The 288,358-nt window shown below is 42.9% G+C and overlaps 2 protein-coding genes, 2 long non-coding RNA genes and 1 pseudogene across 10 annotated transcripts in view; 2 read left to right on the top strand and 3 right to left on the bottom strand.

Annotated features, from left to right (window-relative positions):
• LOC123385521 overlaps positions 1-5,287 on the bottom strand; it is a 5,356-nt gene extending 69 nt beyond the window's left edge. Inside the window, exons 1-3 of the long non-coding RNA XR_006598202.1 lie at positions 1,674-5,287; positions 1,176-1,411; positions 1-454 (exon numbers count right to left, since the gene is read on the bottom strand). The exon at positions 1-454 is cut by the window's left edge and continues 69 nt beyond it. This is a non-coding gene — a long non-coding RNA (uncharacterized LOC123385521). The remainder of the gene's footprint in view (positions 455-1,175; positions 1,412-1,673) is intronic.
• Positions 5,288-25,257: 19,970 nt separating this feature from the next.
• HSD17B4 (hydroxysteroid 17-beta dehydrogenase 4) lies at positions 25,258-112,603 on the bottom strand. Of its 2 annotated transcripts, none has more exons than XM_019831288.3 (24): positions 112,481-112,603; positions 104,873-104,926; positions 96,433-96,540; positions 94,253-94,312; positions 92,461-92,482; positions 92,308-92,354; positions 89,138-89,222; positions 87,641-87,828; positions 80,807-80,898; positions 77,530-77,554; positions 75,531-75,659; positions 72,946-73,049; positions 71,223-71,459; positions 68,135-68,186; positions 65,880-65,951; positions 62,461-62,564; positions 59,510-59,575; positions 49,833-49,902; positions 48,321-48,427; positions 47,159-47,245; positions 42,420-42,506; positions 41,064-41,202; positions 31,682-31,809; positions 25,258-25,653 (listed from the first exon to the last, which is right to left on the bottom strand). In XM_019831288.3, exons 1-24 carry the CDS (start codon positions 112,539-112,541, stop codon positions 25,564-25,566), a joined length of 2,214 nt encoding a protein of 737 aa, XP_019686847.1. In that variant the 5' UTR covers positions 112,542-112,603; the 3' UTR covers positions 25,258-25,563. The 2 variants fall into 2 exon arrangements, with proteins under 2 accessions (XP_019686847.1, XP_006927609.1); XM_006927547.5 differs by lacking the exon at positions 112,481-112,603 and adding an exon at positions 109,747-109,926.
• Positions 112,604-134,198: 21,595 nt separating this feature from the next.
• Positions 134,199-135,119, top strand: LOC101081019 (annotated as a pseudogene).
• A 10,730-nt stretch (positions 135,120-145,849) lies between these two features.
• On the top strand, positions 145,850-162,148 carry LOC109499912. Its single transcript, XR_002157493.3, has 3 exons — positions 145,850-146,109; positions 149,801-149,806; positions 162,137-162,148. It is a non-coding gene; the product is annotated as an uncharacterized LOC109499912 (long non-coding RNA).
• TNFAIP8 (TNF alpha induced protein 8) lies at positions 147,596-280,181 on the bottom strand. Of its 6 annotated transcripts, none has more exons than XM_006927543.5 (2): positions 280,039-280,181; positions 147,596-149,222 (listed from the first exon to the last, which is right to left on the bottom strand). In XM_006927543.5, coding segments are annotated over exons 1-2 (567 nt in total). In that variant the 5' UTR covers positions 280,040-280,181; the 3' UTR covers positions 147,596-148,656. The 6 variants fall into 6 exon arrangements, with proteins under 6 accessions (XP_006927605.1, XP_019686834.1, XP_006927604.1 ...); XM_019831275.3 differs by lacking the exon at positions 280,039-280,181 and adding an exon at positions 210,409-210,842; XM_006927542.4 differs by lacking the exon at positions 280,039-280,181 and adding an exon at positions 185,758-185,923.
• Between the last annotated feature and the right edge of the window lie 8,177 nt (positions 280,182-288,358).

The raw sequence follows: 288,358 nt of genomic DNA, 5'->3' as shown, positions 1-288,358 counted from the left end.
TTTTAAAGAGACTGGCTCAGTATTTGTGGACTTTAATTATTCTGTATAAATTTCAGAGTAAACCCTATCAAGTTTATCGAAAAAAATCCAAATGAAATTTTTTTATTGGGATTGAATTGAAATCACAGATAATATATGAAGAATCACCATGTTCATGTTTAAGTCATCTCATGAAATGTCTCTCCATTTACTCAGATCATCCTCTATGTCCTTTACTTACATTTTAAACTTGTCTCCATAGAGCATGTGCATAATCTTGAATAAGTTAATTCCTAGATACAGTCTTTCTGGCGGGAATCCCTCATCCCTCTCCATGGACTGATAGAGAAACGATATCTGGACAGCAGTTCACTCTTATCGGTGGAGAGTATGTTCCAAGACTCCCAGTAGATGCCAGCAACCACAGACAGTACTGAATCCTATATGGGCTACGTTTTTTCCTCTACATACACACCTATGATAAAGTTTAATTTATAGATTAGGCACAGTCAGAGATTAACAACATCTAATAAAATAGAACAATTATAACAACATACTGCAATAAAATTTATGTGGATGTGGTCTCTCCCTCTCAAAATATTTTATTATACTATACTCAGCCTTCTTCTCGGGACCACGTGAGATGATACCATGCGTGTGCAGTAAAATGAATCGAGGTGAATGACACAGGCTTTGTGATGTAGCATTCGGCTACGTATACTGCTGTCAGAAGAAGGACCATCTTCTTCTGGACTTTGTTAACCGAGAGTAACTGAAACCGCAGAAAGTAAAACCGCGGATAAGGGGAGACAGCTATGTAATAGAGAAGCCTCTCACATTCATACCCTGTGCTATCCAGCAACAGCAGGTGTATGCAAAGCAGCAAACCCAGCTGCCATTGGCTCCTGTGGTCAGGACCCTACACGTCCTTGATCTGTTTCCATCTGCTTCAAGCCCCAGGTGTGTGAAAGCCAGCACAGATTTAGCGCTGGTTGTATAACCTCTGCACCACAGACCCGAAGTCTCTGTTTTTTTCCCAGCTGGTTGCTGTTCACTTCCCGGGGTTAGCGCCTCAACTAGACAGATCATGTTCTCTGGTTAGTCCCCAGAGAAGTAGATTTCAGCTCAGTCCCAGGAAGGACTTTCTGTCCCAGCTGTCCTAGGAGAGAGTGGCTAACAGGTAGTTACAACCTCACCTAGTGAAGAGGGCATTCACTCAGCCTGGTCAGAGAGGTGATGGTGCAATAATCTGGAAACTGTGGTCTCTGTGGTCCCTCCCAGTTCTGATATTTTGTGGTTCCCAGGCTTCAGGTACCTCTTTTCATGGCCCAGCTTCACCTTCAGAGGACCACTCCCCTTGTTCATCAGTGGTCCCCGCTTACCCCTCTAGGTCTCCAATCCAGAGCATACAGAGCTCTAGTCTTCTGGAGAGCTAGAGGGAGAGAAGGGACAATGGAAGGATCTGGCAGCCTTGTGGCACATCTTTGGGCACAGTGGGCATCACCCATGCTCCAAGAGTTCAGCTGGTACTAAGGAAACCCCACCTCCCTGCAGAGGGGTGCACTACCCCCACACACAGTGTGAATCTTGTTCATTTCTCTAGATCCATAAAATAAGCTGGGCAGTTTTTACTCTCTGGAACATCTAGGAGGAGTTAGAAATGAACTGTTTCTTGGAAGTTTGGTAGAACTTACCTGTAAAACAACTTGAGCCTGGGGTCCCAGGGAGGGGAAGCCTCCTGAAATATTTGTTTAATATTGATGGTTCTATTCAAGTGTTCTATATTTGCACTAGTTCCGCCATTTTATGTTTTTCAAGGAACATATCCATTTCATCTGTTTTAAGTTCCCTTGCCTATAGGAGAGAAAATCCCATAATTGGATAAGTAGAGTGCAAACAAACAAAAGAAATCCATTGTGTAAGCGCAGAGCTGTTGAATTGCAAGGTGAACCAGATGTTGGGGGCAAGCCTGCACAACCAGGGGCTAAGAGGGGCAACGTCACAAAGTTCACACTTACCCGGCTCGCTGCAATGTGATGCCATCTAGTGGTAATTGTCTGCTCTGGCTTAAATACACAGCAGAATACTGGGACCCAAGGCTGGCCAAAACTTTCAGGTCACTGCCAGCAATTCCAGAAATGTCTCCGGTTGCCCAATGCTGCAGATTTGGGCTAAAGAGATCCCTGCTCCCTTTCAGGCCTCTTCAGTAGTTGCCTGCATCTGCCCTACCTCAGTCTCACTCCCACACAATGGCCCCAGAAAAGATCAAACTTGAGCCCACAGCCATTTGAGAACAAGGGTAGGATACATCACCAAGCTCAGTGTATCAAGTTCATGTTATTGGGAGATATTAAGGTAATCTTTTATATGTGTGTGTGTGTGTGTGTGTGTGTGTGTGTGTGTGTGTGTGTTTCTCCCTCTCTGTCTGCCCCTCCCCTCGCTTGCACTCTGTGTCTCTCAAAAATAAATAAAACATTAAAAAAACTTTTTTAAACATAATGAAGGTGTTCTTACCTTACTGTAAATTATAAAGACTTAGGCCTGCTATAGGAAGAGGTGCTCTTGCCTAATTTAATAACTACATATAGACGTATATCTCCAGCTTTCCTGGATCAGCTTATGTCCTATGAGGTAAAAAAAACCAGCTTTAAGTTAAAAGCTAGCCTGTTTCCCTGTTTTCTGATTGCATTTCTGATTACGGTTTATTGCTTATCATTTATTTCCCATAGGTGTTACTGAATGGAGTTTTACCCTGAAGCTTCATTTGTTAAAAAGAACACTATTAACATAAAAGAACTCTCACTAGAACTCCAAGGAAGATGTATTACTCCAGTTTTTTTTCTAGTAACAGCTAGCACATATTTTATTAAAAGATTTAATAGACTATTGTTTACAAAAATGACGCATGGAAATCTAAGTCACAATTTATTTCTGAAAGATATAATGGGAAGGATCAGTCATAGAGGAGACACACAAGGAGTTGAGAAACTCTTTTGTTAGTCGGTGTCTGATATTATATCCAGCCTTCTAAAAAATAATTTCACCTTTCGGGATAGCCTGAGAGGGAAGCCAATCAGCCAGAAAGAGTTCTCTAATTTTCTTCAGCATATAATATCCATGCAAGGGAAGGGGTAATTTTAAAAGATTGAGAGCCTCATATCCCAAAGGTAAGGCATCCCCAAGGTGATATTTTTAGTTTTATAGATGGTTTCTCCATTATGCATATAAGGGTTCTCATCTTTCAGAAAGCCTTGAGTTTGGCTTGAGGTATAGTTTGTTTTTAATTTTGGATCATTTCATGTTCGTGTAAGTCTGTGGTCCAAAAGCTTCCTCGCCCTTCATACTAAAGCGACTGATTCTTCCGCAAGCTATTTCACTAAAGAGAACATTATTACACTTACGTCTACCCAGTGGCCACCTAATCCATTCTGGTTACATTTATAAAGGAGAATAGTCATAAAATTCCATATCCCAACTAGAATTCCTTGCATTACCTAATGAATTCATTTTAATCTGAAGGACTACACAAATATAATGATTTGCAAGACAGGTTTCACATTCCATTTTCATACAATTTGCTTCTCACCTCGGACCCGTTACAACCGATCCCAGGCTACATGGGCAAAACTCCCATGATGCTTATAGTCTCCTGATGTTGCCTCTGAGCCGCCATAGAGTTAAAAATGTAATTTCTGCAAACGAAAATTGCCTTTCCTGAAATTCAACAGTTTCATGGTAACTATCCATCCATATTTAATTTTTATGCACAATCATTTGGATACATTTCCATTTAATATCATCACATAAGTTCCCCCTGGGGCCCAGTGATGTTCATGTTGTCAACTTAATCACCATGAGTCAGGTATGTATCTTGGTGTTTCCCAGAATTGCCCTTTTTCCTTTGCCTTATGAAGTCAGTACTGCCCTTCTTAGGCTCAGGAGTATTTTATACTAAAACAGGCGAGATACCTTCCAGAGCTTTAGAAAAAAAAACAAAAAATTGTGGTTGGCTTTGTGGCCGAATTGCACCACCCCAGCTCAACGGGCCACATAAGCATTTGCTACTAAAAGAGCTTGAAGACCAGGCTCTGATCTCCACCGCCTCTCACCAAAGAGTTCTGGAAATCCCACCTTCCTGGGGCTGGAATCCACTGAAGGCATGGAGACGGGGTGGTGCTGTGACCTGACCATGCCTCAGAATCACCTGGAAACTTGTTAACACAGACTGCTGAGTCAGTAGGTCTGACCAGGCCCAAGAACTTGCATTTCCAACAATGAACCGTATGGTAAAGACACTGCTTGTGCAATGACCATAATTTGGAAACCACTACATAAATCCCATGGCATTAACCTCTTATCTGGAAAGATACTAACTTTTCTCAACGCATACCAATTGCAAAGACTGAAAAGATTGGAAAAACAGGTAGCACCGTCAAAAACTCGTTGGCGGCCTACTTCGAGATATGGTGGATTTTGCAAACCACTTGCCAAATCTGGCAGATTTCCTGGCCTTCTAGATTCTGGACCTTCCTCCCTTACCTAGATTTCCAGAATTTTCCAGACTCCCTCTGCTTCATTATTGGACTGTTGTTACCCTTGTCTCAGTATCACGGCTTTATCACCACATATCTTCTGACACTGATAAAGCCTGCTGAAGAAAAACTTTAGTCATATTCTGAAAGCAGATGAAAACTGCTCACCAGGTCAGGATTCCTGACTAATAGTCTCCTGACTATTTAGATTCCTCTAAAAGCACAAGCCCTTTTAAGGGTTCGACATAAACTAGCAATTCCGGAAGTCCCTGCACATTTTCAAGTGACTCCAAACTCATAGGATGGAGAAGTATCTGATATTGGCTTCCACTATTACAAACACTTTAATAGCTTGTGAACAATTCAGAAAGGCAAAACCATGCCCTCAATGAGCTCATGGCTGCAATAAAGGCTGGATGAGGCTAGAAGAGGGGGTAATGTGACTGGGATTCACATCCCCCTGACAGTCCCCTTAATTCATTCCTGTTCAGGCCCAGCCATTTACAGATGCACTCACAATATAGCTTCGGCTCAGAGTCCCTGGCACAAAAGAGGTTTCACAGGGCACTGCTATTTTCATCATCGAGCAAAATTATGTGCTGATTACCTTGGGATAGTTTGGGGAGAAGTCATGGATAATCTTTACTAAAGACAAACACCTGGTGGGGTGCCTGCATGGCTCAGTAGTTAAGGGTCTGACTTAGGCTCAGGTCATTATCTCCTGGTTCCTGGGTTCAAACCCCACGTCAGGCTCTGTGCAGACAGCTCAGAGCCTGGAGCCTGCTTCAGATTCTGTGTCTCCCTCTCTCTCTGTCCCTCCCCCAGTCACACTCTGTGTGTGTCTCTCTCTCAAAAAAATAAAATAAATAAATAAATGAAAAAGACAAACACCAGTTGGCTCAGTCATTTAAGCAACTGACTCTTGATTTTGGCTCAGGTCATGATCTTACCATTTGTGAGTTTGAACCCTGCATCAGGCTCTGCGCTGACAGTGTGGAGCCTGCTTGGGATTCTTTCTCTCCCTCTCTCTGCCCCTTCCCTGAATGCTCACTCTCTCTCCCTCTCTATCAAAAATAATAATAATAATAATAATAATAATAATAATAAAATAAACTGTGAACTCCCTAAGGGCAGGAGAAAAAAATAAAAAACACGAGGGGCACGGGGTGGCTCATTTGGTTAAGGGTTAAAGGTCTGACTTTGGCTCAGGTCATGATCTCAAATTTCGTGAGTTCGAGCCCTGTATCAGGCTCTGTACTGACAGCTCGAAGCCTGGAGTCTGCTTCGGATTCTGTGTCTCATTCCCTCTCTGCCCCTCCCCCATTGCACTCTGTCTCTTTCTCAAAAGTAAACATTAAACAAGCAAACAAACAAACACCATCACCACCCCCCCCACAACAAACCCTCTGAATTATCTTCTCACAACCAACATAATGATTGAAAACAATGCCAGAACATATTAATGACTACAATTGATTTATGGCACGGAGCAAGAATTTCAAACCATAAATAAGAAGACCTTGTGTGGCCCAGTTCAGTTGTGCAGCCCCCCGACTTGACATCACAGAGTCAGAGAGGAGAACCCAACTGTTCTACTATCCAAAATGAGGTGGTCACCCTGGTTCCTAAGTCCATGGAAAACACGTCAGCCATGTTGGCTGCTCTCTGGTTATGGCTGCCTGTCTTCTCTGAAGCTAAGAGGCTTCTTCCCCCTTCACATTTGGAGAAAGAAAACCTAACACTGCAGAGCAATGAAATTCATCTCCTTCAGGCAAATGTAGCAGGGAGCCTCCTGGCTTCAAAAGCAAGGGTCACCGTTCCCCTTGGGGTCTTCCTTGCCTTAGGCAGTCAAGGCCACAGAAGGAAGGAAGGAAGGCCCTTTGTTAGTCCAGGCACAGACCGGAGTGAGTCCTGAGTGGCCTCTTCGGCTTGCCAGGCACCCTCCCCACCACCTTCTTCCCTCTCATTAGAAAACCTCTCATATCACCACTTAATTTTTTTGACTGATTATACTTCAAGGTAAATGAATTCCAATGCTTCATCCCAGCCAGGTGTTCGCTTTTATGCACTTAATCACTGAGGACAGATTGTGGTACCCTCTCCCAATAGTGCTGTTTTGGCCAGCAGCAAGTAGTTGGAGGGCAAATTTTCAGGGAATGGTTGAGAATTGTTTCCCGGAAATAGAAGGGATATGGTAGGTGGGAGCAAAGCCAGAGGAAAGTGGCACCTGAGGGACTGGAGCCCTTGTTCTCCAGCACAAATATCCCAACTGCCATACAGGGTCAGCCTGAATGTCAAGAGCATGCCTTGGGGCGCCTGGGTGGTTCAGTTGGTTGAGCGTCCCACTTCGGCTCAGGTCATGATCTTGCGGGTTCATGAGTTCAAGCCCCGCCTCAGCCTCGCTACTGTCAGCGCGGAGCCCCCTTTCACATCCTCTGTCGCCCTCTCTTTCTGTCCCTCCCCTACATGTGCTCTCTCTCTCTCTCTCTCAAAGTAAATAAACATGGGGGCAACTATGTGGCTTAGTCGGTTAAGCGTCCGACTTCAGCTCAAATCATCTCATGGCTCGTGAGTTCAAGCCCACTTCAGGCTCTGTGCTGACAGCTCAGAGCCTAGAGCCCGCTTTGGATTCTGTGTCTCCCTCTCTTTCTGCCCCACCCCTGCTTGCACTGTGTCTCAAAAGGAAATAAACATTCAAAAAAATTTTTTAATAAAAAAATAAACATAAACATAAAAAAAAAAAACACAACTTGTCCTTTCCTACACACACCAGTGCCACACCAGATGCCAGGATCCTGGGCCCATTAGGACACACAGGGGTGTCTCTTGTTATCACAAAAACTCAGGAGGACCCCCAGCATTTCCCAGGACTCTTTACTCATCTTTTCAAACTGGACAGAGGGTGGTAGGTCACTGGATCAATGTCTTTCGTTGGATTACACAAATATCCAGTGATTCCCCTAAATGAGCAGCTTCTTATAAACAGAGTTGGAAAACACAGCTTAGACCTAAGGCCACAATATAGCCTTTTACCTCAACTTACTGTGTCCAAGAAGTCAGGGTAATGAGGGGCGCCTGGGTGGCTCATTTGGTTAAGCATCCAACTTTGGCTCAGGTCATGATCTCACCATTCATGAATTCGAGCCCTGAGTCAGCCTCTGTGGACAGCACAGATCCTCTGTCCCCCTCTCTGTCTGCCTCACCCCCATTCTCTCTCTCTACCCCCCTCAAAAATAAACATTAAAATTTTTTTTTAAAAAAGAGGCATAATGAAAAAGGCTATAGCCTATAATTAAGGATATCAAGAACTGTGAACAGGGCAGTTTCCTAAAAAGGGGGTGTGACTGAGCCAGCATTACTGGCCACCTTTGGAAGGAGGGCTGTGACTGGAACCTGATATCTGGGAGGATGAGATGCATTGGCTTTGCACTACACTTACATATATGAGGGGACTACCTTTTTTTATGAAAATGTTCAAATGTGCACAAAAAACAGAACAGTATCATCAACTCTTATCTCTTTGACCCTACATAATTCAGTGTGTCATTTCTCTAACAGAAGGACACTTTCTTTTAAATGTTTATTTATTTTTGAGAGAGAGTGAGCAAGTGTGAGCAGGGGACCGCGCTGTCAGCACAGAGGCCGACAAGGGGCTCGAACTGACGAACCGTGAGATCATGACCTGAGCTAAAATGGAGAGCCGATCACTTAACCAACTGAGCCACCCAGACATCCCAGCACATTTTCTTACATAAGAGAACACCACAGCTGCCCTTAAAAAAATTCCTAGATATCATCTGGCATCCAGTTTCATATTCAATCCTGAAAGAAGAGACATGTTTTTATTGTGCGTGGATAACAGGCAAACTGGTAGTATTGAAAAATCGGTTATAGCATCGCTGACTGTAGATACCAAACAACTGTAAAAGAGAAACAAAACTTAGGAACATTTGGTAATTAGCACTAATCACAATGATTTATTCAACTGCCTGACACTTATCCCCAGTAACCACAGACCATAATAACAATTATGCATGTCATTAAATGTTCACGGGAGTACAGCTGGAATCAAATAAAATGGACATGAATAGGGACAGCATCTGCTTGCAAATTTACAAGAAAATTGTTTCCTTCCGACAAAATCGAATCGACCTAGATCGTCCGAGTTCAGACCCAAGGAAGGGTAGTTTCTATCAAGAGAACCAAAACACTTTGGACTTCATCAGACTCCTACCTTTTCTCATTATCTTTGCAATGATACATTATGCTCTCGGCTAGGCGGAGAAAACGCTGATCCCAAATCAGCTGAATTGCAGACCCAGCGCACCTGTTCTGGCATCTCTGAGAAGGAGCTCATCTCCCATGAACGTGACAGAGTGGGAAGGGCAGGTTTTGCGTACTGTTTAAGAACACTTCGTCCTCCCTACCCCTCCCTAAATGCACTTCAGTTTGCAGGACTGCACATAGGTGAGGGCGCAGAAAACTGACCTGGAGCAAATTCCTTCTGTGACTCGGTTTGTCATTTGGGGGACACTGATGGTTACATCAGAAGGCTTTCTGTCATGCTAGTGCACTACCTGTGTGACAAATTTGCGTGGTCCTTTCTAAATCCAGGCATAGGGGCACCTGGGTGGCTCAGTCGGTTAAGTGTTCAACTCTTGATTTCAGCTCAGGTCCTGATCTCAGGGTTCGTGAGTGTGAGCCCTGTGTCGGGCTCTGCGTTGACATCACAGAGCCTGCTTGGGATTCTCTCTCTCTCTCTCTCCCTCTCTCTCTCTCTCTCTCTCTCTCTCTCTCTCTCTCTCTCTCTCTCTCTCTCTCTCTCTCTGTCCCTCCCTTGCTCTCGCTGTCTATCAAAAGTAAATTTAAAAAACATGATAAATGAATCAATCCAGATATAAAAGGATACATTTAGTTCAAAGGCAAAGGGTCCAACAGAAGGTGAGGGCACTCTGTGCACCTAAGTCTCCATTCCCTAGCAGTTGGTGTTTGCCATGAAGGCAGCCCAGATCTCTGTCTCATCCTCTCCAGTGCTGGTGGCCACTTGGTTTTTTGGACACAGAATCTGGTGAACTCAAGGACCCCAACCTGCCCCAGGGATCAACAGCTGGGCTTAGAGCCCTTCTGACAAAACCATCCCTGTAATGTTGACCTTGACTTTTTAGTAAGGTTGTAAGTATAACTGGGTGGGTTTTGTTAAGTTTACATTAGCCTAAGCCTTCTGCAAAAGGGGAGGGAGGAAGAGAGGAAGGTGAGAAGACAGGCAGGCAGGCTGGGCTTGGAAATGGGACTCTCTGAACCTGAAACACTAGAGAGCCTGTTAAAGGCTTTGGATCTGACAGCCCAGCTTCCCCATTCCACAGCAGCTATAAACAGAATATAATTATACTTAACAGAAGCCACCTGCGTTTTGAAGTTGCCCTAAATTTAAAGCTTCTGGGAGAGTTAATTAAATTTAATGAAAACCAAAGCCGCTAAACAAAGATGTATTGTAGCTCCCACTTAGGTATTCCTGAAGAAATTAAGTAGCAGTCATGAAGACCTACCTCACCTTTCCCATTTAAACCTCTGGATATTAACGCCCTAAGTCCATAAATAAGGTAATACGGTCTTCTTTTCGTTAGCTAATAACACTGTCAAACTGCTCATCCGTTCCTGTAGAAAGCAAGTAAAACAAAATTAGAAGGGAAAAGAGGAGGAGAAAAGAAGGAAAGCTATCCTGAGCATGACACGGGGTAATATCCTAACTGACTTCCCATCCCTAAAGCCCCTCCACCCTCTCCACCCCACACCCAAGTGGCATCTCTTTAGTTTGTGAGAAAACTGTATGTTATTTGCCATCGCAGAGCAATGCAGATCAGAATGGATACCTGTAAATCACAGCACCGGAACATGTGGCTTGCTATGCTCTTGTGGTCATCTTATTTAACCCAGACTATTTCTATGTAGACGCCATGGTGATCCTTTGGGTGGAGTTTAGCAGTAGGCTGGTAGACGGTAAAAGGTGACACCAGGCAGAAACTTTTTTTTAAGTTAATTTGCTTACTTTTGAGAGAGGCAGAGATGGCATGAGTTGGGGAGGGGCAGAGAGTGAGGGAGAGAGAGAATCCCAAGCAGGCTCCACGCTGCCAGTGCAGATCCCCACAAAACCACAAGATCACGACCTGAGCTGAAACCAAGAGAAGGACGCTTAGCCAACGGAGCCACCAGGTGTCCCAGCAGAAAACTTTTGTCTAGAAGAAGGACAGGAAGAGGAGGAGGTAAAGTGACCTTATCTGCCTGCACAGAGGGTAACCAGACAGTCCGGGACAGGGTGCTCATCATAATCCCCTGGGGAGCTTGTTAAAACATAGATTGCTGGACCTTACTCCCAGAGTTTCTGACTCAGGGGGTTTGAAGTGGGGCTCCAGAACTTGCCTCTGGAACACATACGCAGATGCTGACTGATACTGTGGTCCGCCAGACCATATTTTGAGACCCACTGATCTAACATGTAGTGTCTCCAAAGTCTAGAAAACAGGGGCATTTTTTAGGAAGTGTTTTGGTATTGGGTCAATCCAATCCAAAAGCACAACACAGTGTTGAGAAAACTAAGCTGCCAATGACAGGAAGTAGGCAGGTAATGGCGGAATCCCAGACATCTGCCCCATCTGGCAGACCCATCAGTATCAGGTGAGCAACAAAGCCTCCCCCTTGAAAGGTGAAAAGAGATGCATGGGGTCCTACAGCCACTATCTAGCTGCTGGAATCAGATTACGACCTCCGCCCTTAGGGGAACCAAGAATAAGCTGTGGAGGGTCCCCATGGGCTGAGGAATGAATTTGGGACAGACTGCTTCAGGCCAAGGAAGCTGGGAGCATCTCCTACCTATGAAAAAACCTGACCCTCCAGGAATATGCATTCCCCTCCTGGCATCAGAACCTACCCTCTCCCCACCCATGTCCACAAATGCTCCAGCTCTTTACAATTCCTGTATAATTAAGCAAAATACCCGAATCACTAAAGTCCACACTCATCTGCCTACAATTAGAGCCCTGTACACCAGTTTAATGAATGATAAGGCAGAGAACCATAATGCAAAGTTACTAAAACACTTTCATGTTCACTGTCATGTGACTCTTCAAACCACCCCATGAGATGTACGAAGAGAACAGGCAAGATAAAGTAAAGGATTCTCAGGCATCACAGGACTGGCCCTCAGACCCACAACTGTGTGAAGTCGAGGCCAGCCTCCTGATTCCAAGCCTGGCCTTTTGACTGCAAGTCTAGTATTTTCCCCCCCATTAGACCACACTCCCTCCCATTTAAAAAGGATTTGAGGGGCACCTGGATGGCTCAGTCAGTAAAGCGTCCGACTTCGGCTCAGCTCATGATCTCGCAGTTCATGAGTTCAAGTCCCGCATCAGGCTCTCTGCTGTCAGGACAGAACCTGCTTCAGCTCATGATCTCGCAGTTCATGAGTTCAAGTCCCGCATCAGGCTCTCTGCTGTCAGCAAAGAACCTGCTTCAGATCATCTGTCCCCCTCTCTCTTTGCCCCTCCCCTGTTTGCTTTCTCTCTCTCTCTCCCTCAAAAATAAATAAACATTAGGGGGGAAAAACACTTATGTAAAAATAAATAAATAAATAAATAAATAAATAAATAAATAAATAAATAAATAACATTAAAAGGATCTGAACTAACTCTACAGAACAGAAGAAACTTCATCTCTCCTGTTTCATTAAGCAAACACCCAAATCAACAGATTATCCAACAAGCATGTTTCATCACTGCACTGAACTTTATAACACTTAGCTTAGTCCATTTCCCCACGGAAAGGGAAGTCCCTCCCCTGCCTTAGGAAAAACAGAATTCTCCATCCCTAGAGGTAACCAAGCAAAGGAACATTGCAGAATTACTCACCAGGTACATTAAAAAGGGGATTCAAGTATTCAGTGGGATGGATATTGACAGATATGGCTATTGATTCTATTGATTATAAATTCTCTTAATTTCTTCATTAGGCTATTCATTACAAAACACTCAAGGGGCACCTGGGTGGCTCAGTCTGACTTTGGCTCAGGTCATGGTCTCACAGTTCATGAGTTTGAGCCCCACATTGGGCTCTCTGCTGTCAGCACAGAGCCTGCTTCAGATCCTCTTGTCCCCCTCTCTCTCTGTGCCTTGCCTGCTCACATTCTCGATCTCTCTCTCTCTCTCTCTCTCTCTCTCTCAAAAATGAATAAACATTTTTTAAAAATTAAAAAAAAGTATTTAAAAAAACACAATATCCCTATCACCCTCTCTATCACTTTTTTTTTTAATTTTATTTATTTATTTTGAGAGAGAAAGAGAGACAGAGACAGAGAGACAGAGAGAGAGACAGAGAAAGAGAGAGAATCCCAAGCAGGCTCTGTCCTGTCAGAGCAAAGCCCAATGCAGGGCTCGACCTCAGGAACCATGAGATCATGACCTAGACGAAAGAAACAGAGTCAGATATTTAACCGATTGAGCCACCCAGGTGCCCCACTCTCTCTGTAACTTTTAGGTGCAAAATGTTTCTGTGGGCACACTAATTTCAAAGGACCATGAAAGCCTGGTATTTTTGTCACAACAATGAACATAAATGACAACGTATTGTTTCATACTTGCCAGCTAGTTCATTTTTGTCAAGTGGAAGAACACAGTAAGATATTTCTTACTGGAATCCATGGGTTTGGAATTCCAAAATTAGAACAATCCTACTACCTCACAACCCCAAGTGTGTGTATTTCTTTTCCAATGGTATCTTTGCTATTTGAAAGTGTTATCTTTAATCTTCTTTAATGTATTCTTCCTCCTTTTCTATTGTTCTCACTGTCAAGTTTTCATATAAATGTCCATATGCATCAACTCTGTGATGTTCATTATAAAGTCTGCAAATTTTTAGTACAATCATTATAAAAAATTCTACCTGTTAAACCCGAGTACGAGTATGGATACATGAATATTTTTTAATATGAAATTTATTGTCAAATTGGTTTCCATACAAAACCCAGTGCTCATCCCAACAGGTGCCCTCCTCAATATCCATCACCCACCCTCCCCTCCCAACCCCCATCTACCCTCAGTTTTTTCTCAGTTTTTAAGAGTCTCTTATGTTTTGACTCCCTCCCTCTCTAACCTTTTTTTTTCCTTCCCCTCACCCATGGTCTTCTGCTAAGTTTCTCAGGATCCACATAAGAGTGAAAACATATGGTATCTGTCTTTCTCTGTATAACTTATTTCACTTACCATAACACTCTCCAGTTCCATCCACGTTGCTACGAAAGGCCGTATGTCATTCTTTCTCTTTGCCAAGTAGTATTCCATTGTATATATAAACCACACCTTCTTTATCCATTCATCAGTTGATGGACATTTAGGCTCTTTCCATAATTTGGCTGTTGTTGAAAGTGCTGCTATAAACATTGGGGCACAAGGGCCCCTATGCATCGACACTCCTGTATCCCTTGGGTAAATACCTAGCAGTGCTATTGCGATACATGAATATTTCAAATGGAAAGCCCATCAAGGCAGCGTGCCACGTGGAATTAGGAGACGAGTGATCTAAGTTTGACTCCCGGCACCACTACATCCTAAGTCTGTGACTTTGGCAAAGTTTCCTCTCTGGGAAAAAAAAAAAATGAAGAAAACTGCACATAAATCACAGGAATAAAATGCAATAATGTCGGGGGTGGGGGGCGCCAGCATAATGGATAAGGCAGCATTTTACCATGATGAAAAATGAAAACTATGTGTCTCCAAATCCCAGATCTGCCACTTGACAGTGATATGATGGTGAGCGAGTGATTTAACCTCCCCAAACCTATTTCCTCATCTTTGTAATGGGGGTCATCAAATCATCTACCTCACAGGTTTGTTGTGAAGACTGGCTGGGATGGTGCTTGTAAAACTCTTGGCACAGACTACTCCCTTTCCCAGCATCCTTTTCCCCAGGGTCCTCAGGTCTTCCTATGCACCTCTCTCCCTATCTTGCCATCTTATGTGGCCCAGAAGGAGATAATACATGTAAGCTAGATGCTGAAGCCTCTCAGGGAAAGAAATGTATCTGTTGAGGTATGTACAATGGAATCCTTGTTATCTGTGAAGAGAAACTCCCAAATGGCCTGGTTGAGAAATGAGCCAAACCACTGGATATGATAAAGGGGGAGAGCATGGAGCTTCCAGGGGCATGAGAGGTGAGCAGAGATGTGAGAGGAGTCATCCCATTGGGGAATGGCCAAAGCACTTGGACAGTGGGAATGGCCAAGGCACTTTTAAGAGCCAGAGGGTCTAGTATATGCCATGAGTAGCCAGTTGGGCTAAGCTGTAAGGTAAGCCCTCTGTATTCATCCAAGTGTTTTGGTATCTGCCCAGTACACATAATTACCTTGAGTGTGTGTGGAGAAAATGTCAACAAAAGTGAATGCTGCTCCAAATTTAGTTTCAGGGCAGAAAGGAATGGCTGAGCCGGGTGAAATGAGAGATTATGATCCAATGGAATCAGAAAATCATATCAAAAGGTGACTGGAAAAGCCATTAAAACTCCCCAAGAATACTTGGGCGCATTGGTGGGGACACTGGATTTCTCACTGTAAGCAGGATGGAAACTCTGGATTCAATTATTAATGAGGGGTGATGGAGTGCTGGAAAACTTGGGCCTGACCCACTTCACCTATCAAGACTGCTAACAGCTTAATTGTGCCATTTTCCCCTTTTCATCACCGGCGTTTAACTGGACATATGTATGATTCTTACTCAATGAAGTGAAATATTTGATTTCAAAGCAACGTTGGAAAGTGCATGCTCATAGGGTTCTGGAAATCTTGAAGCAAGACAACCTTCTGGCAGTGACCTAGTCCATGCTCGTAACAGCTAGGGAACCAGCCTGGGGAGTGGCATGCCCAGATCTCACAGCTCATTCCAGCAGTAAATGGACTGGAGCTCACAGCCACGGGCAGCCATTCCCCTCCTTATCTCTGGGCTGGTTTGTTTCAGGTCAGAAAGGGAATAAAAATGAGCCCGAGTGTGTAAGGTGGCTCACAAAACCAGGCAGCTCTTCGTAGTTCCCTGCAGACGTTCCAGAGTAGAGACACTAGTGAATCCATTTCAGCAACAATCTGTTTCAACTACACCAATCAACTATGTCAATATGTTATTAGATCCAGTAACTCTGACGACAAATGAATGTTCTTTTGAGGATAAAATATCATGATAAGGCTCATTCTTTGACATAGAAAAGTGAGATGAAGTATGAAAACAGGCCCATTGGACTATCAGAGCTTGTAAAGTTTTAGGGCACCTGAGCGGCTCAGTCGGTTAAGCAGCGGATTCTTGATTTCAGCTCAGGTCACGATCTTACGGTTTGTGAGATCAAGCCCTGCATTGGGCTCCATCCTGACAGGGCGCTGAGACTGCTTCTGATTCTCTCTCTTCCCTCTTTCTGCCTCTCCCCTGCTTGTAGTGGCTCTCTCTCAAAATAAATAAATACACTTTTAAAAATATTAAAAAAAAAAAAAAAAGAACTTCTCAAGTTTTCATTTGCTTCTCTGTGTCGTGAACTGATTTTCTGGTGAGTTGAAACAAAACAAACACAAGTTTAGAAAATTGAATGCCTTTACAAAGAATACAAGACTGAGCAATTTTTGTGGTTGTAGTCTAATTATCGAATATGTGCTTAAATTAAATATCACTGAATGTATGAAATAAAAATGAACTAACCGTTTTAATTAACTTCATTTGGAGATTTTAAACCTGTGATTTTTACAGAATGGCTGAATGATAAAGGCATAACTCCCACAGTTATGATATAGGCATAACTCCCTATTACATTTATAATAGTAATAACTGCACTTTCAAGGTATACAAAGAAGTCAACGATGAGCTACTCTATAGAACTTGAAATTTGGGGCAACTGGGTGGCTCAGTCGGTTGAGCATCTGACTTCGGCTGAGATCATGATCTCACAGTCCGTGAGTTCCAGCCCAGCATCGGGCTCTGTGCTGACAGTTCAGGGCCTGGAGCCTGCTTCAGATTCTGTGTCTCCCTCTCTCTGCCCCTCCCCTGCTCATGCTCGGTCTCTCTCTCTCTGTGTCAAAAATAAATAAACATTTAAAAAATATAAAAATAAAAAAGAACTTGAAATTAACAGACCATGTCTCACGCCTCTAAGTATTTGCCTGGATAATAGAGTTATAAACCTAATTAAATTCAAGAGAAAACTTGACTGTCAACTATAAGATTTTGTCAGAAAAAGACAAAAGATATTTGCTTGGGTATTAGAGGAGGTGTGATGGTCCAGGAGAGAGGACTCCCCAAGGTATTGTAAAAAGGAAGTTAGGGGAAAGAACTTTAAAACATTGAGGAGCTAGAGGGGAATAAGCCAGGAGCATGTTTTCAACCCTGCAAGGAAAATCAGAAATAAAACATGTCCAACATAAAGGGGCTTCTCTGGTCCAAGTAATTCTACAATACCCAGCGTTCTCCTATTTCATCTTTAGAGAATTTTCTATAATTCCAAAGTTAAAGAGTAAAACTCCTGCTGGCATTATAGATCAGCACTCCTCTGAGCTACATTTAGTTTAATTTTTTAAAAATTATTTTTAATATTTATTTTTATTTTTGAGAGAGACAGAGTGTGAGTGGGGGGAGGGGCAGAGAGACAGGGAGACACAGAATCCGAAACAGGCTCCAGGCTCTGAGCTGTCAGCACAGAGCCCGACGTGGGGCTCGAACCCACAAACCGCGAGATCAGGACCTGAGCCGGAGTCAGACACTTAACTGAGCCGTCCAGGTGCCCCACATTCAGCTTAATTAAGGGGTCTAAGTCAAATCAGATGATGTACCAAAGATAGGGATGGAGGTTTAGAGATATCGCTTTGAATGCATAGTAGAATAAACACGAAGTAGGAGTGGGCGACCTTGTTTCTTGGTGTGACATTCCTGAGTCTCCCAGGGTGATATGGCGCAATTCATTATCTTCTGAGTTACATGGCCGTCTGCCAAATCAGGTTTTTTTAATTGTCAACTCTAAGGAGTTAGAAGCTAACAATTCACAGGTAGGAAAAATACACATTTCTCCTTTTTTAAGTTTATTTATTTATTTTTGAGAGAAAAAGAAAGGGGCAGAGAAAATCCCAAGCAGGTTCTACGCTGTAAGCTTGAACTCGCAAACAGTGAGTTAGTGACCTGAGCCGAAATCAAGAGTCAGACACTTGACCGACTGAGGCACCCAGGTGCCCTCATATTTCTTTTTTTAAGATTATATTATTTTTTTTTAATTTTATTATTTTTTATTTTTTTTTTAATAATCTTGGGGCGCCTGGGTGGCGCAGTCGGTTAAGCGTCCGACTTCAGCCAGGTCACGATCTCGCGGTCCGTGAGTTCGAGCCCCGCGTCGGGCTCTGGGCTGATGGCTCAGAGCCTGGAGCCTGTTTCCGATTCTGTGTTTCCCTCTCTCTCTGCCCCTCCCCCGTTCATGCTCTGTCTCTCTCTGTCCCAAAAATAAATAAACGTTGAAAAAAAAAATTTAAAAAAAAAAATAAATAAATAAATAATGCAACTGGGGGGCACCTGGGTGGCTCAGTCGGTTAAGCGACCGACTTCGGCTCGGGTCATGATCTCATGGTCTGTGAGTTCAAGCGCCGCGTCAGGCTCTGTGCTGACAGCTCAGAGCCTGGAGCCTGCTTCGGATTCTGTGTCTCCCTCTCTCTCTGACCCTCCCCTGTTCATTCTCTGTCTCTCTCTGTCTCAAAAATAAACATTAAAAAAAAAAATTAAAAAAAAAATGCAACTGGGGGCACCTGGGTGGCTCAGTCAGTTAAGCATCTGATTTCAGCTCAGGTCATGATCTCACAGTTTGTAGGTTCAAGTCCCACGTCAGGCTCTGTGCTGACAGCTCAGAGCCTGGAGCCTGCTTTAGATTCTGTGTCTCCCTCTCTGCCTCTCCCCCGCTTGTGCTCTCTCTCTCTGTCTCTCTCAAAAATAAATAAACATTAAAAAAAATTTTAATGCAATTGAATTCAAACCTGAGACATCATGGAACATGTGCTAAAGAATAGTAATTTCTTTAAATGATAATATCTTAAGACATAACAATAAAATTGCATTCACTCTTCAATGGAACTAGCTCCATAATGTCAGATATTCTGTCTTCCTTGTTCACATCTGGATCTCCAACGCCCAGTACACATTAGGAGTCCAATGAATACTCCTTGACTGAGGATCCATTAATGGTCTTGAAAATTGTTCTCTGGGAAACAATTTCTGCTACTGCTTCCATATTAAGCTGAAGGGTGAAGAGTGAGGGGAAATAATTTGTTCCATCCAGTGTGTCCTTACCTCCACAGGCCAATAAAACTGAGTACTCTGAATTAGGCAGAAGAAAAAGAAGGGAGGTCTATTTTCATTGGGGACAATGGGCAAGAAAGTCGTGGTACCAACACCCCAATCTCTAATCTCCCAATCAGAATCAAGGGTAAAACACACTTTCACTGTCCATGTGTCCTCCGTTGGGGCACGGGCAAACGTGAAGGCTCACTTTGGGTTGAGGCTTGGCTGTCATTGGACTCAGCTTCAGGTGATTATTCACAAAGGTCCGGACAACTGGGTGACTCAGTAGGTTAAGCGTCCAACTTTTGATTTTGGCTCAGGTCATGATCACACGATTCATGAGATTGAGCCCCACATCGGACTCTGCACTGACAGAGTAGAGCCTGCGTGGGATTCTGACTCTCTCTGCCCCTCCCCTGCTCATCCCTGCTCACTCTCTCTTAAAATAAATAAACTTAAAAATATTTTAAGTCAAAGATTCAACTCACTTAAACACACAACACTACGGATTTTCTTACAATACACTGGGTGAACAGGACTGTTATGCTCTGATCACGAACCCACTTCCAATCAAAAACAGGGGCCAGCCCCCAGACACAGGGCACATACCTCTTGTCCAATTTACTGCCACAGCCACCTCATTTGAATCAGACATCTGAGTCTTAATTGCTTCAATTGCTTTTCCTTGTTCGGTGATACAAAACGTAGTAACGCTAAGCAATGAAAGCCTTGCTGCTGTCAGCAGGGAATGACTTTGCTTAAGGCCATCACTTTTGTTTTTTTTTATGACAAAACTCACCGTTATGGACACGCTGACACCTGCCTTCCTCGCCTCACCTCCCCAAGTGAGACAAGCCTACAGGGAACCTGCCAGCTGTAAAGCCGCTCTTACCATCTGACCCAGTAAGTAATTCCACTCCTGAAAGTTTTAGTCTAAGAAAACAACTCCGAGGAAGGGCAATGTTTACAACAGCACTGTGTAAACAGGGCGGAGGCTCATGAATGTTGACGGGGATGAAAAGCGAAGATCGAGGTGATACCTGAGTTGCTGTTTGGAAAACTTGAGTAGGTGCCGGTGCCTCTCAGTGATACAGGGAATGCACAGCTCAGGCTGGTACGAGCTGGTAACTGTGTGTGCCCGGCAGTTTTATTTATTTTCTTTTTATTTATTTATTTATTTATTTTAACATTTATTTATTTTTGAGACAGAGAGAGACAGAGCATGAACGGGGGAGAGGCAGAGAGAGAGGGGGGGACACAGAATCGGAAACAGACTCCAGGCTCCGAGCCATCAGCCCAGAGCCTGACGCGGGGCTCGAACTCACAGACCGCAAGATCGTGACCTGAGCTGAAGTCGGACACTCAACCGACTGAGCCACCCAGGCGCCCCCTGCCCGGCAGTTTTAACTGCCCGGGTGTGTGAGTGGGAGAGGGTCTTGCGTACTTCCATCATTGTTTACAGCAAGAAAGAATGACAGTCTTAAATACTGTTTTCTTTTTTGTTATTATTCATTTATTTTGAGAGAGAGGAGAGGGAGAATCCCAGCGAGGAGCCCCATGCAGGGCTCAAACCCACAAACCACGAGATCGTGACCTGAGCGGAAACCAAGAGTCGGAGGCTTAACCGACTGAGCCACCCAGGCGCCCCTTAAGTACTGTTTTCTTAACTGGCACTCAATATCTACCCCAGGCCCCATCCTATAGGCCAAATCCAACCCCCGACCTGTTTTTGTACAAGTTTGTACCTTTTTTAACAAAGGTGTTTAAAAAAAAAAAAAAGTTGTAACATCAAAAGACATTATGGAATACAAAGCTGAGCTGTTCAATATCCCTTCAAAGGACTCTTCCTCGATGTGATACTTTTTAATCTGTTTTTCTGGTTCAATTTTACATCTTCTTCCATTATACCTCCAGAAACTTCCCCCAGTCAATGCTGCCCCAAGCAACACACAGCTCTTTCTGCTTGTGTATTTTGTTATTCTCGTCAGCTGTGGACAATTTATGTAGCCAAGCTTCTTAAAACAGAGGTTCAGGGGGTGCTTCGGTAGCTCATTTGGTTGAGTGTCTGACTTCGGCTCAGGGCATGATCTCTTTGGTTGGTGGGTTTGAGCCCCGTGTCACGCTCTGTGCTGACAGCTCAGAGCCTGGAGCCTGATTCGGATTCTGTGTCTCTCTCCCTCTCTGCCCCTCCCCCACTTTGCTCTCTCTCAAAGCTAAACATTTAAAAAATTTTAAAAAGTTGGGTTCAGGACAAGACTATAAATAACTCACACTTACATGGGTACATTTGGAACTTTAGTGCTTCAGCCTTTTATCCCTTCAGGTATCTTTTTCCATTTTTCGAGCAACGCTAACCCTGATGTCTAGAGGTCACTTTGAGCCAATATACTGCATATTCATGTAAAATATATCTACATTCATTTTTACCAAGGCTTGCAGGGTTTTTTTTTTTTTTTTGCCTATTTATGGGTTTTTAAACAGTTGTGTTTTTTTTTCTTTCCTCTCCTCTCTTAAATACCTTAGTCCACACTGACTTAAAATGCTCTGCTCTTCAGAAAATCACTCTCTGTAACTTTCAAGTTTTAAGGTTTCTCACTTTCAGGATTTCTCAGTGGAATTAGGTTATCATTTAATTTGGCTGCTCTATTTGCTGACTTAATAAAGGGTAAAGTTTGTGTTAGAGTACTATCATTAAATAGATTATTATTCAAATCTATTTCCCTTCACTATAAAAATCCACTTGCTTAGATTGTGTCCTTTAAAACAGATATATCCGTGGCACCTGGGTGGCTCAGTTGGTTGAGGGTCCGACTTCAGCTTCATGATCTCATGGTTTGTGGGTTTGAACCCCGCATCAGGCTCTGTGCTGACAGCTCAGAGCCTGGAGCCTGCTTCAGATTCTGTGTCTCCCTCTCTCTCTGCTCCTCCCCTGCTTGTGCTCTCTCTCTCTCACAAAAATAAACATTTTAAAAAATTAAAAAATAAAATAGATACACCGACTTCTGTGAGAAGTCAACAGTATTCCTAAGAACAGTTTCACACAGGTGCACACTTGAAAAGTTTAAGGAGATAGAGGAGTTTACCAGGTGATGAAGTTAAAAAAAAAAAAAAAAAGAGCTAAGGAGTCTTTGCAGAGGGACCATTGTGATTTGGTTTCCCAGTATTCTTGATTTCCTCAGACATCACACCTGATGAGCTCTTGGGCCATGAGGTTCGGGGGAATGATCCCATGGATGCAGAAGAGTTAACAGGGCAGCTCTGAGACAGCTATCCTTAGAAAGGTTTGCCTGCAAGGTTGGCCCTCGGCTGGCATGTGGGAACTTAGCTTTCAGGAGGGCTCCCCCATTCCCTGAGAAAGCAGCTCCCTGTTCCCAAACTGTACCAGGGGGTTTATGCTAAATATACCTGCTTTCCTTCTATGAATCTGGAATTCTGCTACGGGGTCTGGCAAGACGAGCCTGTGTGACAAGCCTCCCAGTGAAAACCCTGGACACTGAGTCTTAGACATTTTACACGTGTTGTCACGATTTGATGCTGGGGGGATTAAGCGTGTCTTGGGTGGCTCCATGGGAAAAAAAAAGTCTTGAAAGCTTGTACCTGATTTCCTCTGGACTTCACTCGATGCAGCCTCTTCCTTTTTCTGCTTTTGTTTTGCATCTTTTTGATATAATAAATTGTAGTCTTGAGTGTGGCTGTTTGCTGAGTCCCACGAGTCCTCCCAGCAAATCATCAAAACCAGGGGAGTCTTGGGGACCTGCCAACACACTACCCTCAGCCATAAGTTTGGGTCCTGATAGTTGCATGCATAGCCAACATCTCTATAGAGGTGATCCGAGGATTGGCTTCTGACTCCAGCATGGCTAGTGAGACCAGATGAGGCCTTCCCTGGGCTTCTGAGAGAACCCAGCGTTCTTTATTCTGCTGGTTGATGTGGGATGGGACTGTGAGGCTGCACCTGGTGGTTGCCTTCTTATGACCAAACAAGAACAACCTGGAGTTACCAGGGAGGGTACCACATGGAGCCTGCGGATAAGGCAGGCACAGAAGGCAAGGAATTGGGCCAGGATCACAGTCAATTGCTTGATCAAGCCCCTTCAAAGACGGTCCTACCCTTCTAGATGTTTCCTCTGTTACGCAGGCAAGTTGTGTTACCAGTGTGAACTAGTTTTATTCTTGGCCACCGCAAGGATCCCAACTGATGCGACACTGAACCATGCCAGAGTCTGATGGAGAGAAGACTAAGTGAGAACCCTGTCAGGTTTCTGAGTTGGGAAGTCACATATTTATTCAGGTATGTGTCCTAGTAAGGCCCCTCTGGTGGGCAGGAGGTGCGTGGTGAAAAACTGGAGACCAGTGGGAACACCACTAAATGAGCTATCCACTAAGAGGGTATACATGGTAGCAGCAACTGGAAAACCCTGGAAGATTCAGTAAATGGAACTGAAGGACTGGATGTGGGGGGTGAGCACTAGAAAAGTCGAAGGTGACTGGTTTCTTAGTTTGCCTCAGCAAAAGGTGGTGTTCTTTTGTTTTATTTGAGAGAGAGAGAGAGAGAGAGAGAGAGAGGGAGAGAGAGAGAATCCCAAGCAGGATCCCCACTCAGTGCAGAGCCCCATGCGGGGCTCAAGCTCACGAACCACAAAATCCCGACCTGAGCCGAGATCAAGAGTCTGACACTTACCCGACTGGGCCACCTAGGTGTCCCTAAGAGGTGATGTTCTTAACTAAGGCAACAAGAATACATGCGCATTTAGGGGTGGAGGGGAAGACGATGTGTTGACCTGCACAGTAACCAGAGGACAACAGCCTCGTAATAACTTGTAACTGTGGGTGGGACTGTGGAATTATGGAAGGAGCATAACTAAAATACAGGTTCAGGGGCACCAGCACTCAGGCGATGGGTGAAGATATGAGAGGAGATGAAACCATCCAGGAAGAAAATGTCTTCCAAAGGGTGGTCAGGCCTGAAACCTCAATCCTGATCCTACAGAGATGGGTAGATAGGAGAAATTATAGAAGAGACAAAGAGAAAACAGGGAGACTAACCCATGGGTTGATTAATAAGTTAATATATTTCTTAATGAAGGATAAAAGGGAAATGATGAAATAAGGAGGACAGTGTATTCAACAGTATGAAGATTACAGAAAAAGTTAAGGAGCACAAAGACGAAGAAGAAGCCGCTCAATCTGGATAACAGCCTCTCTCTGACCTTTGAGACTGACAGACAAAGGTTAGGAAGATAATTAAAACATCTCTTAACATGCTTTAAAGATGTAGGGTCTACATTCAACACTCTCATCAGTGTGTGGCATTTGATTCATTTTAACATACTGTTTCTATTTGGAAGGACACTAAGCTCTTCCAAGCTCAAGAGCAACAACGGCTATGACAAAAGACCAACGTTAAAAGGCTGCCCTTTTAAAAAACAAATTCTACTGGTGTAACAAAAAATCACTCTGAATTATAGTTTTAGGATACCATACAGAGATCGTGAGGCTGAGGCATAACTTCTAGGTCTTCTCCGCATCCTGCTCACTCATTAAGCCAACCATCCTGAGGCGTGCCTTCGTGTTCCCCCACTGTGCTAAATGTTACAATTCCATGTTTCTGAGACCGTTTCCCTTGATCCCTGAGCCTCCTGAAGCGAAGTGCCAGGCCACACTCCCCGAAGCCCTATTTGGGACTGAAGATGGTCCCCCAGCTCCTGAGCAAGTCAACAGCGGTCTCTGAGCACACTCGTCGGCCCCGGGTCACAGTCCGTCTGTAGGGCAGGCCGTAATCGGTGACTGGTTAGCGCAGGGCAATGCTGACGGGCACCAGAGCCTCCTCTGTTCTCTCTCTGCCTCCTCTGCTTACCACTCTCCACCCAGGCGTTGATCCCCACATCTCCAAATACATTCCTGCCCGGAGATCTCCACGTCAAAGCCTGGTGGCCAGGGAACGCAGCCCATAACAGCCCTCTCCGCACACATGTTCTCGGCTGCACTCCACAACTGGAATTCACTCCATCTCCGACCTTGGCATCCCACTTGCTGGTCGCCTCTGCGGCCGACCCATCAAAAGGGCATCTCCTCAGCACACATCATCCGAGCTAAAATGGTGCGGAAAACACCAGTGTTGACAGCACTTGCCTGTGACCTATTTCTGATTTGAGAGTACTGATTAAAGAAGAAAATTCTTATGTTTGGTAGATTTACAGGCATTCTATGAAAATAAAAAAATTTCAACAAAACCGAGGCGAGAAGAAGGAAAACTATTTGGGAACATAAAGACGTTTTTCCTGCTTTAAAGCAGAACACTGTCATAGCAAAGTATGGAAAAATAAGTGAATACATGTGACAATTCATGTTAAAACTGGGGTATCAATACATTAGAGAACAGAAATTAGCAAAACAAAGGGCAAAAGACATCAAAGTGGCTTTCCTCATTTAATGTTCCTTTCCACTTATAAATGCTATCACAGTTCTAAAGAATTGGGAGAAAATTTTTTATTATGAAGATATAGCTCTAAGAACAGAAAGATAATTACATGCTAGCTTATAGTTCATTGTAAAAAATAATTATAACATGAAAAGTTAGTAAAAAATTAAAATCTGAAAAGTTATCTAAAGTCTGAAAATGTTAAGCAGAGTCCTCTGTATCTTGGCTGTGATCACTTTTGCATATCTGGGAGAGGAGAGTATTTAATTTCTCTATTCTTATTAATAAGGTGGTGTGTCCTTCACAGCTTGGCATAGTCTTTAAGAATCATCTGAAGCTTCTGGCTCAGCAAGATGTTCCCTCTGGCCTTCAGTCTGCCACTAAAGAATGCCTGGAAAGGAAAGCGGGACAAAAGAGCGCCAGACTTTATCATGTTGCATTTCATTTCTTTTTCGAAAAGATCACTGTTCAGACTGAATACAATTGAGATAATACCTCTGGACGACAAAGGCAACTTTTTTTTTTTTTTAATTTTTTTTAATTTTTTTTTTCAACGTTTTTTATTTATTTTTGGGACAGAGAGAGACAGAGCATGAACAGGGGAGGGGCAGAGAGAGAGGGAGACACAGAATCGGAAACAGGCTCCAGGCTCCGAGCCATCAGCCCAGAGCCCGACGCGGGGCTCGAACTCACGGACCGCGAGATCGTGACCTGGCTGAAGTCGGACGCTTAACCGACTGCGCCACCCAGGCGCCCCTAAAGGCAACTTTTATCTAGCAATAATACTTTAATGATTATAGATAGTACCCAAATTCCTAGATACCTAAGGAAACAAACAAAAAGACTCCTTGTGTATTTTGGAAAACCACAGAATAATTTATCTGAACTGACAGATCTGGGAGTTCTGTGTCTCAACCCACACTTGGATGTCGGTCTATGTTCTTAAATGTGAATTTAAGACCCTATGAATATAGGGCTTTGCTGTAGTCCTGACAATAAAAGTATTTCTTACTCCTTGAAAGAGAAAGCCATGTAATGACAAAACAACACCGTGTAACTAAGTAGCAAATCAGCCCTGTGCTGTAGCATCAGAAGGGCTGGGTTAAAATCGAGGCTCTGCCACTTCCAAGCAAGGTGAGCCTGGGCAAATTACTTAACCTCTCTGAGCTCCAGCCTCCTCATCTACAGGGGCATGACAACAGTACCTAAATAACGCAGCTGTGTCACTGAGCTGAACGAAATAGTGTGTCAAGCGCTTAGCTTAGCGTGTGATGTGCGGTAAGGGCCTATCAAACGTGTCATTATTACCAAGTGAAGGCTGGAGAGTTCGAACACTACAGAATCGCCTGTGGACCTGGCCTGACACAGAGACTTGTCCACGTTTCTTAAGTTCACCCTCGCTGTCAACTTCCCTCGCAGTAAGAAAACACATACGTCAAAGTTCATACAGCTAATGGGGAAATAGTATATAGACTAATGAAGTGAAAAAGAAATCCCTAGGTTTTTAGATAGATGGGAAAAAATGTAATATCCATGTATTCTTACCATTACAAAGCAGCCCTAGGAATACAGTCTCACCTGAGAAGCCAAGCCATCAGCTTGCAGTGAGCCTGTTTCCTGCCAGTCGACAGCTGAGAAAACTTGAGAGCTGTAATAACCGGCTCAAGGCCACAGCACCAGCGCACCAGCGAGAAGCGGGGCTAGGCCTTGAACTCACACGTGTTCTTCCTCAACACAGCCTCCGGCTTATCAACATACAGCAACTTGATCTTAGAAGCAAACCCTCATCAACTGGAGGGAAAGCCAAAACTACGCCAACTTCTTATCCCAGAAAAAAATAACGGGGAACTCATTCACAATCAGGATCAACTGCGAGGGGTCCAAACAGGAGCCTGGGATTTCAAAGCTAAGACTGCTTTCGCGGGGCAGTGACAGGCGCTACGCTCCACAAGCCTGGCAGAGGTGTCAGTACCGAGACCTGCCTGCTGGGGTCCAGCTCTGAGACGGACCTGCCACCGAGGATCAGAGCACCTATTTCCTTGAAGTAGATACACCAAACCCAACGAGGATGGGTGTCGTAGAATAGAATTCTGTACAGAGATCTCTGTCCCTATCTATTTCCTTAGGATAGATTCCTAGAAGAAGAAATACTGAATCATGACACAACCATGCTTGCCCATCACCAGCGTGCAAACTGTGAGGCACAGTATGGAACAATATGGAACATTTAACATTTTCGAGGGAAATACAGGGACATCAGTGAAACACAACTCTTGCTTGGACCTAATCACTTAATAAAGGGCTGTTAGGTATTTCTCTGAGCCTAGGGGTGCGAGGCAAAAAGTACTGAGACCGCAGGTTGCCACGAAGGAACAAAGTCTGAAGCCCTCCCACAGTGCTTTCCAGAAAGACTGTACCTAGTTTATACTCGCTCCAGCTACCTGTGAGTTCTCTTATCCCAACTGTAACAATACTGTTCATTTTAACCTTTGAAAATTTGAGGCAAAATGACATCCGCTAATTTGCATTTTGTGGCTACTGGGAAAAATTAATAGTTCTTATGTATCTAAGTCATTTCTATTTATTGATTACTGGATAACTTCTGCTAACTTTTTTCTATGTGGTGTTTTCCAGAGCGTTGCAGAGGTTACGGACACCACTCTACCGTGTATCATCGTTGTCTGTGTTATTTCCCCCAGGTTTATGGGACCACCTCGAGGAGTCCGACAAGCTGGCGTTTTCAGTTTCCCCATGGCCTCAACTGCTATTGGTGAGCTCCTGTTCCTGATTTTTATCCTTGCTTTCATCTGCTCAAGTATCAGTGAGGGCCCACAGTATGCTAGGCGATAATCTAGGCAGGAAATAGGTATCTTCCTCTGTTCCCATGGTGGTAACATTATGGTAGGAGAGTCAAAAAATAAAATGTAAGCAAGTAATTAAAACCTGTTATAAACACTAGGAAGGAGAGAGCAGGATGCTATCTCACATCCTTCCTAACAGAAAGGAACTACTCTGGATGAACTGAAGCCAGCTCTGCCAAAAGCTCAGGGGACAAGATCCAGAAAAGGCAACAGCACAGACACCAAAGCAGTAAAAGGTGATGGGAAGAAATGGAGAGAATGAACAATGTGAATGAGTCTGAATTCTAAGTGGGGAGACAAACGGTGTGGGCTGAAGCGAGAAAAGACGAGCAAGAAAATCGCCACGCAGGACATGGGAGATTGGTAGTCTGGATGTCATCCAAGTGCAAACGGAAATCTTAGGGAGGTTTTCAGGTAGGGCGACCAATAATCTAATTTACATTTTTAAACGGTTCCCCTGGACCCTGTGTGGAGAACAGACTGGTGGAGAGGCAAGTTTGGAAGTAGTAAGACCAGCCAAGAAGCCATAGGAGTAAGCCAGCGGAGATGCTGGAGGCTTGGATCGTGGTGGTATCTCTAGCGGGGAAGGTGGAGGATGAATGTTAAGATATATTATGGAGAAAGATCAGGCAGAATTAAGGACAAACAGAATATAGAGGTATAGAAGGAAGCCAAGACAATCCTTACATTACCAAGCATATTAATTTGTATAGATAGATGGTAGTGCCATTTACGGAGACAGAAAAGACTGGGGGAGAAAATGAACTCATGAGTTCTATCTTAGACGACGTCAGTGAGAGATGCCAGTAAGACCCCCCATCAGAGGGTCAGGTGGAGAGATGCCGACAACACTGTGGAACTCAGAGAAGACAAGTCGGACATTTAGATATGTGAGTTGTCAGCACATCCAAGGCTTTAAATACCATAGGATGGAGGAACGCATTTGGGGAAAGACGTTACTTAGAGAAGAGCCCTGAAATGAGCCCTGAGAAGCACCAAATTTAATGGGTGGGGTGGAAGAAAAAGACAGTAGAGGAGATTAGGAAAAGCCAAAGGTACAGAAAGCAAAACAGGAGAATATGGTGTCAAAAAGCCAAGGGATGACATCATTTCAAGAAGTTGGTGGTTAACTCAGTTGAATGCTAAGAAGGGCTAAAGCAGACTTGGAATGCAGTAAAAGATAATCAGAAGAGAGATGAATGAACAAAGGGTCACTTGTTGGAGAAGCCATTTTTATGAATCATGAGGGAAGCTACCAAGGTCAACAAGAGTCGGTGGCAGAGAGAGAAAAGACTGTATATACGAGGAGATGCGGTCTCTGATGACTGAAGACTAATGACCTTAGCACTGAGGTTGGGGAGAAGGTAACAAAGCCAAATGGCTTCAGAAAAACTCCGATATTAATTAGAATTTCTCAAAGGATTATCATTAAGAATAATAAGTAGCTAGGTTTCTGTTAAGTTTTTGCTTCTGCTTTTATTTTTTACATTTAATCCCATTCCGTCTGGTGGTGACTTAGGTACATGGAGTGATGAAAGCACTACCATTTCCTATGCCACTGCCCAGTGCCATCCACTAAATGATCCATTCACCCCCAAGGGTCTCGTATTCCTGGCAATTACAAAAATGTTTCCCTGATCCTACATTAAATCTTTATATAAGGGCACCTCAAATGTAACACGTCTAAAAAAGAACTCCTAACGACCCACTCTCTGCCCTGGAGTCAATTTTCCACTCAGTGGCCAGAATGACCTTTCAAACTCATGCCACAATGGCTTCCTATCACACACGAGACCTAGACTCCTTGCCAAGACTGCGAAGGTCCTGTGCAAACCAGCCCTTCCCCACTCTCCCACTCCCCCCCTCCCCCCCTCCCAGTGCTCTTCACCTGTCTCCTCACAGTTAAAGTGCTTCAGTAAAGTCCGGCTACTCCTGCATCAACACTTCGTGTCCTTGGCCTCATGGTTCATCCATGAGCACTCACTTTGGCCAGTGCTCTGTCAGGCCTTTTTGGACAACCCCATCTCAAACAGTTCCCCTAGCCTATCACCATCTAATCCAGGGGCCAGCAAACTACAGCCTGCAGGCCAAACTCTGAGGCCAGTTTCTGGAAATACAGTTTTACAGTTGGAACACAGCCCCATTCATTTATTTCCATATTTTCTGTGGCTACTCTGACTCTACAGGGGCAGAAGTGAGGGGATGCAGCAGAAACCATCGGGCCCACAAAGCCTAGAATGTTCACTAGGTGACCCTTTACCAACAAAGTTTGCCAACCAGTGCTCTAACCCATTACTGTGCCTTATTTTTCTCAATACCTGAAATTAGATTTTTTTTTTCCCTTCCACTCCAGAACTAAGCTCAAACGGTAGGGGGCACTGTCATGTTGAGCCACACCTAACGCCCAAATCAGAGTTAAGTGCTAAGTAAATTTCTGGGAAGGAATCAACTGAGGTCAGCTGGTGTGAAGCACCAGACTGAGCTCTTCGTATACGTTATCAGGTTTAGTTATGACTATTGTTTGGGATTATCACAATTATTGTATTAACTTTATTGTTAAGAACACTAGAATTTAGAGAGTAAGTGACAGCGTGGATTCAAACTCAGACCTATCTCATGTCAAAGATCATATTTTTAACACTACACTAATTACTGTACAGTTCTTTTTAAATTAGTCTTTCTACCCAGGAAAAGTGCACTTTCTCAGGTATCCAAATTGTTCTGCTCCTTGTAAACTTGCACAACTGTTCTCACATAGGCTTTCCTTGTTCGGCAAGTCACTGGCATTTTACAGTTTGCGTTGTGATTATAAACAACTTTTATTTTCAGTGACATCTTCTACTTGGGTTCACTGCTGTGTGAAAGCTATTTTTTAATAATAATTGAATATCCAACTGCTTGCTTGAAGCCCTTCATTCTAATAAATAGTAGTTGATTCTCTTGGGATTTCTAGCTACATGATCATGGTTTGAAAGTAACAAGTTTTTCTCCTCCATTCTAATTGTTATGTCAGTTTCTTTATTTTGCGACTGTGGTTTGGCCAAAAGTCTCAGAACAACATTAACTAATAGTGATCTGAGAGGGCAGCCTTGTCATAAGCATTATTTTCCAGGGAAAGGCCTCTAAATGTTTCATCTTATTAAGTAAGACACCAGCTGTTACATTCTATCCTTCTATTTCCAGTTTTCAATGATGATTAAGACAACTTATTAATCTTCTATATCAGGAATGAATTTCTAATTTCATAAAGTATCTAGTAATGCATGGTTTTTCACCTCTGAATTAATGACAGAATATATTTAAAGGTCTAGATGTGGGTTTTATATTGTTCTAGTCTATGCTGAAGAAGAACGTCACCCCCAAATTCAGTTTTAAAAGGTGTTATTTGGAACTCCTTTAAAAATATATATGATCTGTCAACCCAGATATTGATATCAACTGTGTCTTCTTCAAAGTTGTAAGGAACCTGTCTTATCAATCAGCATTTGGGAGTCAGCTGAAAACTGCAATTGTCAAATAGGAAGCAATGATGATGAATGGACTTGTTAGGAACATTACCTTCTGAGGGTCAAGCTTGCCCAGGACTACCTCCATGAAATCTTCGTCTGAAAGTGTGAAGGTCGTATCCGCAGAGCCTACTGCAGGGCCTTGATAGACTTTTCCAGAACCATTTTTTAGGTCAATAGCTGTCAAAGATAGGAAGAGAGCAACGTGTGTTATTTTTTTTTTCTTCACAACAGGAGAGTAAAATAAAGCAAACAAAATGCAAACATATTTATAGTTTCCAAGATAGTGTGGCGCTTTCTATATTACACGTTCTCTGTCATTTAGAAAAATTAGAAAATCCTTTATTTTTCAAGATATCTTTTTTATAAAGAAGTTCTTCACAAGAGTAAAAATCAATAATAGTTTCACTTCACTAAAGAAGTATATACAACAGAGACATTTTAAATGTGAATTAATGTAGAGTAAGATATAAGGAAGCTAAATTGTTGGTGGTTATATGGTTAAGGCCTTTAGGTTCAAATACAAACTCTATAGTTAACAAAGGAAGAAAGACGAATTTTAAAACAGGTGCATGCTGGACACACCTGGGTGTCTCAGTTGGTTAAGCGTCTGACTTTGCCTCAGGTCATAATCTTGCGGTTTGTGGGTTCAAGCCCCGCATCGGCTGTGCTGACAGCTCAGAGCCTGGAGCCTGCTTTGGATTCTGTGGCTCCTGTTGTCTCTGCCCCTCCCCTGCTCATTCTCTCTCTCTCTTTCTCAAAAATAAATAAACATTAAAAAAAATTTTAAACAGGTGAATGTTAGTTGGGTTGGAGAAAGGAAATACACAATCTAGTCACCTTTTAAATACCTATATTCATCAAAGGTTCTGTCATAGCAAGATAGTCAAAACAGATGCGTAAAAATGTTCTAATTTGTTGCGTGTACTTAGTATTTATTTACAAAATATTTCTTGCCCTAATTGTTGCAAATAAACATTAAAATTAACTTCTTTTCCAGGGCACCTGGCTGGCTCAGTCGGTTAAGCGGTCGACTTCAGCTCAGGTCATGATCTCACAGTTCACGGGTTCAAGCCCTGCATTGGACTCTGTGCTGACAGCTCAGAGACGAGCCTGCTCCGGATTCTGTGTCTCCCTCTCTCTCTGCCCCTCCCCTGCTCTCTCTCTTTCTCAAAAATAAACATTAAAAAAATTTTTTTTTCAATTTAACTTCTTTTCCCTTAACTGTTTTTGACAGAAGTATTTAAGTATCCCAGAAAAAGGCTGGGTAACTGGGAAAACTATGAAAAATTACCGTCATTGCTCTCTATAACATGTATAGAGTTGAATACCAAAGCCACAATTTACGAAGTTTTAAGTGCCTCCCATGTGACTGAGACCACCATCCCCTCCTCCAGTGCCAGCCTCCGGAAGGCGCTTTCTCTTGCTACAGCAAAGGAGCTACAATCACATCACCGTCCCTAAGAGTGTGCAGAGAGCTCCCAGCTTAGAGCCAAGCTACATGTGCATGAGGAAAACCCAGAGTGCTTAACTACCTCCTGCTTAGCCCAAGACCTGCTCCAGAGGCAAAATGATATCACTCCAACTCTTCAGAGTACAGAAGTTGGCCAACTAAGGTAAAACAAGAACTCAACGGAAAGTCACCTTGGGGAAGAAGAAGGGCAAGGAGAAGGGGAAGTTTTTGCTTTGTACACTTCGTTCACTCACTCCACTGCTGAGTTTCTACTACGGGTGTCAGACAAATGCAAGGTACTAGAAGTCATGCGTGAAGAGCAAAGGCTCTGTTCTTACTGGCACTTACCTATGACATGTGTGTTCTCATGTATTGCTTGTAGAATTAAACAGAAAGAGAGAAAAAGGGAGGGAGTCAGGAAGGGTGGGGAAGGAAAGGGCGGGAGAAAGACTCTAAACTCTAAAAGGCAAACCTCTGGCGTTCAACAACCTTCATGATGTTAATTCGTCACAAGTGAGTCTAAAAGCCCACACCAGTCCTGCTCAGGAACGTTAGTGGGCTGCACACATCTTAATGATCAGGTGAGGGAGGAAGGCTCTGAGCTAACGAAGGTTCTTATCTGTCCACCTGCCCTCTCACTCCCCCTGGTTCTACGTGAGGCTTCACAGCCATGACTCTTGGAAAGCAATACGACTCTCTTCTGTGGAAAGCTAGAAACTAGGACTGATGAAAGAGAAGAGGGCTCAGAAAGGGAAGGTTCTTAGCAAGAACACAGGGAGTGAGGGGAAAGGATTGGCATGTCCAATTCCAAGGTGGCTCAGGTCATGGTCTACAATATGGCTCATTCAGGAGACTCATCATCCACCACCATTACCTTGAGTTTACATTCACCCACCGGTAAGGTCATGGTTATTCTTACTGAAATGAAGAAACATACTATACGTATTTTCTTTTACTGGTAGCAACTATTTTAAAAGCTTTGTGCATGACTTCAGCTCTGTATTTATATGATCATTAAGGCTCCGAAAGAGTCTATGAAAATTTCAGTTGTACTTTACAACATTTAATGGGGGTGAGAGACCATGCCATTTGGAAAACTGGGGATCTCTAAAGGTCTTGGGATATATGTACCTTACAAATCACAAAGGAGAAGGCGGCTGTTTATATTGATGCCTCCTTCCCTGAAGATTATAAATGCTCTGCTGGAACAAGAATGTCTTGTCTGTATCCCCTACACTTCCTCGAATAGAAAGTACTTAGAAACTATTTATTAACGGATGATTAAAAAAGCACATCGATGAAGCATCTCTATTAAAAAAAAATAGTAACAACAACAAAATGAAAACTTAAGTTAAAAATAAAGACTTTTGGGGGGCGCCTGGGTGGCTCAGTCGGTTAAGCATCCGACTGAGGCTCAGGTCATGATCTCACAGTCCATGAGTTGGAGCCCCACATTGTGCTCTGTGTTGACAGCTCAGAGCCTGGAGCCTGCTTCAGATTCTGTGTCTCCTTTTCTCTGTGCCCCTCCCCCACTTGTGCTCTCTGTCTCTCAAAAATAAATAAATGTAAAAAAAAAGAAATTTTTAATAAAGATTTGTTTTAAATCACACCATGAAGGACACAATACTTTTGTGCTGTTCCTGCCAAAAACTCAAACTAATAATCATGGGAAACATCAAATAAACAAAAGCTGAGGAACATTCTACAGAATATCTGGGCTCTATTCTTCAAATATGTCAAGGTCACAAAAAACAAGAACAGACTGAGGAACTCATCCAGATTAACAGACTCAAGAGACCTAATAATGAAATGTAGTATCTGATCCCAATTGGACCCTGGACAGCTCTTTCTTTTTCTTTCTTCATTTCTATTATTGTTGTTATTATTCTTTCTATTGTTACTCTTTTGCTATAGAAAACATTAGTGGGACGACTGGTGAAATAATAAAGTCTGTAGATTAATTAATACTGTATCAATGTTAACTTCTTGATATTGAGAGTGGTTCTATGAATAGGTAAGAGACAGTCTTTGTTTTTAGGAGACGCTACTGGACTATCCAGGGAATAAAGGACACTGTATCTGTAAGTTTCAAATGCTCTCAAATGCTTTAGAAAAATGACCATAATATGTACGATGAAAAAAAATAGTAAAGTATATGGAATAAAATCATAATTTGGAGAAACTGAGTGAAAGACACAGACAAGTTCTCTGTACTATTCCTGCAACTTTTCTGTAAGTCTGAAATCATTTCAAAAGAAAAAAGTACAAAAAGATGTTATTAAGATGAATAGCACCCACAGCAAGATGGAAAGCCATCAACGATTTAAGTGATTTTGTGAGTGAGTGAGTGAGTGAGTGAGTGAGTGCGGGCAAGCAGTCAGGGGCTGTGCTGTAGGAGGGGATGTGGTCACGGGTGCTAAGGGAATCGAGAGTAACCTGAGGTAGACGCCCCTCCGACACACAGGTCCCCACCCCTGACCGGATGCCATGGTGCTTTCCAAAGGTCATCTCTTCAAGTCCTTCCTGTAAACCCATGAGACGCTTTCGGATCCCAGTCCAAAATGTGGAACAAGCATCCTCAAGACTGAGTTTATAGCCCAGCTGAGAAACCCTCAAAGGTGAACTGGTTGGTCTGCTAGAAGATGAACACCGACTGTGAAGCTAATAGGTCCTAATGATCAAACGGTGCCACTGAGGATGAGTGTATTCTGATCTTAACAGAACGCCAGTTGCCAAATCCGTATATATCCTTCCACATTCTGGCAAATTTCTAAGGTCCAAAACAAATGACCTCTAATATTTAAAGAACATCTTTGTCCAGACATTGTTACATAGTGCATAATGGATGCCTGGATCTAGTCCAATTACGTAGACTTAGCTCTATACAATTAATTTCAGTATATATATTTTTTAAACCCAAATAATTTCATTACATAACCAGCAGTATGCAAGCAATAATGCATAGTATTTCTACAATCTTGCTATATCAATGCCAATTCCAATCATGTTCCTATAATGGCAAAGAATACAAATATGTGAAAAGAAACTAAATTTCCTTTAGGGGAAAAACAACCAAATCGTTCAACACCAACCAGCTTAAACCTGTCATGAGAACATATTTGTTACTCAGCAACACTGTATCATCACTACACAGAAAGAAATGGGTCTTTATCAAAAGTTTCGGTAGCGTGGCTATTCTACATCTACTAGATACAATCAAACAACAGATAGATTCTTATTTGGAAACAGAGGGTAATATTCATGTCTAGACTTACAACAAATTGCATCTTTAAGATTCCCAGGCCACAGAGTAAGATGCTCACTTTATTTAGACACAAATGGAGACGCTGGGGCCATTAGCTACGCAGCAGACAGTCTTGTCGGAACAAGGATCTCCCTCCATTTTCTTCCTGCGTGCCATGAAGCACAGCAGCAAAGCTACTGCCCGGAGTCCCACCCACCATTTCCCTGAGCGTGGTTTCCAAGGCCCTGTCTCAGCTGTGACTTTATTTATCCCATGTTCCTGGCCCACGGTTCCTACCTACCAGCCCAGATCTCAGTCTGCTACAGGTAAGCACCATGGCTTATCCTCTTCTCCAAAACCCCTCCCCTGGCTCACGTTTCACACATCTGGCAACACAGTCAACAACCCCAGCCACACAGGCTCCAAACTCTGGCATCCGTTTGGACTCCTTCTCTTTCCTCTTGTTTTTCAGACATTATCAGTAGCCAAGCCAGTCAATTCTTCTTAGCAATAATCTACATATGCTCTCCTCCCTCCATTCCTTCCATGACCTTCAATTAGGTCTTCCTTCCCTTTCATCTGCAATGCAACAATCCTTGTCTCTCCAATCTCTGTATTCAAATTTTCCTGTGTCCCGCCTCTAAGAGTGAACAGCCAGTCTTCTCAAATTTGTGATCTGCAACCTAGCAGGGCACCTGGCACATTGTAAACACTCAATTATTACTTGAACAAGCCAATCCCCCTGTTCTGTGAGAGATGATGACACCTTCTCCATGTCTCTTATCAATTCTGTTCAGAATTATTGATGGATATGAATAGGCCCCGATTCCTTATTTGTACTCCTCCAAGCAAAACATGTTTTAGAATTCAGAATCTTCCAGATTTCAGGAAGGAAATACAGTGCATAAAACATGTATCATCTATTATGGAAGAGCTGCAACAATGTAACACTCTATACACAGATACACAATTTCTGTACTCAACTCATTCACACCGGGTGAGATGCGGACAATTATTTGCATCATATGAGTTCCAGTCAGGTTCTGACATCAATGAGTTGGAAGGAAAAAGACCTTTCCAGTTTTAGACTTTGTGGTCTCTGGAATGACGGACAGAAGAAGCTGTGTTTTCATTTTCAGGTAAAGCCTCTGATTCTTTATCATCCTCTATGCCTTCCTGTCATCTTTCGTTTCCTCTGAATTTTTCCTGTTGCTTAGAACAACAGAATGGGATCCAAAGGGTTTAGCAGAACAACTTTTGGCTGGCTTTAGAAATTAACAGCCACGGGGGTGCCTGGGTGGCTCAGTCGGTTGAGCTTCCAACTACAGCTCAGGTCATGATCTCACATAGTCCATGAGTTCGAGCCCCGCATGGGGCTCTGTGCTGACAGCTCAGAGCCTGGAGCCTGCTTCAGATTCTATGTCTGTCTGTCTGTCTGTCTGTCTGTCTCTCTCTCCTCTCTCTCTCTCTCTCTCTCTCTCTCTCTCTCTGCCCCTCCCCCCCACTCACACTCTCTCTCTCAAAATAAAGATATAAAAAAAAAGATTTTTTTAAAAAGAAATTAACAGTCATAGATGTTATAAGCTATATTGCTTACTTATAAAAGGTTTCAGTGGGATCACCCTGTTCCTGATTATTTCACTCATACTAACTAGAAAATATCCATACAACACGTTATCATTTTAAAAGACAGAAGGTACCAATTTCAGAACTTTAAAAAAAAAAAAAGCAGGTGTGTGATTCATCTAAGACTATATACTCTACATGGCTTTTAGCACTTAGTCAACATACATGGAAAGAGGCTACTGTGTTACAGGTTGTACTAGAAGCAAGAAATCAAAAATTAATCTGTAGCCCTTTCTCAGGCTTACCCCCAAGGTCAGATGGGAGGAGACACCTAATTATGAACGATCATAACCCAGTAAGATAACTGTGACAAATAAAAGACTGTTCAAAGGAAATTTAGAGATTTCTTTCTCCCGCTAATGTCCATCTACACCCCTGCAACAGAATCCAAGAATCCCTATGAAAGTAAAAAGCCAAAGGAGAACCTTTATTCAAAAGGGTAAAATACCTGAAGGAACAGAACATGGGAACATGGCAAGACTTTCAACTACATTTTAGAGTCACAAAAAGACACAAATAACAAGATCATTATGTCCTTGATATCATTATATGGTTACATGTTATAAATACTATTTTATACACTATTATATGGTAATGATATGATATATAACATTGTTCATTATTAACAGTGAAATAAGAAAAACAGGCTTCTCAATTTCTATCTACATAAAGCACTATGTATGGATTGTAACATTTTTAGTAATATAAAACAATGCTCTGTAATCAAACCATTGTCTCCAGAAGCAGAAATAAGAAGGTCCTAGTGAGCCTCCTCCCCAAAGTTCCTCATCAAGGCCCTGCTTCCGGCTCTTTATGCAGATCCGGCGCCCTCATCCCACATCTCTCTGTTCCGGGCTCTCGGCCCACAAGAAAGGAATGGACGGGCTCTCCAGCCTCTCTGAGGCCATCTCTGCCCAGCGAGGCAGAGGCCACACCGGCCCTCCTGCTCCTGGGTGACGACGCACAACAGGCTTCACGGGGCCTCACCTCAAAGACGCAGATACGGTTCCTCTGCAGCCTAAACCAACTCTGACCCAAGGGCCAACACGAGACGCAGCTAATTCTCCCGAGATTCAGACAAATTTGGTTTTAAAAGACTCTTACTCTCCCCACCTCCAACCACACATGATTGGGTGATGTCGGGAGTGGCACCGGGATGGCAGGAATGGGGGGGGGGGGGGGGGAGGGCGGGGAGAAGACGGGCACAGTCCAAGATCTGCAGTTGGAATGTACCTTCCGGGCCAATAAGCCCAAACCCCCGGGTTCTGAGACTCGCACGAGGTCAGTCACTTGTGACGGTCACTCCGGTGACACCCGTGCTCAGCCAAGGCGCAGTGAGGAGCTGTGGTCTTCTCTCCTGTCCACCAAGACGCGAACGAGGCTGGGACAGCTAAGAGCAGTTTAAAACACTAAGCTGTTTAAGAAAAAATCTTTAAAACCGCTTGTGCAAAAAAAAAAAAAAATAAGGACTCCCTAAATCAAGGCATTCAACCATCCATTTCGTGGCGTTAAGCGCCAAGATGAAGACGACAGAGGCCAACACGGAATCATTTTCTAAGACACCGTAAGCGCAGAGGCCTAGACAGCTTCTACTGCCGCCAGCCGCGGTGACACGGTCAGTGACACAGAGACTGGGAAAGCAGCAACCAGAAGCGGAAACAGTTACAACACAGCTGAGAATCAGGTCCAGTAACAGGTGGCCGACCAAAGGGAACAGTGAACGCTTTCAGGGAAAGCTTTACTAAGGACTGCTCAAGATGAGAAAGCAAGCAAAACGCCACCGGGCATCGACAGTAAGCAGTTATTAACAGGATTCCAATATTCCCATTTTCCCAGTGGAACTGTCAGGAAAAACCCTTCTCCTGAGTTAATCAAAGGTCATTTGTAAAGGGAAGCACATTTGCTAACACTGTCTACGAGGAAAGTACCAACAAGACAAGGGGCAAATCTGAGTTACTAACACTAGTTTGCCAAGAGTGAAGCTCTTGTCTACGCTACACATCCCTGCAGGGTTCGAGGGTGCCAACTCTGGGACCCATGGTTCCAGCACCTTCTCTCACTATTTACAGATCTCATTCCTCTCCTCTACCAGTATCTTCAAAGACCTGTGCTGTAATTCAACTTCTAACAGACGTTCCTCCCTAGGGAAAAAGCTGAATTCCATCATGGAAAGATAGACAACGGGAAGGGTGTGATAACACCTGCACACACAGTGTTGATCTACAAAGTTATTTAGACAAAAATTAGACACTTTGAAATTTGGGGGGCTAAATACCTATCACATGTTTGCCTTCCTTTATCCCCCCAGCGCCCTTCTGAATTAACTTCCTAGAAGCCCAGTGAGTCCCAGAAGAACAAACATCAAAATGTTAACTGAGGGTGGTGGCACTATATACATCCTTATATTCTTCTTTATGCCTTTACAGATCAAACTATATGTCAGAAGCGTACACTGCTTAAAAGGAACAACAGTTGCTACATTACAAAGAAGGTTGTTAATATTGATCCAAAATCAGTTTAACAAAACTTCTAAATGTTCTTCTAGGAAGACATAACAGGAGACTATTTCAAAAAGTTTCAGTTGCTTTAGAGATATATTTTGATTTCCTGCTCTAAGTGAGCATTTATAGCGATGTTTAGTTGTAGGAAAGAATAAAACAAACTGATTTTCAAGGCACTCACAAAGTCAGTCTTAAACAGCAATCTGAGAATCAAGGTGAAACCCAAACTAGTAACGTTTTGGGATGAGGAAAACAGTTTTAAACGTGTCAAAATATCAAGACTTAAAAATATTTCATTTGACCTATAAATTTGCTTTCTGTTGAAGGGGAATTTAAAGACAAAAGAAGCACATAGCTAACAAGACTGTTTAAAAGTACTAATTTCAGTTATATACAGTGAAATCTTTAAAAACAGGTATTTTCATTTTCACGGATTCTTTACACCTCTGAAAAACACACATGGGTTCAGTGCCCTAAAACGTGTTATGTCCCATGAAAAGGTAGGGTTCACCCACCTTCAAAGACACAGGCTCTAATTATAACAAGGACACTTTTCCTCTACGTACTAAGAGTTACCTTAGAACAGGATAAGGTCAGGGATAGGACTTACTCCACTTGGCTGCAGTGTTTCCATCTTTAGTGATGTGCCACTCAAACACAGCATCCACTTTCTTCACCACCTCATGCCCGATATCCCTAAGGCGGCGACCTATTTCCTCAAACACCAGGGTACTCTGAAGCTCCTCACGCTGGCAAAAGGAGAAAATTTAATTTTAAAAGTTTGTAAAACGACACAAGGGGAGAAATGATTACAAAACGTATGTGCAATAAAGTGATTTTTTTTAACCTGCATAAAAATAAGGCAAATTAGTTTTTTGCACACCAGCCTTCTTTTACTCTTTCCTTACATTCATTCATGTCACCCAGGACCTCAGTCCTCTTAATGAGGATTTTACTTTTATCAGAATCCAGAAGTAATATTTGAAAAGCACACTCGACAACCTACGTCCTAACTAACTTCAGTAGGAAGACACTGGACAAATCAGTCTAACCTCTACAGTCTCATCCCTTGCTTTGTAAAATGGGATTAAGTTATATGAAGCCTGATTTTCCTTGGAGCTTTAACACTTCCAAAGTTTTTGATCTTACATTCTTCTTAAGGGATTTTAATCTTCAGTCATTTATGGGATGACACAGCTCATAAGAGACAATTAAAGATTCTGTGTCTGAGAACCTCAGATTACAAAGTTAATACTTTGAAGACCGAGAATAGAAACATTTGCATTAAAAGCCTCAGCACGTTAATCGAGTAACACAAATATTTTAATAAATAATACATGCTATTGTTTCCATACTTGCATACAAAGCTTTACACAGACCTTTAAATCAAGAAAAGGTACAGGATATTTAACTTTTTCACGTGCTTTTCCCCAAAATATTGTTAGCTTAAAATTTCCAACGAAAAAAGTGATTCAGGGGCGCCTGGGTGGCTCAGTCGGTTAAGCGTCCGACTTCAGCCAGGTCACGATCTCGCGGTCCGGGAGTTCGAGCCCCGCGTCGGGCTCTGGGCTGATGGCTCGGAGCCTGGAGCCTGTTTCCGATTCTGTGTCTCCCTCTCTCTCTGACCCTCCCTTGTTCATGCTCTGTCTCTCTGTCTCAAAAATAAATAAACATTTAAAAAAAAAAAGTTTTTTTAAAAAAGAAACAACTGATTAAGTTACTCTAAAACTAAAATATTAAGTATTTTCTCTTGAAAGCCACCCCAGCGTCTCCCTTTAAAAAGTTTTAAAAATTTCTAAGTTGTCAAAGTATTCCTTTTACTTTCACAGTTTTGAATTATTATCATTCAAGAATAAGAATCTTTCAGAGCTCTTAATTTTCTAAAGCAGCCTGAACACTCTAGAAGTAATGTTAACTGAAATGCATAACTCAGGATATGACTGGGATACCAGTTTCTACGACCTACCGCAGAGGATGTCTTAGCTGAAATACCAGATGCTGGCACAAGATCCACATACGCATTTGAAATGATGATGTCTCCGGTTTCATGAATCTTAACAAAGAGAAGAGGGAAAAACACCAGTTCACTCTGATGATTCCAATGAAAACACAGTATTGCCATAAAACAGTATAAAGTCATTCAAAATTACAGTTTTTCCTCATAAGAAGAAGAAAATAATAATCCAAATTAAATAAAGTTTATAAATTAAATATCAAGATGAATAAACATGAAGTCTTACTGTTTTACTACAACTGTTATCAACCCTAACTGGAGTCAACGGATGCCCTTTTAAAAAATACCTATGACCAAGGTCCCATCTCCAGACTTCTGATTTAAATAGTCTGGGGTGCGTCAGGCTCTGGGCTGGTGGCTCGGAGCCTGGAGCCTGCTTCCGATTCTGTGTCTCCTTCTCTCTCTGCCCCTCCCCCATTCATGCTCTGTCTCTCTCTGTCTCAAAAATGGATAAATGTTAAAAAAAAAAATTTTTTTTTAAAAAAAGGGGCGCCTGGGTGGCGCAGTTGGTTGGGCGTCCGGCTTCAGCCAGGTCACGATCTCGCGGTCTGTGAGTTCGAGCCCCGCGTCAGGCTCTGGGCTGGTGGCTCGGAGCCTGGAGCCTGCTTCCGATTCTGTGTCTCCTTCTCTCTCTGCCCCTCCCCCATTCATGCTCTGTCTCTCTCTGTCTCAAAAATGGATAAATGTTAAAAAAAAATTTTTTAAATAGTCTGGGGTGGACCCCTGGCATTTGTATTTGGAGATTTAAAAAAAAAAAAATTTTATGTTTATTTATTTTTGAGAGAGAGACAGAGCACGAGCGGGGGAGGGGCAGAGAGTGAGGGAGACACAGAATCTGAAGCAGGCTCCAGGCTCTGAGCTGCGAGCATAGAAACCGAGGCGGGGAGGAGGGCCTCAAACTCACAAACCATGAGATTGTGACCTGAGCCTAAGTCAGACACTCAGCCTACTGAACCAACCAGGCGCCCCGACTGCATTGGTCTTTTTAAAGTAATAATCCAAATTCTTTCAAATAGGAAGTACCATAGCATAAACAAAATGCTTAAATATACTTTCATCAAAATATTCATTTGAGAATTTCAAATTCTAATTCCTAATACTTCATCTAAAATTATTCCAATAGCTACTCTTTCATAAAATTGTGATATTGCTACAAATATACAGGATAATGTCTAAAAATTAAGGTGGCATTAATGTTGACTTTTAACACTTTAAGAAGATCATTGTTGGGGCACCTGGGTGGCTTAGTCGACTCAGGTCATGATCTCACGGTTTGTGAGTTTGAGCCCCCTGCTTGTGCACTGTCTCTCTCCCAAAATAACTAATAAATAAATAAATAAATAAATAAATAAATAAATAAATAAAACATTAAAAAAAGAAAAGAGCACACTCCTTTGACTACTTGCCATCGTACTTGAGAAAAAAGATTTTCAAACAATTTGTTCATTTTGTTCTAATTACATACAGTGCAAAACATGGAAAGAGACAATTTATGAACAAAATATACTTTAGTAAATTACTTTCTTGTGACCAAGCCAAGCATGTCATTTTGGAATATTAGTTTAAAATGTTTCTTAAAATACAACATGAAGGAAGGAAGGAAGGAAGGAAGGAAGGAAGGAAGGAAGGAAGGAAGGAAAGAAGGAAGGGAGGGGAGGAGGGGAGGTGGGAGGGAAGTAGGAAGGAAGGGGGGAGGGAGAGGACAGAAGGGAAGGAAGGAAGGAAGGAAGGGAGGGAGGGATGGAGGGAGGGGAGGAGGGAGGAAGGAAGGAAGGGAGGGAGAAAGGATCCTATATATAACTAATAGGAAAGTGTATCTCTAATCACTGGGGGGAAAGAGCAAATATAGTGAAAAGATAAGAAGATATGCTTAGGTTTTATCAAAATGGCAAGAAGGTATTATATTCAGACATTAAATTATTTCTCAGCCCTTTCAGTTGTATCCATGGAAATTATTTCTGTGCTGTTCATTACTAGAACTGGAGAAAACAGAAACCTGTAATATAGTCACGGACCTTAACACTTTCAGATTTCAACATCTTACTCAAAAAATAAAACTTAATCAAAATAATGAGAAAACAGGAAGGCTCCAGAATATGTGGCACAAACATTAACCATAGGAGGACTTGAGAGAAAGGCAATATGTGAGTTTGTGTGGGCAGAAAAAGAGGAGTGAGCAGTAAGGAGCTGCTGCCTCCAAGGGCAAGGTAAGAGCTTGAAAGGAAACTGAAAAGACAAAAGGCCACAGGAAATGAAGCGTGTACACAAATAAAGTAGGCAAGTGATAGTGCAAGCTACAGGAATTAATGAGGAGTAGGGCAACCACGTAAAGAAGAGTTCCACAAAGTTATTCATTTATGAAAGAAATTGTGATATAGTAAGAAGAGCGAGGGCCCTGGGATGTAGGCTTTGAGCCAGAAGACCTGGGTTTGTGCCCCGGCTCCACCACCTTCCGTGGGACCAGGAGCTGGTATTTAAGAGACCCAAACCCAGGGCGCCTGGGTGGCTCAGTCAGGTGAGTGTCCAACTTCAGCTCAGGTCATGATCTCATGGTTCATCGGTTCGAGCCCCACGTCACGCTCTGTGCTAACAGCATGGAGCCTGCTTCGGATCCTCTGTCTCCCTCTCTCTTTGCCCCTCTCCTGCTCGTGCTCTCTGTCTCTCAAAAATGAATAAATGTTAAAAAAATAATAATAAAAAAAAAAAAGAGAGACCTGAACCCAGATTTTCTTTCATCAAATACAGAGTTCTTAGGTATATTAGAGATAATGGTATAGCCTGCTCAGAGATGTTTAATAGCTACTATTATTATTCATGATGGTGCCTACACTGCCCAACACAAACCATCTGTGTGGTACAAAATGATCAGGCCAAAAAGTACCAGCTTGGTCAACCATATTAACAAAAATTAGCTTTAAAAATCTCACATATAAAGGAATGATCGCATGTCCTTTTAGTATTTTACCGGAACACTGCTAACAGCCTCACCCAAACATTACTTAACCCTTTAGGAATACATACTTATTTTGTGGCTTGTTTACTATTCATTAGGCTCAAATTCTGTGACATAAGGTGTTAATTTGTGGATTTTTAAAATTTAAATCCAAGTTAGTTAACATATAGTGTAATAATGCTTTCAGGAGTAGAACTTAGTGATTCCTTTCTTACACAGAACACCCAGTGCTCATCACAAGTGTCTGCCTTAATGCCCAGCACTCATTTGGCCCATCCCCCACCCCTCCCCACCTCAGTTTGTTCTCTGTATTTAAGAGTCTCTTATGGTTTGTCTCCCTCTCTGTTTTTATCTTATTTTTCCTTCCCTTCCCCTTTGTTCATCTGTTGTGTTTTTTAAATTTTACATATGAGTGAAATCATATGGTATTTGTCTTTCTCTGACTGGCTTATTTCGCTTAGCATAATACCCTCTAGTTCCATCCACAATTTGTGGATTTCTGTATGATTGAGATATCCAGTAGAAAACATACCCATAAGGGTACGGTTTTACTGTCCTGTACAACATTAACTAGTTTTGTCTCTAATTCAGCAAAATTATTTAGAGTGGGTCCTATTGGGCCATATATTGTTACTCCAATTCTCTTTTGGACCACTTTTATCATCTTGCCGGCTCCCTCATTAAGCAATTAGATTTGTCATATTTTCATTTAAAAAAAGAATCTTTTTTAATGTTTATTTCTGCAAGAGAAACAGAACATGAGTGGAAGAGGGGCAGAGAGAGAGGGAGACACAGAATCCACAATAGGCTCCAAGCTCCAAGCTATCAGCACAGAACTTGACACAGGGCTTAAACTCATAAAGCGTGAAATCATGACCTGAGCCAAAATTGGATGCTTAACCAACTGAGCCACCCAGGTGCCCCTCATTGATGCAATTTAAAAAAAAAAAAACTTTTTTATTATGTTTATTTATTTTGAGAGAGAGAGAGAGACAGAGTGCGAGCAGGGAAGGGGCAGAGAGAGAGAGGGAGACACAGAATCCAAAGCAGGCTCCAGGCTTCAAGCTGTCAGCACAGAGTCCAATGCGGGGCTCAAACCCACAAACCGTGAGATCATGACCTGAGCTGAAGTCGGACACTTAACAGACTGAGCCACCCAGGCACCCATCATATTTTCATTTTACATCTGCGGAAGAGTGATGCCTTTAATATTCTGAAGATTACATTTTGACAAGTTGATTGGCTGAGTCAAAAAGGCTGGGTTTTCAGAACAGCTGTGCCTCTTGTACAAAGGCAGGCACCAATTCAGTAAAAAATAAAAAAAAACAAGGGACACAGACACCTTTTCAATTAAAAGTTACCACTGATTAGGGACACCTGGGTGACTCAGTTGGTTAAGCATCCGACTCTTGATTTCAGCTCGGGTCATGATCTCACAGTCACCACATCAAGCCCTGTGTCAGGCTCCATACTGAGCGTGGAACCTGCTTGGGATTCTCTCTCTCCACCCCCTTCCCCCCCTTTCTGCCCCTCTCCTGCTAACGTGCACGCACAGGGGACCATTCTCTCTCTCTCTCTCAAAATAAATTTTTTTTTGAAGTTACCATTAATTAAAAAGAAACTCTCTAGATTTTCTATCATACCCATAGCACTAACCAAAATAACACTGTAAGACAGAATACAATTACAGGGTGTGGTGAACCAGATAACAAAGCCCCTCTGACTACATTACTCATACCTTGGTTTGGAAATGAATTCTATTTCCTTCTTTCCACATCTCAGTTTTTATAGTCTGTCCTGGATATACTGGTTTTGAAAAACGAACCTTTAAAAGAAAGGAGTTTGGGGGTTAACAATGTTTTAAAATGAAACCTTTCTACTCGTGGGGAAAGAAATTCCAAGGAAGGTTGGAGAACAAAAAAGGAAGAAAACAGGTTTAAATATATTTAAATTCTTAAAAGGACAAAAACAGTAGTAAGAAAAAATTACAGCAACGATATAGTTCTTATAAGCTCATTCTTTATCTTTCAAAGCACAGAATCCATGAATAGTGTTTAATCTTGAAAAACAGAAACATCATTGTATTAAGGACAGTTATACAGGTAGTCCCAGAACAACTTCATCAGTGCAGATGAAAGTACTACTAAGTATATCCAGGGACTAAGATTTGGGGTGGCATCTAGAACAAAATAATCCCACTTCTGATTTCATAATTTTCTATGCCATGTTATTTGCTCTGTGTATGTTTAGCTAATAAGAGTAGCTACAGTAAAATGAAAAGCATGAAAATAATCTGTGTTATTAAAGGCAACACATCAGAAAATGCAATTTCACTGCTGAAGCTTTTGGAGCCATTTGACACTGTCTTAAACCATTTGTTAGTGTCTGTCTTTAGACTTAACTTCTGCAAAGATGCTGTGTAGAGACAGGGTTTTTTGTAATTTATAATAGATGAAAACGTGAAACCAACTTAAAAGTACAAAAACTAAAATCAATATGCAGTCGTCATGTTGACATAGGTATACGTTAATGAGTTCAAATGCAGCCACTTAACATTTTTTAATTAAGACAAATTACAAAATAGTCAAGAAAAAAATGTTTAAGGTAAACCTCAAGTTTTTATTAATGCGTATATACTGACATATGCATGTATGCTCCTAATTAATGAAACAATCAAATTAATCTGTGGAAATTATAATTGTATATGATATCTTTCATGGTTCATGCATAAGAGGTATTTATAGCTACAATAAGAACACGGGCTGATTGCCAAGTCAATGAAATAATAAAAATGTGTATTGCTTCAGTACAGTACCTATTTCAAATGAAGTCACTAAAACTCCTTTTCTAAAAATAAAAAAGGGAACTAATGTTCAAATTATGCAATAATACACGTATACCTTAATTGCCTTGAATCTTGATGCATCATTATCTGCAAACTTCTGTAATACATGCCTGGCAGAAAATCCAAATGTACATAATCCATGTAATATGGGCTTGTCAAAACCTAAAAAAAAAAAAAAAGAGAGAGAGAAGAGAGAGAGACTTTAGTTAGTTAGATATAGGTATATTTCCTACTTAAAAGCCAAGGGCCCCTGAGTGGTTCAGTGAGTTAAGCAACCGACTCTTTGTTTTAGCTCACATGATGATCTCACAATTTCGTGGGTTCAAGCCCCACATCAGACACTGCACTAGCAGCTGGCTTGGGATTCTCTCTCTCCCTCTCTCTCTGCTCCTTCCCCACTCACACTGTCTCTCTCTCTCAAAATAATAAAAACTTTAAAAAAAATTTATTTATAAATATATATATATATATATATATATATGTATATGTATATATGTATATATATGCGCACCAAGGATAATTAATTCAGGATTTCAAAAACATATCTTCAAATGGCACTACAATGGGGCATCTGTGTGGCTCAGTCGGTTAAGCCTCCAACTTGAGCTCAGGTCATGATCTGATGGTTCCTGAGTTTCAGCCCTGCAGCAGGCTCTGTGTTGACAGATTGGAGCCTGGAGCCTGCTTCAGGTTCTGTGTGTCCCTCTCTCTCTGTCCCTCCCCTGCTTGTGCTCTGTCTCTTTCTCTCTCAAAAATAAATAAATATTAAAACTTCAAAAAACAAAAAACAAAAAAAAACAGCACTAAGATGAATTAATACCATCTATTTTAAGAAACATGGAAAATATTTTATAAATAATACTTCCAGGGAGAAAACTATGAAACAAACAGAGAAGAATCAAGAAAGGAATGTGAGAGATGTGGGAACACAAAGAATTGTTTTGTTTGGCTGTGGTCCTGAGGATGAAATCACCCCTGCTGATTTCAATATCCAGGTGCAGATGATCTTTTGCAGATCATGCAGATCATGCAGATGATCCTTTCCTAGCCTTTCAGTTCCTTCCTCTCTCCTCCAATGTCCTTGCCCAGCAGGATAACTCCGACACCCACCTACTACATGATAAAGTCCTAACCCTGCACTTGGAGCTGCCTTCCTCCACAATCTGAATTATGAATTCCAAGCACAACACCTCCTGAACACTACTTCCTACCTTCTCTACCCTTAGCATAAATGTATCAGGAGAAGGCTATTTTTTAAATACAACTGGGATGCCTGGGTGGCTCAGTTGGTTAAGGGTCCAACTTCAGCTCAGGTCACGATGGCGTGGTTCGTGAGTTCGAGCTCTGCGTCAGGCTCTGTGCTAACAGATTGATCGGAGTCTTGAGCCTGCTTCAGATTCTGTGTCTCCCTCTCTCTTTGCCCCACCCCCACCTCCCTAAAAAATAAACATTAAAAAAATTTTTTTAAATACTACTCAAACTACCTGTCTTAAGTAGCAATGTCCCTAAGTGTTATTTAGATAACGGAACTACTAGTTTTCATTGGTACACATTATGAGCAACTCACCAGCGAAACTAGAGAAGTTAGGATCAATGTGTAAGGGATTCCAGTCGCCACTGAGGCGGTACAAAGCAGCCTGCAGAGAAAGAATTATAAAAATAACTAGCACTCAGTGCTTTCTGAAAATACATTAAAAGAAAAACAGGAAATATGTTCAATTTTTATATAAGAAATATATAATACACCAAATTGAAGCTCTACTTAGAAAATAACCATCTCTAACACAGATGAACTGTAAATCAAGTGCTTTTTATAACACCTGCCACTGGAATCAGCTGGGGAGGAGGGGACCTGTTGGGTAATGGGAAGGGGCCAAGAACTACACCTGGGTAAAACCATGGTTAACTCTGCCTGAGGAGCAAGTCACAGAAAGGAATCCATCAATCTACTCTCATTACAACACAATGAAAGGGTGGGCGCCTGGGTGGCTCAGTCAGTTAAGTGTCTGACTTTGGCTCAGGTCATGATCTGATGGTTCACAAGTTCACACCCCGCATCAGGCTCTGTGCTGACAGCTTGGAGCCTGGAGCCCATTTCAGATTGTGTCTCCCTCTCTCTGCCTCTCCCCTGCTCGCACTGTCTCAAATATAAATAAACATTAAAAAAACCACACACACACATACACACAGTGAAGATAAGGTAGATGTTTACAGCCTCTGCTAACCAAGCATAATTTAGGCCAGTTAATGGGGTGCTTTCAGTTGAAGATGTAGACTACCACAAACTTCCATCCTCCTGGTACCCTAAGTCCTGAGCACTAGCTCTCCTGCAACAAAATAGACTGACAGGTTGCCATGAAGATTAAATTTCTGCTTGGCCCAGACCTTCATATCACTTCTTCACTTAGACGAGGCAGGATGAGCAGAAAGATACAGGTAACAATAGAAAAAAAGTTACCAGAGCTCCCAGCATTTAACTTGTTTACTGTTCAAACTAGAAAGTACTTTTCAGAAGGGGAGAGATTCACAAAATAGCAGACAGTAGGCATTTAATATATCTGTATTTAATTTTGATCCTCTTGTGCTGCCTCAATACTTCTCCCTGTTCTCATAGATTGCAATGTTAGACTTTCCAAGACTACCTAAATGTTGCATAAAGACTAATCATGTCAGGGGCACCTGGGTGGCTCAGTGGGTTGGGTGGCTGACTTCAGCTCAGGTCATGATCTCACGGCTTGGGAGTTTGAGCCCCAAGTCAGGCTCTGTGCTGACAGCTCGGAGCCTGGAGCCTGCTTCAGATTCTGTGTCTCCCTCTCTCTCTGCCCCTCCCCTGCTCACACTCTGTGTCCTTTTCTCTCAAAAATAAATAAAATTTTTTTAAAAATTAAAAAAAAAAAGACTAATCATTTCAGCATATCTGACTTTCTTAATTACTGGTTTTTTTAATTATTATTCTTTTTAAATAGATTTTATTAATAGAAAACAACATTTTCTATAATGCATAGGAAAATGTCATTTCTTTTTTAATATGCTTTGTACAATTTTAATAAGCTCTTTCTCTTCTCCATCACCCCATATAATAGTTGTATCAATTATTCATTTTCTCAATTGCTGAATATTATTCCCTTTCTACTACCTTCTAAGAATAACTAAATCAGATCAACAATTATCTTACAGCGGTGACTTACAAGATTCCACATAATACGTTGAAGGATTAAATGACAATATTTGAAAAGCTCTTTACAAACGATGAAAATACTAGGCAAATATACATCACTGTGTTGCATACAAATGAAAACAAAGATACATTTCAGAGTCTGAAAGGCAAACTGTCCAACACATGATAGACCATGGGCTTTGATACCAGCTCTGCCTTTAATGGCCAAGTTTCCTTACCACCCGGAGCTTCAATTTGCTCACCTGATAAACCTTTCAGAAAGCATAACCCATGATAAATATTAATACCTCAATAAATGTGAGCTATTGTTATTATTTTAAAAGGTATTAGCAACAGTATGTCAACGGAAAGAAAGCCGACCTCAAAGTAGGTAGGTAAATAAACGCTTTATTCGTTGCCTTAACTGAGGATGCCAGCCTGGGAAAGTCTTTCCATCTGCCCAGAAGAACTGCTCTGCTCTGCAGCACGTCAGCCACAGGGGAAGGGGGAAGGTGTGCTTGCAAGCAGTTCTCCAAATGCTTGCGCATCACAAGGTATATGTGTTATGAATGTCAAAACTAAGGTTTTCTGATTTCCACAGAGACACAAGAAAGACCCTTAGGTCATCTTAATACATTAGGTTTCGGGGCGCCTGGGTGGCTCAATCAATTAAGTGACCGACTCCTGATTTCGGCTCAGGTCATGATCTTGCAGTTTTTGAGTTCGAGCCCTGCTGGGTGTGGAGCCCGCTTTGTCTCCCTCTCTCTCTGGCCCTCCCCTGCTCGCTCTGTCCCTCTCTCAAAATAAGTAAATAAACATAAAAAAATATATATTAGGTTTCTATATATCTGATTGTTTAAAAATATTGCTTCCATGTCTCTGTTTAACCGGTTCTCCAGTTCTTGCTGGTTTTGATTTCTCCTTGAGGTCACTTGAGACAGTTCCAGGAGGCTAATGTCAGTCACCTACTGCAGTTGTAGTGCACAAAAGTAGAACAGCCAAGTTTTAAGATTAGTAACAGTATTCTTATCCCACAGAGATCATTCCTATAAATGGAAAAAAAAAACAAAAACAAAAACAAAAAACCCCAAAAACCAATTCTCCTAAAGAAATCTTCTTAAAGGAATATGAGAATTTTCATATTCTTTTTTTTTTTCTTTAATGTTTATTTATTTTTGAGAAAGAGAGAGAGAGAGCGTGAGTGGGGTAGGGGCAGAGAGAGGGGAAGACACAGAATTTGAAGCAGGCTCCAGGCTCCAAGCTGTCAGCACAGAGCCTGATGCGGGGCTTGAACTCATGAACCACGAGATCATGGCCTGAGTTGAAGTGAGACACTTAACCGACTGAGCCATCCAGGCGCCCTGAGAATTTTCATATTCTTTCCATGATAGCATTGCTTCCTACAGATGGCAGAGAAAGCAAAGACAAAAAAAAAGCCATCATGAGACATGACTAAAGTCAAGTAATTGGAGGTTCGACGAAATTCAATCATAAAGCAAAATAACCATTCTCCAAATAATAAGGAACACTGTGTTCAAGGCTTACTTTCTGAATATCTTGAGGGACATTCCTATTTTAAGTTTCAGAAGGAGAGTTAAAAGCTTCTTTTGTTACATCTCTGCCTCGATAGAAAAGTCATTAAAGCTTGCAAACACGTATACACAGAACTTAGAAAATCAGCTATAAATTGCCTTGCCCGTGTATTACATGTCAGTGGGAGTATCTTCTACATATGAGTAAATTAGTCCTTAATTTTATTTTTAAAAGTTGTATCTTCAAGTTAAACTAAATGCTAAATAAAAGAAATCAGGAACTTGTGCTTCCCAAATCCTCACATGCTCCAAAAAAAAGTTACAATCAACAAAAGGAATAAAATGACACAGATCCCAAGCCTACAGTGTAACCAAAAGACAGAGAATACTGCCCACTTCAAACTGCTATAAACACAAAAATGAACACCGATCTCCCGCACCCTCTCCAAGCTACTGTAGAGTGGTGGGAGTAGAGAGGGGAGCGCGGAAACAGTGCATGGAAGAGAGAGGAAGAAAAGAAAAGTCACTTCTAGAAAGACCACCTTAAGAGAAAAAAGTACTGAGAAGAATCCTCGAAGATAAGAGCACTGACTACAAAGAGAAGAATTAAGAATGTATCAGCCTCCAAGTCGCAGTCCAGACTGGCCACATTTCTAAGGGAGAAGAGGGTTAAAAAAAAACAATGTCCCTTTTGAAGACTGGATAATGTAGGAAAAAAGAAGAGAGGAAATTTAAGATAAAGAGAACTAAAAAAATGTTTTGAATAAAACAGCTCCCGACAACGTCCCACTCCAAAAAAGACATCTCTAAAAAAAAATGCACTTTGCCACACTGACAGAAGAGGGCAATCTTGAATTTCATAATGAGAGAATTGTGTAAACCATCACAAACTACCAATCTTCCTCTCAAACTGCATACATTTAAGTAATCTCCATCTATATGAAGCTACTCTAAGACTAAAAGAGGAAACAAGAACCAAAATATTACCATAAATGAAATCTCCCCAAACAACCAACTACCAAACAGAACAAAACTGTAACACAACATTCAAGCATTTGGGGATACGAAAGAAACACCATGAATTTAAAATTCAAAAACTAAGAACAACATCAACAGACAACAAACATGAAGGAATGAAATAAGATATAATTAAACTCTAGAAAGAAAAGGAAGGGGGGGAAATCCTATCAGAAATGAAGACTAAATTATAAGATGCCTAAAGGAAAACATATTCAAATAAAAATTTAATAAGGGGCATAGAAGAAAGGGAGGGAAAAAAAACCAAGAGAACAGAAATGAGACCAAGAGGGGCACCTGAGGGGCTCAGCTGGTTAAGTGTCCAACTCTTTATCTCAGCTCAGATCATGATCTCACGGTTCACGAGATTGAGCCCCACATCAGGTTCTGCACTGACAACATGAAGCCTGCCTGGGATTTTCTCTCTTCCTCTCTCTCTGCCTCTCCCCTGCTCCTTGTGCTCTCTCTCTCTCAAAACAAATAAACTTAAAAAAAAAAAGAAAAGAAAGAGAGAAAAAAAAAAAGGAAACAAAACCAAGAAAGAAGTAAAAAAAAAAAAAAGAAAAAAAGCTACAAAGTGGCTAAAATAAGACAGAAAAAAGATCCAATGCATATATAACTTAAGTATTTGAAGAAGAAAAACAGAAAAATGAATGAGAACTACTATTTAAAATTATAATCCTAGGGGCACCTGGGTGGCTCAGTCTGTTAAGCATCTGACTTCAGCTCAGGTTGTGATCTCGTGATTCACGAGATTGTCAGCTATGCTGACAACTCAGAGCCTGGAGCCTGCTTCAGATTCTGTGTCTCCCTCTTTCTCTGCCATTCCCCTGCTTGAACTCTGTCTCTGTCTCTCTCTCTCTCAAAAATAAAAAAATAAAATAAAATAAAATAAACATTTTTAAAATTTTTTTTTTTTAATTTTAAAAAAATTTTACTATCTAAATATACCTATTAAAAAGGCCCACTAGTGACATAGGGTCAATGGCCAGGAATGGGCAACACTGAGACCCAGCCTAGTAAAACTACTTGACTTTAAAGGTAAAGAAAAAAGATAAAGAACAACTCTAAGGGCCTAAAGAATAAAGACCAAGAAACCTGGAGAAAGATAAAAAGACTGTCATCAGAGTGTTCAAAAGCCACATTCAAAGCAAGGTCCATGGAGCACCATTTTTAAGAAACTCAAGATTTCATATCCAGCCAAGTTGTTCTTCAAGTATGCAGGGTATAGAAAAATAGTTTTAAATACACAGGAACCAAAGAAACACTATATACATGAGCGCTTCTTGGGGCACCTACCACAGGAGGGGATTTATCCAACCAGGAGGTGTTGGGGGAAGGTTTGGCAAAAGGACTGATACAATCAGTCGCAAATCTAACACTAAAATGAAGATGGGGAAGAGAATACACAAAGAATATACAAATGTTAAATGCTCCGAAAAAGTAAAATTAATGCATATCAAAAGATGAGAATAAAGGAGAGAGAAACAAGAAAATAAAATAGGCTCTTTAACTGTAATACAGGAAACAAATAAAAAACAGAGACAACGATAAATACTGAAAAACCGTATGGTAACAAGTGAGAAAATGAGAAACTACTATTTTATGGTAAAAACCATAAAAGGTTTGTACCAAGGGCATAGGAAAAGGTTTATGATTTCTTCTTCTGGCCATGAGAGAGTACTCTTCTGCCAACAACTAGCAAAAAAATTTTAAGGCAGAGAGGGAGGCACTGCTCTTAGATGTTACACAGTAAGCAGTATGGGATTAAGACTTGATAGAAGAGACACAAACAAGAGCCACAGCTCTCTGACATCACTTTTCAGACTGTGGGACAAGAAAGGAAATCCAAACACAGCAAAACAGTCGCAGTGAGTTAAAGAGATAGAGATCAGAGTTCCAGGAGTCTATGCAGCTAGAATCTGTACGTACTGAAGAAGAAGAAGCTACACAGAAAAGAGCTCCAGAAATCTAAACACAGGTCAGTCCCCTGGAGGACCATACAGAAAGGCCCTGGAAGAGGAGACATCACATGAAGAAAGAGGCCTTGTGGAGAAGTTTAGAGGCACTCCAGCCAAAAGTCAGCAAGAAGCCCTAAACTTAGCAAAGATGGTATCTTTGGCCTCCCAGCCCTACTCAGCCACCATCTGAGAATAGCTACACAAGCTAAGGCAGAAGGAACACCCAGTAATCCACAGTCATTAAAAAAAAAAAAAAAAAGTAGTACTTATAATATACCTCGTAATGTAATAAAAAATATTTTAATGGATGATATAACTAATATGCCAAAGACTAACTTTATTTAATAATGACAGTAGTGGGGCATCTGAGTGGCTCAACTGGTTGAGCACCCAACTATCGATCTTGGCTCAGTGAATGATCTCACTGTTTGTGAGTTCGAGCCCCACTCCAGGATTCTGTCTCTCCCTCTCGCTGCCTCTTCCCCGCTTGCTCTCTCTCTCTCTCAAAATAAATTAATTAATTAAAAAAAATGAGAGTAGCTAAAATCCTGTTGGAATAAGTGGTATAAAATAACTATCTGGGAAACTAGAGATACTTTTTTCATTCTTCCCCCAACTGTAAAGCCTGACATCTAATATCTATTCATTCTTTGGCCCTTCTAGATTACTAAGGATGAATTTTTTATTTATTAATTGTAAAACACTCAAAGGACACTTACAACTTCATAAGTTTGAAGATGAAGAAATTCCCCTAAGGACATGATAAACAGACCACCCCAGATGTGATCTCAGTACAACTAAAACTACGGTTGCCCGCTTCCTCAGTGATTGAAAAGTTACTGACTTAATTTAAAACCTATCGTACAGTTGACACTATAACAGCGTAATTTTTTCCTTATTTCCACTCCTTCAAGATCTGCCCATCCATGACCATCTCCCACCTCTCTGTCATGTGGCTGCTCCAGTTTTTACTCTTTCTATGCCATCATGCTCTTCTCTTCTCTTACAGTCAGCTATCATGACGTCTTACCCTCTTTCCGGCCAAACTGCAAGCCCTACGTCTCTGGTAAACAGAGAGTATCTACACGCCATTTTGGTTCAGCTAAGTTCCATCTTTCCTACCAAAGCCTGCTGAACATCATTCCCTGTGAGTATCCCCACTGTGAATGTCCATAGCACTTGCTCAGCAATTCAAAGCCCGTGTTTAATCATTCACAGTTTGGAAGAGGTGCCCTAGTTATTTTGACATTTACATCTTGAGTATTTGAGTGTCTTTCAGCTCCTTGATGACACATCAGTTTTTCCACTTGATCTATATGTCTCCTATATAGCTCAGATTCAGTTTAAAACAGCCCATAAAGCCCCTGAAATTTATGCAAAGTTTAATGAAAAATGGTTTTTGAACAAACGGTGGCTTTTGTGAGATTTTCTTTTTGTTTGTTTTTTTTTTAATTTTTCTTAATGTTTTATTTATTTTTGAGACAGAGAGAGACAGAGCATGAGCAGGGGAGGGGCAGAGAGAGAGCGAGACAGAGAATCCGAAGCAGGCTCCAGGCTCCAAGCTGTCAACACAGAGCCTGATGTGGGGCTCGAACTCATGAACCATGAGATCACGACCTGAGCCAAAGTCAGACACTCAACTGACTGAGCCACCCAGGCACCCCTCGTGAGATTTTCAAATGACCACATGAGACTAAAATGCTCTGTCTAAAGCTCTGTCTAAAGCTAAATGCTCTGTCTAAATGCTCTAAAATGCTTTGTATTTATACAAAAAATATTTGTTAACTAGGATCGCCCGGGTGGCTCAGTCGCCAACTTTGCCAACCTCGCCAACTTTGGCTCAGGTCATGATCTTGTAGTTCATGAGTTCTAGCCCTGCGTCGGGCTCTGCGCTAACAGCTCAGAGCCTGGAGCCTCCTTCAGATTCTGTGTCTCCTCCTCTCTCTGCTCCTCCCATGTTCGTGCTCTCTCTCTGTCTCTCTATAATAAATAAATGTTAAAAAAAATTTTTTTTAATAAAAAAAAATTTGCTAACTTAAAAACTGCCCTTTGTCACACAGCAAAAGAGAACTCTGCTGAAAATAAACGAAAAGTTCTACTCTGAAAAAGAGGAAAAGAAAAAAAAGTCTCTCTACTTACTGTGTGTAGAAATTCAAGCCTTGCAAACTATTCAGCTTTTCTTATCTACAGCAGATACCTTTCATCATTTCAGTAACTCCAGAATAATAAGGGAGCACTGTGGGGTTTTGTGAACCATGAAACCACGAAGTCCTTTTCTGTTCTTTCTACTATCTTAATAAAATTAATTTCACTATGAAACTTTAATTAAACACAAATATGAGTGCACACATAAGAAACTGATAAGAAACAGGGATGGGAAAAACATTTAGAGGCAAAAACTAATCTCTGGAAAAAAGTGTTCTTCTTTCCATCACCTGGTTATACAAGCACAGGAGAAAAATATAATTAAATATGTACCAATCTTAATTCTTTCTGGCTCGTGAAATTATATTTCTATTTGCCAGCAAACAGAAATCCTGCATAAGTTCTCATATCAAGCATATCAAAGTTAGTATCAAAAACCACATACACTTTATAAATAATTTGCTGTCATTACAGTAGCTCCCTCACAGTGTATCTTCAGAGCTTTATGTTTTCGTTCTGTATCTGCATGGTTACTCCTCTGGCCACTGTGGGGAAGAATCTTTGGGGACTCTCAAACACAAAGTGGCTTTTCTCATCTTCATGGTTACCTTCTGTTTCTTAAATAAATGTCCGCATGCTCAAAAAATTTGTCAACTGGTAGGGCATTTTATCTCCTCCATCAGAAAACAAATTATTTATGCCCAAAAAAAGACATTAAATCACCTACCCCTCCTAAGATGCTTTATTTTGCCTATCTACTAAAGCTGGCATAAAATAATCTGTTTCCGGGGTGCCTGGGTGGCTCAGTCGGTTAAGCGTCTGACTTTGACTCAGGTCACAATCCCACAGTCTGTGAGTTTGAGCCCCACATGAGGCTCTGTGCTCACAGCTCAGAACCTGGAGCGTGCTTCAGATTCTCGGTCTCCCTTTCTCTGTGCCCCTCCCCTACTCATGCTTTCTCTTTCTCTCTCTCTCTCTCTCTCTCAAAAATAAACATTAAAAAAGAATTTAAAAAATAATAATAATAATCTGTTTCCAAGCAATGTAGCTCAACTTTCTTTCCTGAAAGAGGAAAGGGTGACCAAAATTTGCCTTTTAATTCTTCTCCTCCTGCTCACTAGGGGTTGAATGAAATTCTTCACTACTAAGTTAGGCAGTGTCTTTAAGCACTGCCCAGCAAAGCAGGATGCTTCCTGAGGTGACATGTGAAAAGTCTTTCTATATTTTCTTTTGATTTATGGTTGAGAAAAAAATCTGATGAGCAAAAGTGTAGAAAGACCAGATTACAACTATGGAAATATACCCTTAATCTTTATCATGTACAAGGACAAAGCCCTACATTTGGACTCACACAACTATAGGATATCAGAGTTATATATTCAAGAGCCAGCAGTCAGGTGGCTTTATCGCTTTTCAAAAAACACAATCTCACCTGATTAAGTGAGGTGACATCTGTAAGTACAGCATCAGGAGGTCTATTAGGCACAGCTACAGCTTCCTGAAACCAAAAAATATCACAGGTTAAATACTAACAAAGTAATTGGTACTCTCTTTACTCAGATTAGTATTTGATGAACAACCATGCTTCAGTATAACAAAATCTGCAAGTTAGATAAAATGTTTTTAAAAATAATTTCTGTTCAGGAGGTAACATTTAAAATCTCATAACTGCTAGCCTCATCTATGCTGTGATTTCCCTGAAATGACCCTGTTTAACGAAAGGAGTTATACAACCAGATCCATTCCCTGGGCCACCAAGGAGAAAGAGGTAAAGACCCTTTTCCCAGTGCAAAAGGTGATAATAACTATAAGAACTAGACAAACAATTCACACCTACATTGATTTAATCTTTAAATGTACTTTTTACTAACAGTGCGGGTCTCTTTGCATCTCTATCCTATTTGGAGTTGGTTCAGATTCTTGCATGTGTAGATTAATGTTCTTCATCAAAACCATCATTCCTTCAATTATTTTTTCTATTTCTCTCTCTCTCTCCTCTCCTTCTGGTCTTTCCATTACATGCATCTCGCTATACTTAAGGTACCCCACATTTCACTAAGACTTCTTTTTCTTTTCATCTTTTTTTGTCTCTGGAGATAGATAGATAGACAGAGAGAAAGACAGAGAGAAAGATCTTCAGGCTTTTTGATTCTTTCCTCTGCCAGTTAAAATCTACTATTGAGTGCTCTAGAAAATTCTTCATTTCCCTTATTGTAATCTCAGCTCCAAAACTTCTATTTGGTTCTTCAACATAATTTCTATTTGTTGATTTTCTCTACTTGATGAGTCACTGTCATCGTACTTTACTTCTTTAAGCGTGCTTTCCTTTGGTTCTGTGAACACATTTAGAAGAGCTGCTTTGAAGTCTTTGTCTACAAAGTCCTCTCAAAGGCAGTTTCTATTGCCTGTTTTGTTCTGGTTTTATTTTCCTGTCTATGGGTCATGTGCTCCTGTTTCTTGCATGTCTTGTAATTTTTTGTTGAGGACTAGACATTTTAGATAACCTATTACACAACTCAGGATATTGACCTCCTTTCCCTGTGACAGGCTTGTGGTTATTGTTAATTTGTTTATTTGTGTGGTGCCTTGGCTAGATTATTTCAGCTAAGTCTATTTCCCCAATAGTGAGCAACTTCTGGTGTGGCTCCTCAGAGGTATAGCCTTGGGCAAGAACACAGTCAGTTACCCAAGGATAACAGTGGGTTTACCAGGGTTCTCTGTGACTCTCTCTCCCTGACCTCTCTGCTCAAGTGTCTGCCTCATTTGGTATCATACCCAACCGTTAGGCTCCACTAATCACCAAATGATTGCTCTATTACTTTCAATAATGCCCTGGGGCATAAATCACTCTACAGTCTGATCCAATTAAAGTCAGGCCAGTTTTTGTCATGATCCCATGAGGGCTCTTCTTAGCTCTCTCTTTCCATGGTTCTCTCTAGAAAACTTCTAGCTGGGCTGGTTGTTAGCTTATTGTTCTCATGGAGCTACAAGGTTCCTCTTGGTTGTTAATCTAAAGTAACTTAATATCTGTGGGCACCCTTACCTTTGAACTTTCAACTACTCTATTCCTTGGGATGAGCTTCAGAGATCTCTATTATTACAGGCTGCCTCAGTGCCTGGGTGAAACCTCTCCTCCACTGCAGAAGTAGGGGCAAGGATAGTGGCCCACTCATCTCCAAGTGACATCCTCACTCTACAAGAAGTTGTGCTGGGCAGGGGTAATAGCTTCTGGCCTCCTCAGCTTTCCTCACCCTGTGGGCAAGTGGGGGCAAGAGGGATTGGGTCCTTCAGTCTTCTCAGCCTACCATGTGTGGAGCAGAGTTTCCACTCTACATGTGGAGGCCGGGTAGAGAACGAGAATGCTATAACTCTTAGCCACTTCTACCTGGAACAGAGCTTCAACAACACAAGCTGGGGGCTGTGGGAAGCATAAGAAAATCTGGTGACCTGCTCTTGCTGGGAGGACAGCCTGCTCTGGGAGCAGGGACAAGGGATCCTGTGCTTGGGCTACACATGCCTAGAGTGGAACTGCCATTATGCTGAGCCCAGCGATGAGGGGAAAAAGGAGAAAGCCGTGGCTCAAATGCCACAGATTCTCAATGGTCTTACCAAGATAAAGACTTCCTTGAATAAATATTTCCTAATTTGCTATATGCCCTGAGGACAATCTCCAGACACTTTAAATGGTTTTCTTTTTGTTTTAACTTTCAACCATTATGATGTTATGGCTGACTCAATGGGGAGAGGGTCCAGGGGACTCCTCACACCATCATTCCAGAAGCAGTTTCTCAATACTGCTTTAAGCGTACTTCATTTATCCAGAATGTTTACGACATTATAATCTCATTACCTCAAACAAATCGGAAGTAAAGGCCAGGTTAAATGAAAAGTAATGTCCAAGTTATAAAATATTTTTAGAAAAAAAAATGTTTTTAGGTAGAATTTGAGAACTAAAGAGTAACTAGAATCGTCTTACACAAGACAAGTGCTTAAGTCATTTAATGAATAAAGATTTTATTTTATACAAGGATGACTTGCATGTGTTAGGTTTTCCTAAAGACTTCTGGGTGATGCAAAGTCTGTAGAAGAAAGTAAAAACATTCCCATAATTATCTCAGGTACATTACACTTATGTCAGCCAGACTCCTCTACAAATACGTGTTATATATTAAAATATGGAAACATATGTAGCTCTTTCAATTAATTCAAAGATACTCTGATTCAAAGAAGTGTGAATTACTGAGGATCTACTCTGTTAAATCACACCTATGGTAATATGATAAGTTCAAAATATACATACAGATACTTACATACCCATATATTTTGCTTATATGGATACTTACATACCCATATATTTTGCTTATAAAGCTTATAATAGCCTACCTTGACTTTGTCTGACGTCCGTTTTCCACCAATGCCTCCAGAGCCAACGAGGAAGAGAGAGAACTGATTGTAACATATAAGTTCCTTCTCAAAATAAGAATAGACTGAAAAGCAAATGAAAGAAAAAATAAAGGAAGTTATTATCGAAAGACATAACCAGTTAACCAAGACATGATCAGCAATTCCTTTAAAAGTTTCAAAAAAAAAAAGTAGTCACTAGAAGGTCTGATAACTTAAAGATGCCCAGGTTTGGTTTATAAAGCATCTTTCAATTTCTTCACTACCGGTCTCTAGAAGGCAGAGTGAAGAGGACCTTCACATACCCTCTCTTGACTGTGAAACAGCAGTTTCTCTCTCCTCTTCTTCAATCTCCCCAACTGCTTATCCTATCTTAACTCTCTCCATCTCAAACATTTCACAAAATCCCACTATACGGTGCAGGTATCCAACACTCTCAAACATTCCAACATTCTGCCAAAGGACTCAAAAAGAGCCTGGAGGGGTTCCTGGGTGGCTCAGACGCCCCTCCCCTGCTCGAACTCTCTGTCTCAAAATAAACAAACAAACACACACAAACAAACAAAAAAAAAAAAAAAAAAAGAGGGGCGCCTGGGTGGCTCAGCTGGTTAAGCATCCGACTCTTGATTTCCACTAAGGTCACGATCTCACAGTTCCTGAGTTCAAGCCCCACAATCAGGCTCTGTGCTGACAGTGCGGAACCTGCTTGTAATTCGCCCTCTCCCTCTCTCTCTGCCCCTCCCCTGCTCTCACTTTCTTTCTCTTTCTCTATCTCTCTTTCTCTCAAAATAAATAAATAAATCTAAAATTAAAAAAAAAATACTTGAAAAAAAAAGAACCTGAAATACAAAAGAAGTGAAGATCAAGGTATAAGCTTCAGGAGGACAGAATCATGGGTCTTGCTCACCATTATATTTCTAGCAATCAGAATGGTACCTGGGACAGAAAAAGCACCTAACCAATATTTATTAAATTAATGAGTAATGAGGGGCGCCTGGGTGGCTCAGTCGGTTGAGCAATTGACTTCGGCTCAGGTCTTGATCTCACAGTTCGTGAGTTTGGGTCCGGCGTCGGGCTCTGTGCTGACAGCTCAGAGCCTGGAGCCTGCTTCGGATTCTGTTGTCTCCCTCTCTCTCTGCCCCTCCCTCACACACACTCTGTCTCTCTCTGCCTCTCAAAAATAAAGAACACTAATAAAAAAAAATTTTTTTAATTAATGAGTAATGAATAAATGATACGAGTTAGTGAATGAGTAAGCAAATAATGAATGAATGTAGGACAGCTGTCCCTCTTTCTACTAACTTCCTAGTGAGGGTGTGAGAACTCTATCTCCAGCTCTAGAAAATTAGAAATATGACTTTGAACTGCACACAAAAGAAAAAAATCTAATTATAACAAAAAATAAGGAAGGTCATGGCAATTTGTATTAAAATAAGATTTTTAACTGTATTACGCAGGAAATTGGATATCTGATTTCATTTGCACTTTGCGTACAAATTCTAATACATTATTACCCAATATCAAGCTGTAGTTAACTAAATGGAGTGGGTCAAGAGAAAATAGTAAAAATGAAAGTTAAGGTTACTGCAGAAACTTTGTTCTGAGGTATGTCACATGTCTGGTAGCTCAGGGAGAAGAGTAAAAGAAAACTGGGAGAGGGGTGCCTGGGTAGCTAAGTTGGTTAAGCGCCTGACTCTAAATTTTGGCTTGGGTCATGATCTCGCAGTTTGTGGGATTGAGCCCCATGTCAGGCTCTGCACTGACAACGTGGATCCTGCTTGGGATTCATTCTCTCTCTCTCTCTCTCTCTCTCTCTCTCTCTCTCTCTCTCTCTCTTGATCTCTCTGTGCCCTTCCCCCAACTCTGATACTCTCTCTCTCTCTCTCAAAATAAACTTTAAAAATAATAATAAAAAAAAAAAAAAAGAAAACTAGGATAGTTGCAGCCAAATGTTGGCCAACTTCTGGAATGACAAACAAACACAAAAATCTAAAACATGGGGCATCTGGGTGGCTCAATCAGTTGAGTGTCCAATTTCAGCTTAGGTCATGAGATCATGACCCCATGGTTCATGGGTTTGAATCCTTTGTTGAGCTCTGTGCTGACAACTCAGAGCCTGGAGCCTGTTTCAGATTCTGTCTCCCTCTCTCTCTGCCCTGACCCCACTTGTGCTCTCTCTGTCTCTAAAATAAATAAACATTAAAAAAAATTTTTTTAAATAAAAAAATAAAAATCTAAAACAGAAGGGGGAGAAGGAAGAAGAGGAAGACAAGAAAGACAGAAAGAGGAAAAAAACAGACATACTATGAAATACTATGAGCTGACAGAAATAATGTAGTAGGAGAATATTTAAGAGCATCAAAAATGTTCTCAACATATTATGTGGTAAAAACAAGGCAAGTTCCTACACAGCATATACAGTATGACCTTCCGTGTATTTAGAACAAAGATGATGAAGCCTATATTCCAACTATCAGACAATATCATATTTCCCACTCTAATTTATTTCCAAAATTTTTGACAATAAAGATCTATTTCTTCTTTTTTTTTTAATTTTTTAAGTTTATTTATTTATTTTGAGAGAGAGAGAGAGAGAGAGAGAGTGAGTATGAGCAGAGGAGGGGCAGAGGGAGAGGCAAAGAGAGAACCAAGCAAACTCTGTTGTCAGCACAGAGCCTAATGTGGTGCTCGATCTCACAAACCATGAGATCATGACCTGAGCTGAAATCAAGAGTCAAACAGACGCTTAACCAACTGAGCACCCAGGTGCCTCAATATCTATTTCTTCTTAAAGTTCAGAATGAATAAATTTTAAGCAATGTATCTTGAGCTGATGTTTAATTACTAGTATGTCAACCTTTACTAAACTACTATAACCTTTTTTTTCCCACTGCAAATAAAATATGGCTGTGGTGTTTAAACCACATTTGAGTTCAAGAGGCTTGAATGCACAACATTAGGAACTTAACCACCATTCATGAAAATGACTGAGAGCCAAATACGTTCCAAGTTCCAAAGAGCGAACAAAGACAAGAGTATCTATAATACTAATTATCCAGTGATGGTCTTCGATGTGTTCCTTCCTGCAAGTCCAAACTCCAGTCCGCCACTACGTTCTCTGTACCAGCCACAGTTTGTACCTCTGTGCTCTGGTCATGTGGTCTCAAATCCCCTGAAATGCCCCACTCTTCCCACCGCTACCCTAACCTGCTCCTTTGCCTCATCCTCACTTATTTCCTGAGAGCTTATAAAATTTTTAGAACGCTGATCGTTATCTTGGTTTCTTGAAAACTGGAAGATGAATGTGAACGTACCGATCAGTTTCTATGGTGAAGCACCACATGACACACACGAGGCCTGTCAATCTAACAATATTATTGTAAGAATTAAAAGTGACTTACCATCCATAAGAATTACTAAACCAGATCCTTTATCTAGGACGTCGGCAATAACAGCTTCACATTTTAAGTTTCCTGAAATGAATGGCGAAATCAATCAATCATCTGTTTTTAAAAAGACCGTAAGATCATTATATTAAGATATGAGAGAATTTAACAAAATCTCCACTGTAAGTTCAGCAAAACTAAAAGCTATGCTTTGATATAGTTTTCAAGGTACTGTTAAATCATTCAACATTAAAAGGAAAGAGAATACCTTAGTCACTACATTTGAAACATCAAGTAGAAACACAATAAAGATCAAACTTCTAATACCCAGAAAATCTGGAGACCAGCACAGCCTGAACTAGACCATGGTCTAGTTCACAATGGACACAAAGGGCTGCTGATAGGTTTCTTGTCCTCCATCTAATGCTTCTTTTTTTTATCCCCAGGAGGAGTCACATGGCCTCTGACAGTACCAATGAAGCTGACAAATCCAGTGAGAGACAGAGATGCTGACATCAGTCTCCTGATGCTTGTGGTCCTGAGTCTCATCACCTGCTGGGTTTCACAGGAAGATTATAAATAGTAGCCGTACCTTAGCTTTCTGTAGTTTAAAGAGGTTCCAAACCACAAGTATCTCGAATTTTGAATATTCATATTAGAGAGGCATTAGAGAGGTAGCTTTAAAAGTACTTAAAGAAAATGCACAGAAGCTACTGAAGAAAAATAATTCATGAGAAACGTAACTTGACGCTAAGGAGGTACACGAAATTAAGAAAAATATTTGCCACACCTTCCTATTCATATTACTTTCCAGGTGTAATCATTTTGGAGTATATGCCTGTGCCTCTCTCTTGATATTTAAAATCCCTAAAGGCAAAAATCTACCTTACACATTCGTACTTTCCTTACAACAATGGTTCCCAAGGGAGCCCACGGTCGAGTGACTGGCACATGCCAGACAGAGGGAGCCTCCTGGCCTCTGCCCTGGCCACCAGTGCCACCGCCACATGCCCGCACACGATGCACGCGTGCACACAAAACCTCCATGGTGGGGATCCAGACACCGTATTTCATTTAAAATAACAGGTAACTTAACGTAGTAACAGGCTGTTTCAGTAGGTAGCCAGGTTAGAAAATGTATCTAAAACTGAAAACTCTTCCTTGTCCATGGCAGGTAAGCAGCGGATGTCTGATGAAGGCAGTCACCACACATCAGCTCAGATAAAAACGGTTGTGTGAAAACTTCTGCTTTAACACTGAAATAAGGCTATTCAAATTGAAACAGTGAGAATCTCATACATTTTTTTGGTAAAATAAAAAGCTTTGGAAAAACATGAAAGGAGGATTCTAGCTTCTTGCTGACCTGCATGTTACATAAGGCGAAATGATAAATAAGCCCTTTGTTTGGTATTTTACCACCTTATGTGGTCAGTATTTAATTAGACCATATGCTGACATTAGAGCACCGAAACAAATCTATCAAACTATAGTCGAAGAATAAGAAAAGCAGCTTTACTGAACAAGTAGGATACTCCTGAGAAGAAGAAAATTCATTATTAAGGCAGACCTGATTTTACTTACTCTAAAAGAAAACAGGAATAGTTAATTACAACAAATCCTCTATCTTTTAATGCGCTTGCCTTTATGAAAATTGCTACCAACATAAATACCTGAGAAAAGAATCAAAAACCATTATTCATAGGAATCATAGCTGCCTATATACAATTACTAAGTTTAGAACACATGTATACAACAGAGATGCTTTTTCAGTTGCTAATGACACCTGTATCATTAGAAACACACTGTTAGTATTTTGAGATAATTTAATAAACAAGACTATTCAAGGACAAAGCTTAAGGTCACCAAAATAGGTCCTGCTTCACATCAATCTATTCTAATGCATATCCACGCCTTGCGATATGACTTATTTAAAGTCACTCTAGGGGCGCCTGGGTGGCTCAGTCGGTTAAGCGTCCGACTTCAGCTCAGGTCACGATCTCGCAGTCCTTGAGTTCGAGCCCCGCATCGGGCTCTGTGCTGACTGCTCACAGCCTGGAGCCTGTTTCAGATTCAGTATCTCCCTCTCTCTCTGCCCCTTCCCTGTTCATGCTCTGTCTCTCTCTGTCTCAAAAATAAATAAACATTAAAAAAAAATAATAAAAAAAAAATAAAGTCACTCTGTGCCAGTTTAACACAATGACACAGTTTGGAAGGTTAGTCAGGAAATAAAATCAGGGTACAATTAAGGAATCCACGTATCAGGAACTCACCTGATCTGGGAAGTGGTTTATACAACTCCAAGTACTGCTCCCCATGGAGAACCTATGTTAGGGTAAACAAAATTTTATTGGCCGACTTTCCCGTTCCACAAGCTCTGCTATGAATATGGCTAATCACAAGTGATATTTCACTGGCCGCTTGCTCACATCAGTACTCCCCCCAAATTATCTGTCTCAGTTTGGCTTCTATTTCTTAATCATAATCATAATCAATCATATTCAGAAATAATCAGCCTCCCAATCTAAAGACTGTTAGATCTTTTGGAGCAGAAAAGGTATCTGTGTGTTCTTTCTTGACATTCATAAAGCCTTACTGACTGGTAATTATGGATTACTTACTGATGCAAACACTAAACCAGGCTATATTTCCAGGGCTTCTCACTGTGCCTGGAACATAAAGGGTAATTAATATATATCTGTTGAATAAAAATGGATAAATTGGAGGTGCCTAGGTGGCTCAGTCAGTTGAGCATCCCAACTCTTGATTTTGGCTCAGATCATGATCCCAGGGTCATAGGATGGAGCCCTGTATTGGGCTCTGTGCTGAGCATGGAACCTTCTTAAGATTTAAGATTCTCTCTCTCTCTCTCTCTCTCCACCCCTCTCCCTCACTCACACACTTTCTCTCTCTAAAATTAAAAAAAAAAGTTGGGGTTCCTGGGTGACTCAGTTGGTTAAGCCTCCGACTTCAGCTCAGGTCATGATCTCACGATTTGTGGGTTCAGGCCCCGTGTCGGGCTCTGTGCTGACAGCTCGGAGCCTGGAGTCTGGTTCGGATTCTGTGTCTTCCTCTCTCTCTGCCCCTCCTCCCCTGCTCTTGCTATGTCTCTCTCTCTCTCAAAAATAAATAAAATATTTAAAAATAAAATAAAATAATAAAATAAAATAAAATAAAATAAAATAAAATGTTTTAAATGAATTTCAAATCACATGTACCAAATGCAAACAACTCAGCTAAAACACAGGAGAGTATTACAACCATGTTCAAAGTAATTACAACCATGTTCAAAGCACTATCATTGTCCGTATTTCCTTAGGGTGATATTTTACAAATTATCTATAGATACAAAAACAGACATAGATGCATCTTATAAATTAACTATCAGTAGATACTAAGGACACTGTGTAACTCGAGAGACACTTAACCTCAATGTATGGAAGCAAGAATACACCAATATATGTAGGAAAATAATAGGACAGAAAAAACAAAATCTGGCCCATATACTCAAATGACCACACCCCACTGCCATGGGACACCTTTAATTCTGTCTTCCTCCGAACCCAGAAGGAGAACAAATGAGACAAATGGAGGATGGCCCACCGTATCAAATGGCCTGGACACTCAAGGTGGGAAGACAGGGATTTCAATTCAAGAGGGATATTATTTCTGGCCACAGATTCTGAACACCATTCATGATTTTTCCAACTCCTCCTGACTCTGAAGGAGTACAGTGCAGAATTCTGAAACATTTGCTTTAACTGTTTGCATTTCAATTATTCAAACAGAACTGTATGCAGCAAATACCATGGGGCAGTGACTAAAACAACAAACTGCCTGGTCCATATCTCTTGCCTCCCTCCCAACTCATCAGATACTCAAAATAAGTTCTCACAGATTCAGAGCAGCAATGGGCGAATCGCTCCTCCAGTAAATGGGTCCTCCAATCACCAAAGCCAGAGAAACTGGCTCACAGCTCTAGGATTCAACAGCTATCCCTGGACTCATGACCTGAACCTTGACTCCAAGAAATGAAACATGCCCCACCTCAAAAGCTTTCTCACAGTTGTTCACACCTTCCTTCTTGAAACGACTTGTCCATTTTGCTTCTCAGATACCACATTCTCCCGCTATTCCTCAGAGCTCATACCTTGCCAGCCATTCCTTCTCGGTCTCCCTTGCTGATTCTTCCTCATGTCTTCAACCTTTCAACACTTGTAGGGTCCGGTCCCTGAGCTCAGGCTCTTCTCTACCTACGCTCACACGTTACACTATGTGATTTCATCTAGTCTTGGGTCTTCAAATATCACTTCAAGTCTAAGAACCCCAGCGAGACCGCTACCCCCCAAACTCACGACTCACATATTCAACTGCCCGTTTTACATCTCTACTGGATTATATAAGAGAATCTCAGGTTTGTCCAAAACCAACTTCTGATCATCCCCACCTTAAGGTAACTGTATACATCTATCTTGTTATATATATGTTCTATATAACTACTATACATACTAAATATATTGTATATAGTTAATTATAAATCATGGATAGAGACATATATGCATATATTTCATCCCAGTTACGAAAAACTTCATCTTTGACTCCTCTTTCCTTCGACTCACATCCAGCCTTTTGTTTAAATTACTATAAGAGACTCTTAACTGGTTTGCCTGCTTCGGCTTGGCCCCCATATAATCTATTCTCCACACAGTAGTAAAAATGAGCCTGTGAGTGAACATAGCTAGATCATATCACTCCTCAGTTCAAAGCACTACAGACTATGTCCCATGTTAGTTAATCAGAGCATAAGCTAAAATCTTTATAATGACTACAAGGCCCTCTTCTCCTACCACCGCCCCCCCCCCCCCACCCTGTTCATCCTGTAACAGACTGGCCCCCTTGCTGCTCCAAAAACAAGCCAATTATGCATCTGCCTCAGGGCCTTTTACACTTGTTCTCTCTGGCTCAAATACTCTTCCCAGATCATTACCTGGCTTGCTCCCTCACCGCTATCATCAAGCAAGAGTTATCACATCCATTTTATAGATAAGGAAACCAAAGCTTCAGAAAGTTCTGTACCCTTGGTCAAACAGCAAGCAAATGGCAGAGAGAGGATTGAGAACATTATGTCAGGGTCGTAGGACTGGACCTAATTGCTGTTTTCTTCTTTCTGCTTGTCCTTTCAACTAAGTCTCTTCTCTTATATGCTCAGAAAGGAAAATCAAAGATATGCTAAATCTTTATTCCTGAACCAACCATGACAAACTATTTTATTAATACATGTGCCCGCAAACAACGTGACATTTATCAATCATATTTGAAGAAACCAAAGAAAAGCAAAGTAAAGGTTTCTATTACTCTTACCTTTTCCAAGCTGACCGGAAGCTCAGGAACCTCTCCCAACCCTCCATCTACTAAAGGTTTCTGAGCTACGATAACTCCAAATGTAGGCAAACAGGAGAAGTCAGAGCTTCCTTCGTATATAAATTTCATATCTTTTGGCTCCTTCACCGATGCTCCCACGCCAAGGGCATACATAATAGTTTCCAGCTCCGTGTAAGCAGAAGAAAATGGAGGGAATTTATAGCCAATGGCTCCAGCCTATGAGAAAGGTATACGAAAGTGTTTTTTCAATGATATTTTTGTCAAATCCTTAACATTTTAACTTTTTCAAAACTATTAACTGCTTACGTACCTGGTTTTTGCTTTTGAAGACAGGTGAATAGAATGTCATGTTGGTGAATTTCATGGAGTGTCATAATTGTTTCATTAGATTTTATTTTAATAGAAACCAATTAGAAAGTGTGTGGGAAAGGACTTCATTTACAGATAAGAACTTTTTTTATAATTTGCTTCTTACTAACAGTATGTCTCATTTTCAAATTTCCTATCTCTGATGGTGAGAAGCCCTATTAATTCAGCAACTATTACAAACTCAAACATACAAAAAAATAATAATAATAATGAATAGGTCATAAATAGCGATAGTGAATCGCCCTACAGGAGCTACTGTATAAAATTAAATGTAAAAAGAGCAAAACGCTGCTTAATGCTTGTAAATTAGATGGCCTCAGAATGGTTTTAGTTAAAATGAGATTTTACCTTACGTTCCTGGCTGGGAATGTCCCTCATCAAACTGGATACTGTATTTTTCTACTTAGTGATAATATGTCTTGCTAATGTGTGAAGTTGATACTGGGCTAAAAAGCAATGATGTCCGATTGTCAATCACTTTTATTCCAAAACAGGAGTCCATAAACAAGGGCTGATAGCTAAGAATGGTTTTTACATTCTTAAAGAGTGGTTTAAAAAAAAGAAAAACAGGAAGAATATGTGACCAGGAAGGGTAAGTGATCCACAAAGCCTAAAACATCTACTATCTGGCCCTTTCCCGGAAAAGTTTGCCAACCTCTATTCTAGGATAAAGTCATATTTATAACCCAATCATATTCTCAGGGTTAAAATTAGATTGTTAACATTATCACTCTATCTGCCCTGAGTCACAAAACACCAAAACCGAATGCATCAAATGATTTATTTCTCACTATTTATGCACTACATTTTTTTGTTTAAAGGCGACAGTAAATCAGCAAACTTCACATGAGCTATAACCACTATTCCATCAGAATTTCTATACAGTCGGAGGTCCTTTATTTGCAGCGATGTTGAAATAGTTCCAAAATACAATCTATCAATGCTTTCCCTAAAAAAAAAAAATGACTCAAAAGAGGCACTTAAATAGATATCGTTTCCTAAAAAGTTAGAAAAAACAGTAACTACAGTAGAATTATCAACAATACTACCAACAACAACAAAAAAAAAGACACTTGTGTAATTATACTGAAGAAAAGAAAGTAAAAGTTACATAAGGCTACATCTTAGCCTCATGTTCATTCAAATTCTATAAATATTTAGTACATATTTTAAGAAAAGTCTTGTCACTTATCTTTCCTATTTAACAATGGACTAATAGCTTGGAAAATAACATTTTTGTATGAGAGAAAAGAGAAAAAGGAAACAAAAAAAAGAAAGAAAAGAGAGGATCTCAAGGAAAGGCACAGCTTTTAGGCTTTTCTCCCCAACTTACAAATCCTGATGGTGCTGTCGATGCTGCGTGACTCGTATGATTTGTCGAAACTCCTCCATCTGAATCGATTTTACTTACAACTCCAATTATACTGCCAACTGATTCTAAACAGTAATAACAACAAGGATGCTTCTGTTACAAGACATGACTAAGAAAAGTGACAACGTGCTCAATTATCATTCCTCTAACAGTGAGTAAGCCTGCCACAGGACCTTCACAGGCACTCATGAACTGAATATATGAGGTAGGACTATTAAAGGAAGAAGCTGTGAAAGACTCCAAAATAGACCAAAGATCACTGGGTGTTGTCAATGGAAAACAAGCCATTGTCCAACATACTCTTCCTGGGTTTTGATTCCAAAGAGGCACTGAGCTTTGCAATGTCTTTGATCAATTTTACAACTCTGTAAAGTGGGACCCTTGTCCAGAGACATGCAATTTTTGGTGAAGGAAAAACAAATTTCCCTTTCTCGCCATCATCACCCCTCCTCCAGGATGGAACAATGCCAAGATTATCCTCCGAACCCCCCACCCACGTCTCAAGTGATAGCTCTGAAGTCGGTACTAAAAATTCGTCCAGAGAAAACCATCATTACGAACAGAGACTTCAGACAAGGTTCAGAAGCTACTGTTCTGGGGTCTAAAAGGTTAATAAAGGAGACTCATGGGGCTGCCACATATGCCAGAAGATTCCAAGGACTCTGAGACCTAACAAACCTGACAGGTACAGGCCTCTTTCTAACCTTGGACACAATCTATAAGCAAACCACAAACTGTGGTGTGACCAGGGATATCAGCCAGCTTCTTGTCTCCGAATCCTCCCCTCACCGCCCCATAAGAATGCTTCCAGAAGGAGGCTTTTAACTGAAAGTTACCTTGCTACGGGCTGAAAGGACACACAGAGACACAGGCAACCTGAGTTAATGTGGCTCAAACACTGAGAAAGCTTGGGCCAGTTACAGCACTTTTCTGGGATTTAGTTCCATTATCTGTAACCCATGATCAGTTCTACAGAAAAATGTGACATGTTTCTTCTAACTCTACTTCTAACACTCAGAGGTATATTTTCATTTAGAATTACGTAATTCATTTAGCTTTTTCTTTAGAATACTTTTAAGGCAATACAGTGGAACTTGGACATCAGAGGAAAGTTTTTAATGTACTTCCTTCTTTTTCCTTTCATTCATTTTCAATGATGGGTGACTCATTCACAGGCTAAATTCATCACAAACAGAAAAATATGGAATACAGGAAATGCTACCATTAATGACATTACAATCGTGCTATCATCTGGTTGAGAAAGAGCATAATGAAAATTTCAATGAGGGTACCAGCAGGCAGGAAAGTGTCATTAAGGAGGAAAAAAAAACAAGAATAGTCATTTTTTGAGATATATTCCCCTACCAAACACTGAATATAAAATTACTAAGAGGAAAAAAAAAAAAAAAAAAAGATCTGTCTACAAAATAACCCTGAATCATTATCTTTCCCAGAAGAGTCGTTTAAACTCCATATACTAAAAAAATAAGTAAATAAGTAAAAATAAACTTCATATACTACATGCATATGTGAGATACACTAGAAAAAAAACAACGTGCCTTTTGCTGGTTGTCTATTCCTATGGCAAATCATAGACAGCTCGATAATTCCAGGGAGTAAGCATTTGCTGAATCCTTTCTGAGTTTGGCTCCAAGCGAGCACCAAACACAAAAGAAGTACCTCCAAGACACAGTCTCCGCCTCCAAAGGACCTTACTGTGCAGTTAAGAAACCACGTATTTACGAAACAAAAGCAGCTCTGAGCAGATGCTAAGCGGTCAGAGTCCAGCTAAGAGAGAAATCAATGTAGCCTGAAATATCTGGGGAGGTTTGGTTGAACATCCAGGGCTTGAGTTTTGATTTTACGAGAAGTACTCAGGTCAGCACAGGTGATAAAGGCAGGAAGGGGCATTTTGAAGTTTCTTCTCATTTATTTTTGAGAAAGATAGAGACAGTGAGAGCAGGGGAGGGGCAGAGAGAGGGGAAGAATCTCAAGCTCTACGCTGACGTGGGGCTCGAACTCACAAAACTGTGAGATCATGACCTGAGCTGAAATCAAGAAGCAGATGCTTAACTGACTAAACCACCCAGGCACCCCAGGAAAGGGCATTTTAGAAGGGTGAGACACAGCAGCAAAGACGAAGGGATAAAACAACACAAAATCTACTCATTAGACAGAAAAGAGCTAAGCCTAAATAAAACTGGCCTATGTGAACTTTTTGGGAAACAGAGAAAAACCAGGTGAGGTAAGCAGTGACTGGTTAGGTAAGAGAAGACTCTGAAACGAATCATCAGGGAGGAAGCACAGAAGGGTGAACAGCTTGTACTATCCCCCACCCGGACATACACCCAAAACACAGGATTACAAAACAAAACAGAAAAAGTGACAGTGGGGGTTGACATACATATCTTAAATCTGAAGAGTTCTAATAGCTCCTGGTGCAAAAAACACGCACTAGTTAAAAACAGAAGACAGGTCCCTAAGAGAAGAGAATGCTTTGTTGCCTCTGGCTCCCCAGCCAGGAGCGAAGGGATCTGGGCCTCTACCTTGAATTCTCTGGGGCTTGGTGGCGTTCTCAAAGTCACAGATCTTCTTCCAATTAGCCTTCACCCCCTCAGGGGTCATGGGTTGATTCTTCTGTCTTACGATGGCTCCAAGGGACCGCTCCCAGCGTACTGAAACAAACGTAGAGAAACGTACAGAAACAAAACGAAGAAGCTAAGCACAGAGTTTAAAAGGGACACAGGAAGTAAAACTCATCTGAGACCCTTGAATTTTTTTTAACCGCGAGAAAGGAATTCAGGGGGGACAAAATGAGTCTAATATCTGAAGAGTTATACTACATGACTTTAAAGAAGTTGTTCTTGAGATGACAATCCCATGAGGAAAATGTGAATTTAAAAAAAAATATATATATATATATATATATAAAGCTGAAAGGAAACAGCTCTCCTCTGACCATGCCAGATACTACTAAAGGAAGACTGTAATGCTGCTCAATCATAAAAATTTTAATTATAGACAATCACACCAAAAGATTGACTTCATGACCAAAGATCACTCAGGTAATATACTTCAAGATCTTTGCTAAACAGCAAAGTGAGGGATAACCAAATTAATATGTCACATAGCCCCAGATAATTCCCTCATGCCTCCCTTTGCTCTTTGCTCCTTTTTCACAGGAAGTCAACTAGAATAGGGCAGATTCACAAAAATCATATTGCTGTAGAAATTCTGTGAGGAGAATTTTTAAGACTGTTTGTTGCCTTTCAAAAAAGCCCAAGGAATAAAATAACCACTAGTAACCTTATTTAAACATATTGGTCAGATTTTGATGATTATTTAATTGAAGCTTTGTCTCAGGCAATGACAGAAATACATGCTTCTAGAGTTTTCTTATTGACAAAGTCTCAGAAAAAACTTTTATTGCAACATTTCCTTTCTTAAATGGATATCCTGAGACACTTATGTTGAACAATGCTTGAGTAATATACGTTACTTTGATAACCAAAGAGAATAGTCATTAATGATGAAAATACTGATACTCTATGCTATATCAATGCCCTCCAGTAATGACAACCTTTTAAATAATTTCATTAATTCTGATACCAGCAGCCAACTGAAAACTTGATTTGGGATACTGGAATTTTTCACAATTTTTTTAAATGCCATGAAGCAATTGTCCAATGTGGAACTCACAAGATTGGGGAGCTGGGGAAAGAGATGGTTGAAGCCAAATGAGTTCACTATTGGACCAGAGGGCAACAATTTCCAGACATCAGTTGCAATTTCTGTCTCAGCAAGTTGTCCTCTGTGATTCCTGACCATTACCTCCTGATGTCTCATAGCCCCAAGGAAGAAAAGAATCAAACAAGAGAATTGGAAAATTTTCCTGCTGTGCTCTCTAGGACAAGACTCTTCCCATCTTTACAAAACAGCCCCCTCTCTCACTCATTACTCTGCAGAAACAGCAAGAACAATCATGTGGGGGCACCTGAGTGTCTCAGTCAATTAAGCATCCTGATTTCGGCTCAGGACATGATCCCATGGTTCCTGAGTTCAAGCCCCAGCATCAGGCTCCATGCTGACCGTGTGGAGCCTGCCTGGGGGATTCTCTCTTTCCTTCTCTATCTGCCCCTCCCCACTCATGCATGTGCACATGCTCTATATCTCTATCAAAAATAAATAAACTTTATTAAAAAAAAATAAATAATGTGGGATGCTGGAGACATAGGAGGACACAGGAAAACAAACAGACTGTGCTGTCTGAAGGAACAGCCAGTTACGCATAGGCCAGACAACTCCTGAATAAGGACTGCCAACAGGGAAAAAATCCTCAACAGTTTCTTGAAAATACCAAAGGCCTTCAGGACAGCTTCCACATTTTAGAATGCCTATTGATATACCCATGTTTGAGGTAGAATATGCATGCACGAGCTCCAATAGTTAGCCATTTGGCAAGACCTTTACCCAGCTCCAACTGGATGTGCAAGGTTAAAAATACAGAAACAATATACGGCAAATGAAAAACTAGAAGAGACTTACATTTTCCAATCCATCCTCCTCCAACCTACCAAAAAGAGGGGAAGACAGTTATACCATCTAAAACGGATCACAAAGAGGATTTTTTAATAGAAAAACAGGCAGGTGTCATACTAAGAGTATTAGAAGGCTAGATGACAATGGATGAAAATAACACAGTTCTACAAAAGTCCATGGGCCTCCATGATTTTGCTTTGTTCATGTTACCACAGTAGAAATACAAAGCAGCATTAGGTGGTAGACAATGCATGTGGTAGAAAAGCATGACTGATGTCAGAAACTAAGGCTTTAGGGCCGCCTGGGTGACTCAGATGGTTAAGCGTCCAACTCCGACTCAGGTCATGATCTCGCTGTTTGTGAGTTCGAGCCCTGCATTGGGCTCCATGCTGACAGCTTGGAGCCTAAAGTCTGCCTGGGATTCTATGTCTCCCTCTCTCTGCCCCTCCCCTGCTCATGCTCCGTCTCTCTCAAATATAAATAAACATTAAAAAAAAAAAACTTAAGAAAAAAAAAACTAAGGATAGATGCTTCTACTGACTAGTTGTGTGAGTCCCATCAAATCATTTGAACCCTGAATCCAAGTTTTCCCCTATGTAAAATAAGGATAATAATATTCTTCATGAGCTAACCATAAAGGTTAAATAATATAAAATAGTAAGATTGTCCCAACAACACAGGCATGAAATAACAGCTCCCTCTAGAAAGATCTAGTGAAGAAAAACATAAAAAGGAAAGAAAATAAAATTAGGATTTGACTTAAACAACTACATATAGTCGTTTCAATAAGATATCTTTATAGAGAGAAGGCAAACGACCAAATATATTAGTTGCCACACAGAAAGATCACATTTTTTCTAGAGGTCATGCAGGGGAATCCCCAGAAGAGAATGTCTGATGTTAAAAAAAAAAAAAAAAAAAAATCTTCAAGCACCACAACTACAATGTGTCAGAATTGATCATGAGAATTCCACAGGCAGAGGACAACAGAATGTTATCAGTAGAGAGCACACAGGTTAGTGGCTCCAGTCAAGGGCATGGCTTTTTATCACCCTTTGCCTCTATATGAATATGCCCACAACTTTTACAATAGACCAGTCAGCCCTGATGCTGTCAGGGTAGATAAGTCAGCAGTGGTTTCGGTAACAGACAAGACAGATGTCATATTGTACCGTATTTGGGAGAGGCTCAAGAAGCTGGAAACTGCTCCAGGTGCTAGAAACAGGAGGTCCAACTGAGCCAAAGAATCTCTATCTCTCCCTCTAGGTACCTCTCAGAATTTGGCAAACAGTGGCAAAACTTACTTTCAAGGTTTAAGGTGGGATATTACAGATGTTTCTTACTGTATTTTACCAATCATGCATACCAAATGTTCCTCACTAAAAATGTTCACAACATACAAAACACATAAAACTGTACCTATAACATGACCTTGTTGTCTCTATAGGTTTTGCTGTATGTATAAAATGTGTATCTAAGAAAAGAGACTATTCGTGTAAGATAAACATCTAGGGGCGCCTGGGTGGCTCAGTCACTTAAGTGTCCAACTTCGGCTCAGGTCATGATCCCATGGTTTGTGGGTTCAAGCCCCTCATTGGGCTCATTGCTGACAGCACAGTGCCTGGAACCTGCTTCAGATTCTGTGTCTCCCTCTCACCCTGCCCCTCCACTGCTTGTGTTCTATGTCTCTGTCTCCCCCTCAAAAATAAATAAACATTAAAAAAAAATTTTTTAAAAGATGCAAATCTAATTAAAGACTGGAAGAATACATAAAAATATTAATAGTAGTTATCTCCAGATAAGGGTAATATGGATGGTTTTTATTTTCTTCTCTAAACTTTCCTGTATATTTAAATTTTTCTATAAAAGCATATACGATTTTTATCTACAAAATAATAAAAATTCCTTAATGACATAAAAGGCAGGCCAACTTCTGAGCTCCAGATGGCTTGATATTATTAAATCTGTAAAGTTCTTAGAAAGTTCTTTTCACCTCTAATTTTCCACAATTCACAATGTCTGTAATTAAGAAAGTGGAAGCACACATCTCTGCTTAGATATGTGTACATTACTTTTTATTTTATCAAGTTTTTATTCAAATGCATCAGGTTAATATAGCATTCACTTCCAACTAAGCCAGGTAATTTTGCTACCAAGAAATATTTTTGGATGTCATAGTATTCTTCATATAACAGGCTCCTTATTACCACAGAGAATCAAATAAAGGTGGGGCAGAGAATCTAAAATGTAACAGTACTAGGGGGAAAAAAGAGATCACATTTAAATGAGGAATCAAAAATGTATAAATTGGCATAAAGAGATCTAAAAGGACTTTGATTACAAAGTGAAAACTGGATCTCACTGGATGTTTGGATTATGTGTGCTTATTTTTACAATAAACACTTAAAGCTCTACGATGAGGAAAAATACGAATGTTTATTCTTAAAGTTAAAATACATAATAGGTTACGTTTACTGACCTATCATGCCCAGACTAAATTTCTGGTATGCTGACATAACAGTTACAATTGAAAACTAACTGTTATGTACTAGGATCCAGTGCTAAGAGTTTAAAAATAGGATTTCTCGTTGTCACAAAAGCCCAAGAAAACTGATGCTCAGGGACATTAATTTGTACAATATTCCAGCGAGCCAGCAACTGTCAAAACAGAGAATTCAAAACTCAGGCTGGCTGACTCTGAACCATAAGCTCTATCCTACTTTAACAATCAGGTTCCCAAACCAAATAAAACCTTCTTCATTTGACTAAACACCTCTAACCAGCCACATTTTCATTTGGTAAGCATATTAGAAATGAAGAAAGAAAGAAAAACAGAATTTATCAAGTTGCTATTTCTTTCTCAAAAAAGGACATTTGTCAACACTTGTTCCTTAGTTAACTATAATATTTAAAAAATACACAAGTGAGGGGCACCTGGGTGGCTCAGTTGGTTAAACACCCGACTCCTGATTTTATCTCAGGTCATGATCTCACGGTTCCTGAGATCGAGCCCCTCATTGGACTCTGCGATGGCAACATGGAGTCTGCTTGGGATTCTCTCTCCCTCTTTCTCTGCCCCTCCCCTATTCACATTTTGTCTCTCTGTCTCTCTCTCTCTCTCTCAAAATAAGTAAATAAACATTAAAGAAAAATATACAAGTGATATCAAATGATGCAGATCTTTCCAAATGTGAGCAAGTGGAAAATATTAATGCTTAAATCATTTTTTTATGTTTAATTACACAAATATTACTTTGAGAGAAAGCAAGAAGGTGCAAAATACCTCAAACAAGCCACCGTTTTCCTCACAGCTCTCATGGCAAAGCCAAAGGACCAAGGGCGCCACGTAATCAGGCTTCAAAGTTTCCAGGAGATCTAAAACACATCCCAAAAATGTTTATGAACAAGAATATACACATATTCAATCCACCATTTTGCTTTCTGAAAACTTCTTACTTACAAATTTTGGTAATTCAGAGGCTTTTTTAATAAGAACAAAATGAGATCTACAAAATTAATCAGTCTAACATTCAAAGCTTTTGAAAGAACTGTTTCATCCCTTCTAACTTTGAAGGCAACAGATACACCTTTCCAAGAGGGGTAACATACTATACAGACGACAAGTTAAGTTAAAGCTACCTAGGCAGTAAGTGGTGAGTAGAATTCTACTTAACATGAGGAACTGAAGTCACCATTCATTCCCAAAACTATTTGGCTCTCCCAGCAATTTAACCAGAAGCTAGAAAACTACAAAACAGCCTTGACCATTGTAATGGCAGTAAGATAATGATGTGAAATGAAGCTTGCAACCATCACTGATGAGTAACAAAGTGTAAGAAATATTTTCCCACTTGATGCTTTCCATGAGCAACTTAATAGAGTAGAAAGGAACAGGCATACCTTGGAGATATTGTGTGTTTGGTTCCAGACCACGACAATAAAGCAAATATACCAATAAAGCTAGTCAAATGAATTTTTTGGTTCCCCAGAGCATATAAAAGCCATGTTCATGCTACCCTATAGTCAGTTAAACTGTACATTAACATTATGCCTAAAAAAACAATGTACATATTTTAATTTTAAAATACTTTAGCCACACCTGGGTGGTTTAGTTGGTTAAGCCTCCAACACTTGATTTCAGCTCAGATCATGATCTCGCGGTTTGTGAGACTGAGCTTTGCATCAGGGTCCACGCTGAGCATGGAGCCTACTTGGGATTCTGTTTCCCTCTCTCTACCCCTCCCCTGCTCATACTCTCTCTCTCTCAAAATAAATATTTAAAAACTGATAATAAAATAAAATACCTTATTGCTAAAAAACGATAATCATCATCTGGGTTTTCAGTGAGTTATAATATTTTAGCTAGATGAGAGTCTTGCCTCAATGTAAATGGCTGCTGATTAATCAGGGGGGTGGCTGCTGAAGGCTGGGGTGGCTGTGACACTTTCTTAAAATACAATAATGAAGTATGTCCCATCACTCGACTCTCCCTGTCAACTGATTTCTCTGTAGCATCTGATGTTGTCTGACAGCATTTTACCCACACTAGAACTTTCAAAACGAGTCAATCTCTCAAACCCTGCTGCTGCTTTAACAACTCAATTTATATAATATTCTAAATCCTGTGTTATTATTTCAACAATCTTCATGACCTCTTCACCAGGAGTAGATTCCATCTCAAGCACCACTTTCTTTGCTCATCCCTAAGAGCTCCTCATCCATTCAAGTTTTATCATGTGATTGCAAGAATTCAGTCACACCATCAGGCTCTACTTCTAATGCTAGTTCTCTTGCTATTTCCACTGAATCTGCAGTGACTTCTTTCACTGAAGTCTAGAACCCCTCAAAGTCATCCATGAGAGTGGAAATCAACATCTTCCAAATTCCTGTGAATGTTGATAGTTTAATCTCTTCCCACAAATCACAAATGTTCTTAATGGCATCTAGAATGGTGAATCCTTTCCAGAAGGTTTTCAATTTATTTTTCCCAGATCCATCACGGGAATCACTGTCTAGGTCAGCTATAACATTATAAAATGTATATCTTAAATAATAAGACTTGAAAGTTGAAATGACTCCTTGTAGCAGGCCTGAAAACAACATTAATCTACATCTCCATCAGAACTCTTGGGTGAGCTGGTGTACTGTTAATGAACAGTAATATTTTGAAAGAGATCTTTTCGTCTGAGCACTAGGTCTCAACAGTAGACCCAAAATATTCAGTCAACCCTGCTGTAAACACATGTGTTGTCATCAAGGCTTTGTTGTTCCATTTATAGAACACAGGCAGAGTAGATTTTGCATAATTCTTAAGGGTCCTAGGATTTTCAGAATGGTAAATGAGCACTGGCATCAATTTAAAGTCATCAGCTGCATGGGACGCCTGGGTAGCTCAGTTGGTTAAGCGTCCGACTTCAGCTTGGGTCATGATCTTGCAGTCCATAAGTTCGAGCCCCACGTCAGACTCTGTGGTGACATTTTAGAACCTGGAGCCTGCTTCGGATTCTGTGTCTCCCTCTCTGTCTGCCCCTCCCCAACTCATGTTCTGTCTCTCTCTCTCTCTCAAAAGTAATATTTTAAAAAAAATTTTAATAAAATATTATAAAGATTTCCTTTTAGAAATATGTTAAAAACCAGAAGTATTAAAAACCACAAGGTTGTCCACTAGTCAAGTAGTCTATTATATAATCAAGTATAAGAACAGGCTCTCAATCATACACTTAAATTTTACATTTTCAAAGAACAAAGTTGGAAGACTCATATTACCTGAGTTCAAGACTTACTATAAAACTACAGTAATCAAGGGACACCTTGGTGGCTCAGTCGGTTAAGCATCCGACTCTTATTTTGGGCTCAGGTCATGATCTCACAATAGTGAGATCAAGCCCCATGTCAGACTGAGCCTGCTTAAGAGACTTTCTCTCCTTCTCCCTTTGCTCCTCCCCTACTTGCACTCTCTCTGTCGAAAGAAAGAAAGAGAAAAACTATAGTAACCAAAACTTCATGGCATTGGTAAAAAGACAGGCACACATCAGTGGAACAGAACACCGGATTCAGAAACAGACCCGCACCTACGTGGTCAATTGATTTTCCACAAAAGGACAAGGACAACCCAAACCAAGAATGAGTACTAATTTCTAGGACAAATTAACTAGTTTCTTCAACAAATAAATGACTTTTTTTTTTTAAAGAATACTTTTATTAAATAAAACAAGAGCTATGGTAACAAAATGCCTGTGGACTTTATCTGGATCCCTGTGGAATAAGCCAACTCAAAAAGGGTACCTTTTAGACAGCCAGTAAATCTTAATATTAACTTGTTATTAGGTGATGTGAAAGAATTATTTTGTTTGATGTGATGATGACACTGTGGTTATAATGTCCCTATCGGTTAGAGATCTATTTCCAAGAATTTATTAGGTGAAAGATAAAGTCTAAGACTTATTTTGAAATATTACAGAAAAAAAAAAAAAAAAAAGAAGGTGACAAAAAAAAATCATTTTGAAATATGCCCAGAGCATGGTGCTTTCCTTAACAAAGGGCTATCTTCACGGAGACTACCAGAGCCTCATCTGACCTAGGGAAAAGGCAATTAGCAAACTGGAGCCTCTCTAGCATTCCTGTCTCAATTAAGGAAAGACAGTGAAAATGGCTAAGAAACTCTTCTGAAAGTCACAACCCAAGACTTTGACTCCCTAAAGAAAAATGGAGATTCAATCATAAGATTATAGAACATCTTCCCTCCCCATGACTTACAGCCACAGCAACAGGACTCCAGTATAACAACAGTGGGTTCTACCTGACAGAGCTCAAAGACGTATTCTATTTAACAAAGAGTTTTTGGGGAAACCCAAAGACAACAGGGAACACAAAAACAAGGACAGAGAGGAAAAAAGCCTCTGACACAGATAGTCCCAGCAAACAAAAAACATGGCCTATGGCCTAAGCACATATACTTAAAATCTCACACTAAAGGCCTATTTACCTCACTTTCTACTATACCCCAGTGCACCATGTTCAGCTTTCAACAAACATTTCAAGGCATGCTAAAAGGCAAGAAAAGCACAGGCTGAAGAGACAAAGTATCAGAACCAGGTTCAAATAAAATAGACATTCTGGAATTATCAGACGAAGAATTTAAAATAGCTACAATTAGGGGTGCCTAGGTGGCTCAGTCAGTTACACGTCTGACTCTTGGTTTCGGCTCAGGTCATGACCTTGCAGTTCGTGAGTTCAAGCCCCACCTGGGGCTGTGCACTGACAGTGCAAAGCCTGCCTGTGATTCTCTCTATTCCCCATTCTCTCTGCTCCTACCCCAATCGTACACATGTGTGCGCGCTCTCTCAAGACAAATAAACTTTAAAAAAAGTCTTTAAAATAAATAAATGAATACATACAATAACTATAATTAATATGCTATGGGCTGTAATGGAAAAAGCAGACAGCATGCAACAATAGATATGGCTACAATAAGCAGGGAGATGGAAACTCTAAGAACAAATCAAAAGGAAATGTTAGAAAACAAAAGCAATATAACAGAAACGAAAAGGGTCAGTGAACTTAAATATATGTGGATAGAAACTTCCCAAACTAAAATGCAAAAAGAAAAAAGAATTTTAAAAAAGGAAAAGAATATCCAAGAACTGTGAGATAACTGCAAAAGAGAGAACGTGTACATAAGGGTAACACCAGAAGGAGAAGAAAGAAATAGAAAAAAATATTTAAAGCAGTAAAGGCTGAATGTTTTCCAAAATTAATGACAGACACCAAACCACAGATCCATAAGTTCAGAGACTATCAAGTATCAGTATATTGCCAAAAATCTCCACCTAAGTACATTATATTCCAACTGCAGAAAAAAATATCTGGGAAGAAGACAGAGGGGAAAAAAACACCTTGCCTACAGATGTATAAGGAAAGGATTACAGCAGACTTCTCTTCTGAATCAGAAACCATGTAAGAAGCAAGAAGAAGGTGGAGTGAAATAGTTAAGTGTTGAAAGAAAAACAACTACCAATCCAGGATCCCATTATCAGTGAAATCATCCTTCAAAATTGAAAAACATTAAAGGGAAAAAAAAGACAAGCTATAGAGTGGGGAAAAAAATTTGCAAAACACGAATCTGATCAAGAACTTGTTTCCAAAATATGCAAAGAACGCTAAAAACTCAACAGTAGGAAAATAAACCACCCAATTTAAAAATGAGCAAAAGATAGGGGGCCTGGGTGGCTCTATCGGTTAAGCGTCTGACTTTGGCTCAGGTCATGATCTCACAGTTCGTGGGTTCGAGCCCTGCATTGGGCTCTGTGCTGACAGCTTGGAGCCTGGAGCCTGCTTTGGATTCTGTGTCTCCCTCTCCCTCTGCCCCTCCCCTGCAGGTGCTCCATCTATCTCTCTCTCGCAAAAATAAGTAAACATTAAAAAATGAATAAATAAGGGGCGCCTGGGTGGCTGAGTCGGTTCGGCATCCGACTTCAGCTCAGGTCATGATCTTACAGCTCGTGGGTTCAAGCCCCATGTCAGGCTCTGTGCTGACAGCTCAGGGCCTGGAGCCTGCTTTGGATTCTGTGTCTCCCTCTCTCTCTGCCCCTCCCTGCTCACGCTCTGTCTCTCTCTCAAAAATAAACAAACATTTAAAAAATTTTTTTAAAAAATGAGCAAAAGACGTGTGCAGACACATCACAGGAGTGAATAGATAAATGGCAAACAAGCATAGGAAAAAATGCACAAGATCACATATCATTAGGGAGCTGCAAATTAAAACATGAGACACTACTACAGACCTATAAGAAGGACTAAAATGCGGAAGACAGACAACAGTAAATGCTGGCAAAGATGTGGAGCAGTGAGAACTCTCCTTCATTGCTAGTGGTACTACAGCACGACACACCCCTTTTGAAAGGAAGTCTGGAAATTTCTTAACAAAGCTAAACAGTCTTAACATACAATCCAGCAACCACGCCCCTTGGTATTTACCCAAACAAGTTGAAAACTTACGTTCATACAAAAACCTGCGCATGGGGGCACCTGGATGGCTCAGTCAGTTAAGAGTCCGACTCTTGATTCGGCTTAGGGCATAATCTCCTGGTTCATGGGATCAAGCCCTGCAGTGGGGTCTGTGCTCACAGCACAAAGCCTGCTTGGGATTCTCTCTCCCTCTCTCTCTCTCCCCCTCCCCAACACATGCATACAAACACACAAACACACACACACACACACACACTCTCTCTCTCTCTCTCTCTCTCTCTCTCTCTCTCTAAGTGAAGACACTTGAAAAAAAATTTTCTCAAACTGCACATGAATGTTTACAACAGCTTTTATCCATAATTGCCAAAAGCTGAAAGCAACTAAGATGTTCCTCAACAGGAGAATGAATAAATTACGGACCCTCCACACCAGGGTATGTTATTCACTGACAAAAAGAAATGAACTTCAGTCCTCCCAGACATTCAAGGAGAGGGAGGATGAAGAGGTGAAGGCACGGGGGTACTTTCAGGGCAATGAAACTATTCTATAGAAGAGAATTCTGTATATAACAGTGGATACAGAACATTACGCGTTTGTGAAATCCCATATAACTATACAACACAAAGAGTAAGCCCAAGTAGAAATGATGAACTTGAGTTAACCATAGTGGATCAATACTTGTTCATCAGTCATAACAGAGGTAGCGCACTAGCACGAAGTGTTAATACATAGTAGGAAAAACCGTATGGGAACTATCTTCACTATCTGCCCAATTTTTCTATAAACCTCAAACTACTCTAAAAAATACAGCCTATTAGTATTAAAAAATAATCATTGCTGTAAACCAGAATGCTATTGCCACCTTCAGTAAAAAGCAAAAACAACAAAGCAAAGATATTTAGGTATTCATGTGTACCTATGCAGAGAAAAAGAATGAAAGTTCATCTCTGAAAGGTAAAATTATGGATCATTTTACATTTTTTTCCTTTGGGTTTTCCTAAATTTTCTGTAACGAATACAAATTATGCATAATGCTTTTGGAAACTGTAAGATAAATAACATTTTAAGTATTCAGAAAATTAAGTACTTCTGCAAAACTCACTCCACACAGATTTGTAGCTAAGAGCACTGAAAAATCTAAGCTACTTACCTTCAGGCATAACTGTCTGGGTCATCCGGGATCCAGCTGTAGGGGCAATAGTGTTACAGTGAATGTTGCTTTTCTTGCCTTCAAGTGCAATAGTGTTTGAAAGGCCCAGAAGACCCAGCTTCGCAGCACTATAATTGGCCTGGCCAAAGTTGCCGTATATTCCTGAAGCTGATGAAGTCATAATAATCCTGAAAGGAAAAATCCATCTCTCAAAATCTCTTTCCCATGTTTTGACAACAATGCAAACTCCAAACTTAATTTTTTCTTTTTCCGTACTATTACACCTGTCAAAAGCAGCTCTGTATACTGTCATTAGGTTCCTACAGTCATGATTCATACATGTAAAATAATATTAGTAATAAAAGTAATCTCTCAAAATTTAACTACAAGATTTAACTTTTAAAAAGAATCCCCAATCAGGACCAAATAAATTCAAGTGTAAGAACATATATTCATTATCTACTGAGAACAACAATAAATATTTATAAACAAAATAAAGTGGCAATATATGAGTTAATGCTACAATAAGAAGTATAAGAAAAACCAGTTCCAATTCTTTACTTCTCATTACACTGCCCCTTTTTGTGGATAACGTTAAATGCCTCACACTAAAACTATGCCATCTCCAAAACTGGACCCAATCTCACTCACTCTATTTAGTCGACCAAAGAAAACAATTCACATCATTCATTTTCAGAAACTGAGGGTCAGGAGAAATGCTCCAACAACAGGTATCACAATTTACTGCTACAAAATGCGTGTGAACCATAAGTTAACAGGACAGGCTGTGTCAGAGGGCACCAAGCCACCTCCTAGCTCTGCTTTGTTCCAAGGCACTCGCACAAACACTGCCACAGATGGGACCTACAGGTCCCAAACCATTCATAAAGAGCAGCTCCTGTCTGACCAGTACCAGCCAGCTGGACACACAGCTCATCTCCCCTCATGTGATCAGTAGACACAAAATAATACTTTGGTTAAAAAATAACGTACGGCTGAATCCTCCATGTTTGTACTGCTAGAATACCAGAGAGCAGCAGGAAATTCATTAATAATGAAAAGCAGGAGGTGAAAAGAAATACAAAGTTGGCCAGCTCAGCTAATAGGTGGCTAAATGACCCCCAATTTAATGAGAGGGTATATGGCAACACTGCATTAAAAAGCCTGTGAGGGGCACCTGAGCAGTTCAGTCGTTTAAACGTCCAACTCTTGGTTTCAGCTCAGGTCATGATTTCACAGTTCGTGAGTTTGAGCCCTGCATCGGGCTCTGCGCTTAGAGTGCGGAGTCTGCTTGAGATTCTCTCTCTCTCCCTCTCTCTCTGTCTCTACCCCCCTTGTGCTATCTCTGTGTCAAAATAAATAAATTAAAAAAAAAAAAAAAAAAGCCTGTGCAGATCTGAATATATCTTCATCAATGTCAAAGCACTTAATCTTTCCCTGGACACGAGGACCCACACACAGCGTCTCCAGTCCCCCAACAGCCACATGCAACTCTACCTCCCAAACTTCTGTTTCTTCATATGATCCCAAGCCGCCCGGGTCACTCGGAATGAGCCTCGTAAATGGACTCTATGGATTATATCTAAAACAACAAATTATTTTTATTACATATTTTGTTAAAAATTAGATAGGCATGTCTCATAATCAACATAAGCAATGATTTATTTATACATAGACATCCATTTTATACCAAACATTCATTTAACTTTTTTAGTTAATTTACTTATTTTGAGAGAGAGAGAGTGAGCGAGCATGAGCGGGGGGAAGGCCAGAAGAGAGAGAGAGAATTTTAAGCAGGCTCCACGCTCAGTACAGAGCCCAATGCAGGGCTCGATCCCACAACCCTGGGATCATGACCTGAGCTGAAATCAAGAGTCAGATGCTCAACCAATAGAATCACCTAGATACCCCTATACCAAGCATTCAAAATCAACTACTGTCACACTACTCCCTGAGTAACTATTTTTTGCTTTTATCCCAATTATGTAAGCAATCAATAGTTAATACTTATTTTCCCTATAATTCATGATGAAATTATTATAATCCCTGAGCACATCTAAATACAATGCCATCTTTAATTTTAAAATAATTTAATTTAAAAATCCACTACTACAGGGGTGCCTGGGTGGCTCGGTCAGTTAAGTGTCAGACTTCGGTTCAGGTCATGATCTTGCAGCTCACGGCTTCAATCCCTTTGTCAGGCTCCAAGCTGCTGGTATAGAGCCTGCTTGGAATTCTCACTCTCTTCTCTCTCTCTCTGCCCCTCCCCCATTTGCGCTTTCTCTCTCTCTCAAAATAAATAAATAAACTTAAAAAAATAAAATCCACTGGAGCACCTGGGTGGCTCAATTAAGTGTCTGACTTCAGCTCAGGTCATGATCTCACAGTCCGTGGGTTCGAGCCCCACGTCGGGCCCTGGGGTGACAGCTCCGAGCCGGGAGCCTGCTTCAGATTCTGTCTCCCTCTCTTTCTCTGCCCCTCCCCTGCTCACACTCTCTCTCTCTCTCTCTCTCAAAAATAAATAAAGATTAAAAAAAATTTTTTTTAATCCACTACTATAAATATCCAAGAATTTTACACATACATTGGGAATCAACACAAACATTAAAGTGTAATGTATATAATTGTTGAATCACTATGCTGAGCATTTGAAAATAATATAATATTGTATGTCAACTATACTTCAATAATGAACATTTTTTTTTTTAATTTTTTTTTTCAACGTTTATTTATTTTTGGGACAGAGAGACACAGAGCATGAACGGGGGAGGGGCAGAGAGAGAGGGAGACACAAATCAGAAACAGGCTCCAGGCTCTGAGCCATCAGCCCAGAGCCTGATGCGGGGCTCGAACTCACGGACCGCGAGATCGTGACCTGGCTCAAGTCGGACGCTTAACCGACTGCGCCACCCAGGCGCCCCAATAATGAACATTTTTAATGAAATAAATAAAATTTTGAAAAAGCGTGATTATAAACTACACAGTTCACTGTCAAGAAAACGTTGCTCACTATTTCCCTATTTTTACCAGGGTAAACTATAAATGAGTTGGGGCAGAGGAGGTAAGAAAATGGAGGAAGAGAGGGAGGAGACAGGGTTAAGACAGACCCATCTGCTTTTAGAGATGTCAACCTCATGAACACACAAGTTGGGGAATGACTCAGATAGACAAACAGCTGCAGATTTCATTTGTCCTCTTAATTATCAAGGTTTTACCGTTACTTATTTTTGTTCTGATCTGGAACATCGACAAATGTTTTCACGTGTATATTAGAAGAATAAGGTAAAAATGAAAAGAGAGAAACTTAAGAAAGAAAAAGAAGAAAGGGAAGGTGACTAGGGGGTTCAGAATAGTGAGCCTGGGATAAAAGCAGAGGAGGAAACGGCCTGGCCCCACCAGAGTGGAAAGGAAATCGAAAAGGTAAGCCCCTTTTGCTAACTTTCTCAGCTTCTTTTTTTGCCCCGGTTGTTAAAACAGAAAGAGGAAATTAAAAGCCCTTCTTTGCTTAATTCTCAATCATAAAAATATTTTTCTTCTGAAAGAACTCCTGGCCATTGTCCCCAGAAGCACATTCTATAGACGGTGATATGATTTACCTCAGTTGCCATGCCTCCCAAGGTCTCAGCCACCTTTGTTTACTTTCGTTCTGACAGCCAATGAAAGTAAAGGCATGAAGACCAAACGGCGGGGGACATGGGACAACTGTGACTTGTTTGTTATCTAAACTCAATCTTTCTGGGGCTCCTGGGTGGCTCAGTCAGTTACGTGTCCGACTTCAGCTCAGGTCATGATCTCACAAGTTCCACATCGGCTCTGCACACATCGGATTCTCGGTCTCCCTCTCTCTCTGCCCTTCCTTGGCTCACCAACCCCACCCCCAATCAAAAAGAAATAAATAAACATTTAAAAATAAATAAACTCAATCTTTCTGTGGCATTCCTAATGGGATTTTCCCCTACTCGTTAGAAACTTTGAAATTACATCGATGGTTTTCCCTCCCCAGTTCTCAGAACTCCAACATCTTCAGTGCCTCACACCCCTTCTATATCCTGCTCTGGCTCTTGAAATAGTAATCACACAAGCAGCTAAGCATGTTGAAGACCGTTACAAAGAGGTAATACAGCTGAGGGGCACCTGGATGGCTCAGTCAGGTAAGTGTCCGACTCTTAATTTCAGCTCAGGTCATGATCTCACAGTTTGGAGATTCGAGCTCCATGTCAGGCTGTGTGCTAACAGCGAGAAGTTTGCCTGCCATTCTCTCTCCCTCTCTCTCTGCCCCTCCCCTGCTCTCTCTCTCTCTCTCTCTCTCTCTCAAAAATAACTAAAAAAAAAAAAAAAAAAAAAAAAGAGTTAGTACAGCTGGGAAATGCTAACATCTTCTCAAGATAAAGGGGAAAATGACTTGAAAGGCACAAAATCCATTCAGGTAACTTCTGTCAACTGATTTAAAGTTTTCTGGTTTATCAAATGTTAAAAGAAAATAAGCTACTTCCAAATGTTGTTGTCATTTTCAGTTGTAAAGTTTATTCATCATATTCATCATCTACATTTGGAGGAGCAAAAGTAGGCAGAAGTAGGTTTTTCCTTAAATATACAAATGTCTCAAATATTATAAGGTTAAATGGGTAGGTTATGTCCCACAGAGATATATGTTACAAACAACTTACCCCAGTCTTCATCACTTATTCTAGCAAAAGAACCATCCCTCAGAATTCTAAAAACAATGATATTATATAGGTTAGAGGGGAGGAGTATCTACTTGGAAAAAAAAAATTTCACAGACACATTATTTTACTTAAAATGAAAAAAGAAATACTCACCCAGCATTGTTGACCACAACATCTACAACATAAAAAAAGAAAAAAAAAAAATATCTAAGTCACAAATATAAAAGCATGTTAATTTGCATTGGCTTACAATTCATATTTTTTTCAAAATTGGGGTCCCCCCCATGGAAAAGTAAATAATAATAGGAAAAGAGTGATATCAGAAAAAAATTTTATACCTAAAGTAAAATAACAAAAAAACAAAAACAAAAACAAAAAACAATTCACAAGTATCACATCCTTATCAGTGCTTTCCTCTCAAACTTACATACATACGTTTTTCCACCTCCACCTTCTGCCAAAATTCTATCAGCTTATTTGTAGGATTAGCTGTTGTCCAACCTGTAAGGTTCTTAGCATTCAGTGGTAACCACAAGCCATCCCTCAATTAATCTCAGAATTCACTCAGAAAATCAAGTTTAAAAGATTTGTTTTTGCCACTCAAAAGTCAAAATCCCAGAAAGGAACCCATCAGAGTGAGAAACTAATGGCCTATCATAACACACACTTGTATTCCCACTATTTAAAAAAAAAAAAAAAAAAAAGGAACCATTTTTTTAAGGTTCTTGTGGCTGTTTTCACCCTGTGACTTCTCACCTCTGTGGCCTCTATCCCTCTGTCAAACTATATGTAAACAAGTCCCTCATAAGATTAACCAAACATAACTAGAAAAACAAACATCCTAGCCAAAAATAAAAGCAGGGGGAGCACATTCAAATTATAAAAGTTAATGTCTTCCAGACTATAAACATGTTGGGCTTACCAGAGGTAATGTTTCCCTGAAGTAACTAATAACCTTTACTAAGAATGTGTGGAACTAAACGAAGAACATTATCTAAAGAGGGATAAACTAAACAACACATCTGAAATGCTTCTTAAAAATAAATATTTTAGGGGCGCCTGGGTGGCGCAGTCGGTTAAGCGTCCGACTTCAGCCAGGTCACGATCTCGCGGTCCGTGAGTTCGAGCCCCGCGTCGGGCTCTGGGCTGATGGCTCAGAGCCTGGAGCCTGTTTCTGATTCTGAGTCTCCCTCTCTCTCTGCCCCTCCCCCGTTCATGCTCTCTCTCTGTCCCAAAAATTATAAATAAACGTTGAAAAAAAAAATTTTTAAATAAAAAAAATAAATAAATATTTTAATTATATATAATTCATCTTAACTAATTTGCAAAACATTGAATCATTTTAATCTAAATCATAATTATCCCAAAATTCTACTGGGTCCTCTATTGCCAAAATATTTATTTTATAAACATATTTGAGGTATAATTAAATTATGATAAATAAGGAACTTAGAAAATGCTTCTAATTTTTTAAACATTCTTAAAATCTGAAAAAATATAAAACAAACTCGACACATTCTTGCATTAAAAAAAAATGCCACCTCTTAGCCCTTTGTGTGAATGAGGTAGAGTATATAAAATAATTTGTAAAACAAATCTAAAAATTTAGTTATAAAGAAAGAAGGAGTTTTGGGGTGCCTGGGTGGCTCAGTTGGTTAAGCATCCAACTTCAGCTCAGGTCGTCATCTCATGATTCACGAGTTCGAGCCCCGCATCAGGCTCTGTGCTGGCAGCTCAAAGCCTGGAGTCTGCTTCATATTCTGTGTCTCCCTCTCTTTGCGCTCCCCCTGCTCATGCTCTGTGTCTCTCTTTCAAAAATGAATAAACTTAAAAAAAAAAAAGTTTGAAAAAAGGAGTTTTTTATAAACCAAAATTACATCAAGAACATTTTATTAGGAAAGGTAGAAAGTGCTCTGTCAGGACCATAAACACAAAGAAACATCACCTATTCTTCCAAAAGCGTCCAGTGCTGTCTTCACAACCTTCTCTCCTGCTTCTACTGAATCTGGGGGAAGGGAAAATTAGTGTAAAACATCAGTAATATCCCTCACGAATGACTCCTAAATTCTGTGGATCAGAGCACAGGACAGATACTCTTCTCAACAGAATTCATTTCCACAAAAATAAACGTGTATTACAGGCACATAACAAATCAAAATATAGATGACCTAATGTTACAAAAGAAATGTAGCCTCTAAAACAATTATTTAACCTACTAAAAAAAGAGAGAGAGAAAGAGAAGGGGAATAAGGAATATTTGGCAAACGCTACCTGAAACAGCACTGTCTAGTACAACTTTCTGTCCTATTTCTGTACTAAGACAGTAGCCACTAACTACTGACCTTGAAGTGTGGCTAGTATGACAGACAAACTGAGTATTTCATTTTGTTTAATTTGAAAAAGTCACACGGACACTTCCCCTTAAAGATGCAAATTAGAAACGAGGAGGGAGGAAAGGGGGTACACGTTTAATTTGAAAAAGCATGTCCAATGCTATATAACTACACATGGAGACACTGCATTATTAAATACAAAAAGTAAAGCTCAACAAAATAGCATAGCTTTCTTATTTTCTGTTCATCAGCCCAAGGGAAGAGCTCACAGGCCCGCAGTTGTGTGTCAAATGGTCAGGTGTCAACTCAACATCACCCCTGCCTTTCTCTATGCTCTCTGCCATCACTTGGAAGGAGCCGGGAAATACATTCCCCTCCCTGAGATCCATACAGTGGAGTTAGACCTGCCAAAAAGAGATACCCACTAAAGGACAGAAAAGGAGGAAAAGCCTGCGGGTGCGGGCAAATCTTATGAGCAGAGTGCAGATGAAAGCTCACAGGCACATCTAGGTGAGCCGTAAGAACCACAGGCTGCAGGCTGACAAGGTTACCCGGTTTCCCAGACATGCCCTTCCAATGGTCATGCAAGCTTCTAACTCTTTGCATTAAAACGCTTCACACTTGGAAACCTAGAGGGGCCTCTGTTTTCCTCACTGAATCTTGGGTGATACGGGTTGCGTGTCAAAAGTCGGGGGGAGGGGAAAAGGGGGGGTCTGGAATTATTATCTTTATAAAAGTGATTCTTTAAACTCCAGAACTTAAAAAAAAAAAAGTTGAAAACATTTTTCTAGATCCTCAGTGTGAAGAAGATGCTAAGATGTCTGTCTCATTATTCCCTGGAACAATCAAAACAAATCATTTCCTATTTCCCTTCCCTTAAAATTTCAAAATGAGGGGCGCCTGGGTGGCGCAGTCGGTTAAGCGTCCGACTTCAGCCAGGTCACGATCTCGCGGTCCGTGAGTTCAAGCCCCGCGTCAGGCTCTGGGCTGATGTCTCAGAGCCTGGAGCCTGCTTCCCATTCTGTGTCCCCCTCTCTCTCTGCCCCTCCCCCGCTCATGCTCTGTCTCTCTCTGTCCCAAAAATAAATAAACGTTGAAAAAAAAAAAATTTCAAATGAAGTCACTGGCAATCTAATTTTATCTCTGGCCGATAAAAACAATCTGATTTGCAGAGAAGTCAGTGAGTACTCATTTCTGTTGAGAAGGTTCCTTACAGATACTATTATAATCAACGTACCAAATGCTGTTTTCCTCCTGTCTTCATTTTAATGCCTAACTTTGAGTCTTAAGTTTTTCTACAGGTAAGAAAGTTACATAAGCAATGATTACTTATGCAAAATGGAACGCAGTGGTTGAGTAGAGAAAGGGGGCATTCCACTTCCCACGCTGTATTACTTCAAGAGCTGTTCTAAAACAATTTTTAAAAGAAGAATCTCATGTTACTCTGTAGAAATACATAAAATGTTTTAGCTAAAATAGGTCTTCCAAGAACAAGAGCATATTCATATCCACATTATTAATAATTTACTGATTTTATCATGTGCTTATTAATAAAAATATTACATAAACAATATGCTAAAAGCTAGACTCATGAAGTAATCTACATCAAAAGTTTATGAAAACCTCATATGTTATATAAGATAGATAGCCAAACAGATTTGGCTGACTCAGAAAAAAAACCTAATCTCCTAATCACAATGGAATGCTGAGGTATTTGTTCAATGATCATTAATGGGAGCAAAAGCGTTAATTGAAGGAGAACAAAAGAGTATAGTTCTTTCGAATATCCTACCATAGTTGGCCACGGCTTTTCCACCTTTACTTCTTATTTCTTCAACAACCTTATCAGCAGCAGAGGAGCCTTTACCAACTCCCCTGAAGTCCCCACCTAGGTCATTCACTGCAATGCAAAAACATACACAAGTCATTTCTAGACAGTCCAAATACGAATTGGAAACAAAATCCTACAGTGAATATATGTCTTCAGTCACCTCTTCAATTCCCTCCTTCGGTAACCCCATCTCATTAAACACGCCATGACAGACGCCTGGGTGGCTAAGTCAGTTAAGCATCCGACTCCTGATTTCAGCTCAGGTTGTGATCTCACGGTTCACGAGTTTGAGCCCCAAGTAGGGCTCTGTGTTGACAGAGTGGAGCCTGCATGGGATTTTCTCTCACTCTCTCTCTGCCCCTTCCCGGCTCGCAAGCATAACGCTCTCTCAAGATAAATAAATAAACCTTAATAAATAAACACACACATCATGAGATACACACTTTCAAACATGCCTCTTTGTTTTTAGATACAGATATGAAGCAGGTATTAAACATAAGCTCATGTCATGAAATGTTCAACTTTGCAATGGTTTTCCTTTTTTGGAAAGAAAAAGAACGTGATTCAACCCAATTTCAGCAAAAAGAAGAAAAGTATTCATAAAACATATTGTATCAGGGTCTACAATAAAAGAGAGAAAGATTATTTATTAAAAGAGATCAGAAACTACATATAAAACTCACGCATTCAGTCCCTGATTGATACCATGACTCCATTATTATATGTTAAACAAGTGACCACGCTCACTACATAGCATCTCCCTATATCCAGCCATAAAGGTATAAACATTAATTGAGCATTTACTATTAGCAAGGAAATCTACAGAGAGGCACAAAGATGTGTAAAAGTGGTGTCTGTCCTCAAAGACTTTCTCATCTACTGAAAATTAAGTATGGGATGACTACAATAATGCACACATTTTCTTTTTTTTTTAATGATGACTAACCAATCTTTTTTGTTTCTTTAATGTTTATGTATTTTTGAGAGAAACAGAGACAGAACAGGGTTGGGGCAGAGAGAGAGGAAGACACAGAATCCAAAGCAGGTTCCAGGCTCTGAGCTGTCAGCACAAGAGACCGATACGGGGCTTGAACTCACAAACCATGAGATGGTGACCTGAGCTGAAGTCAGACATTTAACCAACTGAGCCACCCAGGCGCCCCTGCACAGATTTTAGCAACAAGTGTATGAAGGTAACAAAACTAAAGAATGGGGACAAATAACAAAGTTAGTTTTATGTGATAATTTAAGGTAAAATTTATATAATAGTATGCAAAACCTAATGAAACGATATATAGAGCAAGACCAAAGAACTTGAAAAACACAATTTAATAAAAACACCTGGGACAAAGAAATAATTTACTTCGCAAGATGAACATTTGGGGAGTAAAAAATTTACCAGTTAATAAATGGCATGGTAGCATATACTAAAATTTAAAGTTTTTTTTTAACATTACCAAATTGACGGTTGCCACATACGGAAAAAAATTTTTTTTCTTTTGAATAGTTTTTCTTTCCCCCCCCCCCCTTTGGATGGGAGTCAAGGCTGGTGGGACTGGGTGATTAAAGAGACGAAAGAATGATGCAGAGAAAAAGCCAATACCAAGGCACCTGGTGGCTCAGTCAGTTGAGTGCCTGACTTTGGCTCAAGTCATGATGTCACAGTTCATGAGTTCAAGCCCCACATCAGGCTCACTGCTGTTAGTGCAGAGCCTGCTTTGGATCCTCTGTCCCCCTCCCCTGCTTGGGCTCTTTCAAAAGTAAATAAATATTAAAATAAAAAAGAGAGACATTAGAAAAAGCCAAGGCCTAGCCATACTGAAAATCCACTAAGTCAGGTGTATTTTCACATAACGTTTTTAAGGAAATGCGCTTCTCAAGATGTGGCCTGGGATACATTTTTCTAACGATACAGTCTTATTGTCTTACCACAAATACAAACCGGTATGGAGGCACAAAGTAATGAAAAGAGGTTTACATTATCCCTCAAGAGATGAAGAAAAGATTCTCAAGACTCAATTCCTATGAAATGTCCATTTCCGTGCAATTATTCCAATGACAGGAAACAACCAGTAAAAAAAAATCAAGATTTTAAGACATGCAGCTAACAGTCTTTTAAGAGCCTTTTTAACCAAGTAAGGAAAAGTTCAAAAGCGAATTGGCAAACGGGATATTTAAGTAAAGAAACAAATGCTCTGTTGTGCAATAGAACACTACCCTCAAGTGGAAACTGTTCAAAGTACAACCAAACACGTAAGCACTGAAGCCTGGGTAAATAATTCTCTGAGGTCAATGATATGCAATGAAACAATGTGAGACAGACTTATTTAAGAGAAGTCTTAAAGAGTGCACTAAGTTAACTGTGACCCCCATCGGTCATGCCATCATCACCGGACCTAACTCACAGGGTTACAACCTGAACTACAAAAGCACTCTGCTTTTGTGAAAACCTTTTTTAGCCACTGTATTATGCAAAGAGACATGTATCCATACTGTGTGACACTGTTACCATTCAAACGTGTGGTGAAGGAACAATAGTAAGTATATTTTTAAAATACCAATGCTACCTTACACTGGGAACGTAAACTGTGCATTTGTAGACAGCCATGAGGTACACTGCTGCCTCTGATCTCCATAGACCTTCTTAGGAAGCTGGTGGGAACAGCTGTTCCAACTTTCACTGATAAGGAAAGTTTGGACAAGTTAGGAAACCTGCCCCAAGCCCCAAGGCAGTATGAAATGGCAAACCCAGACTAGAGCGCAGACGAACTAACAGTGCCTCTAATGCTGTAAACAAGTCTCTTTGATCCTAAAAAGGGTGTAATTTTTTCCACTAAATGAAAAGAGAACAACACGGAGTCGCCATACTATTTTCACTGTTCATCAGCCTAGTTCATCAGGAATCTTCTCCAGAGAGCCATAAATGTATCTAAATATTTGAAGGACCACAAAATGTGGACGCAGTGCAGATGTAGGGGTAGAGGTAGTGTCGAGGTAGGGGCGTCTTAAATTAGGTTCCAGTAACCAATTCTCCTGTCTCAACAACAAGATGGCATCAAAGGTATCTTTACTGGGAGAAAAAACAGAAAGTGGGAAACTGATCATCCAGAGTTCCGTCCTCGGACCTCTTCTCTTTCTCATTCATACTTACTACCTGGGTAACCTGATCCAGTCCCCTGGCTTCAAATACCACCTATAAACTGAGAATCTCCAGATTTATATAGTTCGCCTGTGTCCCCCACTAGTCGCGTATCCCACTGCCTACTTAATAACTGTCTGAAAGTCTACCAGGAGCGCCTCCTCTCTGCCCATCTGGCCCTCCTTCAGGGCTTCTTGTCTCAGTAAATGGCCATTCTATCCTCTGCCTTCCCTTGCAACCCACATTAGCAAATCAGCAAATCCAGCCATATCTACCTTCACGATATACCCAGAATTTAACCCCTTTGTACCACCTACACTCCTGTGACCTGTTTAAATCACCACCGTCTCTTACATGCATTACTGCAGTATCTTGACAGGACTCTGTTTCCACTTCTTACCCACCCCCTCTCTTTTTTCGTGGAAAATCACAAGAGTGACAAGAGGAGTTAATAGCATAAAAGCCCCAACGAGCCCATCATCCTCCTCCACTTCTAAGATCCTTGCTCCTCTGCAATCATTCTCCACATGGCAAGCAGAGTGATCCATTTAAAACTTCAGGGCGCCTGGGTGGCTCAGTCGGTTAAGCGTCCAACTTCAGCTCAGGTCATGATCTCGCAGTTTATGAGTTCAAGCCCCAAGTCAGGCTCCGTGCTGACAGTGCAAAGCCGGCTTGGATTCTCCCTCTCCTTCTCTCTCTGCTCCTCCCTGACTCGTGCTTTTCTCTCTCTCTCTCTCTCTCTCTCTCTCTCTCTCTCACATAAACTTAAAAAAATTAAAATAAATAAAATTTAAATTAGGGCATGCTGCTCTGCCATTCACACTCACCAAAGGCTTCCCATCTCCATCAGGGTAAAAGCCGGTCCTGACTCAGAACTAAATGGTCTTATGCACCCTGGCCTCCTGTGAACTCTCTGCCCTCATCTCTTGGTTTTGTTCCCTGTGATGATTTTGCTGCAGCTGCACCGGCCCTCTCATTGACCCTAAACATGCTGAGCCTGCCCCTGCCTCAACACAGAGGCACTGGGTGTGCCCCTGCCATAGGCTCCTGGGCCCCCCATCTTGTCCCCTGCCTGTAGGTCTCTCCTAAGAGCTCTCTGGTTTTCTCTCCATATCGTTATCTGATATATATACACAGGTATTCACTGTCTGTCTCCCCACCACCCACCCCTAGAACGTCAGCTCTGTGAAAGCAGGGCCCCTGTCAGTTTTATTCCCCACTCCACCTCCTCGACTCCTAGAGCAATACTTGCTACCTAACAAGCACCCAGTAAATTAAGTGCTGGATGAATAAATGAGCCCAGATGATGCTACAAACTGTATGGATTACTTTTAGTTTCTCAAAACCAGGGTTTTTAAGCGATAAATGGCTAAGAGCTATTCTAAAGCTATCTTTACAGGCTGTCACCCATAACGTGGGTTAGTGACAGTCATAGGAAGCATCTGGGGAAGATGTGAGCATTGCATGTATAGGTCATTTATTATAAGCCGGAATCCACATGTGCTTTCTCGTGATCTCCGTGTGTCATGTAACCCATTCCCTTCATCAGCACGTAGGTCTTGACTGATTACTAAGCGAAGCACTATGCTCACACGTGAAGAGAATACCTCAGTACATAAGGCAGGCCCTTTTCTCTAAGAATCTAGAAAAGGAACACGTGTTAGATAAGGAGGCCGGGATGCCCGTGAGTTGTGACATATATCCAAGTCCTGAGCACAGTGCCCAGCACGTGGCAGGCAGTCCTGACTACTGGCTCCTTGCTTTCCCCTTAGAAAGACATCAAATTGTTGATGCCACTGAACCCCTACCATAATCCTGAAAGTCAGACAAGGTGGTTACCAACAGTGTGTGAGAGGTCACACGATTAGGCAGTATGGCCAGGACTGGAAACGTGACCTAACTTCAAAGGCAGCTCACTTTCCCCACCACGGTTCAGCTTTTGGCCATGAGGATCACACAGGGGTAGAAACATGGGCTCTGGCATCAGCCCCCAAGAATCTGAAAGGCATCTTTACCAGTCACTGTGTAACTGTAGCCCAGGAAAGAAATGGTGCCCACCTCACACAAGAGGATTAGGATTTCGGTTACCCAAAGGTGCTACTTCTCCAGCTCAAGAACAGAAAACGTTCCTCCTTGCTTACTGTCAAAGAAGAGGTTCTTCTTGCTGCATAACTTCAGTTTTTTTCATGTTTGTGCCCTCAAGAGAAAACTTAATAATTAGAGTAGTGGACACGGCTCACCTACTGAGCAAAATTCAAAACTATTCCATTCCCAGCATTCCCTTCAAATATGGGCAAACATTTCCTGTAAGCTATAGTTTCTAGAAAACCAAACATCCTTTGTTGTAACTATTAGCCAAAGGCTGAGCAGTCCTTATGCCCAGACTGAAACCTCCCCTAAGGTTTTCTATTATGCAACATAAAACACAGCAATCAGGGGCACCCTGGTGGCTCAGGTGGTTAAGCGTCCGACTCTTGATTTCAGCTCAGGTCATGATCTCACGGTTCATGAGATCAAGCCCCATGTCCAGCTCCACAGAGACAGTGTAGAGCCTGCTTGGGATTCTCTCTCTCCCCCTCTCTCTCTGCCTCTCCCCTGTTTTTGCACGCTCTCTCTCTCGAAAAAAAAATAATAAACTTAAAAAAAAAAACCTCTATTTAAAAAAAAAATAGCAATCATATTAATACAGAGTTAGAGAATATCTTAAGTGATGCTTGCCCAAGTGATTTCCTTTGGTCACTGAAACGTGAGTGGAAGTGGATTTCAGAGCCACCAAGCAGACCCACTGGTATTTCTCATCCATCCACCACCAGCAATGTCCCAGACAGAGCTGCTCCTTTAACTGGAATCCTGAAATTAGGAAGACACTTAGAGCAGAGACACAGCTGACCAGAAGCTGAAAGCTCACAAAAAACATGAAATAATCCTTTATTATTCTACATCACTGAGATACATTTGTTTATCCGGCATAACCTGACATAAGTTGACTTATATGGGAAACAAGTTCTTCTATCCCTCTGTTCTTACTTCTTACTGGACTCTGAGCTAGTCAATAAAATTATCGGAGGAATCACCCTCCCACAAACGAGACGTTCTGATGTCACGCCATTCCAGGTTTACTTATTCCTCTACTTTTTCTTACTCATGTAAAACATACACGAGCAGAACTAACATTAACAAAGGAGAAACATTAGTGTGCGTGAGGCACCCCGGAAGCAGGGCATCTAGGTTTTCAAAAGCTGAAAGAGAGGGCAGCAGTGGTCGGGGAAGAACACGACTCACGGCTGGCCTAGGAAGCTCATGGGTAAGTCACAGAATAAAAAGCTGTAGAAAATATCAGCCAAAAGCTAAGCAGTATGACACAGTCTGACTTCTCCCCTCTGGCTCTTCAATCAAGTTTGACAAATATTTTTCCAAGGGGCAAAACTGCCTGCCTCGCCAGAGTTCTACCAGCACTTGTGGCAACACTCCTCTAAGGGACATGCCATGCCTATTTATCTGCTTGCTGGAACTCAAAAACTCCTCTCCCCAATTTAGTAAGTTCAGCGGTAACACAAAAATATAGGGAACCTGATCCACACAAACACACATTGCTGTAAATTTCTCTCCAAAACAAGTTTATAAACTAAGATTATACCTAATCACGACAAGTAGGACTTTATCCAACCAGTCTCAAACACACACCAGGCCCTCCCCCATTCCCTCCAGAACAAGTCTGCTTCAAACAACAACAAGGGCCCCAAGGAATAAAGTACCTTCTTTTCACAAGGATATATTCCAGGTCCTATAGGAGATAGAGAAGATAAAACAAGGACCTTATACTTACAGAAGTGAGTAGAAAAAAAAATGTAAATGCATAAAAGTTAAAAGTTAATAATATTAAGAAATGGATAGCAAAAGAAAAAAAAAAGACAAAACAGTAAAAACATGAAATATCTTGGGAAAATGTGGCAAAGAAGGCCGGAACTATATACCCTCTAGCTAAATTCCACAGTGTCAAAATGTGTCCTTGTCACAAGAAGATGGGATTAATGGACAGTGGACATGACCTTAAGCAAGGAACATCCAAAGACTCTGTGTCCCTTCCATAAAGGTAAGCTACATAGGGGCACCTGGGTGGCTCAGTCGGTTAAGTGTCCGACTTCGGTTCAGGCCATGATCTCACAGTTCATGGGTTTGGGCTCACATCAGGCTCTGTGCTAACAGCTCAGAGCCTGGAGCCTACTTGGGTTTCTGTGCCTCCCTTTCTCTCTGCCTCTCCCCAACTTGCACTCTGTCTGTCTCTCTCTCTCTCTCTCTCAAAAATGAATAAACATTTTAAAAAATTAAAAAAAAAAAAAAAAAAGATAAGCAACGGATCCACACTGAGGGAGAAGAGTATATTCAAATGTCCTGCTTGGGTGTTCTTTAGAAAACCAGGCTATGCACTTACCCTTTTGTTATGCATGGCTCCATAAACAAATTGGAGGAAATTTGTTTCTCTGTATTCCTTAGTAAGAGGTAGAAAAAAGGGCTATAGAAAGTCATCATGGGCGAACAATTTTATCCCAGCAAAGATACTAATAAATATTGGGCCATATCATCTGCCTTACCCACCTACCCTGCACTGAACACTCATTCATTTATTCCCCAGAAAGGAATGGCTGAAGACGAATCCACTCCCGTGTGCACACCACATCATGTCAGTCCAAAACATTTAGATTCCTACAACCTCCCACCTTTGGGATTCTTCAGTACAGCATCTTCTAACTGATGAGCCATAATCAAATTCATGCAACTGCCTCTCCAATTAAAACTTTAAAAATGTGTTGCAAAAAGCTTCCATGTGAAAAATTTTAATGAAAGAGGTTTAAAAAAAAACAGCAACAACATACTTTGGATTCTCTGATTCCAAACTTCTAGTCCTCAAAATACTTCTTATTCTTATCAATATACTTACTTACACAGATTCATCTCGAACAAGCCTTCTATCTCAAAAACTTAAAGCTGGCAATTTACCAAATTCAAGAACTTCCTTTTATACAATAAATGCCTGACCATCTTTATCAATTCTGTTCATGTGCAAAGTCTGTGAAACTAGTCTACTTTAAAAAGTAATTTATAAAGTCATTCTCAAGGAGGACAGTTGTGCTGGCAGAAGAAATTAACCAGTGATGAAATCTGACTTGGGCAAATTATTTGCTATAAAGGCAAAGCTGGCTGACTTGTGAAGACTCTACTTTAAATACCAGCTACTCATTAAAAAGAAAAATATCAACTTACCAACAACTGATGCACCTCTTTCTGCAAACGCCAGGGCATAGGCTCGGCCCAGTCCTAATGAAAAATAAAATAATCAGAAAGTCGACCAAATGTTGGCATCATTTTTTTGGTCCGCTCAAATCAACCCCTATTTCAAAGTAACTGGTGAGGAATTAATTATATTACAGTGGTAGTGTCTTCATTGGTACTCTCAACATCTACTTTACCTTCTTCAACCTATAGAGGTCTGAAAGCTTAAAACTATATTTTCTATCTATTTTGCCTACCATTTCCTACCCCTCTACCTAGCTGCTAGGCTGGCTCGATGTGGGCACCACCATTACATGTATTTGCCTACCTGGAAGGTGGAAAGGAGGCAAAAGTTACCTTACTGTGACTTCTGGCTGTTGCTGTTGCTTAAGAGGCTGATTTCTTGAAGTTTCCTAGATATTAAGAAACAGTGAGTGGGGAACCTGGGTGGCTCAATCAGTTGAGCGTCTGACTCTTGATTTCAGCTCAGGTCATAATCTCATGGTTTATAAGACCGAGCCCTGTGTTAGGCTGTGTGCTGACAGCACAGAGGCTGCTTGGAATTCTCTCTCCCCCTCTCTCTCTGCCCCTCCTCTGCTCACTCTCTCGCTTTCAAAATAAATAAATAAACAAAAGAAAAAGGAAGGAAGGAAGGAAGGAAGGAAGGAAGGAAGGAAGGAAGGAAGGAAGGAAGGAAAGAAAGAGAAAGAAAGAAAGAAAAGAAAAGAAAAGAAAAGAAAAGAAAAGAAAAGAAAAGAAAAGAAAAGAAAAGAAAAAGAAAAGAAAGAGAAGAGAAAACAAGGAAACAGTGGTTATAGGGGCAACTTCTTGATCTAGCTCCCTAATCTCTGGACAGCACCTTCCATTCTCTAGATCCTTGATATCCAGGGCTGTTTGGGCTGCAGCAGTTCCAGAAGCAGCCCAGGGGTAGTAGCTCCCCTAATGAACCACTTCCATATCGTTCCACAAGTCAATGCAAAAGGAAGTGCCTAAGACCCAGTGCCTGTGTTAAATCCTTTCCTGCTCCAAATATCTAGAGATTTCTATATCCTGCACTGAACCCTGACTACATAATCACCAAACACAAAAAATATTTAATTCTGACTCAAAGGTATGAGGTGTAAATTTGTTATCTGAAAATATATATACACTTAGGAGTTTTCTGGGAAACAGAAGTGTGTGACTAGCAACCAAGAGAGGAAATCTTGCAGGGCGCCTGGGTGGCTCAGTCGGTTGAGTGTCCAGCTTCAGCTCAGGTTGTGATCTCGTGGTCCATGGGTTTAAGCCCCACAGCTTGGAGCCTGGAGCCTGCTTCAGATTCTGTGTCTCCTTCTCTCTCTGCCTCTCAAAAGTAAGTAAACTCATGCTGTCTCTCTCACTCTCTCAGAAATTAGTAGACATTTAAAGAGAGGAATGTTTGCTTTTGTATTGTTTAAATTGTTTTAGCATGTATACATTTTTTATTTAAATTGATTGGCAAATGTGATTAGTAGCTTAAATTTAATTTAAATGGATAAAGAAGTATACAAAGAAGAAAGAACCCAAAAGATAGTTTTCCAAAACTGAAAGATATCACCAAATAATTTATTTTACAAGTTAATTCACCTTTTTTTTTTTTTTTTTTTTTTTTTAGAGAGAGAGAGAGCAGGAAGAGGGGCAGAGGGAGAGAGAGAAAAAAAATGAACTCCAAGCAGGCTCCATGCTCAGTGCGGAGCCTGACTCAGGGCTTGATCCCACAACTCTGGGATCATGACATGAGCCAAAATCAAGAGTGGGACGCTCAACCAACTGATCCGCCCAGGCGCCTCTTTTTCAGAAATTTTTTTAGAAGTTAATCCACTTTGAATGGATAAGAGAGACCTCAGCCAATACAAGAATTCAAGTCTTCTCATATTTTATACAAGCAAGGCTGAAGCACTTGTTCTAAACATGGTGTTTAAAGAAATCACATGCTCATGACCAGAATGCAAAATTAATGGTAACACAGTAGAAAATCATCAGATGAAAGGAACAGGGTAGGTCTCTCGGAGAGAGAGTGACCTAATCAGAAAATTACCTCAACTTAAAATCAAGATACACAGTTCTCTCAAAAGATTTTAAGTGATGTACTTTTATCACAAAGGCCCATACAAACTGTACACAAATCTGCACACAAAGTAAAAAATGACAGCCTCCTTTTTCCTCCAATACCACTAGCCCACAGCAGACTGGTAAGGGTCCTTCCAGATTCTAACATGTGTGCTTAGGTAAACATTATTTAACTACTTCATGTCCATTAGTCTGCCTCCCCACTTAAACTAGAAGGCTCTTGATGGCTGAGATTGAATATGTCACTCTTTTGCATTTCCCACAACTTGGCTTTAAGGGCCAAGGGCACAAAAAGTTAAATCCAAGAGCCTCCATTTTGTCTCAATCTCTTAAATCCTGTCTTAAATCTCCCCCACACCTAAATACACTGCCAATCACCCCCTCCCCTCCATTTCTTTCCTTCTCTTTTTTTTTTTTTTTTTTGACCTTAATTTCTTTAGCATTGTTAAATCTCAGTTGATTCTTAACTCAAACTGCTGGTTCAGTTTCTCTTCGATGGCTTACACTTCTCTCTACTCTAACAATGGAGCCCCTGAGAATAGCTTCCTAGACTCTTTCACTCTGTAGCTTTATCAGTCTAAGGAATTCAGATGACTTCCAAATCTCTCCCCTGACTTCAGGATCTCCACCTACTCACACCCTTCTCACTATCTCCAGATCCAACATTTGCTAATCTCATAACCATCTCCAATTCAAAATGGCCTGACTCCCTTCTTTCCCGGCCCAAATCCTCCACTCTCAACAGTTACATCCCCAATAACCATTTCAGTCAGCTAATAAACAGCTGTTATACCCTGTTATTCCTCTGTTGTACTACCAATCATGGCAAAAGTGTTTACATAAAGCCTAGACAATTCTAAACCTCTCCTATCAGGTTATTTCACGTAATAAATCTCCCATTTTGTTGCTCCTGAAATACATTAAACTAATCTATATTTCAAGCTACACAGCAACACTTTAATAATGCAGATATATTTCTCTTTAGCTGCAGAATATGAGTGGATTGAAGTCAGACTAATTCCCACACAGGCCCAGTAGGCATTCATGGACACCCTCTCCAGAGATGTTCAGCACTACCTCAGTTCAATGGGTTTGGATCTCTAAATAAGAACCCCAAGACTCAAGGACAATGGCCTCTGTGGCAGGACTGGAATTTGATCCCTAGCTCCCTTCCCCAATGATGATCTGGAACAGTCTCTACTTCACCACAAAACTCCCTCATATTGGCAACAGCTAATGATTGCATCATAATCCAGGCAATGGAAAGTCTGCACAGCTCTTTAAGACACAAACCAGTTTGTAAACAGGAGGTACTAAGTCCTTAATTGTCGAGTCACAACTCTAATGATTCACAAAATCAATTTCGTAGGCTTTGCAATCTGCATGTACTTAGTGAAAGAGAATAGAAAATTTTAGAGTGCACTTCATTTACTATGTACCATGTCAGGAACTTGCTTCAAATATAAATGATGTACCTGTGTACTGAATCTTGGTGCAAAATGCATTTCATACTGTGAATCACTATCAAAAGAGGCTTAAAACACTGAGGGCATCACTTAATTATTTCCATCAAAAGCAAAGTGTAAACCAAATGTTTTCCTAAGGACATACGATCATTTTAGAATGAATATAGCGAGGAATACAAACTTGGCCACCAATTAATACTAAAGCACTTTCCAAAAGGCAGCATTAGAATCCATTCTATCAATGGAGATACAAAGATACAAATGGACCAACTGGAATAATTCCACTGATGTGACTGTTAATACACAATTTAAATTAATTACACATTAGGTCTATTTTAGATATAAGGTACCACCAAAGGGGATTCAAAGGCACTGAAGGTCAAGATCCCTACATGTGGTGGTTACAGAGGGGAAACACTGTAAAATCACACTGCCAAACACCGGTATGGGTATGGTATGGGTATGAGTGGTTTTAGTTTTTTCTCCTTCAAGAATGGGGTTATTTCACATAACAAATCTCCATTTTGTTTCTCCCGAAATACAGGAAGATCTGGTCTACTTCAGAAATGTCTCTGCCCATCAGTTTGTCCCCACTCCACTCCCACACTAACGCCTGCCTGACTACTGTAGGCATTTGAGGCTTGATAAGCATACCAACTTAAACTTCAACAAGAAGACTCTTATCAGATAACTTCTTTAAAGAGGAACTTCTCAAGATGCCCAAATCAACCAACAGATGAAAAGAAACACTGCATGGTTGACTTTTCAAAGGCAAGGGGCTGACATCTCTACTCTTCTGCTGGGGGTGGGTGCGGCGGGAGGTTCCTGCCTCGAACGACTTTCCTGCAACCTTTAAAAGACTTGACGACAGGCCTAAGAGTCGCAAGAAGGGTCGCGATCGAGCGTCATTAGCAACTTTTACCCAGTCCTGCAAGCCGTAGTCCAGCCCGGCCTCCGTCTTGCAAGACCCAAGGCCTTGGGAAGCAGCCACAAGGAAGGTGAGGCAGGAAGCGAGCTGCATGGGACTGTGTGACGAGGTGTTGATGGCTCCCCACTCAGTGCTGGCCAGGCCCACCTCTCCCTGCTCGGCAGAGTCGACGACCCAAGAACAGCTGTTACCCGTCCTCCCTCCCGGCCCACCGGGTCCAGTGGGTCTCCACAAATCGCCTACTCCCGCCGCCCCACCGCTGCCCGCAGCCCCGACGCCAGGAATGCAGCTCTGGCTGCGCGGGTATCCTGCCTGAGACGAAAAGGGGGTCTCAGGGTGCAACAGCTAGACCGGCGTCCGCCCTCCGGCTTTCGCATGCTCACCTCCCCCCGCGCCGGTGACCAGTACCACCCGCCCGTCGAATCGCAGCGGCGAGGCCATGAGTCCTGCCTGCGACACACGCACAAGCCGAAATGCCGCAGCTCAGACTGAGAGACCGAAAGGAGAGAGGGAGACGCGGAGGCAGGATGGGAGTGACCTGCGGGTTTTAGGGAAGGACGCCGAAGTTTTCCAAGTGCGCGCGCGCGAGAATCCCTTGGAACTCTGGGAAATGTAGTCCGGCGTGCTTCACGTGGCTGCAAGAGCCAGCTCAGGCGGTTTGGCTTGAAAGGGCCACTTCTGCTGCTGGAAGTAGTGGGACCTCCTAGGACCTGTGCAGTAAAATGGCTCACACGTCACCAGGCTTACCTCCATGCTCTTGTCGTTTTGTCATTCACTCAAAACTGTTTTCTGGACTTTGGCCCTAGCCTTAAATAGCTTTAAGACATAGCCTCTAAGAAAGGCACCTTTACCAATGGGTAAAGATTTCTTACAATATAATCCTTGAACCTCATGCATGAAAATCATCCAAGAACTGTCAAAAACGGACAGTCCTAGACCCTGACAGTGAACTCCCAAAGAAGAAACTCGGGGGACAAAAACAAAAACAAACTTTTAACAAGTGCTCCTAAATGACCTTCGCTTTTGTATATTAAGAAAGGTCATATGGGGCGTCTGGTTTGCTCAGTTGGTTAAGTGTCGGACTTCAGCTCAAGTCAAGATCTGGACGTTTGTGAGTTCCAGCCCCGCATCAGACTCACTGCTCACTGCAGAGCCTGCTTCAGACCCTGTCTCCCACTCTCTCTGCTCCTCCCCCACTTCCACTGTCACAAAAATAAAACATGAAAGAAGAAAAGAAAAGAAAAGAAAAGAAAAGAAAAGAAAAGAAAAGAAAAGAAAAGAAAAAAAAGAGGGCACAGTGGATTGAGTGGTGACTTCACCCCAGGTCATGATTCCTGGTTCGTGGGTTCCAGTCCCGCTGTCGGGCTTTGTGCTGACAGCTCAGAGCCTGGAGCCTGCTTGGGATTCTGTTTCTCCCTCTCTCTCTGCCCCTCCCCCACTCACACTGTGTGTGTGTGTGTGTGTGTGTGTGTGTGTGTGTGTGGCTCAAAAATAAATAAACGTTAAAAAATTTTTAAAGAGAAAGGTCATATGGTGTGATTCATTTATCACTGATTCAATACTTACAGGCGGTAGACACAAGTTTACAGATGAACAATCAGGTCCTCCAGAGGTGTTTAAAGTTACTAAAGGTAAGCCTCTCATGACCTTACAGCATGATAAAACACATGACAAATCTGTACAGGTCTGCAACTAGTGCCAAAATAAACGGCCCCTATCCTTAGGGTGAAAGGGGGAATTTCCAAAGGAGATGATGCACAAAGACCCTTAAAAAGTGAGCTCTGCAAACAACGAATATTACAGGCAATGGAAACACTAGCTAGATGCGGGGGAGGGAGGATGTAAAGCCGCAGAAATAGCCAGTCGGTCAGATCATGTTTAGCTGTTTTAACTTATTGCAAATGGTTTTAAGCAGGATTCCTCCAGACTACACATTAACATCGTGGAAAGCTCACTCTGCCTCATTATTGACGATTGGTTGGAAGTGAACAAGGTGAGCAGAAACCTACTGGGAAAAATCTTGGAGATTCAAAGTAAGACAGAGGAAATGTTGGAGAGGGAAAATCTGGAGATATTTCTGGAAATGGGGTCAGCTCTTTGTGATTAGTTGACTGTGAATGTGAGGAACGATTGAACCCCGGTATTTCTGGCTTGAGAATCTAGGTTATGGTGGGCCATTCTTCAAAATAAGGAATAGTGAGAGAAGAGCAGCTTTTGAAGGGAACACGGCTTCGATTTAGGGCAAACTGCATTTGGAAAGGGAAGCGAAGCTACAGCTGGAGTTGTCTACAGACAGCTGTGATTCTAGAGCACTGAGAGTTTTTGGTATCCTTGAACTCAAGCCTAAAGCTCCAGAGAGCAGTCCTTTCTTTCACAGAAAACTAAACCAGCACCCTGCTGTCTTAGTCATTTGTCCACATCTGCCTTATGACGTTTGAACCCTGAATTCTGCTGCTCACTGAAACCCAGGAAGGACAGCCCAGAGCGCGCTGGACCCAAAGACAAGAGGATAAGGGTGTTAAGAATTCCTTCCCCGCACTTCTGGCGGAACCTTGCCCCGCCCAGGCATCGCCTCCAACCAATGGGAACGCGCCGCCTAAAAGGCGGAGCTCACCTCTCAGTTCCGGGCCTGCGCAGCTGCCACCCTCTGCTCCGCCCAAAGGCTCCTCGGTTCAGGCCAATGGCGAACTTCTTTGCTTATTGGTCATGAAGAACGCCTGGAGGCCTCAACCGCAGGCATTTCGAAGGCAAGCTCTGCTCACCCTGTAAGTGAGCCAGGGGCAAGGCCAAATGGGAATCCCAGGTTCAAGAGTAACCCTGTGTGACAACTCAGGAAATATTGGCCTCCAGGTCCCTACTTCCTACCCACGAAGGATGGAATTTCAGCGACTGAGTAAAGCCTCAAGCTAGAACCCACAGGGAAGCACTGGCCCATTCGCCAAACTCCCCTGATTTAAGATGTTGCAATAGTTGGACGTCTGTTTTTATATAGTGTTGTAATCTCTGTTGCTTAATCCAGTAACCCAGTTCTTCTGTTGGAAGGGGGAAAAAAAAAAGACTGCGTTCATTATTCCTACTTACAGAAATGTAAGCACAAAATGAACCCAGGTGACTTACTCTGAAGTGCTTTCAGCCAAAGTCCTACAACAGGAGCCAGAAGTAAGGATTTCTCAGCCATTGCTGGGGAGCCAGTCCTCCATGTCCCAGACTCACAACTGGGCACTGGCTTGTCCCAGACCAGGGCCAACAGGCATGACCAAGCACCAACTAGTCTTTAATGATTACCCAATAAATATGCTTTGAATGTGAATGAGAGGCAGCACAGATTTAAGACCTAGAGTCTTGGAAGTTAATACACTACCAGAGCACTGCTATCTATGTGTAAGTTATTTTCTAGTGTTCTTAGGTTACCCTCACATCCTCATTCTTGTGGGAGGGGAGGCGAAAAAGGACACTTGAACTTGCCAGTTAAAGGCAACTCCATCTGTTTGAGGGAGTGAATGCTATCTTTCAGGATTTCACCCTCCTCCTTCTGGCCCAAATGTCACCTTAACAGAGAGGAAAGGTTTGGCAGAAGCAGAGCCATGCTGGCCTCGTTTTTCCCTTCTAGCTACTGATAAAGTGCATGGGCTTAGATAGTCCTAGAATCTGCTCTGCATTCTTTGTCACTCTCTGAACTGTTTTAGCAACTTCTGTGTAAGTCTAGACCCATAAACATATGTAGGCAAAAAAATTACTCAAATACAATTTTAAAATAAATCAGAAATATGTATGTATGTATCTATCTCTTCCATACCAGCCAGGAGCCAAAAGAGACAGGAGTAGGACCTAAAGCTTGCTCATCCCATACACTAACAAGACCATTGCCATGCTGCTGCAGTTACCCTCTGATAATTCAAGGTCACTTGCATGGCAGTGACTTCTCAGAGTCAAAATTATCCTTTTCATTGTCTCATTTCTTCAAACTCAGGTCCCAGGGAGGGAACAAGGAGTGCTGCATCCCTGAAGAACCCAAGCCAGCCACACCCCCTATCAGCTACCTTCCTAATCTTTCTCCATCCTCTCCCCAATGAGAATTCTATTTAATCTTTCCTGCTGGTCAGAACTCCTCCTAAGTTTGTCCTCTTTGCTCCCATTTTATGGATGTCTCTTTTCTAAGGGGTTACTCTTCTAAGAGAGATGCTAATAAGCTTTATGGCTTAGTCCCAACAGTATATGGTGAACTGGGAGAGCATAAAAGGATATGATAGTGCAGTGAAAGATATTCTTTTTACTGCCAGACTGAACCCACTTCCTATTGTTGGAGAATACCTTCAACAGCAATGAACAAGAGGATATATCTAGCCCCTCTTTCCTATGGCCCCACTTAATATGGATCTCCCAAAGAAGGAGGGATGGCTAATCCTACTGCATAGCCAAGGACACATGTTTTGAACCACATTTACCACGGTGAGGATATCATGCTCTAAAGGCAGTAATCAAGCCCCATTTCCCTTTCACTTCCTCTACCTACACAGTGGACTTTCTTCTGCTTCCTCTCATCTTCTGTGCAGATCAGCAAGCCAGGCAAGACTGCTTCTCAGCTGGTATGAGGCTCAGCCATCTCCCTCCTGCCCTTTCTTTCCCAATATGACAGCTTGATCTAGATGATCACTTGAGTCATAGAGTGGCCAGCCTAGGCCTGCTTGGCATTGGGCATTAGGACAAACATACACTTTTTTGTAATGTTTCTTTTCGTTTCTCCTGTGGGCTTCCTTTTTCTAACCCTGCACTTGCAGAGCTTGGAATGTGAAATAGGGAGAAGTCCACATTGCACAGATAAGAACTTCCATCTGGAGCTAAAATAAAACAAGGAGAGATGAAAACATCTGTATTCACCATGGCTGGTTTAAGGTGTCCCCGAGCTGCAGCTGGTTGGAGATTGTCACTGTGCAGGCTGATTGAGCACTTGGAGACCACAGTAGCTGAGTTTTATAAGAAAATAGATTCATTTGAGAATCAGCACAGACTTTCCAGGAACTCAGACTGCATAAGCCAGAATTGAATCTTGGAAAGAGATAGAAATTTCTGAGTCACAACAAGCACTCAAAGGGACCCTAGAGTAGCTGTACTTTGGATGAACTTCAGACCCAGGGCTATTAGCAAGCATGGAGCACTTCAGACCTGGCTTTTTCTCAAGCTCAGGTTAATAAGTAGGAATCTAACGGATTTTTTGTGATTTTTCCCCCTCCTTTTTCTTGTTTCTCAACCTGGGGTAGATGACCCAGGTTGGATTTGCTGCAGTAAGAAGATATTTGCAGGCAAGAAATGGTTGTGCATCTTTCAGAGCACATGCCTTCACTGGGCTCGGAAGCACCATCCTGATGTTGACGGTGGTGACCATACAGCCGGAGAAAGCCTTGGGTTCTGCAAGGTATCTGCAAGAGGAGTATATGGAAACATAACTCACCTCCTTACAGAAGATTTTCCCGATTGAGTTTAGCTTCACAGACCCGGGCTAACTTACACAGTATGACCAGTAAGCTGACAAGCTCAAGCAAGAGGCTCTTCTCTTTTTCTTCATTCCCCAGATAATCCTAACACAGTTGGCTGGCGACTGTAGTATAGGTCGGGATCGTGCTGGGATCTGGGAATGTTATTTTTGCCTCTGGTAACTGCTGCTGGTGTTTTTATAAATATCACGGGAGTGTGGCTGCTACTATGCTGACTTTATGTAGCCTGTGCTCCTTGGAATAGTAAGACACGTGAAAGACTTACGGTTGGCTCAGTCTTGCTCTCCAGGGCTTGGAGGAGTCACATCCATTCTAGTATAAGATGCACAAGATATGGTGAAAGCATCTAGTGGGGGCCAGTGTATAAAAGTTAAAGGCATTCGGGGCACCTGGGTGGCTCCATTGGTCAAGTCCCTGACTTGGGCTCAGGTCATGATCTCACAGTCCATGAATTTGAGCCTCGCGTGGGGCTCTGTGCTGAAAGCTCAGAGCCTGGAGCCTGCTTCAGATTCTGTGTCTTCCTCTCTCTCTGCCCCTCTTCTGCTGGCATGCTGTCTCTCTCTCTCTCTCAAAAATAAACTTAAAAAAAAGTTAAAAGCATTTAAATAAAAGTAGGACCATGTTTTCCATTTTAAATGTGTCTCTTGTACACACAGCACCTTATGCACAAGTTAAGATTTGAATATTGATAGGTTCCACCTTTATTTATTAAGACTCTTGCACTATGAGTCAGGCAATGTTCTTGATGCCAAGAATAAAACAGACAAGGTCCTTGCACTCACACAGCTTCCATTCGAGAGAAGAGAGATGATTAACATACGGATAAATAAATGATTCCATCTAATTGCAGGCACTAAGGAAAAAAATTATCGATTCATCAGAGTTCATTATGGGCACTTTCTTAGTGCTTTATAAATATTTCCTTATTTGATTTCCTTATAACAATCTGTAAAGTACATACTACAATTATCCTTTTTGAGAGATGAGGATACTAAAAGCACAAACAAGGGTAAATAACTTAGCCAGCATGCGGTGAAGTGAGGAGTCAAACCCCCCCACAGTGTAGCTCTGTTGCTGAAACAAAGTAATAGCATTCAAAAGACATTGGAAGTGGAGACAGGAGGGAGGTACTAATTTAGAGAATATAACTAGGAAAGGCTTGTGAAGAGGTGAATTTGAAGCTGAGTCTGGAACCTGTGAAGAACCTGTCAGACAAGGATTGTGAAGGAGTTTCTGGAACAGAACAAATAGCACGTACCAACCTCTGTGGGGAGAAAACCTTCACACTTCCTGGCACATGAGGAGGTCAAAGAAGTGGGCAAGGACCAGCCTGTGTCTAGTCTTGTAAACCACGGTTGGGAGTGTGGATTTTATTCTAACTATAAAGGGAATCCCTTGAAAACCAGGGAAGCAAAATGATCTGATATGCAAACTACATTAGAAGAATGTAAGTGCCCTGGGAGGAACACATCACCCAATAACTGGTTGGTTCTGAACCTGGGTTGGGGACCATGGCAATGATCAAGGAGACTGCTTTATCTGTTCGTTGCATGAAAATTTACTTATCAGGGACCTGGGTGGCTCAGTTGGTTAAGTTTCTGACTCTTGATTTTGGTTCAGGTCATGATCTTATGGTTCGTCGGTTGGAGCCCCAGATCTGTCTCTGTGCTGCCAGTGCAGAGCCTGCTTGGGATTCTCTCTCTCCCTCTGTCCTTCCTTGCTTGTGTGCTCTCTCTCTCTCTCTCTCTCAAAATAAATAAATGCACTTAAAAAAATTACTGTGTAATTGTACAAATGAAGAACTTTTGATTTTATTTTTTTTAATGTTTATTTATTTTTGAGAGAGAGAGAAAGACAGAGCATGAGCCAGGGAGGGGCAGAGAGAGAGGGAGACACAGGACCTGAAGCAGTCCCCAGGCCTCTGAACTGTTAGCACAGAGCCCCAAGCAGGGCTCAAATTCACAGACTGCGAGATCATGACCTGAGCCAAAGTCAGATGCTCAACTGACAGAGCCACCCAGGCGCTCCTACAAATGAAAAACTTTTAGAAACAATTTAAGCTCCATAAGATCCCATGAATTGTCGCTTAAAACCCACTCAGTTCCAAGCAGATGCATGATGTTAAAGAGATCACAGTATTTGTGCTGCTTGTGAAGTCTGCTTTAGACACAAACCTGAGTTCCGGAATGTGTAGCTCCCTTAGAGAAACCACAAGCAGTCACGTGTATTGCCCAGTGAACACATCATTGTAGGGAGAAGTTGGGAACACCAAGAAGAGGCATACTAAGTGAAGCTGCATTGTGAGGCTTGGCAAACCCAAATAAGGAATAAGACCTTGGCTGGTTCGTCCCCGTGGGAAGCAGCCTCTACTCCTGTGCGTTGTATGAAACACTGAAAACCCTTTTCAGTATCTGGTGAGCTACTGCCATTTCCCTATTTCTTTATAAAATGAACCTGATGAAATGTGCTCTGAGAGTAAGCCTGGCTTATCTCGTATACCTGCTCTATGGACGCTTAAGCCACGTGGGATTTACCGCCTACTTGCGTAGCTCACGGCTTTCAGTCATCCAACTTCCTGTTCACAACCCCTCATTCATCACACAGTTTACTTCCTGCTGCCTTGCTGTTCACCTCACCTCCTTCCATTCCACTTGGAGTCTTCAGAAACATGTGCACAATCTGTCTAGCGCCTCCTAGTTAGTTATTAATGGTCTCACTTCCAGTGACTTTTTCTATCCAACCAACTGCTGGCATTTTCTCCCATGGTTAAATCCTGCACGTGTTCATTACCTCTCACCACTTCTGAAAAACATGTCCAAACATTCTACCTTTCCAGCTCAGGTGTTCCCATTGTGGAATTCTTCCCTATCATTCTGACCTCCAGTGCTTGACTCCTGTGACTCTCTCAAAGCTGACAGCCTCTTCTGGTCTCCCTTTCTGTCTTGCTTAGACTCCATGGTTCATCATTACAATTCACCATCTTGTTTCTTTTCCTCCTACTGCACAATCCTCGAAAACTTTTCTAATTTTATTATTATTTCTTTCTTGACACAAGAGTTATTTATAAGTACGATTCTTTTTTTTTTAATTTTTGTAATTCAATGTTTATTTATATTTTGAAAGAGAGACAGAGAGAGAGAGCACACACAAGTAGAGGAGGGAAAGAGAGAGAGGAAGACCCAGAATCCGAAGCAGGCTCCGGACTCTGAGCTGTCAACACAGAGCCCGATGCAGGGCTCGAACTCATGAGCCATGAGGTCATGACCTGAGCCAAAGTCAGATGCTTAACTGACTAAGCCACCCAGGTGCCCCATTTACAAGTATGTTTTTTAATATCAAACATAAAGGGATTTTCTAGTAATCTTTTTGTTGTTGATTTTGAGCTTAATGCATTATTATCAGAGAACATATTCTGATTTCAATCTGTTTTGATATACTGGGGTTGGCTTTAGGACCCAACGTATGTTCTTAAGAATGTGTATTTTGCAGGGGCGCCTGGGTGGCTCAGTTAAGTGGCCAACTCTTGGTTTTGGTTCAGGTCATGATCTCATGGTTTTGTGGGTTTGGGCCCTGTGTCGGGCTCTGCGCTAACAACACAGGACCTGCTTGGGATTCTCTGTCTCCCTCTCTCTCTGCCCCTCCTGCACTCTCTCCCTCTCAAAAACAAATGAATAAACTTTAAAATAAATACATAAATAAAAACATTTTTTTAAAAAAGAATGTGTATTTTGCAATTTGGGGCTCTGGGTTCTATATATGGGCATAAGGTCAAGTTTGCACATCACATTATTCAAATCTTGTATATCCTTAACTGACATTTTTCCTGCTTCTTCTGTTCATTACTGAGAAAAACATGCATAAAATATCCCACTATGATTGTGGGCTATGGGCAAGTCCAAACTATTTTGTCAGGGATTTGAATAAAAAAATTCAAAGGAAGGTTGTAGAAAGACTGATATATGTTACTTTTATGTGAAAGTGACACCTCACTTCTCATCCTATCCGCTCTCGCTTCTATCTATGTAGCCTTAGATAAATTATTTAACTACCCTCATCTCCTCCTAAAAGAGATCATTTAAGTGTCTAGTAAATCATATGTGCCAGTAAAAATTAATTTCCTTTATGTTATGTGGAGGGATTGATATTTTATTCTAGAACAACGCAGTAATTTTAACTTTATACTCCTAAGCAGTTCGATATATTTATGCTTAACTGTGCATGGCATTCCTGGTATGAACTATAAGTCCTTCTCATCTACTATTAAAGTATTAAAGAATTTCTTCAACATTTGCCTATATTAGTTACCTACTGCTACATAACAAATTCCTGTAAAACCTAGACACTTTAAAATCACAAACATTTATTATCTCAATTATTATTATTATTATTATTATTAATGTGGTTTCAAATTCTGGGCATGCTGTAGCTGGGCACCTTAAACTCAGAGTCTCTCAAAATGTCTCTCATCAAAGTTACACTGTAGCTGTAATCATCTCAAGGCTCATGTGAGGGAGGATCCACTGTGAGCTCACCCTTATGGCCATTGGCAGACCTCGGGTCTTTGCTGGCTATTGGCTGGAGACATCAGTTCTCTGCAACATGGGCCTCTCCATAAAGGCATTCCCAACATGGCAGCTGGCTTCCCCCAGAGCAGGCAAATGAGTGAGCAAGAGAAGGCACCCAAGACAGACACCCTTTTTTAAATAGACTTTTAGAGCAGTTTTAGGTTTATAGCAACAGTGAGTAGAAAGTACAGAATTCATATACCCTCTACCTACATACACACACACACACACACACACACACACACACATACCCTCCCATACTACCGACATCCCTCATCAGAGTGGTACATATGTTACACTTGATGAGACGACATTATCACCCAAAGTCCATAGTTTGGTTCATTCTTGGTTTTGTACATTTTATTGTTTTTGACAAATGTATGATGGCATGTATTCACCATTGTAGTATCACATAAAAATAGTTGCACTGCCTTAACTATCTTCTGTGCTCTGCCTATTCATCCCTCCCTTTCCTTAACCCCTGGCAACCACCAATCATTTTACTGACTCTGTTGTCTTATCTTTTCCAGAATGGCAGATAGTAGAAATCATATAGTACATAGACTTTTCAGATTGGCTTCTTTCACTTAGTATTATGCATTGAAGTTTCCTCCGTGTCTTTTCATAACTTGATAGGTCACCTCCTAGTGTTGCACAATATTCCATTACTTGGATTTGCTGCAGACTCTACCCATTCACCTACTGAAGGATATCTTGGTTCCTTCCACGTTTGGCAAACCATTGTCTTTTTGTAACCTAATCTTGGAAGTAACATCCCGTTACTTCCGTGGCATGCAATGCATTGGAAGCAGGTCAGTAAGTCCAGACCACCCTCACAGGGGAGAGATTACACAAAGGTGTGAACACCTCAGAGGGGAGGATCCTAGAAACCAGAGAGGTTGTTTACCAAACCAGCGGGGAGGCAAATGTTTACAGCTACCTTGACAATGCCTGAACAGCCAAGCCACTTAAAGAAAGCCTTTTATAGGATCTGTGCTTGGAAAGATTCTATTCTTATTTTGAACACAATTTACCAAAGTACTAAAGACTAATGAGCAACATAACGAATGCACCTGGCCCAATTGAGAATGATCTTAAAGCAATGCACAGTACTTTAAAATTTGCTGCCAGCTCATTTTCCTAGAAAAACAGAATCTACTTCTGGCACGTTTTTTGGACAGCTGCCAGTCCTATTCAGGTTTTCAAAACAGTGACCTTCCAACTAACATGTGCCATTGTTCCACCCTTGTCTATGATACAGACCAGAGTATACTATAAAGGATAGAAAATCCAATAAATAAAATAATTCCAGTATCACTGCATATATTATATCACTCATATCACATATGTAAAATATCATTGGAATATTTATATAATTTCAAATCCTACAATGTTACTTTTTTTTTTAATGCTTATTTATTTTTGAGAGAGACAGAGAGCAGATGGCAAGCGAGGAGTGGGGAGAGAGAGAGAGAGGGAGACACAGAATCTGAAGCAGGCTCCAGGCTCTGAGCTGTCAGCATAGAGCCCAACGTAGGGCTCAAACTCACAGATCGTGACCTGAGCCTCAATACGACACCTAACCTGCTTAGCCACACAAGCACCCCTTACTTCTTATTGTGAAAATTTCCGTTCTTTACCTTCAGCTGAAACACAAGGGTGAAAATCTGGTGCTTTCTTTCCTACTCAGATCCTAAACTTCCCATAGTAGCCCAACATTTGGTGGAAAAAGTGTGAAACCAGCTCTTAGTGGAAAAAGTGGATTGACATACTTATTTACAAGTTTTTTTTTAAGTTGTATTTATTTATTTCGAGAGAAAAAGAAAGAGCATGAGCATGGAAGGGGCAGAAGAAGGAGAGAGAGAGAATTCCCAAGCAGGCTCCTCACTGACAGTGCAGAGCCCAATGCAGGCTCGAACCCACAAAACCGTGAGATTATGACCTGAACCGAAATCAGGAGTCAGATGCTTAACCAACTGAGCCACCCAAGCGCCCCTAATTTTTTTTTAAGTTTTATTTATTTGTTTTGAGAGAGAGAGTGAGAGAGAGAGAGAGAACACTTATTTACAACTTTTAACAGTGGAATTCCTTAACTCTCTGAGAAATGTTTCCAAACGCAGCATAGACCCTCTGCTTTTTGCCCTAAAGGATTGTTACCTCCGACCTAAATATGTCCTCATGTTAAAACAACTTGGTGATTTCTCCCTCAGACAGAAACATGAGCTTCTACTTGGGTTATAAAGCAGTGGAGCGACATTACCACCAGAGGGAGCACAGAGCCACAGAAGCATCTCATTCATTGTTTTTAAGGCTAGGCTCTGCCTTTCTTTCCCCTTCTAATAACCCAGACACCTTCTGGGCCAAGGCAGGGCCGATATCTGCAGATCTCTGTAAAGATGAGGAAAACATCGCTGGGAGCAGCTGATTTCTCTTGCTAACGACTTTCCTGAGGGAATGGCGGCCAGTGCTGATTCACACTGAGGTGGGTTGCTGTGTCAATGCTGAAGGCACCCTCCAGTGCCTGTCTCTGCTCCCTGATTTGCTACCAGAGCTCAAATGCCGGGTTTATGAGAATGCTTGCTATGGTCAGTAATTTAAATAGTCCTTGAATTAATTTCTCACGGCACTAACACAACCAGGTAGTACAGAGGCCAATGAGTAACTTTGAAAGTCCTTCAGTAAGCACTCCATACATAAGCAGAGAAAGGTCAGATTTAGAGCCTGGGAAACACACCTCTCTCAGAATAACATAAATAGAAATCCCCAATTATGATCCACAATCATTCTCGAGTCCTTTGTGCCTGGGGAAATTCTAAAGCTCTGTGCGCCATAAATGGTGGTGGTTTATTGCACCTCACCAGACAGGGTGTTTTGGGATTTTTCCCCCCATTATTTGCGAAGCCTGGAAAAAGAATAATGAGTAGAGCTGAGTAAGACAGTTTTCCCTCAAATGAGTTAGTCAGATGCTGCAGGCAGAATGTCAGGCAAAAATCCAGGGAGGAGTAAATACTGTGGTAGATAATTAATGGCTGTGACAATAGAAATATGATTCCTTGAGTCCTGGCTGATGCTAACTAACGCACATGGAGTCAACAGAAAAGGTTTCCAAGCTACGATAAAAAAACAAAAACAAAAACAAAAAATTGAAAATAAGTTACCAAAAGTCTGCGGCAAGAGTTCATTCTTTCACTAAATATTTCTTTTTTTTTTTAAGTTTATTTATTTTGAGAGAGTGAGCAAAAGTAGGGGAGGGGCAGAGAAAGAGGGGGAGAGAGAGCGAGAATCCCAAGCAGGCTCAGTGCTCTCAGCACAGAGCCTGATGTGGGGCTCAAACACACAAAACCATGAGATCATGACCTGAGCCAAAACCAGGAGTCAGACACTTAACTGACTGGACCACCCAGCCACGCCCTTTTACTAGGTATTTCTATGATAACTCTTCTCCAAAGAGTTCAAAGTGTTGTATTAAATAAGAATGTAAGTTTAGACACTGTCAGAGGGAAATCCTCTGGTAGTCGTGGGAGAAAAGATGAGAGATGGAAAAAACCAATAACCAAGATGGAGGTGATTCCAGATGCCCGGAGACAGAGGAATGGCTAGATCTTTTGGTGTGAAACATTTAACTAAAGGATTCAGAATACAGCCAAGGCCCTGTACTATAACGCTCTCGAAAGCGGGGGGAGTTTATCCCAACTTGGGGGGCACATGGCATCTTGAGTCTTGGAATCCTCCAGAAGATTTCAGATCCAGAACATAACATGATGCAATTCCCCAAAGGCTTCTCCTAACACCCTTCTGCCCTTAATATGGTTCCCTCGAATACCACGTTTACTTATGGAGACATAAATGCCTCCAACTCACCACAAACTTGTATTCCTGCCATTGTGTCAGGGTTCCTGTTCAGCTTTGGATCTGCTCAAACCAGTATGATTTCAGAATCAAGCCCCACCAGCTCAGGAACTTCTGAGAAGTAGACCTGTATTATACTCAGGCTGAGAAGTCACCAGTCAAGGTCCATCTCAGAAGTCTCAGCAAAGAAACGTGAAACCCCGGCGGCTCTGTTATCCCTGGCTTGTCGTTATCCATCTATGCAACTCAGGGAATGTGAAACTGGTTGGTCAGAAGTGGGTCACATGCCACTTTTAGGGTTGGGGGTGAAATGAGGGCCACCTGCATTGATAATAGGAGAACAGTAGATTCCTAGTTACAGTTGGAAACTACTAGAAAGAGAATAAATGAATTCTGAGCAGCCAAGAAACAACACATGTCCATCTCAACCACTTTTCACCCTTTCCTCTCCACAGTCTCCAGTATGGGCCCATTCGCCTTCCAAGGAACATTTGAAGTCTGAAGAAAGGGCAAATGGAACTGTTGGCGTTGTGCAATATGGTGGCCCTGACTATTAGCACACTGGTCACTGCTATGTGATGAGCATCCTTAAATATCTGTTTCAGTATCTGCTCATATCGTTTGTTAATTTCTATTGTCATCAAGTTACACTCACACATGCACGCTCACACACACACACACCTCAGGGAAACAAGCTAAGCTAATGACAACACCTGACAGCAACAACAAAGACCTCAGATAGTAACCATCATGGTCAGGGTTGTAGAAAGCATTTATTACCAGTATTTTCAAATCATCTTAGAACAAGGCATGTTATCTATGCAAAATGCACATTAAATAACTCACCTGTTTCAGGTAAACACCTTTATTTCCCCTTTTTAGAACTAAAGTTAAAAAAATTTCTTAGGGGCACCTGGGTGGCTCAGACAGTTAAGCTCCCGACTTAAGCTCAGGTCATGAGATCACAGTTCGTAAGTTCAGGGCCCTGCATCAGGCTCTGTGCTAACAGCTCAGAGCTTGGAGCCTGCTTCAGACTCTGTGTCTCCCTCTCACTCTGCCCCACCCCGGCTCACGCTGTGTCTCTCTCTGTCTCTCTCTCTCTCTCTCTCTCAAAAAAAAAAAAAAAAACCTAAACTAAACTAAATGTTAAAAAAAAAAGTTTTTTTTAAAGAGCAGATAATTTTACCCACATCTGGTTCCCATATTAACCACATAGTATCAAATCAATTATTGAGTGGTTATTAGGAAGGAGCAATTGTCCTTCCATAATGAGACATCTTTTCCAAATTATCAGAGCAACAAGGAGATATAACAGTTTTTCCCAGGAAAAGACATCCTGTTTCCTCAGGGTGATTCAATTCTACCCCCACCATCTGTAGCTTGCCACTGGAAAATCTCACTATCAGCCTTTGGGGTAATCCTGAGGAGAATGACTCCTGAGAACTAGGTCTCCTGATGTTCTCCGACCTGCGGTGAACCAACATAGGCTCAGGAGCTGGAAGGTCAGGACACCATTCTGCTGGTCTCAATAGTGCATGAGCTGCAGAAGAATGAACCTGGACCACTTTCTGACACCAAACACAAAAATAAACTCAAAATGGACGAAAGACCTCAATGTAAGACAGGAAGCCATCAAAATCCTCAAGGAGAAAGCAGGCAAAAACCTCTTTGATCTTGGCCACAGCAACTTCTTACTCAACACATCTCCAAAGGCAAGGGAAACAAAAGCAAAAATGTACTATTGGGACCTCATCAAAATAAAAAGTTTCTGCACAGCAAAGGAAACAATCAGCAAAACTAAAAGGCAATGGACAGAATGGGAGAAGGTATCTGCAAACGACATATCAGATAAAGGGTTAGTGTCCAAAATCTATAAAGAACTTATCAAACTCAACACTCAAAAAACAATCCAGTGAAGAAATGGGCAGAAGACATGAATAGACACTTCTCCAAAGAAGACATCCGGATGGCTGACACATGAAAAAATGCTCAACATCACTCATCATTCAGGAAATACAAATCAAAACCAAAATGGGATACCACCTCACACCTGTCAGAATGGCTCACATTAACAACTCGGGCAACAACAGATGTTGGCCACGATGCGGAGAAAGAGGAGCCCTTTTGCGCTGCTGGTAGGAATGCAAACTGGCACAGCCACTCTGGAAAACAGTATGGAGGTTCCTCAAAAAATTAAGAATAGAACTATCCTACGACCCAGCAATTGCACCACTGGTATTTATCCAAAGGATACAAAAATGCTGATTTGAAGGGGCACATGCACCCCAATGTTTATAGCGGCACTATTCACAGTAGCCAAAGTATGGAAAGAACCCAAATGTCCATTGACAGGTGAATGGATAAAGAAGATGTGGTATACACATACAATGGAATATCACTCAGAGATCAAGAAGAATGAAATCTTACCTTTGCAACACCGTGGATGGAACTAGAGTGTCCTATGGTAAGCAAAATAAGTCAGTCAGAGAAAGGCAATTATCATATGATTTCATTCATATGTGGAATATAAGAAACAAACAGATGAACATAGGGGGAGGGAAGCAAAAATAAGATAAACACACAGAGGGAGACAAACCATAAGAGACTCTTAAATATGGAGAACAAGCTGAGGGTTGCTGGCAGGGTATTGGGTGCAGGGATGGGCTAAAATGGGTGATGGGCAGTAAGAACGGCACTTTGCTCGATGAGCACTGGGTGTTATATGTAAGTGATGAATCACTAAATTCTATTCCTGAAATCATTATTACACTGTATGTTAACTTGGATTTAAACTTAAAAATAATAAAAAACACATAAGTAGATCATTGAACTCTTATTTAAAAAACAAAAACAGTGCAGGGGCAAAGGCACCGTGTGTACAATGGCTAAAACACAGGCAGCCTGGGCTATCTTCCCAGCTCTTAATTTACCAACTAGGTGTCCCTTCAACCATCCTTTCTTTCTGAGCCTGACTTTTCTCCCCTGTAAAAGTATGATAAGAATTTATACCTTCTCTCCGACTTCGGCTCAGTTAGTTAAGTGGCTAACTCTTGCTATCAGCTCTGGTCATGAACTCATGGTTCGTGAGTCTGAGTCCCAAATCAGGCTCTCTACTGTCAGTGCTTGGGATTCTCTGTCTCTCTGCCCTTCCCCTGCCCTCTTTCTCTCTCTCAAAAATAAATAAAAACATTTAATGACAAAAAAGGAATTCATACTTTCTCAAGTTGTAATGGAAAACAAGATGGCCCACTGAGTTTAGCCAGGCCCTCAATACTAAGTTAGTTTGGATTGAGCTTTTTATTTGTGTTGTGTTGTGGGGTTTTTGTTGTTGTTGTTGTTTGTTGTTGTTGTTGTTGTTTTAAGCACCAGGAGACAAAGCTTGGGGTGAGCTCTCGCTGCCATCAAGAGGACTATCATTGACAACTTGTAGCAGCCTTAAACTGAGCAGGGGAACACAATTGGGTAACCTGGTCCTTCACTGAAAATAAGAAAATAACCCTTTGCCTACCAACCTGAAAGAGCTAGCAAGCAAATCTTAGGCAGCCTAAAGAATGTTTTATGTACCTAATAACCCCTTTCTACACAGTGTATACTTCTAGCTTACATTATTTTTTTAATAATTTTTTTTATTAGTATTATTCTTAAAGTTTAACATTTTGGTCTTTGTGACTCATTTATGTAAACTTTTTTTTTGGTTAAAAGTTTTCATTTTTTGTTTCTTTTAACAGTTTTATTGATGCATAATTTACAGAACCCCAAAATTCACCTGTTTTAAGTGTGTGATGCAATGACTTCTAGTAAATTTACAGTTATGCAATCAAGGTATGTTTTCTGCATGTGTGTTTCATGTGTGCATTAATACTTTCTGTGTACATACCCATGTTGACACTGATGTATCAGTTACAAATTATTACTTTTGCTTTTTGTTTAATATTCAAAGTTCATCTCTGATTGACCCAATTCTCTTCAATTACGTTTAGAGTTGCATAAAAAAGTAGCAACTGAGGAGCATATTAGATGATTTAACAAATTAGACTATATGTGTGTTTACAACTACTAATCTATTTTTTAAATATTTCATATTATTGCCTATTGCTCGTTATAAAATTCTGCCTTTAACATCTCAGATTAGAGCAGAATCCTATATTATTGTTTTCAATTTTTATGACCTGACTGGCCAAATGGCAAAATTCTGAATTTTTTTATTAGTTTTATTTTTTATGCTGTAAAAAAAAGTTTTTAGGGGCGCCTGGGTGGCGCAGTCGGTTAAGCGTCCGACTTCAGCCAGGTCACGATCTCGCGGTCCGGGAGTTCGAGCCCCGCGTCGGGCTCTGGGCTGATGGCTCAGAGCCTGGAGCCTGTTTCCGATTCTGTGTTTCCCTCTCTCTCTGCCCCTCCCCCGTACATGCTCTGTCTCTCTCTGTCCCCAAAATAAATAAACGTTGAAAAAAAAATTAAAAAAAAAAGTTTTTATTTTAATTCCAGTTAATTAACATACAGTGTTATATGAGGTTCAAGTGTACAATATAGTAATCCAACATTTCCATACATCACCTGGCACTCATCACGAGTGCCCTGGTCAATCCCTACCGCCTACTTCCGCCATCCCTCGGCCCACCTCCCCTCTGGTAACCGTCAGTTTGTTCTCTAGAGTTAAGAGTCTGTTTCTTGATTTGTCTTTCTCTCTCTCTTTTTTTTTCCTTTGCTTGTTTGTTTCGTAAATTCCATACATGAGCGAAATCATATGGTAATTGTCTTTCTCTGACGGACTTATTTCCCTGGCATTGTACTCTCTAGCTCCATCTGTCATTGGAAATGGCAAGGTTTCATTCTTTTTCATTATTTTGACTCTTAATTTCGGCTCAAGGATATAATGCAATCCATCACAGAGTCCAAAAAGGAAAAGTTCAGAGCATTTTTAATAGTGATAGCTTCTATTTATTGAGGATGTACCAGACATTCTGTTCTGAGTGTTTTATGTGCCTTAAATGATTATTTGAGGTAGGATATACCCACTTTACAGATGAGGAAACATTGGCTCAAAGAAACGAAACCACTTTCCCAAGCTTCAACTACAAAGCTGATTTCCTTCACCTGAGGACACTTTACAGCCTTCCAAAATAATTTAAATGTTTGTTTGCTTCTTTATTTCTTTTTAGAGAGGGGTGAGGGGCAGAGAGAGAATAATCACAAATGCTTAAAAATTATAAACCTGAATTTGAAGGTTTCCTCATAATACTTAAGGACAAACTTTAGTTTTATTTATTTTATTTTATTTATTTATTTACATTTATTTATTTATGAGAGACAGAGTGAGACAGTGTGGGAGCGGGGGAGGAGCAGAGAGAGAAGGAGACATAATCCGAAGTAGGCTCCAGGCTCTGAGTTGTCAGGGCCCGAACCCACCAACCATAAGATCATGACCTGAGCCGAAGTAGGAGGCTCAACTGACTGGGCCACCCAGGCGCCCCTAATTTTTTATACAGTGAGAGAGAAAGAGTTGGGGGTGCAGAGAAAGGTGGGGACAAAGGATCCAAAGCAGGCTCTGTACTGACAGCAGAGAGCCTGGAGAGGGGCATGAACCGAGAGATCATGACCTGAGGTGAGTTCAGAAGCTCAACCAATTGAGCCAGCCAGGTGCCCCAAGGACAGACTTTAATTCTGCATTCTAGCTAGTGTGTGTCCACTAACCATGGTAGGTGCCCACTAGTCTGTTTCTTGGCAAGGTTTCCTGGGATTAGAGGTTTCTTAGGTTCCCTCTCCCTTCTCTATTCCACAGGGGATGCAAAACCAACCTGACAATCACCCTGTATCAATCAGAACCCTTTCAGTTATGAGGAAAGAAACTTGACTCAAACTGGCTTAAGCAAAAGGATCAAATGTGTTATTGGCTCTTGAAACTAAGAAGTCTAGGGACACTTGGGTGACTCAGTTGGTTAAGCCACCGGACTCTTTTTTTTTTAATGTTTTATTTATTCTTGAGAGAAAGGGAGACAGAGCATGAGTGAGGGAGGGGCACAGCAAGAGAGGGACACAGAATCCAAAGCAGACCTCAGGCTCTGAGCTGTCAGCGCAGAGCCCAACATGGGGCTCGAACTCACGAGCCATGAGATCACTACCCAAGTTGAAATCGGATCCTCAGCCTACTGAGTCATCCAGGTGCCCCAAGCCACTGGACTCTTGACTTTGGCTCCGGTCATTATCTCCAGTTAGTGAGTTTGAGCCCCGCCCCTGGCTCCACATTGACAGTGCAGAGCCTGCTTGGGATCCTCTCTCTCTCTCTCTCTCTCTCTGCCCTTTCCCTGCTCATTATCTCTCTCTCTCTCTCTCTCTCTCTCAAAAATAAAAATTTTTAAAAAATCTAAAGAATTAAAAAAATAAAGAAGCAAACTAAGAAGTCCAAGAGAAGACTTACTGCAGACATGGCTCAAACCATCACCTTCTTCTCCTCCTGGAAACACACTGGCTGTCAGAAGTTCCAGACTCAAAAGCTCATGATTTCAAGTCCAGTGGGATGAAAGAATGGTTCTTTGCCTGTTTCTCAAACAAAAGTCCTTGGATGATCTATAGCTGAGCTGATCGTGTGACTCTATTACATATTCATCCCGGAATCAACGCCTGACTCAACGAGGATGAAATAGTCTGATTGGTCAGACCCAGGTTCTGTGCCCAACTGTCATTAGAGTTGATATCAGTACCTGGATAGAGAGTGTGGGACAGGTGGTAGTCCTAAAGAAAAACCAAGGTATTGTTAACAATAGAATGAAAATGGATGCCCAGCAGCAAATGTAAATGACCACAATGTAATGGGTCCTAATGCCCTATGAGCCTAGGGATTCTCAATTACATACATTCTAAAGTCCCTGCACATGGAATGACAAAAAGACCTAACATTAGGGGCACCTGGGTGGCTCAGTCGGTTGAGTATTCAACTTTGGCTCAGGTCATGGTCTCATGATTCATGAGTTTCAGCCCCATATTGGGCTCTGTGAGGACAGCTCAGAGCCCGGAGCCTGCGTGGAATTCTGTGTCTCTCCCTCTCTGCCTCCTCTGCTCGCACCCTGTCTCTCTCTCTCTCTCTCTCTCTCTCAAAAAAGTAAATAAACACTAAAAAAATTTTTTTTAAAGAAGACATAACATTAGAAATCAGGATAATTCCTAAAACACAGATAAAAACTGCCAACAAATGGACGGAGGTCCTATGTTCTAAGTATGGATTCAGTTAATATAAAGCACTTTTCACGCAAAAATTAAGTTATGCCAGAGTCAATATCTGTGTTTCCATAGCAGTAAAACAAGTGTCAATCATCCCTCTTCTCCCACACTGACATTGTCATGACCTTGGAAATTCCACAGTTTAAAACAAAGAAGCCATAACAGGGACTAAAGGAGCCACAGGCAAGCAGGTGCCAAAATTTTCAGCTTATCCTGAAGAGCTAGCAGAGGAGAAAGTCTCTACTCAGATGGTGTCCATCTGGTTTACGTATTGTATACATAGAGTTTATGTGAAACCTACAGCCAGAGACAAGGGTGATGCAGAAGGAACAGACCGCTCACCTTTCAGAGAGCTGGAATCCACCAAGAACAGAAGCTCAGCTAAGGCACGGGGGAATGAAATGGGTTATTGTTGGAGGAGTCTGCAGACTGGTAAGACGGAATTGGGTTTTGCTTGAATGAAACTGTTAGCACAACCCCGGAACCCTTGATGGAATATGTTAGTGTATTCCGAAAATAAAGAGAAAGTGCAACATAATAGTGAATATTTTCAAAATGAAGATTAATATTTAACTCTGAATTTGAATCTTTCTCAAATATAAACTAATTTACAATGCCCCAAAGACTTGGGGCGCCTGGGTGGCTCAGTCGCTTAGGCAACTGACCGACTCTTGATTTCAGCTCAGGTCATGGTCTCAGTTTTGTGAGTTTGAGCCCCAGGTCGGGCTCTGCACTGAGAGTGCAGAGCCTGCTTGGGATTCTGTCTCCCTCCGGCTCTGCCCCTCGCACTCTTACTCTGTGTCTCTAGGAATAAATAAATAAACTTAAATACAATAAAATACCCCGAGGATTAAGCTGGTCTCCTAAAGAAACTCTCTGTTTATTAGATTCCTTCCTCACAAAATAGCATGGACAATACCTATGTATATTTCAAATGTAAACTTCAACAGAAAGCATTTTCTTAGAAAAGGCAGCTGTCAACCACACCAGGATCTCAGCCCAGAGACCTGAGTTCAGCTCCCACTCGACACCACCCCATCACCTCCACATCCTCCTCCACATCTCCAGGTGGTGGTGGTGATGATGATGATGATAATGATAATGATGATGGTGGTGGTGGTACCTCCCAGGAATTAATCACTTACTATATGCGAGGCGCTCTTCTGTGCCTGAGCATTTGCCATGGATGATATAGAAGTACCACAGTTATCTCCACTTAACAAGTAAAAATAGCAAGAGACAGAGAAAACAAGTAACCTGTGCAAAGTGACAGCCATTCAGCAGCTCCCTCACCCACCTGTTTAACCCAACCATTCAATTTGTGGACGGGCTAGTAAAAATCTCCATTTTCTCACTTTCGGTAACATGCCAGTTGTTACGTCTAAAAATTGTAATCAGCCTTCTGATTTGGATATGCCTGAACAAGCCTCACATGAGTAAGGGCAGGACTACGGTGAACTGGGTCACTTTGTGACGGCCACTTTCTTAGGCCCACCGCAGAACATTCTGTCATTGAACATCTGGAACCAGAGAAGACGAATACTAAGAATTCACTTCAGCCACCTCCCCGTGCTGGGAGCTGTAGGATGTCGTGCAGAGAGTAGGGCTCTCAGTATCAGTCCTGGGTTCAAGCCCGGCTCCCCCGCTTGGCAGCTGAGTCATGAGGAAAATTTCTTATCTTCTCAGTGTCAGTTTCTCCTCTGCGGAGAGTGACACCACATACCTCACAGTACAGACTACCCTACAAAACAGCTAACAGCTTCATCCTGGCCCCCAGTACACACTTCACTATAATAGCATCATACTCAGGGTGGGAAGGTTTGAATCCCCAGATGATCACTATAAGATATCTGCAGAAGGGAAAGAAAACTCAGAAGACAGGAAAGGACCAAATTTAGAGATAGCCATTCTATCTCTGCTAGAACTAATCTTGACTAAAATAACCCCAAATGTGCTACTTCCTCTTTCCTGGAACAAAGAACGAATGTATCATCTGTGAGAGCTTCCATCAAAGTTTCCCCTGATCTGCTCTCACTTCTACACAAACGTTTTCGGATTACGACCAGCAGCGGCATACCAGTGGTGAGGAAAGGAACTGGCGAGGGGATTGGGGGGCACCGATCAGGCCATCAGCCTCTACTTTACCCAAATGACCTCAGGAACGTCACTTGTTGAGAGGTACTAGGAAGCTGATGGTTCATCACACCTCAGGGAAGTATGATCCTTGTTCCGACTCATTTGTCCTCTTTCTTGGTAATCTGCTTCCCCATTACCAAAGCTATTTTTTTAATTAAGAACAAATTTTTAACGTTCATTCATTTTTGAGAGACAGAGCATGAGTAGGGGAGGTGCAGAGAGAGAGAGAGAGAGAGAGAGAGAGAGAGAGAAAGACACAGAATCCAAAGCAGGCTTTAGGTTCTGAGCTGTCAGCACAGAGCCCAACTCGGGGCTCAAGCTCACAGACCACTGTGAGGTCATGACCTAAGCTGAAGTCGAATGCCACTGAACCACCCAGGCGCCCCTATGAAAGCTATCCTTAAAACATCTCTTACTCCCCTGACAAGATAGATCAAGAAGAAGGTTGAGAGGGTAAGAGGTTGGCTCAGTGGCTTATACCTCAGAAGTTGCTTTGGCCCAACCACTATCCTCATCATCCCCAAACAAGATTTGACCGTTCGTGTCTGTCAGACATCACAACTACTTGCTGGGTGGCTGCTGACATTAAGCCTAAGTGACCAGTGAGCCAAGTGGTTTGGAACCCTAACATTTAACTCCAAAACATCTTCATGGTATTTGCTATCTCAAGTTGACAGTCAGTCACTCTTAGAGATGTTTTACAAGAACACTTGATGAATCTTATGAGTAAAAGCAGATACAAAAGAAGATATATTGACCGATTCCATTTATATGAAGTTTAAAAACAGAGATTAGCAAAACTAATCTCTAGTGCTAGAAGTCAGAACAGTGGACACCTCGGGTGGGGGATTTCTGGGTGAGAGAAAGAAGAAATGTTTTCTTTTTTTTTTTTTTTTTAATTTTTTTTTTCCCAACGTTTTTATTTATTTTTGGGACAGAGAGAGACAGAGCATGAATGGAGGAGGGGCAGAGAGAGAGGGAGACACAGAATCGGAAACAGCCTCCAGGCTCTGAGCCATCAGCCCAGAGCCTGACGCGGGGCTCGAACTCCCAGACCGCGAGATCGTGACCTGGCTGAAGTCGGACGCTTAACCAACTGTGCCACCCAGGCGCCCCAGAAATGTTCTTTTCTTAATTGAAGTCCCGGTTAACCGGTGTATTCACTTTGTGAGAAACGTCTACAACTGTACCCTTATGATTTTCTATATGTATATTATACTTTAGAGAGTTTATTGAAAGAAAGAGGAGTAGCAGGAGGGAACAAAAGAAAGAATGAAAGAAAATAGGGGCACCTGGGTGGCTCAGTGGGTTGAGCATCCAACTCTTGATTTCAGCTTAGGTCAAAATCCCAGGGTTGTGGGATCAAGGCCCACACTGGGCTCCATGCTGAGCATGGAGCCTGCTTGGGATTCTCTATCCCTCTCCCTCTGCCCCTCCCCAGCACATGCACATGCTCGCTCTCTCTCTCTCTCAAAAAAAAAAAAAAAAAAACAGTCTGAAAAGATGTGACATTAATTAAAATCACAATGAGCCATCACTACACATGTATTAGAACAGCTAAAGTAAGAAACATTGACCATGCCCAATGCTGACAAGGATTTGGAGAAACTGGATCTCATACATTGCTGCTGTGAAAGTAAAATGGTATAGATACTCTGAAAAAAAAATTTTTTTTGCAGTGTTTACCATACGATTCAGCACTCATGCTCTTGGACATTTATCTCAGAGAAATAAAAATTTATTTCCCCCTAAAACATGTATACAAATGTTCATAGCACAGATGTTTATGTATGGTAGAAAAATATTAGAAACAATTCCAATGTCCTTCAATGGATAAATGGTTGGACAAACTCTAGAATGTCCACATAATGGAATACTACTCAGAAATAAAAAGGGATGAATTGCTGATACAAGCAGCAACCAGAATGGACCCCCAAAAGAATTCTGCTTTGGTGGAAAAAGGCAATCTCAAAAGATTACATACTCTTTCTGTCCCTTTCCAACGTTTAAGGTGTCGAAATGAGGATGTGGTGGGTCCTCTGGCGTGAAATTCTGGATTTCCCTGGGTCTTCTGGTAGGAGTCGTGATCTACTAGCCTGACAACACAGGAGCCAAAAATCTGTATATCATCTCTCTGAAAGGGATCAAGGGTCAACTGAACAGATTTCCTGCTGCTGTGGATGTCATGGTGATGGCCATAGTAAAGAAAGGCACAGCAGAGCTCAGAAAGAAGGTACATACAGCAGTGGCAATTTGACCACAAAAGTCATATTGGAGGACAGACGGTGTGTTTCTCTATTTTGAAGATAAGGTGGAGGTCATAGCAAAATACAAGGCAAAATGAACAACTGTGCCGTCACTGGACCAGTTGCAAAAGAGTGTATAGACTTGTGGCCAAGGATTGCATCCAACGCTGGCACCATTGCACAATTCTTTGGTGTCTTTGTTAAAAATACTAATAAAAATTATTTGTTCCCCCCAAAATTACATACTTTATGAGTCCATTTATACAACACTCCCAAAACGATAAAACCACAGAGCTGGAGAACAGATGACTGGTTTCTAGGGATGGGAGGGGGATGAAGTAGGCGGGGTGTGAGTACAAAGAGGTGGGTGGCCTGAGAGAATTCCTTTGTGGTAATGAAACTGTTCTGTGTCTTTTCATAATTTTTTAAAATTATTTTTAAGTTTATTTATTTTGAGAGAGGAAGTGCACAAGAGGGGTAGGGGCAGAGAGAGGGAAAAGTGAATCCCAAGCAGGCCCTGCACCATCAGCACAGAGCCTGATGCAGGGCTTGAACCCACAAACCGTGGGACCATGACCTGAGCCAAAACCAAGAGTCAGATGCTTAACGACTGAGCCACCCAGGCGCCCCCGAAACAGTTCTGTATCTTGATTTTGGTGGTAGTTACACAAATCTATATATGGGATAAAATTACATAGGACTCTACACACACAAATGCAGTAAAAAAATAATGAACCAGGGGCACCTGAGTGGCTCAATCGGTTAAGCATCTGCCTCCTGATCTCAGCTCTGATCTTCAACTCAGGGTCATGAGTGCAAGCCCCGCATTGGGCTCCAATGCTGCATGGAGCCTACTTAAAAAAAAAAAAAAAGTAACGAATGTTATTTAGTGAAAATTAAATAAGGTCTGTAGTCTGGTACCAACCTACTGATGTCAGTCCCTGGTTTTGATATTGTACTGCACCTCCACAACAGGTCACAGCTGGAGAAAGCTGGGTGAAGGATACATAGGACTCTTCATACTATTTTTACAACTTCTTAGGAGTCTTTAATTATTTTAAAAAGAAAAGTGTACAAAACAAAGAGAGAGAGAGAGAAGACTCTTCAACCCTGGCCATTTTCGATTAGCCCCATGTGTGTTTGCAAAGCCCGTGCCCTTCGGGCAGGGTTGTTACCACATAACTCCTGTGTCCTACCGTCAGTCACTGTCAGATGAAAACACACAGTATTACGTGGAAGCTCATCTACAGAAAACACTCACGAATGGTGAGGGAGAGGAGCAACCAAATTATGCTTCTTAGGTTCACTAGTTCACGTCTCTTGATTCTGGGGCTTGTATGCTATGTATAATGGGTTCCATATCAACTCTGAATTTAAGACCCTTTAACTGAAAGTGGAACCTTCATATATGTGTAGAAAGATTTTCTTAAGTGTCATGAACACTACACAGAAGAGAGGCAGGAGGGAAGGGAGATTCAGGAGACAGGTTGACCAAAGCAAAGCCATTTTGGTTTTAGGCTGACCCTTAGCCTATAAGTCAGCAGTTCATAAAAAGAGTCACAAGAACCAAAGATTCCAAGACCCCACTCCCTCTGGCAGGTAAAAGCTACATAGGCTGAACATTCTTTTTTTTTTTAATTTTATTTTAATGTTTATTTATTTTTGAGAGAGGGGGAAGGGGCACAGAGAGAGGGGGACAGAAGATCTAAAGTAGGGTCCGTGCTGGCAGCAGAGTGTCTGACATAGGGTTCGAACCCACATACCGTGAGATCATGACCTGAGCAGAGGTCGGATGCTTAACTGACTGAGCCACCCAGGTGCCCCTAGGCTGAACATTCTTAAAATTTATCCCTGTAGGTAATCCACAACCCTAAGACAATCAAAAAACTACTCACCCAATATAAGTGATACACCCAAAATTTAAAGAGTAAGCCCTTCCCTATAAAGTTAGTTAATTTTTGCAAACTTATAAAAGCTTTTGTTAGAGGCAAAGGGAAGTCATTTTCCCTATCTGGGAGGAGAGACCACCACTTTGTCTATGAAGTAGCTCCTTTCTTCTCTACTTAGTAAACCTTTGTCCCTTTCTCTTAAAGTCTTGCTCTTAAATTCTTCCTTGTGCAAAGCCAAGAACCCTCTAGGCCACTGGCTTGAGGCCCTCTCACTCAGAGCCTTAGTCCATTTGGCATCATAAAGGTAAGCTACTTAGGAAAAACATCCGTATTAAAATTAGCGCTAGAAAAAGACTGAAAAGCTTAGGTTGTCTTACATTTCAAACTTTGTTCTTGCTGATAGCAACCAGGAAGTTAGAGCCTCTTACTAAGATGGCAGCTTTCTCTTTCCTTAAGTTAAAGAGAGTGAGGAGTCAGAGTGCTTTCGGTGGGATTGCTTCTTTTAAAGTCTGGGAGAAAGAAATGTAGCAAATGCTAGCTTCATACAGACTAGAGGGGACATCTTTCTTGGGCTGCTAGTGAAAACCAAACTGGCTCAGCAGGTAGGGTAGGTTTTTGAGTAATCAGCCATGTTTATATTATTTTTTTGGTTGAAATTATGCGGTTAGTCAAGAGATAGGTAGAACAAACTAAAACTGAAACTTCAAAAGCCCATCTTTTTGTCATCAGGAGATATAAAAAAAAATCCTGCCGTGAGTCACCGAGGATCGGGAAGTGTTGTCATTTGTCCAAAAAGGACTTTGGACACCAATTCTCTGAACATAGCCCAATGAAAGGGAAAAGCTCCTCGTCTTGTATAGAGCCACAAGGAAAGCCACTGGAGGTGAAACACAGCCAGGGCCTAAACTACACACTGGCTCCTTCGTCAGGCTGTGTGCCTAGTCCTTGGCTAGCAAGAGGACATTGCTGCTTGTTAATGTTTTCCTCCTGAAGACTCAGGGAGCTGGGCAGTGATCAGTGACAAGCAAGCAGACAGAACCAAATAGTGGGCAGGACCCACTGAGATCTGGCTCACTGGCTAGGCTGGCAAGAAACATGGAAGGGCCATGCTCACTGGATCGGTTCAATCATGTGCTTCCGTGTTTTGGTCTTAGCCATCCGGGGACACAGATATACCCCACTGAACACAAGGATGTGAAGCCAGAGTTTATCTAGCTTTACAAGTTTGGCTGCAATCTACTTCCGGAAAAATGATGTTTTTAAAATGTGTTCCCCGGGTGCCTGGGTGGCCCAGTCGGTTAAGCATCCAACCTTGGCTCAGGTCATGATCTCATGGTTCGTGAGTTCCAGCCCTGTGTCGGGCTCTGTACTGACAGGTCAGAGCCTGGAGCCTGCTTCAGATTCTGTGTCTCCCTCTCTCTCTGCCCCTCCCCTACTCACACTGTGTCTCTCTCTCTCTCTCTCAAAAATAAATAAACATTAAAAATCAAAAATAGTTTGGCGCTTGACCCCTCCCAGGACCCGTGATGCCAAGACCCTAGCAGGAGACAAGGAAGAGTCGGGTTGAACCCCAGCTGAGTTGAGGCTTGTGGTCTAGTCTCCTCAGCCTGCCCCACCTCAATAAATGAGTGGTGGATTGGCCCCAAATAAAAGCACAGTATATGTATCCAACTTGCCCCTTTCCCTGACCAAGAATGACTTACACTGGATATTTTCCCAGTACGGCAAAGTTGTAAAGGTTACTATGATGAAAGACAAAGATACCAGGAAGAGCAAAGGAGTTGCATTTACTTTATTTTTGGATAAAGACTCTGCACAAAACTGTACCAGGGCAATAAACAACCAACAGTTATTTGGAAGAGTGATAAAAGCAAGCATTGCTGTCGACCAGGGAAGAGCACTGTAGTTCATCCAAAAAAGAAACTACTTTGATAAGTCTAAGTGCTATGAATAGTATTGGTATTGTCATCTCAAGAAAAAATATAGGGGGGTGCCTGGGTGGTGCAGTCGGTTAAGCGTCCGACTTCAGCCAGGTCACGATCTCGTGGTCCGTGAGTTCGAGCCCCGTGTCAGGCTCTGGGCTGATGGCTCAGAGCCTGGAGCCTGTTTCCGATTCTGTGTCTCCCTCTCTCTCTGCCCCTCCCCCGTTCATGCTCTGTCTCTCTCTGTCCCAAAAATAAATAAAAACGTTGAAAAAAAATTAAAAAAAAAAAGAAAAAATATAGGTATTAAAAAGATGTGTTTGACAAAAATGAACTCAAAATGGATGAAAGACCTCAATGTAAGACAGGAATCCATAAAAATCATGGAGGAGAGGGGCGCCTGGGTGGCGCAGTCGGTTAAGCGTCCGACTTCAGCCAGGTCACGATCTCGCGGTCCCCGAGTTCGAGTCCTGCGTCGGGCTCTGGGCTGATGGCTCAGAGCCTGGAGCCTGTTTCTGATTCTGTGTCTCCCTCTCTCTCTGCCCCTCCCCCATTCATGCTCTGTCTCTCTCTGTCCCGAAAATAAATAAACGTTGAAAATATATATATATATATATATATATATATATATATATATATATATAAATCATCGAGGAGAAAGCAGGCAAAAACCTCTTCAACCTCAGTTGCAGCAACTTCTTACCCAACATGTCTCCAGAGGCAAGGGAAACAAAAGCAAAAATCAACTACTGGGACCTCATCAAAATAAAAAGCATCTGCACAGTGAAACTAAAAGGCAACCGATGGAATAGGAGAAGATATTTGCAAACGACATATCAGATAAAGGGTTAGTATCCAAAATCTATACAGAACTTATCAAACTCAACACCCAAAAAACAAATAATCCACTGAAGAAATGGGCAAAAGACATGAATAGATACTTCTCTAAAGAAGACATCCAGATGGCCAACCGACATGAAAAAATGCTCAACATCACTCATCATCCGGGAAATACAAATCAAAACCATAATGAAATACCACCTCAACGCCTGTCAGAATGGCTAACATTAACAACTCAGGCAACAACAGATGTTGTCCAGGATGCGGAGAAAGAGGATCTCTTTTGCACTGCTGGTGGGAATGCAAACTGGTGCAGCCACTCTGGAAAACAGTATGGAGTTTCCTTAAAAAATTAAAAATAGAACTATCCTACGACCCAGCAATTGCACTACTAGGTATTTACCCAAGGGATACAGGTGTGCTGTTTCGAAGGGCACATGCACCCCAATGTTTATAGCAGCACTATCCACAATAGCCAAAGTATGGAAAGAGCCCAAATGTCCATCGATGGATGAATGGATAAAGAAGATGTAGTATAGATATACAATGGAGTATTACTCCAAGAAGAATAAAAAAATCTTTTTGCAATCAAAAAGAAGGAAACCGGGAAGCCTGGGTGGCGCAGTCGGTTAAGTATCCGACTTCAGCCAGGTCACGATCTCGCGGTCCGTGAGTTTGAGCCCCGTGTCAGGCTCTGGGCTGATGGCTCTGAGCCTGGAGCCTGTTTCCGATTCTGTGTCTTCCTCTCTCTCTGCCCCTCCCCCGTTCATGCTCTGTCTCTCTCTGTCCCAAAAATAAATTAACGTTGAAAAAAAAAAAAATTCAAAAAGAGGGAAACCTTGCCATTTGCAACTATGTGGATGGAACTGGAGGGTATTATGCTAAGCAAAATTAGTCAGAGAAAGACAAAAACCATATGACTTCACTCATATGAGGACTTGAAGATACAAAACACATGAACATAGGGAAGGGAAGCAAAAATAATATAAAAACAGGGAGAGGGACAAAACAGAAGAGACTCATAAATATGGAGAACAAACTGAGGTTTACTGGAGGGGTTGTGGGAGGGGGGATGGGCTAAATGGGTAAGGGGCACTAAAGAATCTACCCCTGAAATCATTGTTGCACTATATGTTAATTTGGATGTAAATTTTAAAAAATTAAATTAAAAAAAATAAAGACACTATTAATGGTAAAACAAAACAAAACAAAACAAAAACCAGACTATCCCATGAAGAACACAAGACACCCTAAGTATTCTGTTACCTCTATTGGAGCCAAGGCAGGGGGGAATAGTCATATGGTACCTAGTTTTCAAAGATGGCCCCAGAAAACCATGCATGACAGATTTAATGCCCTTGTGGAGACCTTCCTATACTAAATCATAGTTGGACTTAAGTGCAGTAAAGGGGTGACTCAGCAGGCTTGGGATGATCAAAACTTGTGCAATCCAGAGGTGCCTGGGTGGCTCGGTCAATTAAGTGTCCCACTTTGGCTCAGGTCATGATCTCATGGTTTGTAAGTTCAAGCCTCGAATTGGGCTCTATGCTGGCAATGTGGAGCCTGCTTGGGATTCTCTCTCTCTGCCACTCCCCAACTCATGCTCTCTGTCTTGAAATAAATAAATAAACTTAAAAAAAAATTCATGCAATTCAAAGAAAGAACCAACCTGTGACTAGCTAGAAACAATCTCTAAATCCTTGACAGGTCCTCTTTAATTAGAGTGTCTTCGTGTATCAAGGGCCTTGGTCCATGCCAGATAGTTTGTGCTAACAATGTGATTTCTGATTAACTTATGTTTTATTTGCCTGGGACTTGGGACCATCCTGTAACAGTTTGACTTCTGGGGGTTCTGGAGACTGAGTAACTAAGGTCGGTCATGTGGGTATTCCAGGCCTATCTGAGCGACTCCTAATAAAAAGCCAGACATCATGGCTCCTGTTGGTCACACTGTACGTGGTGTCATCCATCATTACCAGGACAATTAAATGTTATCTGTAAAACTCGACTAGAAGAAGACATCTGGAAGCTTGCACCTGATTTCTCTTGGATTCTGTCCTATGTGCCTTTTTCCTTTGCTAATTTTAATCCATATCCTTTCACTGTAATAAACCTTAATCGTGAGTAACAGCTTTTCTGAGTTCTGCAAGTCCTTCTAGCAAATCATCAAACCTGAAGGTGGTCTTGAGGACCCTACGCCTAGCCTGTAGTTTGCTTTAACCAGTAGAATGGGGCAGAAGGAATAGCGTGCCTGTGCTGGACATTTGTCTTAAGAAGGTCTGGAAACTTCTGTTCCTGCACTTTTGGATGCCCTGACTAATAAGTAGAGACTAGGGGAAGAGGTGAGGCTGGCACAGTGGCACAGTCAAATCTCCAGAGGACTCCAGTCTGAGCCACTATCTGACCACAACCACGGAAAACCCTGATAAAGACAACTGACCAGTTATGCCCAGTCAACCCACAGAATCATGGGAGAAAAAAATGGTTGTGGTCTTTTTTTTTTTTTTAATGTTTACTTATTTTTGAGAGAGAGAGAGTGAGCTGGGGAGGGGCAGAGAGAAGGGGACAGAGGATCCTAAGCAGGCTCCATGCTGACAGCACAGAGTCTGATGAGGGGCTCAAGGCTCGAATCATGAACCATGAGATCATGACCTGAGCCGAAGTCAGATGCTTAACCCACTGAGCCACTCAGGTGCCCCCAAAATGGTTGTTGTTACTTAAACCAGTAAAGTTTGGGGTGGCTTATTATGTAGCAATAGAAAACTAACACCAACCAGAATGATAAAATAATTGAAGAGATTCCGAATGTAACTGGCTAAGAGATCATGTGTAAGTAATGGCCGGAAACCATTCCTTTCAACAACTCGACTCGAGAGAATTTTCCTAAATTGAAAGCAAAAGACAATTTTTTTTTTAAGGAAACCAGAAATGAATGAAATGCTCTCAGGCTTTGGAAATCTGTTGTTTAATTTATTTAAGATTCCAGGCTTATTTTCATCGCTTGTTTGCAAACAGCAAGAGGCCATCGATAAAGAACACCTCACAAAGGGACGGCCTTCAGGTTTCAATGCCCACCGTGTTTTAGTTTTATCCTTAAAATGAGAATGTGAGGTAGTTGATCTTATTTGAAGTTCAGATAAGGCAAGAGAGGGGCTGGCAGACAGGAGCTAGACCCACTGGTTTCACCTGCACATACCCTCTGTACCCACAGGGTTCTACCTGACCACCCACCAGTGAGTTCCCGGGAGGGAGAGATGCCAAATTCCCCACACGTGGCGTTCGACAATACTGTGCAATATTTCCACTTGTGGACCTCACCGCAAGCTCAGTGAATATTTACAGCAAGCTAAAACCATGACTCCTTGGTCATGAGAACACAAAGTCCGTGTGATTAGGGAAAAGCAATAATACCAGCAACTTAATTATCAGCAAGCCCTCTTGCAGGACATTAAATGTCTTATAAAAATGTATACTTTACTTTGCAAGTATTTATCCTTTCGGGATAATAAGCGGTCTTAGAAAAAAGCAGTAAGAGCTGCTGAACAGTCACTTGGGCTGGTTGAGGGGCGGCTCGTTTGCGGGAAAATGGAATCTGGATTTCTCTCTCATAAAACATCGATCATCCCAGATAATGGCGACAGTCCAGGTATGTGTACTCAGAGTTTTCACTTGCGTGTCTTGAATTTATACCTCACATCAGTCAGGTTACAGTGACTTCATTAATCCATCGGCTTTTCTTTATTTTCTAATTTTGTAAAGTTTATTTATTTTAAGAGAGAGAGAAAGCACAAGTGGGAAGGGGGAGAGAGAGAGAGAGAAAAAGAGAGAGAGAGAAAGAGAGAGATCCCAAGGAGGATCCACACTGTCAGCAGAGCCCGATCTGGGGCTCGAACCTAAGAATGGTGAGATCATGACCTGAGCCAAACAAAGGCAGATGCTTAACCCACTGAGCCACCCAGGGGCCCCAATCCATCAGCTTTAAAAAAAATCTTTTTTTACATTTATTTATTTTTGAGAGACAGAGAGACAGAGCACAAATGGGGAGGGGCAGAGAGAGAAGGAGACAGAATCTGAAGCAGGCTCCAGGCTCTGAGCTGTCAGCACAGAGCCCGACGTGGGGCTTGAACTCACAAACTGTGAGATCATTACCTGGGCCGAAGTTGGACGCTCAACCAACTGAGCTACCCAGGCGCGCCCCCCGCAACCCATCAGCTTTTAAATGAAAAAACTGAAGTACAGAGAAGCACATTGTCTTAGGTTGTTCTGTGAATCAAAACATATTCTTTCCTTGTGTTAAGAACAAAAGTACCAAAAACCTCCTAACTGCAGAGAACAAACTGGTGGTTACCTGAGGGGAGGTGAGTGGGGGGATGGGTGAGATAGGTGATGGGGATTAAGGAGGGCACTTGTGATGAGCACCGGGCATTGTATGTGAGAGTGTGGAATCACTAAATTGTACACCTGAAACTAATATAACACTGTATGTTAACTATACTGGCATGAAAAACAAACAAACCCCAAGCACCAGATCAGCACCTTATCTCCATGAGGCAGAAACAGTTACATATCTATTAGCGAGGCAGGCAAAGAATTTCCTCAGCCACCCATGAAGTTAGATGAGGGGGCCTTATCCATTCGCTGGCTCATCTTGCAAAGATCTCATGGAAATTTGGTGGACACAGAGCACAGTTCTGTGTACTGAAGAACATTTTCCAAAGCACAGATGTTTTTCTCTTAACCGTGAACGCTGGCTGACTTGTCTGTATCCTTTTTCAGTGCTCAGCAGACGGGACGTTTTTGGAGTGTCTTGTCCCCTAGAACTTGGGGCTGATGTTCGCTGCTGGACAGAAAACACGTCTTTGGCTAGACAGGCATAAAAACACATCTTTGGCTGGTGACACAAAAATGTTTCCATTTTGGGAAATTCCCTGAGATAAAAGTGTTTTTATGGCTCTGGGCATATGTAAGTAACCATGAGGACACTTCAGTAAAAGCAATAATGGATTTTCAATAGCTTGCCACGATAGTACTATGTGATTATGAGCTCCTGTAGGTTTTCCTGTTGTTTCATTTTGGAAACAAAAAGTTGACTCATTTCTGGTTAGTGTGACAGGGGTTTCTATAAAGACTTTATCTGAACATCCTAAGGACAATCATTTCAGAGCTTGGATAAAAGTTTCTCTTTCATTAATACCACTGACTGCTAAAACCTGCTTTGTGTTTGACAAATTTCATAGAAGCTTTATACCCAGGAGGAATGCAATATATCAAATAAAACAGTGATTTTTCAAATACTGTAAAGTTCAACTACTTTAGATAATGCAAGTTTGGAAATGCAAGCTTCACTAAAAATGTAAAAATATTATAAATCTTATTAACATACTAATTAAATTTGTTTTATTACAATACTTTAATTTCCTAGCAATTACATAGCACTTAGCTATTTACTACAAATATTTCATCAAATGGGTAGAGATGCTCATCTTTGACTTAGTATCTGTCAAGAATGGTATGCTAATTTACAATTAGGGGGGTCTCATCAGGGATTTCAACGATAAATCACAATTCTCTTGGCGCCTGGCTGGCTCAGTTGGTTGAGCAACCAACTTCAGCTCAGGTCATGATCTTGTGGCTCGTGAGTTTGAGCCCCCCATTGGGCTCTGTGCTGACAGTGTGGAGCCTGGAGCTTCTCTGTCCCTCCCCCGTTCACGTTCTGTCTCTGTTTCTCAAAAATAATAGATCAACATTAAAAAAATTTTTAAATTAACTTGCTCAGATATTTTTAGCATCTAAACCTGACAAATAACAGTTATATTTCCAAGTGAAGCCATACCTTTGCTGGGGAACACAATGGTGAAGGTTGCTTCTGTCTTGGTTGTGGGCACATAAAGTGCCCTTCTCAACCATGGAAAGACTGCCTCAGGGGAGGTGCACACTGTACCCCACGGATCATCGTTGGTTGTGAGGACCTTGAATTGAAGTTCTGGAGGGGACTGAAATTTGAGCTATGAGAAGTCTCCAAATTGGAAGCTGTATTGAAAAGTTCACAAAATGTCTCTGATCATACCCAGATCTTAATAGATCAGACCTGCATGATTTAAGTACAGTCTCATATGTCACTCTGTGAAAAACCATTTCAGAAGCACACTGCCCATTGTTGTCTGAAGCAATGATGTTTCTAGAAATGTCTTTACCCATACCATATTTAAAGAAAAATAGGGTTTTATAGATATCCTGGTTTTGACACTTAATAGTCTAAGTGAACTTGGGCAATTCCTTAATTTCTCTTGTAGTTTCCTCATTTGTGTGCTGGAACCTAATAATCACTCTGTTAACACCTAATATTATCACTCACTTATATTATATTAACTCATAATATTTGCAGAAAAGCCATCAGCATGAAATTTTGAAAAATCAATTTCTAACACAATTCATGATTTTTTTCTAAAATGTAAAAAGACTCAATTTTTAAAAATGTTCTTAAGGCCCTCAAATGACTATTAACTTGGCTCAGAATTATCCATCTTGAGCATATTTGGATTCTTTCCAGCCTTTCCAACCCTTCCCCAAAACTAAATTCATGCATAGGGGAGTCTGGTTGCATCAGAAATGAACTTACAGATCAAGACTTTGTAGCTGGGGCACCTGGGTGGCTCAGTCAGTTAAGGGCCTGACTCTTGGTTTTGGCTCAGGCCATGATCTCATGGTTCATGAGTTCGAGCCCTGCATTGGACTCCGTGCTGATGGTGCGGAGCCTGCTTGGGATTCTCTCTCCGTCTCTCCCTGTCTCTTTGCCCTTCCCCTGCTCATCTCTCACTCTCTCTCAAAATAAATAAACTTCAAAAAAATTTTTTTTAATCTAAAACAAAAAAAGACTTTGTAGCTCATCCCTAAGGCATCCTTCCAGGCAGGCACAAGATTGGTAAGGAGATGAGCTCCCTCCAGAACATGATACTGAAATGGCAGCTAACAGGACTCCCTCCTTCTGGAGAGTCCTCGCTGCCTTCTGTGTGAGATGAAGGGTTGCTCGCTCCCTCCCTCAAGCACATTTGATGACTGGCCTGCAGGCACAATTTTATGATCCAAAATGTGCCCAGACGGATCTAAACGTATCCTTATCCTCTCTCTGGTGGGTCCTGTCCACAGCTAGAGATGAGCAAGAAATAGCCTACAACGGCCAAGCCATTCCATTTTGCATGCCTCTGCTGAGGATGAACTGGTAGAGAACAGAGAAGCACTAAATCAGGAGCTCTTGAAGACCACACTCCCTTCCCGTGTAAGGAAAGCAGAGGCCAGAAGTAAGATCGCATGAGGAAGGCCATGGAAGGCTGCTGAACGAAGCTTACATGCAACTTAGCAGGTTATGAAGCGGAAGGGGTCATTTCTGCAGTCGCTATGCTATTGCTATAACATCTCAAAATCACCTACCCGCTTGGCGATGTGAGAACGGTCATTTCAGTTCTAATCTTGGTGTCAAGGATTTAATATCAAATAAGGAGACACATTGCCTCTGCTGCCGGTCTTGGACAAGCACACGAGGGACTCAGGGAAATGGCCCTCCTCCTTCAGGCTGGAGTGGGTTCAAGCAGATCTCAACCTCTGAAATTTTTAAGTTGTGGGACCTTTCCCGGTGAACTACTATTTTAATGTCACTGTTCTGGGAGGCAGGCAAATTCAAGGCAAAAGAGTACACTCAATCACAGACACAGTGACGATGCAAATATTTAGGACTGGTACTTAAGTCTGTTATTTCCTGATAGTTGGCCAGTAGGTTTCCATTTCTTTTTTATAAAATAAGAAGATGCTGGGGTGCCTGGGTGGCTCAGTCGGTTAAGTCCCTGCCTTTGCCTCAGATCATGATCTCACAGTTCATAGGTTCAAGCCCTATCTCAGGCTCTGTGCTGACAGCTCAGAGCCTGGAGCTGGCTTCAGATTCTGTGTCTTCCTCTCTCTCTGCCCCTCCTCTGCTTTGCTCTCTCTCTCCCAAAAATAAATAAACTTAAAAAAAATTTTTTAAATAAGATGCTTACTTTATCATTTACACACACAAAATTATATACAAACAACACACAAACTGCTTAGAATGCACATATTCTTTGGTTTACTCATCAAAATAGCAAATAACAAAATAGCAAAAACCTTATAGTTAAATAAAAAAGTGACATTCTTTATTTACCTATCAAACCTTATTAAACATTGAAATGCCTTTTATTTCCATTCTCACATGCTACAGCAATATGCTTTCCTCCTTTTTGGCCCTTATCCCCCTACATTATTTTGACGGGCTCCTCTCTAAAATAAAGATTGTAGTAACTGTCTTCATACCACTTAACTTTTACAAGAACCACCTAGATTTTCCTCTGTGACTCTCACATCGAAAATGGGTAGAGATGCCACCAGCACATTTTCAAGAATTACCACGTTTCGGATGTAGCACTGTTGGTACTAAAAAACAGGACTCAACTCCAGAAGCGTTTCAACTCCAGAAACATTATTCGTGATGTCACATACAGTTGGTTCCTACAATACTGACTTCAGAGAAGCCGTTTTTCAATTTTTCTGAGGGTTCCGTTTGACCACCTTAATTCTTGAGTGTCTTAATTCTCCATGAAGACTTAATTCTTGAATGTCAGTGACACAATCTTTAATGCAAGAATGTTCAACCAAAGGTAAACTCGCCAATGAAATTGTTTCAAAAGGAACAATGAGAGCGAGAGAAAGACCTCGGCTTCTTAACAGAGGTACATACACATAGTAAGGAATAATAGTGAATCAAAATACATAACTCTGTACACGTTAGAAATATCCAATGTGCTATTAACTGCTCTAAAATAGATGTCTTGAGGTTCAGAGCCATACATATTCATCTTTGTATGACTCCATATTTGCATCATACACTTTTCCCACGTATCTGTCAACCATTAGGGAGCCTTTCACCAGAATTTTTGGCACTATGCTTTTCTTCCAATAAAACAAGCCACATAAGACATTACCACTAATGTCTACCAACCGAATTGGCCAATGTCTTTCTGAACCATGTGTAATCTTAAAAAAAAAAAAAAAAATTCTTTTTTCCTTCATACATCAGCAGTGCTCCATTTTCAAATAAATCGCGAGCAGTCAGTCTTCGCTCATACGCTCAAATGTTCTCCTCATCCAGCATTTTGTTCACACCGTCACAGAGTTTTTGTAGGTGGGGCTTGAAATTTCCAAAGGGGTTATATAAGGCAGCTAAAAAATCGCAATCTGAGAAATGGTCGAAGACATTATTAACCCGTCCGTGTGACTTGGCAGTGAGGTGACGCTGGATGATCTGGTGCAGCAGCTCTCTGCATTCATTCAGCAGCCGGGATAACACGTTGCGGTCAAAGGTGTACTCCACCTGATGGAAGCTGACCACGGTCATGGCGAGCTGGTGAACCTTCTTCTTAAATTTCTCCATCAGCGCCAGCTCATCTTGATTAAACTGGTTGTTCCTGTAGAGGATGGCCAGCTTGATGACTGTTTTGATGAGGTTCTTGATGATTTTCTCTGCCTCTTTCTTGTTCTGGGTGTACTCTTTGGTCACTCGGTAGAGCTCATCCAGGACTTCGCTGCTCGTGTCGTCGATGAGGGTGGTGGCGATGGATTTGGACACCATTTTCCCCAAGATCTTCTTTTGCGCCTGCACGGCCAGGTTTTTGGAATTGAAGACATCTGTGGCCACTGAAAGGAAGCAAATTAAAACACAGATATTAAGGACTATTTTCCTTCTCATTTGCCCATGGTGTGGTTGCCTCCCATCCGTTGACGTTTGTTTCCGTTCAGAAAAGAATGAAAGATCTTACTACGCTTCTGGGTGTTAGGTCCTCACGAAATGAACGGGTTGCCGTGCATAATCTTTAAGGTCTCTTGCAACTCAAGTGTTTTATGCCTTCGGCTATACACTCACTACTTGGTGTAGCAGTTGAAAGGGGCAACCTTTCCAAAGATAACTTTTTCTGATTACAAAAACAGTACGTCTCACGAAGCAGTTTTTACACAATTTTCCCCCAATTTAATTTTATAAGAAACCCCCCCAAAATATAAAATCAACCCCGCAACTGTCCTCTGGGCACCAGTCACCAAGAACAATTAATTTTTTTTTGATCTTTATTTATTTTTGTGAGAGAGACAGAGTGCAAGTGGGGGAGGAACAGGGAGAGAGGGAGACCCAGAATCCGAAGCAGGCTCCAGGCTCTGAGCCGTCAGCATAGAGCCCGACACGGGGCCCGAAGTCACGAACCGCAAGATCATGACCTGAGTCGGAAGTCGCCCGCTTAACCGACTGAGCCACCTAGGCGCCCCTCACCAAGAACAGTTTAAAGAGCCCCCTTTACATGTAAGAAGGATAAAGAGCAAAGCCACACTGAGCAAAGTAGCAAATTCATGGAAGCAAATCAAAAGGAGAGCCCTGTTTTAAACTTCAGCTGCAAAAAGTCAAATTTCCTGAGATGCTGGCCCGCCCCTACCAGTTTGGTGATCCTAAGGGCCCAGAGTTTCAACTCCCAGGCGTTGAGTCTTGGAAAAGAATATTCCTTGGAGGGCTCATTGTCACTTGCTGTTTCTGATGATCGGCCATTGTTCGTTCCCTTTAAACGTTTACACATCGTTTATACATTATGAGGAAATAACTACACTTTTACGAGCTAATGAAATGGGCTCCATGAATAACATGGAGCTTTGAAAAAGCTGATGCTTAGAGTTTGCTTTTGAAATGACCATAACTGAATTTGACAGGGGTGTAAGATACACATAACAATAGTTGTGCATATTAACTATTAATGAAACACTGTATTATGCTCCCAGCGTACAGCCGGTCAGTGAAAATGCTCAGTACATGTTTACTCCCCAAACCAAGTTTAGTCTTTCACCTAAATAGTCAGGGCATCAGTGATACACAATTATTTCTAGTGTGGACAGGCTAGGGGCAGAAAGCAAAAAGGCGTCCACTCCCTAATCCAGGCTGGAAGGGTATATAAGAAGAGTGTCTCTCTCAGTATGGCACTGCCACGTTAGATGTGACATTTGGGCCAGCTCTGGGATATATTCTAGGCGGCATGAAGTGGTTCCTAATCACCAGAACGTCTCTTATGAATATACAGGGCCATAAGTCCTGAAAGAAAGCCTTCACTGAACGAGAAGCAGTGCCTTCACCAATGTCGATATTTAAACGTCTGAAACATGATCTGAAACTGTGGAAGAAGAAGTGAAATATATTTTGAGAAAGAAAAGGAAAGTGAAAAAGCATGCGAAACAGCCAGTATGTGAAGGTTTCCAAGTTGTGTTATATTCTCAACAATTAAGCCCAGTTCTACTCCTAAAGGCTTGCAAAAGAGTGTACGAGTTAATCTACACGAAATAATTTGCATCGAAATAAATGCCACACATGTGGTTAATATTACCACATCAAGACCAGCGACCACTTTCCATGACAGAATTTATGGTATGGACCTTCAACAAATAAACCTGATTTATACAGGAAGGGATAGCCCCCAAACTTCAGATCCATAGCAAATAACAGGATTTCAGAAACTTATTTTATGTGGAGTAGAAAGGTTATTCTGTGTTTAATCTTCAGGATGTGACCCAGGCTACCTCTGTGGGATTTACTGCAATGTCCATTTGATGGAAACATTGTATATGACTCAATCACTGGAACCAGAGAGAGAGGAGTGAAAATCCTCTGCGCCCCCCTTTCTCCAAGACTGGACTTAGAAGTTTGCACCTCCTCTGAGCTACTTTGCTTATTAAATGTAAATGTGCCATTTGATGTCAAACATAAAGAGCAAAACTCTGTCATGTAGCACTTGAACCTCCCACAAGAGAAAGTGTGAAAAGCAAGGTCACTGCCAGCAGAGCAAAATCGCTCCCCATTTGTTACTTTGGTAACAAAGTCTCAACCGAGACAGCAAAGCTGAATTCTGAGGCTTTCCTAGTTGCCCCAGAGGAACTGCAAGCCCTGTTCTAGAAACACAGCAGCCACTTCCTACTTTCATTTTATTCTTTGGGTTACAGCCAGCTCAGTCCTCTCTTAAAGGGAGGCTGAAGCTCATTTTCCCCCGTCCCGTGCAGGGCAGACAGGCACACAGTGGATTTCCCTTCTAGCATTAGTGAAGGCTTCTTTGGAGCCAACTGGGGGTTGTGGCTGAGAGCCGCCTGCCAGGGTTGTGTGGTCTGTGATCATGAAGTAGGATTTTTTACCCCCTTGCAAATTAATTGCCTTTAGCCATTCCTGCTCAGGCTCATTTGTCAGTTTCACATCCTCTACGAGCTCCTTCAAGGCCTGGGATATCTCAGAGCTAGTCCTGGACCACGTTTTTTCTTTTGCTCTACCCTCAGCCCAGTGTGATCTCATCCACTCTGGTGGCTTCAGATACCACCCAGGTGCCAGCAACTCCCACACTTATAACTCACTCTGACCTCGTTCCCGGACTCATTTTGCAAATGCATTCAGGGCTTTCCTTTCTCTGGGCTGTTTTGCAGCCATTTCAAATGCACCACGTCTAAAACCGAATCCTTGATTCCCTGGCTGGCCCCGAAGTGTTCCTCCTTCATTCTTTTCTATCGTCACAAAAAGCATCACTTGCATCCCTTTGCTCAAGTCGGCGGTCTGGCTGTCGTGCGCCATACCATCCTCTCTCTCGCCCAGTCCGTTACCAAGATCTTCCCACTCTGCCTTCCCCCACTTGCCTCCATCTCCACGGACACCAGGCTCGTCCAAACCCCTTTCCAACCTCTTCTCGTGCAGCAGTCAGAGCTTTTGAAAATGGGAATTAGGAACAGATGCTGACTTCAAGTCTTTGCTGACCATCACACTCCCTTGTTTCTGAAATCCTCCTTATTTGCCTACATTGTGATTGTCTGCCTCTCTCCTCCCTAGAACCCAAGCTCTTTGAGAGATAAGGTGATACACGCATATACACGGGTGCCTGGTGTATGGAGCTTCTCGTAGAAACAGAAGCCGATTTGCCCTCCCTCCCTTCACTCCACTGAGATACTTCCCTATGAAAACAGGGCGGCCTGTAAAACGAGAGTTTTAAATACATATGTGAAGGGTTGTTTGTTTGTTTTAGAAGCTAGAACAAAACAGGTATTTATTTTACCTAGCTCACCAGGTGGTTTTCTTCTCTTGCACTCAAGAGTGTGGTTTCTCTTACCGCCATCAATCACTCTTTAAAAGAGAACAGATCTGCTGTGCAGAATGAGAAAACACCGCAGGACAATCAAACAAATATTTAGCATAAAAGCCAAGGCAATGGTTCTCACTTGCATCTGCTACATCTGGCTACTGAGGAAGATTAGACACAGGGCCACTTCTTCCTCTGAAGGGATCTATGTTTAAATGGGTAACAGAGGGATGGACCAAAGGTACGTCCTGGGAAGCAGCTAAGAGGTGAAAGGAGGTGTTCTCACAGGAGAAGGCGCTGAAAATATGGTTTCAATGTTTTATCAAGATGAATTCGCCTGTGTTTGAAAATATACGTGTACATCTTCGTCTAATGAAAAATGATGCCTTGGGGCACCTGGGTGGCTCAGTCAGTTAAGTGTCTGACTCTTGGTTTCAGCTGAGGTCATATCATGCTTCATGGGATCAAGCCCCGCATCGGGCTCTGCCCTGATAGCATGCAGTCTGCTTGGGATTCTCTCTCTCCCTCTCTCTCTGTCCCTTCCCCACTTGCTCTCTCTGTTTCTCTTTCAAAATGAATAAACAAACTTAAAAAAAAAAAAGAAAAAGAAAAAGAATGGGGGACTGGGTGGCTTAGTCAGTTGAGCATCCAACTTTGGCTCAGGTCAAGATCTCAGTGTGTGGGTTCAAGCCCTGTATCGGGCTCTCTGCTGTCAGCACAGAGCCCAGTTTGGATCCTGGACCCCCCTCTCTACCCCTCCTCCACTCTCTCTCTCAAAATAAATAAATGTAAAAAAAGAAAAAGAAAAGCAATGCCATATATCAAAAACATACAAAGGACTGACACTATTAAGACTGTTGCATAGTAAGGGGTGTAAATGTTATTTTATACCTACTTCTCTTTCTGCCCTTCCTCTATATCGCTGTATTTCCTTTCTTGGTTTAACAACATCACCCATTTCAGCAATGTTTGCTGTAAAGCAAACTGATATTCAGGGAATCCTGGTTTTAGCATCAACAGTTAAAAATTTGGAGATAAACATTGATGGTAAAAATATACTGACCCCTCTAGGGAAGGAGAAAAAAGTGCTTGAAAGGCAAAAATAAAAACAAAACTTTTCATAAAATTTAACTAATGAAAACCCATAGTTTTCTGAAATTAACAAAAGTTCCCCATAACATTATTCCAACTGAGAAATTGCTAACACAGTAAAGCGCCCAGCTAACTTTACAACCTCACTAGCAAATAAATAATTTCTTCACCTATCCAATTTGTTATACTTGGAACTTGTAAGCAGTGACTACAGATGTACATGTATGCCATTTCTAATTCCTGCCTAGTTAAAATGCGATCCTGTGGGCCCAGTCTTAGGAAAGATGGAAAAGAAAACAATTTAGAGAGCATGTCTGGCTGTTGTGGGCTGTTAATAAAAGTTCTTTAAACAAATATATAAAACCTTAGCTCTCTTGCACCTGAATAACTCCAAGTCTAAATGGGACTTAGTAAAAAGCACTGGGATAGGGAAGTGGCCACAATACGTGGTACACAGTGTCACAAGAAATCAACAGGCTAAGAGTTGACCTCCCTCCGCTGGGATCTGGGAGCGCTCCGGGGAACAATCAAGGAATGACTGGAATGGTTGGTGAGGTATCTGTGACACCAGCCTCCGCACTCAAAAAATCCCAAAGGGGGAAACAGAAAGAAAGAAAAGAAAGGGCAGGGTTGGGGAAATGGTGGGGTGCGGGGGGGGGGGGGGGGGGAGGAGAGGGTCCCAGGCAGCAGAGGCCACCAAGATTCCCACTCTCAGAAGGGGCTGCCCCTGTGGAGGGACCGTGACTGTAAACTCGAGGCAACATTGCCCAGAGAGAAAGGGTCAAGCGCCAGGCACCTTAACCGGCCCGTCAGCTTTCGGTCACACAGACAGAGGCCCTGACACGAATCAGTACATCTAGGGTCCTTCACCCGAATCTAACCGCAAATTCTGGTATCTATGCATCTTCCTGACTCCAAGGGGCTAAACACCAAGAGTATGCACCATCACGCAGACAGGCTAACTCATTTACTCTGGGTCTCCTACCACTTCCAAAAGAGTACATGGTCACTTTAAAAGTGAGGGTGCCTGGGTGGCTCAGTCAGTTAAGTGTCCGACTTCAACTCAGGTCATGATCTCACGGTGTGTGGGTTCCAGTCCCGCATGGGGGCTCTCTGCTGTCAGCACATAGCCCACTTGGGATTCTCTGTCCCTGTCTCTCTCTGCCACTCAAATAAATAAACATTAAAAAAAAAATTAAAAGGTAACATGATAAAGAAGACAAATGCAAGGGAAAATGAGCCAAAAAGGGGAAAAAACAAAAAGCAAAAACAACACTGGGTGGCTTTTCAGTGGAGAGCCAGCAACCATAAAGCACCCTGTCCCAGATTCCTTTTTTCGTTCTGCACTCAGATACTTTACAACTCCGTAAGTTGTAGAAGACGGGTAGTACTGTAAATGACTCTTGTCCGTAGACATACAAATACATTTTGTCAAGAGGAGGCACAACTGATAATTCATTTTCTTGTTTGCCTGTGTTGTCCTGGGGATTCTCCTGAGCCAATCATAAGGGCTTACTGGTTCCTCATTCATTAGCGAGCTCTGGAAAATCTTTGGCGTGCCCATTTTGTATTTGTTGGAGAGTCAGGAGTTTACCTTCTTTTTTTGTTGTTGTTGTTTTATTTTATTTTTGAGAAAGAGAGAGAGAGAGCAAGAGTGAGTGAGCAAGCAGGTGAGGGGCAGAGAGAGAGAGGGAGACACAGAATCCAAAGCAGGCTCCAGGCTCTGAGCTGTCAGCACAGAGCCTGATGCGGGACTCGAACTCACAAATTGTGAGATCATGACCTGAGCCAAAGTCAGACACTTAACGACTGAGCCACCCAGGTGCCCCAGGATTTTACCATCTTAAAGAAAACCTTCAATACATATTAGAATTTTTGCATCAAAACCACTTAAAATAGAAAAATGGCAGCGTAAACTTCTAGCATACTAGAGAGAATTACTATACATTTCCTGTGGCAAGTTATTCTGTCAGGGGCCTTGAAAAGAAGAGTGTACTTATAAAAGTTCAAATATTCTATAATAATGGTTCCAGAACTGCCCTACTGCTCAGGGATACAGCTGAGACTCAGTTTCCCCACCCACAAGATAAGAATCATGACGCCCGCTTCTCGGGATTGTTCCAAAATTAATGGACATAGACCCCATGGCAGTATCTTCCACAATGCCTGGCACAGAACAGCCTTCCCCATAGGTTCAACAATCTAAATAAACTCCGAGTGCATTCTGTTGCTTTCAAATACTGAATCACATTTGGTCAAAATTAATCAACTCCTTCTGGAAGAAATATGTAGCTGAGAAATGCAAAATACCAGATGATTGTGTGAAAACAGAGACTTCAGAGACCTCAGTTAATAACGACTCACATTTTCTTTGCTATGATGACATTTAAAAAAAAATCTAACAAATATTAAAACTTTATCAGGGAATTTCTCTTTTTTTTAAGGTGTTAAATCTCTTGTTAGTAAGGACTTTGATAGATAGTGCCAGGGTATTCTGTCCAGAAAAAAAACTGGTCAGTGGAGAACAGAAGTGAAGGCTACCACAAAGAAACAAGACGAGAAACGGCGTCAACACCCTCGCAAAGTTGTGCAACAGGGAACAGATGCAGAGGAAATGGACCAAATATAAAGCCAAAGTGAAAACCCGTAACAGCCAAAAAGATTACCCCAGAGAGTCACAGTATCTCACTGGGAGCTCGTGAAGCCTCCCAGACAACCTGACACCCAAAGGCAGGGCAGCACCAAAGAAGACAGAAGGCTCAAGGTCAAGAGTCTTGGGCTGTAAACTTGAGTGTCATTTAATTCCTCGAACCTCAGTTTTCTCATCTGCTAAGTGGGACATCATTTCAAGGTAGCATGGCTTGAGTGAGATTTAATGAGTTACGAATTTGAAAACACCCACCAGCATGCCAGGCTCATGATCACAAATGAATATAGAGACTTGTCCCCTTATACTTCATATCACTTGAAATGGAGGAGCAGGGATTCGAACCCAATGTTTACGCACACTGTGTTCTTTCTACTCGTATCTCCCTATGTTCCCTATTTTCCAAATTTGTAGGCAAAAGAAATTACGTCCTGAAGAAAACACTCTGAAGCCTTTCCCTGTGTGATCTTGGGCTATTTTTCTTGCTTTAATTCTGGAACCTCTTCATCATGACTTTCGGATCCACTCTGTGTCTTTTATTCCTACGGCTTAGTTTTATGATGATTTTAAAATTGAAAATGTAATTTCCTGAGTCTCAACCCCTTTAACTTCATATTAGACTTCATCTCTGCCCCTCTGCAGAGATGAATTTGCTGCAGGAGTCATGTGATGCCTTGACTGCTTTCTGCAGGGCATCAACTGGCCAAGGATCACCAGTACCAGGATTGGAAGAAAGTCTGGTGATATTTATATGAAGTAGATCCCAAAGAATGTCAGTATTGTAAATATTAGTACAGAAGATACAAGAATAGAATGAATCTTGTGGCTACCCAAAGTCAGAGTGAGAGGTTTACGATCATGAGAACCCACTGGCTAGCCAGCATATTTGGAGCATTCACTCCACGATCCCCAGAACTGCCCCAAATCTGCATTGTCCCATTGAAGCTTCAGAACGATTCGCAGAGAGAGGTTGTTATTGCCCCCATTTTACAGATAAAGTAACTGAGGTCCAGAGAAATTAAGTTACTTTCTCAAGGCCATACGGTTAGTAAGTGGAAGAGATGAGCTTGAACCCAGGTATGCCCGACTCTAGGTTATTCTCTCAAGTACTACATTACACTACATGAGATTTTGTTTTTCTTAATGTTTATTTAGTTTTGAGAGACAGAACACGTGCAAGCAGAAGAGGAACAGAGAGAGGGAGACAGAGGATCTGAAGCCGCTTCACACTGACAGCAGAGAGCCTGATGTGGGGCTTGAACTCGTGAAGTGTGAGATCATGACCTGAGTCACCCAGGGCATCCCTACAAGAGCTTTGAAAAAGAGACTTCTTGGGGCACCTGGGTGGCTCAGTTGGCTGAGCATCCGACTTCGGCTGAGGTCATGATCTCGCTGTTCGTGAGTTCAAGTCCCACATCAGACTCTGTGCTGACAGCTCAGAGCCTGGAGCCTGCTTCGGATTCTGTGTCTCCCTCTCTCTGCCCCTCCCCCACTTGTGCTCTGTCTCTCTGTCTCTCAAAAATACATAAACATTAAAAAAACATTTTTTTTAAAGAGACTTCTTGAAGATATAGGAAGACCTAATATATTTAGCTAAGTAAAGGGAAAGGAAAGGAAAGGAAAGGAAAGGAAAGGAAAGGAAAGGAAAGGAAAGGAAAGGAAAGGAAAGGAAAGGAAAGGAGTGGACAGGAAAGGAAAGAAAACAAAAGCACAAGACCAGTTCTCCTTGGGGGAAGGAAATAAAATTCCGTATAAAGGAGATCAACCCAGTTGGGCTTGAAATAGCTTGTATTTTCAGGGAAAATCCTGAGCAGTTTTTACACATTCTAAAATATAATTGTATAAAACAAAGAAATGCTTACATTGTTCAAAAGCCAGAATTTAAATATATTAAGTGAAAAGTCTCTCTCTGTTTCGCCACCCACAGCACAGTCCGGACCCCCAACTCCTGATTCCCAAAGGGAACAAGTGTTCTTAGATTTCTGGTATCCTTTCAGAGTTGGGTTTTTTCCCTGCATAGATAAGCAGATACATGAATAGATACTGTGTAATGTGAAGAAATCTTACAGACATGCAATGCTTATGAAACGCAACTTAAAAATTTTTTTAATGTTTTTATTTATTTTTGAGAGACAGAGAGAGAGAGAGACAGAGACAGAGCATGAGCTGGTGAGAGAGAGAGAGAGAGGGGCGGGGGGGTGGGGGAGGAGACACAGAATCCGAAGCAAGCCCCAGGCTCTGAGCTGTCAGCACAGAACCCCACGCAGGGCTTGAACTCATGAACCGTGAGATCAAGACCTGAGCCCAAGTTGGACACTTAACAGACTGAACCACCCAGGCACCCCAAGGAATACAACTTTTGAGTGAGGGCAGACAAACTGTGTAAGTGTCCACAGTTCCGTGTAAGACTCTGATACACAATGGTGAGATGCTAGAGGCACATGGCTGTTACCTTTGCTTCTTCCTAAACAGGCAATAGCACTAAGAATCCTGCAGTGAGGGATGAGAAAGTAGTGAGTGTGAAACATAGGACTTTATTTAATGGGAACAAATGTCATGAGTAGGGCAATCACAGTTTATCATCCACATGAAATACCTGTGAAAAGAGCACTATCGGTAATTACACCACGACAAGAGATCTGGGACTATCCCAGGGAAGTGTAAGTGGTCACTGAAGACTATCCAAGCACTTAAGCACCAAAGACACTCCAGACTAAATAAGAAAGGGCTGGGGCGCCTGGCGGCTCAGTCTATTAATCCTCCCACTTAGGCTCAGGTCATGATCTATCGAGGTCTGTGGGTTCCAGCCCTGTGTCGGGCTCTGTACTGACAGCTCAGAGCCTGGAGCCTGCTTCAGATTCTGTCTCTCTCTCTCTCTCTTTCTCTCTCTCTCTCTCTCTCTGCCCCTTCCACGATTGCTTGCTCTCTCTCTCTGAAAAACAAACAAACATTTAAAAATGTGTTACACAGAACAAAATTCTTTCTGGTTAAGTTTGGGAAACATTGTATATATACTAAGATATCCTTTGGGATGCGCAAAGAGCGGTAATAATATTAAAGTCTGGAGGATGCGTGCAGTCAAGGAACACTTTATCTACTCAAATTTTCCAAATTAATTATACCAAGGACCCACTAACAAATTTGTAGGATAAGGTCACTGAAAATTACTGGCTACGAAATTGACTTGGAGTCTGGTTATCCCTCTGGAATGGATTCACAGTGGTCTTGTGCAAATAGCAGAGGGCAAGACAGGCAGTCAGGCAAAACCAGACAATGTGAGCACGGACTCCAGAGTCATACTGTCTGGGTCAGAAGTCTGGCTCTGCCACTGAGTGCCATGTCCCTGGGGCAAATTACTTCACCTCTCTATGCCTCCGTTTCCTCATTTGCAAATGAGGACCCCTAAGGTTTTTATGAGGATATAATGAGAATGAGCCGTATAAAGTGAGAAGATCAACCCAAAGACCTGAATCATCCCACAAAACTTCTGGTGAGTGTTTATAATATATCAGATACTGTGGTTTCAGTGATAAATAACACGCTCCCTTCTCCCCAGGCACACACATGGAGTGGGGGTGGGGGGCCACAATGCACCATGATCAGTTCTCCAATCGGAGCGTGTAGGCATGCAACAGGAGCAGAGGGGACATTAATTTTGCTGGGTGGCATGATGCAGGGACGCCAGGTTTGTGAAAGGCATCACAAAAGAAGGCTGACCCAAAATACTGACCTTGAAGGAAAATAAGATTCTGGCTTACAGAAATAAACATGACCATATTCCAGAGCTGATCTATAGAACTCCCACCCTTCTGGGAAGGGGATGAACAAGTCTGCCCAGCAGCACACCTACATGTCAGAAGCCCAAAGATAGGTGTAGGCCCTAGACATTTTAGAAAAACTTAAAACACAAGCTATGTATAACACGCGTGTTGTCAAAGCCAGAAAAACTCACCACTCCAAATTGTTCTGTTTTCAAGAGGGCCCTGGCAGGGAGAAGACGCGTACCGTAGGTATCTGAGGCAGCACTGTGACACAGGCCGCTTGCATCAGAAGAATCTGGAGGCCTCTTAGAAGTACCAGCTACCATGGGGCGCCTGGGTGGCTCAGTCGGTTAAGTGTCTGACTTCGACTCAGGTCACGATCTCATGGTTTGTGAGTCCACGCCCTGCATCAGGCTCTGTGCTGACAGCTCGGAGCCTGGAGCCTGCTTCAGGTTCTGTGTCTCCCTCTCTTTCCCTCTCTCTCACCAGCTCATATGTGGTCTCTCTCTCAAAAATAAACGCTAAAAAAAATTTGAAGAAAAAAAAAAAAAAAAGAAGTACAGACTGCCCTAGCTACTGACTCAGAATTCCGGGGACTACTGTCTAAGAAGTTGCATTTTATGAGGCAGCCTATGTGGTTTGCGTGTATGAGCACTAACATGTCCTCCCAGAATGTTATACTTCAAAATGTTGAAACCGGCGGACTTTGGTCACAAAGGCATACTCCAAGTAGATCATGAGTGGATTTAACTCCCTCTCAAAAAAGTTTTGCCAAAAAACAGATGTGAACTTGTACACCCAATCCAGAGAAAAAAGAATTTTTAAGTTTATTTACTTTGGGGGGGGGTGGAGAGAATCCCAAGCAGGCTCTGCATTGTCAGCATGGAGCCCAACATGGGGCTCGAACTCACAAACTGTGAGATCATGACCAGAGCCGGAATCAAGAATCAGATGCTTAATTGACTGAGCCACCCAGGCGCCCCTAGAAAAAATGTTTTAAGAATAGCGCTTATTACATTAAAGCCTCAAAGAATTTTGATAATGTATCCAAGAGAACAGAAAAGTTAGTGTCTCTTACATGATACTTAAACCAAAACTTGGACAGGGCCTAACTCTATTACTCATACCAGTTTGAAATGAAATAAAAATGTCCTACAAGCATTTATACAAAACTGACTTTAGTGAACTGTTCTTTTCAATTAAACGAATGCTTCCTTATTAATTATGTTGGATTAAGATATGTTATGTTTCTCTTGAAGACTTTTCAATTAAGCTGGGTTTATTTACACATTTTCTTGAGGACACAAAACCTTTCCACTATTGATATAATCCAATCTGCTGCCGGAATATAGAGGAAAATCCTCTGAATCAGCTCCATGACTTTCTACACTTTTCCACCCCTCAAGCTCTACCCCACAAGAGGCCCTGACCCCTGATGAATATGTAGACACACACAGAGCTCAGAAAACCAGTAACAGATTTTAAACTCTAGCACACAGGAGTGCAGTTGTATTACTGAGCCAGCCCCTAAAACTGGCATCAGCAGCCAACATACCCTTTCTGGTCTCATCAGGTTATTCCTGGTTGAATAATAAGGACCATCAGATAACAAAATGATAGCTGACGTTTGTGTAGCGCTCAACAGTTTGCAAGATATTTTCACAGTAACGATTTTTATGTTTATGAAAGTGTTCTGGTTTCGTCCTTATTACTGGACCCTGACGCGACCAGATGAGAGAGCGCGATTCAGAAGTCAAATGACTTATCCGAGGATGTGGCAAAATGGAGGTACCCTGCTTCAGACTACAGCACACAACCTTCTGTAAGAAAAGTGAATTTCAGGTACTTTTCATTGCTTATGAATTTTCTATCAAACGCCATGATGCTGCTCAGCCAGCTGTAGAATCCTACTTCTTAGAGCGTGTCTGCTTCCCAGGACAAAGCAACTTCTTGAAACAGAAAAGACAGAAGGAGCACAGGTCTTACACAACAGAGAACAAAGAAAAGCTATACATCTACCCTCCCTCATCCTCTCCCTCCAACCCTGCCTGAAAAAGTTCTGCTCATCCTTTAAAAGGTCAGTTTAGGGGCGCCTGGGTGGCTCAGTCCATTAAGCATCCAACTTCGAGCTCAGGTCATGATCTCATGGTTTGTGAGTTCCAGCCCCGCGTTGGGCTCTGTGCTGACAGCTCAGAGCCTGGAGCCTGCTTTGGAGTCTATGTCTCCCTCTCTCTCTGCTCCTCCCCCAGTCATGCTCTGTCTCTCTCTCTCTCTTTCTCAGAAATAAACACTTAAATAAATAAATACATCAATCAATCAATCAATCAATCAATAAAAGGTCAGTTTAAACACCACCTCTACCAAGAAGCTTTTCCAAATCCAGTGGCAGAATAATGTCTCCAAATCCAATGCAGAGAATAAATCTCTTCTTCTTTTAATGTGCCTTTCCGCCTTGTGGTAGAGTTAAATTCCTATCTTCTCATCCTTGATTATGATCCTTGTCAACTAAGGCAGCATGTCTATTCATCTTGTGCATTCTTCAAATGTGCCCTTGAACTGGCATGGACAAAGCTCCATGGGGCTCATCAATATTTTTTACAGCAATTCATGAAGATGTGTCAGGAAATCAATTCAATTTCATATACTAACACTTAACAAATGAATTGACTTGTACTCCATGGACGAAAACAGCCCTGCCAGGGAGATGTAAAATATTTTTTGTTTTCAAGGAGAGGAATCTATCTACATAAAAGACATGCATTTTCTTTTTCTGTCTCCTGCTTTTCTTCTCTGTCCTTTGCCAAAACATACAGAATAACCAGCCACTTTTGTTTGGAAAAGTGACCATATTTAGCTAACTCAATCCCTACAGCAAATGTTCTGGAATCTTCTATGCAACTGTCCCAAACCCATCTGTTTGAGTATTTTAGGAGGAGTAACCTCTTGGCCTCAGCTTGGGCATCTCTCAAATATGACTCTTGGCATAGCTTCCCAACATTCCTGTCAAAACTTTTCCCCTATAACTGTATTAAACTGTTAAGCTAGTGAATCATTTTATAGCCATGTCAGTGTCCTAGAGGCTAAATCCCACTGATGGTAAACCAACAGTTATGGGATTTACTGGGCCTGAAGGTGAGCCATCTCATTCCAAGTATCAAGATATATAGAAGCTTTGAAATTCTAGGATAAAACCCTGACAAAACTTCAGAAGTTTCTAGAAGCATTACTGCTTATTGCAAGGTACTTCTAGCTTGGCACTCAGCTCTCTATGAAGTACTTTCTACCTTTCTTTCAAATCCTTTCTCCTCTGCTCCTCTGTTTCTGATCTTTGAACAATCATAAGATCTGACTAAAATGGCCCACATTCCCACATGGCAACAATGATCTTGAAGTAAATTATGGCTGCCTCCTTGAGAAGGAGACCACCCTTCCCAGTTTCCACAGACCTCCTTGGTCATCTTCACAAATTTATATTCACTTTCCATGCTCTCTAGCCTTTGTGTGGACAACTCCTTCCTCATAGAAATAAATATGACTATATTCCAGAGCCAATCTACAGAACTCTTATTGACTCTTTAGGAATTAGAAACTCTGCCCATTGGTGTACCTGAGTGTCTGACAATGAAGGACATGTGTGAGTCCTACAGATTTTAGAAAGCATTTAAATATAAATTATGGATAGCCAATGAATGTCTAAGGAGGGCTTGTTGGGGGAAATGGTGGAAAGGTTAAGAATAATAATGACTTGTTTTCATAACACTTGTGATTTTGTCACAAGCTCCAGGAAGCTACAACTGTACCCCCAAATCCCCACCCCCATCCTTATTTCTGTAGAATTTATTAACTGGGTCACAGAGAGGTGGTGAATTTGCCAGATTTAAAGATGTCCTGGGAGAAAGCTGAACTTGAATTTTCCATACCAGTTTGGAGCTCTACACAGAAAACAGACTTTTAACAGAAAAGTCTTTCCACTCATTTATCCATTCATTCATTCATTCAACACATTTTATGGAGCACCTACGGTGTGCCAGGGAAAAGTGCCTGCTCTCAAGAAGCACAGATTCTAGTACAGGGAGACTTAAGACACACAATAACATGTGCATAAAAATGTCCAGTAGTGACAGGGGCTAGAAAAAAAACCTCAGGTGTGTGTGTGTGTGTGTGTGTGTGTGTGTCCGCATGCTTTGGAGCAGAATAGGAGGGGAGTGGGAACTCGAGGATCTACACTTATATTATACAGGGTACTTGGGGGAAGGCCTTTCTGAAAGGATGATACCAAGCATAGACATGAAGGAAGCAAGGGGGAGCCATCTTGGGGGGAAATCCTGTCCATTCCCCTACAGTTCATCCCAAATATCACCTCTTCTGTGAAGCCTTTATTGATTAACCCAGTCAGAAATGTTCTATACTGGGGGCGCCTGGGTGGCTCAGTCGATTAAGTGTCTGACTCTTGACTTCTGCTCAGGTCATGATCTCACGGCTTGCAAGTTTATCGACAGTGTGGAGCCTGCTTGGGATTCTCTCTCTCTCCTCTTTCTCTGCCCCTCCCCTGCTCACTTTCTATCTCTCTTTCTCACTCAAAATAAATAAATAAACATTTTTAAAAATTATTAAAAAATGTTCTATGCTGTCTCTAACTCTTAATGCAAACTCTTTCATATCATGTTTATTTGCTTCCATTTTCTCTGAAAGTAAAACCCTTGGGATTATTTATTTCTTCATGTAATAAATAGTCAACTATTCTTTACAATGTATCTGCTGGCTTTAAAAATTCCCAGGTCTTATTGAAGAGGGGTGGTGGGAAAAAAGATACAGGTGGAGTGGGGAAGAAATACTGCTTTTCTGTGAAGACAAGCAAAATATGAGACAATAAATGAATTCAATTACTATTACTTAGGAATCATATCTCAAATACTCTTACCTAAGAACAAGTATTGTGAAGTAAACCCTTGGAAAAAGTTTATTCTAAATGAGTCAGTTTATAACCAAAGATAGGCATCTGAAATAATCATCTTTTGATAATATTTGGAACTTCAAATTACTAAATAACCCACACTCTGCATAGATAGTAAGATAATTGTTTTTAGGGTAGAGGTTGCTTTTTAAAATGAAAAAAGGCCCCCTTTTTTTAGAATAAATGTAAAAGAAACTGGAAATTTTGAAAAGCATGAACTCTACTTGTCTTTGGTAGCTTATTAAGAAAGAAAGAGTTGAAAATTAAGTTAGGACCTATTGTAAAGCCTTCAAACTTTCTATTTTACCCTTCCTGAAATCAGCTAATTTAAAATTATATTTAGAATTAAAAATAATAAAGCTGTCCGAAAACCACAGAGACAAAATAGTGATGTCAAGATAATTATAAACCTTTGATGTTGATGACACATACTTGCTATATTAAACTCATTTTTCAGTTAAAGAAAATAACTAAAAAGACCAATACAGTCATTCTTTTGTAAGAACTGAAAAACGTTTCTCTAAATACATGAACTTGCTGTCCTGGAGATGGATTACTTCCCTAATGGCAGATATTTGGGTAAAATAAACTTTGGCAAACAACCTAACTTACCAATTTTACGACTAGTTGCCAACTAGCAACAAAATAAATCACTTCTCTAAAATACTCTGGCAGCCCCCACCTTCTCGAAGCTTTGCCGTTTCATCCCTACAGTTCGGCGCTCCAGAATTAAGGTCGCTGTTTGTCTTCTCACCATGCCTATCACCTGTCCTGTTTCTAGAATTGCAAGAAACTGTGGAGACTACAGGTGGAAACACTGAGGCCTGGAGGTCAAAGGGTTTCAAGGTGATCCCCTTAGCTCCTGGCCACTGGCTCCTCTGTGGAAAGGTGCTTTGTGATTCTGGAATTATCAAATGTAGCAAAGAGTAACTCCTCCCTCCCTCCCTTCCTTCCTTTCTTCCTTTCTCTATTATTTTTGAGAGAGAGAGAGCGTGCACACAAGCGGGGGAGAGGGGCAGAGGCAGAGAGAGAATCTTAAGTAGGCTACCCACCCAGTGCGGAGGTCCATGCAGGGCTCGACCCTACAATCCTGGCATCATGACCTGAGTGGAAATCTCGAGTCGGACACTTAACTCATGGAGCCACCCAAGCACCCATGGAATAATTCCTTCATTTAAAGAAGAGATTACACACGTCGGGCTAGTAACATGTTTTGGTTGGGTCTCCCCAATGCGTCTTTCTTTTTAAAACGGAGATAAAATTCATAACACATATAATTCACCATTGTCACCATTGTAAAACTGTACAGAGTGATTTTCCTTATATTCACAATGTTGTGCAAACCATCACCACTGTCTCCTTCCAGGACATTGTCATCAGTCCCGAAATAGGACCTCATAATGTTTTAATCCTTTTTGCAATTAGCGAACAACATGTAAAAGTTGGGAGCACGGACATAAGAAATTCATGTTTCCAGCTTCTCAAGGAAAATCTGAACTTCCGACAACATTGTGGGGAGGGGGGGATGCTCAACGTTGGGGGGGAAACAGGCCCTACAGTTCATCACCTGGCCAGGAAATGACCCGAGGCAAATGAGTTAACCACCCCTACTTTACATGATCAGGCACTCAAGCCACTCTGAATCACTTTTAGGACAGCCTAGGGTGTGACTCTGGCAGATTCCCAAATGCTCACAGTTCTGTGTTCCCTGAGCTGGCAATCAAGGATAAGCAGGCTTGACTACCTAGTTCTGAAGCTCCAAGGGATCTATGGGCTTCCAGAAACTTCTTTATTCCCCTTTTCCTCAAAACGCCTGTATTTCCCACCCCAGATTTTTGCTGAAGTCTCTCTTTTCACCTGGAAAGCCATCCTATATTTACCTTAGTAACATCAAACCCGTGTCCCTCGAGGACCACCATTACAACTTGTTTTTGTTTTCTACTTATTACTGTATTTTATTTCCTTGTGACTACTTAATATATTATTAAAATTTTTAAATATATTTAAAATATATTATTAAAATTATTAAAAATTTTTTCTTAATGTTTATTTTTAAGAGGACGAGAGAGAGACAGAGTGTGAGCAGGGGAGTAGCAGAGAGAGAGAGACACAGAATCTGAAGCAGGCTCCAGACTCTGAGCTGTCAGCACAGAGCCCAATGCAAGGCTCAAACTCACAAACCGCAAGATCATGACCCAATGCAAGGCTCAAACTCACAAACTGTGAAATCAGGACCTTCCAAAGTCAAAACCAACTGAGCCACCCAGGCACCCCCCACCGCCCCGCAAAATAATATTTTTAAAAAGGGAATCATATATACTATGTGAATGATGACCGGTACTCCTCCCTTACACATATCATCATGATAAAAATAATTTAAAAATTTTTAATTGTTAAATTAATTATAAAAATTAATTAGATGAGAAAAAAAATACTCTTCATTTCTAACCAGATATCATTGCCTGTGGAAGACCATGAGCCTCATGTCTACCTGCATGATACAAAAGGAGGTGAGTCAGCATGAGTAAGGTGGCAAAAGTCAGAGAGCCTCAAATACAGGCATTCCCTGTGGATGATGCAAAGTATTCGAAGGGAACTGAAATGGACTAATCTTGTAATGTGATTGAAGGTGACTTAACCCTATGCCTGCAGCCTCCCCAAATCAGTCACTGGAGCACACGTTCCGTGCTTTGGAAAACAAACCCATGCTTCTCCTTTCCAAAGCCTCCTGCCAACGCGATCCATATCTCAAGAGCTGTGCCCAACCATTCAGCCACAGACAGCCCTTCTTCAACCTCTCTAGTCCGGATGTGCCAGTCCTCCCACATGTACTTCCATATGTGTAGGTCCAACAGCTCCTGGAGACTGAAAACCGCTCAAGCATACAGGATGGATCTTCCACATGGCATGTCCTTTTCTGGTGAAGGCTACCGGCGTTAACTGATTTCTGGTCAGATTCCTGGCGTGTGGCGGTTTTGACTCCCTGGTGGGGAGAGTTTTGAGGTGATTTTAAAAACTGGAAACCAGTTTCCTAAATGAACTGTAATATGTCCTAGTTCTGCCTTAAATTTGGGGGTATTACAAACACTGAATACAACTACTATGGGGAAGTCATTCTTGGTGTGCTAAAAAGTAAGAGCTATTGTATTTAGGTCAGTTTTTGTTTTAAAGGTTAGGAAGTGTGCCTAGCAGGCTGAGGGTGGGGAGGTAGGTGGTGAGGCTTTGTTTCTGGAGCGGGCAAAGGGGCTGAGCACCTTGTATGATGATGACTCTAGGTGTTATGCATGCCTGGGACCAATCAGTCCACACTACCAGGGTTAACTTGGCTAACGGACATAAGACAAAGATCCCCATAAGCAAATAAAAGCAGAGTGAACTAACCAAACCTTTAAAAAAATATGAAAGACAACTTATGATGGTCAATTTGTACTTCTCTGGTATCTAGAGTGATTTTCTAAAAATTGGAGGCCTTATGAGACCCACTAAAACTCAGTTTATAAAGCCATGACTATAATTTTACTGACTTAACTGATTAGCAAGGCTTATGGTCAGATCTTTGGGAAATATTACTGATCATATCAAGTAGTTATTTTATAGTAAGTTCTTCAGTATGTAACAGAACCTGCAATTAAAATATTGTGTCTAAGGAGAAAGACAACACACTTCGTTGAAATTTTCTTATTCACATAATTTTTAATATTTTCACTGCTGCAAAAGGCAGAAGATATTTTATTTTATTATTATTTTTTAATGTTTATTTTTGAGGGAGAGAGAGAGAGAGAAAGAGACAGAACACAAGCAGGGGAGGGGCGGAGAGAGAGAGGAAGACACAGAATCTGAAGCAGGCTCTGGGCTGCTGGGTGGGGAGGTAGGCACCCTCCGAGCTGTAGACACAGAGCCAGATGTGGCTCGAACTCATGGACCTTGAGATCATGACCTGAGCCGAAGTCAGACGCTTAACCAACTGAGCCACCAAGGAGCCCCAAGGCAGAAGATATTTTAGAAAAATAATAATGGATTTATCTCCAAGATGGGAGACAATGTATATTGTAAACAGACAATAGATAATGGGAAAAAGATGAATCAAGTCCCAAGTGTATGATTGGTGTAAGTTTCTAAATCTAAAAACTTACCCTAACCAGTTTCCCCCTTGAACTTATCTCCTGTTAATTTTCCATTTATGCCATTACGTTTACACTCCTGCTTCGAAAAGGTTGGTGAGTAGAGTTAATGGATTTGGCAAAAAAAAAAAAAAAAAAAAAAAAAAAGAGCTTTCTCTCTTACAGTTTCAGAATCTCTCTTTAATGCCATTTGTTGACCTTGGAATGAAGGAAACAGATGCTATTGTTGGACATAAATGTCATCTCATACATTATTTTTAAACTATCAGCTGTACAGCTGGTCTTTATATAGGCAGTGAACACGTGTTTCTCTATACCTTTATTCCCTCAACACATATGAATACACAAGTGCCAGAACTCCACCCACATTCCAAGGCAGGGCACATTCTACAGCAAATACCCAAAATGAATTCTGCTATATTTTCCCTGCGGATGAATCAAAATAAAAAAATGTTTTTCATTACGTCCTACAGAGTAAAATAAAACTATTTGACATGCTGCCCCCACCAAAATATAGAAACCATGTTTAAATAAATGTGTAGAGATTCTAGCTGACATCGAAAGGAATTTAAATCTTGAATACACATGTCTAGCATCTATGAGTATTTTTCTTGCATTAAATTGGTATTATCACAAAACAGAGCAATCTTAGATATGGGCAAAAAACAAACAAACAAAAAAAGCTATAGAATTCTTGGATTAAGATTCCAGGTTCCAAATGGAGGCCTTAATAACATCCCAGCTCTCTAAGGTTTTAATGGCATCTAACAAAGTATTGAGGAGTCAGGGTTGGGCCATCTTTTCTTGAGCTGACTTATGGCTCATTGCATTTTGATGGAGGGTAAAGAATCTGAAATATTTTAAGATTTTTTTTAAATCATTAGGGGTACTGAGGAGAGGCCTGGAGGCTGGTGTTGGGTCAGAAGAGGTCTCAGTAACAGCTATTTCTTGGTCTCTGGCCTCATTGTAAAATGGTGGTCAAATCCTAGAAAGACCACTGCTTTGGTCCCTTCTGGTCTTAGAGGCAAGATTTTTTTCAAGCACATTTCAGATCATTTTGACCAGTAGCTTGCCTTTATCACTCATAATTTGATAGAACTTCAGAGCATGTATGTTGATGGTTCAAAAAGGGTTGAGGTCTTTAATCTGCTGTCAAAGCCTGATAAAGCCCATTTCTCATCCCCCAGGTATAAACTAACAAATGAAAGCTGGAGCTTTAATTGTTAAAAGCATTAAATCAGGTTTAAAGTCCTGCTTTACTCAGCCTAAAGAATTTCACATCTGAATTTATCCTCTTTCCCTGTTACCCAACCAAGTACCTATTTTAAAGTACTTATTCCAATAAAGTAATTATTTATGTCAAAGTAGACTTAAGAGTAATAAGCTTCTCTGGGCTGATCCATGTCCCAGGCCTGGAACCCAGGAAGAACCCCAGAGGTACACAATTCTGATGAACTGAAACAAAAAGATGTTTCTGTGGCCAAACAAACAAAAAAAGCAGTGGGGGGGAAAAAAAAAAAAAGGCAGGCATTTCAAACACCCAGGGCTACCCAAACCACTCCTTTTTTCCATTGCCCCACAAGATGTGCTGGAAGTGTTTTGATAATAAAGCCCATCTGGCCCCAATCCGAAAGACAACTCTCCAGTTACCATCATTTTTCAATAGAGTAAGAAGTTACCCTGTTATGGCCTCCATTAGCCTGAACAGACCTGGTCTGGTTAAAGCTCTCTCGTGGGTCTATGCTGAGCTAAGGCCTGGCTATTGTGGTTCAAAACAGCAGCTAGGAAACTGAACATCACCTATATGGCTTCAAAGGGAACCAGAAAAAAGAAGGTCCTACCAGGACTTCTTAAACGCCCCCCATATTCACAGTTCATTCTGAAAGTCAGTCCATCTTGGTTTTATTTGGCTGCTGGAACCATGCGTGGCATAACTACCTATGAAGTACAACACCTCCCCGTACCTAAAAATGAGACAGCAAGCACAAATGATGGATCATCAGCAATGTTTGGATGATCCGTAAATCTCACGAGAACAGCAGAGATTTTAATTCTGCAAAATATTCTACCCCTGGACCATATGCCTACTCTCATACTCCATTAGTCATCAAACATTTTTTGTTTGCCTACAACATTCCCATCATCATAAAAACTAGAAGATTCTTTCCACTACAAGAGTCTTGATTACTACAAAGACAGAGGAAATGAACAGTTTCGATTAAGGAAACATTTTATTCAATGAAAATTCAGCTTGTATAAACACTTCCCTTTTTCTTTTGAAAGCATCCTACTAGAACAGATACAGGGTATTTGAAGCACAAATACAGGAGTCCTGTATTTTCAAAAGACGAGATTTCTTTTATCAAGCTCTAACCCAATCATAGCAGGGGTTGCTTACTCTGTCTTACATTAGTCATTATTTATTTATTTATTTATTTATTTATTTAAAGTTTATTTATTTTTGACAGAGACAGAGTGCGAGCATGAGCTGGGGAGATGCAGAGAGAGAGAGAGGGAGACACAGAATCCGAAGTAGGCTCCAGGCTCCATGCTGTCAGCACAGAGCCTGACGCGGGGCTGGAACTCACGAACTGTGAGATCATGACCTGAGCCAAAGTCGGACGCTCAACCAACTGAGCCACCCAGGTACCTCAGTCATTTTCTTAATGTTTACTTATCTTTGAGTGAGAGAGAGAGACAGAGACAGAGAGAGACAGAGACAGAGACAGAGACAGAGCGCAAGCCGGGGAGGGCAGAGAGAGAGAGGGAGACACAGAATCGGAAGCAGACTCCAGGCTCTGAACTGTCAGCACAGAGCCCAATGCAGGGCTCAAACTTGTGAATTGTGAGATCATGACCTGAGCCAAAGTCAGATGCTCAACCGACTAAGCCACCCAGGTTCCCCTGTCCTGCCTTAGTCTTCATAACAGAGCAGGAGACAACAAGGAGGAGGCATGAGAGAATAAGAACTTGAGTCACGGCCACTTTCAACCCAAGAATAGTTACCATAACCTTGTTCTTTATGGATTTATGACTTATTTCTAAACTTGGCAAATGAGGCCTCATTGTCCCAAAGAATCGAAAAGCATTTACATGCATTTTGTATTTTAAATCATCATTACCTGGCATATGTTCTTATTTGAAAAACAAATTGCAGTCTTCACATTGAAGACTAACCCTTGCTCAAAGTTCACGATTCGGAGAGAGAAACACTTTTTGTTGTTGTTGTTAGAGACAGTCTCATCTAATACATGTTGTATCTAATTTAGCATTTCTATGAAATGCTATGGTGTTAAGAATTAAGACCAAAGTGGGGCGCCTGGGTGGCGCAGTCGGTTAAGCGTCCGACTTCAGCCAGGTCATGATCTCGCGGTCCGTGAGTTCGAGCCCCGCGTCAGGCTCTGGGCTGATGGCTCAGAGCCTGGAGCCTGCTTCCGATTCTGTGTCTCCTTCTCTCTCTGCCCCTCCCCCGTTCATGCTCTGTCTCTCTCTGTCTCAAAAATAAATAAATGTTAAAAAAAATTAAAAAAAAAAAAAAAGAATTAAGACCAAAGAAAGATGTTTAGGGCAAGAAAGAAAGAAGAGAAACAGTATTTCCATTAAGGGAGGGAAAAATTACATTATTTAAAATAAGATCTGAAGTTATCTGTGAAGTCCTGAAATAAGAGCTGTAGGCGACAAGACGCTGAAAAGCCTTCTGGTATCTGTCAAAATGGTAGAGTTCTGGGGTGCCTGGGTGGCTCAGTTCATTAAGTGTCTGACTTTGGCTCAGGTTGTGATCTTGCAGTTTGTGGGTTTAAGCCCCAAGTGGGCTCTATGCTGACCGCTCAGAGCCTGAAGCCTGCTTCGGATTCTGTGTCCCCCCCCCCCCCACCTCAAAAATAAATAAACATTTTAAAAAATGGTATAATTCTTCCAAAGCAGTTAAGGGGCTTCATGACAAAAGAAATTTAAGAATCACTACATTCACTGGAAGTAACTTTGGGGAAAAAAGGGCTCTTTCCATCGGGCCTTAGATTCAAGAACACAAGAGACATAGTATGTAGAGCTGCCCAGGTGCCAACGACATTTCCCCATTACGTACTTCGGGAGGGTGATGATTTAAAAGGAGCTCAAGATAAAAGGCAGCAAGGAGAGAATAAGGACTCTCGAAGATTCTCATGACAATTCAAATACCCTCTTAGTTCATTAAAAATGAATGAACACCATAAAATCAGTTTCAATCTGTAGAACAGAAAATGTCAGGTGAAGTGAGAGCACGGAAAAAATGAGAGAGCTAAGTGGCTGGCTTGGAGCTTCATACTTAGCGGGCATGTTGAAATGACTGACAAAGACCTATTCTGTCCAGAAATCCCCCACTTTATTTTTAAGCCTGGAAACTGGTTAGTCATATCTATACAGAACACTTCCTGTCCAGGGGCACGAAGATGGCAACAATCTGCCAAGTTTAGTAGCTGCCTACATTTAGTGAATTGAGTTATTCATGGAATAAAAAACAGCATCGAACATTAGGGGAAAAAAATCTGGCTAACTGAAGCTTTAAAAGATATACAAAGAAAACAGGTTTGACTATTTCACAGAAGAGGGATAGATGGTGCCATGGAGAAAAAAAAATGAAAGAACAGACAATATTATTTTAAGAGACTATTTGCTGGTAGTTTCTGGACTATTCTAGCATCCCTACCAAATATAACAGCTCTCTCACTCCCACCCTTTAGATTAATAGTGCAAGTGGGGTGCCTGGGAGGTTCAGTCAGTTAAGCGTCAGACTTCAGCTCATGTCATGATCTCACTGCACTGAGTTCGAGCCCCACGTCCGGCTCTGTGCTGACAGCTCAGAGCCTGGAACCTGCTTCGGATTCTGTGTCTCCCTTTCTCTCCGCCCCTTCCCCAGTCTCTCTCTCTCAAAAGTAAACATTAAAAAAATAAAAAAAAGATTAATAGTGCAAATGGCAGCCCACATCTTCATCTACAAAAGTGTCCAAAGACTGCAGACTATCTCAGGGAACTAAGCAGCAGCAACGAAATCCTCCTTCCTCTTAATATGGTCTAATTCTAGGGTAAAGGAAGGGCCGCCTGAGAATTTTACAAAAACATGAATGCAGAGGACTAAAATATAGAGCAGAAAGGTAAACTTTTATCCACTGGTCTACCACCACCGTGTGACAGTAAGAACGCATGTTTGGGAAACAGAGGAAAACAATTAAGGATGGGAAGAAGGACCTTATCCCGGGCCACCCTGAGGGCTGTCAGGCTTCAGCAAGGCTGGCTCTCCCCACGGCAATTATAATTTTACTTGATTAACCCTTACGCGTGTCACAACAAGCCAGCCCAAGTGCCACCACAGAGAAACCTGAGGCGCAGCACCCCCTCCCCCCCACACGCCCGCACCCCAGGCACAGAGGGGGCAACCGCAAAGCATGCTGGGATGGAGGGCCACAGCAGGATCATCAAATACTCACTCCTATGCAGTTGCTCCTGTGCGTCTGGGGTTATCAGTCAGATCATCAAGTCAGCTATGGTCGAGCGAGCCAAATAATTTAAACCAGTTCCACCTATAAAAACCCCTCAGCCTGAAATTCTTCAGTGAGCCTGCTTACTGTCAGACTTGCTAGTTCGTGGACCCCCCAGAAGGGAGGGACAGCTTTACTGGGAGGGGGTGACGGAGCTCTACTCCTCCAACCGCCATTCACCCGAAGGCCTTCCAGAAAAGGGAATGGCACGACCCGGCAGAGGGCTCTGAAACGACTCCCACAGGCTGGCTTTCCTGCCTTTTTCTAACTCATCGTCTGCCATTTGCAAGCTCTTTGAGGAAATCATTTTTATAACCCAGCATGAACGTCGCTAGAAATCCAAGCCAAGACAACACAGCCCTGGCTTCTGACTGGCCCCGATTCAGCAGTTGGAAAGGCAGCAGCATTCCTCAGCGTCACGTCCTTGTTTATGGGCCTGGCATTCATCCCACCCACCAGGAAGAGCCACAGAGCTCCTGTGTCCTCCACAGGCCACTGTTCCGCTGCCTCCAAGTGGGCCTCCTACTTGGGAGACCAGCTCACCCTCCGGCCTACTGGTAACTCACACCCCAACAGACCAAACTGTCAAAACGTCTTACCCCATTATCTCAGTTACACCGCTGCTCACCTCTCTCGTTTTGCCCAAGTTTTGTTTTTGTTTTTTTCCCTTCTCGTCCCAGAGTTATTTCCTTACTCCTCCCTTCCTGTCTCTCCACATGCCTACCCCTGCCCTTGGAACCTCCACATCAGGGCTGGATCCCCGCCCCCTCCCTCTCCACAAGGCTCCCACTCACGATTTCTTCCTCATTGTTCCCTTGAAATTTTGAAATCTGTCCAGTGGCCACTCCCTCAAAGCTCCTTGCTATTCTGGTTTTCTAGAAGGGTTCTGTTCCCGCTCAGTACATGTGACTTGCCCCTCAAGGCTAACTCCTTGAAAACTCTCCCAAGAGACCTCTTTGACTATCATCTCCTTTCTCAGGAGGACTGGAGTCAGACATTTAGACTCGGGATCCTGGGGAGGGGTCCATTGCCATGCTGGCTCTTTCGTAACTGACTTCATTTTAATTTTAAACCTCGAAAGGAGAAAACGGTGTTATAAGCGCTTTACAATAAAGAGAACGGTCAGTGCAGTAGTATCTCATTTTTATCGAGTAACTTCACAGAAGAAAAGAAGTTCCTTGGGACAAGCCCACCCTTCCGTGCTCTCTACAGAACGTGCACTGAGGCCTTCATCAGGTTGAATATCGTAGGCAGGCCTCGGACGCATTCTGTCATTGGGTGTCATTATAAACCTCCTTATTCACCCAGCACCTGCTGAGTGAAGCTGTCTTATCACTGACACACGCATCCCCTCATCGGTTCTCACAAGGGACCAGCATATTCCCACTGCTGTGACCAACAGGAGAAACATAAAATTTCTCAGGATGGCTCAACTACTTAGTGTGGCCCAAATCCTACGTTATACGTATAAGACGAAAGCCTGTCAAATCTAGGGTGTCCCTGGCAGATACATCGGTAGATTTCTAAGACAGGCCCTCAGGAAGAAAAGGCATGGGGTTGGGGGCAGGGGAGAGGATGTGAAGGCGAAAGGGAAGCTAGAAACATTCTCTAATTCTCAGGTTGGCCAAAGCTTCTTCCTGATGTGAAGAGCTGGATTAAATTTCCTGCCAGGATTCACTTGTTAGCCTCACGCACCCAGGGCTGACCGTGCCAACGCCACAGAGAGAGACAGGGCTGAGGTGAGCGGGATGCAGATCAAGAAAGGAATCAGGGGGCAACTAAGATTTGAAGGTGTGCACCAATGGAGATGATGGGAGTAGCCCTTCCTCAGGAGACGGGCGCTTGCTCACAGCTGGGACAGTCACCCCACAGCCTGCACACCTTCCCTCATTCCCACGCAGTACTGACTGAATGTTCATGATGTGGTCTAATCCCTTAGCAGATGAGATCTTAGGCTCCGAGCATTTGCTGAGACCCCAAAGAGAAGGCAGCAAAGCCTCTCCTCAGACGTGGCTGACCACTGTCTCATTCTCCTGGCCTCTAAAACCGGCTTCTCGGGGCGCCTGGGTGGCTCAGTCAGTTAAGCGTTCGACTCTTGATTTCAGCTCAGGTCATGATCTCACGGTTCGTGAGTTCGAGCCCCGTGTTAGGCTCTACGGAAATCAAGAGTCGGACGCTTAACCGACTGAGCCACGCAGGGACCCCAGGCAATAAGGTCTTAAGGCTTCGGGAGCCTAACGCTGTCGTGGTCGCTTAGGGCATTTCACCATTTCCTTGGGAGAAGTCTGCTCCCAGTTATTTACAAAATTAAATCTTGTCACCACAAACCCGGAGAGCGTATTCTCAAGTACGCGCACAGATGGTACTACACACACAAACGCCAAACCCCCATCTCTCTCATCAGGCTCTGTGCTGACAGCTCAGAGCCTGGAGCCTGCTTCGGATTCTGTGGCTCCCTCTCTCTCTTTCTCTGTTCCTCTTCTGCTCGTTCTGTCTCTTAAAAATAAATAAACGTTAAAAAAAAATAAAAAAAATAAACATAAATACCACAAGGTACCACTTAATAGCAACACAGGCTTTGCCCAGGCTTGCAGATCCCCAGAGAAGCACCTCTGAGACATTCAGTGCCCACTCAGCAGTTAGTCACTCAGGACGCACTGCAGCACAACTCTTCTTCAAGCTTCTTAAACTCTTAGAACCAGATTGAATTAATTGTTCTTTCAGGTTCCTTGGTCAGCGGCCGCGGGAGCCGCGGGCTGACTCCCAGAATGCACCAGGCCTGAGGGGCCCTGGGGAAAATGAGACTGTGGGGCGCCCATCTGTTACTGCAGCCGCCCGTCCGGTGTCTGAACGCTTCCCACCCACACAGGTGCACACGTTCTCCCCACAAGAGCACCCCTGCCCAACCAGCACCCTCAATGGTGAATTTCCCTGAATGATGCTCTTCTCAAAGGAATGAAAACAAATTAGCTCACTGTGTAATCGCCTCTCACTTGGACTCTCCCACTTTCCACACCAGGGAGCAAAGAAGACCTATGTGCAGAGCTCAATTTTACTTCACAGTGCCTCTTCATCTTCCTCACTCGTTATCCACTTAGGAGGTGAAATAGGAAATCTTCAGGTGTTCAACCACTCCCTTTAGGTTTTGTAAATTCCCCCCAAAGCTGGTGAACGGCAGCCATACAAACAGATGAGGTCCGTTCTGCCTCAAGGAGAGCTCATGAACAAATGCAGGATGCAAAAAACCTATGTTTGCAAAACTTCTTGTTGGCCAAACAGGCATGAGGGGGAAGGGGGGTGCGGTGCTTGATAGGGCCTGGACTTTACCTCTCTGAGCCTCAGTTCTGCATCTCTAAAATAAGAGGTAAGATAAAAGAACGTGTGCTGTTGCTTTTTAACTCTAAATCGTGGTGATTTTACTTGTGTCTGGAGGAGAATCATTTTAATTACAAAGTCTCCTTATCGCAGATCTTCCTGAAATATTACAGACAGACACAATGAGTTGATTTTTTTTCAAGTTTATTTATTTTGAGAGAGAGAGTGAGAGTGAGTGGGAAGGGCAGAGAGAGGGAGGGAGAGAGAAAATCCCAAGCAGGCTTCGTGATGTCAGCCTAGAGCCTGACACAGAGCTCGATCCCACGAAACGTGAGATCATGACCTGAGCCAAAATCAAGAGTCAGACACTTAAATGACTGAGCCACAAAGGTGCCCCAGTGAGTTGATTTTTTTTTAATGCAGCTTACGCTATCATTTGAGGCACAACCCACTAAATGAAGAGAGGTATACGACCAAGCTCAACTCATTCTTTTCCAAGTTGTCAGCATCCTTCTCGTACAGACGGAAATGTTGACAAATAAACGGTTTGTGGCAGATCGAGCGACTCTGCATTACTCTGAAGTGAAATCACTGGGTCTGGAGATTTCTCTGGCCCTACTGCATGCTCTGGCACTTGCCCACTTTTGGGGCTGTTTGCCGGATTACCCACAGCCAGGAACAGGGAACCTAATCATCTACGTTATCCTGACTGCTCACTGGCGCCATAGTTCGGGGACCAGAAAAGCGTGATACATATTCAGTCTGATGAAAATTTCAGAAGTGAGGAAGAAAAAGGCCCAGACACCCTGAAGCCGGGGGTGTGGAACAATGTCGGGTCATCAGTGATGTCCACCGTACAGAAGATGGTTTGGCAAGGACCTCTAAACCAATGTTCCACTTTTAGTCCCTGTGAGCACTCTGTACTCCAAGGCTAATGACTACATAAAAGGAAACATGATCACATCAAAGTCTGGTATTTTAGACCCTATGCTGGACCTCTTACGTTATACATGACATCAAGGTCAGCCGCACCCAGGGCCATGCATTTCTTCAGAGCCTTTCTTTTTCTTTCCATCTGCAGAGAAGGGCCAGCACAGGGAGGGAAGAGGGGAGAAAACCGGTACAGTAATGCTTAGCAAAGAATGCTGTTATAGAAGCTGTCACACCTCATGAGGTCCCAGGGCAGCGAGGACCCTACCTAATGTGGCTTTCTGGTGACAGAAGAGATGAACAAGTTACCACCATGGAAAAAGTGAGCTGTTCTCTCCTATGAGAAATACTCTGCCAGGTGTTGGTCCCCTTCTTTCTAGTGTGAAGTCTCTATGAGGAGTCAGTCCTCAGACATACCTCTGTCCTGTCATTTGGCTGACTTCAGTCATCCGACTGCCAAGTTGATTGATCACAACAGGCTGCCTGAGGGGCGCCTGGGTAGCTCAGTCGGCTAAGCTCCCGACTCTTCGTTTGGGCTCAGGTCAGAATCTCACAGTTCATGAGATTGAGCCCTGCGTTGGGCTCTGTGCTGACAGCACAGGGCCTGCTTGGGATTCATTCATTCTCTCTCTCTCTCTCTCTCTCTCTGCCACTCCCCTGCTCACACATTCTTTCTCTTTCTCTCTCAAAATATATAAACTTAAAAAAAATAATAATAAAGGTTTAAAAAACAAAAAAATAGGCTTCATGAAAACCCACCAGGGAAGCGAGGACCCCAGAGAGGGCAGACCATGGTGAGACAGATTCAGCATAGGTAACCTGAAGTCCTGAGAAACTACCATACGGTCACTGAGGAACAGGTCAGTTACCTGTTAAAATGACATTTCAACCGAGGAGGGCTACCATCGAGAGTGTAAATGTCTGTGCATATTGCCAACAAGTTAACTCATCACCAGGAGACATGACAAGTTAACTGAGTGGATCACAACAGACTTGAGGATCACTCACTGTGTATACCCATCTTGCAGATTTTGAGGAAACTTGAAGCCCAGTGGATACTATAAGGTCACCAAATTGTGATAACCTAATATACACATAACTGAAGCCTATTTCATCTCAGTGACCAGGGGAGTCCACACTCCCTTTTCAAGTTGGCGACTCAAAAAACCTTGTCCCAAAGGTGCTTGGGTCTCCCCCGACCCTCCACTGCAGTGGGCTCCAGGTACCCCCTACCAGCCCCTGCTGGGCTCCTAGATCCCCTCACCAGGGGAGAAGAATGCACTCAAGACTCCCTACCCGTGTCCCTGAGAGGCAGGAAAGAGCCTGGGTCTCCTCTTCCTTCTCCAACACTTGGCCTCTCCACCCCTCACTTCCGGAGCCAGGGTGCAAATGAACACAGACCACAGGGAGCATCCCCCTGAATGCCAAGCTTGAGGATGGGGGAGGGTAGCTTTGGGACATTCCCAGGAGTATCAGGTCAGGATTAAAAGCATGGGTTCTGCGGATAGTCAGCGTCCATTCACACCCTGATTCCACTTTTTCTAGCTTTGTGATGTTAGGCACAGTTTGTAACCTCTCTGGACTTCAGATTGCTTTACTGTTATGCGGAGTCAACACAAGGGATTATTATACAAGTATTAAATGAGATAATATACATAATCAGTTGCTTGGCACTGTGTCTGGCACACAGAAGACCTCAGTACATTTTAGTTTCAAAACTGTGTCTTCAGGGGTGCCTGGGTGGCTCAGTCGGTTACGTGTTCCACTCTTGACTTTGGCTCAGGTCTCTCTCTCTCTCTCAAAAAAAAAAAAATTAAATTAAACAGTAAAAAAATTTACTTTTGAGAGAGAGAGACAGAGACAGAGACAGAGCACAAGCAGGGGAGGGACAGATAGAGAGAGGGAGACACAGAATCTCAAGCAGGCTCCGGGCTCTGAGCTGTCAGCACAGAGCCCGACGCAGGGCTTGAACCCACAGACTACGAGATCATAACCTGAGCCAAAGTCGGACACCTAACCGACTGAGCCACCCAGGCACCCCCATTAAAAATTTTTTTTCTAATAAAAATTAAAAAATAAAGGAGAGGGGCGCCTGGGTGGCTCAGTTGGTTAAGTGTCTGACTTCGGCTCAGGTCATGATCTCATAGTCTGTGATTTCAAGCCCCATGTTGGGCTCTGTGCTTGACAGCTCAGAGCCTGGAGCTAGCTTCTGATTCTCTCTCTCTCTCTCTCTCTCTCTCTCTCTTTCTCTCTCTCTCTGCCCCTCCACCGCTCACGCTCTCTCTCAAAAATAAATAAACACTAAAAAAAATTAAAACAAAAATAAAGGAGAGATAAATGCCTAAAATTGGACAAAGTGTTGAGGATACCTTGAAGAATGGAGCTCAGTCACTGACTGTATAAATAGGAAATGATCACCTCATACCACTTACACTGGGGAAGAAAACAGATGTGGTCTTACCCTCCAGAGCTTGTGATCTGGAAAAGAGATGCTAAACAGTAACGGTAAGGCCAAGAACAGGTGCTCTAAGAGAAGGCAGATCCTAATTCAGGCTGGAGGCTCAGAACAAATCCCTCCAAGGAAGTGAAAAGAACATCAGGTAGGGAGAAGGATAGAGCCGGCAGGAGGCCCAGCAGGTGCAAACACTCTGAATTAGGAAGCTGATGGAAAAGAACCAGGAAAGACATCAGGTGCGGTGAGGAGCCCAAGGTGGAAGGCGTGGCTATCTGCTGTGGGAAGGACACCTACTCCACGGACACCTGAAGGGAGGGAATGGGTGAAGGTGAGTCTGTCACCCTGGGGGCAGGAAGTTGAGGGATGGTCTAATGGCTACTGTTTTCTCTGTGAAATAGCAGGCCTGGTGAGGAGGCAGAAGAGAAATGGGTGAGGGCAGGGTAAAACCTATTAGGGGCCCCAGGGGAGGAGCTGAGCTCACTCACAGCTCCAGGGTCACTTTTTCCCAAGTCCCCACATAGCAACCCCTCCTTAACAATGGCTTCCTCACAGGGCACCTGGGTGGCTCAGTCGGTTAAACGTCTGACTCTTGATTTTGACTCCGGTTATTTGATCTCACAGTTCATGGGATCGAGCGCCGTGTTGGGCTCTGTGCTGACAGTGCCGAGCCTGCTTGGGATTCTCTCTCTCCCCCTCTTGCTGCCCCTCTCCCAATCTCTCTCTCTCTCTCTCTCAAAATAAATAAACATTAAAAAAAAAAACTATAAAAAAATGGCTTTCTTACTTTCTGGTACCAAGGCTACAAGAACCTAGACGAAGGAATTATGCATCCCATGACGTTTAACAGTAGAAAGGTCCTCAGAGATCAGAGCCGCCCTTCATTTTTTCCTATTTCACAATTAAGTAATTTACTCAACAGGATGCCCCTAAACGCAAAAAATGTGGCCGTCAGCCTATCTCCTCAGGAAGCTGCCGTCCACTGGAAACTGTTGGTGTCTTCCTTTCTATGACCTTCCCCTTTTTCGCAAAGTGGGTTTCGTCCTTCATTTCTCTTGCTTTCTTATTCACATCATGCCCGTATATCTTAAATTCATTCAGCTTTTAATAAAGCCAGGCCTGGATTATTTCTTTCTGTTTAATACTCAAGCACAATCACCTATTCATTTGTAAGCAGGCAAAATTCAGTCAATTCTTTAGGAGGTGGCCATAGACTGAGGATGGAATCTCAGCCCTCCTGGCACAGAGTCAAGTGCGTTCTAAGCTATGATGGCTTAACAATATCCCCAGTCATTTGCTTCCACATTCACTCACATACACAAATATGTTGGCCTCTAAGGACTTCTGAATCGACTTGATATTTTTTTCAGATTTAACCCAAAGAAAGTATAAGTCTCTCACTGCAGCTCAGAATAATGACTTACAAGCATCTCCCATGATAGGAAGTCAGGCACCAACTATCGGAAGGCAATGTAGACATTGTGAAGAGCCTGTGGTGATGCCACACTAAATGAGATACTCAACTCTATCAGAAGAAAAAAAAAAAAAAGCTAAGGAGAGGGGAAAGGACTAGTGAGGAGAGAGAAAAAATAATACTTTACACAGGGTAACTCCTTTCAAAGACATCCCGGGGGTGACAGCTAAACAGAGGGTTCTAGACTACAGCTAATACCCAGCCTTGTAAGAAGTGCCCAGGATATGGACACACACTCACTCACACACAAACACACCCTTTATTTCCTGGCAGAAGTGACAATGATTCTGTGAATAAAGTATTCACGCCATCTCCCTGCAGAGTTGTTCCATATCTTTCCCTAATCGCCATCAATGTAAACCTGCAGCACTCATATCATATTTTTTTTAAATTCTGGGCCTTCTGTAAAAAGCAGAGTCCAGACCATTTTGCTGCAGTTCTGCAGAATGGAAATGATGGCAAGTGGAGGTAGTAAGGGGAGGACCTGGTAGGGAGGGGCCATCAAGCACCCTCTTCACCCTCTGTTTAGGCTACTATCCAGAGAGCTGGGCAGGAGAGCACAAGGTGGATGCCGCGAGAGGAATATAGTCTACACTCTGCGATGACGTTTTTTTCCATCTTCCCCGCCTGCTCCTTCTTTCCCAAAAGAAAGGAAAAACACACCTGGGAGAAAATGCCAATTTAAATATTACTTGTAATCAGGACAAGAGTTCACCAGGCTGGATTCTCTCAGCCTGTTTCCTATCTGCCTTTGACTACCTTTGACTTACTATAAATTGCTGTTATAAAGACAAAAAAAAAAAAACAAAAACGAAAAACCAGCCATCAGCACATGGCTCCATCAAGACAGAGGCCACAGCCAGGAAACATTAATCCCCCACGCTCCACATCAAGCTCAAACACAATGCTCCTGGCTGTCATTTTTCATTCACAACAGCCTCATATTTCTATTAAACAACCTCTTTTACTGACTTCTTTCCCCACACCACATAATAAGGTAAACACCAGCCCCCAGAGACCACATTATGAAACACAGAGCTTTACTTTGGGAAGGGAATCAGTAAAAAGACAGAAGAGGCCAAGTTTGAAGGGATCTCCCTAAGTCATTCATGTCTACCAAATGGAGAAATGATGGGGTTCCTTTCTGCTCCCCAGGCTCCCAGCGGCTGCTGCGATTAACTTGAAATCTACCAGTTTCCCAAGAGGCTGCTCCAAAAGAAAAGGAATTTTCATAATTATGAACAGTCTCCTCTCCTACTACTCTCTAATTTTCCCCAATTCTCCTCCCTCCCACCCCCACTTACAAGAGGACTTTTGTACACATCGAGTTTCAGGAAACAAAGCATACAAACATTCACACACAAATAAACTCCCAGAACTAACACCAGCGTATAATTGTGTTTTCGTTGGAGCTTTTCCAGCCCTGTCACCCGTTCTCTGTTAGGAGTAAAGGAAACCCTTTGCCTGGGTGAAGTTAGAAACAGACAAACTCCTCAGTTTACAAGCTGCACAAGGCGCCCCTCACATCTCTGGGCTCCCTTAAGCCCCCAACAAAATGAATTCACCACTGAAAAGTCAGTAAAGAAAAAAAAGAAAAAAACAACAACTAACCTATTCCCTAAATGAAGATCTTTCACTTCTTCCCCTCACTCGGCTTCCCCTTTTAACCGGAAACACACGGAGTTTCCAATTTCTGAAACCCTTTTTAAGGGTCCCTCAACTGTTCGGGCTCTTGCAAAGAAGTCCTAATGCAGGCAGGCAAGCGCTTTTCAAAGCACATTTTGCATTCTTGGAGTCAATACTGGGGCCGTTTCCTTTCCAGACAAATCTACAAAGCAGCTTTTAGTGGGCTGCCTGCGCTAGATCGGACTCGTCCTCTCCTTGTCTCGTTGGGGCTGCGGGGTGAGCAGGGTACAGGGCTCTGTATAGTCAGCTCTCGCTGAGCTGCGACAAAGTAGCCACCGCTCGTTGTAAAACTCCCATCTGCTCCCCAACTACGCCTTTCCTCCACATTCCTCCGCGGGACTTGGCCGCTCCCCCCGCCCACCAACCCCCAAGAAATCAAAGCCATACCTTCCTTGGATTCTTCTGCTTCGGAGTGCATGGTGTCAGGGTAACCGGCTGCAGGGGCGATTACCGCTGACATGTACTCAGACGAGCTTCAAGTTTGCTCCGAGGCCAAAACCCCGCTCACGACAGAAAATAAAAGGAAGGGGAGCCACTAAAATCAAAACCTCCCCGGGGCGGAGGGCTGGTTCTGGTGCAGGGATTTTTGCAGGGGGAAACTTCTGCAAGAGTGACGAATCGCGTCTCGGCTGGGCGGCGGGAGTCCGCCCCCGGGGCCGCGCGGACCCGGCCCGTCGCAGGGCGGAGGCGACCTGGCGCGGCTGGCGGGGCCCAGGCGCACGCAGGTGGGGTGGAGGCCAGGACCGCAGCCCGACTCTCGGAACAGGCAGGGCCGAGGGGCGCCGTGGGCAAACGTGACCGAGACTGGCTACGCCTGTGAAATACATGTGCAACTAAAGCAACAAGGCTCATCTCAGCGCGCGCTGCAATTGCACAGAAATAAGAAATGCACTTACGGTCACAGAAATACCCCTGGATCTTTGGGTTACATTTTTCGGCGCCCATTTAACTTTCCTTGTCTTGGGGTCTGACATGCCAAGAAATAAGGATGTTGAAGCTGCTCTGGTTTGTCCGTTCCTTTTGCGGGTAAAGTAACGTGGCCCTTGGTCCGTGTGGCTGGAAGGACCAGTTTCACCAGGCACGGGCAACCTCACCAGCCCAAGAGCAGGGCCTTTTGAAGAAAGTGGGGTTGGCCTCCACCCCTTACCTTTGCACTGGAAAAGCAGACAAGGCGGCTTACTCAGCATAACCTGGGCGAGCACTCTTACTCAAACCCCAGCTCGGGCGCAGGAGCAGCTCCATTACAAGGTAGCCCTAAGGATGGTCCTCGGAACGGAGAGCGCCCTTCCCTTCCCGCGCTACTGTTGACAAAGCGGGATAAATTCTTTCCAAATGCCAAAGGGGGAGGCCGGTATTCCGGCTTTTGAAACGCTGATAGAATAGAAAGTCTGGCAGAGCATGGGGAGAACTCAGTTCTGCCCCCTGGACTGGTCCACTGGCTCCTTACAATTGGTTGAGAGGTGGGCGTCTTCACTTGGTGAAACCTTGGTTTTTCCTCCCGAGGGTCGTGGATTAGAGCTGACATGGAGATACCTGTCTTAATGGAGGTATTTTGCAGAGCACTAGTTTTCTCACCAATCTAAGGCAAAAGATGCTCCAATAACATACCGGAAAGATCGTGAACTCTGAGAAAAGTTCTATTCCTTTAATAAGTTTCTTCTCCAGCTGCTTTCTTTTTCCTCATTTCCCATTTTTATATGGGCAAAAACACAAGAGTAGGCACTAAGGTAAACTGGGTGAAAAGAATACACAAAAGATCTGGATTTAAAGAGCCTGAATTAAAATTTATCGTTTTTTAACGACTTTCAGCAAATTAACCTCTTTGGGCCTCCCTTCCCTCACATGTAAAATGAGGATTACAAATAGTATTTACTTGACATATTTATGTTTGGTATTAAATAAGGTAATAGAAGCGGCACCTGGGTGGCCCAGTTGGTTAGCCGTTGGACTTCGGCTCAGAACATGATCTCACAGTTTGTGAGTTCAAGCCCTGCGTCGGGGGCTCTGTGCTGACAGCTCGGAGCCTGGAGCCTGCTTCGGATTCTGTGTCTCCCTCTCTCTCTGCCCCTCCCCTGCTCACGCTCTGTCTCTCTCTCAAAAATAAATTAGAAAACATTAAAAAAAATAATAAGTAAGGTAATACAAGCAAAAAGTGATTTGAAAAGCATAAAGTCCTACAGAGATTATTACAAAGTATTGCACCATTAAAAGTAAATTTTTGTAGAAGATGCTCGAACTTTTTATTTCAATATTGGGTTTGAACAGGAAAAAAGCATTTATGCAAGTCACAAGCAGTAAAGGTGATTATAAAGATTAATATAAGGCCCAGATATCCAATCACTTCCTATTGCTGAGTGATTCTAACATAGGTAAGACCCTAAGCAGACTTTTATCTCCATTTCACTGAAAGGGCAGGATGATGACAGAGAGACAGCCAATCCAGAGAAGAGGAGAAACATCTGGATAACATGAGTGCTGTGGAGCCTCTCCTGGAAAGTGACCTCACCACCTGAAGGGTAACAGTCTGCATCCTTCCGAAAGTCACAGTTCACTGCCTGGTCCCCTCTGCCATACATTCTCAGTCAGGAGCTGCGAAGATGTGGACCTTCACTCGGCAACCTCAAACTTAATGGAGGAGACGTGACCATTTTGATCCCAAAGAAATGCTCCCCCCACCAGTAAGAAGTGACCTTTCCTAGCCTGTCCGAGGAATCATTCTGGAAGCCCTTGTTGGCACACACATCATTGGTCCTCCCCCTCCCTCACCACAGCCCTGATGTCTGCAGATGTCCACCAGGGGCCCTACAGGATCTCATCAGGGCTGTGCGCCACACGGATAAGACAGCTCCCGTTCATCTATAACTGGACTAAGGTGTGCCACCTTTTTCAAGGTGATGGTTACGCAGACTCAGACAACCCAAATTCCGGGCCCAATCCCCTGCAGGCAGGGCTCATTTTCAGCCTCTTCTTGCAGAAAGTGCCCTCATAAGAATTATTAAATCTCCTTTTGCAAGTCCAGTTACGTACAAACCACATGAGACGCGTTAAAATAAATGCCCTTGATGTTCTGCTTGTTTTTACACCGGCTTCACAAACAGGCCTGCAGCCCTGCTCAGGTTAGCCAAGGAGAAGAAGGGCTGCTGAATGAACAGTCCAAGGGCAGCCACGTCAGCCTCGTAATTCAATTCAGAGTCACTGTAGCAGCTCCATCTTTGAACAGTGGCTCCCCCACCCCCATCCTCAGGAAACCTGGAAAAAAACTTGTTTAGCATTTAAATGCAATCCAGCAGTCACCTTGGGGAAGAACGTCCAGATTTAGCTCAAGAGTAAGGAACATGCAGCATATTTTAAAAGACTGTAGGGGCGCCTGGGTGGCGCAGTCGGTTAAGCGTCCGACTTCAGCCAGGTCACGATCTCGCGGTCCGTGAGTTCGAGCCCCGCGTCGGGCTCTGGGCTGATGGCTCAGAGCCTGGAGCCTGTTTCCGATTCTGTGTCTTCCTCTCTCTCTGCCCCTCCCCCGTTCATGCTCTGTCTCTCTCTGTCCCAAAAATAAATAAACGTTGAAAAAAAAAAATTAAAAAAAAAAAAAAAAAAAAAAGACTGTAGGGGCACCTGGGTGGCTCAGTCGGTTGAGCATCCGGGCTCTTGATTTCAGCTCAGGTCACGATCTCATGGGTTCATGGCTTTGAGCACTTAGTTGGGCTCTGTGCTGACAGCGCAGAGCCTGCTTGGAATTCTCGGTCTCTCTCTGCCCCTCCCCTGCTCACTCTCTATCTCTGTCTCAAAATAAATTAAAAAAAAAAAAAAAAAGAAACTTGGGGCACCTGAGTGGCTCAGTCGGTTAGGCATCTGACTTCAGCTCAGGTCAGGATCTTGAAGTTTGTGAGTTCAAGCCCCGCATCAAGCTCTGTGCTGACAGCTCAGAGCCTGGAGCCTGTTTCAGATTCTGTGTCTCCCTCTCTCTCTGACCCTCCCCCGTTCATGCTCTCTCTCTGTCTCAAAAATAAATAAACGTTAAAAAAAATAAAAATAAAATAAAAAGAAACTTTATAAGACTGTATGGGGACAAGGACGCCCCTCAGTCACCAGTATAACCTTGGGCAAAGTGCACTGCCCCATCCCCCCATGCCACAAGTGAAGCCAAAGGACAGCAGATTCTCTGGGACTTCCCTGTCACTTCCCATATATGCTCGGTCAGTCACTTCATCTTGATTTTGCTCTGCTTTTATTCAAAAGGGGATTAGTCCCTGTTCAGCCCCCAGAGAATAATGCTCCAGTACTCACGATGATTTACCTCCTGTGGAATGTATTCACTCTTGCATGTTTAAGAAATATTCCAACAGGGGCACCTGGGTGGCTCAGTTGCTTGAGTGTCAGATATGGGCTCAGATCATGATCTCCAGGTCTCTGAGTTGGAGCACCTCGTGGGGCTTGCTGCTGTCAGCACAGAGCCCGCTTAGGATCCTCTGTCCCCTCTCTCTCTGTCCCTCCTCTGCTCATGCTCTCTCTCTCTCTCTCAAAATAAATAAACATTTAAAAAAATTAAAAAATAAATATTCCAGGATGCTTTAGTCCTGCAACATGCTTAGAGGTCACACCAACAATCATTATAGACCACCTGATACAAAACAGCAATTAAGTTGGCAACCCTTGTCACTTAAAACCAAACTGCACTTACACACACGGTGTGGACCTTCTGCTCTTGCCCAGTAGTGGATCTTCCGCCTTCTGTGTCAAGATGGGAGACTTAACATACTGACTAGGATTCTGGGTGTTTTTCTATTCATCCGGGCATTATCAAATACGTATATGTATCACATGTGAACGGACTCTGCCCGTGTGGAGCTTACTGGTATAATTTTGGCAATCTTGAACACAGATCTAAACAACTCAGCCTTTCAAGTGACCTTGATTTTAAGGAAGGTTTATTAACACTCTCTTAACTGAATTTTATCACAGGGCAGCAGAAAAATCTTTTTTTTAAGTCTATTTATTTTTGAGAGAGAGTATGAGCAGGGGAGGGGCAGACAGAGGGAGTGAGAGAGAGAGAGAGAGAGAGAGAGAGAGAGAGAATCCCAAGCAGGCTCCGTTTTGTCAACACATAGCTCCATGTGGGGCTCCAACTCACGAACTATGAGATCATGACCTGGGCCGAAATCAAGAGTTGGACGCTGAACCGACTGAGCCACCCAGACAGTCCCAAAATTCTCCTCTTAAATTATACTTCAACAAAGCTGTTTTACAAAAAAGAAAGAAAGCCCGGGCTTTGGGGCCTTTTGCTTACAGCTGTCCAGATGTATGCTAATAACAACAAGGTCAGCAAGTTTTCAGACTCACAAAGGACAAGACCAGCAGAATCAAGAAGAGAAGACAGGCTTACTCAGGAAGTATCTGCTCATAGTCAACAATGCTGTACATTCTCTGCAGTGAAAAATACTAAGCATCTGTATAAATTAGTCATATACCTACACTTTCAGGACGCAAAAACCCCACATCATAAGGACATCTATTGTATTAAATAGGTTTTTTTGTTTTTAATGTGTATTTATTTTTGAGAGAGAAAGAGAGAGCACAAGCAGGGGAGGGGCAGAGAGAGAGGGAGACACCGATTCTGAAGCAGGCTCCGGGCTCCAAGCTGTCAGCAAAGCTCAAACCCACGGACCTCGAGATCATGACCCAAGCTGAAGTTGGACGCTTAGCCAACTAAGCCACCCAGGCGTCCCTAGTATTTTTTATTTCTAAACTGCTGACAGGAGACTGAACCTGTACACAGGACATTTTAAGGCAGAAAAGAAAAAGTTGTTTACTTAGTATAAAAAGTGGCTTTCTGCTACTTGACTTTGAGGCTCTCCTCAACTCCTGTTGTATGATTGCATCTACACTCTTGAAAGTGTCTGGAAGACTGCCATGCTCTACGCATACAGCTGCCTTTCAGCCTCTCTCCTCACAAGTGTTGAAGATCTGAGTTCTTGGGCTCACCTGGTTGAGGCCACAGGCTTTGCATCCTTGTTATCCTTCCCAGACATTTCTGTATTTTACCTTCGAAAAAAGGGCTGAGGTTAAATGGGTCTCTCCCCACAGCCCTCTCCTCCTCCCACCCTGGCCCTGCTCTCCGTGCCTTAAGAAAGTATTTATTTAGGAGGCACCTGAGTGGCTCAGTCGGTTGAGTGTCCAACTTTGGCTCAGGTCATGATCTCATGGTTCATAGGTTCAAGCCCCACATCGGGCTCACTGCTTTACCGCGGAGCCCGCTTTGGATCCTCTGTCACCCTCTCTCTCTGCCACTCCCTGCTTATGCTCTCTCTCTCTCAAAAATAAACAAACTTAAAAACACATTTTTTTTTTATTTACCAGAAATGGAGAAGGGGGCTCTCCATTGATAGTGGAGGTCACTTATGTATCTTCTCAGGTAGAGAAAGAGCCTGATGCTTATGCATTGCTGGGTACTGGGATGAGGTTGGGGACTTCGGAGTGGGGCAAAGCACTGCTATACATCAAGAAAAACTGCTGAGGGGCGCCTGGGTGGCTGAGACAATTAAACATGTGACTCGATAACAGCTCAGGTCATGATCTCACGGTTCGTGGGTTCGAGCCCCGTGTAGGGCTCTTCACTGACCGCTCAGAGCCTGCTTGACATTCTCTTTCCCTCTGTCCCTCTGCCTCTCCCCCCCTCAAAATAAATAAACTTTATTTTAAAAAAGAAAAGAAAAAAGGAAAACTGCTGGGATTCAGTGTGACCATGGAAGAGGGGGGAAGCTGCCTCCCAGGGCCCTGCCTGGGAGTTTGAAGTGTGCGATGGGTAAACCCTCTCATTCTCCTGCTGTGACACCTTCAGCAAATCCCACATCCTCACTAATGCTCTGAGTGTGAGTGGACAATTCTGAAGGGATGGAAAGAAGTTATGACATCTGAGGTGGACACACTGGGAGACAACAGCACATCTGGGATACACTTGTTACCTCAGCTTTCATTGTCTGTGTTACTTTTCTTCTAAGGAATCTTCCTTCCTTGCTAAAAAAGTGTTTAGCAGATGCCTAAATACACATACACTCAAAATCAGGCCTGAAAATATTATCTGAAGAAGGTATGATGCATGGTCTTTCTTTCATAATACTTAACGATGATGCCTTGCATTTACATAGATTTTATTGCAGGTTTATTCAATCATTTTGAAGGAGAGATAGAGAGATAGAGAATGAAAATCCCAAGCAGGCTCCAATCCCAAGCTGGCTCTGCCAGCTCAGAGCCTGAGGAGGGGCTTGAACTCACAAACCATGAGATCATGACCTGAGCCAAATCCCAGGGTCAGACATGAAACTGACTGAGCCACCCAGGAGCCCTTATATAGATTTTATTAAAAAAAAAAAAAAAAGATTTTATTCAGACTTCCCAGTTAGCCCCCTTGGGTCATCATACCCATTTTACAGATATGTCATTAAAGAACTCTATGCCTTGCTCAAGATTACAAAACTAAGTAGTCGTGTTCTTCGGACCTCAGTAAATGCAGTCTATGCTCCCTGTGTCCTCTAACTAGACTTTCCCATTCTATGAAACTACACATGTGAAATTCAAATCCTTTATTTTGCAGAATAACTCAAAGGCCGCTCTACTGGGAGACTTCCAGAGTTCGAACTGACCAGGATGCGAGCACAGACTGCTCAAATCGCTCCGTCTGAATGCTTAGACCACAGCCTCCCATGAAAGTTACTCCATTCCTGATGGCCAGTGCTTTAAATAAGCTATACGTTCAATAGCTTCTATTTATTCAGTTACATGAAACTACTACAATTAAAAAAATTTTTTTAATGTTTTTATTCATTTTTGAGAGATGGAGAGAGACAGAGTACAGTGGGGGACGGCAGAGAGAGGGAGACACAGAATCCGAAGCAGGCTCCAGGCTCTGAACTTTCAGCACAGAGTCTGACATGGGGCTTGAACTCACCAAGATGAGATCATGACCTGAGCAGAAGTCAGACACCTAACCGACTGAGCCACCCAGGCGCCCCTTTTTGTTTTTAAATAAAAGTTCGCTCAGGACCCTAACTAAACCTGCCGGCATGTGGGGCTGCCGGAGCAGGGAAAAGAATACCAGACTTAATACAGGAGAATGGCACCTGATTGATGACCTTAAAGCTAGGAAGCACTGCCTCCTGTGCATTAGGATGTTTTTTCCTCTTCCTTGTCCTCTTACTTCCTTCGAAGAAGGGACAAGCCATTTAACCTCTCTGAGCCTCTGTTTCCACATCTGTAAAATGGGGTTAATGCCTCTTATTTAACAGAGGAGAAACAATAGTGAAATGAGGCAAGAATTGGATGAAGCACTGAAAGTTCTAAAATCCCCCTTCAACCCTTTCCTGAATACTTTCACGAATGAGGCCAGGTTGTTTTAGGTTGCAGAACATGTATTTGGACGTCCTAAGTGCCGGCCCCACAGACATTCCAGACAGATATGGCAACTTGATGTGCATGGTCCAGCGACAGAACATGAACATAAAAGGACTGGACTTCCTTCCCGTGCCCAGACTAATGGGGTCAACACTGGGGTAACATGAGGGGGGTTCCTGAAGGGATGCACCAGGAAGAAGCAAGGCAGGACTGAGACTGAGCCTGGAAGTCACCGTGTCCCATCTGACCCACCAATGCCTGCCTTTCCTCCGGAAAAGCAGCAGGAGGAAAAAGTGATCCACAACCACAGTCCCAGAAACTCCGGTTAGGAGGGAACCTCAGAGCTCACTCCTCTAGTCCTCGACCCGGCTGGTGAAGCAATCTCTTACCCCCATCCCAGGCAGCAAGCATTCAACCAGGCTGTCCTTGCTGACCTCTATTCAGACTCCCTCCTCAAAGAGACAGCCTCCTTTCCTTTCTGACCCCTAGGGGTCTCCTCCTTATCATAAACTGAAATTCCAGAGCAGGGATTGTTACCTGACGGCCACGCGAAGCACTGACTTTACACCTTCCGGCGAGGATGTAATTTTGTAACGAGATGAACACAGATTTTTTAACTCGATTGTCTTTTTTAACAACCCAGGGGAGATCCCCCTCGTACCGGCCAGGGGGCTGCAGTTGAAGGCAAGGTCAGATGGTTACGCAGCTTTCCAGGGCCTGCCACACATCTGTTGTTGGTGATGGTGAAGAATTCAGAAGCAGGAAGCTCTGGAGGACGTGGTGGCAGTGACCACGTCTTCTCTCCCCTGTGCCCTCACTCCAAGGCCGTACAAAACGATGCCAAGACAGGTTGGGTCAACAGGCCCTCCTTGCTGGCGCCTGAGCAGTTAAGAAGCTTTATTCCAGTTTCTGAATAAAATGTGAAATCCACACGGAAACGAAAGGAATGCTTCCTATGTGAAATCTGCACCGCAGACCCCTGCCCTGAGATCCATTTGAAAGTTGAATCCTCTCCAAGTTGGCATAATTTGATTTTTACATGGAGTTTCTGACCCGGGTAGAGTGGCTGTTCAATCACTTTTGTGCCCACTGGTCACTATGTTAGAGACAGAAAACCCTGGAAGGCAGAGGTACAGGGCAGGACAGGCTTGCCAGGTGAATGTAGCCAAGGCTGAAACCCAACAGATCAACTCAGCAGGTGGTAAAAATACGAACCAAAGGAGAACTTATCCAAACAGCATTTCAGTGGGGAAGAGGAGACTGTTTTGCAAGTAAGACTGAAAGGATCAGTTTTTCCATTTGAACAGGTCAGGTTACACAACTAAAGCCTTTCAGCTTCTCCTTAAAGAAGAAATATAGAAACATGTCTAATCATTATGATTCACCAAGTCGGAGACATCACCGAAACAAATGTATTTTCTGAGAAACTGCTAATACGAACAGGGTGCCTGCCTACTGAATAAAAAGTCTTATTAAGCCCATACATTTCCCAGCAGAAACAGAAGAGAGCTAAAACTTGTAACTTTCTTCATCTGCAATCTACTTCACCGGAATTTTTACCACTGAATTCAGCCAAGTCCCATCGTACGCCATTTTACCTTCTCGACTTCAACTACCTACAACCAGCCCAAAACAGAAAGAGAAAAAACATAACAATCCAAATATTGTATCCACTGCCATTCATTTAATGATTTTATGAGCTTGCTGCAGAGCAAGCCTGAGACAGAGCTGGGAATTGGTTGGTCCCCCCTGCCTCTTGTCTCTGTATGGCCTCCCCACACTGTGAGCCTCTCCTGCACGGATGGTGAATGTTGTATTTCAGGCTGTGTATTTTTTTCGTATCCAAGTGCCTCCAAAGACAAGCCACAATGTCATCTAGTCCCACAGAAACAGCAGCCCACTCCAATGGTAGAGGAAACACTTAGACAGTAAGTCTTATACTTACTGGAAAGTGATCTGCTATTCTCCAATCTGGTAATTTCCTAAGAGGTTTTCAAAAATAATATGACCCCAGACAGTTTTGACTTTACATATGACTCTCCCGTATTTAACCAAACGGGCACCTTAGATTCTCATGTGTTACAGTGGTGTGGTCAGAATTGTTGAAACAGACTCATAAATTTTTTTAATATTTAGTTTTGAGAAAGAGAGAGAGAGACAGAACGTGAGCCAGGAAAGAGCAGAGAGAGAGGGAGACACAGAATCCGAGCTGTCAGCATAGAGCCTGACATGGGTCTCAAACTTACGAACCGTGAGATCATGACTTGAGCCGAAGTCGGATGCTTAACTGACTGAGCCACCTAGGTGCCCTGAAACAGACTCATAGTTCTGGCCCTGAGGCCCCCAAATTGTGTGCTATGCTGCTGATGGCACTACAGCAAGCTCATGGGGCTGTTGCAGGATATTTTAAATTTTTGAGGAAAACAAAGCGTCATTCAACATCTCTCAGAAACTGTATGAACTACTTCAGGCAAGTTTGCAGTGTAACATTAGACTGTGCTACATTTTTTTAATGACATCATTTCTCTGAAAAGCTAGGTTGTTGGCAGTTGCTGTGATAAAAAGCAAGTATTATACGAAAAAGTACATAAGACAGGAAATTAGGGTAGTGGGATCCAATCTGATTTCAAGATTTGAGAAGCTGTGAGGTGGCCAGGGCTCAGTTTTTGCCTGACAGCCCCAAATTCAACCTTCATCACCTGCTCTGAGAAAATAAAGACAGGACTTTGAACACTTTTTTTTCTTTTTTCTTTTTTCTTTTTTTACATTTATTTATTTTTGAGAGAGAGAAGCAGACTGCAAGCAGGGGAGGGGCAGGGAGAGAAGGAGACACAGAGTCTGAAGCAGGCTCCAGGCTCTGAGCTGTCAGCACAGAGCCCGATGTGGGGCTCAAACCCACAAACCGTGAGATCAACACCTGAGCCGAAGTCGGACACTTAACCGAGTCACCCAGGCGCCCCATAAACACTTTGTTTCTTTTGCCAGCTAATACAATTCTTAGCTTTCTCGGTGGGGTGCACTGCAGAGAATTTACGGGAAGAAAAACTTTTCCTTCCTGGTTCCAGTGTGCTCTTGTGAAAAGCCTCCCCACATAAACAGATTTCCTTCCTAGTGGGTGGATTTCCAGCAAGTTCTATCAGCACAACACTACAGGGACTTCTCTCCCATCCAAGGAGCCATGGCTAGCCAACCTCAAGGTGTGACATAGAAGATGGGGAAGCTCAAGGGTGGTGCTCTATCTTGAACCCATGGTAAGTGGTCGCTCCTTATATTAGCTATTCCTCCATTTTTTACAATTGTCTTTAGTTGGTAGATAGCCTATCCTCATCAAACTTAATATTTCTTATACTGGCTCAGTTGGTTAAGCATCTGAATCTTGGTTTTGGCTCAGGATGTGATCTCACTGTTTCGCTGAGTTCAAGCCCCACATCTGGCTCTGCGTGGGCAGCGTGGAGCCTGCTTGGGATTCTCTGTCTCCCTCTGTCTCTGCTCCTCCCCCACTTGCCCTCTGTCTCTCTCAAAATAAATAAACTTAAAATATATATATTATTTAAGTTGTTTTCGTTTTTATTATTGCTTTTAATTGCGGTAAAATACACATCACGTAAAATTTGCCATCTTCCTCATTCTTAAGCGTATAGTTCAATTGTACAAAGTACAGTTACATCGTTGTGCAATCCTTCCCATCATCCATCTACAGAACCCTTCATCTTGCAAAACCCAAAGTCTGTACCCATTAAACACTGACTTTCCATTCTCCTCCCCTCTCAGTCCCCAGCAACCACCATTCTACTTTCTGTCTCTGATCCCACTACTGTAGATGTTTCATACAAGTGAACTTACAGAGTATTTGTCTTTTTTTGTGATTGGCCTATTTTACTTGACATAATGTCCCAAAGGTGCACCCATGTTATAGCTTGTGTCAGAATATCCTTCCTTTTTTAAGACTGAATGCTATTCCCCTATTACACATAGGAGCTGCCTATGTGTAAGGAGGAGCTGCCTACTATATTGGTAATTTGTATTTATTTATGCTAAGCTTTCCTGTTCAAATCATCATGTCTCCCAACTGGGTCTTGTCTGAACCATGCAAGGCCCAACAGGTACACACATTCCATTAGTAACTAATGAAGAATGAAAGAAAAACATTATTTTTAAAAAAATGTTTATTTATTTTCAAAGAGGGAGTGTGTGGGGGGGGGAGGGGCAGATTGAGAGAGAGAGACAGAGAGAATCCCAAGCAGGCTCCAAACTCAGTGTGGAGCCCGATGCAGGGCTCGATCTCATGACCATGAGAGCATGGCCTGAGCCAAAATCAAGAGTTGGAGGCTCAATAGACTGAGCCACCCAGGCACTGCCAAAACATTATTTTTTATCTTTCGACTTATACATATTCTACCTTCCACATAGCTACAAAATTATTAGCACAGAAATATGCATTCAGTTATTAGACTTCAGCATTTAAGAAATGAAATGGTTAGGTATTCCTTGTGTCCAAGAAAATGATGTGAAAAAACTAGAGGCACTAAGAGTGAAGCATGTTGAAACTTTGCTCCAGCCCACATGTTTGCAGCTGCCATGAGGGCTTGTCTGCTTGGATGGCTCCTTAGGCTCACCCTGTCCAGGAGCATCCGTCCATCTGAAGGCAAAGATAGACCCCACCAACAACCCCCACCACCATGACACACACACACACACACACACACACACACACACACACACACACCCCATCTTGATCTTCTTCATGATATTAAATTATTTCTCACTTAGGCAATGGTGGCTAGAATCCTATGATGGCCTCTGACTTAGGCTGCTCTGTCTCCCTTTATTTCTAATCTCACTAAGTCCTATCATCAGAACGTTTCCTGGATAGGCCTTTTTTCCCTCCATTCCTACAGTGGTGGGTCCAACTATCATGTCCAGCTGGTATAATCGAACAGATTTCAAGCTGATTTCCCTTAAATGAGACCAGGCATAGAAACTTCAAATGTCCAGAGGTTGGAAATATAACAACCTCTACCTGCCACAAGTACCTGGCCACCTCAGCCCCCCACACCCACATGGAGACACAGAGATAAGCAGGCTGTGGGCGAAGGCACCCGGGATGCCAGCTCAACACCCACCTCGCTCTTCCAAAGCAAGCAAAGGCAGTGAAGTACGGCTGAATGACAGCACTGGGGCCGAACTACGAATGTGCACGCCCCTGCCTCCCCCCAAGCAGATATGAATGACTTGAGAAGGACTCATTCAGAAACTCTGACACTTGTTTTCACTAACTGGAAATTACTGGAAACAACTATTACAGCGAACCATGACACTTTGTGCAACCACAAGCCACCTTGTGGGAGCAGCTGCTCTCTGCTATGTTACATCCCTTTTTTTTTTTTTAAACCCGTCCCCAAACCCTGTTCTGGTCTCAGTTCCTCCATAAAGCCTACTGAAGTTTACCGTGAACTTATGCTTCCACAGTGAACTTCTATTATAAAGTGGATAATCTTTTTTTTCAATGTTTGTTTGTTTGTTTGTTTTTGAGGGAGAGAAAGTGCGAGTAAGCAGGGGGAGGGGCAGAGAGAAAGAGAGGGGACAGAAGATTCGAAGCTGGCTCTGCACTGACAGTAGAGAGCCTGACTCAAGGTTTGAACTCATGAACCTCGAGATCATGACTGAGCCGAAACCGGATGCTTAACTGACTGAGCCACCCAGGCGCCCCTAAAGTTGATAATCTTGATGTTAGTTGTCTTCTCAGCCAGATTTGTAAGCTATTTAAAACACAAGATTATACCTCGAGGGTTTTTTTCCCCCTCCTTTCCAGAGAGCAGAACACAGACGCTTGGAAGGCACAATATCACTAATAATCATTTAATCATTTCATAATATTGAATTATGACAACATGTAAGGACAATTTTAATTTCCCTTTGCCTCAGAGGTACATCACGAGGAAATGTGTACATAAATATCTGTTATCTTCAAAGAAAGAAACAAGAAAAGAAAATTTGCATTACATCCGAAGAGCCGGTGCCGGGAATTTGAAACGATCCATAAATCTATCAGGTTTACAAAAAAGGCCATCAGATAAAGAGCCAAGGGGAAAATAACTCTGACAGCTGCAAACCTTCTGTTTTACAACATGCAGAGAATGGACGCACTTCCTTTTAACATCCCCATAAACAGCGTGAGGAGCAGAGGCAAACACCCCCAGTAGAAGCCACTGGAGTTTAGGCTGCAAATAATGGGTCGTGCTGGTCTTCGCAGAGGCAGCCTTCCTCACCAGTCACTTATCAAGCCCAATGTGTTTGTCCTAGGAACCATTAATAAGATGGATTGGACACAATTCCATTTCAGTTGGTGGGATTTCCAGGGCCAGAGAGGTACCAGCAGCAGCTGCCCACTTTCAAAGAGAGGCAACCTGGCCAGCCTCAGAATGGGAGTTTTGTTTCCTTTAGGTTAAGAACTAACATCCGGCACTGGGCCCCCTGAATGTATATACTAATAAATCCCAGATGGGAATCCCAGGCACCTCTCTACTCAACGCATGAACTTCTCTTGGGCAATAAACGTTCTATTAAGCCGGTCTCTCAGGAACGAAGCACGCTTCCCCTCAGAGGCTGTTTGCGTTTATAATATGCTGTTCTAAAGCCAGTCTGGGATCCACTGTTGCACAATATGTACTTAATTTTGCCATCTGTTTTCTTAAGGGATGAGACTGACCTGTGAAATGAAAAGGCAGAACCTTGGGTGTCCCGAATATCCTGTTATCTGGACCAGAGGAAGGAAACAATATTCCACTTGGCCATCACCCCAATTCTGAACAAAGCAGCCCAGTTTAGAACCAAATGATATACATGTTTAAATTCTGCTGTCTTAATATTATCGAGTTTGGGGGCACCTGGGTGGCACAGTTGGTTATGCGTCGGACTCTTGACCTTGGCTCAGGTCATGATCTCACAGTTCATGAGTTGGAACCCTGCATCAGGCTCTGTGCTGATGGCTTTGAACCTGCTCTGGATTCTGTCTCTCCATTTCTCTCCCCTCCCCTGCTTGTGCTCTCTTTCTCTCTTTCTCAATAAATATATAAACTGAAAAAAAATTTGTTTCTCAGTTACCAAGTATAATTTGTCAGGCACCTGCTACAGGCTAAGTACTATGTACTTAGGCACATTGCAGAACATATCTCAGTCTTACCACACCTCAGCAACATGGTGTTTTCTAGTTCTTGAAATGTTTTTGCATACATGGCCACTGACCCTCAGAACAATCCTATAAGGAAGGAATCTTGGGTATTACTGGTTCTATCTGCTTCTGACAAGGATACAGATGCTCAGAGAAATGAAGTGGCTGGACCAAGGTCGCTTAGCTAGGACTGAGCATGAACTGAGACTAGAATGTGGGTCCTCTGCCCTCATTCTATGCTACTTTTTTCTATGCTATAGTGTCTCTGACTGAGCAGAGCACATACAATTTTATCTTAACACAAGCATACCATATGCTGCAACAGAAGAGGGGGCCAGAGCAGAAAGAGAGGACAGACGGCAAAGCTGACTGGGAGGCTCTGAGCCTGGCTCACTTGGCGGAAGAGGGAGCCGGACAATAGAAGAGGGGGAGTCCAAAGAGGAAGAGGCGTGGCAAGGGGGAAGGGGAGGAGTTCCATTCACAACTCTGAACTTGAAGTCTAAGCAGGGCAACCAATGTGGGGATATGCTTCTGTCAAGTCAGTTTCCCACGTGACCAGGGCTCTTCCGGGAAGTGCTTCTGCTTCGAAAAATCCAGAGATTTTGATGAAGATATTTCTAAAACAGACTGCATAGAATATCTCCTCTGCACTAAAAGGCTATAGAAAAGTACTATTATATTATTATTGTGGGTGTTTTTTTTTTTTTACAAAGCAGACTGATCACACAATTCTGTAATAGAGATATGAACCTACTTTTTTGCTCACTAAATCCTGCCTAATAAAGTCCTTTTTCATCGTCCTTCCACCCACAGCAACGGTTCCCATCCAGTTTCAAGGCACACAAGAAGATGCATGTGATCAAGATTTCACATCGTTCCTAAAGGCTCTAGAAAGCCCTTCGCAACATAGACATCTACAGAGCAGACGTAATGCTGTCAACATAGCAGAGTCATGTTTTCAGAGGTAAGAGGAGGGAAGTTGGGTCCTAAAATCAGTAAGGCACAATTGCATAGAGTTAAAATTATCTGGAAAATTCCTTAAATGGTCCTGAAAGTACAGTACTGCCTACTTATCAGTAGTATCATACTTATCAGCTCCCCGAACCATTAGTTTATGTTTCTCTCTGAACAGATATTCAAGATTCCCCCCACCACCCCGCCCCATGGTCATGATAAAATCATTACCGCCCATTTGCCTGGATCCCTAAGCAACGTGTCCTCTTCTGTTAGGGGTCAGAACCCTCAAAACTCATCTGCTCCCTTGGTGTCATCAACAGGTAGCCATCATGTGTTCAATATGAGCAATACAGAGTTACTGCCTGGTCATGAAGCAGCTGCATATAAATGGTCAGGATTTCCTGACACCTGTCTTCTTCCTCAGAGTCAGATGTCACTTTTATGGGCAGCCTCTAACAATCCCTCTGCATCTACTACGTGGAGGTCCAAGGGACCAGGAGAGAACCAAAGGTTGATGGAGGAAACTGGGGTTCACTGCCTGCTTTGGAGGAAGCCACAGATGGCAGTGTTCAGACACTGTCTTCATTTATACAGTTCTTCCATCTGCAAACATTCACCGAACATTTACAAGGCAAATGGTGTAAATAAAACAACCATGGTGCCTATCCTCACAGAGCCTACAGTAAGGGGAGGGGGAAGGCACTAATTAAAATATAGTATAAATGCAAAAGCAGGAAAGTATGGGGTGCTACGAAAAGCTCGTAGGACAAGTACATTAATCAGTCCTGGAGGAGGAAGTCAATCAAGGAAGGCTTCCTGAAAGAAGTGATGCCTGAGGTAAAACTTGGGGGTCAAGGAATCAGTCAAGGACTGGGAAGTGAGCAAGAAAAGAAGGAAGAATGGTTCCTGGTGATGTAACGTGAGTAGAGACAGAAGCCAAATTGTAAGGGGTTCAGGAATAAATTGCTGTTAAGAAGTAGAGGAAGAATTGGGGACTATTCCTCTATGAAGTCTCACTAAAAGGAATAAGTTGAGACAGTACTCTGGGGAGAAAGCACTATCAAAAGAGCAGTTAAAGAAAATTTTTTTAACGTTTATTCATTTTTGAGAGACAGAAAGAGTGCGAGCCGGGCAAGGGGCAGAGAGAGAGGGAAACACAGAATCCGAAGCAGGCTCTAGGCGCTGAGCTGGAACTCGTGAACCGCGAGATCATGACCTGAGCCAAAGTCAGACGCTTAACTGACTGAGCCACCCAGGCGCCCCAAAAGAGCACAATTTTAGCACAGTGTTCACTGAGTGGCTTTGCTGAAGGAATATTTAAATCCCTATATCTCTCCCACTGGCCAGACACAGGGAAGCCGGGTACCAGCCATCCCTTACAAAAACACATTTGCAGGAATTTTCATGGGCACTGACAGGAGTTTGAATGATGTAAATAAAGAAGGATAAAGTCGAACACCCACCTCCATGCTCAGTGGCTGGTGCTGGTCCAGCAGATCTTAGCCGAAGCGGGGCTGCAGGAGGTGTTATCTCTGGGGTGCCTGGGAGGCCCCCCAGCCCCAAATTATCCAGTTAACAACAAACGCTCTCATTAGAGAGAAGCAGACGTTTGGCTAAAATTTGTCCTGTTTGCTGTTGTAATGTCAGGTTCTTTGAAAAACACAAGTGTCTCTTAAGGCCGGTGGATGACTCACAACTAAGCCTAAATGAATTCACTGGTTTCTTTGTTCCTTCACAGTGGGGATGGGGAAGCAGTGGGGGGAAGCAGGGAGACAGAAATGAAGAGTGTGGGGAGACCTGGAAGGGGAGGGAAAGAGTGAACACGAGCTTGTTCCGTTCCAGAAACCACTCTGGTCCCTAAACCCAAGCCAGCTTAACTCAGAGAAAAGGCAAAGAGGAATGAATATATGGAGCAGACATCTTGCAACGCAAGAATGTGAGTTTCAAATGCTTGGGGGGCCCTTATTTTTAGTGACGCAAAGCGTTCTAATGATGTAAAATAAAATACTCAGAGCTGTTTTGAACGAGTTGCTTCTCTAAGTTGATTCAGCCTCCAAAGGCCCTGCACCAAAGGACTGATATTCATGAGGACGTGATTTCTTTTGAAGTATTTCCAATTTGTGAGTAAAAGTTAGGGTGGCCCACTTATCCCAGTGATAGTCTCATAACTAAGGGAAAGAGCTAAAATCTACTTAACAACCAAATTACAAAGGGCTGATATCCAGAAAATGTGACCTCTCTGAAGCTGAGCAAACACGTCAATGACAGCTGAAATTAGCGGATTCATAGCCCAAGAATCACAAACTGGTAGCCTTAGGATTAGATCCAGCCCCACAGGGTTTTCTTGGACCAGATAAGGTTCTTTTTGCATCTGAACTTCAAGGCCTTGAGACAGGACCCGTTCTCTCCAAGATGGCCCCAGGCCTCATGACTTCCAATTGTTCACAGAAAGCTGTATTTCCACGTTCATATTTCTTACCTGGTTCTTGTAGACATTTGAGTTTGGGACCACTGGTTCACACAGACTGATATCAAAACTAACCAAACAGCCTCTGTCCTATCAAGGTAGAGCTCCAGACTTCACCATTTCAGGGTAATTGAGCAAAAAGAGCCCTAAAAACCGATAAACCACAACAGTGTGCAATACCGCTTGTAATCAGACTCTTAACAAAACAGGAGGCCAAAAACACCCTGGGGCTCACCAGTCCCAAGATAAGCCATGTGACCATGGATCTGAAACCACTTTTTAACAGAAGTATCTGTCAGCAGTAACTGTCTGATATTGCTTCGTCTGATCTGCTCCTACAAAACCCCTGACGTCTAGATGTGACACAACACGAGCCTGGCAGCCAGTATCCAAGGCCGGCTTGGCAAAGGAAACAAGCCATCTATTCAGTGAGCTGTGGCCATGCTATAGTATCTGTGGTATCCAACTACCAACACCAAGTTTGGCTCCAACTACCAACACCCAGTGAATTCATTTAGGCTTAGTTGTGAGTCATCCACCGGCCGTAAGAGACACTTGTGTTTTTCAAAGAACCTGACAGTACAACAGGTTTGCACCCAGCCCTCAGTCAGTCGAGCTTCTTGGTAGCTATTTAAGACATCTGTTGCACTTGGGGTGCCTGGGTGGCTCAGTCGGTTAAACATCCAACTCTTAATTTTGGCTCAGGTCATGATCTCATGGTCGTGGGATTGAGCCCCGCATCGGGCTCTGTGCTGAACATGGAACCTGCTTAAGATTCTTGTTCTCCCTCTGCCCCTGACCTGACCTGCTTGTACCACACTCTCTAATTCTCTCTCTCAAAAATAAAATAGATAAAATAACCCAATATGGCAATTAAGCTCCTATCTTTAAAATGTAAAGGTATTCTTTACAGGAAAATATGGCCTTATTGCAGTGTTTTAAAAGAAAAATTATACTGGACTTCGATTATTACAGGGACACATAATTACCATAGATTGAAGGCCTGCCTGTAATTAATTTTCTCTAGTTCTTACTCTCAGCGTTCAAGGCTTACCAGACCAGGTCTATGATACCTTAGGGATGCTTTATCGTCCTCTGAGAATTTCCCTGTCTGATCTGCAGGGCTGCTGTGCTTCATAGAGAGTATGTCCCAGGTCTCCCTGATAGCACCTATGTCCTTGTCATGGGCTCAGGGGGTGCTGATAATCCAATATGCCGGGCTCCATTCACTGTATTATACCATAGCCAGTCACCAAGTAAGAAACACCAGGGAGGAAATAAAACCACCCTGAAAGGAAGTCTGTTTAGTAGACACTGTGGCCCATTGGCATCACTTCCATCCCCACAGGCTGCTGTCTGAAGGAGAAAATGACCCCAGCCTCACCTCTCATGTTCAGCCCTGACCATTTTAACTCCGCCCTGGTAATCCTATCCCCCTTGCCATAGAGTGACTGGTTTAGGCAACACAAACCTAAGCCACTCAACACCACATTCTACAGCCAATAAACTGGCTTATGATTAGACAAGGACACATGAGAAATTTGCTGGGGGCTTCTGGAAAAGGCAACTTGTTCCTCTGTTAGAGCTGCCAGAGCCAATTCTGTCTCTCCTCCTGGATGGTGTGCTGTATGCACAAAGTTAGGATTGCTACAGACATTTAACCATCATGAGAGGAGCTGGCTGAGGATGAAACTCACCACAGAAGGCAAATTGGAAAGGAAATGAGTTCTTGACATCACTGAGCGGCTAAACCAAATCTTGTTCCAGTTATGTAAGCTAATAAAAAATTCTGTTTTGTCTGAGTCAATCTAAACTGGGGTTTCTCTCTCTTGTACAATAAGAGCCATCACTGATAGAATATTCTGGAAGGCAAATGAGGAGCATGCTTGAGGACTTCTAATCTTGCCTCTGGCTTTAACACATGTCCAGCCCCTAAAGGACAGTGGGTAAAGCAGCCCCAGAATACACAGGTAACCATCACTTCCTCCCCCATTTCCTCAAGTTGGCTGCCTAACAAAGGCCAGGGGACAGCCTGGAACCCTCTCTCTCCGGCAGAGCCAAGTCTCGCCTGTCTGATGGCAGTGGTGGCCAAGCGCAGAGGCCCAAGGTGGGGGATGCTGAGAAACCTCAGTGACATACACAGGGAAGAGGGTCAGAGAGGCAGGACCTGGGTCCTTGAGGTTCCCACCTCCACTCCCAGTATGGCGCTGCCCCACCATCCCTGATGGGGCCTCCTGATGAACCCGATATGGGAACATCCTTGCCACAAGGGATGGCTGCCTTTCTGAAGGGCAAAAAGAGAAAGACTTGCAAGGTAGGAAAAGGTAAAAGCACCCCCAGGAGTACCCACTCTCCTAAAGATCCCAAACCAAAAGACCCCAGGGAACCGTGCTCTCAGGCTCCAGGGAGAAACAAAGAACTTAACTACTGATCCTAATAGTTGGAGGTAGTGGGATTTCAGAGCTCATTTAAAAATAACATAGGCTGGGGTGCCTAGGTGGCTCATTTGGTTGAGCACCCAACTTTGGCTCAGGTCATGATCTCATGGTTCATGAGTCTGAGCCCCCCGTGGGGGCTCTGTGCTGAGAGCCTGGAGCTGGCTTTGAACCTTCTGTCTCCCTCTCTCTTTGCCCCTCCCCCAGAGCTTGTGCTCTCTCTCTCTCTCTCTCTCAAAAATAAACATGAAAAAAGAAAAGAAAAAGAAAAAGAACATAGGCAAATGAACATATGGAAAGTACCTCTGTTGGCAGAAAGAAACTAAGGAAAGAAGGGAGGAGAGGGAAGGAGGAAATGAGAGGAAGTATTATTCAAAGGGGTGACTGGATGGCTCAGTGGGTTAAGCTTCAGACTCCTGGTTTCAGCTCAGGAATCTTGCAATTGGTGAGTTCAAGCCCCTCATTGGGCTCTGTGCCGACTGCATGGAGCCTGCCTAGGATTCTCTCTCTCTCTCTCTCTCTCTCTCTCTCTCTCTCTGCCCTTCCTCCTTCTCAAAATAAATGAATAAACTTAAAAAAAATAAAAGAAAGTATTATACAAATAAATGTACATGCCAAATAAGATGATGTAAACCCCACATCACTTATGCTGAGAGCTTTGTTTTGGAAGAAAGGAAGGAGCAAGCGAGTCGTGGGTGAGTTTTTTTCACATGCTGGGACCGACCTTGTGCCTGTACTTCCTGTTACTCTGTCCACAGGATCCAGGCTGTGGGAGACGAGGGAGAGGAGACGCTGTGGGGGACAACACGGTCGTTCTCTATACTTAGCACTAGTCTGATGTTCGCCAGAAAGTGAGATTAGAGGATTTGGCCCACATCCAGAGGACAAGGGTCATAAGATCTAAAGGAGCAGGAAGAAGGGATGGGCGGGGAAGGCTTGACCAGGCTCCCAGCAAAGCCAGAGGGCAAAGAATATTGGGCCAAACTGTCCAGGTCCAGCTGCATTTGATGACAACCAGTGGTTACCTCTCCTACTGGCAGATCCTATTTTCAAATTCATTTAAAATAACTTTTACGGGGCGCCTGGGTGGCGCAGTCGGTTGAGCGTCCGACTTCAGCCAGGTCACGATCTCGCGGTCCGTGGGTTCAAGCCCCGCGTCAGGCTCTGGGCTGATGGCTCGGAGCCTGGAGCCTGTTTCCGATTCTGTGTCTCCCTCTCTCTCTGCCCCTCCCCCATTCATGCTCTGTCTCTCTCTGTCCCAAAAATAAATAAACGTTGAAAACAAAAATTAAAAAAAAAAAAATAAAAAAATAAAATAACTTTTACTATTCAATCTTACTAGCTCTCATGGCGAGAACTGTGATCCAACACCGTAAGACTATAGATGTCTTACATTAACTTATATCCAGATAACTGCATAACGAACAAAGGGAGCCTTCCTGAGATTGTAGGTTTCGGGGTTGAACTGCTTGGAAGACCCCAAGGATTTCTCTCCATTATGAAATTGAGGAAGGCATATTTGGTGGAAGGGTCCTCTGAGATAAGAGGTCTGCTCCTTTCTGTGTTTGCCGTGGACGTGCTGAGGGAGGGACCAGGAGGCGCTAACAGAGCTGCCCGGGAAAGCCCACAGCACCTGGCTTCTTCAGGACCACTACACTCGGAAGCCTCAGCCTGCGTGCGGTCGCACGTCCCCACAGGGGCAGGCAGGGTGGCAGGAAGAAGGCTGGGTTAAGAGGCACGTTCTCATCCCAGCCCCATCTGGCTCCATGAGGCTGGATAGCCACGGAACCTGACCTAACTTCTGTGTCCTAAGTTTCATTTGTCAAATGAGAAGATTAGGCTAGATGGAATGGCTTCTCACCTCACGTCCGGGGAAAGTCCGGTGCGTTAGAACTGCCCCCAAGGCTCGACTTTATCTGCCCCTCCCCACGTCTCCGGCACATCCGATCAATCCCCTTGCTATGTTTCAGGAGCACACCAGGACCATTCCCACCTCAGGGCCTTTGTATCTGCTTGCCCCCTGCTTGGAATGCTCTTCCCAGGATAGCCACAGGTCTAGCTTCCTGATACCTTCAGCAGAGACTAATACCACATTCTCGGCGAGGACACACATTTGCAAATCCTCTCTCTACCCCTGCCACCCCACAAAAATGCACAACCATCCTTACCCCCTATTGTAGATTTAAAAAAATGCTTCCCATCTTAGCACTTAACAGTATCCCACCTACTATACATTTTACTCATTTATTTGTCATCTGTCTTTCCCACCAGAGTGTCAGCATTCCAAGGGAAGGGATTTCTTTATTTCCTTATTTTCTTTCTTTCTTTCTTTCTTTCTTTCTTTCTTTCTTTCTTTCTTTCTTTCTTTCTTTCTTCCTTCCTTCCTTCCTTCCTTCCTTCCTTCCTTTCTTTTTTTAAGAGCAGGGGTTTCTATCTGCACCCTTCACTGGTGTATTCCCAGTACCTGGAAGAGAGCCTGATACATTACAGAGATTCAGGAAGTTTTGCTGAATGGATGCAGGCACACATGCGTGGAAGGGAGGAGGGGGGTGTATGGCCCTCTACAGTGTCCTCCAGTCCCGAGGTCTGTGGTGCCTCTGGTGAGGGAGCTCTCCTCTGCCACCGCTGTACTGGGATGGACTCTATGACTACATGAAATAAGCCAACGCAGGGCCAGATGTGGTATGCTTTCATTGTGCTGTACAACTTCTCACATGCTGCTTCCTGCCAGCTACCCCCTGCACCCTCAGTGACACCAGGACCTCCAGACAGTCTGTGAGAAATTCTTTATATTGGGATTCAGCTCCATTTTCTAGAGTCAAAACTAGTATCATGGGGAGGGGGGGGTGCTCATGGTTACACCCGTCTCCTTTCTCTAATTCTTTATGTAAAATTCCTTAGCTTCCCTATTGCTAAGATACCGCAGGATGAATTCAACCTGAAGGTACAAGAGGTGGTGGTGCATTTTCACCGGCTCCACTAGATGGCGACATGGCCAGCCTTGTGCGGGCATCCAAGTGTGAAAACCAGCAACACCCACAACTCCAGCTCCCCACAAGCCTCTCCAGTCCTCCTCCACAAGTACCCCTTGCCTTCTCTTCCCTACTAGCCTGGTTATTTTCAACCCGCTCGCATATGGTTCAGGCTCACTCACGGAATACATCTGGCTTAATCACTCCAGTGCTAGAAGCTTCACAGACGCTTCTTCCTTCTGCCAAAAATGCGTTCCTTTACCTCCCTTTGGAACTCCCCGCAAAACTCACTTCGTCCGCGAAACCTTCCTGGCCGAACCTGGCGCTGATCTCAACTGCATCTACGCCATGAGATACTGTCACAGGCACGTAAACCATTTTTATATATTTGATAGAATGCGCCTGTGCTCATGTGCATATATAGAGAAGGGAGACAGTGAATCACACGCACAGCTCTGGGCATCTGCTAGGCAAATGCACATTTAACATAAACGACGTGCAGGTGACCACTTCCGTACAAAAGAAGTCCTGTCTCTGAGAAATTGCACCGGCTGCCAAGGTTCCATTAATGGGCTAAGAATCTAGATATACTAATGCCCGCCTACGTCTTCCAATTTCTGATTCCTTCTCTGTATTCAGTGTAAGCTCCAGAAAGCCTTTTGAGCAGAAAAATTTTAGAGAGACTTCACCAAATATCATGCACAGACTTGAACAAATGTGTAAATCTGTATGTAACTTTAAAGGCTATTTAAAATGCTCTATTTCAATGCTCAAAAACTCTTGCAATTTATCTCAAAAATCAATCTCAAAAATCAAATTAAGGCTACATGTAGCAGCTTTAAATATGGCTGAAAGTGAGCCTAAGACCTGTTTTAAAAGGCCACGAGCCTATATGTATGCTGGGTAAAATTGTCGATTGGCCGTTAGGGAGAATGGTGACTGCAGAAACAGTCTGACAAACATGTACACAACAGGAGAATAGAAATAAACACCCATGTGTTTGCAGATCACTGGCCAATGCACTGGGAACTAGAGACGTCCTGCAGTTAAGCAGATGGATAAGGCACAAGGAGAAACTTGAACTGAAAAAGCTAAGCCACCTTCTCAGAGTCCCATTTCTGAAGCATTTCCATCCTTCATTTGTTTACAGACGAAACCATCTACATGCAAACTTCAGATGCCATTTTTTCCACCTACACTATTTCATACCTCCGTCAGCTCAACACCAGGGCCCCACACCCAGTTACAGAAAAAAAGAAAAGCAGTGATTTGTTCGACATAACCACTTTACAAAGCCGCGACCAAATGTTATTCCCTTGCAGACAGCAACACCACATTACTTAGTCATCTGAACATTCTGCCAAATTCCAACATATTACACCAAGTTAGTCTGAGGGCACTTTTAACTCACCTAGTTTCAGCATTTCCCGCCCCCGTCCTCGGTCAGAAGGACGGCTTCACGGCGTCTTGGTAGTCACAAAGACCAGAGGAACATACACGGCCACTCTGTTGATAGGGATTCTATGGTAACTGTGTTGCCTTCAGGAAGAGTCAGCCTTCCCCCGAGAATAATTCCAAAGAATTTATACCATTCTTTAAAAAAAAAAAAAAATCCACCATACATTTACCAAACAAACGCACAGAAGACACTGGTCAACAGCAGTCACTTTAAAAGCTGTCTTGCTTGTTATTCTGGGAGCTGGGTTTCGTCACCTGTAGTGGAATGCATTATGGAGCCTTTAATTGTGAATCCGGAGAGGTCTCCACATCCACAATGGGAAGGGACTGGTTGCTACCTGCACTGGCTGCCCATAAACTGTGTCTACACAGAAACCCAGGGATTACCTGTGATAGGCGAACAGGAGATAATTTCAAAATCAAGCAGAAACAGGAAGTCTAACGTTTCAACATGCTAGAAAAGAAGAGCCAATACTTAGAAAGAAAAAAAAAGGCAGCAGTTAGATGCCTGGGGGGGAAAGAAAAATGACACAAAAGAAAAAAACCAGTTCATTCCTACCTGGCCGGTATAAACATGAATGTCTATTAATAGTAACTGCTGCTTAGACATATTCTTGTTCTAGGTAGAAGTGGAGAACAGAGTTTGGACAATGTTGTGACTTTAAACCATTAGTTTTCTGCTTTTGAAAAAATAGAAGGTCTTTATTTTTGTTTAAGATTTTTTTTTTTTTTTAGTTTTTTATTTATTTTGAGGCAGGGAAGAGGCAGAGACAGAGGGAGGGAATCTCAATCAGGCTCTGCATCGTCTGTGTGGGCTGGACGCAGGGCTCAAGCTCATGGAACCATGAGATCACAACCTGAGCCAAAATCAAGAGTCAGATGCTTAACCGACTGAGCCACCCAGGTGCCCCCAAAAGAATATAAGGTCATTATAAAGAATGTGTGGGTGACTGTATCCAGGCACACACAAGACACACATGGACATATATAAAGATACATGCATCTATATTATCTAATAATCTCTTTAGAAGCTTATTGATTTCCCTGTACATTTGATAATCGCTACTACCCACAAATTGTTCCCTTATCTATCCCCACTGAGCAAGATTCTACCAGTCCTGCAAGGCCCAATTCCAAGTGCACTGCCTCAATGAAGACTTTGAGCATCCCAACCAGCATGCGTGATCTCATCCTCTCCCCCCCCCTTTTTTTTTTAATGCTTCTTTATTTTTGAGAGAGAGAGAGAGAGAGAGAGTGCAAGAAGGGAAGGGGCAGAGAGAGAGGGAGACACAGAATCCGAAGCAGGATCCAGGCTCTGAGCTGTCAGCACAGAGCCAGAAGTAGGGCTCAAACTCACAAAATGTGAGATCATGACCTGGGCCGAAGTTGGAGGCTTAACTGACTGAGCCACCCAGGAGCCCCTCAGCCTCTCCCTTTAACCCCCATGACACCTCAGTTCAACTTCCTTGGTAACACATTCCGGGTACCTATCACAGGTTGTCTGTGAATTACCTTTAGGGGCATACCTGTCTTATTCCCAACTACACAGTAGGTTTCTTTCTTTCTTTCTTTCTTTCTTTCTTTCTTTCTTTCTTTCTTTCTTTCTTTCTCTTGCTTTCTAAGTTAATTTATTTGGAGAGAGAGAGAGAGGAAAGAGAGAGAGAGAGAGAGAGGGTGCACACAAGCACACGCATGATTGTGGGAGGGGCAGAGAGACAGAGAGAATACCAAGCAGGCTCCACACAGTCAGCGTAGACCCCAATGCGGGGCTCCATCTCATAAACCTGTGAGATCGTGACCTGAGCCAAGATCAAGACTCAGTCACTTAACTAACTGAGTCACCCAGGTGCCCCATACACGGTAGGTTTCTTGATTTTATTTTTATCCTCCATAGCAATAACACTGTCTTGAGCCTACCAGAAACTCGGCAAAAAGGAAGCCAAGTGGAATGCAATGGACAAATATGCTGGGGTCTGCTAGGCCTGGTTCACAGTCCAGCTATGCCACTTCCTGGGTGTTTCTTGTTTTGTTTTGTTTTGTTTAATGTTTATTTTTGAGAGAGAGAGACAGAGTGAGAATGAGAGAGGGGCAGAGAGAGAGGGAGACAGAGAATCCGAAGCAGGCTCCAGGCTCTGAGCTGTCTGCACAGAGCCCAATGAGGGGCTCGAACCCACGAACTGTGAGATCATGACATGAGCCAAAGTCGGACATTGAACTGACTGAGCCACCCAGATGCCCTGCCACTTCCTGGTTTTATAGTATTGCAAGTTACTTCACCTCTCTGAGCGATTTTATTCTCATTCAAATAAGAATAACATCATCTACCTCACAGAATCCCTATCAGGACGTATAGAGAACCACGGGATATACAGTGAGGGATTAAATAGCAACGAGCATTATTGTTGACCTGAATTATAAACCAAATGCCTACTACTAATTCGGAGAAGAGCCTGAAAGAGATACCAAATCAATGCCAATTTACAAACACATTATCCATTACTTATTTTCTTTATAGCCTACATTATCATGTGACTACCTCATGATGGTTCGAACTTTTACACCTTAGAAACCATCCTTCTTCATTCCTTGTGTTATGTCCCCAAATTCTCACTGGCCCGTTAATGCCATGACCACTTCATCAGAGACTAAGGGTCAGAGAAGATGCCAAGATACTATTCCTCTTGGAAGTCCAAGATTCTAATCACTAGGGGGGCACCTGGTGGCTCAGATGGTTAAGCATCCGACTCTTGGTTTCGGCTCAAGTCATGATCTCATGGTTTAGGAGTTTGAGACCCACGTGAGGCTCTGCGCTGACAGTGCGGAGCCTGCTTGGGATTCTCTGTCTTCCTCCCTCTCTGCCCCTCCCCTGCTCCCACACTCTCTCTCAAAATAAATAAATAAACATTTTTAAAAAAGATTCTAATCCCTACGACCTTGCAGACACTAACGCATTGGCAATTCCAAGCGACACAGTTTTTGTAAAGAGCAGAAATACCACGTCTAAACAGAGGAACTGTTCTCTCATGTTTCCTTAAAATACTACCTTGGTGGTAGCTGCATGGCTACGTGGCTGCCAAGAACCACTCTGTCCACTACTGCTGGAGAGGAGAAGCAGCACCGTGAAGGGGAGGGAAGACTGGAGGAAGAGGCGTACAGAATCACAGCCGCCAACATGGCGGCAGGACCCTGTCGCACATGCTCCAGGCATAGTCAGGGAGGGCCAATTTCTGCTTTTGGAGAAAGCTCTCCAGCAATGGAGAATAAAATCAACACATCGGGATGGGTTACAAACTAGACGGGGCGGGGGGGGGGGCATATCCTTAAGATATCCCTCCCTCTTCTCTCCCTTGAGACCAGAATGCCTCGATCTTATAGGCTCGGATCCATTCAAAGTTTGCTGCTTCAAGAAGTCCCAGCATCTGTAGTTAAAATATTCAGCTCACTTCCTTCACTTGGGAAGAAAGAGCCACAGAACTAAAGATGAGGAAGATTCATGGAACAAAACAGCTTTATGTAAAACAATATCAAACCTGCTTGGGATTCTTGGTCTCCCTCTCTCTCTGCCCCTCCCCCACTTGCGCTCGCTCCTCTCTCTCAAAATAAATAAATAAACAAACTTACAGAAAAAAAAAAAGCTTTAAGGGACGCCTGTGTGGCTTCGTTGGTTGAGTATGTGACAGTTGGTTTCAGCTCAGGTCATGATCTCCCAGTTCATGGGATTGAGCCCCACATGAACTCTGTGCTGACAGGTGTGGAGACTGGGATTCTGTCTCCCCCTCTCTCTCCAGCCTCCCCCACTTACACTATCTCTCTCTCTCTCAAAATAAATAAATAAACTTAAAAAAAAAAAGCTGTAAGGGGCGCCTGTGTGGCTTAGTTGGTTATGTATCCGGCTCTTGGTTTCAGCTCAGGTCATGATCTCGGGGTTTTGTGAGTTTGAGCCCCATGTCAAGCTCTGTGCTGACAGTGCAGAACCTACTTGGGATTCTTTCCTTCTCTCTCTCTCTGTCTTCTCCCACTGGTTCTCTGTAAATAAATAAATAAATAAATAAATAAATAAATAAATAAATAAATAAATAAACTTAAAAAAACAACACCTAACTCTTTTCAGTTGCCTTTGTAGCTATGAATACAGCTCTTGTATGCTTTCTTAGGACTTGCAAATTAAGCCACTCAAGGTCGATTCAAGGACCAACAACTGTGGTGGTGTCCCAAAGCTGGAGCATCACTAATTCAGAGAGGAGCCTGAAAGAGATACCAAAAGAGATGCCTGCTCTGAGGCAGGGAAAGGAGAGGACACAGCCCTGGAAACTCTGCCTGGGGGCCCAGGGACCGAGGAATCTGTCCAGATCCAGCTTTGCTAGGGAATGCACAGGGACATCTTTTCTGGTGAGCACAGCTCTGCAGCTGAAGCAAACTTCTCAGCACCCCAACGCCTGCAGTCACCCGCTCCTGGCACCGCTGATGACAGAAGCGCTCTGGAGTTTCACCGTGATCCTCAATAAGTCATCGGTAGGCAAGCCTGGGTCCATCTATGAGATCTGCAGCCACAGGACAGTGGCAGGTAGAAAACCAGATTCTCTGCTTGGGTATGCATGTGCTCTGTGCTATCTAGGCATCTCAGAGCAAGGCACTGTCACTGAAATCATTTCACTGTCCCCACACCCAGGGAAAGTGGGTGGCAATCCCAATTTCCAAAGAGACTGGCAGAGCTAAAGAGGTTAAGCAGCACAGTCAACAGGACGTCGCAAGCCCTGCCCTCCCAGAACAATCTCCGGAGCACACACCATCTCTGGCCTAGTTTCATCGACTGCTCATGACATACCCCCGCGAACAAGATTGCCTGACAGTCACCCACATCCTTATCAGCAGCACATTCATCACCAGAGCATTCGTGAAATTGGTGCCTGCATGAAAAAGATACCTGCATTTGTTTCCTTCATCCAATTTTACAGCCTGAGAGACAGAACTGGAAATGTCTACAGAACACCTTGACCTTCATGCTCTGGCCTTTCCAAGACGCTCCCTAGTCCCTGGGATATGCTACCATGGCTGCCACGAAGAATGATGACCCTGTCCCCGCCTTAGGTCCTCTCCAGACCTCCTCTCCTCTGCCTCCTCCAGCCACCTCAACTCTTTCAGCAGCCTCCCTAAAGCCACAGCCCCAAATAATTTGACTTGCTTCCCTTTGACCCTCCTCTCCTCTTCAAGGAGAAAGCAGTCATGGGCAAAGCAGGGCTGATCGGGAGTTATTCTAGAAGAGTGAGTGCCCCAGCTTGGGAAGGTACTCCAGAAGCATTGCACAGATGCTGTCGCAGAGACGGCGGGCGGTCGGACTCACCCTCTCTCACCAAAGGAGGTTTGCACCGGCAGAGAAGCCCATGGTTTGTGCCTAGACAAGGCTGCGAAAATCTCGCCAGCGTCCGGCACCCTCTCGATGCCAGCGAGTGTGTGTGATGTCTTCCCTATGTTCACCCGGTCCTCACCAAAACCTCAGGAGGTGGGCACCCTGCTGTCCAGGTCACAGGTGAGGACAGGGAGTTCCCTAAATGTAACATGCCTGCTCAGGGCAGTGCCAGCCTGTGAACCCAGGTATGTCCTGAGCCAAATCTGTTGGCTTTTTTCTCTTAATATCGTATCACAGAAAGCATAAATAGGTCAGTGTCTAGAAAATAAAAAAAACACCTGCTAACCCACCTTTCAAAGCCAGGAAAGCGGTAAGTGAAACAGGGTGAGTTGGAGCTGTGGTGGGGGAAGGGGCAGCGCTGGCATCAGAACAGGACTGGGAAGGAGATTTCTCAGATCTGTTATGAGGTCTGCTGCCGTTCACAGCCTCCCCCAGAAAAGAGCTGCACAAAAAATAAGTTGTGGGGTTGGGGTGGGGTGGGGTGCCTGGGTGGCTCAGTCGGTCAAGCATCCGACTTCAACTCAGGTCATGATCTCATGGTTCATGAGTTCAAGCCCTGCATCGGTCTCTGTGCTGATGGCTCGGAGCCTGGAGCCTGCTTCAGATTCTGTGTCGCCCTCTCTCTCCGCCCATTCCCCACTTGCACTCTGTCTCTCTCTGTCTCAAAAATAAACAAACATGTTTTAAAAATTTTTTTTAAAAAGTGTGGGAAGGCAGATCTATCAGATCGTATGTAGTTTCTATGGTTTAAGTATAAATTTTATAAAATGCTACTCAGAGCCCCCACCCCTGCCAAAAAAACAAAAAGAAAAAAACCACCACTTTTATTTCTTAAAATTCACACAACTTCAGGGATGGCAAGACCTCTGATATCATCTAACCTTTCTTCACAAGCAAAGTGGCTCAGTCGGTTAAGCATCCAACTTCAGCTCAGGTCATGATCTCAATGTTCGTGCGTTCTAGCCCCATGTCGGGCTCTGTGTTGACAGCTCAGAGCCCGGAGCCTGCTTCAGATTGTGTCTCCCTCTCTCTGTGCCCCTCCCCCGCTCATGCTCTGTCTGTCTCTCCGTGTCTCTCTCTCTCAAAAATAAGTAAACATTAAAAAAAAATGAAGCAGCCTGAGGAAGCTGAAAGCCGTGCCCCAAATCACACCGCTAGGCTGGTTAGCCGTGCAGCTGTGGTGAGAACGGAATCCTAGGACTTCAGAATGAGCATTTATGTCTGTCTTCCTCAGACACAAAGCCCTATTCGCACCGGCACCACCCATGAAAACACTAAGATCAGCATTTACAAGGCAAAAAACACTGAGTGTCTGCTGCAGTAAATATGCTGGCACTTGAATGCAGCTTCCTTTCTGTTGAAATGCATATAAACGGAGTCCTGACACTTTATAGCATTCTTCCACTGCAAATCCGCATGTAAAACTGAGCAGGATCCCTAGTGATAAAATACTAAACTAATGAAACTTTCCATTTGCCAAGGAAAAACCCTCCAATTGCCGAGTCAATTTCTCTATAAATTTCTAGTGTTTCTAGTTAATAGGCAACATCTGATATTTCCCGAGCTGAATTCCTCAACGTTCCTCCACTGCCAAACCCAATTATTTTCTCCTCTGTTTTAACCTCTCTGGGTTCCAACACTACCATGTTTGTGGTCACTGCTGATTCCGCTCTCAGCTTGATGGTCACTCATTCACCAAGTCCTGCTGCCTTCCCACCATGCTTTGGCTGTTTTCACCTCATTTTCATTGGGATGCTGTTAAACTCCTGCGTTAAAGGGGGCACAAGGCGGTTCCTTCCTTCCTTCCTTCCTTCCTTCCTTCCTTCCTTCCTTCCTTCCTTCTAATGTTAATGTATTTATTTTGAGAGAGAGTGAGTAGAAGAGGGGCAGGGAGAGGGAGACAAAGAATCCCAAGCAGGCTCCACGCTGTCAGCACAGAGCCCCATGCGGGACTGGAACTCATGAACCATGAGATCATGATCTGAGCCAAAATCAAGAGTCAGATGCTTCACCAACTGAGCCACCCAGGCGCCCCAAGGTGGTTTCTTGAAAAGACAACTTTCCAGGGGATGCCAGCACGCAGTTCCACTCGCCCTTCTTCCTTCAGAGAGAGAGCTTGGTCGTTATGTAGTTTTTATCCCTGTGGCTATTTTCAGACCTAAAAGACTGACATTCAAAAACTTTTCAATTTAGAGAATAATCCGAAACTACAGCCACATATTGAGTAAAATTTCCCAGATATTCCCCTTCAGGAGAAACACACATGGGGTTTGCCTGTTTGCAGGGAAAGGGTGCTGTGTCACCCACTTCAGGGTGACATATGTCCCCAGAGTGCCTGTGCACATGCAGCCAACACACGGCCACCTGTCCTCCGTACCATCATCCTCAGCCTCACAACTGAACATGTTTACCCAATGGCAAGCTGACACCACTCCTTCCACCTATGACTGGGAGTGGACACGGTCAGCAAACCACCTCTAATCCCCTGGGGAGAGGCTGGAGCCCCATTTCCCCTTCCCATTGGGCTGTCAGATGAGAAGGGGGCCATGGGAGCCCAAGACCCCTATCCTGTGATAATTTCTGGCCCCCCTGCTCTATGTTCTCATCACCCGAGATTCTTCAGGGCAAAGGAGGGCACATGAGCGAGTTCAATCTACACAGTACTCACTGGTCCAGCAAAGGGGTGGACCCAGACTAGATTCGTATGCTTCCTCGCTCCATAACAGCTTTCTCTTGTGGGGCTCCGTATCTCACCTACCCACTGGTCATTCAGACTCAGTGTCACTGCGGACCCCTCGCTCCCCCTACCCTCCCCCAAATCCTCCTGTTCCGCCCTCCCCAACTGCCCCTCCGGCGTTCCCTGTCACCCCAGGTGTCATCCTCTGGCCTGAACTTCCTTCTCCTTCCACTTAGTCACCCTCCCAGGATATCTTCCCCAAGTGCGGATCTGTCACCTTAACACCACCACCTGTGCCAAGAAGTACATTTAAAAGGTGCTTCCACATCGTCACTTACCATGTCACCCTCTGGGGGGCCACGTGCAGTGCTTCCCTGCTGCTCATGGGTCAGAGTCCACACTGGCATGTCAAGGTTTCAGGTGGCCCCGAATCCTGGCCGCAGAGTACTTCCCATGGTCCTCCCACTGGGCCTCTGCTCACCCCCATGCCCTGGCCCCTTGGGCCCTTTCCACCATCATCAATTACAGAGCCCGAGGCTTAGCTCACGCGGGGCCTGGGTGATGCTCGGAGCCAGTGGTCAGCTCTCACTTCTGTCTACCTATGCCACTCGGAAGTTTCCTACAGCATTCAGCACATTTTGCTCCAAGGGATAGCCCCTGCTCTGCACATTTCCTTATCCACACTACACTGCACATTCTTGGACGTCAGGGAGACTTCTCCATTCATTCAACAGAATCAACCCGCATTTATCCAGTACCTACTGCATGCGAGGTACGGATTTAGATGCTGGGAAGACGGTGGGGAGGAGAATACATGAGGAAGCCTGAGCTACAGAACTGACTTTCAATGGTGGAGGGAAGAGATGCAGCCAACAAAACACACAAATAATTAAAGGACAAGATGGTGGGGCGTCTGGTGGCTCAGTCGGTTCAGCATACGACTCTAGATTTCTGCTCAGGTCATGATCTCGGGCCTGGTGAACTCTAGCTCCACATCAGGCTCTGTGCTGATAGCATGGAGCCTCTTTGGGATTCTCTCTCTCCCCTCTCTCTCTCTGCCACTACCTTGCTCATGCTTGTTCTCTGTCTCTCAAAATAAATAAGTAAATAAATAAATCTTAAAAAAATAATCATAGTCCATGCCTGGATGGCTGGACAATGGAATTAAAAAAAGAAAAAAGAGGGGCGCCTGGGTGGCTCAGTCGGTTAAGGGTCCGACTTCAGCCAGGTCATGATCTCACGGTCCGTGTGTTCGAGCCCCGCGTCGGGCTCTGTGCTGACAGCTCAGAGCCTGGAGCCTGTTTCAGATTCTGTGTCTCCCTCTCTCTGACCCTCCCCTGTTCATGCTCTGTCTCTCCCTGTCTCAAAAATAAATAAAACGTTAAAAAAAAAATTAAAAAAAAAAAGAAAAGAAAAAAGAAGCGGGGGGTGGGGTTGCATCTGGGTGACTCAGTCGGTTAAGCATCTAACTTCAGCTCAGGTCATGATCTCACAGTTCGTGGATTCAAGCCCCGCATCGGGCTTTGTGCTGACAGCTGGGAGCCTGCAACCTGCTTCAGATTCTGTGTCTCCTTCTCCCTCTGCCCTTCCCCCACTCACGCGCTCTCTCTGTCTCAAAAATAAAAACCAAAAAAAAAAAAAAAAGGACAGATGGTGAGCAGTGGCAGACTGGAAACAAAGGGGGTGTGATGGAGACCACCCTGGCAGAGGTGGCCTCAAAGGACAATGCCAAGAGCCAGAGGAAGAGCAGGCCAGGCAGTGGGAAGAGCAGGTACTCCAGCCAAAACAGGACAATGTCAGCACGCTTCCGGGGGGGGGGGGGGGGGGGGGGGGGGAGGGGCAGAAAGGGGGCCGGTGTGGCCGCATGGGGGAAGCATGGGGGAGATGGGTGTGGGGAGCAGATGGCAGTCAAGCATGGGCCAGCACAGACAGTGCCATACAGGACATGGTGAGAAGTTTATATTATACGGTGGGAATATAAAGCAGGTCAAATTGTCTGGAAGGCAAAGTGGCAATAAAGATCAAAACCTGAAAACTCCACACGCCCTTTGAGCCACTTCCAAGAATACCTCCAATGAAACAGGGACAAGTGTGGGCAGCTGTAGTACGAGGGAGTTGTGTGGGGTTCTAATAATGCCAGAGCCTGGAAACAGCCCCGCTGTCCAAACGGAGGATAGGCTGAAGTGAATTACGGCACATCCGTATAATGGCACGTAATACAGTCTTTCAAAAGGATCGTGTCAAGTAATTAATAAGATGGGAACTCTTCACAAAGGCTACAAAGCAATATATAAAAGAAATTTTATTAAGTACCATATAATTTTTGTAGAGAAAAACTAGAGGCATACAGGAAAAGCCTGGAGTGATATTCACAAACTTTTTTTCTGGGTGGTGAAATTAAGGAGTATCTTTTTTTTCTCCCTTCCCCCTCGCTCCCATTTTTCATTTTTTGAGTCAAATTGTAGTTGATAGATATATGACACAAGCATGTGAAACTTCTGCAATAAAGATTTTAAAAAGTTTTTTGTAGGGGCGCCAGGTGGCTCAATCAGTTAAGTGGCTGACTTCGGCTCAGGTCACGATCTCATGGTTTGTGAGTTCGAGCCCCACGTCAGGCTCTGTGCTGATGGCTCAGAGCCTGGAGCCTGCTTCAGATTCTGTGTCTTCCTCTCTCTCTGCCCCTCCCCTGCTTGTGCTCTGTCTGTCTCTCTCCTCTCAAAAATAGATAAACATTAAAAAACTTAAAAAAAAAAAAAAGCTTTTTGTTTTTAAAACCTGTGAGTGATAAGAAGGTAGAGCAAGGTGGATATCCTAGGAGATCACAAAAATAAACAGAGGTTGCTGATCCAAAGACGGGTCAGGGCAATCTTCTGTCTTAGGGAATCTTCAAAGCAAAACAGAAAACAAACCAGAAAAACTCCCTAGAACTTAGGGCAGGAAGTGTGTCATTCTCTTCTGGCTTACCCTCTGACTCAGCACTGACGGTTGGTCCCTCCAATCCTCATCCTGAAGAGGTCACAGATAAGAGTTGTTGGTTTTTTTTTTTTTAAAGTGTGTTTGTTTTGAGAGAGAGAGAAAAACATGTGAGTGGGGGAGGGGCAAAGAGATGGGGAGGAAGAGAGAGAATCCCAATCAGGCTCATACCGTCGGCACCGAGCCCAAAGCCAGGCTAGAACCCACGAACCATGAGATCAAGACCTTAGCCAAAATTGGATGCTTAACCACCTGGGCCATCCAGGTGCACCCAGGTATGAGTTTGAAGAGGACGGAGGGGGGAAACCTCACCCAGTAAGTAGCTCCCAGCCCCGCAGGCGAAGTCTGAAATACAGACCAGGGTCTTCTAAGGAAAAAACCCTTCCTCATTCTCCTTTAGATTCTTGACAACGGAAACCGAAAGTCCTATGTATATCACTACAAGTTAAACATGATTAAGTTCTTGTCTATTCCTTTTAAATAAGATCAACTTAAGATAAGACCCAGGCACACTGTGTTCTAGCCTCCTTCCCAGACAGGTTTAAAAAATTCAATAAACAGTTCAGACAAGTCACAGCAAGTCGCAGGTATTTGGAGCCTGGCTTACGCACGCTCACGTTGAAAAAGTTCACCACAGAGGCGCATGCCGTGGCCAGTCTGCCTCCGCGCTCGCCACTAGGTCATGAGGGTGGTTTGCTTTCTCTGCCCTGTTTGGCAGCCTCCTAAGCACAGCACCCAATGGCCATTCAAAGAGCACAGATGATTTGCTAGAAGATGCCCACAAACTTCTCTTAGTTCCATGTTTGTTTGTTTTTTTTAAATAACCCCCTGGAAACTACAGAGCTGAGGGGAAACACATACCCAGGACTACTGAACAAAAGAGAAAAAATTTGTTTATGTTTATTTTGAGAGACAGGGTGAGAGAGTGAGCAGGGGAGGGGAAGAGTGAGAGAGAGAGAGAGAGAGAGAGAGAGAGAGAGAGAGAGAGAGAACCCCAAGCAGGCTCTGTACTGTCAGCACAGGGTCTGATGCAGGGCTTGAACCCATGAACCATGAGATCATGACCTGAGTTGAAGTTGGATGCTTAACTGATTGAGCCACCCAGGTGCCTCAAAACAGAAATTTTTGACTCTGGGAAACTTTCAGTTTTTAAGGCAAGGCAAATCAGAACTGGGGGACAAGGACAATTACAATCCAGGGCTATCACCTTCCCACATTTACTCAACAAATATCTATTGAGGTCTTACTGTGCCCCATGGTGGCCCTGAGGATTCATGATACACAAGGGGCCAGAGGAGGTTCTGTGTGTGTGCCGGGGTGATGGGATGGGGGTGTGGAAGAAGGGAAGCAGATACTTCCAAGAAATTCCAACAGGTATAGCACCATTGAGAACAGGTTATTAAGGATCCTTCCTATAAGCACTGTTTAAAAGTTTAGACTCTGTCAAAATCCCAATAAGGCATCTTAGTCAGGAGATGACACAATCAGATGGATATTTTATAAAGACCAATGTCAGCTCAGGAGGCCAGACTGCCCTAGGGGTGGGAGGGGGGTGGGGCACACCGTCTGTCCTTGAAGTCATCTAGGTAAGAGGTGATGGTGGTAGCCTAGTCGTGGTTGGTGGCAGGAAACAGTGAGAAGCAGTATACAGATTCTATGGCTGTGTGTGTGTGTGTGTGTGTGTGTGTGTGTGTGTGTGTGTATTTTTTTTTAAGTTAATGAGACAGAGAGTACTGGAGGGACAGAGAAGGAGAAAGAATCCCTAGCAGGCTCCGCACCATCATCACAGAGCCCAACATGGGGCTCGAACTCACAATCCATGAGATGATGACTTGAGCTGAAATCAAGAATTGGATGCTCAACCAACTGAGCCACCCAGGCATTCCTACAGCTACTTAACATTGGTAATGTTGATCATATTGGCAATGGATGGGACATAGTGGGGAGATAGGGGAAGATTCCTTGCAGGTTTCGGGATAGTCAGCTGGATAATCTACTGGAGGAAACTGGGAGAGAAGGTCAGTTCACCTCATTTCACACTGAAATTGAGTTGTCTATGAGACATTTGTGCTGTGGTCTACAGCTGCACATGCAGGTCTAGAACCTAGACAAGAGATTGGGCTTGAAATATAAATTTGGAAGTCACTGCCATTTAGGGGATCTGAAGGCCCAGGAATGGGTAAGATGGCCGAGGAAGAGAGTAGAGTCAGAATAGCAGAACAGCCAGACCAAGCCCTAACATATCAATATTTAAGGGACAAAGAAGAGGGAGGGGACTTCAAAGGAGATGAAAGGGAACAGAGAAGCTAGAAGATAATCAGGAGAGTAGATCATCAAAGAAAAGTCTGTATGTAGAAAACAGGAGCGGTAGGGACTTGACTGAACAGACGAGAAGAGACAGAAGGGTGTCCATCCACCTATCACTAAAATGCTCTATTTCTTCCCACCCTTCTCTATTTTTGGAGTCCTCTTTGAGCAGACAGGGACCCACACAAGAGGGAGCAGAAGAGAGTACATTCTGAGATAAACTTAGCAGTGGATTCTGGCTACAGCCAGCATGGTCCTGCTCACAGGTGAGAAAAGGCGTCAGGAGCCACAGGGGTGACAAGACACAAGGTTCCGAGACCAGGCCTCAAGGAGTGGCGCTCTGTTTTTCAGAGTATGTTGGCCATCTATTAGGTACGGGCATGGTTTATGGTGCTGGGATAGAGCAGTGCAAAAAGTTCCACTGAAAGAGCTAGAAACACAGCATGTCAAACAGAGATAAATGAGAAGAAAGGACAGAGGGAGGGGTAAGGGGAACATTCTGGATGGGCCTTCTCCTGGGGCAACATCTGAGCAGAAGCCTGAGAGGAGAGTGGGAGACAGTCAAGGAACAAGTGCAGGGGGTAGGGAGCAAGGACCCCCCAGGCAGAGGGAGGGGGGTGCAAAGGCTCTGAGGTAGACACAAGCTTGGAAAGTGTGAGGAATAGCAAGGAGGCAGTGTGGCCTGACAGGACTAAGGGAGGTGGGAGTGTTGAGAGATGAGGTTGGGGAGTTGGGTGGGGCCATGTCAAGGGAGCCTTGTGGCTCATGGTCAGGAGTACAGACTTTTTGACTGTGATGGGAACACATAGGAGGGTGGGAAGCAAGGAAATCACACAGGCTGCTGGGTTTTTTTTTTTTTTAATGTTTGTTTGTTTATTTAGAGGCAGAGAATCGTATTGATTGATTGAGTGGTAGAGAATCCTAGGCAGGCTCTGTACTGTCAGCACAGAGCCCCACTCAGGGCTCAAAACCATGACCTGTGAGAGCCTGACCTGAGCCGAAATCCAGAGTCAGACGCTTAACCAACCGGGCCACCCAGGCACCCCAACAGTCTGCTGGGTTTTATAAGGTCATTCTGACTACATGGGACGAAGTGGCCGAGGCAGGCAGGCAAAAGCACAAGGGGAGTGATAGTAGCAGAAGAAGTAGGTAGAGGTGGGAGATACATATGTGGAAGGAAAATGGACAGGACTTGCTATTGGATTAGCTGGGTAGCCCCGAGGGAAGGAAGGAACTCAAGAGGTCACCTAGGCTTTTAGCCTGAGCGCTGTGTATCCAATGTGTTGACTGAGCAGGGCAATCAAAGGGGATGAGGTTGGGATGCAAAAGGGGGCCGGTGAAATCAAGGTGCCCATCCCTAGAGGAAGGGCAAAGCAGACAACAGAATAATCGAATAACCTGGCACTTGGGAGAGATGTATTACACATATTAATTTGGGAGTCATTACCTGGATTTGGTATCGATTCCATGGGACCTGATAACATCACCTGGATTCTTAATGCTGGCCACACATTAGTGCAGTCAGGTCACAAAGCATAGAAACAAAACATTTTATCAACTGATGTTCATGGCCCTCCCTGGGAATTCTGAATTAATTTGAGTTCTCAGGGCCCACCCACTCGCACATTTTCAGCAGCCCCAAGCCAGGTTAAGAAACACTGCCCAGAGAGTGTGGAGAAGAGTCAAGGATGGAGCTGGCCCACCACAGAATGTAGAGAACTTCCAAAGACAGGTTACTGAGGTAGGTGGAAAAGTGGAAGTCGAGAAGGCATTTTAAGAAGAGGGAGGGGTGGATGATGCAGAATAGTGCGGAGGCTCAGGAAGTTGAGGATGGAGATGCAGCCATGGGATTGGTTTACAGAGGAAGTCTCTGGTGACCTTAACAGAAATGATTTTGGAGAGCGAAGGGCTGAGGAGGGGCACCAAGAAGGGTAGACCGTAGGCAGAGACAACTCTTTTGGGAGTTCCACCAGAGTAGAGAGCAGAGAAGCTGGGCTGGAGCTGGTAGGCTACTTTGGCTTGAGGAATTTTGTTTCTCATTCGCACCTTAAGGCAGTTGATAAAAAATGAAGATGCTCCCACATGGAGAAAGAAGCTGATGCTGTAGAAGAGGGGGTATAATTGCAAGAGGATTTCCAGAAGATGGGAGAGAAAAAAAAACCACTGGGCACCCTGAACTCTTGAATCTGAAATTTCCCTTCAGAGGCTGGTGTCTTCATGTTTACTTTTCAGGGGATATAATATGTCCTAAAAAAATCACAGAGTGGCTGGACTGGAAAGGAACCTAAAGATCATCTGGTCCAATCCTCATTCCCAGGTCCGCTCAAATTCCTATGTTCTGTCCCATCCATGGTCTTTCTGACATCCTCCTTTGGAAGGGAATTCGTACACCTGACCCACTTCAACGTTCCATCCACCCCTAGCATCCACTAAGCCATAGTTCATGAACTCTTTGCACATTCCCCGAAACGAGCCAGAATCTGTTTTCCCATATTCCAACCTATTGGCTCTAGTCATGTGCCTTCCAGTTATGTGTCTTTCAAACATTCTGAACTATGAACTCTTGCCCCACCCTGTGAATCCCATATTCCCAAACCAGTTATTTTTTGCGTGTATGGACAAACAGCTTCCCATTCTAGAAAATATGTAGACAGGGTTTACCAATCCACTTAGTTGGTCTCCATTACGATAAAGGTATAGACAAACATATTGCAATAAAAGTTATACCAATATATATACGAATAACCCGCAACAGCCATGAATGTCCAAGAAACCAAAATTTGTACTTCAAGATTTGGGCTTCATCTACTCAGTCCTTAAGCACTAATTTGATTCTCATCTTAACCACCTGACCCCAATTCCAGAGAACAATACCCCCCCCAACACAGACAAACACACACACACCCCACATATACACACTCACTCAGACCCTGAGGTAGGAAAATATTTGATCAATTATTATTAAGCACACCTGTTATGAAGCAAACACTTCGTATTGGTTCTCATGACAATTAATTGAATGTTAGGGAAAAAATCTCTACACTGTAAACATGGATTAATTTCCTGAATACTTCATACAACAAAAACTTCGAAGGCAGAGGAAAAACTTGAATGTTTACACATGCAAAGAGAACTTTTTAAAATGCAATTATAAATTAAGTCAAAAGCACAGCTATAAAAGCCAGGTTTGACTTAGGGAATCATCGCTAAAACTCAGTGAAGAAACAGGATACATTATTCCAACACTGACGTTTCGAATATTCACGCCAAATATCACATGAACTGTTACTCTTCTAGTCTTAATTTAAAACATTCCAACCAATAGGTGTAAAAGGGACACAGCACACCAGAGGGTTGGCTTAGTGCCCCAAGTTACACTAAACTAGGTTAAACAATTTTTATAGTTGTTATAGTAATTAATGCAAAATGCACACAATAGGGCTTGAAACGTTTATTGAATGAATGAATTGATTATATTGAAGTCACAGTTAATGCAATAGGAAAAGAAAAAAAAAACAGGAGAACACTGAAAAACGATTATAGTCATAACCCCAGATTCATACACATGAAATGATTTCTAGAAAAAAAGTTTGATGTAGTTAACATAGAGCATTAAAGGTACCACTTGAAACCTCCTTAAAGGAACAACAACAAAAAACAATCAGCTGTCAACCACTTGCATAATAGGATCAGTGAATTCGGAGCAACTTCAAGAGCCGATAACTATGTACTTTTGTCAGTTTTGGGGAACACAGGTTTGAGTATATTTAATATGTCATATTTATACTCCTTATTAAAATTTGCTGCCTCAACTAAACACTTTAAAACTTCACAAGTGTGTACACACACACACATACACAACATTTTATTTGTGGCAAAGATCCTTAGTGTGTCACACTCAGGAAACCTGGATTTGTCCAGAGTGAGATAGAGTTCATGAGATTAATTATACAATATAATAAATATAGGTTAAAGTTAACCTGCCATGAAAGTATTCCTGAATGTCTCAAAATCAAAGAAAACTGCACTGGGCTCAATTTAAAAATGTTTTTCCTGGGAATGCAAACCGGTGCAGCCATTCTGGAAAACAGTATGGAGGTCCCTCAAAAAATTAAAACTGAAACTACCCTATGACCCAGCAATTGCACTACTAGGTATTTATCCAAGGGATACAGGTATGCTGTTTCAAAGGGGCACACGAACCCCAACGTTTATAGCAGCACTATCGACAATAGCCAAAGTATGGAAAGAGCTCAAATGTCCATCGATGGATGAAGGGGTAAAGATGTGGTATATATATAGAATGGAGTATTACTTGGCAATCAAAAAGAAGGAAATCTTGCCATTTGCAACTACATGGATGGAACTGGAAGGTATTATGCTAAGCAACACAAGTCAGTCAGAGGAAGATAAATATCATATGACTAAGATACAAAACAGATGCACATAAGAGAAGGGAAGCAAAAATAATACAAAAACTGGGAGGGGGACAAAACAGAAGAGACTCTTAAATATGGAGAACAAACAGAGGGTTGCTGGAGGGGTTGTGGGAAGGGGGACGGGCTAAATGGGTAAGGGGCGCTAAGGAATCTACTCCTGAAATCATTGTTGCACTATATGCTAACTAACTTGGATGGAAATTTAAAAAAATAAATTAAAAAAAAAGAGAAATGAAAAAAAAAATGTCTTTCCTAGCCTCTCAGCCAAGTGAAAGGCAAGAAAAACCAAAGAACTCTTACCAGCACATCAGATCAGTTTTATAGACCATGTATAACCACTTTCAAATGGTTCACTCCCTCACTTTAGAAAATCGTTATATTATATTAGAAAACAAGCATTTTATAAGCGTATTTTAAAATTGTTTATTTTGGCTAATTTTTATGGGTTTAATTTTCTTAATTTTGGTCTTCTTCCAAGCCATTCAAGTACAACCGACGTAGGCAACCGCTGGAAGAGATCCTGCCCCAAAAATCGGAACCAGCAGCTGTACCAGCTACAAGGACAAGCCAGGACCACATCATTGGACCACCATGACAGCAGACACAGGAGACACTCAAGGGGGAGGGGCATTTACTAAGCCAGATTCTTCTCTTCATCTTGCTGGAAGGCCAACAATGTAAACTTCTACATACTATTATTTCCTCACAATGGGCATATACATTGCTCTGGCATGTTCTGTTTTTTTTTTTTATATAAATGTATTCTTTTCTTTTTTTAAAAAAAAAAGTTTATTTATTTTGAGAAAGAGAGAGAAAGCGAGTGAGGGGTGGACAGAGAGGGAGACAGACCATCCCACGCAGGCTCTGGTGCGGTCAGTGCAGAGCCCAATGCATGGCTCGAACTCAGGAACCATGAGAGCATGACCTGAGCCAAAATGAAGAGTCAGAGGCTTAACCGACCGGGCCACCGAGGCACCCTGTGGTGTGTCTTATTTTTTAAAGTCTGATTATTCTAGAACATTGTGTCTCAACCTCAGTTCTACTGACATTTTGAGCCAGACAATTATTTGTTACAGTGGAGCCGTCTGTGCCTTGTAGGACGCATCCTGGCTTCTACCCGCTAGATACTAGTAACATACCCCTCCCCTCGTTGTGACGACCAAAAATATCTCCTGATATTGCCAAATGCGGAGGGGGAAGGACACACTGCCCCTGGTCAAGAGAGCCATGGCTCTAAAGTACTGGTTCTTAGTTACACACTAGGAGCAGAAAGGAATCTTCAAAAACAGTGTTGGCGCAACACAAAAATACATTACAGCCGCCCCCCAGATTAGAGTAGTCCGTATCTTGGTATCAGGGTCGACCTGATTACAGTACACAGAAAAAAGCAGAGGAAACAGAAAGAGGTTAACTGTAGCTCTGATCTGCAAACTTCGTCTCCCTTTTGATCGGACAGGAACTAGAGCATAAAGATTTATCTGAATCCCCACGCTGCCTCTTCTAACACTCCACGGTTGTGGGGGCCTTAGAAAGCAAGGTCCAGAGATGGACAACACAGAACTATTTCCTCACAGGGTGACCATGCCGGCGGTCCAGGGAGGGCAACTTTGGAACCCTCAGCTCTTGAAGGAGTGTCACTAAACCAGCCTCGGAGAAATGCCGAGTTCATTACAAACAATACACAAACGAACAATCTGTGGGCTGGGGAAGACACCCAGAGGGCTCACATGGGAACTAACTCAAGCCCTTCCTGGGAAGGGTAGTGGGTTCATCCTCGCAGCAGATGACATCGCTAGGGACCCACCTGGAGCTGACAGCAACACCTGACTCCTGTACAAAAGCTCCATGGCCATGAACATGGGAATTCTCTCTCCCACCCCATTAGACCTCAACATCCTCTGCCAGCCTCCTCAGTCTGTTCAGTGACACTGGGCCTGGTTCCAGTGTTTGCAAAGAATGGCATGTCAGTGCCTCTGAGGGTACTTCCCCCCGTGCCAGTCTGGCTATGGCTTCCCCATCAACCATGTGCCAGCCTACTCGTGCTAACAGACTGACTGCTGTTTCTTTCAGTAGGGGGAAAAAAAAGTAGACACATACATGCAAACACATATAACAGGGATTCTCTCCCAGTTCAGGAGTGGTAATAATCAGCCAATGTTATTGAGGGGCTGATGATGCACACAGTATTTTGCTAAGAGCCATACGTGTGTTATGTCATGGACCGCTGCTAGCACCGTGAAGGAGATGCTATAACTGTCCCCATTTGATAGACAAGGTTACTGAGACGTAGGCAGTTTAAGAAATTCACCCAAGGCAAAACCAGGACCCATTCGTTTTCCCACTAGATTGTAAGTTCCCAAAGGCACGGACTACTTCTATGGGCACAGCTATTACTAAATGGTTGCTATCAGACAGACCCTGTCCTATTTGCTCCTATTTTCTCCAAAGGGAACCCAAATCAGTTACTGAACTCCACCAACTGGGAATGTTTCAAGCTCTCATTGACTTGGGTTAGAAATGCTAGGTTAGGAGGGGGGTGCCTGGTGGCTCAGCTGATTAAGCGTCCGACTTCGACTCAGGTCCTGATCTTGCGGTCTGTGAGTTCCAGTCCTGCATGGGGCTCTGTGCTGACAACTCATAGCCTGAAGTCTGCTTCAGATTGTGTGTCTCCCTCTCTCGCTGCCCCTTTCCCACTCACACTCTATCTGTCTCTCCCTCTTTCTCAAAAATAAATAAACATTAAAAAATTAAAAAAAGAAATGCTAGGTTAGGAGAAAAGTTCCCAAGCATAGAGAATATGCATGATTATCCAGTGTTTGTCCCAGACTCCATCAACGACACACAGGGCACTGTGTATGTCTCTGTTCTTGCCTTAAGTCGACCCAGAGTTCAGCTTTGTCTCCTCATACTTTACTGATTCATCTTTCAAGGGTCTCCCAAATGCCCTATTTTCCTTGCCAGGACTCTCATTTCTCATCTTGGGTCAGCAAGTGCCTCTGAGCTGGCTCACATCGCTGCAATCCACCTTGCACCCAGATGTCAAATCTTCTTTCAGTGCCCCTGTCCAAGCTGTCCCTCTTCTGCTCAAAAATCTACAACAGTTCCCTCTTTCTGATGGCCCCAGCTCTTGTGCACAGCGCTGAAGGCTGAAAGCTACTCTTGCTCAGATCCTAGAGTAACTAGTCAGTGTTCTCCTTACTAGTTCCCACTATAAAACTGCAAAATTCCAGTCTGACCAATGTCCACTATCTCCCACAAACACCCTCTGCTCACAACAACCTCTGTGACCTGGCTCTGAGGGTCCCATGCTCCACATCTGAATCAAGTACCATTGCCTACATTTTCAATCCTTTATTGTGTTCATTTATTCATTTAGCTGCACACCTGTGTGTATATGTATGTATGCACATATATAAATAATATAAATATAAATATAAATATAAATATAAATATAAACACATATATATAAGTCTAAGGCAAAACTACCCTACTGAGACACTCTGATCTCTGGATCTGGGGGGGCTCTCCTCCCCATAAAAACTTATAAAGCAGTGCCAAGCATTGCTTTAGGTGCCAGAGATAGACCAGTGAGTATAAGACACAAAGCTCCTTGTATGCATGGAATCTTCCTTCTCCAGATTTCCATAGGGCTTTGTATGGCCAAATCGAACATTCCCAAAGATGCCAGGCCCATTACACGTTAATGGGCAAAGGACTTTAGTAAATGCTACAGGCTATGTTCAGTACCCTTCTCGACGAATCAAAATGATAGATCCTGCAGAATAAAAGCACACTTTACTTGACCTAGCATTTGTCAAGTAAACCTCTGCTGTGTTCACACTAGAGAAAGAGACACAGACAGGAACATCCTATAGAACATATCTGATGCGAAAGTTGGTTTTAACACTAGTTTGTAAGTTCCCAGAGGGCACGGACTACTTCTGCGGGCACTAACTCAGTCCACAGCTATTACTGAATAGTTGCTAACAGACAGACCCTGTCCTATTTGCTGGAGATTCATGAGTAAACAAAACAGACACAGGCTCTTCTTACTGACTATCCTATGTTGCCTCTATTCAGCTGTGTGCTAATTGCATTTGAAGAAATTACTCTGTCTACAGGGCGGAACACTAAACTTTGTTCCTTATTTTAATCCCAGATCTAACATATAGATGCGTAGCATACAGTAAGCACTCAAATGTTTCTTCAATAAATGAATCAGTCCATGCCTTACAATTTAGCACTTAGTTGACAAGTTGAGCTGGGTACAGGATCATGATTCATGTGCTTGAGCCTTGTCTCAAGCAGAGGATAAACATCTTAACCAGTTTGGCTCATGTGTAACAACTGAAACCACTCCATCTTCTTCTAATGTTTTTTATTTTGTTTGTTTGTTTGGTTGGTTTTTTTAGTGTTTATTTTTTGAGAGAGAGAGAGAGAGACAGAGCATGAGCAGGGGAGAGGCAGAGAGAGAGGGAGACACAGAATCCGAAGCAGGCTCCAGGCTCTGACCTGTCAGCACAGACCCCAATGCGGGGCTTGAATCCACGAACCATGAGATCATGACCTGAGCCAAAGTCGGATGCTTCACAGACTGAGTCAGCCAGGCGCCCCTAAAGCACTCCATCTTAAGCTGCTTCTTAACATACAATCTCAGAATTTAAGAGAAGCATACACAGGGTTTTTTCCTTCTGTCAGAATTGAATACTATTCTGTCATGTGGAAGTACCACAACTAAGTCAACCTTAGTTAAATTTGGTTTTCTTAAATTTGATTATTATTTAGGCTGTTTCCAATTTTTTCCTATTACATGTATTATTGCAGTGGCTAAGCTCAGAATACATTTGAGCACAACACGTTCCTGCATGCTTCCAGTTATTACCGAAGAATTAATTCCTAGTAGGGGAATCACTGGGTCTTTTGAATTTTGATACTACAGAGGTGCCTGGGTGGCTAAGTCGGTTATGCATCTGACTCTAGAATTCGGCTCACGTCGTGATCTCGTGGTTCTTGAATTTGAGCCCCTGTCAGGCTCCACGCTGGCAGTGTGGAGCCTGCTTGGGATTCTCTCTCTGTCCGGATTCTCTTTCTCTCTCTCTCTCAAAGTAAATAAGGAAACCTAAAAAAAATTTTGGGGGGGGCCCTGGGTGGCTCAGTTTGTTAAGTGTCTGACTTTGAGTCAGATCATGATCTTGCGGCTCATGGGTTCAAATCCCACGTCAGGCTCTGTGCTGACAGCTCAGAGCCTGGAGCCTGCTTCGGGTTCTGTGCCTCCCTCTCTCTCTGCTCTTCCCCTGCTCGCTCTCTCTCTCTCTCTCTCTCTCTCACTCAAAAATAAATAAACATTACTAAAAATTTTTTCTGATACTACAATATGGCCAGACTGCTTCCCAGAGAGTTGCCAATTTACAATCTTCTCAGTAGGGTTTGAGATTGACAACGCCTGTTTGCCACTTTCCCTCCAAGCCTGGGCTTTATCAAAGTCTGCCTATCAGATAAGTAAAAAATGATATCCCAAAGCACACAGACCTAGTACTGCTCTGTAGTTACCTAACATTTTCCTTCTGATAAACGTCATGCCTGGGCTCCCATTGAAAATGTTCTAGATAAGAATTCCATTTAAACTGATCCTGGGTTATAATTACAAGGTTATCAATGATTTCTATTTTCAATAGCCCGTATCATGTTGCTAAATCTATTTTTCACAACAAAAAGAGCCCAGAAAAATAATGCAAAAGAAAGGATGCAGAAAAAAAAAAAAGAATCACAGATGGAAGGAGTGGTTCTTTATGGACAAATGTGGTGGAAACTGGATAAGAATCCCTGTGCCATGAGGAAGCCAGTTCTGTACTTTATAATCATCCTGGAAAAACAACAGAAGTAAAATTCTGTGGGAATGCAAGCTGGTGAAGCCACTCTGGAAAACAGTATGGAGGTTCCTCAAAAAACTAAAAATAGAACTACCCTACGACCCAGCAGTTGCACTACTAGGCATTTATCCACGGGATACAGGTGTGCTGTTTTGAAGGGACACATGCACCCCAATGTTTAGAGCAGCACTATCAACAACAGCCAAAAATATGGAAAGAGCCCAAATGTCCATCGATGGATGACTGGATAAAGAAGATGTGGTGTGTATGTATGTATATATATATATATATGTATATATATACACACACACACACACACACACACACACACACACACACACACAATGGAATATTAGCAATCAAAAAGAAGGAAATCTTGCCATGTGCAACTACGTGGATGGAACTGGAGGGTATGATGCTAAGTGAGATTAGTCAGTCAGAGAAAGACAAATATCATGATTTCACTCAGATGAGGACTTTAAGAGACAAAACAGATGAACATAAGGGAAGGGAAACAAAAATATGAAAACAGGGAGGGGGACAAAACAGAAGAGACTCATAAATATGGAGAACAAAGAGGGTTATGAGAGGGGCTCTGGGAGGGGGGATGGGCTAAATGGGTAAGGGGCACTAAGGAATCTACTCCTGAAATCATTGTTGCACTATATGCTAACCAATTTGGATGTAAATTTTTAAAAATTAAAAATTAAAAAAAAAAAGGAAGTAACATTATGTCCAGCCTTAGATGGACCACAGGTCCATTATTCCTCTGCTTAATACCTGAACTCCATAAGCCAGAGCTTTGTCCCTCTTTCCTGAGTGAATACGCACAAGGTGCCTTCATGAACACTGCATACTAACTGTACTTCGATTGTGCTAATCATCTTATTTTCCTATCCCATCCAATGGATAGGAAAGGTTTCATTCATTTGGTTCTTAATATTCATTTTAACCTTTCAAAGTTCATGTTGTCATTTCCCCCTTTTGTTCACTTTAAAAGGAACACCAAACAAAGCCAGGAATGTTGAAGCTTTTGGAGTACAGTAAAACCTTGGTTTGCGAGTGTAAGTCATTCCGGAAACATGCTTGTAATACAAAGTGCTTGTATATCAAAGCGAACTTCCCCATAAGAAATAATGGAAACTCAAATGATTCATTCCATAACCCCAAAATATTCAGGTAAAATGATTATAATACTGGGGCACCTGGATGGCTCAGTTGGTTAAGTGTCTGACTCTTGAGTTCAGCTCAGGTCATGATCTCACAGTCGTGAGATTGAGCCTCACATTGGGCTCTGTGCAAACAGCCCAGAGCCTGCTTGGAATTCTCTCTCTCTCTGTCTGTGCCCCTCCCTGCCCCCCAAAATAAATAAACATAAAAAATGATTATAATACTGTAATATAATACAAAATGAAGAAAATACAAAATACAAAGTAAAATATACAAATGGACCTGTACTTACTTTTGAAAATCTTTGTGGCTGTGTGAGGGAGAGAAGAGAGGGAAGGGTTATTATGCAGGACGACTTTCACTATCACTCACAGAATCACTGCTATCTATTGGCTCAATGGAATCTTTTCTTTTCGTGCAACTTTAACAAGGAACCTATCCAATGACACTTGCTTTTGCCTCTTTTGGAGAATTTTGCAGAAATGTGACATTGCACTGATGATCACCCACCATGGAGCAGTGAGAGACAGAGAGAGAACCACTGGTTCAGTTGTGATCATGTGACGTTCAGTGTGATGTACTACTTGTATTGCAAGACATGGCTCGTTTAACAAGTTAAAATTTATTAGAAATGTTTGCTTGTCTTGCGGAACACTCCCAGAATGAGGTACTTGCAATCCAATGTCTTAATGTATAACGTTTTTGTTCAAAAACTCTTAAGCGGATCTTGAAGAATAGAGAAGGGAAAGGAAAAGGTTCAGAGCATTTTCATCAGCCTTAAAGACTGGGCTTTGGCCATGACCAAGTCTGGTTCTCTCTCCTCTCCAAGATTTCTGAGACCTTCCTTTCCTCCACTGTGGACAGGTGCCCTCTAATCCTCCAAATTCAGGCCTTTCCCAGCATCCCCTGCTGGAGTTACTGTCCTGGGGGTGAGGGGTCAACTTCTGAGAGTCAACACAGGGGCCCACCCCCTCCCCCTTGAGCCCTCCCAGGATAACCCCACTCCTTTTCCAGTCTTCCTGCAGTGCCCAAGAGAGACAGTGCCCTCCAGGGACATCCTGGAGGGGGTGTGGCTGTGAAGAGTGACACCTATCTCCACCTGGGCACCTGGATGACTCAGTCGGTTAAGGGTCCAACTTTGGTTGGTGGGTTTGAGCCCCGCGTCAGGCTCTGTGCTGATAGCTCAGATCATGGAGCCTGCTTCGGATTCTGTGTCTCCCTCCCTCTCTCTGCTCCTGCCCCACTCACACTCTGTCTCTGTCTCTCTCTCAAAAATAAGTAAACATAAAAAAAAAAAAAAAAAGAGTGACATCTATTTCCTAATGTCTGCAAAAGCTTCTGAGTCCAGAGAGATACCATCGGCCTCAGTGCAGTTAGTGATTTCTTTGGTTTTGAAAACCATCTCCTTAGAGAAGAAAATCTCTTCCTGAAAAAGTAAAGGATGGAAGAAGGGAAAAGAACGGCCAATTGCCAAAATCCCACGATGTGCCAGGTGTTTTATTCAGGTAATCCTACTGAGGCCTCCCAGAATCCTGTGCGGCTTATTTTCCTTCTCTCCACTTTCAGTGGAAAAACAGCGGCTTAAAAGAAGTGAAGCAACTTGACTGGCAAAGGTACTCATGCCTGGGAGATATTACAGCTCAAATTCAGGTAATGGCCAGCCCCAGGCTTCTTGGACCCACAGGTAACTCCCGACAAGCTGGAGAGCAGAACTTTCCAACCAGAAGCCCACAGACCCCCAGCAGTCCCTGGGTGGGCTTTGAGGGTGTCTGAATATTCGGAGTCTGGGGTGCTGTGCCTTTTGTGGGAGGGTCACTTAAAACGTTCCCATTTTTTCATTGCCTTTGCTTCTCCTACTGCTGCTTCAGTCACATGTAGAACTACTCACCATGGCAGGGCCTGGGGGGCTCAGTCAGTTAAGCATCCAACTCTTGATGTCAGCTCAGGTCATAATCTCACAGTTTGAGTTTGAACCCTGCATTAGGCTCTGTGCTGGGAGCAGAATCTGCTTGGGATTCTCTCTCTCCCTCTCTCCCTCTGCCCTTCCCCTGGCTCAAGCTTTCTCACTCTCTCAAAATAAATAAATAAACATTAAAAAGAGAGAGAGAGAGAGACAGAGAGAGGGAAATAACCACCTTGGTCATAACCTACTTCAGAGAAATCTTCCTGTCATCTTCTCATTAGCCTTAAGAGCCATCTTGTTAACAAATTATTTGAACAACTCTTGAAGGGGAATCACTATGGAGAGAAATGTGCCAACAAACCATGGCTGTCCTTGGTTACCAAGCATCACCCTGCCACCCTCAAGCCTTCTGCAGATTCTCGGAAAGGTCCATAACCAAAAAATAAAAAAAATAGTGAGGAACCCCTCCACTAAGTCTCATTTCCTTTTTTTAAAAAATTTTTTATTTTTTCTAGAGAGAGCGAACGCAAGTAGGGGAGCGCGAGCAGGAGGGGAGAGAGAGAGAGAGAGAGGGATAGAGAGAGAGAGAGAGAGAGGGGGAGAGAATATCAAGCAGGCTCCTCACTGAGCTTGGAGCTTGATCCTATGACCCTAGGATCCTTGACCTGAGCCGAAATCAAGAGCTGAACACTCAACCAATGAGCCACACAAGCACCCGAAGTCTTATTTCCTTTAAGAGATAAGGACAACATACGCCTCTACTAGCTCTCTAAGTGTCTTGAAAGACCATCCACTCAGCAGCCACAGATGAAGTGGCCACATTTCACGTTGGCCAAATGAAGATATCACTTGCCACTCAGGGTGAGAAAGTAGAATATGAATGTGTGTCGCAGAGGCTCTAAATAGAGAGGAAGGAAACTGTGGTTTGAGAAGAGGAGGAAAATGCAGAGGTCTTTGATCTTTGTACTTCACAAAAAAGCAGCTGAAAAAGTACATAACTGCCTCCTTCAATACCAGTTGACCGTTAACAAGAAGCAGTTCAACAATTTTATCACACATGTGCACAAATGCTGTTGGTTTTTGACCAGGCATAGGTCCGATAACCAGAAAGAAAACGCGTCAAGTTCTGTGTGGCACAAAGGAGCACACGAGCTCAGGTGCCCAGTCGGGGCACTATCAGAACGGTCGGAAGAAAGACCAAAACAGCTAGGAGAGTCAAGAACATCTATTAAGTGCCAACTGTTTAAGGCCAGGACCAAGGCCATCCCTGATGTAATGGGAGCTTTTCGGTGCCAAAGCGCAGGCGGGCACAGCCTGCCTGGTGTATTGCACACCATCTGGGAGATGAAAAAGTTAAGGTGGAGGAAGAGTGGTAGAGAGAAAAATACAGACTTCAAACCTAATTAAACAGCAAGGGAGAAACAGATGTGAGGGGCCGACTTGCCAACACCAAGGCCCTGGCAAATAATAGCGATTGCCCCACGAGAATTCACAGGCACAAGACTGCCAGCAAGTCAGCAGGGTGGGAGGGGAAGCTGTCATCTGCACCAAAGCTCTCATTGTGTGACTCGAGTGTGCCTGTGAGCTCTGCAAGGTTCTACTTAATAGCATTGTTTTTATCCCTGCTCTCACTTGGGGAGAGCTCTCAGTTTTGTGCTCTCAAGATGCACAAAATACCACGTGTTGAGCCACAATAAGTTTCCTGCTCCGGGAAAGTCGGTTGAGCGTCCAACACTTGGTATCAGCTCAGGTCATGATCTCCCGGTTTATGGGATTGAGCCCTGCATCACGTTCTGCACTGTCAGTGCGGAGCTTTCTTGGGCTTTTCTCCTTCTCACTCTGCCCCTTCCCTGCTCGGGCTTGCTCTTTCTCCCAAAAATAAATAAGCTTAAAACAAAAAAGTTTCCTGCTCTGTAAGTTAGGGGTGGGAACTGGAATCAGCTTCTGAATTCTGTAACTCCAAGTGACACGGCATTGCTCTTTGTCAAGGTGCTGTTTATGACTTGATTTTTCCTTGAAATGGGGTGCTTTAGTAAACGCAGTCCTGCTTGCAAATTACATGTATGGATTCTGAAGGAGAGTAGTGCCTGCTGATAAAAACAGGGCATCTGCAAAACTCTGGCTTGTTTCCAAGATTGCTTCAATGGGAAAACAATAAAACACTATTTTCATCATTAAATCAGAGTGAGAATAATTTCCAAATAAGTCTTGATGGGCATCTCCATACATGTGCATACATTTACTAAAATACATCGCATTTCATCAGGTCCAAATGCCATTGATTGTAAGATACACAATTTACAACAGGTGTTTTGGAGGAAGGACTAAAACATTACCTGTATACATCCATTTTACAGTGCATACCCAGTTGAGAACTGCTTTCAAAATGAAAAATGTGCCCCTCAGAACCGAAAGACGGTAGTATGAATGAACAAAAATAGGTGCTAAACTAGATGTATCCGCTCACCTTTGCACAAATTTTCTCTACAAGGGATGCCAGCAGAAGCTATTCATCTGTGTGTTTGGTTTCTTTCTAACACTGAAAACTTAAGAAGCTAGTACAAGAGTCTTATAAAAGTGCACCAAAACAATGTATTGCGTGCACACCTTTTGACCCAGCAATCCCACTTGGAGAAACTTGCCATAAACAGAATTGCTTGTATATAGTGACACACAAACAAGGATGTTTACTGCAGAGTTATTTGGAATATGAAAACCTGTAAATATTATGAATATTCAACAATAAGAACATTCTTAAACAAATCATGGTACCTTCATAAACTTGGAATACAGAATATGTATTTTGAGGGGCACCTGGGTGGCTCAGTCGGTTAAGCGTCTGACTTTGGCTCAGGTCATGATCTCATCGTTCGTGAGTTCAGGCCCTGCATCAGGCTCTGTGCTGACAGCTCAGAGACTGGAACCTGCTTTGGATTCTGTGTCTCCCTCTCTGTCTGCCCCACCCTGCTTGTGGTCTGTCTCTCTCTCAAAAATAAATACACATAAAAAAATTTTTTTTAAAGAATATGTATTTGAATACAGATTTGGAATATTGAATACCATGAAGCAAAAAAAAAAAAAAGTGAATCTCAGAAGAGTAACTGTCTATATTTTATCAACTGTAAAATGCACATTTCTTCATATCTCAACATCTGTGAAATTATATAATATAATCAATTATATATTATATACATTATATATATAATTGATTGGAATCAGCTTCTGAATTCTGTATCCTACATTCTGTATCCTGAATTCTGGATCCTTCTGAATCCTACAGTAGTAGGATCCCACATGTACTTACATATATGCATAGGAAATTTCTGGAAAGCTATTCTAACTCTAAAATAAGGGGAGGGAGCAATGTGTTATTTTACTTCACCTTACATTCTTTCTTAAAGTTTGTGATGTTGCATCAAACACATATTAATTCCAAATAAAAATGGAACAAGCCAAGCGTAAGTAGTTTCGGGCTCCTAAAAGGTAGTTGCTTGGACACAGTGACAGGCTATCCCTTTTGGGAAAACCACCCCCATGAAACTTTCTATTTTACAAAAAATGAAAGGCAAGGACCCAAGAAAGGGGACCTTCACTAAGGGATCCTGGGCACCTAGTTGAGTTTTGCTTCCAGTTTCCTGATCATTAAGTTTTGCCAAAAGCTATAGCCTAGCCTGTGTGCTGTGCAGGGGGGAAAGGCGTTGGAAATTGAGAGGCTAAGTCCTGTCCTCTGGGAGGATGGCTCAGCAAAGCAGAGCAAGTGTTCTTCTCCGAGGGAGAAAGGGGGAGGTGGGAGCCAGTGTCTGGCAAAGGCCAACCACACCCAGGAGAGGAACCACTTTGTGGTTCTCCGTGCTCAGCATGACCAAGGGAGGGTGGTTAAAATGCAGTATGGAGGTTCCTCAAAAATGAAAAACAGAACTACCCTATGATCCAGTGATTGCATTATGAGATATTTATCCAAAGGATATAAAAATGCTGATTCGAAGGGGCACCTACACCCCAATGTTTATAACAGTGGTATCAAAAATAACCAAATTATGGAAAGAGCCCAAATGTCCATCGACTGATGAATGGATAAAGAAGATGTGGTATATATACGATAGAATATTACTCAGCGATCAAAAAGAATGAAATCTTGCCATTTGCAGTAACATGGAGGGAACTAGAATGTATTATGCTAAGTGAAATAAGTCAGTCAGAGAAAGAAGATATCATATGATTTCACTTATATGTGGAATTTAAGAAACAAAACAGATGAACATAGGGAAGGAAAAATAAGATAAAAACAGAGAGGGAGTCAAACCAAAAGGGACTCTTAAATACAGAGAACTAAGGTTGATGGGGGTTGGAGGGTGGGGAAAATGAATGATGGGCATTGAGGAGGACACTTATTGGGATGAGCACTGGTTTGTTATAAGTAAGTGATGAATCACTGTTTTCTACTCATGAAACCAATACTATACTGTATGTTAACTAACTTGAACTTAAATAAATACTTTTTTAAAAAATAAAAAATAAATAAAATGCAGATCCCTGTGGCCTACCCAGATCTAAGGCAAAGTAATTCCCACAAACAGCCCAACAATGGTCTGAGCTCTCATTATTTGAGTACTTGTATTTATCACATAAGGTGGGCAACCTTTAGAATTCGTGAGAAGTAGATTTGAGGCAGCCAGGTTCAACAAATTTTGTTCCACATGACTTTTAAAAGTAGAACTGATACTATCATTCAAATAGGAAGGACCTAGATCTTTTGAGATGAAAATCTGAAACAAACACTTAGAAAGATCACCTCCTTCTTGACAAGTAGAAAATACACGCCGTCTCCAACATATTCAAGTAAGAAAAATGGTCTCTTAAAAAAAAGTTCATTTTTTTTGTAAATTGTTTTCAAAAATTTTTAACATTTATTTATTTTTGAGAGACAGAGCTCAAGCAGGGGAGGAGGAGAGAGAGAGGGACACAGATGCCAAAGCAGGCTCCAGGCTCTGAGTTGTCAGCACAGAGCCCGCGTGGGGCTTGAACTCATGAACCACGAGATCATGACCTGAGACGAAATTAGACGTTCAATTGACTGAACCACCCAGGTGCCCCCAAAAATCAGTTCATTTTTAAGATGAGGAACCCCTAATATGAATATGAAAAAGAGATTTTAAATACCCTACATTTTCAGGGTGCCTGGGTGGCTCAGTCGATTGGGCATCCCACTTCGGCTCAGGTCATGATCTCTCAGTTTGTGAGTTCAAGCTCCGTATCAGGCTCTGCACTGACAGTACAGGGTCTTCTTAAGATTCTCTCTCCCTCCTCTCTGCCTCTCTCCATTCTGGTATGCTCCTACTCTCTCAAAATAAATAAGCATTCCGCTTATAGATTCTGCTCACAGAATGAGCTCAGAATACCAGAACTTATACCTCAAAGGGCTCTTCTGCATTTTAGCTGACATTTAAAGATTTTAAGTTTACCTCACTCCCTCTACGTCATGTGGTATATTATTCTCCTTATTTCATGATAAAAGGCATATTGCATTGGCTTACTTACAAATGACTTAATTATATGTCATCTTTCCAAGATAATTTTCACCTCATCTTTCCTTCATGACTTTTCTGTTCTGTGTCAATGCAGCTTCAAACACAGGGTTAGAATTTAGGAAAATGAGGGCAACTGGGTGGCTCAGTCAGTTAAGCACCCGACTTTGGCTCAGGTCATGATCTTGCGGTCCATGAGTTCAAGCCCCGCGTCAGGATCTTTCTACAGCTCAGAGCCTGGAGCCTGCTTTGAAATCTGTGTCTCCCTCTCTCTCTCTGCCCCTCTCCTGCTTGCACTGTCTCTTTCAAAAATAAATAAAAATAAACATTAAAAAAATAAAAAAAAGAATTTAGGAAAATGATTCACTTAAATAGAATTGTATTAAACAGAGAGGTATTGAATTGCTCCCTGAGGCATCCTAAAAAGAAACTTGTGCTGCCAGATTTATACAGAAGATGACTTAAAGTAGTTTCTAAAGGGATACTCTCAGTTTATTGAAAAGAAATTATTCCCTGAAAAAAAAAAAACAAACCAGGGCAGTTATGCTACAATCATCTAATAGAAATAAGTTCATGTAATCACGGTCCTTAATTTCACAACATTCCCAACAAGTCAGTAATAGTGATATACCTCATGTTTGGTACAGATTCTGAAGGCTTTAAGGACTTTGCCTAGGGTTATACCATGAGTCGCAGCAGGGAAAGGGCTCGGGTCATGGAGAGTTAGAAGTTTCCTGAAGGTCATCACCACCTTCTGCAGCAGTTCACTTTCTAACCCCCTCCCCACAAGTCCTTTTCTCTTGGCAATTCAGTCTGTGTTTAAATAAGAAGACAATAGGGGCACCAAGGTGGCTCAGTCACTTGAGCACCCAACTTAGGTTCAGGTCACGATCTCACAATGGGTTGGAGCCCTGCATCGGGCTCTGTGCTGACAGCTCAGAGCCTGGAGCCTGTGTCTCCCTCTCTCTCTGCCCCTCCCTTACTCGCATTCTGTCTCTGTCTCTTTCTCTCTCTCTCTAAAAAATAAACATTAAAAAAAGCAGTCAATAAAATATTTTTCTTACTAATCAAGGTAAGATTAATATAGATCACACCAAACCTGGCAATCAACTAGGAGGAGGCAGTCAAGTTAAACAGCATCCTGTGACTCAGCTGCTTCTTCTTCTTTTTTTTTTTTAAGTTTATTTATTTTGAGAGAAAGAGAAAGAGTGTGAGCGGAGTAGGGGCAGAGGGAGATAGAGAGAGAGACAATCCCAAGCAGGCACACCAACACCAGCATGGAGCCCAACTCAGGGTTCAACCCCACGAACCGTGAGATCACCATGAGATCATGACCTGAGCCAAATGAAGAGTTGGAGGCTCAACCGACAGATCCACTCAGGCACCCTAACCCAGTTAGCTTCCTAAAAAAAAATTTTTTAATGTTTTATTTATTTTTGAGACAGAGAGAGACAGGGCATGAACGGGGGAGGGGCAGAGAGAGAGGGAGACACAGAATCGGAAGCAGGCTCCAGGCTCTGAGCCATCAGCCCAGAGCCCGATGCGGGGCTCGAACTCACGGACCGCAAGATTGTGACCTGAGCTGAAGTCAGACGCTTAACCGACTGAGCCACCCAGGCGCCCGCCCCCCCCCCCCCCGTTAGCTTCTAATGTAAAGTGTTACTGTGGGGATTAAATGAGTTACTACAAATAAAACCCTTAGACAAGCACCTAGTGTTTAGTAACTGCTCAATAAATGCTAGCTACAGATAGTTCCCGACTTAGGATGGTTCAAATAGACAATTTTTCAACTTTACAATGGTGCTAAAGTGATATGCATTCAGCTAACACTGTACTTCAAATTTTGAATTCGGATCTTTTCTTGGGCTAGCATTACATGTATGATATTCTCTCGAGATGTTGGACGGCAGAGGTACCCTGAACTCAGAGGCAGCTATGGGGTCACCAGGGTAAACAAGTGATACACTTACAACTATTCCATTTTTCACTTTCAGTACAGTAATCAATAATAAATTACATGGGACATTCACCACTTAATGAAAGTCTTTGTGTTAGACGATATTGCCCAGCTGTAGATTAATGTAAGTATAATATTCTGAGCACACTTAAGGTAAGCTAGGCTCAGGTACGATGTTCAGTAGCTTAGGCGTATTGAAGGTATTTCTGACTTAATGATATTTTCAACTTACAATGGGTTTACTGAGCTATAGCCCCAAGGTAGGTCAAGAATCGTCTATATTATGATTATTGTTGGTTGGGGAGGCGGCCAAGAGTCTCACAATTACAGCATAGTAGTAAGTGCTGTGATAGAGGCCCTGGGGGAATCCTGAAAAGCAGCATCTAATTTATTTGGGGGCACCAGGGTTTACAGGGAATGGGGGTATACTTGAACACATCTCAAAGTGAAGTCCAGAGGAATCAGCCAAATTGCCTGGGGGTTAGGCAATCCAACCAGAAGGAACAAGAGATATAACAGTTCAAATTCATTTAACCATAAGAAATAGTTCACAGCGGCTGCAGCACAGAGTGCCTTTGGAAGAGGGGAAGGGCATGAGGCTGGAAAGTTGGACTAGAACCAGATCATCAGACCTTTATTATGTTAGGTGAAGGAGTTTGAACTTGATCCTGAAAACACTTTTGAGATTTTCAAGCTGGAGAATGACAGAATGGGATTTGTCTCTTAGAAAAATCCTCGAGCCCTCAGAAGGAAGGAGTGCAGTCTATTTATATCGGGGAGTGCTATCTATTTATATTCAGAAGACAGAGAAGAAAAAAGTTGAGAAAATTTCCATTCCAACTGGTTGAAATGTTGACACTTATACCTGGTAAATTTACTTAGGTGAAATATTTCACCCTCTAACGATGGTGGGAAACTATTGCATAAGGTGCCAGAAACTAAATGTAGCTGTTTTGTATTTACTTCTTGCTATCGGGTTCACTTAAACAACGTGACTGGCGAAACCTTGCAGGAAGGGTGACCATCTCATGAATGCATGCACCACTGTTGGGGAAGCCTCACCCTTTTTCCCCATCAGTTCCTACTGTCACCCATGGTTACTCTTTTTCTTTTCTTTTTTTTTAATGTTTATTTACTTTTGAGAGAGACAGAGTACGAGTGGGAGAGGGGAAGAGAGAGAGAGATACATAGAATCAGAAGCAGGACTCAGGCTCTGAGCTGTCATCACAGAGCCTGACGCAGGGCTCAAACCCACAAAACGTGAGATCATGACCTGAGCCGAAGTGGGATGCTTATCCAACTGAGCCACCCAGGCACCCCGGTTACTCTTTTTCCTTAACACACGTTGTGTGAAACTTCTGTTGAAACTCAACTTGTTTTTCCTTTCTGCTTTATTTGTTTGAAACAAGCATTTGACCCTTCTGATTTTCTGTGCTGTTATGTATTGCTTTGGATTTACTTGACCGACATGCACCCACAAGATGGAGGAAGAGAAAGTATTGTCCAATCTTTGAAGGATCTGGGATTCAACTCAAAATAAACAGCTGCATTTATCCACAAGAGGTGCAGGTACAACTGAGGTACAACAATCAGGTACAACTGAGCCCATTCCAGAGCACACAGGTCACAATGTACTCCTCAGGGACAGCAGAGGCAGAAAGAAGGAGGCAAAGTGTTTTCTGTGTAACATGCCATCAGTAGCAAAACATTAATTGAGACCCAGTCCACAGGCTTCTGAACTCTTGAGCATTTTCTGCCAGACAACACACACTTTATTTTTTTTAATTTTTATTAATTTTTTTTAACGTTTATTTATTTTGAGACAGAGAGAGACAGAGCATGAACGGGGGAGGGGCAGAGAGAGAGAAAGACACAGAATCAGACAACACACACTTTAAACAAAACACGACGCTCATTAAAGTGAGCATATTCTTCATGACCTCACTGGCATAGGTAATAGAAAACCAAGAAGTTATCTCTAACTGAATTGGAATGTTTATTCTGGCTACAGAGCTGTTCCCCTAAAGGAATCTGCCAGGGAACCAGCCTCTGGTTCCCCAATTTCCTAGTGTGTGGTTTCTGCTCTGTAGGACTCGAGGGTGCAGGAGGACCCCTTTCCAGAGAAGAGAAGCAGAAGAGACAGGTGGGTCTTTTCAAACAAAGTTCTAAAACATAATAAAATCAAATGAATGAAGACAGAAATTACAGTTCCTAATGGCTCGAAGCATAACAGTTTACAATATCAGATTTCCACCCAGAAGTGAGAAATCCCAACTAGGAGCTCGCTCTCTCTCTCTCTCAAAGCGGGTGGAAAATTAGGGCAGGGAGAAAGTTCAGGAATATTTTTACTTTTCTTCGTCCCTCCTCAGCATATAGCAGGAGACTTGCTTGGCTTTGCTATTTTGGGTTTTCATTTTTGAAGATGACCCATCTTAGATCATACACTTTTAAGTGTTAAGTATGGGGGGAGGGTGCCTGAGTGGCTCAGTCTTTAAGCATCTGACTTTGGCTCAGGTCATGATCTCACAGTTCGTGAGTTCAAGTCCCACATAAGGTGAGCTCAAGCCCCGATTCAGGTGAACATGAGCCCTGGTTTGGGTAAAATCACAAGTTCCGTTTCAGATGAGCCCTGCTTCTCTCTCTCTCTCTCTCTCTCTCTCTCTCTCTCTCTCTCTCTCTCAGCCTCTGCCCCTCCTGGGATTCTGTTTCTTTCTGCCCCTTGCTCACTTGCACCCTCTTTCTCTCTCTCAAAACAAAAAAAATGGAAATGAATATAGCTGCCTGGGTGGCTCAGTCCGTTAAGTGTCCAACTCTTGATCTCAGTTCAGGTCTTGATCAGAGGGTTGTGAGTTCAAGCCCTGTGCTGGGCTCCCTACATGGGCATCAAACCTACTTTAATTTTTAATTTTTTAACATTTTAAATTTATTTTTGAGAGACAGAGACAGAACGCGAGCAGGAGAGGGGCAGAGAGAAAGAGAGACACAGAATCTGAAGTAGACTCCAGGATCTGATTTGTAAGCACAGAGCCCAGCGCAAAGCTCTAACTCACAAACTGCGAGATCAATAACCTAAGCCGAAGTCGGACGCTTAACCGACTGAGCCATCCAGGCGCAGCAAGCCTACTGTAAAAAGCAAACGACAAAAAACAGAATGGAAGTGAATGCACTGATCCAGCTAATCATGATAAAAAAGTGACAGTCCAATGAGCAACATCCTCCAGGGGGGCTCATAAAAGACTAAGGGAAAAAGTTTCAGAGAGACTGCTGACCGCCAGACGCTGTCCCCCTTGATACAGGTGGATAATGTGACTGTTCTGCAGAACCATTTCTCAAGAGAAACACCAGTCATTTTCAGTCCATCCCTCCTATTGAAAAGTGTATGTTTATTTTTAACTTTCACCCAGTGACTACCAGGAAACATACTACAAGCAGAGGAGAGGAAAAAAAAAAAACTAATCAGGGTTCTCTAGAAATTATTTTCTCTAATAAAAGAATGTGGATATTTCTGAATTATCTCTGGAATATAAGCCTTTTTAAAATTGTTTTTCTTTTTAAATGTTTATTTACTTATTTATTTAGAGAGTCAACAGGGGAGCGGCAGAGAGAGAGGGAGACAGAGAATCCCAAGCAGGTTTTGCGCTGCTCAAACTCCCAGACTGTGAGATCACAACTTAAGCCAAAATCAAGAGTCAGATGACCAACTAAGTGAGCCACCCAGGGGCCCCTGGAATATAAGCCTTTTGACATTGTCACCCCTGAAATCATGGGGATCTTTAGTGCACAAGATGCCAGCAAGCAGTTGCAGGAAAGCCACACCTCAGAACCAAATGACCTGGACATACAAGTGGTGTGAAGGTCAAGTTCAATGCACTGGCCAGCCTGACCCCAAATAGGTCACCCAATTTGGCCCTCTGATTCAAAATATCTACAGAGAAAATAATCAACCCTTCCTTCCTCTTATTTGCTAAGATGAGGATAAAACAACTAAAAGTATTTCAGAGTTTGATGAGATCTTAGAAATCACTTATTATGTGATTACAGTAATCACATAGATTATGTAATCTAAGTGTTCTCTTCTTTCCTGAGGACAAACCAGAAAATTCCTAGGAACATCTATCCCTCTCTAGTTCCTGGACTTGCATGTTCTTACACCTCCCCCAACACAAAACAGTTAGATGCAATACTGGACTGGAGAAGCAGCACAGTGGGAAAATCCTTGGAATCTTGGCTGATACTTGGGATATATTTTACTGGAAGAAACAGGACTACACTTCCGGCATGTTACAAATATGTGCCTTAATACTTCCAGGTCAGATCCAATCCTTTTCCGTATAAAGATGATTTGTTGAAGATTGTTATAAATCATAGATGAGAGTTCTAGGGAAAAATTTGTCTTCCCACATTCCCAAGGGCCTCTTCCATGCCAGATACAGAATTGGGTGACAAGATATAATGATGGTACTCCATACTGTCCAGCCTGAAGGAGCTAAGGCACTTAAATAACTGACAAAATCACATATAACTGAGGTGCGTAGAAAGAGTCATGAAAATCCAGAGAAGGAAGCAACTGTGACTGCTGAGGGAGGACCAGAGAAGGCTTCCCAAAGGAAAGGACATTTCACTGGGGCTTGAGGGTTGAATAGGAGCTGGTCCAGTAGAGAAGGGGGTCAGGGAATTACAGTCAGTAGGAACCAACCAATCCAGAGAACTGTGGAGTATTCCAGATGGCATGAGCAGTGGGGACAAGTAGGAGGGAGGATACATGGTGAAGCAAGCCATGAGGAGCTCTGAACACCAAAGTAAAGACAGTTCAGACTTTAATAGGCAAAGTGGGGGCCACGGAGGTCTTTTCCACTTGTAAGAAATACAACACACTTGGGTGGCAGGTCCAAGAATGGACAGGAAGCTGGAAGACTGGTTAGAAGGCTTCTCATAATTCTGCCCTTCGATGAGTATCAGATTTCAGAACTCCAAATTCCAAAAACCTGTCTCCACCACCTTGGAATCAAAACCTGGAACCCTTGGGTGACGCTTTTAGCATGAGACAGCCCAAGACTCATCTTGGGGACAGTCAGTCACTGCCTTCAACTGGCACCAGCAGTTCCTCTTTCCAGAAGAATGCCACCTCCTCTTTCTCGTTTATCTCTTGTGGATTCCATAAGGGGAATAGATCATGTACGTTAGTCCAAATTCTCTGGAAGAAAGACTTTGAGAGTAAACAGGCTCCAGTATGCCCAGGAGAGTAAAACCAGTAAGAGCACAGACTGCAGAGCCATAGGTCGTCCCAGCATTAACATTCACCAGCTGCCTGATCTCACACAAGTTATTTAGCTGCACTGAGCCTCAACCTTCCTCACTGTAAAATGGGCACCCACCTTCTCCAGAATGTTGATAAGAGATTCAAAAACAGATCCTTGTATAAGGAAACAGTAAGCAAAGAAAATAACTATCAATGTTATACTCACTATTGACGACACATCGCATCTGAAATGGAATGCTGCATCTAAGTTCCAGGTATAAAAAAAAAATCCAGCCATCAGAGCTCCTACAAATGACATGATTTTATTTGTATTGTATTTTATTTTTTTCAATGTTTTATTTCTTTTTGAGAGGGAGAGGGCAAGCAGAGGAGGGACAGCGAGAGAGAAGAACAGAAGAGCTGAAGTGGGCTCTGCACTGACAGCAGCAAGCCCAATGTGGGACTGGAACTCATAAACTGTGAGATCATGACCTGAGCCAATGTCAAACGCTCAACCAACTGAGCCACCCAGGTGCCCTGACATGGTCTTAAAAGGTCTACTCCTCAAACCTCGAGAGTTCCCCTGCAAATAATTAAAGTTTACATTAGTTTTATCTTTTCTAAAACGTATTCACACTTACTTAGAATATATCAATCACTGGGAATGCAAGCTGGTGCAGCCACTCTGGAAAACAGAATGGAGGTTCCTCAAAAAACTAAAAACAGAACTACCCTACGACCCAGCAACTGCACTGCTAGGCATTTATCCAGGGGATACAGGTGTGCTGTTGCGAAGGGACACATGCACCCTCATGTTTATAGCAGCACTATCAACAATAGCCAAAGTATGGAAAGAGCCCAAATGTCCATCGATGGATAAAGAAGATGAGGCATATATACAACGGAGTATTACTCGGCAATCAAAAAGAATGAAATCTGGCCATTTGCAACTATTTGGATGGAACTGGAGGGTATTATGCTAAGTGAAATTAGTCAGAGAAAGACAAAAATCATGACTTCAATCATACGAGGACTTTAAGACACAAAACAGATGAACACAAGGGAAGGGAAGCAAAAATATAAAAACAGGGAGGGGGACAAAGCATAAGAGACTCATAAACATGGAGAACAAACCGAGGGTTACGGGAGGGGTGGTGGGAGGGCGGATGGGCTAAATGGGTAAGGGGCACTAAGGAATGTACTTCTGAAATCATTGTTGCACTCTATGCTAATTTGGATGTAAATTTAAAAAAAAATCTACAACTTTTGTAATAAAGGATGCTAACAGGGACGCCTGAGTGGCTCAGTCAGTTAGGCGTCTGACTTCGGCTCGGGTCATGATCTTACCATTCGTGAGTTCGAGCCCCGCATCAGGCTCTGGGCTGATAGCTCAGAGCCTGCAAACCACTTGGGATTCTGTGTCTCCCCCTTTCTGTGCCTCTGCTGCTTGCACTCTATCTCTCGCATTGCCTCAAAAAATAAATAAACGTTAAAAAAAAAATTTTAAGGATGCTAAACAAAGGAAAAAAAAAAGAATATGTTAACCAAAATTTAACCTTCTTCCTAATGATGTGATCACCATGATTTTCTCCAGTGCCTGCTAAGGTTTTGAGGAAAACTGACACATTCACAGTGACTCACTATTCTGTGCATTTGTTGTCCATGGGGGTTAAATTATATCCCAAGAGTGTCTAGAACATTCTCCACTGTAAAATGTAAAACATACGCTTCAAGAGTTATCTGACCTCCACAAAATAACAGGCTTGTGAGTGCCTTTTTAGCTTTATTCTTATGTTTTCTAAACTTTTGTATTATGTAAAATTTCAAACAGATGCAAAAGTAGAAAGAAGAATGTATCAGGAGATCTCGTTACTCCTTACCTACCTTCAACCATAACCAACATACTGCCAATCTTGTTTCACTTACACCTCTCCACCCTCTACCCCTTGTTGGTTACCTTTTTGTCTTTACAGCTTCGCTGGGATATAATTACAACTGTGCAATAGAAATGCATACAATTGTGATTGTACAATGCCATGATTTTCGGTAAATTTAGAAAGTTGTACAACCATCAGCACGAGCCAATTTTAGAACATTTCATCATCCCCAAAGTGCCTCTTGGCAGTTAATTTCCTTCTCCTCTCGGTTTCAGGCAACCAGTAATCGACTTCTTGTCTTTATACATTTGTCTTTTCTGGACATTGCTTTAATTAAAGGGAAACATACAATACGTGGTCTCGTGTCTGGTTTGTTCCACTTAGCATATTTTTATTATTTTTTTAATTTACTTTTGAATTTACATCCAAGTTAGGTAGCATATAGTGCAATAATGATTTCAGGAGTAGATTCCAGTGATTCATCCCCTGCGTGTAACACCCAGTGCTCATCCCAACAAGCGTCTTCCTTAATGCCCCTCCCCCATTTAGCCCATCCCCCCCACCCACAACCTGGATCCCCCTAGTATGTTGTTTTTAAGGTTCATCCACGTTGTAGCAGATACAGTTCTTTCTTCTTTTTGATTGCTGAATAGTAGTCCATTGTATAAATAAATAATATTTTGCTATCCATTCCCCAACTGGTGGCTGTTTAGGCTGTTTCCAGTCTGGAGCTTTTACATATAACACTTCTACGAATATTTGCATCGAAGAATTTGTATAGACCTATGTTTTCCTGTCTCTAGGCAGACATGTAAGAGTCGAACTAGGGTTTCTATTGCCTTTTTTACCCGAGAGAATCAGAACGGATCAGAGTTTAGACCTTAAACATTATGTGTTCCAATCTTTTATTTAATAAACTGGGAAACGGAGTCCAACTGATTTGCTAACATTCACAGTTCATGGTGACAGAGACAGGATTCAAACCCAGAACTTCCCATTCTTTCTTTTTCTTCTTCCTTTTGAATCAATTTCATTGTTCAACCCAGAAACATCCCTCCTGCCCTCTTCTTTCTGCTCTGCTCTGGAATGAATGGCTTTTCTCTGTGTTCCAGACCTGCCATTGAGGCATTTCCATCCTTGTTTTGAGACCCCTTCTCACATCTGGAGCCTTACAACGCCTCTCCCATCCTGGAGCCCTCTGCCTCACCTCCGTGGAACCTGGGAACCCCCATTTCTGAGCCTTCCTGGGATTCTACGAGCACATGGACTGCTTCGGGTCCACTCCACTGACCCTCCCGCAGACATTTGCTTCTTGATCCCTTTCTCGCTGCAAATTCCTTTGCCCCACTTCAGCTGCTTTCTCTCCTCAAGTCCTGTGTGGTTTGGAGTTACAGATGTCAGCTAGGTTTCTGACGATAAAGTCCGCATCCCTGCATTTTCACTTTTTTGGTTGTTTGAGGGGGTTTTTCAAGAGAAAAAACTGTCTTTGCTAGCTTGAAACCAGACCTCTCCAACTTTCATGGGACCAGAGTGAAATACTCACTTGCTCAGTGAAAATACACAGACAATGATCATTTCATTCAGACGGAGGGAGGGGGAGGGAGACAAAAAACCCTGTCCCAAATTCTGAACAAGAGCTTTATTCCCTAAATGTCTTAAATGTGCATGAAGGAGGTTGTCCTTCACTATTCAAAGAGACAAGCAGCCCTTACTTCACTCTGTGGCTAGTTATTACTCCACTGGCCTAATTTAGGCAAACTAAGAACTCTCTTTGAAGCTGAAAATAAACCATGGGTTTTTAAAAATAAAACGATCATTCTCGGTTTCCTATATTTTGGCAAATGCCAAGTACACAAAATTGGACAGGAACACTTTTTCCGATTCACAGAAATCACATCCACCACAAACTGCTCACTCTTTTGAAAGATGTTTAACTGTCAATTATGTGCCGCAGGCCGGAAACAGTGGCTGTACACACACATAGTAATTGGCTGCTATTATCCAATCAGTTAGCAAATATTTATTGGGTACCCAATGAGCTAGGCACAGCAGGGGAAACAGAAATGGATAAAGATATGACCCTTATGGCCTTTGTAATCTACTTATGATAAGAAAGAAATGCTAAAAGCTGAACAGTACAAGGTAGCACGTGATCAAGGGGCACGGGCAGAGAAGTATTTTTTTTATTTAATAAACTTTTTTAATGTTTATTTTTGAGAGAGAGAGAGAGAGAGAGAGAGAGAGAGAGAGAGAGAGAGAGTGAGCATGAGCGGGGGAGGGGCAGAGAGAGCGGGGCAGAGAGAGAGGGAGACACAATCTGAACCAGGCTCCAGGCTCTGAGCTGTCAGCACAGAGCTCAACACAGGGCTGAAACTCGTGAAGCACAAGATCATGACCTAAGCCAGATGCTTAACCGACTGAGCCACCCAGGTGCTCCCCCCTCTTTTAATGTTTATTTATTTTGGTTGGGAGGGGCAGAGAGAGAGGGAGAGAGGGAGAGAGGGAACTCCAAGCAAGCTCTACGCTGTCAGCTCAGAGCCCAATGCGGGGTTCAAACTCATGAACCATGAGATCATCACCTGGGCTGAAATCAAGAGTTGGATGCTTAACTGACTGAGTCACCTGGCACCCCACAGGCAGAGAAGTCTTACAGAATTTTCAAAATTAGAGAGTTGACAACCTGGAGAATACAGAGGGGAAAAAGGAAGTAAGGGCTCTCAAAACCTAAAGCTCACACACAGATTAAAGCTAAAACAGGCCAGGGGCGCCTGGGTGGCGCAGTCGGTTAAGCGTCCGACTTCAGCCAGGTCACGATCTCGCGGTCCGTGAGTTCGAGCCCCACGTCGGGCTCTGGGTTGATGGCTCAGAGCCTGGAGCCTGTTTCCGATTCTGTGTCTCCCTCTCTCTCTGCCCCTCCCCCATTCATGCTCTGTCTCTCTCTGTCCCAAAAATAAATAAAAACGTTGAGGAAAAAAAAAAAATTTAAAGCTAAAACAGGCCAATAGTTAAGTCACTTACCTGCTCAAAAACTTCCCATGACTCATCAGTGATAATTACCGAAAGTCCAAACTCCCTCTGTTGGCCTTCAGGACCTCACAGCCCCAGGCTCCTTTACCTCGCCAGAGTTTGCTCTGGAAGATGTTCTTTGAACACACCGATACCCATCACTGTCCAACCTTCTCTGCTCCTGATGCTCCATCCTTCTCAACACTTTCCCACAACCTCAGCTACTGAAAATCCACCCTGTTCTACATCCTGCCTCCTTCTGGAGGCACCCCAACACTGTCTTTTCATTACCACACAAGATTTCTGCCTCTTGAGAGAGCCAGTCTCCAAGACGGCAGGCAATTGTTCCTCACCTCCTGGCTTCCCCTCCCTTGTGTAGCCTCCACCCACAATGGATGGGGAGAGCCGTGTAACGGATGAGATAGTGTAGAGGTCACACTGTGTGACTTCCAAGGCTTGATCGTGAAAGAGGAGACAGGCGACCACTTTGTGCTCTCTTGGATCACTAACTCTAGGGAAAGCCATCTACCACGTTATGAGGACGCTCCAGTAAACATATGGAGAGGTCTCCATAGGGAGAAACTGAGGCCTCCCGTTCAGAGCCAGCACTAACCATCTTGGAGTTCATTCCTCAGAAGAAAACACACACACACCCACACATGCACACGCATACACACACACACACACACATATAGGAAAAAAACAGGAAAAATCCTCAGATGTCTGCAAACCTGGCCAACTTGCTGACTCTAGCCTCATGAGACAACCCAAATCAGACTCACTCAGCTGAGTGGCTCCCAAATTCCTGACCCACAGAAACCATATTAATAAGAGATGTTTATTGTTGTTTTTAGCTGCTAAGCTTTGGAGCAATTTGTTAGGCAGCAGCAGATAACTGATGTACCTCTCTGGTGTGGTCTACATTACATTCCAATTCTTTGTATCCATTGTATTCCAATTATTTATATCCTTACCTTTTAGAACTAGATTAACATTTCCCAGAGGGCATTGACCTTCTTTGTGAATTTTTCATTCTCGGCAAGCTTTAGTGAGTCACTCAGTAATCGTTAGTTGATTGACTGATAAAAGAATAAAAAAACTAAACAAAACCTTTGGTGGAAGTTACGCCTTGGGCTGACTTCATATTGCCTTTGGATCATTCTGTAATTTCAATTTTCTTTTTTCTTTTCTTTTTCCTTCTTTCTTTTTTTCTTGTTTTCTTTTTTTTAACTTTAAGGCCTTGGTAGTTGTGGAAGTAGAAACACCTGTAGTCTGGACTCTGCTCCCAGCCTGCCTGGGCTTTTAAGAAACATTGCCAGGAACACAGAGCTACCTCACCTCACCTCTCCCTCTGAAGTTGCCTCCCACCCTGATATCCCTAACTTATCTCAGGGCGAGAGCGGCTTTGCAGGGTCACAGGTGATAAAGAAGCAAGAGTCAGAGAAGGTAATGAGGGGAGGAGACTAGGCAATAATAAACAGAAACCACTTTAAAAGGTTTGCTGTCAGCCGGGACCAAAAGAGGCCTGAGCCTGGCAGAACCCCCATTGTAGGCACCCTGGCCCCAGTCCCAGGAATTGAAGGCATTTCACAGTTTTCTAATTAAGATGATTTCCTCTGAATCCTCCAATATTTTAAAGAGGATTCCAGGGGCGCCTGGGTGGCGCAGTCGGTTAAGCGTCCGACTTCAGCCAGGTCACGATCTCGCGGTCCGGGAGTTCGAGCCCCGCGTCGGGCTCTGGGCTGATGGCTCAGAGCCTGGAGCCTGTTTCCGATTCTGTGTCTCCCTCTCTCTCTGCCCCTCCCCCGTTCATGCTCTGTCTCTCTCTGTCCCAAAAATAAATAAATGTTGAAAAAAAAAATTAAAAAAAAAAAAAAAGAGGATTCCAGCTGAGTGCAGGTCCTCTCTTGAATCCCGAACTAGGTCAGGATCCGAGTCTTCTCATAAGGTCTGTCCTAGTGGGACTAGCTGTAGATGCTCTGGGTGACTAGTAGGACTTAAGGCCTCTCTTTAATCCATAAATAAAAATAGAAAGAAAAAAAAGTCACAGTCTTGTGGGTCCTTTTATAGACCAAGCCATAGAAGTCACACAAATATGCAATCACTCCTTTAGGAAACACACAGAAATCCGATCATCACGTCTGTGCTAAATTATGAGATTGTACCCAGTAAGTATTAAAAAAAAAAGACAATTATAAAATATACTATTCCTAACAGATAAGTGACCAGGATGGTAAATTTACCTTGATAAATTTACCTTGATTGCTATTTGTATTAATGACTATGGCTGATGATAGAAATCGCAAAATAGTTAAGAGCCTCCCTATAGGCAAGCTACAAAATCATTAACATTGTAAAAAGGAGTCAATGTGGCTTTTAAGTCAACAAAGGGAGTACAAATCTAGTCGATTTAGCCTAAAGCCAAAGCAAGATTAGTTCCAACAAGGCATGTATATAGTGCTTGTTAGCATTCTGTGCAGTTAATTTTAAATGCCCCCCCCCCCCCTCTTTGGAGACTATGTGCATAGACCTCAAAGAGATTCTGGTATTTAGCCCTAATGATTTCCTCATGTAGAACACACCTCATTGCCTAAAGGCACCAACCAGATTAGTTTCTTCTGAAAAAGGATGCTAGAGATTGATTCTTCTATGTAAAATTATTCCATCCTATTAGTGCTGGAGCCCTGAAATTCATTAGCACACAACTTGAGGCTGATAAGGGAAGGCTGTCTTCCAGCTGTTCCCAACACGCCTTTGTAAATATGAAAAGTCATTGCTTGGGAAAAACTCTGTCTAATCTCTTAAAGATGTGTATTTACTTAAGAAAACGTTTTAAAGTGGTTCATGATCTTAATCTCATTTACTGTGCTGCAAACTTCAACCAAATCCTGTGTTAATATTTTTGCTCCAGTGCTTCTCAGCAATATCGGAATAAGATTACATCTTTTAAAACATATACTATGCAGACATTGCCCCAGGCTACATCTTTGTTTCACAGGGTCCTTCTCTTGCTTGAGAAAGGCAGCGATCAACTCTACTCCAAGAGTCTCACTGAGATCTAAAATCAAATGCCCATCAAAACATAGGAAACTGTGTAAGAAATAACGTTAAGAGAAAAGCAGAATACTATTAACCTGTGTATACCCTACGGTCACCGCTCTAAAATGGATTATAATATGGATCCGTATAACCATGGACAGGCATGGAAAGAAACAGGAAAATGAAACATGCCTCTTTCTCCCACACATCTACAACTTTACTAGGTGTTTTCTTTCTAAATTCCCTTTACCTAAGCTGGGAGTTGTCTTAATAGCGGGTGTAGTTTGTTTGCTTTTTAAAATTATCAGGATAAGATCTCACCTCATCAGTGGAGAACCTGGGAGTCAGTTACTCATGTAAAGGGTGGTGACTGCCCGGACCACCCTAGATAAAGGCCTGCCTGTCTCTTCCTTAAACATTCTTCAGGAATAGCAGCTCTACAACTTACGAGCTGAATCCCTGCAAAGGGAAAGAAACTCGAGCTCACCTTTCCTTAATGGTGAATTTCAAGGAAATGTCCTCATTTTCAGCTTCAACCTAAAAGAATCCCTTACATGAAAGTAAAATAATATTTAGGCAAATCATCACAATGAAGTCACCCATTCACACCTATTTTCTGAGAATGTGGGACCAAAAATGAGTTCTAGAGATGACGAAGACTTAGTCACTGTGCTCAGGATGGCTATCTAGTAGCTCACAGACAGCTGTAAACTAAGGATGATGTCACAAGTGACATAATCATGATAAAGATAGGGAGATCAGAGTGAGCGACTCTTAAGAGGAAGAGAATACACAAGGCCTTTTTTTCCTGGTAAAGAATTGAACCAGGAAATGTTCTGAACTGGATCCTGAAGGATAGTCTAATTCTGCCCAGGAAGGAGAAGTGATGTACATTGTAGGAGAGGAAGACACAGGCAGCAAAGACAAAAACAGAGAAGAATGGGGTGTGTTCTAGAACAATGCAGTTTAGGAATGGGAATCCAAGGAAACATGCAGAGGAGAAACGGGGATCAGACAGGGCCTTGACCACGGAGGGAAGGGCATGTGAGCAAATATTGTCCTTTGGGGCTTGGGTGAGGAGCCTTGCATTTCCTGTTGTATTTACTCCTGACAATGTGCTTTTTACAAGTAGGAAGCTTCTAAGGTGAGGCTCTGAGAAGTCAGATCTGGTCTCCAAACAGCATGTCATGGACCTACATCCCTGAGCAAGCACTGCCTGGTCCTCGACAAATACTGCCCAAATGCACTGAAGACAAACCATGAGTCCACAATCTGCCGCCCAGCCATATTGCTCTCCTGGACTGGTTTTTGATAGACATAGGGAGCCACTGACAACTCTGCACTAGAGGAATACATGCAATCACTGGGGAGCTGTGTGTTTAGAGCAGTATAATAAAGGCTACGGAGGTGGTGTGGGGGGAGGTGGTGTGGGGGGACTTCCCTAACGTTCGGAGCCTAATTTACAGACCACACCTTGCTTTTGCTCAGCATGCTTTGTTTATACAGATTTTTCGAGAGAAGTTTGAGAATGCCTCAAAAACTCACCTGAAATCTAAATTCTCTCCTTTACTACATGTATTTCGACTATGAAATGTATGCACCACAGAATGTATCATATCAAAAGTTAGACTCTTTCCCCATCTTCCAACACTCGGTTCCAGTATTAGTATATTGTTCATTCTTGTAAAAAAAAAAAATGCTGATGGACTCATAAACATATAATACGTATTTTAAAACATAATGAGATCATTATTTTGCTTTGTAACTTAATCTATCTTGCAGATCTTTTCATATCAGTGCACAGAGACCCGCCTTGTTGGAAAAGCGCATAATGTTTTATCTCAAGGAAGTGCAGTAATACATATTAGCAGCTGATGCATCTTTAAGTTGTCTAGAGATTTTTTTTTTCCATTTGTTTAAAATCAACACTGTAATGAACTCTTTTTGTCCCAAAATGAATTCACTCGTGGCTACTTGTATCAGCGTCTTAGATAGATGCAAATGGGCTCTCTTGTGTAAGACATAATTCAGCAACTTTCCTCATATGTTAATATAGTTAACAATCGCTTATCTTGGCAATGAAGGGGAGCATAAAGATAATCTAAAAATAAATTCACTCACAGGAGTATCTCAGGACTTTCTGCAGCCCGGGAGCCTCCTTGGAAAGACTCAGGGCCAGAGTCCTGCCTTCCCAGACCCTGGAACTGAATCCCTCATTCCACACTGGGCAGTACAGCATTATTTCCAGAGAGTCCCACAGCTCTCCCCTCTTGCTCCACCGGTGGCGTCAGCCTCCCTGGTTTATAGGCTTAAAATGCCAAAGCACAGCGCAGGTGATAATAATCAGAATCATAGAATTTCAGAGCTGGGAGGGATTCGAGATTAAACAGTCCACACCTTACGCTTCTTAGAAGTGGGAATTCTGACCCACAGGGTTGAATGTCTCGCGAGATCACACAGCCAGTTAACTCCACAGCCTCACTCAGGGCTTCTTCCGGTAGACTGTACAGCTGCAGGCTCCTCTTGTTACTTGAAAAAGACCAGAGGGGAGCGCCTGGGCGGCTCAGTCGGTTAACAGTCCAACTTCGGCGCAGGTCACGATCTCACAGTCCGTCAATTCGAGCCGCGCGTCGGGCTGTGTGCCTACAGCTCAGAGCCTGGAGCCTGCTTCAGCTCCTGTGTCTCCCTCTCCCTCTGCCCCTCCCCGGATCACACTCTGTCTCTGTCTCTGTCTCTCTCTCTCTCAAAAATAAATAAACATTAAAAAAGAAAAAAAGGCCATGTGAGCAAAATTTGTCTAGAATATTTCTACTCCTGGGTAGAAACAATGCTTATTGAAAAAAAGGGTGGGGGAGTAGGGTGGGGGCAGGCAAAATAGGTGAAGGGGATTAAGAGGTACAAACTTGCAGTTATAAAATAAGTCATGAGGATGAACAGTAAAGCACGGGGAATATAGTCAATAAAATTGTAATGATTTTGTATGGCGACAGATGGTAACTCCACTTATCATGGTGAACATTCTGCAATGTGTATATTTGTCGAATCATTATGTTGTACACCTAACACTAATATAATATGTCAACTATAGTTCAATTAAAAATTCAAACCAAGAGGGGCACCTGGGTGGCTCAGTCAGGTGAGCCTCTGACTTCAGCTCAGATCGTGATCTCACAGTGCGTGAGTTCGAGCCCCACATACGGCTTGCCACTATCAGCTATCCGTGCAGAGCCCGCTTTGGATACTCTGTCCCATTCTCTCTCTCTGCCCCTCTCTGGCTCACGCGCGCGTGCACTCTCTGTCTCTGTGAAACATAAACACACATTTTTTTTTTATTAAAATTTTTTTTTTAACATTTATTTATTTTTGAGACAGAAAGAGACAGAGCATGAACGGGGGAGGGGCAGAGAGAGAGGGAGACACAGAATCGGAAACAGCCTCCAGGCTCTGAGCCATCAGCCCAGAGCCCGACGTGGGGCTCGAACTCACAGACCGCGAGATCGTGACCTGGCTGAAGTCCGACGCTTAACCGACTGCGCCACCCAGGCGCCCCTAAACACACATTTTAAAAAAAGAATTTAAAAATTAAAAAAAAACCAAAGATCTACAAAATAAGGTTTTCCAATTGTGCGCTGCACAGCTTCAGAAGCACCATTTAAATATAATCTTTGTGAACAGTGTCCCCTGCAGTTGTGCAGTGCACAACCTAAGTGGCCATACGCGGTCATCCAGAGGAAATTAAAAAAAGGGCAATCCGAGAACAATTATAGAGACAGTACAAACAGTAAGAAATTCAGAGTTCTTATTTTTAGGTCATTTTAACTTCCTTTTCCACCAAATTCACTACTAGAATGTCTACCAGATTTCAGAATTTACACATTTGAGTTTCACCTCCTTCTTCTGTCCCCTGTTGAGGTGCTTGTAACACTGCTGACTTATCAACAAGACGGCAGCTCCCACCTGTGCATTTTCAAACTTGGGGCTACCCAAGGTGTTGAGACTCTAGAGACTTATTTGTGTTACTCCCCACTGCCCCTCCCATTGATGCTACCAAGTCTAAATCAGGGATCTTGGGAAGTTCTGAGAAAAGTCTGTTGCAGATCTAAATGTCACAGAGTAGCCAGCTCCACCTTCTAACCCTGAGCCCAGAGCTTTGTCCCTTAAGGCAAGCACCTGCAAGTTGGCTAGGTAAAATCTGTGTTTTTGCAAAAGGAAGTACAGCTGTGTGGTTAAGAACCAATAGATTTAAATATCAGCTTTGCCTTTGACTGGGGTAATGACTTAAGACTCTTGTGGTCTCAATTTCCCAGTTTTTAAAAGGTCTGTAATAATAACAGAACCTAGGATTGGGCAACGTACACAAAAGCGTAGCATAAGGCCTGGCACACAGTAGGTGCTCAATAAATATGGAGTCTACACCACCATAGCTGGGTTCACCCGTGGGCCAACCAGAGGCAAAAGGCAAAAATACAGGCAGCTAGGGGCAGGAAAAGAAGAAAAAGCCTTCAGCATGGTTTCTGCTGAATTAATAAGAGCAGAAGAGAAAATACGCTTATGTTTTCACACAAATCCATATTAATCTCTGGACATTGCTGGGAGCAAGGAGTCATTCTCAGGATTGTTTTGACTGAGACTGGAGAAGTTAGATCTGGGGAAAAACTCACAAGGGTCAGTCAGGCCAGTGAGCTGTCTCCCGTGGGCCCAGCCACAGGAGTGGAGAGCCTAAGGGAAGTCCCTCACCTCAGGGCTACTGACCAAGAACAGAACAGTGAGGCAACCAGAGTAACTTCTCATGTCATGGGCAGCTTTTCCCTATCACTGACTCCCTGTTACCAGTGAGATTTCTCTGATGTGTTCCAGGCTATGGGGTTTCGATCTTCTGTATTCCCGAGATCACCTCAGTGGTCACATTCACTGGAGATGAGTCACTATTCCATTGCTTCTGGAACCTTCCTATCACTGCTTTTGTAGGGTGAATATTTGTAAAAGCTACATACTACAACTTTTTTTTTTCCTGTTCATCACATGACACTAATGGGCTCAAGAGGGAAGGGAAAAAATATTCTGCAAGGCCCACCGGCCAGGGCCTAACAAAAAGAACCAGGGTGAGGATGTTGTGGACTAGTGCAGGCCAGGCATATAAATGGACAGCCCACAGTCATGCCCATATGGCAAATGCTCTGAGAAGCTTTAGATACCAGAGGTCAGAGGGTACAAACTCAACAGTCTTCAGGAGGCAGGCAGATCAATAAATTATGTGACTGACCGATGTTGGGGGGAGGGGCAGGGGGAGATTCAGCAGCGAGCCATAGAAGCTTTGGCCACGAACTGGCATTTAATTTTTCAAAACTAGGGGAACCTGGGTGGCTCAGTCGGTTAGGTGTCCAACTTGGGCTCAGGACATGAACTCATCGTTCTTGAGTTTGAGCCCAGTGTCAGACTCTGTGCTGACAACTCAGAGCCCAGCCTGCTTCGGATTCTCTCCCTCTCTCTCTCTCAAAAATAAATAAACATTAAAAAAAAAAAAAAAAACAAAAAAAAAAAAACAAAAAAAACAAACCTGGGGCGCCTGGGTGGCTCAGTCGGCTGAGTGTCCGACTTCGGCTCAGGTCATGATCTCACAGTCCGTGAGTTCGAGCCCCACGTCGGGCTCTGTGCTGACAACTCAGAGCCTGGAGCTTGTTTCAGATTCTGTGTCTCCATCTCTCTCTGAACCTCCCCCGTTCATGCTCTCTCTCTCTCTGTCTCAAAAATCAATAAAGGTTAAAAAAAAAAAAAACCTAAACTAAATACAGTGCATATGTTGAACAAAAGGCATCTGGCATCTCATGTGGGCCAAGGCATCCATCTTGCTATCCTGCCATGGGTTCTGGCAGCCAAGCCATGAAGAACAAAAAGGTCAGCCAAGAAAGAAACGGGACAGGTGGCTGCTCAGGTACCCTGAGAGGCTGGGGTCTGGGCGCCACATGCTAGGGGCCCAGGCCTTAAAACCCACAGTAAGAGGTCAAGGTATGGTCAACCAGGAGTGCAAGCAGGCACGGGGCCACAGAAGCATTTGGGGTAGGGGGCAAAACCCCTGTTTTGGGGTTCCCAGGGTGCTTATCTTGGAAATGCAATAACGTGACAACACGGCCACACAACCTGACCTCCTGACAGGGACAGCGAGGGACAGCGAGGGCTGATGGGCGCCACAGGTGTGTGGGAAAAGCCGCGCCTGATTGGAGGAAAAGAGCTGAAGAGGCGGGGCAGTTCCTGACAGGCTAAAAAGGAAGGGGGAAAAACCCACATCCTTCCGCATCGTTTATTTCATAAACAAGTATATATTTAGCGCTAACTCTGTACACTTCACAAGGTAGAGCTTAGGTTACAAAGATAAAAAGCTATACTTACTCACACTAAGTGGCTTATTTTCGGTTAAGAGGAGAGAGCGATTATTTGGCACCAGGGCAGGCCAAGTTATATACTTGGATTTGGTAACATTGTAACTCCAATCATTGTATTGGAAGACTATGGAGATAATAGATGGAAGGAAATAGGGACAAAGCTGAGGTTCTCAGCAGTGCTGAAACAACAGGTCATACAGAAGGATAGAAAACTAAATTATCATCATCAGAATGTTGACAACAATACTTGGTCAGAAGAAAATAGAGAAACGTATTTAAGACTTTCAAGAAAAGAAAATGTGGTCCAAGGACATTAATGTAAAGGTCACAAAGTGCTATCAAGAAATTAGGGGATTGGAGGGGCACCTGGGTGGCTCAGTCTGTTAAGCCTTGGATTTTGCTTGGGGTCATATCTCACGGTTGGTGAGTTTGAGCCCCATATCCGGTTCTAGGCTGGTGGTGCAGAGACTGCTTGGGATTCTCTCTCTCTGTCCTTCCCCCTCTTCCTCTCTTTCATTGCCCCTTCCTCATTTGTACTCTCTCCCTCTCTCTAAAAATAAATAAATAAAAACTAAAATAAAAAAAAAAGATTATTAAAAAAAGAAATTAGGGGATGGGAAACCTGGCTGGCTCAGTCAGCAGGGCATGTGACTCTTGATCTCAAAGTTGTGAGTTTGAGCCCCATGTTTGGTGCAGAGATGACTTAAAGTAAAATCTTTTAGCAAACCATAAGAGACTCTTAAATACAGAGAACAAACTGAGGGCTGATGGGGTTGGGGGTAAGGTGGTGGGGAAAAGAGGTGATGGGCATTGAGGAGGGCACTTATTGGGATGAGCACTGGGTGTTGTATGTAAGTGATGAATCACAGGAATCTACTCCTGAAGCCAAGACTACACTGTATGTTAGCTGACCTGACAATATAATTAATTAATTAATTAAAAAAAAAAACAAAACCTGATGGGAATGCAAGCTGGTGAAGCCACTCTGGAAAACAGTATGGAGTTTCCTCAAAAAACTAAAAACAGAACTACCCTACGACCCAGCAATTGCACTACTAGGCATTTATCCAGGGGATACAGGTGTGCTGTTTCAAAGGGACACATGCACCCCCATATGTATAGCAGCACTATCAACAATAGCCAAAGTACGGGAAGAGCCCAAATGTCCATCGATGGATGAATGGATAAAGAAGATGTGGCATATATATAATGAAGTATTACTCGGCAATCAAAAAGAATGAAATCTTGCCATTTGCAACTACATGGATGGAATTGGAGGGTATGATGCTAAGTGAAATTAGTCAGAGAAAGACAAAAATCACATGACTTCACTCGTATGAAGACTTTAAGAGAAAAAACAGATGAACATAAGGGAAGGGAAACAAAAATAATATAAAAACAGGGAGGGGGACAAAACAGAAGAGACTCATAAATATGGAGAACAAACTGAGGGTTAAGGGAGGGGTTGTGGGAGGGGGGGATGCACTAAATGGGTAAGGGGCTCTAAGGAATCTACTCCTGAAATCATTGTTGCACTATACGCTAACTAATTTGGATGTAAATTTAAAAAAATAAAAAATTAAATTAAATTAAAAAAAACAACCAAAACCTGAAAGAAAAAAAAAAGAGAGAGAGAGAAAGAAATCAGGGGAAAAAAAGAAATTAGGGAAACAAACAAACAAACAAACAAAAATCAGGGAATTACCTAAGGAACTGATCAGAGAAAGGTCTTCAATCAAAATGTCTAAACATACTGATAATAAGCAACATATACAAAGTTACCTGCAGGAATAAAACTAAATGAGTATTACAAGGGAGATTTCAATATATAATGGCTATAGGATCTGACAATGTAGATATAGTACAACCATGAAAAAACTGGGGAGGAATGACTACAGCATATGCCAAAGAAATGATTTTTACTGTTTTGCTAATCAAACCTGATTATTTGGAGATTGCTTATGTGTATTACAGGACAATCAAAATAGGTAATTATAAGACATTCTATCTCCCCTGTGTGTGACTAAAATACCAGGATTCTAAGCATGGAAGAAAGGAATAACAAATGTAATATAAAAGAGGCTGAACAAAAACTTACCGTCTTGAACTTGCCTTGGAACTATCAATATGAACTCACAGTGTATTTTATTTTTACATGTGTACATATGCTTCTAGATAGATGTTTATATGTCTATGGATGTATTTTCCCAGCTCTGATGAGTAAAAAGACCTAAAAACAATGACCACTCCAGTGAATGACCATCCCTAGTGTCGGGATTATAGTCCTGAAATATCTCATTAAAAAACAAAACAAAACAGGGATTCCAGATAAAAGGGGAGTCTATCCTTATAAGATGATTCCAACTAGTAAATAAAACCAAAATGGTGGAATTAGAATATACCGTTCCGCAACTGCCAATGAACGAATGGAACCAGACACTGAGGACCAACAGTCGCTAAAGACAAAAAAAGAGTGGAAGAAGCCTTCTGTGAAAGAACCCCACAACACTTGTAATCTTGCCAAAGGGATCAAACCTGAGTGTGATCAAGTCTCCCGACCCAGATGCAGGAAATAGTGGGCAAAGGCACAAGCTTCACCTCACCAAGAGTGCACATCTTTTTTGTTATCAACACTGTGAGAAACTCTACAGATCAAACAGCCCAGCTCCTTCAACAATAACAAAAATATACATATACATTTTTTTTTTTCAAATGGGGGAGGATGTTAAGGGAATCTGTAGATTACAAGAGATTACAAGTTTTTTAAAAAATGAGCAAGACTAAACTATTGTTGGGTCAGGCTGCTCGCGTGGGCGATAAAACCATGAAGAGATCCAAGGAAGTGATTACAATAAAAGTCAGGATGGCATTTACTTTTGGAGGGACGAAGGAGAACGTGACTGGGGCTGGGTACGCAAAGGCACTTGTGGCGTGGCTGGCCAAATGCTATTTCTTGCCTGGAGTGATGGTTATATGAGCGTTCCTGTTACAGTAAAGTCACTCAAGTGTGTGTTTGTTTTCTGTGGGTTTGGGCATTTATGTTTTATTTTACAATGCAAAGGTTTAAAAAAAAAGCATTAAAGAAAATCAAGGTGTGTCAGCATAGAAAGAGCCAACTGATGGAAGAGATTCCAAGGTATAGAGGACAAAGGAGCCCTGGAACAAACCGGCTGGGAGCTGGTGTCTTAGGAAGGATTTCTGTTTCAGTGAAACTTTCATGTTTAAAGTAAATGATTGCATCTATAATGGTCTGATTAAAACTTCCCTTATAACATTTCACAAGCAAATAGGTGCTCCAAAATATGCCGAAGGCAATGTCAATTCAAAATTACCTGGGGGTGGGGGGGGAGGCGTGGCGGGGAGCTTTGTGTGGCTAAGTCAGTTAAGCATCAGACTCTTGACTTCGGCTTAGGTCATGGTCTCATGGTTCAGGGGTTCGAGCCCCACCTCAGGCTCTGTGCTGTCAGTGCAGAGCCTGCTTGGGATTCTCTCTCCCTGCCCGTCTCCCCACCCCATGCTCTCACTCTCTCAAAATAAATAAATAAACTTTATAAAATGACCTCTTGGCAGCTCTTTCTGCCTAGGGGTCCTGTCCACACGCTTTAATAAAAACACCTTGTTGCAAAGAAAAAAAAAAAAACCCTCTTGGATGCCTACTGGAATAGCCAAAAGCTGTTGGATACCGACTAGGTTCTTACAGACTTGAGAGTCACCACTTGACTCAAAGTTGTAACATTCAGCATACATCTTCCAGTTCCCATAATTATTTACACCCCTTATTCTCTCCCTTACTCAGCACCCCCAGGCAAGCTATTAGCAACAGTAGCTTCAGGCTGCAAATGAACAAAACTTTTCCCCCAAAACTTTAGCAATCCTAAAATCTAACTGAACTGTCACATGCAAGGTGTTGTTAGAGCTTTAGCAACATGAGGTCAGGAAATGAGTGAAGAAATACAGGCTCACGGGGTCTGCGCTGGTTCTGAGCTGTGGGGACAGGACACTGGAGCAGTGACCGTGCTGTGTTGCTGGCACCAGAGCCACCAGAGGGACAAGAAGCATACACAGTCCTACTACGGCCAACCCCTAGCTGCCTAGGTATTCCCCAGGGTGCAGACTCTGCACTGTGACTGTCTAGAAGCTATCCCAGGTTTTAGGAAATCTGCCTCACACAACACTCTATAAACCCGAGGGCAGATTTACCAACACTCAGACTGGCACTCTGCTGCACGAGCCAACGACAGAAGATACATTTCTCTGGGTTTATTTACATCGTCCGTCATTTTCCCCATACAAAATAGGACATCCAACTTAACCTTCTCCACTTGAGAGGTGCCATTCCATGGGTTCTGAAGGTCCACACTCTTACTCTGAAATGTGAATTACAGCTGAAATAATCACAGGACTTTTATCCATGAAGGAGACACTGGCTGGCCGGAGAGATAACAGCCTTTGCGAGTTCCCAGAAAACGAGGGAGTTTGTAGCAGTTTTATGGAGAAGGACTGCCCTGCGGCAGCTCAGAGCACACCTAAGGGAGGCAGTTGAACTTCCGGGGTATGAATCCCAGCTCTGCCAGCCATCTAGGGGTTTGCTTAACCTCCCCAAACTCAATTCCTCACCTGTAAATGCGGATTAACACTAATACCATTGTCAGGGCGCCTGGGTGGCTCAGTCAGTTAAGTGTCCGACTTGGGCTCAGGTCATGATCTCAACACTTCGTGAGCTCAAGCCCCGGGTTGGGCTCTGTGCTAACAGCTCAGAGCCTGGAGCCTGCTTCGGATTCAGTGTTTCCCTCTCTCTCTGCCCCTCCCCTACTTGTGCTGTCTCTCTCTCTCACAAAAATAAATAACATCAAACAAAAATTTTAAAAAACAAACACTAATACCATTCTCACAGATCTATTATCAAAATGAAACGAAATAACACGTATGAGGCACTCAGCACAGTGGCTGATCCCGTGTAAGTACTCCATAAATGGTCATGATTACTGCTATTGTGGTCGTGAGCATTTCCAGGAACATGAAGACCTCTCTATTTGATGGACATCTTCCAGGTTTGGATGTAGGGTGCCATCTCCAAAGTAAGTACGGCTATTTTTATAAACTCATGGCCCTTAGCATTAAAAAGTCACTGCCAGTAGTAATTAAGTACATGTGATTTTCAACACCTCTCACATCTTCTGTTTTTCTCCCAACTACTCATCATGGGTGTTTAGTTTCAATTCCAATAAAACCTGGTTTTATTATTATCAGGAATAGCGATGGCCTTAGTTACACAGCTTCTAGAGCGTGGGAACCTGGGGCCTCATCATGTCCTCTCCCTTCTTCCTATGGCCACAGCCAACCTCCCACTGGAGAGTTTTCTCTCAACAACTCCTACTCACTTTCACGGCTTCGTTTGTAGCCATTGACTCAGTTCTGCCCAGTGAGGCTTGAGGAGACTTCAAGAAAGATCTCACCCCCGGATGTAAAGAGATGGACACTACAGAACAGATTTATCACCACCCTCTCTGTGCCCCGTATCTCCCCTCCACACATACACACACACACACTTCCTGCCTTTGAATGAGGTTGGGGACAGCATGCAATGCCTGTTGCTAAGCATGCCATTTTCTGCCCATGAGGCAGCAACTCTGCATTAGAATAGGTAACATGCTAAGGATGGGAGAGGGAAGGATGAAAAGAACCTGGTTCCTGGTGATTTGAGCCATTGGTTAAACCTCGGATGGGACCAACCCCAGACTGCCCTCTGTTTATAAAGTTAATGACTTTACCGCTCAAACCTCTGTTAGTGGGGCATTTTCTTACATGCCACCTAAAGTGTCCTGATTGTTACTGCCTCCAAAAATCAACTGTTGAAGCCCTAACCCCAGTACCTCAAAACAGGACTATATTAGGTGATTTGGATCTTTAAAGACATGATTCAATTAAAATGAGGCCGTCAGGATAAGCCCTAAGACAATATGACTGGTGTCCTTATAAGAGGGAAATTGGGGGCGCCTGGCTGGCTCAGTTGGTTAAGTGTCCAACTTTGGCTCAGGTCATGATCTTACGGTTTGTGAGTTTGAGCCCCGCATTGGGCTCTGTGCTGACAGCTCAGCACCTGGAGCCTCCTCCAGATTCTGTCTCCCTCTCTCTCTGCCCCTCCTCCTTGTGTTCTCCCTCTTTCTCTCTCTCAAAAATAAATAAATAAACAAACATTTAAGGAGAAAACTGGACACACAGACATTAAAGGCATATGCACAAAAGAAGTTGACAGAATTTGTTGCCAGCAGATCTGAGCGACAAGAAATAATAAAGGAAGTTCTAAAGGCTGGAAGACAAAAAAAACACCTGATGGAAATGCGGGTCTACACTAAAGAATGAAGAGCCCCAAATACAGTAAGTAAGTTGATAAACAGAAAAAAAAAAAAACACTTTTTTCCTCATGTTTTAAATTTTTTCAAAAGGTAATTGTTTAAAGTGAAAAATAATAACCATGATTTCTGGATATGATACATAGTAAACATAAACCCTGACACTATCATATTTGTAATATTCTTTACAAAAGTGGTTGTTCTAGATAGAACTGCTTTCCCCAAAACTCATAGCTTGGAGCCCCAACTCCCAACATAAGGGTATTTGGAGATATGACCTTTAAAGAGATAATCAAAGGGAAATGAGATCACAAGGGTGGGGACCGAATGTAACAGTACTGACGTCCTTAATAAAGAGAGAGAGACATCAAGGACACAAGCACGTGGAAAAAAAGAAAAAAAGGCTGGGCGAGAAAACAAGAGAAAGGTGGCGGCCTGCAAGCCACAGTAAAAGGCCTCAGGAGAAATCAACCTTGAGTTTGGTCTTTTGCCCTCCAGAACTGTGAGAAACACACACCTGCTGTTAAAGCCACTCAGTCTGGTTTTGTTATAGCAGTGCCAGCAAACTGATACAGCGATACAGCATACTATTTATTATCATGAATATACAAACGCCACGGACAACCATAAAAGGGAACAGAACTATTGAAGGTAAATTAGGGGTGTGCCTGGAGGGAACCCAGAGTCCACGTGGGTATCGGGAAGACCGGGCTGGTTAATCCGCTGCCCGCGCTCTCGGTCTCTGCAAGCCACCATCCGGCCCCGTCCGTCTACCCCTTTCCCCACATTGTGAGGCTCGAAGGCCCCCTGGCATGCTGCCTAGAGAGGAAGGGCTCAAGCGTGACTCAGATTGGTCCATTTCCATCCTTGTTGGTCTCTGGTCAAACGTCTAAACCTAGAGGGAAAGAACCTAGAGGGTTCTACTAAAATTACTAGTATGTATCATCGGTGGGAGACCTTTAATATTCTCCATGGCCCTTATCAGAATGATAAATTGAAAAGTGACCAGAATTCAGAAATAGGGGAGAAAGTCTCAAGTACCAGCCCAACTCAAAATGCAAAAAAGAAAAAGAAATCTAAAAAAGAAGCAGGAGGAGGAAGAGGTAGAGGGGGAAGGGCGGAAGGGGCGGGGGAGAGGAGGAAGAGAAAAAGGAGAAGAGGAGGCAGTTATAGCAAATGGCATCAAAGAGAGAAAACAGCCTGTTCTCCATTTTCCCTTTGCCCACCATTTTTGAAAACAGAGGGCCACTCTGGGAACAGGACCTCATGACAGGGAGGAGGCCTAGGGTAGGCCTAACAGGCCACTTGGGCCTGGAGCTCCTCCCAGCATCTGCCACTCCTGAAAAAAGCATGTCCATCCTACATGAGTGATCAACAAAGCCCCAAGAGATGGCCTCCAGTCTGCCGGCACACTAGCCGATGATGTCAGCATAGCCACTGACTTGATATCTAGAGTTTTAACTAATGAACGCTGAGCACATTCCCCGATGTCTCTGCTTCATGGCTCTCAGTTCCTTTACCTCGTCATGGGACACCACTATTGGTTTTGGTTGTTATTTTTTGTTTCTGACCTCATCGTTGGGTCAACATTTCTCAACCCGGTGAAGGCCTACTAGAAAAACCACTTTGCTATTTCTCAGGATGGGTACACAGGTGTTCATTTTGTGCAAGTTCATTTTAATCTTCTTTAAACTTTAAAGCCATGCTGCACTTTCAAGAGATTTGCTCTTTCCACTGCCAAAAGCACCCCTTGCTCCAAAACAAACAAACAAAAAACAACCCTACAGGTATCTGCTGCCTGACTAATCTTTATTAAACAAGACAAAACAACTGGTCTCCCAGGCTAGGGGGTTTGAGATTGTAATGCATTAGTCAAGAAATACAGATTTGGGGTGCCTAGGACTTCGTCCATCTTGGGCTCAGGTCATGATCTTGTGGTTCAAGTTTGAGCCCCACATCAGGCTCTCTGTGGTCAGTGCCTGCTTATGATCCTTTGTCCCCCTCTCTCTCTGCCATTCCTTTGCCCTTGATATCTCTCTCTCTCTCTCTCTCTCTCTCTCTCTCTCTCTCTCTCAAAAATAAATATTAAAAATCAAAAACAACAACAAAGGGGCACTTGGGTAGCTCATTGGTTGGACGTCGAAGTTCGGCTCAGGTCACGGTCTCGTAGTTCATGGGTTCAAGCCTCATGTCAGGCTCTGGGTTGACAGCTCAGAACCTGGGGCCTGCTTTGGATTCTGTGTCTCCCTCTTTCTCTCTCTCTCTGCCTCTCCCCTGCTGGTGTTCAAAAATAAGTTAAAAATAATCATAAAAAAATACCGGTTACCAGGCCCAGCCTTTGTGATCCTATAGTAAGTGGGGCCCAGGAATCTGCACCTTTTGTGTCCAGGGTCCCAGGTGATTCTGACTCGCAGTCAGCTTGGGAGCACACTACAAAAGTTCATTTCATTTGGTGTATCACCTTTGTGGCTGCACAGATAACCACCATCCCACTTAGGGCACTCAGGGCAGGGACCCCCTGCATCCTCCCTACTGACAGATGGTCTCTTACCCTGGCAAGTGATACCAGCCGTTCTCTGAGGCACTATTGACCTTTCCAGGCCAGAAAGGCAAAGGAGCAAAGTGGCTAAGAGGGGAGGTGTGAGCTCATTCACCTGTCCCAGGTACACTCTGTGGGTTCCTGGGGGCCTCTCCCTTCACGGAGGCAAAGGGATTCCTGTCACTAAACCCGACTGCTCTGCCCTAGGGTGGTGACAGTATTTAATCAAACACCAGCCATTTCTCAGAAAACGACCTCATCTTTTTAAAGAGAGGAGCAATGGGGCTCCCGGGTGGCGCAGTCGGTTAAGCGTCCGACTTCAGCCAGGTCACGATATCGCGGTCTGTGAGTTCGAGCCCCGCGTCGGGCTCTGGGCTGATGGCTCAGAGCCTGGAGCCTGTTTCCGATTCTGTGTCTCCCTCTCTCTCTCTGCCCCTCCCCCGTTCATGCTCTGTCTCTGTCCCAAAAATAAATAAACATTAAAACAACATTTAAAATAAATAAATAAATAAATAAATAAAATAAAGAGAGGAGCAAGGAAAACAAAGGAATTACTTCCTGATCACTGAGTGGTTGCAACCAAGTGGGAGACTTTACTTCTTGAAGGTCTGATTCATGAGACTTGCTCTGAACTCTGCATTCTGTCGCCAACATTGCGTCTGCAGGTTTTCTCACAAGACTGGCATTTCTGCAGAATTCCTCAGTTGTATCTGCGTGTGTGGATGTGTGTGTGTGTGTGTGTGTGTGTGTGTGAGAGAGAGAGAGAGAGAGAGAGCGAGCGAGAGAGAGCCTGAACAGTCAGCTCCAGGGCTCGAGGTGGGGAAGGACGAATACAAATAGGTCTGCAAGAGCACACACCACAACCCCTGCCTCCTTCACTCTGGTGGACAGTCATATTGTAAGAAAATGCCTTTTTTTGTTTTTAAGTTTATTTATTTTGAGAGAGACAGAGACAGCTCGAGTGGGAGAGGGGTAGAGAGAGAGACAGACAGACAGACAGAAGGGGACAGAGAATCCCAAGCAGGCTCTGCCCTGTCAGCACAGAGCCCGACGTGGGGCTCGATCTCAACAAACCGTGAGATCGGCACCTGAGCCAAAACCGAGCGTCAGATGCTGAACCGACTGAGCTGCACAGGTGCACTTTTTTTTTTTTTTAAATAATGACCAGGGGAGGAGAAGGTTGGCTCCTTTCAAAAACATGTGAGTTTACTGCGTGCCCTGCGAGAGAGACAGAGAGAGAGTGAGAGAGAGAGAGAGAGCAGTGTGCCCAGCAGACCTTGCCCCAGTGGACAGCCCCGAAGATGTATCCCTGCCCTCTGAAAACCTCACAACTTCCCTCGAGGACATGCTAGCAAGAGTCCCTTTGCAACATCAAGGGCCGTTGAGACCTATCTTCCTGTCTGTCTTGGATAATCTGGTTTCATCTGTTACCTCTTTTAAACAAGGACTTCCAGGGGTGAAAGGCCAACCCAAGGCTCACTTCTGAACTGCAACAGGTTTTTAAATTTTCTTTTAATGTTTCTTTATTTTTGAGAGAGAGAACAAGAACGAACAGGGGAGAGGCAGAGAGACAGGCAGACACAGAATCCAAAGCAGGCTCCAGGCTCCGAGCTGTCAGCACAGAGCCAGACGCAGGGCTCGAACTCATGACCCGAACCGAAGCCGGACCCTCAACCGACTGAGCCCCCCAGGCACCCCTGCAATGTGATTTTTAAAGCTTCCCTCGTGCACGGGGAGGCTACCAGGATGTTGTGGCTCTTCTCATGCTCAGACACATAAAACCCAGATGCCCTGCTCTGGCTCCTTTCTCTTTAGCCTGAGTGGGAGCAGCAAGATTTCGCTCTATAATCACATGACCTTGCAGCTGGGAATCATTGAAATAGTGCTATATTCACTCCATTCTCTGGGCTCCTCTGGCATCATTACAGGAAAAAAAAAAAAAAAAGAAAGAAAGTTCAGGCTAAAAGCACATGTGGTACAAGTTATCACTCTCCCTCTCCACTCTGCTATAACCCAGTACAGACACCAGCCTCTTGAAATGAGACCAATTTGGCCAAGCCAGAAAACCCCACTGCTTTCTGGGGGCCTTCTGCACAGTGGACAACAGGAGAGGAACACTGTGCTTTTCAATCCACAAAACAAACCTGTGATGTAAATACTATCCCCAGTTTTTAGGTGAAGAAACAGGCCCAGAGAGGTTAAGTGGATTGTCCAAAGTCACACAGCCAGTGTGGCTGAGACATGAACAGCTGATTCCCGCAGACTCATGTGAACCAACCACTTCGTGACTAAACTAAAAATCATCCTTTTTCCAATGTTTACGGAAACTACAACAAGTGGAATTTTGGATTTCATTCCATTCTCTGTTATTAAAGAAACAAACCTCAATTTGTTTATAAATCAGCTTGGGGTGCTCGAGCAGAGGCCCATTCCTGTGACCTCTCACCCATTTTTTTATGGTGGGGAAGATGATTACACCCCTGGCCCCCAGTCACCTTGAGAGAAATACGGTCCTGTTGGTCTAGAATCCCTCTCATTCTACATAAAAAAGCACAACGCTGGGCAAACAAATTTGTCAAGGCCCGTCTAACCCTGCAGATGGTTCTGAACCTCTGCTACCTTGGTTCTGAACCCTAAGTACCTGCTTCTAGAAAAAAAGCAGCCTGGGGCGCCTGGGTGGCGCAGTCGGTTAAGCGTCCGACTTCAGCCAGGTCACGATCTCACGGTCCGTGAGTTCGAGCCCCACGTCGGGCTCTGGGCTGATGGCTCAGAGCCTGGAGCATGCTTCCGATTCTGTGTCTCCCTCTCTCTCTGCCCCTCGCCCGTTCATGCTCTGTCTCTCTCAGTCCCAAAAATAAATAAACGTTGAAAAAAAAAATTAAAAAAAAAAAAGAAAGAAAAAAAGCAGCCCTCTAAAAACGGGTGGATATTAAGTGATTAGTGCACAACCTATGACATTTTAAAACAAGTTTCTCAGATAACTTCTCTGCCCGACATAAAAAGCTAAGGAAACAAAGTCCTATGGAATCAGGATTATCACAATTATACTGCTGGTTTTTTGAAAAAGACATCAGAAGAAATGTGCTTATTTCAGTTTCTTTCTTTTTTTTTTTAATGTTTATTTTGAAAGAGAGCATGTGCAGGCATGAGCGGGGGAGGGGCAGAAAGAGAAAGGAAGAGAGAATCCCAAGCAGGCTCCAGGCTGTCAGCGCTGAGCCCTACTCGGGCCTCAAACTCACAAACCATGAGATCATGCCCTGAGCTGAAATCAAGAGTTAGATGTATAACCAACTGAACCACCCAGGCGTCCCTGGGTTTCTTATTACTGTGAAATTAAAACATTTTGAAAATGGTTCTTCTATCCTAAGGAAGTGCCTGTACTTTGTGAAACAGAAGAATTCTAAACCCACTTTTGCCACTGTCAAGAGACCTGGGGCAGTTCCTACCAACATCTTTCTAAGTTTCCAACAACCCTAGAACCCTCTGTGTGAACATGAGAGGGTTGTGCAGGACTGTGCACACAGTAGGAGCTCAATAAATCCCTGCTGTGTGAAAGAATGATGCTCCCCTCCTTCAAGATGGCCTGAGGGGATGCATCTCCAGACTTGTACAACAGCAAAAGTTATGGTCTTAGACCCACCGGCCATGTGGTCTCTAAAGGGCCTGGTGCCGCTCATTTCTAGAATTATCTACTCTCCACTTGTAGCTCATTTCCTCCTCTTACACCAAACTGTGGAATGCCAACTGATGTCCACTGGATACTACTTGATCTCGTTTACATTTTGCAACAAGGTTCACTGAATTTTCTTTTTTTTTTTACCCTGAAAAATCATCCATGTTCAGCTGTTGGTAAACACCACTGATGGACAAAAGTCTAGAAACTGCAGTCGGCTCAGATTCCAGGGCCACAGTCATCAAAACCAGGGACAGGAGAGTGGAAAGTAAATTGTTACCCACAGGAAAACATACAGGTTCGGGTGTTCAAAGCTCCTTTCTAGTGTTTGTTGAGTTCTTACTGTGTGCATTTGGTATTAAACGCAGGATGTGGTCAGCGTGAGGAGGGGTGAGGTGATAAAAGTTAATCTACCACCACACCCAGTGCTTCCCTGAACTTCTGTATCAGAGCTCAGGCTCTGAGAATGCCACATGAGGGGACACTGGCCACTCTTTTATCCAGGTAGGCCCCTGTGCATGGCCCCGTTGCCCAAAGCAGCGTTCCTGGTCCTGGGATGACACTAACGCTCCCTTTCCCCTCCGTGAGAAAACAGGTGGCCCTTACGTGTTATCACTGATCCTCCCCTGCCTTCTGAAGGTGACCCCACGTCCAATCCCTTCAACGTGTGCCAAGATGGAGGGGATGGGGAACTGACAATTCTGTGAGGTGCGGAAACAAAACTCCGTTCTGACTGAGCACCGATGAAATCTTTGAAATCTTCCGGGAGGAAATGTGTTTGTTCCAAGAGGCTGTCCCAAGCAGAAAAGGATTAGGTGGATCAATTAATATGGCAGTCTCCATTGCAAGGATCAGCTCTGTGAAGCTACCCGGAGCCATAAACCATCTAGAAACTCACTCCTCCCCCGACATGGCATTTCCTAATGAGTACTGTTTGGATGCAATCATTTCTCTCCACACATCCTTTCCTCCAATTTCAAAAGAGCAAAGAGTTGCAGAGAACAGACCTCATAAAATAACTCTGTTTCTGGTCCTTGTGGTGTACACGTTCACCCTCGGTTTCCTCCATTCTGTTGGGAACCCACAACGGCCTGTGCTCACAACACATCACTATCGAGATGAAGACTCTATCTGGTAATCTAGTCAGAAACAGAAAATTAAGGGACAACGAAGATGAGATTTTCCAGGTCACACCACCCATTTTCTCATTGAATTTAAACACACTAGACCAAAAGGCACATGAGATTAAAGGCCTCCCTTAAAGAAAAAAAAATTTTAAGGGCCCATTCATGCAGAATCACTATACTTTTCTTCTATTCAGTGATTTATTATCAGATAACCTAGATGAATATAATGGCTTAGGAGGCCTACATCTGTTCATGCAAAACAGTTAATACGAAACATCCAATATCTAAAGCTTTCACATTTTACAGGAGGGTAGGCAGAATTCACTGTCCCAAACAAGTTACTCAAATTACAGGTAAAAACTCAAAAGGTAGGCAAGGGACGGAAGAGGCAATTAATGGCTATGGGGGTGGGGGAAACAGCCGTCCAAAAATCTACAGAAAAGCTAATTGTGTTACCAGCTAGAATATTAGCAATAACTTGCTGACTTAACTCCCCATGACAGATCTAATTAGAAGGTGGCAATAAATGTTTCCAGGTGTTTAATTAAGTGTGATAATTATTTCTTTCCTTTAAGACAGATGGAGTCATATGCTTACATTTCACAGCATAATGTTTCCTTAGTTAAAACGCTGTGGAAACACTTTTGTGTTAACACAGGATTGAAACCAGGATAAAAATATCTGCTGTGATAAGCAGCACTTAAAGTGATTTATCAACTCGTGCATTCATATGCCAAGAGACAATGGCAACTTAAAGGCTGCTCTGTTTCGGTGATTTCCTTTAGCCACCAAGTTTTCTGCCACCCTTACACCTCAATGAAAATTTTCTATTTGATATGTCTTCTCCATATCAGCATGTCTTAAATGAATTCTTATCAAGGAAGTGGGGAAATTTTATGGGGATCTCTACTTTCACGGCAAGAACATAGCAAGAATAAAGCGAGATACAGAATTCAGAGACTTAGAATTAGATGGAACCACAGCAACCAGGGAATCATTTTATGCTTGGATTCAAGTACAGATTAAAATTAAACTTTTAAATTAACTTTTTTTTTTAAAGTAGGCTTCATGCCCAGTGAGAAGCCCAACATTAGGCTTGAACACAGGACTGTGAGATCAAGACCTGAGCTGAGATCAAGAGTCGAATACTCAATGGACTGTGCCACCCAGGCGCCCCTAACTTTTTTTTAACGCAGAAATGTACCATATATTGAGGTAGTGTTGACCCCACCCCCAATAAAATAATTTACAGAGGCATGGAATTATGAGTCTTAAGTAAATCAAGGATTTTGTTGCAAGAATGGGCTCTCCAATATGTCCCCTTCCTTCCATGATCCCGCAGGTTACTGCCCTTTTTACTGAGTGCTGTGTTTTGGTTAATTAGCTGGCTTTAGCATTACTGTGTCACTGAATCAATAAACATCCTTCAGAAATGTCAAAGTTTGGTTGGTCAGCCTGGCTTGAACATGCTTATCAGCTTCCCTGGGTCCTAAGACATTCATCAGATGTTCCTGCATCAGGTGCTTTGGGCTCGAGTGTCACACGAGCGGGCACAAGGACGGACACACACACACACACACACACACACACCTTTCTTCTTCAAAGCAAATCTCCACCAAACGATCTCAAGGCAAAAACTCTAGTCTGCCCGTTTTACAATGCAGGGTAGGATTACAATCTCAGGCCAGCATCTCGGTCTGCAATCTGGGGCATCGTGATAACCCGGGCAGTCCTCTGGACAGGATGAGCTGTTAACAGGCAGGCATGACAACATAGCGGGGGCCGCGTCTACAGAAGGAAGGAAGGAAGGAATCGCGAGTGGGACTCAGGGCAAGAGGTGGAAGTTAAGGGGTCGGCCCAAGTCGGTAAGGGCTGCTAGCTGGAGGTCTCAGATTAGTCGCTGCGACGGAGAAACTGGGTAAAACTCCGGGGAGTTTCCGGAGCTGTGGGCGCCTGCACACACACTTACACACACACTCGCTCACATGCACCCACTCACACCCACTCACTCCCGAAAGTCTAGGGGAGCGGAAAGCGCGCCCCCAGGAGCAGCCCGCAGCCCAGAGGCCGGGGGAGCCCCGCGAGGGTGTGGGAGAGACCGGCGCGCCCGGGAGGCACTTACTCGGAAGGGAGGGCGCGGTGGCGCCAGGACACAGAGGCGAACCTGGAAATCTGACGGCGCGGAGTTCCCTAGCGGCTCGAACGCTCGCGGGCTTCCGCGGACCGATCAGCGGAGCGCGGGCCTGAGCCGGCGGGAGAAAAGGAGCCAGGGGCCGGGGGCGGGGCGGGGCGGGCCGGGCGCGGGGAGGAGCGGAGCGGCCGGGGCGGGGGGAGAGGAGGGGCCAGGGGCGGGGCTACGGGCGGCTCTAGGAAGTCGGGGCGGGGCCAGGAGGAGGAGCTAGAAGGTCTGGGCGGGGCTATAAGGAGCTAGGAGTCGGAGGCGGAGCTGAGAGGAGGAGCCAAGGGAGTGAGGGCAGAGGCCGCCGGGGAGGAGAGGCCATGGGCGGGGATGTGGGCGAGGCTAAACGATCGAAACGGAGCTGAGAGGCGGAGCCAGGAGGCTGCGGTCCGAACTCGCCAGGTAGGAGGAGCCGAGACAGGGTGTGGGAGGAGCTATAATGCCGCGGGCGGGGCCAGAAGGAGCTATAAGAGCGGGGGCGGAGGTGGGAGGAGGGGCTCGGAATCCCCGTGCTGAGCCGGCGGGAAGAGGAGAGGAGAAGTGGAGAAAGCGCGGGAGAAGTAGGGCAGTAGGGCTAGGTAAATGATCTAGGAGGCTCTGGGGCTGAGAGGAGCAACCGGGTATTCTGGACGGGGCGAACCCAACCTGACACCCCGGGTGGGGCGGCAGGTGCTCCCTAGAACGCGGAGGAGGGCCAGGCAACGGCCTGGGAGCTGAATCCGGACTGGAAGGAGAGACCTATACACTGGAGGGGGCAGGTGGCTTGAGGGACACGTTTGGGCCTCTGTTTCTTCAGTTGAAAAATGAGATACCAGCCTCACAGTATGTTGAGACGGTTAGATGTGCTCATGCATGGTTACACCCTGCCTAGATGAAACAGATATGCATGACTGTTGGTGTCATTTGCCACTAGTATTGATGAGAAATATCCCTATATATAAGCACCTAAATCCCAAATCCCACAATCCCACTTTTTTTTTTTTTTTTTTTTTTTTTTTTTTTTGGCTTTGCAGCCTATACTAGCCTCAAGTCTACCCGGTGATGTCTGACACACTCATTATTCCTGCTTTCCATTCACGGAGGTTGCAGTTAAAGGATAATTGGCTCCTAGGGAGTTAGTCTGGTCTCAATCACTTCCACGGACTTCACTAGGACTTCTGCCTTTGGGGCCAACGGCTAGCTCTCCCTCTGGGGATGGGGCAGAATCTGGGCCTTACTTCTGCTGAGGAGCCCTGACCCGGGGTAGCAGTGCATGAAGGTTCTGACCTTAATGGGAGCACGATCAATCCATCCATACCACAAACACCCATTAAACACCTCCTATAAGGTGGCTCTGTGGAGAGGGTTGGGAATATTAATATTAGCAAAACTTAGTATGTGCAGGTCACCGTTCTAATCCTCACAGATCCTATAGCTACCTTAATTTCACAAAGAGAAAGAGAAGGCATAGTGAAGTGAAACAGCCTGCCCAACGTTACACATTTAGGAGTGGCACAATATGGCTGGGAGACACAAACGTAAACACTTTGTAGGTGAAATAGACCAGAAAATCACAACACATTTGTGTTTAATGCCCCAAATAGGAATATGCATAAGGCTCAAGGGTGTTTAGAAAAGTACACTCTCCTGTGTCTATAGCTATGGGGAAGGGAGTGTCAGGAAAACCTTCCTGAAGGAGGTGATTGATGTCTGAGCTGGGTTTAGGAGAAGGAATATGAGTCAGGTGCAGAAATGGGCACAGGAAGCATTTTTCAAGTATTAAGAAGGGTTGGGAACAAGTGAAGTGTAGATTGGAATGAAAGTAAAATAACAAAAGAGGACAAAATCCAAATGTGTCTTGTTTGGTTGTTTTGTTTTGTTTCCTATGGGAGCTAAAGAGCATTAATTTGACCCTGGGTAAAGCATTTAAATCATGGGAGACATGTCATTCGTTGTTCTAGAAAGGTTAATCTGAAAACAGCATAGAGAATGCCAGAGCTGGGAAACTTGCTTATGAAGTTATTGAAATATGTCAGGTTGGGATGCTGTGGTCGGCAGAATAATGAATCTAGGAAACACGTCCACTCCCTAATCTCTGGTACACTTTGTGGATGTGATTAAGTTCAAAGACCACAAGATGGGGAGCTTATCCTGGATTATTTGAGTGGATCTAAAATAATTATGTGAGTTCCATAAAGTGAACTTTGAACGAGATTCAAAGTATGAGAGGAACTGGGCCTGGTTTAGGAGCCCAGGAATGGGTGGCCTCTAAAGTTGGGATTGGACTTCAGCAACAAAAAATGTGAACCTCAGTCCTACAACCACAAGGAAGTGAATGCTGTCATTAACCCAACTGAGCAGGGAAAGGGGATCCTCCCTTAGAGCCTACAAAAAGGAACTCAGCTCTTGAGGTGACACTTTAGTTTTATCCTGTTGAGACCAATACTGTATCTATAGTACTGTAAAATAATAAATTTTTGTTGTTTTAAAACCTTATATTGGTGGTAATTTGTTGTGACAGTAGTGGAAAATGAATACAGACACTGAAGGCCTAAAAAAGTGGTTGGAAAGAAGAAGTCCCATGCAGGCCCTGGAAATTGATGAGATGTGGGGGTTGAGGGCAGGAGAGTCATCTAGGTTGATTCACAGGGTTTCTGGTTTGGCAAGCTCAGTCTTTGGTGGTGCTGCCTAATAGAGGGAGGGACAAAGGCACTTACTTTCTAAACACTTTTTGAGTCGGCAGTGATGCAACTAAATTAGGATGAAGAATTTGTACACTCCCATCCTTCCCCACCTCCAAATAATTAGAAACGATCCCTGAATACCCATGAGCAGTGATATTCATCACCACCCACCGAGAATTCTAGTAATGTATCTGCCCTGTGTAAACTTGATGACTTAGGACAAAGCACAAAGTGTTTGATGAGGAGGAGACCATCTGCTTGACTGCTGTGAGTCAGCCAGGATGTCATGGTGGCTACAACCTGGACCCCAGTAATTGCTTCACTGTAATCTGCCTTGTTCCCAACTGCACCCTAAAACAGCAATGCCCAGAGCCCCTTCTATATTTACCTATGTAAAGATTCTATCATCTATCTTCAGTATTCTATATTCCAACTATAGTCTCTCAGGCTTGACCTGATTTTTGACTCTTCCTTTAACCTCACATAGACTTGTATTTCTCCCAGTCGGCTTCCTTTCCTACCCGGCCTAACCCCAATAACCAGCACTTGAGTCACTCAGTGCCTCCTTTTCCTGTACCTCAATGCCCTCTCCTTGTACTCAACTGGCAAATTTTTCCAGCTCTCCACATGTTCCATAGGAACTACTCAAGAAGAACCCAAAAAGGTAAGACTTGACTTTCTACAGACTCATGGCGTCTAATCTCAGCTAAATCTGCAGGGAGCCTGGATATTCTCCTACATCATGGGTAGAATGAAAAGGGTTCAATCTTTCCCCCTTTCCTTGAGACATCTTTCCCTCCCCCACCCTTCCTGCTCTTGATATACCATCTTACTACTTCCTATTTCATACAAAATATATAGATCATCAAGAGGGAGTTTTCTCAACTTCCTGCTGGAGCTGGCAACAATACCATCTGCACCCACTCATTTTGACTTTCTTTCCTCTCACCACCCTGAATCCGAGCAAACCCTCTCAACGGTTCTCTGCTGCCCTCCCCCTGTCCAGCTCTCCCTTTTAGCTGTATGGGCTACATTCAATTAACTATCCCTTCTCTTTTATCCTCAACCTCTCAAGTTCTATACTTCCCTTGCAAAACATAAAAATGCTAAATTTTTTAAATGATATGAAATTAAAAATTCTCCAAGGACTCTGCCACCTTCCCTCACTGCCACCCACTTCACTAGGGCCATCTAGACCTGACAGGCCACAGGTGCTAGTGGTAGAAACCATGCAGAATGGCTACTGCCTCCGGGCTTACTTTAGGGGGCTGGGGAAGGGGACTCTACCATCTCAGGCGACTTGCATTACTGTCTTCAGAGAACTACCAGTCTTCCTTTTAACTCTGGCAAACACTTAGGACTCCACCTTATTTCACAGTGTAATAATATGTAGAAATTAACAAAGTAATTCACTTTCCTATCTTACTTGAGCAAATAGACACTTGAATCACTTCACTTTCAGACTAGCTCTTGTATATTTCCAATGTGGGATCATAAAAAAAAAAGTATTACGATCTAGGAATCATCTAATCCCTAGTCCATTATTGAGTGCCTATAGTTTTAAATAATTGCAGCTCCATCTGGATTAATGTATCCTCCCAGACCAAAACTCCAACACCCTATAAATCCTATGGATTAGAGACAGCTAGATAGCTGGAAATACTTCTGTGCATACCTGGTTTTGCTTCTGCCCAGCTGAAGGTAGGAACTAACTTTAGACAAATTTGTAAAGTTTTCAAAAATTTTCTGATCCAGTTTCTCCTATACTCTTCTCTTTTGTTGGAAGCCCCAACTCTGCTTACTCATTGCCAGCCTCCTTTTTTCAGTGTAAGAAAATAACTACAAAGAACCATGAAATGTGCAGCAAAAATGTATGCACAGGGGCACCTGGGTGGCTCTGTTGGTTAAGGTCCGACTTCGGCTCAGGTCATGATCTCACGGTTCGTGAGTTTGAGCCCCGCGTCGGGCTCTGGGCTGACAGCTCAGAGCCTGGAACCTGCTTCAGATTCTGTGTCTCCCTCTCTCCCTGCCCCTCCCCCAAGCACACTCTGTCACTCTGTCTCAAAAATAAACATTTAAAAAAGTTAAAAAATAAAATGTGTGCACAAATACTCAAAGGAGAGCAGAAGTGACTCACATTCTCGGGATGAATGGAGTTTTCACAAAAGAGCTTCCATCTAAGCAAGTCAAAAAGGATGAATGGGAGTTTTCCAGGCAGAGCAAAGAGCACTCCAGGAAGTGTGAAGAGGGGAGGAAGATATGGTCTAACATTTTCCAGCAGACCAAAAGCACTGAAGTGAGATGTGCACCTCAGACGCAGCCATGGGAATACCACCTATGTGTCCTTTGTGCTCTAACTATAATTTCATTTAAGTTTGTCAATGAATGTACCTGACTCAAAACATGGCTACAACTTCACCATCCCCCAAATCATTATCTGACTACCCACTGCTTCAACTCTTTCCAGTCCTATTTCTCTTTTCAAAGCATTATCTTAACATATAATCTTGTCCTTAAGGTAACAATATGAGTCAAGAGTATCTATGTCTTTCCAAAAAAGAAGTCAAGGAGCAGATTGGGTAGGGTAGGAGAATTGTTCAATATCATGCAGACTAGAAACTCAGGATAGAATAAAAATTTGGGAATCAATGATCTTTCCTATTACTTCCATAGACCACAACCCCCACTCATAGCTAGTACAGATCACTAGTGATTATACCTTCATCACAGAGTATTTTTCACTATTCGGAATTACTTATCTCCTATAACTTAGTAACTAAAACACAGATCTTCTGAAGAAAGCTTGCTAGAACTATTGCCTGCATCAAAGGATAGCTTTAAAAAAAAAAATTTAATGTTTATTTCTGAGACACAGAGAGACAGAGCATGAGTGGGGGAGGAGCAGAAAGAGGGAGACACAGATTCCGAAGCAGGCTCCAGGCTCTGAGCTGTCAGCACAGAGCCTGATGCGGGGCTCGAACTCACAAACCGTGATCATGACCCGAGCCAAAATCGGTTGCTCAACTGACTGAGCCACCCAGGCGCCCCTCAAAGGATGACTTTATCCACAATCTCGGTCAATTCAATAAACCACCCTCCCCATGAAAACAAGTTCTCTGCCTGTTCCAGGTGTCCAACTTATGAGCCATTCTGTACAGAAATAAAACTGCTGCCCCTAGTTAGAACCCATATTTTTCTGTGACTGCACCACTGGACTCCTTGTCTATGTGGGTTCTCCCTCAACTCACCTCAATTATTTTCTCCTTTTTGAACATCTCAAACCTCACTTATGCCTATCCCAAATACTACAAAGGCTTGTTCTGTTTTGTCTTGTCTTTGGCCACACAATTCTACTCTAAAAGATTCTTTCTACAAATATGGTCTGAAACTCCTGCTCTATTTATGGAGTTCTCTTGTGTACTTACCCATGAAATGTCTAGTCCAAGTTGGCAACCCTGTACTTGATTGTAAACAAGAAAGGATCAGGGTGCCTGGGTGGCTTAGTCCGTTAAGTGCCCGACTTTGGCTCAGGTCATGATCTGACCTGATCATGGGTTCGAGCCCTGTGCCAGCTCTGTCCTGATAGCTCAGGGCCCGGAGCTTGCTTCGGATTCTGTGTCTCCCTCTCTCCCCTCTCTCTCTGTCCCTTCCTCACTCATGCTCTGTCTCAAAAATAAATAAAAAAAAATCAAAAAGGGGCGCCTGGGTGTCTCAGTCACTTAAGTGTCGGAATTCAGTTCAGGTCATGATCTTGCAGTTTGTGGTTTCGAGCCCCACATTGGGCTTTGTGCTGATAGCTTGGAGCCTCAAGCCTGCTTCAGATTCTGGGTCTCCCTCTCTCTGCCTCTCCCCCGCTTGTGCACAACATTAAGCTTAATGTTTAACATTAAAAAAAATTAAAATAAATCAAAACAATAAACAGGAAGGCTCCTACTTCTGGAATATGCCTAGCACAGCACCCTCACCTGGTGAGCTATGACTCCCATGCTGTTCTCCTGCAATCACATCCCTTCTTTTTCCTCCAATTACCAATCTGCAGAGAAGAGTTGGTGTGCTAGCTCCTTCTATGTGTGAATTATCTGTGTGTGTGTGTGTGTGTGTGTGCATGCACACATGGGTCTCTCTACCTAACAATGGCTTCATGGTTTTATTTAAAAAAATTATTCAATATTGTTATGAATTACAAGGGTCTCAAGGTAGAGATATAGCCAAAATTCTGTTTACTAAGTCATTTTGTTGAGATCTCAGAAAGATTTCAGGGTGTGCCATGTAGATCCTTTTTAGGAGATAATGGAATTTCTAAGAATCTTTTCAAAACTTTTTTAATGTTTATTTATTTTTGAGACAGAGAGACACAGAGCATGAGCAGGGAAGGGGCAGAGAGAGAGAGAGAGGGAGACTCAGAATCTGAAGAAGGCTCCAGGCTCTGAGCTGTCAGCACAGAGCCTGACACAGGGCTTGAACTCATCAACTGCGAGATCATGACCTGAGCTGAAGTCAGACGCTCAACCGACTGAGCCACCCAGGCACCCCTGGAGTTTCTAAGAATCTTAATGTGGTATACCACAGCAAATTTGGAGGTAGCTCAAGTAGTTAAGAGGCTGTTTGAGAAAACAGCATGGGTGTGGCTTTCTTCTGAGTGTATTACACACAGTTTTTAAAAGCAAATTTACTAGATTCAACTTAGGGATGGGGATAGCATAAAATGTAAAGAAGACTTTGAACCCTGAAACTTCTCATCAAGAAATAGGCTGACACTCTTTTTCAGTTAAAAACATGGGCCATTTTTAGAAAAAGGCTAACTCAGTGCTTAAACAACCACCACCACCACTACCACCACCACCACCACCTCAAAAAACAGCTCATGGTGGAGGCAAGAGCAGTGGAGAATTAATCCCAGGCAAGAGGATTACTCAAGGGACTGGTGACTGGTGCCCACTTACACTTACGAATCTCTATGGACCAGGTACTACTCTGTGAATCCGATTTCCCCTCTTTTAGAATAGGAGATAGCCGTATTATCTGTCTCACAACTGTGTTTGGTGTGTGGAAGGCACAGAAAGTGTCTCATTTGTTGATAGGTCTTTGGGCTGAGAAGTACTCTACACAAAGAACCTCATTCAAGGAGCCAAATGAACACTTGGACCTCACTTTGATAATGGGATCCTGGGGCTCAAGCCTGACCTAGAAGCAATAGGATGAAAATACTGGAGTTTTGGGAAGTATCGTGCACGTGGGAGGAATACAGATTTTAAAATGTATTTAACGCTCACTCGGGGCTGATATACTGTAGGGCTTAAGTTCTATTACATAGGTCATACCTATACATTGGGTAGACAATTGCGTACTAGTAAAGCATCTCCAGTGTGCAAATGGGTTGTCACACCAATTGTTTCTATCACCCATCTGTATTTGCTATAGGAGAACCTAAGAAATTTTTCTTTTTTCCAGGAGCTTTGTGAAACCATGTGATACTCTAACTCTGCATTATCTCCCTGAATTATCGGCCAAATACACATAAGAGACAATGAAGCAAGGGGTGCCTGGGTGGCAGCGGTTGAGGGTCTGACTTCAGCTCAGGTCATGATCTCGTAGTTTGT

The sequence above is a fragment of the Felis catus genome, chromosome A1, assembly GCF_018350175.1.
Source record: "Felis catus isolate Fca126 chromosome A1, F.catus_Fca126_mat1.0, whole genome shotgun sequence".
NCBI lineage: Eukaryota > Metazoa > Chordata > Mammalia > Carnivora > Felidae > Felis > Felis catus.
This window is presented reverse-complemented; position numbering and strand designations above follow the sequence as displayed.

Bases quoted from the DNA above. Each gene is read 5' to 3' on its own strand.
- TNFAIP8 (XM_003980670.6), bottom strand. From the start codon at position 185,070: ATGTCAGCGGTAATCGCCCCTGCAGCCGGTTACCCTGACACCATGCAC. The intron at 149,223-184,997 runs GTATGGCTTTGA...GCTTCCTTTCAG, and splicing joins AGCAGAAGAATCCAAGGAAG to TGGCCACAGATGTCTTCAAT.
- HSD17B4 (XM_019831288.3), bottom strand. From the start codon at position 112,541: ATGGCTGAGAAATCCTTACTTCTGGCTCCTGTTGTAGGACTTTGGCTG. The intron at 92,483-94,252 runs GTGATGTTTCTT...TTTATGTTGTAG, and splicing joins GGACGCTTTTGGAAGAATAG to ATGTTGTGGTCAACAATGCT. The intron at 77,555-80,806 runs GTATTTTGCACC...TCTTTTTGGTAG, and splicing joins AAAACGGTGGCTTGTTTGAG to GTTGGAGGAGGATGGATTGG.